This window comes from Manduca sexta, chromosome 18 (assembly GCF_014839805.1).
Source record: "Manduca sexta isolate Smith_Timp_Sample1 chromosome 18, JHU_Msex_v1.0, whole genome shotgun sequence".
NCBI classification, from domain to species: Eukaryota; Metazoa; Arthropoda; class Insecta; order Lepidoptera; family Sphingidae; genus Manduca; species Manduca sexta.
The window spans coordinates 12,320,588-12,566,041 of record NC_051132.1 but is presented as its reverse complement, the minus strand read 5'-3'; the positions used below and the strand labels follow the sequence as shown (position 1 = coordinate 12,566,041).

At 34.2% G+C, this 245,454-nt stretch overlaps 2 protein-coding genes, 1 long non-coding RNA gene and 1 other non-coding gene across 8 annotated transcripts; 3 read left to right on the top strand and 1 right to left on the bottom strand.

Annotated features, from left to right (window-relative positions):
- The first annotated feature begins 840 nt into the window (after nucleotides 1-840).
- On the top strand, nucleotides 841-5,417 carry LOC119189693. The gene is made up of 2 exons (XR_005112549.1): nucleotides 841-949; nucleotides 5,219-5,417. It is a non-coding gene; the product is annotated as an uncharacterized LOC119189693 (long non-coding RNA).
- Nucleotides 5,418-6,366: 949 nt separating this feature from the next.
- Nucleotides 6,367-8,858, bottom strand: LOC119188531 (isochorismatase domain-containing protein 1-like). The gene is given in 6 exon segments (XM_037440066.1): nucleotides 6,367-6,600; nucleotides 6,602-6,679; nucleotides 7,035-7,151; nucleotides 7,605-7,811; nucleotides 8,595-8,711; nucleotides 8,713-8,858. Coding segments are annotated over 6 exon segments (615 nt in total). The 5' UTR covers nucleotides 8,731-8,858; the 3' UTR covers nucleotides 6,367-6,522.
- A 27,716-nt stretch (nucleotides 8,859-36,574) lies between these two features.
- LOC115440290 (homeotic protein distal-less) lies at nucleotides 36,575-156,154 on the top strand. 5 transcript variants are annotated; one of them, XM_030164531.2, is made up of 9 exons: nucleotides 36,575-37,134; nucleotides 60,797-61,286; nucleotides 73,904-74,091; nucleotides 146,413-146,542; nucleotides 147,838-148,019; nucleotides 148,690-148,773; nucleotides 149,824-149,910; nucleotides 153,289-153,428; nucleotides 153,857-156,154. In XM_030164531.2, exons 2-9 carry the CDS (start codon nucleotides 60,956-60,958, stop codon nucleotides 153,873-153,875), a joined length of 1,161 nt encoding a protein of 386 aa, XP_030020391.2. In that variant the 5' UTR covers nucleotides 36,575-37,134; nucleotides 60,797-60,955; the 3' UTR covers nucleotides 153,876-156,154. The 5 variants fall into 5 exon arrangements, with proteins under 5 accessions (XP_030020391.2, XP_030020390.2, XP_037296050.1 ...); XM_030164530.2 differs by having other exon boundaries at nucleotides 147,838-148,028; XM_037440153.1 differs by lacking the exon at nucleotides 149,824-149,910.
- Trnai-aau lies at nucleotides 152,082-152,155 on the top strand. Its single transcript has one exon. It is a non-coding gene; the product is annotated as a tRNA-Ile (tRNA).
- Nucleotides 156,155-245,454: the final 89,300 nt, after the last annotated feature.

The following is a 245,454-nucleotide window of genomic DNA, read 5'->3' as shown; positions in this document are numbered from 1 at the left end:
TAGATTTGGTTTTGAATTCAGGGTATTGATGCATTGTATTGTAACTTGTAACAGATAATAAACAAGGTTGGCTTCTATTTTTTTTGTTATCACTTCCTAAAAATTTTCATAAGTGATAACAATTTTAAACATATGATTTCAATTTCAAAACATGTTTTAATATTTAGAGAAGATAAATCGAAATCCGAAGTTTGTGATGTAATATTATTATTTATTTAATAGCATGTACTACAGTCTAAACTATAACATCATTCTCAGTAATGGAAAAGTCTATAAAATAGAAATTTGTTTGATATGCTTGGTCCACTTTAAAGTCTATACATTATTTAAGAATCACTTCTTACCATATTCGGCACAACAGCCAATCTCAACGGAGATCAGCTACTTAATGGAAAGATATTATAGAGCACCAGTGTGTGCACAATATAAAGGTGCACTCTGTTCCTTCATCTCATAATCAGGTAAGACAGCAATCTGACATAACCAGAGAGAGATCAGGCGCAGGACCAACGGCTTAACGTGCTTACCGAGGCACGGGGGTATCACACCGCCAACTTCCCGACTTCAAGCTGAGATGTGTTATTTTAATGATGGAAAACCCAGTCACTATTATTTTAGCCTGACCGGGATTCGAACCCAGTACCTCAGCGCAATAAATGTACTTATACCGCTTATGCTTTACCACTATCCCGCCGAGGCAATCAGCATACATTAATACCATTTACAGCTCAATAGTCCTGTATTACGAAGAAATATGTTCATATTTAGCCGTTAGTGTTCGTAGCATTCGTTATTAAGAATTTTACATCGAACAACAGTTCGATGTAAAATTCTAATAACGAATCTTCCATATTCCAGTGTGATCCTAGACTCGGACCCAACATCCATCGTGAGTCGCGCTGCGTTGCGCACAGAGGACGTGCCACTAGGAGAGCAGACAGTAGCGCAGGTAATGGACCAGTTTAATAAATTCTTCTGGTAGCACACTACTGTTACATTTCATATTGTTTCATAACAAAGTGCTTTTGTGGATAACCATGTCAATAATGAGGGTATTGGAGTTGAGGCTATTATGGCTGGACTATTGGCCAAAGTAGTTTTTAGTGGTAGAGCTGGTGGTAAGATGTACTTTATATCCGACCGGATAGCGACCACCGTACACAGTGTTAAAACCCGCCATAGTGGCCCACGTAAGTGTGTCGCATCGGGCTCAGCCTGTATATATCTGGTTTCAACAGGCCGGCATAATTGTGTCGACTGCCGAGGGGTAATCATCTCTCGTCAGTCGACATGCTAATCGACCACACTCTACTTACCATCAGATGCAGTATGGTCACATTGCTGTGCTCATTTAAAAAAAAACAGTGCAGGGGTTGTAACTCTGATATTCACTGCGTCAATTACTTATGTTGTTTAATGTATAACTACGGGCAGTATTGTGATTTAAGTAATTAAAGATCCATCTGTACAATAGGAATAGACAAAATACCATTTAAAGATGAATACCAGGAAGTGTAAATAAATAAATAAGATTGAGTTTCCGTAATTTTAGAAAAGTTTGATGGTGAGATGAAATAATGTTGGTAATATGTTACTAGATATTTTTTAAAGCTTGAATCTACTCTCTTGGGTACTTTATGATTGGCATCAACTTATCTATCCCATCTATTTATAATAGAACAAAGTTTCACTAAAAAACTTTGCATCCATACATACTTCTCTTGCTAGTGTTGAGCATATAATTCTGATTTACAAAGATAAAAATCCTAAAATTATTTCAAGCTAGTGTTACTCAAGTAACAGTCAAGTAGATTTGTGACGTTGGATACTTACTAATTTACTAATTATTATCAATTTAGATACTGATCTGTATAGAGATTTATTATTTTTTACTTTCATATACATATTACAAATTATTATATATTTTCATTTGAAGTATGCATGGGCATGCAAGAATAATTTTGAAAAATATTTCTGGCAAGTAACGATTTTTAAAAGTAAACAAAACTGTTTAAATTTTACGATCATTAGAAACAAACTTTTTTTTAAATATTCGAAATTAGAATTGTGTGATTGTAAAGTTTCGTCAGGTGCCATACTTTATTTGAAATATTGTCGTCGGTTAGGTATTTTTTAGTAACAGCAGGTAAATCCTAGATAAATTCTAAGCATGGATGTAGGAAATTAATAATTCCATGATTAGAAGCAATAAACTTTCCCAATAAAACCTAGTGCATTTTTTTAAAAACAGTATTATGGTTGGTCATTTGTGCCTGATGGTGTCCCTTTCTTTATGTTTATTTGTGTTTTTATTCGTGTAAAGAAACACCAATATATTGGTATATTTTAAGTTTTTTTTGTTTTGATTTTGTTTTGAGTGTTTTTTTTATCTTATTTTTGTATTATATATGCCGTATGGTAGTTAATTTGGATAATAAATGGATATAATGTCAAGTCGTTTTGTTTTCCATTTTGGTTTGCTTCTAACTTCACTTTTTTGTACTAACGTGGCGCTTGTTTCATATGTTTATTTTGCTATAAATACATACTGCATGTTTTGAGTAAAAATTTTGATTTATTTTACACATCATAGAATCATAAAATGATGTTCAGTATAACACTATTGATTTAAATACTAAATTGAAAAATCTGTCAATGGATTTTCGAAGCACAGTTAAGATATTATGATTATATTGTGTATAACACTTTAAATTATTCGATAGTGGCGTTTATGCCGAATAACGAGAAAATAAATTTCCGAAATATAGAACTAAAGTATTATGAAAAGAACAATCACTAATACACTTCGCGATCGCATTATTTGTTGCATGTCTATAATTTTAATTAAAACAATAATTTTATCTTTATTAAAAAATTTCAGATACTTAACCTCATGAATATGTAAACGGGAAGGTACGAGAGATAATTTACCGGTGGTAGTTATTAACATTGACCAAAGACATTCGAATAAAAATAGACCTAAACTAGATACCAAAAATTACTGTGAAAATATTACTAAATCTAGGAGGTTATGGTTCAAATTCATATGGCTTTATAAAGGGTGTTTCAAAGGAAATATTGTAATAATATTTAATTTATGATTTTCATGCTTGAACGCCATGCTTTGCTTACGTTTTTTGTTTGGAATTGTTTAAATTTTCAAAAATTTTTGTTCTAGATATTAGCTGGGAATTTCTTATTTTAAAAAAAATATGACAATTTTGCAGTTATCTTGCCATACCATTTATGACTTTGTGTTTAGATCTGAGGTCTTAAACCATGTTTTTATGATTCTGCTATTTTCATGGCTTCAAGTATGCATTATAATTATTGTAGTAAGCATATAGTTTATTAAACACATACTAACATTGTAGTATCGTTTTTTATTTTGTTGTTGGCAACCTTCTATTGCTTTTTCTTTACTTCTTGAGCATGTAGCAAATATCACACACTATTATAATATGTTTACACTGAATTCATCTACTTTACTTATCTTCCATATGTACAAACAATTGCATAAAGTAAGATACGAAATGACCATATTATTTCAGTACTGTTACAGTTTAGTTACTGATGGTACGCCTCTCATATGTGAGACTCCGCCTGGTAGGTATCACCGCAATGTCTATTTCTGCCGTCAAGCAGCAGCGTGTAGTCACTGTTGTGTTCCGGCTTGGAAGACATTGTAGCCAGTGTAACTACTGGACATAGTGAGATTTAACATCCCTCGCTCAGGATGGCGAGTGCAGTGAAATACCAAACAATACTTTGTAATTCAAGGTGTTGGATGGTGTTTCTGCTGTTTATGGGGGGTTGTATCGCTTACCATCAGGGAAACGGCGGACACGACTCGTCATTCATAGCAATGAAAAAAAATCTTTAGAAAATAAAAAAGTGACAGAGGAACGGAGTGTAGCGTTAAATTAGATTTCTTTATTAGTTAAAAAGAAACATCGCCAATAAAGAAATTCTTTTTTGTTAATCTAAATTGCTTATTAAATAAATATAACGTCCTTTTTATATGTGGCCAAATTATTATTCTAATATATGTTATTATTTCATAAAGGATTCTTTTTTAATTATGATTTTGACTGTTTTGTTGTGATGCGTATAAAAAAAATTGTTACTGCATAATTTTATATTGACTATGAAGTTCACGGGTTACTTTAATTTGTAAATGTACATATTCTTTTCTGCTGCAAATGAGTTCAGGCAACTTACCTATAAGCACTCTATTAGTATACAAGATTTTGTTTAAGTTTCAAAGCACTTTATACAAGCTGTAGTGGGAAATCTTAGACTAGTAAAAATTTTATCTATGCATTGAATAAAATGGTAGACTTTCTTTGTGTACATTAAATATTTTCGAAAAAAAAAAGATCTGGAAGATACAAGGAATAGGTGACAAAAAAAGTCTTGAAATATTGGCCCATATATCTATATTCTGCAATTTTTGTTGGCGGATCACGCATTTTTTTATTAAAATAATTAGCTGTTGACGGTCCTTCCTATCTATGCAGAATGAGCATACAGTGTCTTGAAGTCTGACAGCCGGTCTTTTAATGAAATGTGGAACATGACCTCAGGATTGTGCAAGCTTTCAATCATCATATCAATTGAAATTTTGACGTTTTTTAATTTCAATAGCCTCGTGAAACATCCTAGGTAGGAATCGGTGTTTTTTGGAAAGAGTTGGTGGCTTGCCTAAACGAAGATAATATTTGAAGCCTACTTAACAATGTTTAGCAACTGCAGAGTTTGTAGAGCGTCGGTGTTTCACATCAGCTATTTTCCTTTACGAGGATCCCTATATTTCTACTGTTCTTGGACATAAGAGCTCAGCCAGTCTGGAATGCTAATTAATACTATTATATTTTTTCTTGATAGGAATAGGTTTATTCATATCGATCTCACTGTTAAAATTAGTAGTGATAGGCTACATAAGGAATTGTGGCTTCTGGACTTTATTCGTACACCGTTCTTTGCATATATTCTATGCCTTTTGAGCTAAAATTCAAAAGCTAACAATTCTCCAATAATTTTCATATAATTTAAATTGCAATATAGAAATATTGACATGTGTTATATATGGTCTTCTTTATTAAATACATTTATAATTTAAAATTCACATGTTGGTTTATTAAGAACATGCTGTGAATTAATTAAATTAAAGTGAGTTATTTTTTAATCTACTATAAGTTAGTTTATGTGTTTTCAGGTTCTACAATCGGCGAAGGAGCAGCTCAAGTGGTCATTGTTGAAATGAAAAAAAAAAACACATATTGCATTCTTTATCTATAATTAATTTTATTCCCATTAAATATATTTACACGTAAAGATGATGGTATGTTTTTAGAAAAACATGAACAGTATTTTTCACTACTTCATTTTAAAGAAATATAGAATCTTTAACAGTACCCTTATTCCTTTTATGTTGGATTTCAATATTTACACGCAAAAAATATACATTATAATCAAAGACTGTATATCGACGGGTCAAAGGCTTATTGACTAAAGCAGCATTTTTTGACACTAAGTTTCATATCTATTTAAAATCAGTAGTTTTTTCTATGTTTTTTTTACCTAGTTAAATTTTTTCTAAAAAAAACTTCGCTAATTCAATTAGCCTTTTAACCATCGATATTGTTTTCCAATAATCAGTGCTCCCACAAGAGTAATCAAATGAATAGCACCTATTTATTATGCTAGGTCTTTCTGCGCAAACTTAAAGCGACTGACTCTTTAGGCTGCTAGCACCAAATTCATCAGGTGTAGGGACAATATTCATTCGAGATATCTGTTTGAATGCCGGATGGTTTTTGTCCTTCATTATCTTGAACAACACATTCTCTGAAGTACCCACAAAACATCCGATATTTTGCAACCGCTGAAATTAAAAACATTTGTTTCAGTAAATGTATATTGTCACAAAAATTTAAAAATTATAAACCACATTGAACAAGTTTATTACAAAACTAAAATAATAAAAATAAGAGTCATTGAGTTGTGTGCAGAGAAAACATACATATAGGTTTCTTGTCATGTGTTTGGAAGTTTTTTATACTAAAGCAAACAAGTTTATCACACTTTTTTTATGGGCTGTATTAATACCATATTGTCATATATGGTTTTGATGTTGTCGCATCAGTCATCTTATAGTCATGTGAGCTTTATATCATGTATTACATTATGAAGATTACTAGCATTTAGTTATCTTCTAATAAAGTGCATTAAATCTATTTATATCTTCTATGGAATATTTTAAATTTAATAAAATATAATGTATAAGATATTTACCTATGTAGGTTACTACTTATAATGTTTTTATATTATTTAAAATTTTATAGAAAATAATTTGCGTCACAATGTCTATATAAAAATGTTTATTGCTTTTTTTTATAAAAAGACATATTTATAAAAATATCACGTAACTACATACAATGTAATAAGACTTTTTTACAATTTAATAATATACAAAAAATAAAAAAAATATGCTCATTAGAAAACTAAAAACAATTCCTATCACAGTTTCGATACGAAATCATAACCTAAAGTATCAACTGTGGGCACTTTATTCAGTTTGGAGATTTGTTTTAAGCGCTGGATGCTGTTTGTCTCTCATCAGTTTGAACAGAATGTTCTCCGACGTCGTTATGAAACACCCTATGTATTGCATGCGCTGAAAATATGTTACTGTGTTAGGAAAAAACATTACTAAGAATGAGCGATGATTGTAATTTGGTTATTTTTATGAGTAGGAAACTATGGATATGTTGAATCTATCTGTTCACTAATGTGAGATGTGATATTAAGATTATCAAAAAAAAAACTTTAATTGTTTCAAACTATTATTTTGTGTAACATGCTCGGCAAAAAGGCTCTTTTAATAGGCTTATTATGCTAACTTCAATTACATGAAAGTGACGTTTAAGAGTGGTATAATAGATAACGGAAGAAAAGGTTATCAAATGAAACTAATTTCAAAATAAGTAAATATTTTTTTTCACTGGTTCTTTTAAAAAAGAACATCATACCTGTAGTGCCAGTCCTCGGTCCATGAGTGATCTTGAAGAAACACCATCAGCCAGCACATGGACAGCAATATCCTCATTCAGTAAATCTATCACGGTTTGTTCAATGCAAACATGTGCCTGGAATTATATTGAAGAAATGTTTATTAAAAAAAAAGTAATTGCTATATCATTAACTTTTGCTGATTAGTTAATGGCAAGCTGTGAATAATTAAAAATGCCCTTCATGGGGGGTTCCGGTATAAATCATGGGCTTTGCTTATGGTATTTAGAGTCAGTTCCTTTGTTAAATAAGGCCATGGTGGAGCTTCGCTAGGTATGTTGTAGCACAGATGGCCATTCAGACCGACATAACTATTATTTGCTGCTATTCAAAAAAGTAAGGAGATAAAACATACCTTATGACTTGGTATTTTATGTCAAGCTACAATAGAAATATTTCATCAACTACTTCGTGAGCTAGATGCAGTCTTTGTATGAGAACAATAAATTAACTGTTTTTTACATTAGATTTATGCAATGTTGTAAAGTGGACCATTTTCTAATTACAATTTGTTTTTAAACATTACCAACCTCAATCCCGAACAGCACAACAGAACCCAAGTTAGGTATGTCCTTCTTCAGCCTTTCTTGCAGTTGTGGGGTGTACATCGAAAACTGGGTCTTCTCATAGACCATTGCTGCATCCTCCACTTTGATATCTTTTGTGGTGTGCCCCAAACCTTTTGGATACTGCTCAGAGATGTACACTGGTATTTGGAATAGTTTAGCTGCTTCTAACTGAAAATTTTACAAATATATGTATTTTTTTCCTATAATTATTTCTTGTGCTTACACAAATATTAGACCTAAAAAGAAATGTACAGTTCAGATTTTATCACATTTTTTTATATTTCAATTTTCTTCCAACATTTTGAACAGTGCAACCTTCATTGTAGTCCCCATTATGGCCATGAAGGCGGCATACTTTGAACTATCAGGAGAAAATTTAAATATAAAATTTTCTTTGTTTCATTGTCTTGTACCAGTTGGAGGTGAAAATAATAAAAAGTAAGTTGTTTTGGGAATGAAGATTGTTTAGTTGTCTTCTGAAACTACAATTACTACAAATAATAGTAATAATTATTTATTTCAGATAAAGATCCATAGTGTAAATGCATGTAGGAAGTAATCCTTTTAAAAAATTAAGTACCACAAATAAAAAACAATGGCTAAATTGAAATTATAACTAATCTTATCATTCCCATTCAATTTGAATTTACTTATTCATTAATTTACATAGATGGACAAAAAGGTTGGTTAAAAGCTATTGTTCTTTTTACAAAACTATTTACTTAATATTGTATCTTGTTGACCTACAGATACCACGATCATATGGAAAAAAGAAATCAATTAAGATTAAAAAACAACGACATCTTGATCTAAAGGCATACATCTTATAATAATTGCCTTTGTGATGTTTTTGCCATCAGCTTTGGTAAAATAATAATACCAATAACAAAAAACATTATTAAAAAAAAAACTCGAAATCAAGGTTACGTAATAATTTTGATAAACACATACCATTTTATTTGCAACTTTGACCACTTCTCCGAAATGTTTTACATGAGGACGAAACGTTTCTTGTATGTCGCACAGTAAAAATGCTGTTCTTTGCGCCTCCAATGCTCCCAATTTTAAAAATACTACGTGCAGCCATTTTTAAATGATTTTCTATTCTCAGCAAAGTACACCGGTCGCCGGCAGGGTGCAAAAACTTGATAATTTATTTTTATTGACTTGATTTCGTGAAAACACCGTAAGATGTCAAATTCTAATGTCAACAGTCAAGACAAGTGTCAAGTGTCATCATCATATGACACTGGACACACGTTCCTAGTTCGAAAGATTAATCATGAGTTTTTTAACATAAAAATATTAAGGATTAAATATTATAATAAGTGATTTATAAAATAAAATACTAAATACAGTTTTACATTTTGGCATCATTTGTACGCTAATTACCAATTTCCCTCAATATCTTTCTAAAATTCAGTTACAAATCATGATTTTATAAGTGTGAAATATAGATGTATTGCCCAATGAAATAGCTAATATACTAAATGAGTACTATGGGTAGTATGGGTGGTATGGGTAGTAGGTAACTACTACGACGTAGTAATACTGATTAATTTTTCTATACTAATAATTATGTCAATACCTTTAAAATAAAGAGAATAGACCATGTCAATTAGATACTAACATAATATTTATATTGCCTTTATTATTTTATGTTCGGTTACTACGTGGTTCCAACAAATTAAAGATTTATATTTCCAAACGCCTACAAAAAGATCATAATATTATCGATCGTCTCATAGATTGCTCACAGTTGTTTTGAAGGCGTTATATTTTTATTATTGATAGTGAATTTCACGTAGTTGTTACAATTACGTAAATTGACATAAATTGCTGATAGAGCCGTGAACTAATCATTGGGAATCAATGGCTTTTCGGTTTGATTCTTCGCTATGCTAATAAATTACGGTTCTGAAAACCGCATTCAACCACCAACATAAAATATCATCAAGACACAAGGATACGAAGATCTGGGTATTCGTATGATGATTAGTACCAGCATTCACCACAAGTTGCAATGCCAATTGCCAATTAATAAGGTGTTGCATAATATTACATTGTTAGTATTATCGTCAGATTAAAATTAATTAGTTCGGGTTTGTATTCACCCGTCAGTCATTATTTTTAGATATACAAATAGCACGTGTGTCTTCTGCTTTTCAAACTTGACATCGACAGAATTGTCGTCAAAGTAATACAATCAGTCACAACAAACGGAATTAGGAATTAGTTTAGGTAAGTTCATAATATTAATAGGTACTTGTTAAGATATTTTCACTCCATTCCTACCTTTAAAAAATTAGGTAGTCACATATTTCTGTTCAACGGTAAAAAAAGACGAAGTGGTTGGTATTTTCTTTCTACCCAGACGGATTATTTTATACAAGACACATATATTAGGCACACGGCTTTTATGTATTCAAACATGGAGCCTGGTGTTAGCCCTTAATCTTTTAGGGTTCCTTACGTGGACAAAACGATGTGACATAATATAATAATAGGTAATAGGTGTGTGGCGGCCAGTGTTTAAATAAATCAAAATATGATTTCTTATATTTACGCCAACGGATTTTATCGCGGTAGTTTATATTATTATTTTTCCCGACGATTTGAAGGTTTTGCAACCTTTATGGTCACGGGGCGGATTGAGGTGTTGGTCATCCGCAAGTCAGTCTTCGACAATCCGTAGTCGAAAAAAACGACGGGAGAAAATAATAATATACATAACCGCGATAAAATCCGTTAAATAGTTTTATTTCAATTCAAAATTTATATTTTTTGGACTCTCTCTACATTGGACTTATAGGTTTTATATAAGGCGGGTAAGGCTAGGCCAGGCTGGACCACCTGGATGCCAGAAATGTCGGGGCACATATTCGAGGCGGCATGGCATGAGGGACATTGACACTGCCTATCTCAGTGGTGAAGATGTATTGCGTGCGTTTTACAACATCTGAGGTCTCGGGCTCGAATCGTGACTCAAGCAATTATATTGGGATTTTCTGTTCAGGATCAGCCCGGAATCTGGAATTTGTGCCCGATATGCCTGGTTTACAAACATTAAACCGCGAGAACGAATCATGCAAAATTTATTGAACTTAAACACAAGAATATGCCAAATGTTTAACTTATAGCTTTCTTGCAGTTATTTTCGGTTAGTTTACAAACTGATGAACCTTAGGAGTGATAATGTGTAAAAAAAGTAATTGTAATCTAATGGCAAATTTTAAGAATTTTCCACCTTGCTGTCTTTTAAGGTTGGTTTTAGCCAAAATAGCCCCCATGAAGGACTATGTTTTTTTTTTAATGAATATGTAATTTGAGAATCTGGAGAAGTTTTTGACCTACCTTAGAACCACGAAGTCACCGGTTTAGTTTTTTAATTTAAACAAGAAAATTTAAGTTGATTCATAGAAAGTAAGTTTTTCACTTTACGCCAACATTTTCATAATTTTCATTAAAGTTACGAAGCTGTATTAAGCAAAAAGTACAACTAATGAAAATTTAGTTGCAATAAAAAAATATCGAATAAGTCTTCTACTTTTTTTAAAAAGAAAACATTTAATCGTACAAAGCAAAAATACTCAAAAATTCAGAAAAACAATCATTACTCGAAAACTATGGATAATCGCGGAACATACATGGGGGTGATTCGGATACCCCAAGGGTTGCTTTATCTCTGGACCTCCGCTTGACACTTCTTTCTGGGACACCCTGTATAAAAGATTCCTACTCAAATTTAATAGATGTAACAGTAACCTTTTTTCCTATTATATTTTATGAATTGTATTTATTTACATTCATAGACAACAGACCTTACCAATCACATGGTCAATACACATGGGCTATCATGTCCGGTCCGTACTAATTTTGTTGGCATCACAAAAGTCCGTAAACCCAATTTTCACTAGCGGTCGCAATAAAAGCAGATGTAAAAGCAGCAAATTTTTTCTCCCAATCACACAAATTTCACCTAATAACACACAATTCCGCTTTGTTTCACCGCCGCGTCACGGGTTAGGATGAATGATTTTTTTCCATTGCCCATCCGACGAGCACGCGAGCTTGTCAGGCGCCACGGGTTTGGGAACCCGTTGTTAACGCGCCAAAACCATAACACTAAACTAAATAGGCACTACAATTATAAATGAAAATATTTTTAGACTGGTATAAAGTGTGGATTTAATGAAATAGGTACTTCCCTAGCTATTGTTTTCGTAGATTTAACACAATTGACTTCACTGCTTCTGACATCTAATTCTTTATACAAAATTCGTTATTTTACAAGCACGTAACGCAACTAATCGCGTTTATGAAAACGCAAATTGGCATACAGACTACCATTCCACTTTAATTCTATTAAGACAGTGTAATATGGACTATTGTCCGCAAACGTATTAAGGTCAATAATAAGGAGTAACTTATGACTTATTATCTGTAGATTATATAATATATCTAACGTCAAATTACAATCACGCAGCTACTGCATCACTCGACACATCGAGGTAGGTATATAATCGAAAAATTAATGACAAAACATCTTATAGTGATGTGAGTGACACTGTCACGCTCTACGAAGCCGAAGTTATCAGAGTGTGTCTTCTAAAAGCCAATGTTTTATATTCACTGCCAACTGCCGAGTCTCGTAGGTACTATCCCTCCTGAGTCTAGACTATGGCTCGATGTGTAAATATTTAAAAATTGCTCAGAATTGTACCTATGTAATTAATTTTAAAAAATTACAATTGTTTGTTTTGGTGAACGTAAGTATGTTCTAGCTCGATAATAGCTCGATAACCTTATTTATGACTGTAACAACCTGAGGTAGACTGGGAGCGAATGCCTACACCATTATTTCCGTCTATGAATATTGTAAATGTAGTGCAAAAATAAATTAACAATATTTAAAAAATAAGTATATATATTATTGCGTACCTAATTAGACGCATAATAATGATACCAACACAGAATGGTATTGTATTTGTGGCATAGAAGCAATATTTCGCATTTCTGTAACAATAGTCTATTTAGTCTAATAGATTTACTTGGACTACTACTTCTTTACGTAGTTTCACTTCAATATTCTTATTTAAAATTATGTTTTTACGGAACCCACGACGCATACATCAAACTTACTGCGGCCAGTTAATTCTTTTTTTTCGCTGTGCGGTCCGACTCCGACATAGAGACTGCCGCGAGGCGAAAGCAGTCAGTCAAAACTCACGCGCACCCTTAAAAAAACTAAGAAAATAGAAAAGGGTCTTGAATGATACAGTTTTTTCGGTAAATTAGAGGATTTGGGGCAAAATGGTTTTTTGGTTAGAAATTGCGTGTCGGACCGCTGTAATCATACGTCTGCGTGTTCGTGTTTGGGGATTATGTTCTTTTATTTTTTTTATTTATTTTTTTTATGCAACTTAGCATGTCTATGTAGAACATATTTAAATGTTTATATACCTACCTTAACAATCGTTTATTAAATGGTTACCAAGAATCTTTAGTTTAAAGGTCATGTTGTAAAAAAGGTTATACCTTTGTAATTTCTTAATTATGTTGCAATTATTGTAATCAATGTGTAGCTTTTTAATTCCAAAGTGTAAGTTTGGAATTCAGTTAACTTCTTGAATCGAGCGTCGACCGACGTTGTTCGAGTATTTACAGTGTCAAGTTGCTGAGTTTCTTAATAAATTGGTTACTAAATAAGTAAGTAAGATAATTGAAGTTATCCATAGAAGATGAAAAAAATATGCTGCCAAACTAAAATCATTCTAGGTAATAAATGGGTGGATGGTTTACAAAATAATATTTTATGTACATATGTAGAGTCCAATCGTTTCATTTTGGAAAATGATGGTTTACAAAATATCTATGCTCTACCGGAAAGTCAAATTGTTAAATGTTGGAAGAGAGCATTTTCCAAACACACTCACGTCTTTTATTCTCGAAGGGGTAGGCAAAGGCGCAACTGATACACCCACTTTCCGCCGGGTGTATTTCGTCTCGTTTGGGGGGCTGATACTGTGAAGAAAAATCCAATTTCACTGCCCGACCCGGGAATCAAACCCGAGTTCTCACTGCACTCGTACAGTAATAGATCTTCGTCACCGAGGCAGTCTATTTTTCAAACAGTAAAAAAATACGTAATTTGGTTAATCCTAGTTACTAATTATTTTTCCTCTGCTGTTTTCACTATCTACTTCTTTAGCTCTGGTCTAGTCGTGTCAATGTTTTGTTAGAACATACTTATATAAACAAATTAAAATTGAATGATTGTTACTTAATATAAATGTAGGTTGCAGGTCTCTACCCATTTGAATATAGATTTTTTTAAGAATCATTTTAAAATTGTAAATATCTCCCACAAACGAACTCACAATCTCTACCTCTCTACGTTAAAAATATTGTCGCACAAAACCGCAGACTTCAAGCTAATGTTAATTTTACAAAAACTTCAGAAACCCAGTGGCGCCATCTACATTTCGGGACTCGTACCCGCGGGCTACGGCGCGTGCTTTGTGGAACCTAACATATTTTTTTTTTTATAAAAACGTTTATAATTACAGACATTAGCCAGCCGTACAACAGAGGTCAGTTATAATTGCTGGCGGCAGCATACATCTTTTTTACATAAATATACAAGTTTTAGAGAACAATAAAACAATAATGATTTGCTTAATGTCAGTTTTATTTACTTTGAAATTTGTCCTCTTTGACGGAAAATAAACGTATATAAATCGCTGACTCACTATTACAAGGTTTTATGTTATATTTTTGCATAAATTGAATTACATATATTTCGAGACTTAATGTCTTTTTATTTAAATATATATAGTCCCGAAAGATAAATAAATGGGGAACCATGAATTATTGTCTTTTCTAATTTTTATCATCATGAAATTTGTCTATCGTATTTGTCCAGTATTAGTAAAAATTACATAGGACCTTGTAATATATAGTAGTAATGCAGCGAAATGTAGAAATCCATGCAAATATTCAAAAATCTTATATAATATATAACGGAATCTTCGTGCTACAAGTATCCACATACTGAAAAACTATAGCTACTTAGACATATCTGACTTGACCACTTAAATGGCTTAACGTGCGTATGTCGGCTTGGTAACTGACAGGGTTTCGGTTTGTTATCCATTTGGAACAATAGGGTTAACATAGTGGGAGGAAACCTCGGCGGCTTTATCATGACTAAAAGTCTTGGGTTGTTGCCGGCTTCTAATTATAAAATACGATTTTATCGTTACATAAAGTAATACAAAATATTTAGGTATTTCAACTTTGTAAATTGCATGTTATGTCGAAACACAGTTGCATCATTCACAATGTTTTATAGCTTTGAATAAGAATTGCCAATCATCAAAATATGGTTGCGGCTTAAACATCAAATCCTTGTTAAAACATAAAATACTTAAGGACATAATTAAATTATTGTTCCTTTTAACCGACCGCTCCAACGCCTGTGCCGCGGGGCGTCTCTAAAAATATAGAAAACAAGCACGTCCAAAGCGGGAAGCTTTGGCGCCACTGACACCTTGGGTTTGTCGGTTTAGACACGCCCATGGCGCCGAGTGACTTCTACACTATTTCACTATCCACGTCATATAACCGCGATTTTTCTAGTTGATGGAATCGTTGAGATCTTGAATGGAGGACCGCGATAAATGGATCTACTTTGATCGCACCTTTTTTCAGAATAAAAGTTAATGACTGTGACATTAGGCCGGGCCACACAGGGTGGTAGGATATATTTTATATCAGCCCGGATAGCGACCACCGTACACATGGTGTTAAAACCTGTCATAATGGTCCACGTAAGTGTGTCGCGTTCCAGGATCAGCTTGTGTATATCCGGTTCCAACAGCGCGGCATAATTATGTCGACTGCCGGGGGGTAATCATCTCTCGTCAGTTGACATTCTATTGGACCTCACTCTACTAACAATCAGATGCAGTGGGGTCACTATACACGTATATAAAAAAATTAAGATATTGTGACTGACAGAATTTCATTTTCAGAAATAAAATATGTTACTTGTCCAATCTGTTGCAGTCCCAATACGTTCCACCAGGCCGTTGGCATGCTCATCTTGAGATCAGCTGGTGTATAAGAAAAATCTTGCAACGAATACCTATCCTACGCCGAAAATCTTGCTAAAATCTTCTATAAGTCTAAATAGTTATATAAAAAAATGTCTAACTAGAGTTATTGTATAGTAGTTGTTTAATTTTGTGTTTCGAATTGTAATGATGTGCGTAGCTTTTATCGGAGTTTACTCTGTAGCTATGACTAAAAAAAATTAAATAAATAGCTAACTTTCTATTGTTAGTCTTTTATTTCTTCTCATCAAACCTATGCTGACTTTTATTGAACTAAGCCCGCTGGCTTCGATAGTTCCGACAACTGTCATCGGATTGTATGCTTATAGTTCTAGCAATTTCGATATCATCAAGCACAAATGTAACAACAAAGATACATTTTACAATCGAATGAATTTTTTCTCCATTGTTACGTGACAATCGATCGATTTTTTTCCGATCACGGCGAATCGTCGCGTTATATTTTCTTCGTTCCCTTTGTCCATTGTTAATAAGAGATAATTGTTGTAATTTGTATCAGGAAATGTTTTTCTCCGTCACGATAGTAAAAGTATGCGTACATTCGTGATGTGTAAAACAGAAAACGAAAATTATGGAAGTAAATCGGAATTGTTATAGATATTAGTGTCGTAAAGTTTTACAATTGCAAACCCTTCTAAAAAACTCAACTTGATTCGTAATATTTTGAACCTACAAATGTCCCTAAGTAGGCATTGTTATTTATTTTAGCTAATAAATTCTTGACACGAACTGATATTAATGTTCAATTTAAACTGCCTGGTATAGAGTATTTATAGGGTATAAGGTATTTCTTAAGTGAAATAATACGATGACACGGTTATTTAAGAACTATGTATTTTTTAACCTCACTTGGACTAGGGAATTTATCTGTAAACTTTAAGGGAAGATAAATTTATAGCACTATGTATATCGTCTTATAATGCTAGAAAGATACAAAATTAAGTAGGTGAGTAATGTTTTCTCCTAATCTAAATATATGGTGTATTTGTTGTTTCCTGTTTATAGGTTAAATACTAAAATCGTGGTATATAACCGCACCAATAATTCTATCTTGTCGAAAACAATTCCTATATTTTATTATACTTAGGTATAGTATCTAATATGGCTATTAGTATGGCTTATTTATTAATTTATTAATGGAAGTTAGATAATTTTTATTCCCTCAATATAATACAACCTAGGTCTAGGACCTAGTATTATTACTTTTAACTTATTATTTCCGTTACTAGATATTATTTCAATTAAATACAAATAAAACCAAATTTCCCATTTTTTTTCTACTGCAAACGAATTTTTATAAATAACGATGTAGGTTAAAATAATCGAGGCAGAATACTTTCTCGTCCATGGACAAAAAAACGCGGGCACACGTTCCCGCGCGAACATGACGTAACCAAAATGGCGAATTAAAAAGTAATTAATCTCCAGTGTTCCGTTACGCGGCTTTTTTGTTTTATTGCGTGTGAAACAGTTAATATTAAATAAATCATTGTGTAATTTTGTCGGTTCTTGCGCTTTGATGTGTCGGATTGTGCTAGATGTGAAGATTTTGCTTGGAATACTGAGAAATGCAAACATTTGAGGTAAGGCTGTATGAGTCTTCTTTATTGCCAATATCTGCAGATACCTACACTTTTTTAAAAAACGTGTAAAAAAAAAACATTCGCTGTCGAAGTCTAGATACTTGTCAATTTATGTAGGTAAATTGTATTGAACTTTGCTCAAGTATGCTATATCATTGTAACTTCTTATATGCGATATTAGTTTGTGCAGGTCGGTATAACTAGAACAGGACCACATAAATGAATACTTCTTTACCAATACTTATAATTCCTAGTAGGTAACATCCAAAGCGGTCACACAGCAGTATTGAAGAGTCATAAGGTCTCGTGTCATCACTCCATTCAATAATATCCATTAAAAGAGTCCATTGTGATAAGATCAAAAATAAACACTACCGACTCAGGTAGCTAAGATGGACTCGACCACTGATTAATGCTTTGAACAATAGAGGAATATGGGGCTGTGCGTGCTCGGTTTTCGACTTTATAATTAACGGGTAGAGTTTGAATTTGCGTTATTGAAACAAATTGGTAAGTGAATGCTTTAGAGTGCCGAGTCAGGGATACAGTGTATTGCATTTAAATCGTAATATTAAATAATTATGATTTTTATTTAAATGCGTCGATATAATTTATGTAGGTAAGTACTTTAATATCATACCTATATATAGGACAACTCTATGGTGTGGAAGTCATCGTATTTAGTTCAGGCTGTGAATTTAGATAGAAATATTTTCTTGGGTTATGCCTGCACTATGTATTAATACTTTTGGGTTTCGAGTTTTCAAAATTACTTTTTATTATTATTTATACTACATGCCGAAATAGCAATGGCGATAATTTGGTGAATTAGTTACAACTCTGCCTATCCTAGGCGAAGAAAATGCGGTGCGAAAAAGTTTGAGTATTATTTTTAAATAACAAAATCATGGCCACTACTTGTGGCCACGAGTGGCCGGCGCCTGCGCATCTACCGGCTCCTTTATTCTCCAATTGTGACAGTCATCCTGGTATAAATGTGCGCTAATGTAATTTATTAATTTTAACACACCTATATGGTTACTCTACGATTTCGGTGTGTATTCTCATATAGATTCTTATTGGGAATACCTTAGATTTGCTTTTTGTTTAATTTACGAAATCCATACATCATAAACATGTTCGATAAAACTGCGCGAAGTGTAGTTGCCATTAGTGAATAAAGTAGTGTGTTTTACAGTTCTTCGTAGATCCTACCAAATATACTTACATACACCACAAACTTAGATTTGTATTTTATTGTAAGGGTACGATTGTGTGGCTTTGGATATTTTGGACTGCTTTTGAGTATTTTTTTTCTATATAGGTCAAGGCTGGCCTGACATATCAAAAAGAAAATTACTACAGAATTATTTTTTCCGAATTTAAATCAGTTTTCATGTAGAGTTGTGGTTTATCAACATTAATGCTTATTATAAAACAAAGTTTCTGAAAGTGTGATCGATTTTCTCAAAATCTACTGATCAATTTTTTATTAAATTTGGTATGGAGTTTAAGACCCTGGGAAGATTACAGGCTTTCTATCCCGGGAAAATATATAGCGGGACTTTTATCCCGGAACTCCTTCACGCGGACGAAGCCGCGAACAAAAGCTAGTAAATTACATTTTTGCGAACGTGTTATTATAAAATTTGCTTAGATATATCAGATTATAAATACAAGATTTATCTAAAGCGGCTCTTCAAAGAACAAACATTCAAACTTTCTGATATATTGGCAATTTTGTTTTTTATTCCCGTGGGCAAGGTGCGCGGCGTTCCGGGAACCGAACCAGCGACTCTGAGTCATAAACCGACTGAACCACTGCGTCTTATTAGAAGTCGTATGTTTTACAACTTTTAGGGTTTGTTTAATCAAGGTGTTAATGAGTGTGAAATAAGATTACATAATTGGCTAAATATATCTAATATTTTAATAACAAATGAAGAACTATTGTTATGTATAATATCTAATTATTTCACTTACAAAATAAAAGACACTGTGTTACTGAAAACATAATAGTAAAATCTGTAGAAAAAAAACAGCAGTCAGCAATGACTGATACCTCTTTGTTCGCATTCGTAGCAAGAACGATTGTTCTTGGACGAAGAAAGTAATTATAAAATATGGAACATCAACAAAGCATCATGATTGACCACAACTACGTAAGAAGATTACAACCAGAAGGTAAGAGAAGTAGACATGCACTAAAAAAGCTCTTTCAGCGATAGATCGTGCTAAATAAACGAATTACTTCGTGGTAGGATTAGACAGTTTAATTCGCCCTAGACTGGACATCGATCCCGAATATTTTTCATTCACTCATGATCCAAAGGAGGGCAAAGTTGTATGAAATGGATTTAAATCTTGGTCTTTTCACAAAAGTGAGAGTGATCATTGCGTAAGAAAGAGACGCAGAGTGTGCGAGCGAGAAAAGTGTTTCTGAGCTGCATGCGGCGCCAATATGCTTGGGTACTGTCGGCATATGAACAATGAACATGTTTGGAAAAGAAAAATTACCGCTTTTTTTTAATTATTATGAAGTGTTCACTATAAGAATAATAATAATATCAACCTTGTATTATATACCGTCCCATTGCTAGGCACGGGCCTCCTCGTGCTAAGAGGGATTAGGTCTTAGTCCACCACAGACCTAGTGCGGATTGGCAGACTTCACACACTCTTAAAATTCCATTAGAGAACTTCTCATGTATGCAGGTTTCCTCAGGATGTCTTACTTCACCGTTAAAGCAAGCAATAATTCACAAAGAATACACTCATATTTTTTTTTATAAAAGGCAGAGATGTGTGCCCTTGGGATTTGAACCTGCAGACATTCGTCTCGGCAGTCCGTTCTACACTCAACTGGGCTATCGCCGACTTCTCACACTGGTCTCCAATGTATTTAAACATCACTACACTTACTGTCAAGTTTAACGAATTTATAATTAACTTCTAATGTCTCTGAATGTAGCAGTACACATTGGTGATGCCGCGACGCGTACCATCAGACGAGTGGCTTGCTCGTCTTATTATTTGCATAAAAAAAGACTGATTGGTTCTGCCACTGTTTTTGAGCAGTCGTTTATTATAAAACAAGCTTCTTGCTCGTCAAAATTCAGTAGTATCATGTATATAAATATAAATTAATACTAATTAGCGATAAGTGATGTTTCTGCCGACGGTACATGAATAGACAACTGGAATCACGTCTGCGGGAGGAAACGCGATTGTTTTTATGTCTTTGACGAGACTGTGCACACTAGGTGATTTTTATTCAATATAATTTACAGTTTTTTTATGTTTATTATCTATGTATTTTTTAATAATTTATTGCTTCAACCTAACTAACTTAATATGATCGATCGTACAATAATTGTGCTATTGAAAAATGGGGGGGGGGAGAAGGTAGTAAAGACAATTTAATTAGTACGCAAAAATACTAAGTAACCAAATAAATGAATCCCTTGTTGCTGTTTGCTTTTGAGTCATGTCTCGGTATATTGCTGTAAAAAATAATCTTTACTCACTTTATTGGAGACTATAGAACGGTTTTTTTAAAGGTTTATTCTGGTTTAAATATACATCAAAGCAAAAGCCTTTGCCGTAATAAAACATTTCAACATTAATGATTGTAATGAAAAATTTACGTATCTACTTACTTAAACATAGCTTCACCTCTTTTTTGAAGTTTTATACATTCACATTAAGCTACCTATGTTAGATTTTTTGTTACAAGAGAAAACCCATTTATCGTCCACTGACATAGAAGAAAAATCCAAAATTACCCGAACCGAGTATGGAACCTGAGCCCTTAATATAGCACTCAAATCGCTTACGTAATCTTAGTATGGTAAGCTAACTCAGGAAACTATTACCTATATTTTGATACCAGCAATGAATACTACGATTATGGTCACTTTCCGTTTTGACATAAGAAATACTAAAGTTTTTTTTAATGTTTTATAAGCCCACAAAAATTATAATATCTTCTAAAAAATAAATAAGTTTTGAATTACACCAAACATTCATCACTGAAGCACTAGTATTAAAAATATATCTCTTTTTTCTCTTTAAACGTCTCTACTGTCACATTGACATTCAAGCTGGAACTTTAATTAATAATAATAATAATATCAGCCCTGTATACACTTGCCCACTGCTGAGCACGGGCCTCCTCTACTACTGAGAGGGATTAGGCCTTAGTCCACCACGCTAGCCTAGTTCGGGTTGGTAGAAGAGTGTTAATTGCTAGTATCGATTTGAAATCCCTTACCATTTCAAATGCAATACAATTCTCCCGTGTGTCGTCGCAGCGCATGCGTGCTAGTCGCGCCCTGTCATTACCGAGCGGCGCGGGCACAAATTATATTACCCGGTACATAGAGATTATGTACAATTATACACAACCCATGTACCTCTTATGTACGCACGAAACACACGCGATATGCCTGCATTTTTATTTTTCGACGTTGACCAGTAAAATGGGATTCTCTGAAGGAGCTAATGATGGGTTCTAATGTTGGCTGTTGCATCCTTTGCTGTTGAAATGTAAATCTGTTGAATATTTAGAGTTTCTTGAGGAGGACTTGAAAGAGTTTGATTTATGGTTTTCATAGTACTTTTAAATTAATCTATTTTACACATTTTATCGCGGTTTAATATTTTACTTTGCTCCCGACGTTTCGAAGACTTTGCAGCCTTCATGGTCACGGGGGGGACTGAGGTGTTGTTCATCCGCAAAGTCAAAGTTACAATATCTACCTACATTTTATAAATATAAAACTTTTTTTTAATTTTTTAGCTATTGGTGGTCCGATCTACGCAGAATGAGCTTACAGTGTCTTTTCATAGTACTTGATGTTATAAAACACGATATCTTTATGATTGTTATTTTTCTATTATACGTACTTCTGGTTAATTTGCTATATTACGTGATACTTCCCTGGGGTAAGAAACCTTTACTGATGCAAGTCCTACTGTACTTTTCGGTCATGTAAATCCAAAATATCCGAGTGCTAACTTCTCCAAATCAGTTCAGCGGTTTTAGCGTTTATTTCCAACATCCAAAGCTCACAAACTTGCATTTTATTAGAAAGAACAAGATACCGGAACAAACAACTTTTGTTAAATATTAAACACAGTAGCCATTGTTATTTTTTTCCATTGAGAACCTTTGAGGAAACCAACTGATTCGTGTATATCGGATTAGAATGCATTACAAAGCCCATCTTACACTCCGATGGAGAAGTATGGACACCGTTATAATGCTAATATGCGCTGTTTTGAAAGGTAAGAGAAAGGTATGGTTGAAAATGGCACTCTTAAATTCTGGCAATGGGATACTATGCCAAATATCTTAGGGCATATAGGAATAAATTCCAATCTACTGGTGGTAGGTCTCTCATTTGTGAGAGTCCACGTGGGTAGGTACCACCGCAATATTTATTTCTGTCGCCAAGCAGTGTGCAGTCGCTGTTGTGTTCCAGTTTGAAGAATATTGTACCCCTGTAACTACTGGACATAATAAAACTTTAAAATTGAACTATTTAACGGATTTTATCGCGGTTTTAATGCTTTAATTTTCTCCCGACGTATCGAAGACTGCAGCCTTCATGGTCACGGCGGGGACCGCGACAAAATCCAGAAAATAGTTAAATTTTAATGTCTAACATTCGCGTAAACATGTTAACAAATAATAAGACTTAAAATCTTATGTCTCAGGATGGCGAGCGCAGTGGAATACCAAACAATACTTTGTATTTCAAGGTGTTGGATGGTGTTTCTGCTGTTTATGGGTGATCGTATCGCTTACCATCAGTCGAACAACAAGTTCGTATTGTCGTTCAAAGCAATAAAATAAAAAAATAATTCCTTTCGTAATACTTACGATAGTATCACTATTGCTATTGTTTAAAAGAGGTTCTTGTGCGATCGCCCTCACACCTAATACGCCCATGCACGGGTGGACGTTTATCACGGCCCTAGTAAAGTATACCATCAGGTTTATGAAGTCTACTGCTGGACATGGACCTAAAGATTCCCAGACAAACCAATAAGCGGCCTGCATCCTCAATACAGTACACGTGTATTCATCAGTCAGTTATAACAGTATTATTGGAACAGATGCAATGAACAGTAATTTTTATATTTCAGTCAATTTACATAAAACTATAATGTACTATTAACATAAACCTTCGTCAATAATTGCACTATGTTTTAGTAAAAATCGTACAAAAATCCGTTCAGTAGATTTTCAGAAAAACGACCACATACAGACAGCTTTTTGGAACTTACATACATACATACCTACATAACATCACGCATTTATCCCCGAAGGGGTATGCAGAGGCGCAACTAGGGCACCCACTTTTCGCCAAGTATGTTCCGTCCCATGATGTGATAGGGGGCGAGCCTATCGCCATATCGGGCACAAATTCCAGACTCCGGGCTGATACTGAGCAGAAAAACCCAAATATCACTTTGCCCGATCCGGGATTCGAACCCAGGACCTCAGAGCGCTATTGTACCGGACATGCAATACAACTACGCCACCGAGGCAGTTTTGGAACTTTGTTTTATAATATGTATAGATTATTAGAACAGATGTAAGGAGTGGGCAAGTTCGACCTTAGATTCATCAGCAAACCACGACCCTCCATGGAGAACTTTACACCTCGTTCAAAGCGTATTGTCTTCTCCAATTCTACCTCCTATCGTTGCATAACTAATTACGTACGTAAGTAAATCAAAATCCAATTTACGGAACGGTACAGCGTCCCCGTTTCATTTCTTACATCAATCATAGTTCTTTGTCGGGGTACAGGTAGATTGTTCGGTTTTCGCAAGGAGAAAGGTGCCCGACAAACGACAAAAAAAGTTTTTACGAAATGTCACTCGGTACGTAAATGCGAGCAGCGGAATAGTATTGATATTAAGATTTGTTATATCTGAAGTGCTTTACCAAATTTGAAAGATTTTTTTAATCTCTATTTTAGGATTTTGGTCGCAATTTCCGGACTATAATTAGGAATATCTATTTTAAAAATTGTGTTGCAATCAGTCTGTGGTATGCGGAGAGGCTGATAGGCATATGGACATGGTAACTTTATCTATTTTTGCCGCCATGCAAAATGTGTATGAGCATTTAATTTTTACAGACGTTTGAAGCTAAATAAGGTTGGTTATAAGGTATATTTCTTGGTTAAAACAAATAACAAACTAGTACTGCAAATGCACTTTAAATATTAATAACAAATATTTAGAAAATTAAACTAACCAATAACTAATTTCGATTGCGGCTTTTTACTTTCCTTGTCCCTAAATTAAATACTTGAAATGCCGCATAAAATACAAAAACTGTTTGGGTGGTCAGTTTAACCTTGAAAAATGACCGGAAACGCATTCTAATATCAATAATAATTAAAAGAACGTCAATCGACACAAACCACGGCGCTAACATGCCATTTCACAAATTATACAAACGGGGATGAAAAAAAAAACTCAAAAAGCCCGCCAAAGCGGCCGCATTGTGCGAACCGGCAAAAAAACTAAATTAACACAGACTTTTAAATAATTAAAACCCACCTTGTTAGTCTGAAGTTCGACGTTTTTATCGGTTAACAAAATTATTTTTTGCATCTGGTAATATTTGGTTATATTTTTATAAGTTTTATGGTCGAGGCAAAGGGCTCAAGTTCGTACGGCCCAACGTTTTGTTAGTTTATGTTTCGTTTTGTTATTTTTCTACGAAATGTGCCGAAGTAAATTGCATTTCACATTTTATTGTTTATTTGATTATCTTTCGGAACATATAAAGTTATATTGAGCTACCAGTTTTTTCATGAATGTGTTTTAAATCTTGGCTCTATGTTGTGATTGCGTTGAACAGCATTTTATTGTTACGGAGCTTTGCTTTATTCTTCTTTTTTATTGTTGATTTATCGATTAACAAAACTTGAATTATAATTTTGAAAATATAGATTATGTAATCGAATAAAAAATTCAATTTGTTTAAGTTGTTAGAAATTTCCGATTGATTTCTTCAAAGATAATATTTCAACATTCGTTTTTAGAACCTTCAAACACCAACATGCACAATATAATATTATAGAACCTATACTTACCTAATATCAATTTGAATTTTCTAGTACTCATTGCTAAAAACTGAAATAATTCAAAACTAAAATATTATAATCACAGGTTTTTCCAAAATCCACACAATTCATCATAGCTAATGGAAAAAAATAAAGTTATTTTGACAGTATTCGAACACAGATGTCACCGCTACCGAATCCATTTGTCCAAGTGCTGACTCAGCAATAACTTTTTATTAAGATGCATTAGTTGGTGCTGACGACGCACTTTCTGTTTGAGTGCTACTTCATTTTGGCAAGTCAAGGGGAATGATGTGTCTATCAGTTTTACCAGGAGTTGTATGTGGGAGCGCCGGTCTGGCACCAAGCAAGTTTTTTGATGGCTCAGATAGCTTTAGAGGCATATTGTGCTAGGTGTTAAAACCTGTATAATAATAATATCGGCCTATTTCCCTAGATAAGGGGGGCCTAGAACCGGTCCCTATGGCGTTCAATGGGGGAGGCATATGTCCAGCAGTGGACGATTATCGGCTGAAATGATGATGATTTCCCTGCAAGGTGTATAAATCCCAAAGAGTAATGTATCTAAGAGGCCTCTACGTGTTGGATCCATGTCCCCACGCAAGCCTTCTAAAAGACCGGGGTTTATGCCGTGATTTCTCGCAGGATAGATGCAACATAATGTCAGCCCTGTATTATATAACACTGTTCCACTGTTGAGCACAGACCTCCTATACTACTGTAAGGGATTAGGGCTCCACCACGTTGGCTTAGTGCGGATTGGTAAACCTCCTCACCAATCCAACACCTAACACCCTCAAAATTCCTATAGAGAACTTCTCAGGTATGCAGGTTTTTTTTATAATATATTTTTTTCTCGAAGTTACGAAAACTTTTCAACTTTCTGGTGGGACTGAGGTATTGGTCGTCAGAAAAGTCAAAGTTACAATATCTACGTATATTTTACAATTATTATACATTTTTAAATTGTTTTAACTATTGATAAAATCCGTAAAATAGTTTTATTTCAATGTCTAATATTCGTGTAAACGTAAGAAAACATTATCCAACTTCTGTTTAGGGTATCGAATTTTGTTAGCAAAAAGATTCTAGACTTTATATGTCTCGTTTAAATCGAGGGTTTGTCCACTACTCTACCTATCTTAGCCTCCAAGCAGCAATAATAAATCACTCTGGGTTATGATACTAAAGTCATTGTAATCAGTAAAATAAATTATATTATCAATTGACATTAAGGGCCTATTGTACAACATTTGAATGACTACTTACTGTCGAGTATAATATAATACAACCAAATACAAAACTCCCAAATAAATAGTACAAAGTAAACTAAACAGTACATTCAGCATTAACTGTATCACACGCTCACGCCTTTTATCCCCAAAGGGATAGGCAGAGGCGCAACAGATGCACCCATTTTTCGTCGTGTATATTCCGTCTCATGATAGGATAGGGACGAGCCTATCGCCATATCAGGTACAAATTCCAGTCTCCAAGCTACTGAGTAGCAAAATTCAATATCACTGCCCGGGGATCGAACCACAGACCAATACTGCAGCCGTACCGTAATACAACTCTGCCACTTTATTGTTATTAACAGCATTATCGGACTTTACGTTAACAGGATCATGATTTCTAGTTATAGGGAGAAAGTCCAGTGTAGTGTTTACTGCTGGTAGGTCTCTCATATGCGAGAGTCCACCAGTGTAGGTACCACCGCAATGTCTATTTCTGTCGCCAAACAGCAGTGTTTAGTCACTGTTGTTTTCCGGTTTGAAGAACATTATAGCCAGTGTAACTACTTGACATAATAAGACTTAGCATCTCATGTCTCAGGATAGATGAGTGCAATGGAATACCAAACAATACTTTGTAATTTGTATTGGATGGTGTTTCTATTGTTTATGAGCGGTAGTATCGCTTACCATCAGGTGAACGGCAAGCTCGTCTCGTCATTCAAAGCTATACAAAAATGCCATGTACCTATATTGTACTTCAATAACACATAATTTATGAACCAATTATGTCTACCCACATTATTTGAAGTAGAACAAAATAACTATACACGTGCACATTTCCCTGCACCGATCAAGGTCGACAGCCTGCATTTTTCTCGTAATCACACCGTTTATCAATTTGCGGACGATTTGTAAAACATGCGATAGTTTTACCGTCAACAAACATCATTGTAATGGATGTTCATGTCATATTTGAATTGTTCAGTTTGATTGTTTACGTTGTCAACTGTTTTTTTATTTGTTTATCAAAAGGCATAATACAAAACACATTATTATTAACAATACTTAAGCAATAAATTACATGAAGACTAGATTGCCTTTCTTAAACCTATACCCTAATTAAAATTAAACTGCGAAAACGACTCTACGTATACAAGAAACAATTAACAAAGTTTACATCTACTTATACTTAAGCTAGTTATATTATTTCTTTTATGTCCTCCCATGTGAAGATTTTTCTTTAAACATGGCCTTACATTTGTTAGCCCGGCAGGACTGGCTTATAGAAACGTCAGACTTTTGGGTGACTCCTTAAGACGCTCGCAACCATTGAAAATTAAGCGACCATGCTAAGGGCTACCCACTAACGAGGTTACGAACCTCGGCTGACATTCACTGGGGGAGAATGACACATCAACGATCATGGATGCGCGTAGTCGTAACAAACTAACAATCGAAACGGAAATCAGCTATGCACACTATAGCACAAGTGTACGCGCAACACACAGGTGCACTCTTGGTTCCATCACTCTCATAGTCCAGAGAGACGGCAATCAAACTTGACCGGTGAGAAATCAGGGGCAGGACCAACGGCTTTACGTGCTTTCCGAGGCACGGGGCTATCACACAGTTAACTTCCTGACTCGACAGTGACTGAATAATTTTTAAGTAAGAGAAACCTAGTGACAAATATTTAGGACTAACTAGGAATTCGAACCCAAGACCGCAGCTCGGTATTCGTACTCGTCACTTTTATATCAGTGTGTTGAGTGTAGTCTAAAGTAGACCCTTACCAAGATTGTCACCACGCGAGGGGCGTCCCACGCGTCCGCTGTGGGAAAGTTGTGGGGATACGACAAACATTATGCAATTACTACTATACAGCGGCGAGCGTCTGTGAAATGTTACTTTTCCTTACATACCGTGTAATTTTTCCCATAAAACAACACGGTGACTGTATTATTAATTTTAAGTAGTCCCTGTTGATCTTAAGATACACTTGAGACTTGCTATTATAATCTAGTATTGCTAATAGAGAGTTTTGAGTTAGACTGCTTTATGCTTATATGGCATAAAAGAAAGGGAGGCAATGTCGCAGATCAGTAGGGAGGTTATCAAAAAAAGAGCAGGTTTTATTTGGATAAGAATAAACTCGAACGGACAATGTGGCATGCTTTAGAGATCTATGGTAGGAAGCAAAAAAGTTTTAAACTCATGTTTATATATACTTATAGAATATTATAATTGAAGGATATCTATAAACAACAACAAGCTTTTAACGACAACTTAAGCTTTGTTTATTAAATAGTTTAATACGTTAAATGTCTACTTGAGATCCTCCTCAAAGGTGAGATTGATTTACCATATCTTGAGATACAATATCAAACAGAACCCTAGTAATGAGAGATAAAAATGTCATATAATTTTGATATTTTTAGAGTGGATAGTAGGTACAATTTTAAAGCTTCCTGCATACTTAACTCGATTTTGTACGAAGTATGTTACCTTTTTGCATAAGTAGGATCAAATAATAAACACCATTTATAGTTAACAATTTATTGAATTCACAATTGTATCATTGTATATTATATATTTATTGCGAACATATTCTTACCTTTCTAAATAAAACACTTATAATATACTGTTTCTAATGTATTTCAATCCTTATCAATTATTCTTGGTAATAAAAAAATATATTAGTAATTCAAATTTGTAATATAAATTTCCAATGTGCATGACAATATAAATTTCCGTTAAAAAATAAACTTTTATCACCTTTATTACAATTTGAATAATTATTTTCTATCTTACTTATTTATAATTAGGACAACTAGTAGTTGTTACAATATAACTAGCTCCAATAATATATAACAGTTATTTTTGACGTAAATACACAACATTGGAAGGTGTTACAGCATGCATCGAAAAAAATCTTATAATAATATGATAGGTTTCCTAAGCTTAATATTATCATACCAGAACTGAATAAACAATTTATAGAATATTTATAAAACGATTATGCTTATAATATAACTTATTCTATATTATTTTTAAACACTTGCAGTTCTCATTAGCGTAAATATTTACAAAGATTTTACAAGCATTTATCGAAATCATACAAATCGATTCCAAACATTTGCATAAACTATTGCTAATTATTACAGAATTAACAATAAGTACCGTAAACCCTTTTGTAAAAGCACACTTCACTTGAGAAAAAAAAAATTGCAAGGACCCCCAAGTAACAATAGGACAATGGAATAAAAAAAAATGGCAAAAGACCCGACTGATGCCGTCTGTCATTCGGGATCGTAAAAAATGACGTACGACATTAAATAGACGAATAAAGAGGCCGCGTTTGAATAGAGAACTATTTAACTTCGGGTATGTTCGGGCGGTTGCGCTGGCGCATGGCGCTTGGCTATAATTGGTTTTAATTATGTTCTAATTTCAATTTTTAAGCGGTTCTTAGCTTACACTTGTTTGACGGTAGTCCTTCACTTATAAGGGTTCTGATTCTAGCTTAAAGGATTTTGTTTGGTTATTATTCTTTAGGATCGATATTTGAGTACATAATTAGAGCCTTAAGGGTACATAACTTGCTTAGTTTTATTGAAGAAGATCGTAAATACATTTTCAGCCCGAGATCTTTCTATTTGGCACAAAACCTACTTAGAAGTGGCATGATTTATTAATAAATAATTTATTCGATAACATTATAAGATCTAAATGAAATGTAATTAACAAAAATATTTGTCATATATTTTAAATACTATACCAGCGATTAGTAATATATCAAATCTAATAAGTTTCTACGAGTGATCCCAGTGAGGGTGTATTACAAAAAACGTCCTAAGGTCTGTTTTACACCATTATTTAACGAGTGACATTTATAGTTAGTGTTCGGGCCCTTATTAGGCGTGAATATTCGACCACTTAACACGCTTTATGAGTTTGGCTTTGCTTTTTTGTTTTAATTGGGGTTTTATGTTAGAAATAATGATGTGCCAGATAGTTTAGAGGTAATGTGTTTTTGGTTTAGGCTGGGTTTGGATAATTGTAATAATGTTGGTTAAATAGTTTTTTTTTATATTCTGCATTCTAATTAATTATTTATTTATATTATTTAACTCCGCTAATTGTGTGCTTAAAATAATCAATGAATAACTAATATTTTCACAAAAACCTCAGTTATATTTTTCTGATATTTTGATTTTTATGTAATTTACTGCAAATATGACGTGTGCGTGAGTGTTTTTCTGACTGAAAGTATAATATTGCCGCTGCGACAAATACTTTTAGAGTAGTAGTGGTGGCATTAGGGCGCGTAAAATTTAAATTGCTTTTTATTGATATTATTACGTTCAAAACTCACACATATTTATGTTACATCTACAGTTCAAGTGACTTATTGTAAAGGGTTATTTTCAAGAAGAAAAGTATGTGGTGTCGTTTAGTAATGCAATTTCAAAATGACCATGTTTATACTTATCATATCACTGACCATGTTGGCAACTTACAATAACTTAAGGTTATAGCTTAAGGTCCATTTTTCATACATTTTGTTTCACCTTTAATCTGGGTAACTAAACAAGTATTGACAAGTAAAGAATTTAAATTCACGTCTAGTTAGTGATTAGTTCTCGCAGTTGAAAGAAAAATGTAAAAATAATTAATATGCATGGATATTTCGGCCTTTAATATTTAATACGACGAAATTTGGACGAAAAATGGACCTTAAGCTATAACCTTAAGCAAATTATATTCATATGAGAATACTTAGCAAATACATAGCTTTCGATTAAGTTATCTTAGTCTTATATTGAATGTTGCATTAAGTTATTTTGTGGTTTCATTCATCCTCACAAGTAATTATCGTGTACTTTTGCCGTTATTCAACACGATTCCCGGAAAACTAAAAAACAAAAATCAAAAAATCGTATTCCGAGTAAAACAAATAAACTGTAAACATATAAACCGCTTACTGACTATTAGAGTTTCTAGGAACGCGCGGGAATCAAACCCGTTGAAGGGAGCCCGCTGTTTATTGACCAATAAAACCGCTGCATCGCTATTACCGCTTATTACGTTATGAAGGAGCTCGTGGCGTTTGAGTGATGGCGTTTAATACATTGACGTTGATTCGAATCTCGGTTGGGGGAAAAATATCTTCTGTTTAGAGTATGGCAATAGCAGAGCCCAGTGGCGAAAGATAAAATATTCCGAAAAGGACACAACATATAGGTACTAATATGCATATGGTGTCTGCAAATCGTTCTAATGATAATTAGATGCTATAGAAAGGGAAGGCGACAGGAATTGAGTTATATTGACCGTTCGCCACACTAAAGGCATATTTGTCTACCAAATGTATGTGGGGTAGAACCACTGTCTAAAAAGAACGAGAAGGATTACTGTTGCATTATGTATGTAAGAAATTCGGAAGCGTAAATATTGCGTAAACAACCTTCCCTAATCACTGCTCCTTTATGGCCTATACAATTTTTATTGGAATTGTGCATTTTTGGTCGGAGGACATCATATTATCATCAGCAGCTTTGCTTATTTACGGAATTTAATTCAAATTATTTATTAAAAATTAGTCTTACGTAATCTTTGGATTTTACTCATGAGATTTTTTATTATAATAAACAATATATAATAATATCAGCCCTGTATTATATACTGTCCCACTACTGGACACGGGCCTCTACTACTGAGAGAGTTTAGGCCTTAGTCCACCACGCTGGCCTAGTGCGGGTTGATAGACTTCACATACCTTTGCACTTCTAATGCATTCTCGGGTATATACGGTTTTTTACGATGTTTTTACTTGCGTTAAAGAGAGCGATAATTGGAAAACAATACATTTTAAATTAAACAATTTTTTTTTACTGTAAGGCTTTACATAAAAAACAATTTCAATAATTCTATAAAAGTTCCCACCGCGTTATAACATTAAATAAAAATTTTGTTCCTAAATTATATTATATTTTCTTTATATTATTGCTTTAAGATTGTTAACTTTATTTCATATTTTAATAATTCTTTTCTCCAACATATCAATGCATGTCGTGGCAACTAAAGGTAATAAATACATTTAACATTCTGTTAGTGATTTTTAAGATATAATTGATTTAATGAATTACAACTGCTCGTGCTTAAAATAAATAAATAATAATAAATATTGGTAACATTCCGTTTGCACTAAATGAATCGGGTGGGTATTAAGAACTGCTTAGAACAATGAGAGGTTCCCTAGGGTTAAATTACGCTTCACAAGCCGATTATATAACTAGATGATTATTAGTAAGATTTCCCAATCCTAACAATAATTATCCTATGTCCACTCAGACATCTATTTCTTGTCCTTATTATTTATTAATTAACCAATAAATAGTTGTTATATACGCAGAATTTTATTTGCTTTTCGTTATAATTCTTGATATTTTAAATTTAAAATTTTCTGTAATTAATACAAGGAGAAACTCAGAAATTTGTACTTAAGTTTTTTTTATTAATGTAGAGATTGTTTATATAACTTGACTTTTTACTATCAATACTTTTGTTGTTACAAATTTGTAGAAATGATATTTATATTTTAAGAATTCGGATAAATGGCTTATAAAGGCTACATGGATCATTCCGAGTACTACATAATATTATTTATATAATAATAATATGGTTTCTGCAATAGTCCCTGCATCTTGCAAGCGCTGTTTTTGGCTGTATTTCCTCCATAAGTACAGACAAAGAGTGTACATGCAAAGTGTATAATCCCCAACTAGAGTAATGTATCTTAAAGGGGCCTCTACATGTTGGGTCCATGTCCCCACGCAAGCCTTCCAAAAGGACCGACCTTTATGCCGTGATTTCCCGCAGGAAAGATACAACATATGGTTGTCCATAATTTTCAGTACAGTACGCCTCCTACAATGTTGTACAACTGGGAGTTATTGGCTATTATTTGGTTATAAATGACGTCAAAATACTTTAATCCAATGAAGTTTAGTGTGTTTGACAAATGAGTTTTTGAGTATTCGATATTTAATCCCATTTAGATCACAAAAACGGGCAAAGAATAAATTCGCGTAAGAATTTTATAACTTTCACCTTTCACCACTGATGCGACCCTAGTATCTTTCCGGAATACTGGAAACCTTTGATGAGGGACAAGATGCAGGCCAATTCTAAGTGAAAACGGTAATAGAGACTTTCTCGCCCACAGCTACAACTCCTGTAAGCCAGGATCAGCAGTGGCACGCATTGTAATACCAAGCGGTGAATCTCGGCGAGACTCAGGGAACACTATTGTCGTTATCCAGCATCGAAATTAATCAAATACAAAGATAGGAAGGAGTTCGAAATTTATACATATTATAAAACAAAGTCTCTTTTTCTGTCTGTCTGTATGTTATCGATTTTCTCAAAATCTATAGAACGGATTTTTATGAAATTTGGTATAGAGATATTTAAGACCCTGGAAAGGTAATTAATAGGTTACTTTCTATCTCGGGAAAATATAACGCGGGACTTTAATCCCGGAAAACTCCTTCACGCGAGAGAAACCGTGAGCAAAAGCTAGTATTATATAAATGAAGGGTGAGTGAGTTCCTTCTTACTCCTTAACATGGAATCCTTAGCAATTTTTTAATAAAAATTTAAGAGTACAATCTTTTGAACGTCAATTCGCACTCTACTCCTATATGGACTGCGGATAGATAGAGCTTAGTTCTTACATACAGACAACACCTAGGATTTGTTTTATAATGTAAAATTTATTTTGATATTCTTTCCCCGCTGGGTCCAAGATACCACATACCGCGTTAGGCTCGCGTCTATCACATCATGGGACGCAATACACTTGCCAAAAATGAGTGTATTACATGCCCTACTGTTTCTTCGAGAATAAAAGTCGTGTTTGTAGTTTAAATATTGTTGATAATATGGGTATATATATTATCGCTGGCTCTGTATCACAAGGTTATATGTTATATTTGTTGTGCAAATTCAATTATATGTCTCATGATTCTAAATATTTTTCATTGAAAAATTTTAATAATCCCGTAATATATGTATAGGGGGAACCATGAATTATTGTCTTCTAATTTTGTAATAAAACTATTTTACTTTTATTTTTATTTTTTTCGCGGTTTTTATATTACTTATAATTTTCTCCCACGTTTCGAAGACTGTAGCCTTCATGGTCATGAGGAAACCGTGTCGTTGGTCATTAGAATCTTATATTAAAACTACATTAATACAAGAGAAATCAAATAATTGAAAGAAACAAACCAAAACCAAATAGAATCCAGCTCAACTTAATGCTACAACGTGAACTGAAGCGAATTTGAATTACATTGAATTTTACCTATTAATATATAAATAAATTGGTTTTTTTTTCTATATTGTCTTGTACACAGTTGTGTAATAATATAGTGACATATTTATTAATTAATGTTACATAAAAACATTTTGTTAATAATATGTACGAATATAACGTTTGGTTTCCATTTCAAATAAGTTAATCGTATAGGATTTCTTTATTTTATATTGACATTTTATGGAAACAATGGTTTTATCATATTTTTATTGACGAGAAATGATTTCATTAATATTTAAAACACGCACTTTTAACCATCAAACATTAAAGTAATTCATTATAAAAATGAAAGTACATAATTGATTATTTTGGGGAGTTGTACAATTATTTATTGTTTATTTCTTAATACAGCTGTATCATAGATTAATAATACGCTCTCAATATTATGTAAATTAATTTATATTATAATTAATATCAAATAAGATTACTAGCATAAGCTTTTAGGTGGTCGATCGTGAAAGTAAAATCTAAAATCTGAAAGACGCTGCATTCGCATTATATTGCGAACAACTGCAAGGACAAAACTAGATTCAATATTTTGAATAAGTTTATTCTTTTAATGATAATTCAAAGTAAATTAAAATGTGGAGGTATTTTTGGTACATAATAATATTAATTATTTATTTTGAAAGGGAATGATGTATTCTAGATACGTCTGTTAATAAAATTCATCACGCAATCTATCATTTGTATACATAACTATAATGATATTCATGACTCCTTCAGTGCTATATTTAAGAGAATATTTTTATGAAAAATGACTCTACATGTCATATACGTACCTTAGTTAATTATATTTATTATACAGCCGAAACCGGTTAAAACGACACGATGCTTTGCTAGTTGCCGATGTTAGTGTAACAATTTTGGAATACTTAATATTAGGATTAGACATATTATCTAGGTCTCTGCATATTTTACTCTCAAGTACCTTATCATTCCAACCCATTTCGACGATATAAGGTATTTACACATAAATTTACATACAGAAAAATCCAACAATCACACAGTCAAACCGACATACAAGTTCGTCGACCCCGTTGACACCGTCACCGAAAAAAAAAACATCGCACAATAAAAAAATCATTCTGCCTACGGGCCAAGCGGATTGATAGCAGAGCTGAGCACGAACGCCGTCGGAAAGGCGGGGCTTGTAACAGGTTACTAAAGCGCCGAGCGCCGCCAAAAAATACTAATAAAAAAATTAATGGTAACTGTGGCGCCGACGATCGATTCCCCGTGTGCCAACCGTACGCCGAACACGTACCGGCGCAAAAAAACATCAGCATCGCCGAGACCAATCCCGGCGCGGCCCCACCTTCCACCAGGGCCACCTTCAGGGAAGCCCCGCCTTGGCCGCATCACTAGCGCCGCGGAACCCATACAAGCGGCGCCCCCGGGAACTAATAAGAGCGAGACGCCAACACAACTGGGCCGATCGCTTTGCGGACAATTTCATCGCAACTGGTCATTAAGTGTTTAAATTCAACGGGAGTTGGTTGTGTCGGGTTTCCACTGTGGGGTACGCTATTAAAATATCCACAAACATTAACTTTAATTGGACAGAAATTTTGTGTTTGTGTGCGTCGGTGTGTAATTTTTTTTTTATCACGAAGCAAGGTTTTTTCGTCTTGACGCTCGTTCCTTTCGCGAGTGTATTGGATGTTCGGGAAAATCGGCGCGCGTTAAAATGACATTCGTAACGTGATTAGAAAATCGATTTAACAAAACAATCGATATCGGCACATGACACCACGTGCTCTGAACGTAATCGTTATGATTGCATCGTTAATTGCCAGTTGATATTTCTGTCCTGTTCTTTCTAATTGCTTTAATTTCGCCCCGCCTGAGTTGTGTCAAAAATCTAAGTGCATCGGAAAAGACAAAGTTCCTAAATCTAAAAGTACACTACGCGACTGTGAAAAGACCAGTGTATCGTATAAACTTTCAATCAAAGTGTGACGTTATAATTTTGTGGTGTTATATTTATTGTGAAGTGATGCTTTGTATGTCCGCTTGACTTTCAGCAGTAACCGTGAGTATTTATATCTATTTATTCATAGTCTTCTATTCTAAGTCTCTATGGTATATAGACAAAACGTTAGAATAAAAAAATAAAAATAATATAATGAAAAAAAAAATACTATTAGGTATAAAATTAATATCATATAATCTGTATGTAAAATCTTTTGTTTATTAGAACATAATGATGTTATTTTAGCTAATATTATAAAATATAATCATGTCATAATTTAAGGGCGGGATAGGTTGTAAAGAAACGTACATGTTCATAAAACCTCCAATGAAATTAGAAAAAAAAATCTAATAAATTAAAATCCAATATAACTTTAGGCCTAACAAGACGCTTATTGGAATCTTTGTTAATTAAAAAGGATTTAATAAAAATTCAACTTTTCTTATACATTTATACTGGCCAGCTGAATACTTATCTGTCATTTAAAACAGAAAAAAATATATCTGTAAGTGTGTTTTTTAAAGTGTCATCGTTTTTTTATTGAAATATCATATCGTTTTATTTGTCTGCATATGGGAACAATAAAGAAAAGACAAAAAAAAAACAAATGACACTGTTTATCACTTAATTAGATTTTTATACAATGAGACTAAATTTAGAGAAATACCGAAATAAATCTGCTAAAATTATTCGAAATTTTTATTTTGTAACAAAATTTTTGTATCTGTCCCAAAATTATTTAAAAAGTAAATTAACAAAATGTTAATGTTACTTACTTTAATTCTAATATACTTACTACATTTCAAATCACCTCTACCATTCGATTTGAATCAATCTATAAAGCCGGGAGCCTATTGATTCTAATGCAATGCTAAAAAAAGTAAAGTAAAAACCTAAAATATAAAATGACTATATTCGAATAAAAATAAGTACATAACAATATGCAAGTACTTTTTTGAACTATGTTGTTTCGAAATAAAACTATTTTTCAGATATTATCGCAGTTCTTTATATTATAATTTTCGCCCGGAATTTCGAGGACTTGCACGGGGCGGCCCCGAAAAGTGGTTTTATTTTGATGACTCACATTCGCGTAAACATAAGATATGACTATGTACCTAGTCTACAAATCGTGCTAAATATAAATTGACAACCAACAATATTATGGGAGAGTTCTCTAGTGAATTATTTCTTCGATATTGAGGACAAAATTAGTATTTCTAGGGACTAGCAACTGCTAGTCTGTCACCTGATCGGACACTGACTAAGAAAATAATATATATAAAGTGAGTGTGAGCCGGTAGGGGTTGGCAGCACCTTTGAATGTCAGATATCGGACATTCTTAGTTAATGGCAGGTCACAAATACCCTGAACCGGCGGGAATGTATAAGAAGGTTGATGAAAATGGAAGAGGCGTGATAAGTGTACCAGAATTGGGAAAAGCGGCAAATCACAGTCATTGCCTCTGCATAATAGTCGTGATATGTATGTATTTACTATCGAGCAACAGATATAGAGAGGCATGCGAAGTAGCCATCCTTGATAAGCTGTTAAAGATGGCGTGTTTGTAAGATAAGACCAAACTAGCAAATATTGAACACGACGGTATATTCTACTAATATTTCCAATGCGAAACGTCATGGAGGTGTTAAAATCTTTGTTGGAAGTTGATGCAAAATCTGTTAAACGGATTTGTATGCATTTTGATACACTTATAGATCATGTCTTGGTTCATCATATAAGATATTTTTTTATTTAAAACAGTTTACAGTGGGACTATTATTGGAAAAGTCTTCCTTAATTGCGTTGCTGCGGGCAAACTTAAGGCGATACCTCAAGGTCCATTTTCATACATTTTGTTTCACCTTTAATCTGGGTAACTAAACAAGTATTGGCAAGTAAAGAATTTAAATTCACGTCTAGTTAGTGATTAGTTCTCGTTAAATTTAATATGACGAAATTTTAAAGGCAGAAATATCCATGATTATTAATTATTTTTACGTTTTTCTTTCAACTGCGAGAACTAATTACTAACTAGACGTGAATTTAAATTCTTTACTTGCCAATACTTGTTTAGTTACCCAGATTAAAGGTGAAACAAAATGTATGAAAATGGACCTTGAGGTATCGCCTTAATATGTAATAGTAACAAATAAATAAGCTCAAGGAGTCGTTTGTAGATGTAGGCAGAGGTATAATTAGTATTGATTACGTATTGATTAAGTTTAGTTTAGCTACCCAGTGAACCTATCACAGTAATTGGCACAAATTCTAAAGCCAGCATACTCTTTTTCGTTCAGTCTGTATGAATCTAATAAAGCAGTCAACGTAACCCCGGCAACATCGGCGGCATTATATTTACTTAAAATATATTTTAATTATTCTTATGAAGTTATTGCCTCGGTGGCGTAGTTATGACGGTATCACTGCAGTGCTAAGTCTCGGATGCGATTTCCAAGTCGGGTAAAATGATATTAGGTTTTCTACTCAATATCAGTCCGGAGTCTGGAATTTGTACCAGATATCGGGATAAGCTCGCTCCAGATCACACGGCAGAAAATGGGCACGTCAGTTGCGCTTCTGCCTACCCCTTCGGAGATAAAAGGCATGAGTATGTGTGTGGGCAAATAACGTATATAAATTACATATAAAAATAAAATAGGTACGCATATTTTTAGTTACTTAAAATAGTCAAGTTATTAACAATTATTCACAGTCGGCTGTAAACCCAATAAAATTATGTTTAATGATAGGCAACTAATTTCGTCTCCCAAAAAACAGTAATCAATCATTAGGTAACTAAGTAGTGGTAACCAATGAGAATCTCGGCATCATAGGTGGTCTTAAGGGTCATGAATAGTGCAAATTCGATTTTATTACGTTTGCTTAAGGCGCAATAATATCGCAAATTCGACTTTTATAATTTCGCATTTGCTAGCCACTCCTTGGGAAAATTCTTTTTAGGAATACACGTCTCCTAGTGTAGTTTTCGAAATAAAATATACCGACATGTTAGTCAAGAATATATATAGTGTAATTTTCATCTAATTCAAGTAAACGATTTTTTCTTTTTATTTTTCTTAATAACATTAACAATAATGACATTTATAATTCAGAGTATAAGAATAAATTGTTTCATTATTCCGGGAAATCATACTTAATAATGCTTTCAAATGTCGACGAGATGGGCTGATGACCTAATGAAAGCCGCTGGAGATAGCTGGACGCGGGCCGCTTCTAATAGGTCGATCTGGAAATCTTTGGGGGAGGCCCATGTTCAGCAATGGAAATCCTGCGGCTGATGATGATGATGAATGCCTTCAAATTGGAACACAACAGCGGCACAATATTACGCAGCAGCAGAAGTAGGTGCAATGGGGATATGAAATGCTTTTAGCTGACAACATATTTTCGTGATATGATTTATGTTTTCCCGAATGTTAGGCATGGAAATAAAATAAATTTTCGGGTTTTATAGCGATTTATACGTCCGCCATATTTATCCTCCCCGTGATAAGGCTGCAGTTTTCGAAATATCGGGAGATAATTAAAATATAAAGAACCGCGGTAAAATCCGAAAAGTAGTTTTATTTTTATATTTTCGTGTTTCTCTTTTTTATATTTCGAACAGTTTTGAGAATTCTGAGCTTTAGTTAATCCGGACTTATAGCTTAGTTAATAACATTTTCAAATATTACACTGTCTAAATAAGCTATTCAAATGTTTGGCCTTAAATAAATATATAAATTTACTTTTTATACAGTCATCTATCTCTGTACACGATGTTTTTAAGAGGTATCAGTAGGTTTTTGATACTCGCGCCATTTATTTGCGTCTTCATTGCGTACATGTGTATGGGAAAGTAGATATTTCTCAACTGTACACTGTTTTAGTTGTATTAGAAGTGCGTTTTGAGCTTCTTTAAAAACATTATTCAAAGGCGATAGTCGATCTTTCTATATTTAACCAGTTACGCTATCTTTTAAAAACAGTGCCTTCTATAATGATGTTTTCTATATTATTTAATGCTTCATTAAACTTCTAAAAGATAGAGAAACCTCTACACCATCCTTTTCTGTGTTTATGAAACAGGCAAATTTCACCTTTGCATATATTTGAATATATGCGTCATTTTTGTCAACAAAATGTAACTACTGCACAAAATAACTTAACAACTCATATCTTAGTACATGCGCAGTGGAATACCAAACAATACTTTTTAATTCAAGGTGTTGGCTGGTGTTTCTACTGTTTATGGGCGGTCGTATCGCTTACCATCAGGCGAACGGAAAGCTCGTCTCATCATTCAATGCATAAAAAAAATTCGCAAATATATTGTAGGCGCTCTAAAACTACCTTCAGCATTTCTGTCTATAGTCATTAGAGACTTCCCGCCCTCACACCCACCACTACAACTCCTGTAAGTCAGGATCAGCAGTGGCACGCATTTTATGACACCGAGCAGTGAAGCTCGGCGAGTCTCAGGAAAACTAATATGTCATTATCCCGCAACGAAATTAATCAAATAGATGAGGAGGAGTTGGAAATATTAATTGTCCACTTCCCTCCACAGCAATCTCTAGTCATTAGTTAAATATCAACTGTTCAAATACTGATATCTCCAGTGTTTTACTTCTGGATTGATCTGCACATTTCCTTACAATGTGACGACACCTCCGACTTTCTTAAATCCGTCGCGGACACAGTTTCTGCCGGATGCAGTTGCATACGACTTAGTGCTCAGTTATCTAATTAATAGAGATTAAGAATACAGACAAGGATTGAAATATATTCGCTAATATAACGAAACACGGTGCGTTTTGTGTAATCATCAAAATAATATGAACACCCGTCGGATTACCGTTTTATTTATCTAAAGATTTATATTTCTGTTGCTAAAATGATGTATTTTTATTATAAGACTACTACGCTAAGCATTAAGCTATTGCGTTATGAAAACCAAATAAAATTCTGTACAAGTGGATAAGTCTTTCGTCAAGGAAAAATGCTAACTTATTCAGCAGAAGAAAGAAAACAGATTTATTTGTGACAGCTTACAACATAATATTTAATATCTCTCATGCCGTTTAAACTCAGTATTATAGGCAACTTTCAGGTACAAAGTTATACCTTTCTAGTTCAGCACATTGCTAGTTGCTATATATTATAACTGAGTAAAATACATAATACACAAATATGATTATCTATTGTAGCTTTTCTTTGCAGCTCCGCCCGCCTGAAATGTTTTTCGGGATAAAAAGTAACCTAAAGCATTCTGGAATAATGTAGCTCCCTATTCGTAAAAAAACAAATCAGAATGGGTTCAGTTTAGTGAGATTAGCGCGTTCAAACAAACAAACTCTGAAGCTTTATATTAGTATAAAATAGATTTGCTATCACAATAATATTTAAAGTAATTACATAAGAACTGAGAGAAATGTTACATTGCGTACAAATAGGTATTACTAATAGAAATGAAATTAATTTCCCTCTACGTTATTTTCCGTCTTTACCGTGATAAATTAAAAACGTCCGTATTAAGATAAACATAAACGCTAATATTGATTAATTTGTCTAACGTCATTAACTGAAGTCAGGTTGGACCATAAATAATGTTATAACTAAACTGACCTTTTAATACGAATGAACTTTGCTTACTCATTAATAAACTCAGATGCTCTGATTATAGGATTTGTTTTTCCTTATAGCTTGGTGATCTCCCTGTAATGTAAAGGGACACGGTGTAAATTTATTTTAATAATTTTAAAACTGGAATTATTTGTGCATAATTTTTACTATGCCAGAGGTGTATATACCTTAAAATGAAAGCTAGGAAGATCTCGCTTAAGAATTTAATAAACTAATTTTAAGTACCTATCTAATTGTTGGGTCTTAAATTTTGATAGTAATTTTAAATCATATTCTTTTGGGAAACCAAATTAAAACACAGTGTACGCGTAGTTTTTTCTATTTCCGTACGTTCCAATATAGGCCATGTTAAAGTCTATAATTTTATTTTTGAGAAAGCAAACTTAAAACGCAATAGTGTACGTGCACATTTTTTTTTTATTTTTATAAGTTCCCATATAATAATAAATAATAATATCAGCCCTGTATTATATACTTGCCCACTTCTGAGCACGGGCCTCCTCTACTACTGAGAGGGATTAGGCCTTAGTCCACCACGCTGGCCTAGTGCGGATTGGTAGACTTCACACAACTTCAAAATTCCTATAGAGAACTTCTCAGATGTGCAGGTTTCCTCACGATGTTTTCCTTCATCGTTAAAGCGAACGATAAATTCACAAAGAATACACACATGATTTTTTTTTTTTTTAGAAAGTCAGAGGTATGAGCCCTTGGGATTTGAACCTGCGAACATTCGTCTCGGCAGTCCGTTCCACACCCAACTAGGCTATCGCCGCTTCCCATAGTTCCCATAGTCTATATTAAATCCTATATAAAATTGTTTTTTATACTTGTGACTATAATATCTATATGCCAAGAGTTTCTGACTGTTGTTAATTACGATATCACTACCTTATTACGATAATTTTATGTTATTGTGTCAAATAAATATATTATTTAGTTTTGTACGCATTCAACAATGCCAAATAACTTTAAATTCTTTAATGACACTTGAAATAGACGTGTTATCTACATATTTTATACGTATTATATATCATGATTCAAAAATAAATGTTACTGATTAATAAGTTTGTCAAATCTACTCACTGTGCCGTAGTAAAAATTCTAGTAGTCCAATGCAACCAAAAATTACATCTGTAGCCCAAGCAGCCCGCAACACGGAAGTCCACAGATTTGTATTAGAATCCATCATATTCAATGATTGTTGGTCCAAGTGTCCGAGTCGATATACATGAATTTTTATATTCAGGATGTGGTTTTTATATTCAAGATCTACATTTTTATAGATGCAAATTGGAGCTCTAATGAATAGATCATACGGACATAAGAGAAATATTGAAATTACGAAACTCGTAATGTTTTAGCACCAATTTCAAATCGTTTGGATAGTCCGGCAGCTCACACACACATCACGCATTTATCCCCGAAGGGGTATGCAGAGGCACAAACAGGACACCTATTTTTTGCCAAGTGTGTTCCGTCCCATGATGTGTAGAAGACGAGCCTATCGACATATCGGGCACAAATTCCAGACTCTGGCCTGACACGGAACAGAAAAGCCCGAAATATCACTTTGGCTGACCCGAGATTCGAACCCAGGACCTCAGAGCGCTGCCGTATCGTATCCGGCAGCTCGAGAAAAACATAGATTTTTTACTTTTTCCTAGCTACTTTAGGTTCAATTTTATTTGCATTATAATACATTTTTATGGCTTCTAAATTTACATGAGTTATGCAAACAATAGTGACAAGGCATCGCATTCCGTTCTGCCTTTTCACGCGATGTTCGAAGCAATTGATAAACTACTGTTTCTTACAATAAAAATTTAGTTACTCTGGTTTATTAGGACGTGAATTCATTGTCATATACAAGCCTTTAACTATCAGAATTGAAATCTAGCCCAGGATACTTTAGACCTATCCTAATTAACCGTTACAGTACTATAACATAAATATAACAAGATATAATGAACCAAAAATATAATTTATGATATAAATACAAAATAAAACGTACCAAAGATCCCGCGATCACCAAATCTCGAACTCTCGGTCAAAGCCGACACGGCATCAATTTCCCGTGTAATCGTAAACATGAATTTTATTGTGGCAATTATTAAAAACATCGTTATAATACAAAAGAGCGTCAGTTCGAGTATCGATTCTTATTAAACATTCATATGTCGACACGATAACACTAATATGAATCTATCATTGTGAAGTAAATAGTAACATTAAATAGATAGGGACAATATTAAATTGTAGTGCCTTAAATTTTCTATCAGTAATATATTGGGCAGAATTGAATTAGGTGGTTGAGACGATTATGAAACTAATTGTTTATAAATAAAAAAAAAACAGAATAAATACATTGTATTTATCCAAGCATGGATTATTTATTAAGTTCAAATCTAAACAAATTACAAAACAAAGTCCCCAAAAGCTATGATTGATTTTCTCGAAACTACTAAACGGATTTTTGTACGGGTTTTACTAAAAGATAGTAAAATTCTTGAAGAAGGTTTAGGTTAATAGTATATTATGGTTTTATGTAAATTGACTGAAATATAACGATTATTGTTGAAGAGGTCGCATGGTTGGGAAGAATCTCGTGGGTCGGGATTTACGCGGGAAATACTTTGTGACACACTGATTTCCGACCGAGCGAAGCCGCGGGGTAGCTACTTTTATATAATTTAGCTTTTTTACAAGCCATTAAAAGAACATTATGTATTATAATAATTATGAGTGGATACCAATTTTGCCGATGGCAAGGTACCCCGTATTATGAAGAGTTTACGAAATAGCCCCTCAAGCGTATTGCTAAATGGAATTCGCATAGTTTTTCTGCCTTCAAATGCGTCGAGGAAACATAATACCGACAAAATCGTAACATAGAAACACAAACACATCAAAAGAAGTAAGCACATTGTTTAAAATATATGTGCATTAATGAGTCAGTCGCCTTTTTCACTAGCAAGATTACCTTGTCAGCATTATATAGATTAGGGACTAATAATCCACCATTGGATAAAAGCGACTAAATAAAAACTATAAAAAAAAACACAAAATATTATCGTTAGAATTGAACTTGACACTTCTGAGGCAATCGATTTACCAAATACAAAACCTACAAAATCATAACAGAAAAAAAAACATACAAAGTATTACCCTGAGAATCGAACACGGAACTTCCGAGATACCCCATTTACCAGACTCAGAACTATTACGTCTTAGATAAAAGTAATTCAAAAAGGTTTTCATATCAATCCAATCAATAACTACATTAGTTCAAAGATTATGTCAAACAGCGATCATTTATCATGATATAGGCGTGTCACTCGCCGGTAATTACTGACATATTGTCCTATTAATCTTCTATTTGTGGACATTATAGTAATTCGATTTGTACTTCTGTTCATACTTGAGTTATATTAAAAGTATTGGAAGTGGGAAAGAAATGATATTTTTTAAGTTTCTATAAAATTTAACTTTTTAAAAATAGGTCAAAAATTAAACCTTTAGCATGAAAAAACAAAGAAAAAAGGTTCCAAACAGAAATTAGTTTTTTTTAAATTCCCACAAATATTTTTTTTAGAATTGGTCATTATTTTATTAAGAGTGCGAATGATACTGACTACTTTGTAGTGTTTTGTAGGAACTTGAGAAAATTATCAAACAAGATAAGTTATTCGTTTTAATAATAACTAAAATCAGCGCTTTACCTATTGCGGATGGCTTTGATGCTTAAAATGAGGCTTCATTATTCTAGTAATAAAATCATTTTTCATCACTTATTCTTAGTTTGAAAATTAATATAAATCTAAATAATATTAAAAGGGTTTTTTCACTTCAATGTTTCAAATCGATAACACTAGTTCTTGAATGTGTCAATATTTGCAAATCCCAAAGGTTGTGTGAACATAGCGTGCCCTTCATAAACATTTGAGTCCAGACTTTTGCAATTCTAAAAGGATTAGTCACACATGAATAGTCGCAAAATGTTGCGATTAAAATACACGCGATAATGGCCTGGTAAAACAATTTAATCCATTGCCTTGGCATTTTGAATTTTGACATGTCTCTACATTTCTCAATTCATTGAGACGAGCCTCGGTTTGAGATCAGTTAATTGTAATGTATTGCGGGAAAGAAAATTTATTTAACTGTGCATTTTGTACGAATTTATCAAAAGCAGGTTTTTTTTATATATTTTTTCTTTTATTCTGTATGTAGTTGACCTATTTGGTGAGAAGAGAGCTAATAACGGATCTTACTAAAAGGAAACAGATTCGCAATTTGAACGTGTTTTATGTGACATTTGCAAACACTTTTATGTTACTTTACTAGTGCTTTAGGCAATATTTACATTTCATTTAAAAATATCAAAATTCGTGTCTTTAAGAATCTAATACCAATGCAATTGTATACAATTGTGATATAATTTGTAACATTTAGACATTAAAACATGTAAATAAACAATTTCCAAAATAAAATATCGGTTAAAAATAATATAATTAAATTTTTAATAGAAGTGAAAATAAAATAGAAAAAAACAATAGAAATTAATTTTCCGGGAGGCAACAATTTGCTACAACAGATGGCAACACCGCAACCCTATCTAATTGCATGAACACTCTCCTTGTACGGTTAATACGACAAAATGGCGGCGCGTTTGACAAATGATTAATGATTGTCCTGACGTAAATGTCACAGGGCCATGTTCTTACGGTTTAGCGCCAACTTTTATTCTGATCAAGATTGCTTTACTTGGGAGCGGATTCGCGGCTTCCACAGCTATGGAATCTTATCAAATGTGGTTCAACATGGCTGCTAGAAATACATTTTGAATTTTAAAAGTAGAATAAACTTGAAAATGTAATGTAAATAAATGTTTTGAGAGTGTAAGCTTGTATATAGGGTCATTACTGAATGAAACCACATACTTATTTTGAAAATAACATTTTACGATAGTTTACTCGAATCGCAGATGTAAAATAAAGAAGTGTAAGTTTCGAACAAAATTAATTTCAATAAAAAATAATTTTAATTTTTCGCTCTTAATATCACTAATACTTTAAGAAAATTCATCGCAGGAACATCACACTTTCAGTCAGAAATACGCTCACGCACACGCCGTATTTGCACTAAACTACAAAATGATCAATAAACTTAAAAATAAAACTTGGATTATTGGTGAAAATATTCGTTATTTATGAATGATTTTTGACACAATCTTAGCAGAGCTAAAGACGAGTTTCTAGTTTCATTTATTAACGCAATGTCAAAATAAGTATATAGAATATTTATATATATAAAAATGAATCCCTGTTTCCCTTGGTCACGCCATCACGCGTGAACGGCTGGACCGATTTCACTTTTTTTTGTGTTTTTTATTATCAGGAGAAGGTTCTTATGAAAGAAAAAAATTAAAAAATTGCGCGGAAAATTAGAAAAATTAAGAAAACTTAACTAAAATATTAATTTTATATAACTGTCAATTGTTTGAAATAACTGTCAGCGATCGACAGAATGCGCGCTGCAAATTCATAGTTTCGACGGGATAACGTCTGTCGGGTCAACTAGTTCTTTGTAATACAACGGGAATCAAGTTCAATTACAAACGCAAATTAGTTATCACAACAACCATTTCTGTTATTTCACTAATCACGCATATGATGATATGTTACTCAAAATCAAAGCAATCGCACAAACCTGTCAGTTAGTACAAGAATTCGATGACGAAACACAATACACGAATCCAACAGTAGAACGCAATAATTGCAACGAAACACTAGGTTTTTTGTTTGTCTGTCTGTACGCTATCTCACGCTAATCTGCCAGCACGGCATACAACTTGATGCCAATCGCTTTTTCTATTGTGTAGTCAAGATTATCTAAATTTTTACTTTAAATATCACTTTTTAAACTAGTGACTTTTCTTTGTTGCGTTTTCTTTTGTTTTGGGGTCACGTAAATTATTTATATGCTAGGTTGATCATGTATAGTGCAGGAACTGCAGGATTGCTATGTAAGCAGTGATCGCAATGTAACGGTGCCTTGCGACACAACTTCTTATCGATTTTTTCGAGGTAAATTTGTTTAAATTTCACTCTTAATTTTTAGAAGATCTTTATGCTCACCTGGACTGAGGAGTATTTCGTCCTCAACGAAAAGTAAACGTTTAAATAACAATGGTAATACACCGATAGGAATAGTTACCATACAAGCTATTTTTTCTAATAATCTATGAGACCATGAACTCTGAATTATGTGTAAAAACATCACGCCTTCCACTGATTAGACGTAAGCAGTGATGTATCATACGCGTATTTTGCCAACAATACTACTATACTAATGTTATTACTGTTTGAATGATTATCTTTACGATGTTAATGTATTCTGTCTTCTCTAGAATATTAAATTGTTGTATGCTATTATAGCGGGTCATAGCTGTACTGTAATATAAATGTATAACACCTTAATCGTACCTGTGTACCACAATAAATAAAGTTTGAATTTTAATACATTTCACGTAACACGGATGATCCTATTTCTACATAACAGACATAATTCCAGACTCCAGTCTGATACTGTGTGTCAGAACCTATACACGAAATAATTTAATTCACTGCTCCGAAATATACGTCAGTAATATATGAACAATTCTTTAGCATTTAGAACGCGTAATAAAAAAAACAACAGCGAAGAGACTTTTTCTTATGCGAAGTTTATTTTATATCGCCATTTTTGTTATTCCGTATATGTATTGTATGTCATTGACTTAGTAATAGGTTAACAATGAATAAACGGGAAAAAAAATCAATTCCAATATGTATATCTATATAATACAGTATATTTATATATTACACGGCTGACATTTTTATTATTTATTATATGTATATCGTCTCTAAATGAACCAGCTATCATATTCGAACGTTCCATTGGTCAAGCGACGATCAAGTGATGTATTCCTCAAGGGTTTCCACTTGACTTAATGATTATCATTGACAAGTTTAACGGACTCTCGCGTAGAAGGACCCGCCTTTCCTCTATATATGGTCAAACCTTCCGGGAATTGAACATATATAAACATGTCTTGGGCAATTGACGCCTACCTTACCCTGTAATGGACTTAGTTTAGGACTCCTTGTTACCGATGTCTGAAAAATATCAAATTGGAATTAAAAAGAAATTGTTTAAGAATATTTGATGTAGTTTTTTATTAATGAAACAAAGCGTCACGCCTTAGGCGTAGGCAGAGGTGTAATGCCACATTTAGCCATCTTTTTGATCCCTATATGGAGGCATATCTATTGGCATAATACTAGACACAATTGGACACGATTCCCTCACACTTTACTATCAATATTCATTAGACTGTAAGGCACACATCATAAATAGTCCATTCTCAATGTCTATGATATATTTCTTGTAGCCTAAAGCAGTCAATAATAGTCTAACTTGAATTTGATTACTATTTGAACGACAACCTTGTTATATTAATTAGTCTTATCCCGTATCGCTGTATATAATCTTAATAATATTATACCAAAAACCGGGAACATGATAATAACAAAAAAACTTAAAACAGTAGCATAGGCATATTTTTTAAAATGACAGCTGCATTTCTTTACACGCGTGCCGAGCGAAAAAAAACGCACGTACTTATAATTGGCAATGCATAATGATGTAATCGATATACGAACTCTAATAGAAGACAAATTATTAATCCATGTTCGATTGCAGGCGTATTGGTCGTGAAAATGTATTTTTATGCAGCTAAGGTGTTATCAGATATGTTCATGCTGCGTTTAAAGCAAGCTTCTTTTATTGGCAAGCAAAGAGCAGAGGACCCGCCTGATAAATTTCCCTGGCACCTGCATTAGGGGTAGATAATGCATCCATCTCAAAAAATCTCTTTTAAAATTGTTCGATTATAATTATTATAGTCGATGTTTCATGAAAATTAATTATATAATTGATTACTCCATTACAACTTTTATTAAAAAAATACTGTCTGTTTTTAAAATTTATAACAAAACCGTTTACAGAAATAACTACGGCTAAAAATGAATTAACTCACCTTCACAGAATTAATGTTATTCTTTTTTTAATTATAATACCACTCTCTTGTTTAATTCCAGACTGATGTACAGCGTCATCTCAATAAAAATGTCTAGCAATAAATATAATGCCCTAGTGCTCTACAAATAAACACTAAATTTATTCGAACATGCATTAATGTCCGTGTTGCTGTTTTACAATTTCGCGACACGAAACCATAAAATTAAATGCATTTCTCATTTTATCGCGTGCATTATAATAATTGAATTAAAAGACAATGGATGCGAAATGTTGGGATTAAAATTAATTGTGAAAATGCACGCGAAAATATCGAACGCGTATGGTTTTCGCATTTCGGTGTGTTGCGTCATATTTGATCTATTAGGTAATTTATTTTTACTTCATTTAAGCTGTGTCTTATAATTATAATCACGTTGAAATGCCGGAATAACAGTAATTCTGTGCACTTTCCCGCGTTAAAATTTAGTCAGGTAACGGAACTATTGATGGCCCACTTAATTTTGAAAGAGGAATCACTTTTGATTAAGTCGCAACATTTATAAAATTGTATAATAAAATAACTAACAAAAATATCAGTTTCTTTTTGCATTACAACAACGAAAAGACCAGGTATGGTGAGCTATGTTATGAACCGGGCTATCTTGGGTTGCACTAACTTATACCCACGTTAATCTAGGACACGGCCTATCCCTCTAGCCTATGCAAATCCATTAGTAATTCTCGGGCAAGCGTATTCTAGACACAAATATTTTAGGGACTACTGCTGCCAATGGTTTCCCCTTTTATTTCAACAACATGTTTTTAGCATGAAAAGGTAAGCGAGCAAATAAGCCCCATAGGCCAGGGGCCTTATTCTCTATCCTGCACGTTATTTTAACAGTGCGTAACAAGCACGTAACACATCGCATAATGTTTAGGACTATAGAAATTTGGCTTACAGAATACCATTCCACGCACATTTCTCGAAGAGAACATGACACGGCCGCGTTACGCGTTTACACTATCATACAGAATAAGGGCCCTGATGCTACATAATCTTTACCACACATAAACATTTAAAAGACGGGAATAGTATTAAGAAAGATTTTCTAGTTATCTCTTGCCTTAAATGTCTCGGTGGCGAAGTTGAACTGCATGCGAGGTACGACAGCGCTCTGAAGTCCTAGGTTCGAAACCCGGGTTGAGAAAAATGATATTTGGGTTTTTCTGCTCAGTGTTGGCGCAGAGTTTGAAATTTTGTGTCCGATATGGCGATAGGCTCGCCCAATCACATCATAGGAAGAAAAGAAAGAACTTGGCGAAAAGTGAATACCCTGGTTGCGCCTCTGCATACCCCGTTGGGGATAAGTACGTGATGATGTGTGTGTAGTTGTCTCATTAAATCGGTTTCTATCCGACAATGATATACAAGCTGGAGTAATATCTATCCGATGCTTCTTGGCTATGTTACTTGTAACACTCCTTTAAATATGTTATATAAGGCAATAAGAAATCCAATTATACATTTATATAGGTCATTTCTAGCACCTTCTTTACTGGAAAGACACGCAGCTGAATTCACTTATTGTTCCTTGTAAATATTTCGTAGAAAACAATAAAATGTTTATAAAAAAGGCAAGGTGTGAAACACAACACAATAATTGTCTATAACAGTGAACAATTTCCTCGGTTTTAATTAATTTATTATTGCAGATTTTGTTGAATAACACTGAAGCCTGAAATACAGGTGTTAAACGCATTTATTTGCTGTTTATTGCCATTCCGTTCAAACATGAGTTATTCTGACAAATTTATGAATAAATTTAAAGACAAATCTTTCATATTTTATTTCAAATTCAGCTTTAACAACGTGAACAATAAATTACGGGTAGGAATTACTAGCATGCTTTTATGTTTTATAGCAAACGTATTTCAGACATCTAAATGCAGAGTTAAACAATATATTAGCACAATATTTCAAAAGGCCACACATTTGAACAGTAACATAACAAATTAATAACCTGTCCACAATAACCTAATATAAAGTTTGGCGCCCTTTTTATTGTGAGCTAATGGCCGCCATTACGCGTCACGGGTTAAAAGTCGCAGCAAAATGGCCGCCCGCTGTGACACGCGACGCGTACCACTTTGATTTCAAGCGAATTAACATTATACATTATTACGTCGTATTAAAAGCTTTGTTTGTTGATTAGTCGAGTTTGGATTCAAGTATTTGTTTTGGGGGTGTATAAATTTGAAAGTGTCCTTTACTATTAAGTAAAATTTACATTATAAGAATATCCAAGTGGTATTAAAAAAAGTATACAACATTTTTAAAACTTAGACGCTATCCAGACTTATAAAGTCTGAAACATAAATATGAGTTCTTTGGGAGGGGTTAACGAGTTACAAAACAATAATCCCACGCGAAAATAAACCTAAATCAGGCAAATGCACAGAGAAGTCATGAGTCGCCGCGGGGCGTGAGTTGACGCATAAGATCACCTTGTACTGATTTTGTTCGCGTGGCTAGGTACGCGGCTATGCAAATGTCTGGTACATAGCTCGGACTCTCGTTTCACTTGACGGATTGTGAGTGGGGGGTTTTAAAAATTCGAAGTATTGCTGTGGAATTGACAAGGTCCTACATTCTGTAGATGGGTCAGGCGAAAGAAATTTGTTAATTTTGCATTGGAGAAATTAATGATTTCTAAGGCTAATTCTATCAGGTTATATGTTATAAAAAGGATTTATTTATATAATAATAATGTGTTATGGACGTATAATGGCATTATACTGACTAAACTTTGACAAAAACTAAATAGATCAAATTTGGTGTACTAATATTCAAAATAATATATTTTTTATTCTTGAATTCCGATTTAAGGCATTTTTATCCTATCCGCATAAAGCAACAATTATTATCTCAATACATGCCAACAGCTAGGGTCATAAACAACCCTTACTACGTATTGTACAATTCGAATAACATATCATAAGCAAATTCTAAAGCAATCGCTCTAGTTTATCAAAAAGCGTAACCAATACTCATTAAAATTCCTTCATCACCTTCGAAAGTAGACAAAAACTATAACATTTTTTATTCATTTCGCCAATCAACAGCTTACACTTAATATTAATATATGTTACACTAGTTTTTAAGGAATAACTAATGACTATCGTAGAGTTCAAATATCCGGTTACATGGATGTACTAGGCAGGTTTCTTTTGTAAAGAATGAACCTATGTAAACTTCGTTCTATTGCCAATTTAAAGAATATAATGGCTAGTATAAAATATTCTAGTATTAACCGTAATATATGTCTCAGAATGATGGTAGCAATGCAAGAGCAGTACTTTTGGAAACGCAGTAATATATAGATGTTATCTATAATATTGTATTTATCACTAACACTTGAGTAATAAACTTGTAGGAGACAATGGTAGAATGTTTTGCTTAGACAGTAGCGTATATTTCATGTGTTTTAATTTCAAAACATCGGAATTTCAACGAAATCGATGGTTAGAGGCTTACACAAGCCTAGGATCATGTTGTACATTTAATTAAATAGCTATCCAAAAGACCAGCTGCTAGGCTTCAAGATACTGTGAGCTCATTCCGCGTAGATCGGACTATCAATACCTAAAAAATTAAAACAAATAATTGTTTAATTGTTAAATGAAAGTAGATGTTGTAACTTTGACTTTTCGGACGACCAAGTCTCACCTGTGATGATGAGGGCTGCAGTCTTCGAAACGTCGGGAGAAAATTATAATATAAATAAGTGAAGTTTCGCGGAATAAAAGTTCCACTGTGAACTTCGGAATAAAATTTAGCCTATAATTATATCCAGAATATATCTATCTGTTTGACACATTTGATCCAAATCTGTTTAGTGATTAATGCATTTACTTCACACAACCATCTAAACGCCTTCTCACTTGATCATTTATAGTATATAAGCTGTTGCTCTCGGTTTCGCCTGCATGAACTAGTATTTCTGAGATAAAAAGTAGGTTATATCCTTTCTAAAATCTCGTACTATCTCCACGCCTAATTTCATTGAAATACGTTCAGTAGACGCTGGATGAGGAGAGCGGAGGACCTAGCAACGTGGTGCGCTCTAGGGGAGGCCTATGTTCAGCAGTGGACAGTTGTAGGCTGATGAGATGAGATGAGCCGTTCAGTAGTTTTTGAGTTTATCGCGCCCAAACACACACGGCGGAGAACTTTGTTTGTGTAAGAAGTAAGATTGTCATCCAAGCTGACATCAAGGACTGATGCAAATATTTTTGCATAACAAAACATATAAAATTTTAGTGCAATCATTGAACTGTTACGTCCGCCGTGTATAATGAATACTTATTATTTTACGGGGGACGATTTCCGACCAGCCCGTTCCCATGCTGCCCCTTCGTTTTGGATCACCGGGCTCACTACGTGCTTTGTTTAAGTCCACAATTTCTTACCAAGCTCGAATATATCTTCATTTTGTGTGGGATAGAAGTGTTTTATGTGAGAACAATCTGATTTGTTGTAAGTTTGTTTGCGTTCATCTAATTAGTGTTTTGAAATTGTTGAAATTATGATTTGGGTATATTAGGTAGTATAGATTATGGATAATTTGTAATTAAAATACGTAATTATTCAACCCGATCGCTTATTTTAAAATCTGGTTGTTTGGGAGCGTCACTGAAATTTGGAATTTAATGTTACTACAATTGTAGAGCTTATCAGTTAAACCTTTTTAACCGACTACAAAAAAAAAAGGAGGATGTTCTCAATTCGACTGTATTTCTTTTTTTTAAGTCTGTTATTTTCCGCGTTTTCGTATCTAAATTTATGTGAAAACCTCGTTCTTTAAGTTTGTTTCCAATAAACAATTCTCGATGTAAAATCTATTAAAATGCTGTTTTACTAAATTTGAGAATATATTCAAGAAACCTGAATTTTAACTGTCGTTAATCGGAGACCAACGTTACATGCAACAACAAATGTTAGACTATCCTTTTATTTGAATCAATAAAATAGACACTTATCAAACTAAAAGTCGTGGCATTTGAACAAGCCAACACTCAAATAGAAAACTAAACAGGATAAGCAATTCAGCTATTAAATATAAATTATCAAAACGGTCGCATCGCGAATCCATTCTAACCCCACGGTGGATGGGGGAAAAATGGCACAAGCTATTAATTCAACGTTTTTTATTATTCCCGGCTGGTTCCTTTAATTGGAATTGCGCCTTGTATATAAATGGACACGTCTTTATACTTCAGTTCACAAACGTCTCGCCACGTTTCTTTTTTATCTTTGCCTGTAATTACTTATTAGTATGCCCCCTCTGTCATTTCACTTTCATTGTACAAACTTCAAGGAAGCGTTTGAAAAGGTTGTAGTAGTAAGTGTTGTGCAAAAAATAACGATACAAACAATTACTAAGATTATATAATTATTTCATAGATAATAAGGTGAATATTTTTTGTTGCGTCATAACTTTATTTGTCAGCTGCTTTCCTACGCACAGCGAATGGCAATGTCTCGCTTAATGAGTGCGACGATATCACGATTAAATGCTAAATATTTCTAAATGTCTACAATGCACGTAATTTCTTCATTACCTACTATATGTAAATTCTTAACATAAGAATCACTTTCTTATTTTTTTTTTAATAGACCATTAATTTCAAACGTTCAAGTATAATTCTAGAAGTAAGTACAAAATACAAACATTCAAAATGTCGCCATATCACCATTATAACCCCATTCTCCTCCACCAAAAAACAAGCATCCAAAACCTAAACAATTCGTGATTCGCAATCGCATGACAGCGCAAAAAACTGGCCATTTTTTTTACAAAAAAACAAAAATAACTTGTATTAATTAGTAAAGACAATAAAAGTTTTGAATAACCAGGTGATCGCGTGCGGGGATTTTGTTTTACGATCTAAAATAGTGGATTCGACGCGGAGAACGTTTGTACCGCTAGTCGGTTCGCTTTTTTGATGTTTCGTTGTTTTTTTTCCGAGTTATCGTTAACGCTTTAACGTTTGGAAATTGTGAACGGGTTTTGGGATAGATCCGGCTTCGTTGGACGTCTTTGAAACCTCGAGGAGTATTAGAAGTACCATAAAGTTATCAGTTGTTATGTAACAAGTTAAGGCGCAGGAAGCAGACGTATTGTTCCTAATACCGAGTTTCACGAGTCCGCGTCGTGAAAAGCGTGCCACTCCGTCTTGGCTTAGTGGTGCCATTTCCTAGACCAAACATTACCAATTTACTACTATTGGTTTTACCAGAGGTCAACAAAATCGACCCTCTCCTATTCCTTCATATCCTCATTCTTTTCCTTATGTCACTTAGATGTTTCTAGGGATTATTGGTATCCATGATAATTCATCATTTATCATCACATGGCTCAAACGCTGTCCATATACAACTAGAATGTTCCCAAATAGAAACCAAAAAAATCTTCTATTCAAACTTAAAAGACGGTAAAAATAAAGGATTCTGATCCTAAAGGTTCGATCATATCCACTAGGATTAGAGTCATCTTGTGTGGTATAACACAGACCTGTTTAAAAAAGGTTTAACACCGTTTTGAACCTCGTTTACGAGCAGATTATACTATGGATCATAATATGTAAGTCTGTTGAGTAAACTAGACGACCTATGATGATATTCTTCCTTAATTCATTTCGTAGTTTTCAAATGACACTTATAATGTTTAGAGCTATAGTAAATAATGTATTGACTTTATTTCCATAGAGGTTTGATTTTTTTTTTAATGAGTAGCCAGTAAAGGAAGTGATAGAAACACTCAAGCGCCTAAACTGATTTTCACAGAACTATTACCATTGCATTTTATCACGTGTAAATCCGATAAATAATCATAAATAAGTACATATCAAATAAATCCTTCGCGTTTACATCTCCTTTATAAAGATGCACTCAAATTAAACACGAGAAATTATCACCTTATTAAACATACATTTTGTAATAATTTTCAATAAAAATTTACACCAATCAGTTGGTCCTAAACATTATTATTACGGTTTAATCAACGCAAACTAACAAACAAACGGACAAAAAAAATGTAACAAAACGTTTGACCCGCAGGGCGGCTTTAGGCGCCGGCGAAATGCTAGCATCGACACGGAATTATAAATGATTGGTTCTGTACATTAACGAAACACCGACCGTAGATAACAAGAAAGCATTACTAAACCGTGGAACAGTTTTATGTACTTTTTAATGATGTTTTGGTGAAAGGAATATTTCGAAGGATCTGTAGATACATACGAAACTAGGTGCTGAATCGATCGTGTGAAAATGTTTATCTGAAATTGAAGTGTAATTTTGTACTTTTTCGTGATGAAAATAATCTATATTAATACATATTTTTGGGTCTGGGTATGATCAATTATTGTGACAAATTTTATCTAAATATGTTTGGCAATTATTCCCCATATTTTTCATAAAACGGTACCTATTACCTACTAATATCTTCACAAACGTTTTCGTCAAAATATTATAAAAGATTTAAAAAATTATTCCATTTCCAAATGACATATTCAGTATCATTGATCTGTTATAGCATTATTGATTAAAAGGAATAATTCAATATGTCTATCATTATTAAATTTCATTAAATAATCTACATCACTGAAATCAATCAATTTCCAAAAACAATTAACAATATAAATACAAACCCTTTCAATCACCAAGGAACCTTAAAAAGGCTGACCGTAAGACAGAGATAGACATACAAATCACCAGAAGTGTGAACGAGACAAATGCCAGTAATTAACACAAAGAGCTTGCCGAAAAGTATATTTTTTAGTTTCAGACCAGGGTCATTTCTTTTATGCCCCGCCGTTTGTGAGAAACCGGGGAATACTGTATCCAATTAGTTTTTTCTAATGAACTGTACTATAAAGTTGTAACGTGGTAAAATGAATTGATTCCGTGAAACAATTAAAAATAGATGCTCATGTGGGGTAGCGGGAGAGACGAGGGACTTCGGATGCTGTGTTCCTTTGTGGTCAAGCTGGATATTGATAAACTAACAGAGCCAAGGAAGCAAATTGAAAAGTAGACTGAATAATAAATATGGATTGAAATGATCATTAATTTAGGGCTGGTAGTTGAATTTAAATTTTGTAACATATATGGCGATAGGCTCGCATTATATTTTGGTACAGAATATGTACGTAAGTGGATTCATCAGTTGCGCCTCTGCCTACCCCTTCGAAGATTAAAGGAGTGAGTGTACTTCAATTAGTTAATGTGATTGATTGTGACCGAAATTCAGATAATAAATTTACTGATATTTGTGTGATGGCTATTCCCTAATATCTTTTGGAGCGCAGTTCGTTATAATATTCAGCATAGCTGATCTAGTCGGTGACGTAATCTAGCAGGAAGATATCAATTTAAACGAGCATCTATTTGGGATAACTTCCGTCTATAGCTTGAGCGCTGTTGGAATGAATCTTTGGGGACGTCTATAAAATCTAAATGAGTTAGGAAGATTGTGTAATCTTCGTCGTAATCTCTAAGACATCCGTCCACATAGACGTGCTAAGTAGTTGTTCAAAAGAACTTATGTTCAATGTCTTTTTCTGCCTCCAAGTGGCAGTGTGTAGTCACTGTTGTGTTCCGGTTTTAAGGACATTGTAGCTAGTGTAACTACTGGACATAATGAGACTTAACATCTCATGTCTCAAGATGACGAGCGCAGTAGAATACCCAACAATACTTTGTAATTCATGGCAATGGGTGGTGTTTCTACTGTTTATGGGCGGTTTTATCGCACTTTTTTTCAAACATTGCAATTTGAAAAATGAACATAACTTTTACCGTGTCAACCTTCTCTGTCAATCACTGGGCAAACATTCAAGTGACTTAGGAATCGAACGCAGATTTATCTACAGTCCTTAAATAGAATTCATATTCAGTAGCTACAATAAAAATACTCCAAAGACCAACAATCCGAAGCGACAACGCATTCCGTAAAGCGACACGAGCGGATCAACTTGACCGGTTAAGGCGACTGATTGATTCAATTAGCCGTGACGGGGTCTAAATTGTTTCCAGAAAACCTACAATACAATGTGACCTCCGTTGACCCTGTGGGAGTGGGCGGCAGTTTTGAACTTGCACTGTGCCGCGGGTTTGGTTCTGTGAGGTTTTTGGATATTGGAAAGCTGGGTTGTGGATCAGGAAATGTTAGAGTTCAATGTTGCCAGACTGTAAATTTATAAGAAATGTTCTCTAGTGTGTCATATAAAAACCACAAAAAAAATATTACATCTTATTTAATCTTAATGTTTTATTATCGTAATATCACAGATAACCTTGCTTTTTATGACGTCATTAAGTTCATAAGAAGTATATATAAAAAATGTTATATTATAATATTTAATTATAATATGAAGTGATGAAAAGATTTATTTAAAAAAATGCATAACATAACCAAACTTCTAATTTATCTGTTCTAATTTTAAATTTCGTAGCTATAAAAACTCACATATAGATATTTTTAAACGCATATATGTTTTATAGGTCTTTTAAAACCGTTATGCGTGATTGGATAGCCTGAGCGTGTTACCACAGATTTCTCGGAAAGCAATATTTTTTCAATGTTTTCTTAATTGTTTATTGTAAAAAATGTATGATTTAGTAAGAATGTATGAGGAAAAATATTTTGATGTGGCAAGATTTATTCAGCATTGCAATATAGAAATCTCGTAGCTGTTATTTTTTAGTTTTATTAATATCAATATTATCATAGAAATTTAATATTGAATGTAATTAAATAAAATGAATACATAATATAGTTTCTTTTACTACAGCACTCAATTTCGTTGCTTCTTAATTCAAAGCGTAGTATAAACCCACTATATCTTAATAATTTTAACATTAAAATAAGAACATTATTATACAAAAAAAAATATTATATTTAGTGGAAGAAAAATAAACTAAATATCATTTCTTTGTTTCAGGCTACACCAGCGGCCGAAATTTCAACAGAGCGTACAAAAACCCTCAAAATTACCCGAATTCAATCCCCAAACAACAAACCCGGCACGCTGAGTTTCACAGATCCGTTCGGGCCTCCCCAGTCCGCAGATGGGGGGGGCCCGTCTACTCCCCAACCGGCAATGACCTCCCAGGACGCGCTCGACCACCAGCACCACCACCTCACCGGGTCCCAGACCCCCCATGACATATCGTCAGCTAATTCCACCCCCACTAATGTGTCGTCGAAGTCAGCCTTCATTGAGCTTCAGCAGCATGGGTACGGACCCTTTAAGGGCGGGTACCAGCACCCCCACCATTTTGGCAGTCCTGGTGGTCAGCAGAATCCTCATGAGGCGTCAGGGTTCCCAAGTCCTAGGTCGTTAGGGTATCCTTTCCCTCCCATGCATCAGAACACGTATGGGTACCACTTAGGATCGTACGCTCCTCAGTGCGCGAGTCCACCAAAAGATGGTAAGTAGTCTTTTCGTTTTTCCCAAAACTTTTGTACTCAAAATATGTCACTGAATATTGGCAAAATAATACTAACATACGTAGGGTTAAAGTAGCTTTTGTTTATTATCTATGTAAAAAAAGTTGAAGTAAACCATAAAATAGCATGTAATGGTTATTTTTAGCCAATTTTTCTATTGTGATGGCGCTGAATGATGAAAACTGCATCGAAATCTGTTCAGCTGTTTTTCGACGACATTCAATATATAAGACTCTAACAAACTCCTTTTTGATCAAATATGTAGATAGGTGGCTATTCGTATATTCGTTATAAGAATTACAAATTCTATATTTAAATATTCAACCTCTTTCCACGTTTGTTTTTCACGAGGCCGTATAATATGAATGAAAAAAAAAACTTTTTAACCACATAGATAATCACCTCATTTCTGAAATTAAAAACTCAAATTACCGTATTTGCCTATTGTCACTATGTAACTTTTTTACGTTTTCTTTTCTTTTCAAACCTAAAATTATCGCCTTCGAAAGTGTTGCGATCACCAATTACGTTTTTGTAGAGCCATTCGAACTTTTTCGTTCGGAAAAATCGTTGAGTCAATTTGACAAAGTTAGTAAGTTCTTTGGAAGGTATTTTTTGGAATCGTGAATGATGTTGAAGTACAATTTGTTATTTCTTTACTCTGTATTTAAAACGTTTATCCCTTATTTAATAAGTGTGTATTTTATTATAAAACTAGCTTCCGCCCGCAGCTTCGCCCGCGTGGATTTCGGGTTTAAAAAATGAAGAAGGTGCTCAATTTGTCGGGATGTTTTTTTAATTTATGGTGGTATGCAGGTGGTCCGATTGTCCGGTCAGGGTCTGATGATGGGATCCTGGTGAAATCGAAGGAACTTTTAACCATTAAGGTTGCACACGAAATGACGGAAGCTTAAAAGATGGAGTAACTTCTCCCGTTTTTCTCAACATTTTCCATCACTGCTATGCTCCTATTAATTGTAGCGTGATGAAAAGTATACTATAACCAGCTCAGGAGTATGAAAAATAATTGTACCAAGTTAAGTTAAAATCCGTCGAGTAGTTTTTGTTTCTATAACGATTATACAGACAGACAGACAAAAATTTTACTAATTGCATTTTTGGCATCAGTATCGATCCCTAATCACCCCTGATAGTTATTTTGGAAATATATTTCATGTACAGAATTGACCTCTCTACAGATTTATTATAAGTATAGATATGCAAAAGTAGCTCAAAAATTGTCCATAACGAAAACATGCATTTTAAAGTAAAACAAAAGAAATAATATCGTGAAGCCAACCAAATAACTAATGATATATTAAATTTTGTGACTGTTCAATTTAGTCGGGTCCGCGATATCACTTTTGTTGAGTTTCAGAACGCGACATTACATTATTATATTCTGTGCTCCAACGCACACTGCTTTGATGTTAGGAACACACCTACATTGCTTAGACAACAGTGAACTTTATACAATAGCAATAAAGCTCAAATTGACTCTACGTATTAGTTAGAAAACGTTTGTATGGGAAATAGAAAAATGCTGTTTTGAGGATTTTCCCGGCAATTATTCGAATTTTTCTCACCTTTTAAACCTTCCCTAGACCTCCACGAATAATTCAAGACCAAGATAAGATAAATCCGTTCAGCCGTTCTCGAGTTTTAGCGAGACTAACGAACAGCAATTCATTTTTATATATATAGATAGTAAAAAATACAGTCATCATTTATCATTATTATTTTTTTTCATTTTGCACAGCATCGGTGTTGATCTGGCTGTCTTGCTAAACAGCATAGGCCTCCCCCAAAGTCTTCCACACGTCTCGGTCTTGTGCCGGTCTCATCCATCTATTTCATTATAATTTTCTTTAAATATTATTCACATTGGACTATCCATTCCCGATATATATTAAAGATAATATGAGTTTTCAACTAATTGAGTTAGTTTACTTCCTACCTAACAGGCAAACAAAGGAAAAGGAAAGCAAGTCAAAACATAACCGTTGCCATAGAGAATATGCAAAAATAAATTCTGAAAAATAAAATCCATAGACTCCATCCCTAAGTTAATAATGCAAATATATTTCCAGGTATAACGCCTGATTCTAGTTTGTAAAATCAAATGTACGTCACAACAATAGCATTAACAGACGGAAGCCACTGCGTGAATTGTTAATGTGCCGCAACAGCAGTGTGAATTTTTAAAAACGTCACCTAATCGTCTGTGGCATTAAAATTTCATGCCGCGGCTTAGGGCTGCTATTTTTGTTAGACCATCCATTGCTATTGTAGACTTCTTTATTTCATTTGAAAAGTAATAATAATGTAGGCCTTTTAGCTAGAATTTATTCTTCGATTGAATTTTCTAGAGGCGTTGATATTAGTTAAGTGGCTCGTTACAATATATAGGAAATAAAATACTGGCGATCATTTGAAGAATTTGCGTCCCTACGACTTTACGATAGAGTTGGTTATCGAGATGAAGGATGGAAGATGGAATGGACGAAGAACTGACATGTATTTTAATCACAATTAAATATATTATTGTATGTAATCCATATTCATGTTTACTTACGATGGATACTAAGATTTGAAAAACCTCTTGAACTACATGTCATCAGTAGTTACATCATCTAAGGCACCTGTCTATTAGATTTCACTTCTAAGTTATAAATCAAAAAGATCAAATTCAATTTAAGATATTTGAAATCCAATTTCGTAAATATTGTAAAGCAGAGAAATCGGTATGATCAAAAGAATAGTAAAGCCTCTTCAGTGAGAAACAGATTTGAGGACCATAATATAGGCAACCTATAAACACCATCGAGCGTGTTAAATTAACATATCGGGAAAACCCAACAAATGACAGGTTTACTCCAATATCGGGACTTTTTCAATTTTAATTGATATGCAGAGGTGTTATTAGTACTTAGTGTAATAAATGTTGATTGTAGTACATGAATATTCAATTATTCTCTCATAGCAATGCTTTAATTAATTTTAAAATCATAAGAAATAAATCTTAAGAAATATAAGACTCCATATAAGCGTATAAGTTTTGATTCCCGAATATTATCCAACAGCATAATCGATTGTTGAATCATCGAACCAAACTCACAGTGACGGCATCCTAAATCGATTATAGATATCGATTTCGATTTTATAAAAACTGCACGCGAATAAAAAATCTTCAGCATGTAGGGAAACTACTTATTACACGCCGACAATCGTTTCCCCGGCGGTGTACGAGGTCGATGGAGTTTTCCGAATGTTTTCCACTTTTCCCTAGACTGAAGGTCGTTTAATTGATTTAACACCTACGTATTCTAGATACTCTTATTTTAGCGAGTAATCTCTGTAGATGTTAGTTTGACTTTTTTACGATTTGACCGTTTAAGCTGTCTTATATTCGTGACTCGCGTGAGATTTCTTTTCTAGAATGTTCTACTGTGCACTTTACTTGATAAAAAGTAACCTATTTTGTAATCTGGCAGGTGGTATATCGTCTGACATGTTAGCTAAATCAGCGGTTTATGCTTTTAAAGTATACCAAAATACCAAATAAATTTATCATTTAAGGTTAATAGTAACAATGCCTGATTGTGGAAACTCTTCTAAATTAAAGGAAACGAAAAGGTCTAGCCGTGTGATGATTCTTCTGAGAGTATAATGACATGCTATAGGCCGTATAGTATTGGGTAATATATTATATTTAATTTTAATTTCTGGCTGGTGTTGCCGCTTTTTATGATCTGGTATAATCTGTAAGAAAGACGATCGCTCATATTGTTATTATTAAAAAAGCATTTTGTTGATAAACAATCAGATTAATTCTTTTCAAAATACTCATTCTACGTCACGGTTTAAAACGCATTGAACTAATCAAGCTAAGTACCTACCTAGTAGCTACCCACTGTCTAAGTAATAACAAAAACTCATTTTCCAACCTACATTTAAATTCTAAATAACCCTTATGCAATGTCCATTACATCTACAGGCTACGATGAAAAAAAAAACAAATTAATTGATATAAATTCTCACATAACCTCAAAATTCACTTGAAGGGTTAACGACAAAATTAACTTGAACCCTCCCGTGTTTGTACACACAGTAATTCATGGGTCAATTAAAATTGAACGTTGTGTAGCTAGTAAAACCAGTCTTTAAGAAGTTGTATTATGGTCCGTTTTTGTACGCGACCCAGTAATGTTTGTAGTAATAAATCTTGCGGAGTGTAACGAGGGACGATTTTATTAAATAACAACGGTTTTGTATAACAAAGTTAATTGTATAATGAGAGCATGTCAATAGTGATCGTAGTGTTGCCACATTTGTCATCGTTTCTACTAATTTGGTAGTTTTTTATGGTCTGTTTTGGAATGGCTTGGATGGGCGGAGTGAGATGTTTTTTCATAAACGGTTCTTGTTTTAGATCGTGTTGTCTTAGTTTTTAAGAATTGGAATGTTTTATTACAAGCAATTGATAATGTACTAGTTTAAAATTATTGTTTTAACAATAATGTATTTTTTACCTTACGTATATAGACAAAAAGATCCCGCAATATAAATGGATTCTGAGACATAAAATATAAGTATCCATCACGTTTTCCGTGATTCACAGATTATAAAAGAAAAACTATTTGACTTTCGACCTTTATTTCGTACCATAAAGGTCGCATGTTGTAAAACAACTAAACAAATGCATTTTTAATTGAAACATTCGTCACAGTACTAAAGAACAAAAATAATTCGTAAAAAAACTGCCTATTACTGATCCGAAGGTAATTAATATCAAACACATTTTTTTTTATTGCTTTAAAAGACGAGACGAACTTGCCGTTCGCCTGATGGTAAGCTATATGACCGCCTTTAGAAAGTAGAAACACCATCTAACACCTTGAATTACAAAGTATTGTCTGGTATTTCACTGCGCTCGCCATCCTGAGCCATGAGATGTTAAGTCTTATTATATCCAATAATTACACTGGCTACAATTCCTTTCAAACCGGAACACTACAGTGACTATATACTGCTGCTTGGCGGCAAAAATAGAAAATTACAATGGTACCTACACAGGCAGACTCACGTATGAGAGACCTACCAGTAACACACAGTGCATACTGACAAACCAACGCATGCAGGATTCCAATGCTAAATAATATCCAATGTCGCAAGGTTTCTCGCAAGTCGATATTGTATTTGATCTCTTCCTTCTCAAAAAAGTTAGAAATAACATGTTCTTCATCCTAGGCTTTACTACCATCTTTTGTTAAAAAACATGTTTTGCTGGTGGTAGCATAAATGTTATATCCGCCTGGATAACGAGACATACACAAGATATTAAAACCCGCCATAGTAGCCCACGTAATACGCCGCATTCCAGGATCAGCCTGTATATCCGGTTCCAACAGGCCGGCATAATAGTATCGACTGCCGAGGGTAATCATCTCTCGTCAGTCGACATTCTATTGGACTCCACTTACCTTTAGGTGCAGTGGAGTCACTTTGTCATATATATATATATATATATATATATATATATATATATATATATATAATAATATCAGCCCTGTATTATATACTTGCCCACTACTGAGCACGGGCCTCCTCTACTACTGAGAGGGATTAGGCCTTAGTCCACCACGCTGGCCTAGTGCAGATTGGTAGACTTCACACACCTTCGAAATTCCTATAGAGAACTGAATGTGCAGGTTTCCTCAGGATGTTTTCCTTCACCGTTAAAGCGAACGATAAATTCACAAAGAAAACACACATGATTTTTTAGAAAAGTCAGAGGTGTGTGCCCTTAGGATTTGAACCTGCGGACATTCGTCTCGGAAGTCCGTTCCACAACCAACTAGGCTATCACCACTTTTTGTCATGCCCGTATAACATTAACATCTATCGATCGACACTTTTTTGGCTATCGCTAATCACATTTTATAAGTCTGCGTCCACATCGCACTCTGTAATCAATGTAGAACAACTTTCGCTTACAAAATATATAAATATAGAGCATTTCGCCATTCGGAATGGACCACTAGCTGTAACTTCAGCGCTTTATTGTGATTGCTAGCGTCTCGGTCACGCGATAGTTTTTGCCACTGTTTTTTGATAAATAGCCTGGAATCCACTTGTCGTTTCACGGCTCGGCTGCCAACGGACATAATATGATTTAAAGCGAAGATTTATTAGAATTATGAAGTAATAATGAAGAGAAAGTACCGAGGGATTTAAATCTAATAACTTCATTTGATAAAAGTGTGGCAATAATTTTGTTCGTGAATATTTGTAAATCAAGCGATTGACATCAGTGTTTAGAAAATAGGAGCAGTGCTGAGAATAGGGAGGTGCCAACGGTGCCCAGACAGAGCGCGTACCCTTAAGGGACCCAGAAATGATCCAACTGGCCGGCATAATTGCGTTGACTGTTGAGAGGTAATCATCTCTCGTCAGTCGACAATCTATTGGAATAACACCACTTACCATCAGGGTCAGTAGAATCACTTGGCTGTGCCCGATTAAAAAAAAAACATTCTTGGCTTAGCGGTGAAGCACGCGCCCAATACTTAAGGACACTCAAGTTCCATAATTATCACTAAAATACAATATTTGTCACCAATTACGCCAGCAATACAAAGGTCACAACCGATCAGAAATCAACGCGCGCCATAAAGAGCATGTTTGTCATAATTAATTATCTTTAACAACAAAAGAGCTAATTCGAGCTGTCATAATAGCTCGTAATGGAGTAAATTATGTTATAATTATATAAACAGCCAGTAAAAATATTGTAAACGTGCTGTAAACTTCGCGTACGCCTGTTTTAGTGTTCGTTGAATTTTATGACAGGTTTTGGTGGTTTACTAATTTGGAGGCAATTAGCTATACATACGAACAAGTAGGTAATATTCTGGTGATAATTGTACAAAGTACGGATTGTCCTTTAGATTTGTGATTCGGTATCATTAAATACAGAGTGAGCACGTATTCTTTTGCATTAGTTACAGCCGCAGTCTTTAAATGTAGATCAAACATAATTTCGAAGTTATAAAATGGTGGCGTTCCCCTCTTTCTATGTTTTTTGTTCAAAAACCTTCCTCTCTCCCACGTTTGTCTTACTATGAACCTATATTATTTCAGTAAATAACGCGTATCAATCAAACAAATTCCTAATTCTACTACAATTGCCTTTAAAAGAGGATATCGCAGCCTAAACAAGCCAAGCATTAGGTGCATTTATTATTAAAAAATGGCCTAAACACGGCTTGGCTATCAAAAAAGTTGGAAGTTTTAAAAGTAAAGTCGGCTGCGCTTTACGAAACGCTATCTCCAAGCGAGGTCGGGCAACCCCACCCACACTCACAACAGATCAAAGTATGCTCTACCATAAATAATATAGAATCTATTAATCCTTATGCGTCTAATAGATATTTGACTGCCTCGGTGGCACAGTTGTAATTATTACGCTACGAGTGGACTACCACGGTGAGGTCCTGGTCGAATTCTGGGTCGGGGCCAAAATAATCGTGACTGGGTTTTTCCATCTTAAAAATGACTTCTCAATGAGTCTCGGCTCGGAGTCAAGAAGTTGGCGCTGCGGTATTCCCGTGCCTCGGACAGCAAGTAAGGCTGTTGGTCTTGTGTCTGATCTCTCTGCGGTAATGTCGGATTGCCGTCTCACCGAACTATGAGAGAGAAGGAACGAAGAGTGCACTTTTGTATTGCACACCCTTGTGTACTATAATATCTCTTGTGTACTTGACTGATCTCCGTTGAGATTGAACACTGGGGCCGAAATTCGGTTAGCTAGCATTATTACATAGTTCATGAAGTTCCCTGCACTTTGATTCTTGTTATCTCATTAAGTAACATAAAACTCAATTTTTAACATAATTTTCAACTAATCCTAACCAAAAATAATTGTGTATACTTAAGAAAGATACTCTGGCGTAGATCCGTTATAATTCTAAAGAATGTTAATGACTTCCATCAATAAACTGTGCCCACCCCTTATGGATAGCGTGAAGTACAGGCAGATGAGGTGCGGCCACTTGGGCCAAAGCCTAATCTTGTTTAGATCTGACGCTGACCACTCGGGTAATGTTGTGTGCATAAGTGTTAGCTGCTTCCAGGCTTGGGATTATAACCTGTGTGGTACGTTGAAATATATGCGTAGATAATTTTGAAGAACATGAGGTAAAAATGAGGTAAATGATGGTTTATGTCATAATTATTTTGTTTTATAAAATACGTAGTAATAATATATATAATGAATAAATTAATCGTTGAAAATAACACGTCGAATTGAAAAACATCTTTTTTTGAAGTCAATTAAAAATCATTTGATAGCAGAAATATTTTAAATATACATTTTTTATTGGTATTACCCATTATATCAAAAATAGCGAACTATAAAAGAATTTTTTAACATATTGTCTTAGTATGATACGTTTAAAATTTACCAAAAATCGAAATATAATTGAATTGTATTTTGTATCCGACTATACACCACATGTTAGTCCGCCTGAAGCAAGAGGTTTTTCTACGAAATTTACGTTAAAAATATTAAAAGTGAAGGTAATAATTAAAAGCACACTCGCGTACGTGGCCTGTTATTATCAAAGTTTTTTGTGCGTGTCGCCCACGGCTTAGGGACAGTCGCTCTCCCCACGAGGTTCCGGGTTCGAGGGTACATGGTAATAATAGGAAATGTATATAACTACCCCATATGTATACGATCGAATTCTTTTATAGTTTGCAGATTTTATTGTCATCCATTTATGTTTAGTTTTGCCTTAAATACTGTTTCATTTATATTTATATTCAATAAATATTTTGACTATTGATTGAACATTAAATTATAAAGAATATTTCATAGACATAAGCAAAGTATCAATACAGTAACGATATTTTGTCAAAATTTCTAATGACTACACCTTAAGAAGATATGGAAAATATGAACAGATATCATAATAATTAACTACCATTTAATGTATGTTCTTGTAGTGCCAGCATATAAATATAATATCAGCCCTGTATTATATACTGCCCCACTGTTGGGTACGGGCCTCCTGTACTACTGAGAGGGATTAGGCCTTAGTCCACCATGCTGGCCTAGTGCGGATTGGTAGACTTCACACACCCCCAAAATTAGCCAAAGTCAGCAGTTAATTATCATGATTTATTTTAGTATATTATTCTATTATCATTACAGTTATAAAAAAATAATTGCTCTATATTATTTACATAAACCTGTTTAGAATTGTATCATCTGAAAACATTCTTTGACGCGTTGTATATATCCAATAACACTTAATCCTTAATACATACGTCATACTGGTCCGCCATAGGCATTAGGAGACAGGAACATGTGTTAACAGTATCTCTACCTACTCCATAGTATAATACGTTATATTAAACCATCAAATCAATCCAAGAAGACTACTTAATCAATAATCATCCAAATATAATCATTTCTTATATTATTTAATAATCTCTACCTACCCCATAGCCTCAATGCGTTATATTAAACCATCAATAATCCAAGAAAGCTACTTAATCAATAATCATTTAAATATAATCATTTTTTATATATTTTATATCTATTGAGTAGTTAGTATAATGACAAAGTTTGTGATATTACTTCCATGGTGTACTCTACGACCCTTTGAAGGTCATCTAGAAGTCTTCCGTCTTTTAAACAGCCTGCTTGCCCAACGAGGTTTTTTTAACAATCTTTTTATAGAGGTGAAAAGGGTTTTATTGTTTTTTGGCTGGATCGTTTTATCTCGGTTTTCGGTAGGCGGGCTTGGGATGGGCGGGCAACGTCTCTGAACGGTACGGTGTGGATGTTGCTCTACCGGGAATTGTAAAGTTTTTTGAAGCGATTTTAATTATTTAAATTTTATCAAAAATTTTAAATTGGCATCCTTTAATGTCGTTAAAAGCTGAGTTCTAAATTCAAATAAAGGTCACATGACATTTGATTAGGAATTGCTTTCTAAAATGGAAATATACTATAGTTCATAACATATTGACCATTTGAAAAAAAAAATTATAAAAAATATACCACTTAATAAAGTTGTTTGTAATCTGCATTGCAGAAACATAATTGCTAATGTTATCACATCAATTCCTTCCCCCATTCACACATTTCATACTAGATAAATAAAAACGCAAATGCAATTGAATATGCATGTAAAAACGGACTAACTACAAATGAACTATCGACACCCAACAAGAATTAATTCAAGAAACACGTAAAAACTCGATCTTTTAAAATTATCGATATGTATCCCAGCACTAATGTCGACACGCGACATCACTGGCCCCGGGGGTGTGTCCGCCTCGGAGCACTCGGCATTGTTTTGTCTGTATGTCTGTCATGCCGACATGGCATTATGTATATATCGTAGGGCTGGCGTGTTTCCGTTTTAATTGTAGGCGAAATTTTAGACGTCATTTGAGTTGTTAGAATTACATATTTTTATACCTAAAGAAGTAATGATGAATTGTGTGACGTATTAAAAAAAATTACACAAAAATGAATTTGAAACTAATATTGAAGTAATATATTTATTGTCTAGTTGTGATCATAATTATTGACACTAATACAAATTTCGTTGATTGCATAAATAGCCTAAAATCCCGTTATTGTACTTCGAACTCCTTTAAACTAAAAACAAGGTCGAGCAGTTTTTAAATCTGTCAATTACAGAAATATTTTTATACTGGCAACCCTGTTTTACCCACACCCATTTAACATGGCAACAGCATGGGAATTGGTTCTCGGAAAGTCACGCAGTACGAGCAATATGCGTTGATTTTTTTCCTCCGCTATTTTAATACAGTAGGCTTATTGTGGGGGAAAAATTAATTGAGAAAATGTATACTTTCATATGTTAATTACTTTATTAAAACAGTTTCATTATCGACCGTTTATTCTCTGTGGTAATTGAATTTGGAACACAGATTATAGTATGCAATTGAATCGATGGCTTATAGATCTTTTAAGTTTATTATAAAATTGGATATTGTTTTTTTTTGGTTTGAACTATCGTAAGTTTTAATAAAATATGAAATAACAAAATTCTATATTTACGAAAAACAGGTTGGTAGTATCGTAAAATTAGTGCCCCTTGGGTGTTGTATATTTATAACAAAAACAACGTTCCAAATTCAAATTCGCGTGCGGCGATGTGTTACGATTGTAGAGATATTATGCAAACCGGGAATGCGCTCATACGTCATCACACTTGCAAGTGATACCGGGATTATAATAATAGGTGGTCTAACTCATACTGTTTGTTTTAACTATTTAGCTACCGGTTTAAGATATTTGCATTTGAAGTATAATTTTGTGTTAGTGATATGTTTCGCTTATTAATTCAAAACATAAAGGAGTCTATAGAAAAGAGATACCTAGATAATAGTTAAAAAAATAAAACCATTATATTTCTATAAATTGATACTGGCCACCAAAATTACTTCAATTCTAAATTTGAAAGTAAAAGCGTTGGTGTATCCTTTGGAGCGTTAAAAATAAAACAATATTTAATTAGGTACGCCCCCATAATCGATTGTATTTACGCATAATCTTTTTTCAAATATCATGTAGGTATTAAAAATCCTTTTAAAACCAAAGTGCTTTCCAAAATAATAATTCTTAATCAGATATTTGTTTTACAATCCAAATTACATTAAAAATATATTTTACATTTAATTTAAAAGAAAAAACGTTGTAAAACTAGGTTAAACATAAAAATGATTCAATTTATCAGCATCTGTATCAGTGTCTTCGCCCAAAAACCGATACAACTTTTTTCATCCGTTCGGTTTTCGAACGCGCCAACGTAACAAACATGGAGGCCGTTTGCCGCCAAAACTCTGTTGTAAGACTGGCGGCGATCCGATAGCAGCCCGGTAATTACAACTTACACTGACTATTATCAAGTAGCGAGTCGCTTTCATATATTTTACAAAATGGACGGCGGGCCTTCACGAGTTGCATATTTATATTGTAGATTTATTGCGTCGTTTTGTGTGCGATGATTTATGAAGGGGTTTTGTTCGAGATATGGTTTCCGAACGGATTTCGATGTTTGGCTGTATTATGTTAGAATTCCGCCGAGTTTGATTTGTTAGATGTTGCTTGTGCAAGACTGAAGAATTTACACGTTCGCCTTCTATCTTCAAAGGGATACGGAGAGGCGCATCTATTGCATACTTTTTGCCGAGCTTATTTTCCGACCTTCCATGGAATAAGAAGTGAACTACTTTATCGATCGTACTTATTATTTTGTACATAACTGTCAAAGAAAACCTGTTTGATTAATGCAAACTATTTATACTTATGTTAAATACTTACCCTTATCCATAGACGGTTTTTTTAGGACGGAATAATGCTGTGATAACAAGTCTGTTTCTTAGTGCCCAACGGCCCTATGTCTGCTCACTGCGAATGCTGCCATACCGTCAGCACTGAAAAACAGACTTGTTGTAACAGCAATGCTCCGTCCTTATAAAAAACGTCTATGAATACGGGCGTCAGTATTCTTAAAGGCTTTTAATTACTAATAACAATTTTCGTATCTAGAAAAATGCGGTCTCTCCGACGACCCTGGGCTCCGCGTGAACGGCAAAGGGAAGAAGATGCGCAAACCCCGCACGATATACTCCAGTCTGCAGCTGCAACAGCTCAACCGGAGGTTTCAGAGGACGCAGTACCTCGCGCTGCCGGAGCGGGCCGAGCTGGCGGCGAGTTTGGGGCTGACTCAAACTCAGGTAAGTGGTACTTGATATTAGATGACGCTTTAAATTCGAAGATTGTGTTTTTGTCAGTTATGTTTACTATCAAGTATTAGATAAGCGACTTCCCTTTCTTGTCATAGTCTATTAAAGTTAGCTAACAGGCAAAAGTGCTTAGCTGAAACTTTGACGTCCTTATAATATTTTCGGTAAATTAGAAAATAAACATATTTTAAGCAATGCCCTGTTATAACGTAAGCAGTAATAAACTCTAAAAATACATTTTTAAAGAACCATAAACAATCATTACCATACATAGACAAAAATCATTTTTTTGTCTATGCAAGCCAGTAATCCCTCACACCCGTAGATAATTGTCACCAACCATATAATTATGTGCTGTGCGTTTGTTCATGAAATTTTATCGGAATATATCTATGTTGATCTAAAATGAACTTTATTCCGTTGCGATAGGGTATAAAATATTTCCGCATGTACAATTGCTTGGAACCAGCAATTAAACAGACTTTTTCATTCGTCACAGATAGTGAATTGTCGTAAGTAGTAATTTTTTTGTCCATTATTTTTTTAATGTTGCATACCTAGAGTTTTATTTCATGAGTATTCTACGTTGTGTGGATATTTGTATGTAAAAACTAGATTATTTCATAATCTATGGTAATTAATAAAAGCTAATGGCCTGGGTACTAAGTAAATTCTGAGACTAATTTAGGTAAAACATGAAATACCTTCATAATACCCTAATAAAATAGAATATTTTACTATAATAATCCTGAAATAAATACTTCCAAGAGATATATTTCATATACTTTTTAAAATTATTGAATTAGATAACAAAAGGTTTAAAATGGGCAAAAAATTACAAAAATACATTTTTATAGCCATTATTATTTATTTTTCTACATAAATATCCTCATAAAAGTATATACACCTAATAGTAATAATATACTCCTTATACATTTCTTGTATATGGAAATTGAACCCACGATCGCTCGATTTACAGTTGGATTTTCCGCTACACCACAAACCCGTCAAAGCAGTACAAACCTACCACCTGTCACAACCAAGCCATGAACGTCACTATTAATTCATATTATCACATCCAACATCCATTTCCTTCAAGAAAAACTCTAGATAATCCAATAGACGCACAACACATTCGGTCACAACGCCACTCGTTCCCATTCGTTCCCATTCGCCGTGAATGATTGATTCGTCATGTGTCACCGTGTGGAATGAATAATCGTCGAGTGGGCGCTTCATGCGCCTGCGCCGGTGCGTAGAGTTACTAAACTTTAGATATGGGTTTGAATGAGGTTTTGAAGGACTGAGGGATTTAGTAATAATAATAATAAATAAATTATAAACTTTATTTATTTCGCTATACATTTTTTATTGTTAGAACGCCGTGTTTATACATTAAAGTAGACCTAACCCAGCAAAATGGTGGATTAATATTTGGTGATTAAATTTTCACAGACCTTCACAAAAACTACCACCGTGTATTAAGCTAAGCTTCAACATTAATTAATTTCCGTATTCTAGTCTGATTAATCTTCGTCGAGATTAGGAAAACGAGTTACGCGACTAAAATTTTCTCATGTGCCGATGAACATTTAGACTAGTGATAAAAATTCCAACCCCACATACAATCAAACACTCAAAATTCATTGTGTAACCGTAAAATTAATTTATGCGAATGATTAATTTATATTCTAGTGACTTATAATCACTGTAATTAATATTGGAATAAGTTAGTAGTATCTTTCAGCTCTGAATGAAAAAAAAATACAAATATCAATATTAAGTTCTCATGGAACGAATATTTTGTGTAAATATTTTTAATTTGAATGTATTTATAGACAAAAAAAACATCAATCGTGTGTTCTAAAAACACCAAACAAAATAAGGTCTACCTTATATTTTCTAACTTGATCTTCTAAAAGCAGGTGATCCTCTTAGCCCTCAGCCATAAAAAGATAAGTAAAGCATTTACCTAAGTACTTTGCAATAGTTATTTCATTCCACTCCGATCACAATATCGAATGATTATTCGTTTAAATATCTCATCTCATTCCTTATCATATTTCTTTATCACTTTGCCGGTGGCATGTTATCTGTAACTCAACAAAGCTCTTCCAAACCTAAGCACTTAAAAACATTGTAAGTTAATTCTCGTTTTGACCTTTACAATTCCCGGTACATTCTATTAGTTGCTACCGCTATGTTGGCGCTGTACAAAAAACTAATCCCAACTTAATTTTATTATAATTTTATATTTCTCACTTATTGTCTGTACGGTGCACTTTGATGAGCCCGCTGCGTAGTGGTGTGATTTCATCGATGTAAGTTATCGATATAAAATTGTTTTTCAACGTCTATGAAATTGGAATTTGTTATTGAAAAATAATATTATTCTTTAGGTTTGTAGTACATTGATGCTTTTGGATGTAATAATTGTATGCGTAAATTATGAAGATCTTACAGTTATCTTAGTAAATGAGTAGTTAGAAATGTTTTAATTAATTAAATATTTTTGATTATAAATGCCATCGACAATATTTAAGCCAAATTACTTTTTTAGTCAAGTAAATGGTAGCAGGATATTTTATAGTAGTCTTTTTAGTCTCTATGTAACATATAAAAAATGGAAAAATTGTAAAAGTATCGACAAAACATTTTGGCTAACGACCCGCATCCCTTCCCTATATTAATCAAGCATCTATTGCTCCATTCGATTCCACATTAAATTAGAAAAAAAGCGGAATAGAACACTAGTATTCCGGTCTCTTTCTCACAAAAACGCACTATCCAATCTTCGTATTAGTTGCTATCGAACCACTTTATTTTACCTTTATCACGATCCATTATCAACCCTATTATGTTTTCATAAAGACTATAACAACTTTTAAATAAAACACAACAATGTTTTGTTATAATTCGATCTGATTTCGACTTTATAACTATAATCATAAAGGTTAAAAGACCCGTAAAGCACGATTGTATAAGTTAACCACTTTTTGTCACATATAATAAATCACGGCATTTGTCTTAAGGTGCTGTTTACGATCTATTGTGTTCGTGTTTGTACAGAGTTGTCGGTGCTGGTGGCAAAATCTGGAACTAACGTGTTTAGTATGTAAATTTATCGAACAGCGAAGACAGTGGCGCCACAATGGAATGCAAATATTTATTACTGGGAATATTTTTGAGGGATTGCTATGATCTAACATCAAAGTTGATACAGCAATAACTTATTAACGCGGTACATAAATCTTGTACAATTTACTATCTATTGTGTTGGTTTATCATTACCATTTTCCCAAACATTTGGAAAAAGAACATTTCATTGACTAGACATTTTTTGTAATCATTTTGATAGTATTACAATAGACTGCCACGCAATGGTGATAATAGCTTAAAATAAGGAATAAATAGAAGGTATATTTGACCTTAGACTTGCAGTGTAGATTATATGTTTAACAAAGAGGCGAAGTGCCCTCCTTTGCACTTCGCATTATAAATGTTGAAGCATTTGAATTAAATTAAGCCTCTTCGTACCAATTTCAATCAGGCCTAGACTTTATAAATCTAGCAGTAGTTCTTACAAGGATTACTTCCACATTAAAAGGCAATTATAATCCATCACGATAGTCTCTCAGTTGGAACATTGGTTTGAGTTGGTAATATTTTCCAAATAAATTAACACTTTATCTTTACCCATAGAAACGGGCCAGATTTTGGCGCGCTGGTCAAATTCCGCTGTGAGGAACAAAATTATTTTATATCTTTCTTATGAAATGTTTACACTTATATCAGTTAAAAAGTATTTTTGTTTGTGAGTTCCTTAACAATAAACTTGCTGTAAATCTCGACAGCACGCTGCAGGTGACTGGAGTGATCCTTGGAACATTTTTGCATAAATCTTTTATTGTATTAATAATATATTAGTAACTCAAACGTACGGAATCCCAATTTTAAACATGCAACGTTAACCAAACTTGAATTCTAGTCTATCAAAAATAAAAACCAAAAGCAATACTAATGGTTCCGTTACGAAATATCCGAACATTAATTAGCTATTCTTCGTTTATAACTACCAAAACGAAAGAGCCGTGTCGGATTCTGTCCAGTCGTGGGAATTGATGATACGCTCGTAATGTACGTTCTTATGCAAGAACAAAATAGAGACCCTTTCGTGTGTACTACGCCTTATGTATAAAACCGATAGAGACCCTTTCGTGTGTACCTTGTGTATAAAACCGAATATATAGTTTTGTTTTTAGTCTTTTTACATGTATTTCGGTTTTTAATTTTGTTAAGTTACTATATTGTAATCTGAGGTTTAAGATTATCAGTAGGAATTTATCATTCAAGTCGTTTTAAATGTGATATTTACTTATAGAGTATTTCAGACTTAATGTTTAGAAAATGGTCACACTAGGGTATTAGGAACTGTTGTTAAAAAAAAAAAAACAATCTCTTTTCTTTGTTTAAGTACATAATTTTATGTTTTGCGATTTATGTTCGAGCTTAAGGGTTGATATTGTTTCGCTTCTGTCTCCCACTTCGGTAATAAAAAGCCGATTTCTTGTCATAAAATAGTAACATAAGGAGCCAACTCAAAACCATATTTAGTGCTAGAAGCTACATAACTCAGTGACTTTTATTCAGGGAAAATACAAACCGGGACTTACTTTAAATCCCGGAAAAACATTTTCACGGACACAACCGCGAGCAAACGGTAGTCATAAACAAAACTGAACATAGAAACAAAAAGTCCGGACGCACAGAAGTCAACGTTAAAAAACACGCATGATCCGCGATGCTGTGTCATGGCGGAATGATGATGGATGATGATTATTAGCGCTGGCCGGTGCCTGTGACGAATCGCGGAAATCACGTGACCCCGCTACATTTCCAACTATTGTTAAACGCGTACGGGATTCGATTCTTGAAGGTATCGAAGTACAAATCTGGGTCGGACATGTTTGAGTTTTTTGAGTGTTTGCGGATTTGGAGTGATTGCTTTTGTGAGAATGCTTGGATTGAACGGGAATTTAATGAATTGTTTAGTTCTATGAGAGATGTTTACGCTTAGCGTTACAAAATTGTAATGACAGGAGGAAGATCTCTTTTAGTGTAACGAATAGTTTCTCCTAAAGGATTGTAATGCTTTAATTGTAAGGATGGTGTTTCTTTTACAATTTAGAAAGAGGTTTTGACTATCTCGTCGTCTTGGTGGTAAACCATTATCTAAAGAATGGGATGCAAGAGAATACATCTGAATACTTCGCGGAGCTACATAAAAAATCCAACGACTTTCACATAGAAAATATCCAGCTATATACAAAGCAAATACATAAACCAAGCACGAACCAATCTAATGTCCTCAAACCGCAGAGTCACCGTCTCGAATGTTAAGAAAGATGACTCTCATATTTCTGACTCAGCACTCTGATTGGCTGTCAAACGCGGCGCATCAACCAATCGCAGCTCGTCAAATGTCATGACATCGCACATTCAGAACAATTGGTCGAAAAAAATATGTCGACATGTAAAAAAATCGGCTTCCGTTAAAGTGGTACGGCTTCTGTCTTATGATTGAGGCTTTTGTGAGTCACTGACGCCTGTCAATTTTTTTCACGAATTCCATGTTCTAATTTCGAATTATTAGTATAGGTTTTGTGTGATGCAATGCAATTTCTAGTAGGACTGTGTGTTAATGAAAGATATTTGAAAATAGAAACATATAAGTTGAAAGAGAATTATTACTCTATGCCAGTTTGAACAATTATTTGAGATAAAAAAGCCACTTTTGTTTATGACGTTAGTTATAAAATATAGAACTTTAATAATAAATTGTCAAGTATACTAAATTATCCATTAGCAATAACTCAATTTCACAGTCTCTTATTTTTACTTTTACTAAGTAATATAAGTATTTGTCAATGCGAACAAACAACAATGTAATTCCTTATATGCTCGCTATGCTTATGTTATATTTCTAGGCGCACATGTCCTCGCGGCGACATAAAAAGAAGTCGTTTACAACAAAATGAAGTAAATTGTTAAATTGTGACCAATTGTTGACAATTACTGGCTAATCGATTGACATCTTTTTAATTGTGTCAAATGAAAATGAACCGTTCGTTGGCGAGCTCTATGATCAGTATTACTTTAGGATAAAACTATTTTTACGATTAATTTAGGGAGCGATAAGTAATATATGACGTAATTCGTATTGCTAGGGGTTCAAACTTCAAAGCATGATATCTACCTAATACAGGTAAGATCTATGCAAAATCTCGCAGTATTTTGCAATGATTATCTTCTGGGTGATGTTGCTGATTATGGACATCAGGCGAGTAATTTGTTCGTCTAATCATTGAATTGTAGCAACATTACCTATAACAGTCACAATATGTGCTTTAATTCTTAATATTTTTTTTATATACATGCATGGCAGTGACCATGTGAGTGGGGTCCAATAGAATGTCAGCTGACGAGAAATGATTACCCCTCGACAGTTGACACAATTATGCCGGCCTTTTGGAACCGGATATATGGCTGATCCCGGAACGCGATAATTTACATGGGTCACTATGACGGGTTTTAACACCTTGTGCACGGTGGTCGCTATCCGGGCGGATATAAAATATATCCTACCACCAGCATCACCTAATAAGGCCACAAAAGGAACGCCATGGTTGCTAAGCCGGGGGATCGCCTGTACACCATTGTAGGGTACCCCCGGTGACAACCACGGCGTTCCCCAAAAAAAAAAAGGCCACAATGTCACTAGATAAATCAGCTTTTCAATGAATATCAGTCAAATGCGTTCCGCGGTAAAACTCAATCATTACACCATAATATAAACAGAGTGCAACCAAGAGATATCTCATTAAGAGCGGGTGATTTCATCCAATTAACATCGTTTTAATTACTTTCCATTTCATCTTGTTTCCTGCCGTTTCGTTACACGCTATTGATTTTATTATGATTAAAGCTGCACATAAATGTATGATATAGGGCTATATAGGTATGTTCCTTATGCTTGTCTGGAAGTAAAAATAACTAGCGATCACTTCACGTGTTGCCGTGATAAGTAGTCATACGTAGACAATTATTGATTTTAGTCTGCTAAATAAAGTAGTTCTTCAACATGAATGATACCTCTATTGTTATTGCAGGATGTTAAAGAACAGGCACTGCATCTTTAATTACTGATGATTATAACAATTGATAGTGAGTGTGATGAGGTGATGATTTTACGCAAAACAATACTAATATTCAAAGTAAAGTGCAATGAAAGACAATATATCTGAGACATTTATTGAAATGTACAGCTGAATGTTAATATTGAGGCACATGATTTAACCACTTAACTGAACAGAATTTTTAATTTCGAATCTACATACAACACAGTAACTAGTAGTTATTTCCTTGAGCTACAAGTTCCTAAGATGGCACCGTATATAGGCTAAGCTGGAGTAGACAACGCCAATATAACGGGTTCAGTGAGTATAAATATACTAGAAATGTCAGTATCCCCAGCGACACAAGTTATTACCCGTTAAAAATTTACATTCACACACACATATAATATACTATCCCACTGCTGGGCACAGGCCTCCTCTACTACTGAGAGGGATTAGGCCTTAGTCCACCACGCTGGTCTGATGTGGATTGGTAGACATCACACACCCTCGAAATTCCTATAGAGGACTTCTCAGGTGTGTAGGTTTCCTCACGATGTTTTTCTTCACCGTTAGAGCAAGCGATAATTCACAAAGAATACACACATAATTTTAAAAAAGTCAGCGGTGTGTGCCCTTAATTTTTGAACCTGCGGACATTGTCTCGGCAATCTGTTCCACAACCAACTAGGGTATCGCCGCTTTTTACATTATAGCTATAAGTTATAATATTTAAATTATTGCAATCGTAGTGTTTAGTCTACTAGAAACCTAATAAATAAAAATTCCAGACGGCTATAGAAATTATTAATGCATATTCTGGTTTGGTTCAAGCTGTTATCGTATTCTAATGTATATTGATATTAGGGCCGATAAGTAAGTACGTACTCTACCAGCATTACTTAGTTTGAAGGTCGTCATTGCAGTCGATATTGCATCGATGAGAATCACATTTTTTTTGTTTTATTTATAATTTTTTTTTAGTGTCAGATTTATTACTGGCCATTTTCATCATATTGAAATAAAATTATCCCTTAGCTTTTTTTACCAGTAATGGACACTCATAGATGATTTATTTTTATGTACAAGAAACTATCCCAGGACTTTATTAAAGGATTCAATTTAAAGACATAAATACTTAACGTAAACATTTTCGTGCTACTTCAATTACTGTTTGTAAAGTTTCCTAAGAAGCTTTCACTTGTGTATACAGATGTACCTAATCCAGTTTAGTGCAGTAAAAGTAATGAGCTGCCGGCAGGTGGCGCCGCCGCGGCCCTCTGATGTTCCACACTATCAGTAATTATGACATAACCGACCTGTCGATATACCATCAAAAGAATAATGAATTTTAATGCCGATTGTACTTTTTTAATAATTCCTAAAATTATTTTTTATATTCACATTTGATGGCTGCATTAATGAATTTCTTGTATTTCAATCAGATTTTTTATTCGGTAGCGTCGTTTGGCCGGACAGGTGGGGTCGGCCCCGGTTGTCAATCGATAATTAAAACTGTATGTATTTGAAACGTAAATTGTCAAAAACATATTTATAATAACGCCGATTGAGACGGTAAATTTTCTGTGAACTGTACATCTGACTTAAATACTAGGTTTTTCCCGCAACTTCACTCGCTATAAAAGTATGATTATGTACTTTTTTACTATGAAAGATACACTGTACCTTAATCTCGAATATGGACTATTCGTATGCCAAATTTAATCAAAATACGTTCAGCAGTTTCGAAATTACTTACTACTTTAAACTTCGAACAAACATCTTTATCATTTATAATAAAAAAATATTATTTTAAATGAACATGTGGTAGTTATTAGATCCTTTAGTGCAACAATAGTATTATAATGATCTAGCTAGCAATTGACCGCAACTTCACCCGCGTAGATAGCCTTTTCCGCTATTCAAGTTTCAAAAATACTGCATCGATTTGTAGCTTCCAGTTCGACGCCGACATCTATTTAAAAATAATAAATCCCATTACCCATGGGAGTAAATTAGCGGGATAAGAAGTACCCTTAGTATTAATCTAGGACATTATCTATCTGTGTACCAAATTTCATTCAAATCCGTTCAGTTGTTTCTGTATTAACTTCCAACGAACATCCAAACATTTCTACCTTTGCGCATTTATTATATTAATAAGATAAAGTCTTTAATCCAACAATAGACTTACATATTGTTGTAATGCAACATCCTATATATAGCTCAAACAAATTCAAACTGTACTATTGAAAACTTAACGTCGTAGTTTAATTGCAGCGTACTTTTGAACAAACTTTGAACTAAATACTATTTTAATTAGTTTAATTAAAACTTTCCCTAGTGGAAGTTACAGGGCCGCAGTGGGGTCAGGGGGACGTTGCCCTACAGCGTGTCGTTATAGAGTTTTTCAAATGCACTATCAGAATGTTTTAGCTAGCCTTCTTATGTTCTACTTAAACTAGTATTTAAAATTTTAATCATATGCTATATTTTTTTTTATTATAAAGTTTTAAGTTAATATATTAACAGGCTGATGAATTGGTTATATTATTTGAACACACTTAAACTATAGTATTTAAAATTTTAATTATATGCTATATTTTATTATAAAGTTTTATGTTAATATATTAACAGAATGATTAGTTATATTATTTGAACACGATAATCTGTAGAATGATTGATATTATTATAATTATTTCAATAATAAAAAGCTATACTATTCCTAAGATCTAATTAATTTGTTACTGTGCAGGAACTATTAAACACACGGTACAGCAGATGAAAGTGTTATTGAAATTAATCTACTTTTCGGATTCTATCGCGGTTTTTTATATTTTAGTTTTCATGCAGAACGATCTTTGATTACGTATCCCGAATGCCGTATACTCCCAACGTTTCAAAGACTTTGCAGCCTTCATGTTCGCGGGGGGGACTGAGGTGTTGTTCATCCGCAAAGTCAGAGTTACAATATCTACCTACATTTTATAAATATACAACTTTTTAAAATTTTAGCTGTTGGTGGTCCTATCTAGCAGAATATAGTGTTATTATAAATGTTTGTATGTTCAGTATACTGCCGTACCAAGCGCATAAGCGGTATCCCTGGGAGACCTTATTTCGAGATAATCTAAGTTTTGTAAATATAGTTTTGTATGTAAAACTGAGATAGAGAAAACTCTTTAAAGCTTTTTTTTAACAAGTTCTTAACAAGATACCATTATTTAGGTAAGTTCATTGGATGGATATTTCTTTAAGCTATCTGACGCTATAAAAATCAAGATTTTGTTTTTTTTTTTGAGATACCGCTTTTGAGCTTAGCATGGCAGTATATTTGTGAGTAAATGTTTCTTTCTTTCATCTATACTAATGAAATGAATATTATGTTTGAACGCGCTAATCTCTCCAAATACTAAACGGATTTTTATTTTCTTTAATTAGGCTACATTCCTTCTGAGTGCTATAGGCTATTTGTTATTCCTGAAAAACTTTTTCACGCGGGCGGAGTCGCGAGCATAAACTAGTAGTGTATAAACAAGGAATGGGTAAAGTGGTTTCAGGTTTTGAGAGTAAAAATTGTCTCCTTAGTCTCACAAAATTCATTAGAAACTAATTCTTGGTGAATTTCTTAGGTCGTATGATATTTTACTAATATAATTAATAATGATTACCCTAGCGAAGTTGTTTTACGGTACGACTACAGTGCTGAGGTTTAGGGTTTGATTCCCGTGTCGGGCGAAGTTATATTGGGTTTGTTTACTCAGTATTACACCGAAGTCTGGAATTAGTGCCAGGTATGGCGATAGCCTCGTCCCTATCACATCATGGGACGGAACACACACGGCGGAAAGTAGAGATAGAAGGTGTATAGACTGTATATAATTCGTTGAATTATCTATGATCTTACCGTTACTATGACACAGTTGTAACAACAAAATATCGTCTCCATCATAGAACTATTTCGCCTCAACCCACCGAAGAACGGAAGATGCAACCGTCAATAAACCTGATTTAAAGATCCCTTTATTAATATAAACACACGGACGGACAACCAATAAAATAGTACTAGTAAATGACTCACAAGAACGTGTCGTGCAGGATGTGAACTTGTTGTGGTGTGTGCCACTTGCGCCCGTTTGATTTGCACCGACATTTAATTACTGGGATGTTCTACTGCAGTTTATGATCGTGGGAAATAATATGTAAAGCATGTTAAAAATGAATTTTCGCGATAGTTTATTTATTTGTAAATCCGCGGCACAATCAGAACCATGATCATTCATGGTTTCAAAAACAACACTATCAAGATCTCCGATGATTAATTTGTCTAATGATTTTTAATGTTTAAGCAAATGAGACATTGGAATGAAACTATTTTTAACGGATTTTATCGCGGTTTTTTTATATTATCATTCCCTCCCAGTGCACCACGTGACCACGAAGGCTGTAAAGTATTCGTAAAGCCGGGAGGAAATCTTAAAAAAAACTGCGAAATCCATAAAAATAGTTTTATTTCAACGACTAAATTGTCGATCAAAAATAAATAAATAAAGTAATAGACAAAAGATTCGCGACTAGCAGAGGTTGGAATATCCCCAATCTCACCAATTATCAAAAAACAAATAAATATGCTTCAAAAATTCAAGAACTGGATAAGAATTAGACATGCCGATGCGTGAAAACGATTCGACTGGCGCTAATCTCGTGGTTTTTACTATTGTTCAAACATTTGAGGTCATCCGTGATCATTTAGTTTTACCGTTATTAGTATTTTAAGAATTTAAATAATAAAAAAGATAATTGTGTTGATTTTCTGCTATTAAATCCGTATCCTTATGTTTTTTTTGTATGTCTGGGTAAAAGTTAGCTTATACCTAACAATAAATGAAAAAAATATTAACACCCAGTCTCTTAGAAGTGTAATCTAAAATACTATTATGTAGTTAATTTAATTTTACAATTGTCTTAAGGCAGAAAGGGTATGGCCTGATATTAAGGGAGCCAAAAATATCACCACACTTGTCATTATAATTCCTACTGCAAAAAGATTTGAAGAAGTACACCAAATTTCAGTGGTGAAATACTATTTTTTTATACCACTATTTCCGCTAAACTCTGGTAAAGACATCCAATCTATCCACTCAAACTATATAAACAAGAATATAAACCATAAAAACACTTTCCTGCGTGCCTTGCCTAACTCGCTGAATACAACTGCGCTCAGTCAAGTACACTAGTGTTTCGCTGGCACCGTTGTTTCATATATAAGAATCTACTAAAACAATTTTTAAGCTACATTTGTGTACTCATGGATATGTTGACCAAAATAAATTATTTATTAAAAAGGTTGAAATCGTAAAGCCGCAAACAGACCCCACCAGATCCCCGACCGGCGATATCTTAAAGCAATATCCCGTACTTAATAACCGTAGGTTACTGTGAAAAAGATATATTACGCCAGCTAAAGGTCTTTCTAATTTATATGTTTTGATAAAAATCATAAACCGGTAAATCCTGTGGGAAATGTGACTGATAAGGCTTGAGTCGGGGACTGATGGATTGATGTTCAATCCAGAATATTGCTTGGATTTATTAGCAGGGTTTATGAGCCATCGATTATGTACCCCACACAGCTAATTGTGAGTGCGTTGCTTAGCTTTAAGGGAGTAATGGGAAGATTTGTTGGGCGTCCTGTACCACGCTCATATAACATAATAGCACATATAGTATATACTATACACCAAGATATGATGTTCCGAAAAAAATCCTCAACATATTACCTTACAAATAATATATCTTAAACACCACAATAATATAATGTCTTAAAGTAATTGAAAGGTTCCTTAGAATATTAGCTTTTTCAAACTACCTCATATACAATAAATGATCTTTTAAACTACATTTTCTTAGATACATTCAGCAATTTAAATCCTAAAATATTATATAACAATCCCTGTCTGTCTAAACGCAATAAACTCGATATCCGCCGAACAAATTTCGATGAATTTTGGAGATAGTTTTTGAGACTTTGGAAAGGACCTTCCCAAAGTCTCAAAAACTATCTCCAAAATTCATCGAAATTTGTTCCCTATATTGTGACTTTATCCTGGAAAAATACTTTCTCACGGACGTAGCTGCGAGCAAAAATTTGTGACAAATATATTTATATCTTACATATTATGTAATACATTATATTTTTTATCAATAGCTTTCATGAACGCAAGCTGACAGCACAATCTAAATAGCTTCATAATTGGCTGTTTTCATCCAACGGCATTTAGAATGTAAACTTAAATGTAACAATTAGTTAATGACCAACACAAAATGTTAACAAAAAGTTGCAAGTACAAGCCGACATAGGAAGGCTGCACGTTGAACAGATAGAACCAAGGACGCGCGAGGTGCCATTGTATGGTAATTGGACAACTCGCTACGAATACCATGAGTTCGTGTTTTGACCTTTAAAATTAAACCCCTAATGCTTCTGCATTAAATTATATTATGTATAGGTATGGAAGTTTCGGAAATGGATGGAATGATTCGGAAAAGTAGTTCGGATACAAGAGTAAAATTTGACTTCCGTCGTGTCGAAGATTCAAGGTTTTACTTTTTGTGGGGATAGCATGTCATAGCTACTGACAGACTTGTAAACAGCTTTAAAGCATGATTATCAAAATTTCAAGTCATCTTAACTACTAAAGAGCTCTAAAACATAATTCTTTTTCAAGTCATAAATGACTATTGAATGTATTGCAGTTATAGCTTCTCAAATCTATACTTATAAATGCGAAAATAGCTCTATCCTTCTTACACATTCACAGTTAAACCACTGAACCGATTTCGATGTAATTTGTTATGAAGATAAATTGAGACTTTCGAATGAACATAGGCTACTTTCTATCCCGGCAAAAATTATGGGAGCAGAGAGCTGCTAGAATAGACTAAAAAAATGTAGAAACAATGTTCATATAGGGATGACTTGTATGCAATTTTTAAATTTTATATACTTATATTATGGACTGCCTCTTTCATAGTCCTCAACGTATATAAAAGCAATTTTGCATATTAATAGCTTCTATGCCGATGGCAGCCATAATAATAGTGTCCGCGGAGTGCACAACGCATGGCCGCCTCAAACTTCACGCTGCATGATTTTGTAGGTAGCAATGGGAAAGCTTGTAAAACCCAGCCCGGTGCCAAGGGAAAATGTTATCATCACGACTTACCCCTGGATGGGTGGACAGAGTACGATCCTTTACTGACAGGCTTGGACTTCTATGATCAATGTTACTCCGGGCTGGCTGGACAGAATAAAATTGCTTTGCTAGTTGGTTCATTATTTTGGGCTTTTGTGTTCTTTTGTTCAAAATATTTAATAAAGCTGATGTTAGATTATCGATTTCCTATGATTTCTCTTGAGAAGATCTTGTCAACTTATGATTGTAGGTTCTTAAGACCCTCCTCTAAGCAAATGGCCTTGAGAAATACGTTTACGTTCACGAGTAACAGCCGAAATATAAAATGATTTAAGAATGATTCCGATAAAAAAAACTTAGGACTTTTTGGAAATATTAAACTACCAAAATGTTTCTTATTAAATTGTCTATCTAATAGTGTTGATTGCAAATTAATAGAATGCTTATTTTAATGAGGAGGGAGAAGGAAAAGATGCACGGCCTCCAAAATTTTAGTGGCATTTTAATTATGAAATTAATGAAGCAATATACACATAAAATATTCAAAGCACTCAATGTAAAAATAACATATTGTATAAATATCCATGTTTATTTTTTTTTGTATTTTAAATTCCGAATAACTTTTAAAAATACGATTAACACGCCGTTTTTCTGGGAGCACGACCTTAAAATGTGATTGAGATATGTACTCTATAAAGTTAGCTACTGCACCTCATTCATCATTCATTCATCTTGATACAATTTTAAGTCCAATCACTAGATGAAACATTTCTATATTATACAGTCTTATAAACTTGTTTTAGCGTTAAGAGGTGGTTAACAATTGCTTTAAATAGTTGTCAAAAACATCGGCGGTTCCTAGTTTACACCTTATTAAGAGGCAAGATGGCGGATTTTGACTTACAGCTAATCGAGTAAATTTGTGTTTTAACTAAGCATAGATTTGCGATTTTTTTATATGTAAGACTGATAATATCAGTAACCTGCAAAATCTCTGACATTATGGGTGTTACGGGTAAATGCAATTATCACTCAACACAAGATAATCTTACCTCTATATAAAAATAATTGTTTGAATTATAATTCTATTTGTTAAGATACAGTTTCAATTATGATAGATTATATGTTATACATGGTTTATTAGTTAGAAATATGTTTTGAAATGAGAAACATGTTTAATATGAATATTAACGAGTGTAAAAACGTTTGTATTGATTATGGACAGGGTAATGATATCTAGATAATTGTGTTACTGTGAGGTGACACTTTTATATATCTAAACTGAGCTTTAATATATCTTAAATATTAGTATAATTATGTTATTGAGCTGAGAAGGGCTCAGGGTTCAGTACTTAAGGCGGTAAAATATTTGGTATTTTTTTTTCGTTTATTGTGATGGGAGTATTAATTGTGAAACTATGTGGTATCCTTAAACATTTCATTTTTTTTCATAATAGGGTTTGCTAGAGTATACTAGGTATAAGAGATAAATACATGACTGCCAGAAGTTTCGTAGCTTCTCGATGTGCACGACTGGTCCTGAACTAAAATACTCGAATTCCGACTGAACCTTGCATAAAAATTCGACTAAGTACTTATAAACACGAAAAAACAAACTTATTCAACCCTTCATAATAAATAAGCAATTGAAAACACACTTTATGCCAATTAATTAGAGTTCAGATTAAATTAACACATAGTGGACGATACAATTAAAAATGAAAACGGCGGTTGTAAATTTTTGCATAATATTTACTCGTCCATGTTCGCGGAGCGTTTGTCATTTTTGTGCTTCTTTCGCGCATTACTCGAATGACATCTGTCAAACTGACAGTTGACGTAAGCCGTAGCAAATTGCTATGTTAAATGTGTCAAAACATTAGCTATAAGAAGGCTTAACTTCTTTTTACAATTTTAAGTTCGTGTTACAATTACTACAATTACTTGACATTAGAATTTATTACCTTAATGTATCCTTTAAGAGCATTTTGTTTATATTTGCACTTTTTTCTACAGAATAATGAGATTGGCCTGATGCTCACCTTATGTTCTGCCTTGGTCGCCCTTAAACAATGTTAACATTACCCAATACTTACAATGTACTGTAACACAATATATTTTACTCATTCATTTGGACCACGGCAGCGACAGGTGATTTTTTCCGAAAAGGAACCCAAAACAACATAATATAAGTATTAAAATTCATAAATGCTGTCTGATAATCGTTTTAATAATTAGACTAAACTAAACTAAACTAAACCCCAACTAGAGTAATATATCTTAAACGGGCCTCTACGTGTTGGATCTATGTCCCCACGCAAGCCTTCCAAAAGGACCGGCATTTATGCCGTGATTTCTCGCATTAGACTATACACAAATCACGAAAGGGAAGCCAATAAGAATTGGGTTAATCGGGTTATATGGAACTTTCATCACTACTGGGCCATAAGAACTGATATTTATTTGATTAATAGTAACATGGGTTACCTGTTTCCGAAATTGTTCCAAAAAATAAAAAAAAATCAAGAATTTACTCAGCCTTAAAACATAAAAATTCGATTCATGTTGAAAATAATTCATATTAATATTTATCACATAACAACGGTGTTTGTTTACTTCAACGCGGTCAAAATTGACATAAAATTCTTACCTACCTTCACCGCAAAAATAACTTTTTGTATACAATAGCTTCCTTACTAAATGGAGCATAAAAACGCAGCCCGCTTAAAAACAACGGAAAAAAAATATAAAAATGGCCCGTATAAAAATATAATGTCAACTTCACTCAACAAGCGCACATTAAAACCATCGCTAATGTAAAACAAAGTATAATGTATCGATTAAATGTTTACAATCGAAATTGCTTCACTACTTATCCGACATCTGTCGATTTTAATTTAGTTTGATATGCAGAATCGTCCTTGTTACGTGGGTATAGGAATCAATTTTGCATGTCGTGTGACGGTCACGATGGTCAGTCGCACATGTAGAATCGTATTAAGGGATAAGTCGTAGGACAATAAGTTTATTTAATTCTGAGGGCAAAACAATGGCAGATTAATTTACAATATATTATCTATTGTATAAAATAAATATTGAATCTACAACCGCCATGTCTTACGAAGTCTTCTTTGAAAATTATGCCTTATAATAAGTTTGATAACATACCAATATATGACATTATAGCGCCATGTTATAGTCAGTTTGAAGACATTCAAAGTTATCATTTGCTGCAAGTTGCTTCTTAATAACTAATCCTACCGTTACTCAGCTCTATATTTTAATTCAATCTTATTAAAAATATAACTACGACTACATGACTTCTACATCTATAACAAACGTGAATCATAAGACATATCCCCAGATCGTCACCCGGCGTGCATCAAACCGTATGTCATATCATTACGGGAGCGGAAATGTCAGTGTGAGAGCACAAAAAACGTCGCGCTCCGTTGCGTGCATGTCAAAACATTGCCAGCTCGGCTGCCACTTCAAGATTATGTCTATGGTGCCATGCCATAGCCAAGCGTGACAGATGAATATACAATAGTTAGTTTGCTAGGATATATTTATATCCGCCCTAGTAACGACCACCGTAAACAAGGTTTTAAATCCGCCATAGTGGCCCTACAATAGTTAGTTTGCTAGGATATATTTTATATCCGCTCGGATAACGACCACCGGTGGGAAAGCCCGTCATAGTTGCCCACGTAAGTGTCGCGTTCCGGGATCAGTCTGTATATCCGGTTCTAACAGGCCGGCATAATTGTGTCGACTGTCGAGGGGTAATCATCTCTTGTCAGTCGACACTCTATTGGACCCCACTCTACTTACCATCAGGTGCAATGGGATCACTTTTACGTGCAGGAAAAAAATATATTAAAATTCTGAATTATTTTGCCTCTTACGTTGCTATGCAAAGTGTAAAATTAACATTTCAACTTCTCCCTCTCTTCCAATTTGATTAATATAGTTGGAGGTTAAAAGCAACAGCAAGCATCTTCCAAACCCATTGAGCTTCATCGCAAGTGGTGCAAAATGTATGCCACTATCGATTCTAGCTTTCAAGATTTATAGTAACAAGGTTGGAGGCAGTATAGTCTTCGAAAATCTCTGGAAATATAAATGAATATTAACATAATAATATTATATAATAAAAGCCTTCATTCACTGACCAAATATACTACAGTTTTTTATTGGACAAGAACCAATTAATAAATGTGCCTTATTCTTCAGCGACCAGTTTGCTGGTCAGGTTTTCTTTTGACATAATATGAATAAAAGTACAAATATTGGTTAATCAGAGGATGACTCGACAGGATGCGCTGTGATGATTTTCAAACCATGTTAGTTTGCTGTCTTAACGCACACACGCCATTGACCTCTAAAGGGTAGGCAGAGGCAGAAATGGTGCACTCACTTTCCGCAATGAGTAGTCCATCCCATGAAGTGATAGTAAGCTCATCACCATATCAGCCATAAAATCTAGATACTAAGTAGAAAATCTAATATCACTTTACCTGTAGATTGAACCCAAGACAGTCATACCGTCACAACTACCCAACTATAGCAGTCAACATTCGTTTTTTGTTATTGCTTTGAATGACAAGACGAGCTTGTTGTTCGCCTGGTGGTAAGTGATACGATCGCCCATAAACAGTAAAAACACTATCCAACACCTTGAATTACAAAATATTGTTTGGTATTACTCTGTGCTCGCCATCCTGAGACGTGAGGTGTTAAGTCTTATTATATCCAGTAGTTACACTGGCTACAATGTCCTTCAAAACAGAACGCAACTGTAACTATACGCTGCTGCTTGATGGCACAAATAGACATAGCGGTGGTACCTACCCAGGCGGACTCTCACATATGAGAGACCACCAGTAAAAAAATACAAAATATCCGGTACCTTCCCAACAGTAATGGATATCTCGTATCCAATAATTTACATTACTCACGCTACTAAATCGCAGTTTATTCGCTTTGTTAACATTTAAACCGGTGTTACATAACTATATATAGTTTTGTCGGTACATGAGTCAGTCCTCATCTTGTAACTTCAATCTAAATGCATTTCATTATACAAGGAAAATATTTGTACAGGCTGCAACGAAAACTAAAATATTAGTGTCGCGATCTCGCTCATAAATTAACAGATTTTGTAGTGGTAGCAAAATACGCGGCATTTATTTTGTAGGTCGTTTTAGTGGGTAGAGTTGTATCGTCAGTACGATTTTAGTTGATGACGGTACATAAAAGTCCTTTTAGTGCACTAATATAGTTAATAATTTGGTTTGTCAAATTATTTACTTTATTTTAGGATTATCATCTGTATGGTTGTATATGTATTAATCCGACCAATACGAGCCAGTGTAAATAGCGTACACATAATCAATCGTCATATGTAGTATAATAATTTTAATAATCTCAAAGCATTGTATTCATTTGAAGAACATAATTAGTACAAAAAGTTATGAATTAATATAAATTAAAATATATTTCTTAATTGTTTTCTGCTATCCGTACACACTGCAGCCTCAACTGCGCCTGTGTGCGTTTGTCTGTAGCTGAGTTTCCTGTAATTAAAATGTGTCTTTTATAATACGAGTTTTCTTGGCGTAGTCTATCCGCACTTATTCATGGGTGTGCATATATTATTAGAATAATGATATATGTTGGGGCCTTGATCCTTTTGAGCTAGCTGGCCTGTTGCGGTTTCGCCTGTAGACCGTTTGTGACATCTTTTAAAAATGGAACATTTATATTTTTTAAATAGTAGGTAGTTTTTCTTTTCTGATTATGCCGGTTAAGGCAGTAAGTTTATGTTAATTAAATAATCAAGAGATCTAACTCGCAACCCGTTTTCTTTCCACAAATAACTCCCAAAAACATTTTTAAAGGCCTTTTTCTTTTTCATGTTGCCAGTTATTGTAAATGATCTCCCGACTTCGAATTGTGATCGCTGCCGATTGTTTTTAAAGGAATATTGGTAAAGAGTCCGTTCAAGTATTACGTAACACAATTTTTGAAAATTTATGACTCTCCCACCCCCCATGTAACGCGCCATAACGTTTTCCTGTACGCTCAAGTTATGAAACTCTAAAGTGGCATTTTTTTTGTATTCACAATTATTTTACGCAAAATATCGGAAAGTCGCTAATACCTTTGTTATTGTTTTAAAATAAAAAAAAAAACAATGTTACGTAACGCTTTGTACGAGAACCCCTCCCGCTCCTGTAAAGCATCGTAACGTGTTACAAGATACCCCCTCGCTCCCAAATAGGGGACCGGCCTATGCTTGATTTTGTACATTATTCTATATGTAATGGCTTTTAATACGAAAAAGAAGCACGTCTGAGAAAACAGCATAAAAATTGGTTAAAAAATGAGCGAGTAATTCATATTTAAAATATTGTAACGTGCAGAAGTGGGCACGATGTGGGGATATCGCTTCATCTCTTTCTTTCGCACGCGTCGTAATTCCCGATGACGTCACATGTGCATATTTTGTCTCTTTCCTGTTTCTTGTTAACTACCCTTTCCACCGAAATTCAAAGACTTATAACTTGTTGATTTTTTACCGGATTTTAATAATTCCTTTTGTGTTATAATTTATATAACGTAAATATTTGATTATAGTAAAGAACAAAAATGAGTCTGATACCCTATTGCGTTATGTAATACTTGACCGGCCCCAAACATAGATTTAGTATCAGACGTTTCACAATAAGATCTTAATTCCCAATGCGACAAACAAACTTCATTGTCTTCGTGATTACCTACCTTACTTTTTTATGACCAAGAAAATTTTGAATAATTCTACTATATTTGATTTACTTTTAAAACTTAATAAATAAAGATGTCCGATAAAATGAAGTCATGGTCGCAGATTAAACGCTAAGATGAAACTAATTAAATTCTTTTTCATCTTTTTCATCACAAAACTGATTTTAAAATTTGAATTTAGAACTAAACATAATAAGCCAAATGCTATATTGAATTGTGATGGAAATATAATACATCGTGGGGATCGTGAAAATTTTGACCCTATAATGCTATTTAATCGAAATATTTATATTACAACTGGCTTGTCTAGTTGTTAACATCATTCTTAAGGTTAAAATGACTCTTTAGTTCATTATTCAGTCTCCCGCTTTGCTATGGAGGGAAGTGGAGATTTAATGTCTCCAACTCCTCCCTATCTTTCTATTTAATTATTTTTGTTTGTGAGATAATGACAAATTAGTGTTCCCTGAGACTCGCCGAGCTTCACCGCTTGGTGTTACAATGCGTGCCACTGCTGATCCTGGCTTACAGGAGTTATAGTGGTTGGTGTGCAGTCGGAAAAGTCTCTATTAATTACGCGAATGAATAAATAGGTTTTACTTTTTGAAACATCGCTATAGACTGCGAATAAAACGCTTGCAAAAACGGGTATCGGATGCAAATTCTTATCTAATAAACTCACTTTTTTCGAAGCTTACAAATTATTGCCTCAATCAGGAATTGAATTCAAACCCCACCAGTTTTATATAGATCAGTAGACAGCAAACCACATATCACGTTCTTATAACCCCTATTGTGCAAAACTTGTAAGGGTCTTGGTATCCCTAACAAGTTAAATCTATATATGGCTACCAGTGTTCAATATACTACTACTTATTTTCTTTTTATAATGCATTTAACAACTGATCATATTAATTGTATGTAATATCTATTACATATAAAATTTTTGTTGAAATAAATCAAGTTTCAAACTTAACACATTGACAATATTGATACAACACGAACTGTAGTCATCACATTGCCCCACCGTTGCAACTAGTTACCATTGTTTCATACTATTTAATTAATTCAATCAACAAGACATTTCAAAGAGAATAAACATACTTTTTGTACACGCGGATGCACTGGCCGTATTTTTTATACGTAGTAGGTCAGCGGAATAACTTACGATTGCGTCATTTCCTTTGGATTTTCCCGCCAACACACCTGCACTGATACTGTTGTGTTACCATGATTCTGCAGATATTTATTGTGGACAGCGGCCAGTTATATCAGAATTAGCTTTTGCTCGCGGCTCCGCGAGAAAAAGTTTTCCGGGATAAAAATCCCGTTATATATATTTTTGGGATAGAAATTAGCCATATTCTTTCCAGGGTCTTAAACTATCTCTATTCTAAATTTAATACAAATCTGTTGGGTAGTTTTTGAGTTTATCGCGTTCAGACAGGCACGCGGTGTGTGGGACATTGTTTTATTATTGAGTTTTATCAAGAGGAACAATTCCATCATACATGACTGTTGCGTAACTCTATCCATTTATGCAGCGCACGCAAATGAAGGAACAGTATTTGCCCGTTTTTGTAACATTTTTCATCGATGCTCCGTTACTATTGGCCATAGCATGATAATATATAGCCTATAGCCTTTCCAATAAATGGGCTAGCTAACACAAAATTTTCAATTTACACCAGTACTTCCTGGGATAAGCGCGTTCCAACAAACAAACAAACTTATCAGCTTTATATAAATATAGATAAACCGAGAGGAACAATAAGATAGTAAAGAATTGAAGATTAGATATGGTATTTAACCATAGGGGATGAATTGACCAAATTTACTTTGTAGTACTCATCTAGGTTACAAGACAGAATCTTAAAATTTTCATGACTGACTTCCGAGCTGTATGTCAGTCAGTGATAATAGTGAGAAGATCCACGTAACATATAAATAGTCTATGCATACACCCCACATTAGAATACAAGTCTTAAAGTTACTGCCACAAGACTCAAAACATAACAGTCAATGTAGGAATCAAACCCGTAGCATACTTGAATAGTCTGTTCGTCATCACTGCACTATGTTCATCTACGTTTAACAAACATGAGCCTTTCCGATGAAATTAAGACTATTATAAATACAGGCAATTATTATAAACACTATTATAAGCTCTATAGTTCTGATATTACGAGTTATCAAAATCCATAAGGTTTCCTACATATCTAAACATCAGTTTGACTGATGAGAATGGATCAGATGTATTTTGTACCTTACTGGTTGTTTTTTTTATCTATATATAAGTATTAATAGTTTAAAATGCAGAACAAACTATACTACCTTCTTACACTCAGTAAATATTTTTAGATCTATTATAGAAAACAAAATACTCAGCTTGCAAATTACATGCGTAAAATAGTCTATTAGCATAATAATCGGAAATTGATTACTTCTTGAGCCAATCGCAGTATAAGAATTTTTCTATATTCGTAAAGCAACAAATGCTCCAGGAAATGAATCTAACGACAGCCTCATCACGTCTAGCAGTTGTTTGTGCACATTAAAAAATTATACACACTTTTACATTGTTATAAAAACATAAAAATACATGCGGAAACTTTATTTTTTTTATTAGTTAACGGAACTCAAAAGCGAAGGCCAATTAAACAAAAATTCGTGAATATTAGAAAACAATTTTAATACAAGTTCCAGCGTTCTTTAAACCTTGTCTTTTGCGTAATTGCTAGAAAGGGACAGATTGTGCGTGTTATCACGCGTTGAAATGAGACGGACAACTTTAATGCAGCCTCAAGGCAATCAACGTTTACTTACAATCCGTTTTCCAACAACAACACTGTGCCGTTATTGTCTTTAAATTTTTCAAAGAAAAACGACACGGTGTTAACATTCGTGTTCACTGTGTCAATATTGAATTGGGTCGCCGTTTTCTTGATTTCTCAGTAATTGTAGTGACTTCTTTTCTTTTATGTACTCCTAGTACTTCGTTTGTGTCGATATCCTTTTGTTTTGAAAAATATCCTTTTTAATTCAAGAATTGGGTAAAATGGTTTGTTGATTACAACGAAGCAGACATGAAAAAAAAAACTGTATCTTTTACTGGGAAATAAATTCAGTAATAAATCAAAATTTATAAAAAAATTTAGTCAAGTTTTGAACTTCAACAATCCTTGCTGTCGATTGATTGGTATTGATATTGTATAATTTTAAATATCAACTCTATTTATTGACAATAAAAATCAAATACACATTGCTTCATTAATTTAAATTATACTAAAATATACTTCTATTGAAAAAAATAAGTTTAAAAGATATTAATTACCATATGCCCCCAATAAGAAACTCATATAGTGCGCAGGACTTGCCGATGATAGCACTTAATAAATTGATTCGTACTTCAATAACTCGTTATAAGTAAATGTAATCGAATGTTGCAATTAAACGAGTCAAACGACCTATTTGTTTTGCATAAATATTATTTAGAAATATTTACATAAAATTTTACCTAAATATTTGTCATTTAATAAATAAAATGTAAAGAAGGAAATGTCTAAGGGCTTACATTTTGTTATATATAACTGATTATTCTTCTTGGTCGTGTTTATAATTGAAGTTCGTGTCCCTGAGAGGCCTTTTGTGGTTTTAAGTATAAGATCTTTCCATTTTGGTTAAAAAAGTTTGTCTTAAAAGAAGGCGGAAACCGAACAAAATGGAAAGATATTACTGATTAAGTCTGAGGTTTATGAATAATTTGAATACCTTATACATAAAAAAATATATAATATGACCACATAATTCACTACATTGTAGTAACAAATAGAGTGGGAGGCCAATAGATATTTTATTTACTCGAATTTGGACGTTTACGATCCGCAACCCAGATACACTACTAAACCAATGAATTATAATTTCAATAACACTTTATAAAACCATTTATTTTAGCTTTAATCACCCGCTATGACAGTGTTATCCGTCCTGATAAAACTTTAAATAAAATTTATAAAGATTTAGCTGGTGGTAGGATATATTTTATATCCGCCCGGATAGCGACCACCGTACAGATGTTAAAACCCGCCATAACGGCCCATGTAAGTGTGTCGTATTCCGTGATCAGCCTGTGTATATCAGGTTCCAACAGGTCGGTATAATTGTCGACTGTCGAATTGTACTCTCTCGTCAGTCGACATTCTATTGGACTTCACTACACTCACCATCAGGTTCAGTGGAGCCATGCAAATATGCTCAAAAATTCACCCCGTATACAAAAATCTGTTTTCTCCCCTAGATGTTACTAACGAAAACCTACCTCTTGCTCATCGATATAGTGTTGTATTTTAAATATTTAGGTTATAGTCCAACAGGCATGCCCGTGTAATCATTTACCGGCCGCACGAAGGCGGGAACATTATTATTTATTAATTTTCGCGTATCATAAGCGGATACTTACGGACTCGTTCACACTATGCTACGGATTCATATCACACCGTGGTGTAAGCGAATCTCGAATAAACTTATATCACGTCCCTAGGACAACAAGGATTGTAACCGTGGTGTAAGCAAATGAGCTAATATTAAGTCTCTAAAATAACAGGGATTGTAAGCAGAAATAGACAGCGCTGGTAGTCTACCTAAAGGGGTACAAACGCTTTGCCTAATCAGACTACATTGCGACACTTCTTTCAGGCGGAATTGTCAAGAATGATTAAAACTACTAAATGTATTATTTAAATAAATTGTCAAGTTCATTATATTGTTGTTTCCCAAATAAACTAAAAATAAAATAAAATAAAATATTGACATGCTTTTGCAAAAAGATTTTTCAATATAGAATCTCACATATGCCCGTAAAACGTCGTATTAAAGTATTGTCGCATCTCTCAATCAACACTGCATAATATGACAATAATTATACGAGAAACACCTCAAATATACAAATTACACGCCGTGTAATCATAAAAATAATAATTGTGTTTAACACGTCGTGCGGTGTAATTGCGGCGGGCGCTGGGTGTGGTCAGGGTATTTATTAAAATCTCTTCATTCTCCAACAAAAAAACCTCACGTTACCTCCACTTTGAGAGAAAACTTATTATTCATACTTGATGATTTGATAACTTTCACGTTTTATGATTATTTAATAATGGAAAGTTGCCGGCCCTTCTGTTATACCAAAAATCTATTAAAATTAATAATTTTGTTACACAATGCTTTTGCATACTTTGCCCGACCTACTAGGGGCTAAGTACGAAAAAGGAGCCCTCAACATAGAACATAGAACACAATGTTTTAACGCCAAATATCTATTATAATATATTTTTTGTACAATTTTATAAACATGTGTTAAATAAATGATTTTAAGTGATCATTCTTAAAATCAAATTTCTCCCTCCACGTTATTAAAAACCTATTAATAACTGCTATTGAAGGTTGCTATCCATATTTAATATAAGTATCCTTTATGGATAAGATATACATTGTTTTAAGTATTACCTTCTACCTACCCTTTTCCACTCCAATATAGAGTTAACGATACGTATTTTTGCAGAATGTTGGAGAAAGGATTCTACTTAGCATTTACTATTTACGCCTTTTGACATTAACTCTATATTGAAGCATTATAAAATGTAATTATTTGGGTCTGTATAGTCAATCGTACTTACCAAGTTATATGTTTTTATATTGGTTCCGTAAGTTTGGTGTTTAGTAGAATTCTTTCATTGTAAACGCATTTTTCATCATCATCATCAGCTAAATAAAGTCCACTGGTGAACATATTTCTCCCTAAAGATTACCAGACAAACCTGTTTTTTCCAACTTTCTCTTCATTTTATATAAATTTGTGATAATTAAAATCAGCAAGGCTTTAGAAACACGCAATGGCCGCCCATCGTAATCAGGTAGGGCCACATTCTTCAGCCCTGGCAGAATTTGCATTCACTATATGACAATGATAAAAGTTTATTATAGATACATATTGATATGAAATTGCGAAGTACTAGCTTGTATTTACTAAGAATAATACTATTTTTTATAAGGGCAAAGTGCACTGCACCTGATGGTAAATGGAATGGGGTCCAATAGAATGTTGACTGACGAGACATGATTACCTCGACAGTCGACACAATTATGCCGGCATGTTGCAACCGGATATACACAGGCTGATCCTGGAACGCGACACACGTGGGCCACTATGGCGGGTTTTAACACCATGTGTATTGTGGTCGCTATCCGGGCGGATATAAAATATATCCTACCACCAGTAAATGATGGTTAAAAAAAACACATTCCATGATAAATAGCGTCTCCGTATTTATAGAAAGAGTAAATAGGATCGATGAAAACCCGACAAAGACATATTTGCAATTCATCTTCTGGGTGTGATGTCTCCATTATATTTTTTGTTCTAAATCACATAGCTGCAAAAAAGCACACACACACACATCATCACGCATTTATCCCCGAAGGGTTATGCAGAGTCGCAACCAGGGCACTCAATTATCCCCAAGTGTTTCCGTCCCGTGATGTGATAGGAGGCTCTATCGCCATATCGGGCACAAATTTCAGACTCCGGGCTAATACTGAGCGAAAAAACCCAAATATCACTTTGTCGAACCCGGAATTCGAACCCAGGACCTCAAACCGCTGCCGTACCGCGCCTGCAGTACAACTAACCCACCGAGGTAGTCCACAAAAAAGCAATTAACTCATTTATATGTCAGGACAATACTTCCCAAGTCAAAGCAGGCTAGGAAGGTGATTTTAATATCTAGATCAAGGGCGTTAAGATCATCAGATAATCTGATGAGCTTGTACATCTCAAGGTTGTGCTCGTGCCGACGAACGTTGCGCAAGCGCATACAAAACATTCAGGTATCTATAACTCCATTGCAATATGCACTAGCATTCATTGTAGAACATATTTGTATCCAAGAAAGATTTGGTCCAAATATTTGTAATTGTCATTTCATACTTTTGAAATATAAGGTGCTTAATGATTTACCAGGTCAAATTAGGACTTGATTTTTTTCTCTAGTGTATCAAACTTTACTTCTCTGACTATGGAAAAACTTCCAAATTTTAGACATTAAAATGGATATTATTTTTGCGATTGGCTCTATGTAAATACTTCCGGTGCTTTACCAATATCTACCGCTAAACACCGGCCATGTGACATATGCAAACAATTATAGACGATTTGGAGGATGTTGTAGCAAAAATATTGAAAATCCATATATATTTGACATTTAACGTCACAGGATCCAAGATCATGCAGTACAGCCTAGTGTCATGCATTTGTAATTCGAAAATAGAAGCAGAAGGTTCATAGTTAGTCACTAGCAGCCGAGTGACTTGGGCATCTCGTAAAAAAAAATACTTATCCAACGCTCACCAACAAACATCCGACATAACCTCGCGTTCGAAAATCGAAAATAGAGTAATTAATAATTCGCTGAGTTTACGTGCAAAAAGCGCGGAGCCGCCGAGCGCGACCGGCCGGTTCCGAACGTGTCGCGGCGAAAAAACCGCCGATACGCCGATACGGGTTGGGGGAAAAAATTAACAACGGTACACTTACGAACAGTGTTGCAAGAGCGTTGCGTAGGGAAGTTGTGCTCGGATGGCACTGTACTACATTACTTTTATTTGTATAGACGGGAAACTACTTTGGGGCATTTTAGCAGGTAGTATAATATTTTATCTGGGAAAATTAAAAGCCATGGTGTGCAGAAAAACTCCTAGCTTCTTTATTTGAAATAGTAAACATAATTAGAAGTATGAAAATCAATATAAACAAAATACATTGTGATTGAAATATGCAGTACCCTAATAATCTGCTACCTTGCATAAATATTGCGTTAAGTAATAATTATTATAAACCAATTAATTTTTTGCCAACTCATACAACGAAATCAAATAAGCAAGAGTGCCGAACATATTTCACGTTGACGGAACAAATATAGTTTAAACACTTTTTGATTAGCTTAAACATGTGTTATTGAGCGATGACCTTAAAATTCTCATGCTTCGGTTGCATAAACGTAATTACGCTGGCCTAAAACAAGCTAGCAAATCGCCAGGACCTTGACTTGATGGTGAGGACAGGATAACTTATCATTGTGTGACCACATCGCAATGTTATAAAATAAGTAATAGTTATCAAGAACGCCATTACCGAATATATACAGATTAAATCGTATTTCAAAACCAACTTTCCAGTCGATGGAGAGATAATAATCATAAGAGTTAAAACCCAGGTTAAAATAACTAAGATATAAATTAATATTAATGAGTTTAACCATAAGAAACTAAAGCGCGCAAGATAACCAAACAGGCTGAAGAATGAACACCGTTTGGTTTTTGTCCATTTAGATTAGACTTAGTTGATTTAAGATATGGTGTTCATTATTAACTTTAGATTGCACGGATAGACGATGCCATAGCTCAGATCTATGAAGACGTTATGAACACTAAAGTCCAAAATGTATTAACACAAAGCATCACAGCCTTTTTTCCCCTCGTCACATTACGTGCAATATTAATTAATTTCACAAACAATATACATAACAAAAACGTTCTCTTCCTCTTACGAACAATCGGACCATTAATTTCATCTTTATGAAGTCGTGCATTGACAGCTTTGATTGTCACCTAAGGATGACTGGGTTGCGAGTTTACTGTATTGTTGGTATGTTTTTGTATTCGGAAAATTACTTCAATGGAAGGCTGTGGTAATACCAGTTTAAGTTCTGCTAGTGGTGGTACTTTTATAGTGTCTTTACGGTCTATTTTGGCTTCTAATGTAAATAAAGTTGTAGCTATGCGTACTTAGATATACATTATTCCATTTCCCGACGATGCAGCGTCTACTTGTCCAATTTATATCGCTTCAACAGTTTTACGAGCATCATCTTTGGTTAAAGAATTTGCTGTGTACTACGTTGTTACTACCACAAACAAATACTTAAGTATATTTACAAATCATTAGTAAGTCACCAGTTGGTTTATTTAATCAAGCGCAACATCAAAAGGAGTTGATATAACAAGTCAATATTTCAGACCCAATCAAGGCTCCCACTTACCTCATAATTCATTTCACAAGTCGCGTGGATGGAGAAAGTAACGTAATGTAGGCTATGCCGACCTGTTACCGACACTGACTTTTAATTGGCATTGATAAAAACTCAAGTTACGGTTAAAGGTAAAAGGTACGCATGCGGCGAGCCTTTCTGCAAGGCTCCTTGGAATTTCTGTTTGTATGTTCGGCGAAAGCATGCTTCGAGATCTTTTAAACTTCTTGTAAGCAGATTTTTGATTTTAAAGAATAAAATTAATCTAGAACCACCAGTGTGTTTGTGTATGTTAATATGTTTAAGCAATTACGTTTTTCTCTTGCCCTTATGCCACGTGAGGTCGACGTTGTTTTTATGCAATATTCTCGCACATGTTGTTGATATGTTTTATTTATCTTTTCTGCGATCACTATGTTTATGAAGTAACACGGACTTTGTTTACGTGTTGTCCAGGTGTAAAATTGATTCTTTTTTTAAAAATACGAAATCCAAACGACCTTTTCGAAATGTTTACTTTTTTAATTATTCGAATATAGAAATATAAAAATTCAATGTTTCGTATTCTCTTTTTAAAAATTCAAATATCGAAATACAAAAATTCCATTAAGTGTGGTTGCTCCAACAGTACTCGCCTTATCGGTGCCACGGGACCCGCCCGCACCATTCATGCGCGTCTGTGTGTGTAACCTGCTCGCTAAGGTCTAGGTATCATTGTTTGGTGCCTACGTTAAACACTAACGTTGGAAATCTGTGTCGATTTTCGTTCACGTTAAAAGATTTCCTTTGTTTTTGTGACTTTGCTTATTAATTACATTTATGTAGATTGTTCATTTTTATAATGTAGTTCTCAATGCTTCTCAATGCATGAGTTTACTTTTTATTGCAACGTAAGTAATATTTTTAAGTAATTAAGCAGTCAGATACTATTTATAACGTTTTACATTTTGCTAATTTCTGACAATTCTTACACGTTTTTATAATAATCTAATATCAAGTTTTTGGCAATTCTAATATCTTTGTATTTTCGTTGTGACCTTGCCAGATTTAACTGACGGATAATAAAAAACAATCCGAAATGCATTCTATACAAAATCGATTAGTTGAAGGAAGCCATAGAAAAACACATATCAATCACACAAGAGGAAACACAGCATGTCAAGTAACATGAATAATTATTGTAAAAACTGCGCAAAAATATATTTGTATTTTTTTCCTTATGTTTGTACGTAATCTAATTTATGGTGTTACTGCGTTACTATGTAGTTATAAATATAATCTTATAGGTGATGAGGATATTTTGCACCTTATTTTTTGCAAAAATGGTGTATACGAAGATATATTAAAGTAAATGATTACATGCATGCAGTTATAATAATGCGATCTTGAGATCATTGAGTCATCTCTAAAATCTCTTCGGGTTTTGACATTTTATATATATTTAATGTTCTTTGACTTTGAGGTCTGTTTACGTCTGTATCAAATAGCAAAGTTAAAATCAACTGAAATTCAAATATGATAAAGATCATTTTTCCATTACTGCAACGATAGAAGCGGATAATCCAACTCTTAAGAGCATCTCACAAGACATGAGAACCAACCATAAATCAGGAAATTTTAGCTAGTCAAAGAAACTTATTCATCCGCTCAAAGACTTCACGGTTTATATACCACGCTGCTATCTCGGTGGCGTAGTTGAATTGCATGCTCAGTATAACTACGGCTGAGGTCTAGGGTTCGAATCCCGTTCGGACAAAGTGATATTGGGATTCTCTACTCAGTGACATCTGGAATTTGTGCTCGTTATGGCGATATTCTCGCCCCCATCACATCTTAGGACGAAATACACTGTGAGATAAAAGGCGTTACTAAAATTTGCTTTAAACCTAAATACACTGTGAGTGCACTAGCTGCCTGTCTCTCCTTCAGGCAGAATAAAGGGGATTTATTTATTTATTTTAAAGACAAATAGTTTTAATTACATTAAATCAATTGAACCTTACAAATTACTAACAATATTTTAAATGCATTACCTTTAGTTGCCCCGGCATGCATTGATATGTTGCAAAAACAATTATAAAATAAGTAACGTTAACAATCATAAAATTAAAGAGCAAAAATTTAAAACAAATAAACCAAATTTGTTGACTATCAAGTCGATATCTTTGACTAGAAAGTTTTCAACCAAAAACGTTATAATATATTTACCACAGTATATATAACAATGGATAACCGCTCCCGTGCGGCCGGGTCGCATGCCGCGCAAGTGAAGTTTTTATTGAACTATGCACATAAATATGTGTGTTAAACGAGTTATAAAAGGAAAAAAAATGTCTCCAATACTAGGAAACCCGCATTCGCACACACGTGGCTCGCATTGTATGCGTGTGTGTCCGTTTTTTTGTGCGGCACGATTTTGTCTTTGTGGGTGAATGGGTACATACGGCATTAAAACATGGCTGCTTTATGACATTTTTTAATGAAATCCATTATTATATACTAATTTATTCGTGTTTGCTCTTGAACGCCCAAGCTCTGGATAAGCTCCTTTAGCACTCAGAAGTAACTTCAAGAGTCAGGAAGAGAAGTAAGTCAGAAGCTTCCATTAGTCAATGAATTTTCAAAATTTGTTAAGTAGTTTTTTAATATCATACAATTTCATCTCCTGTTTTAACCTCTAAGATCAACATAAAAAAATCCCTTCTCGCTCACCTACGTCATTAAAAGCATTTAAGGTAAAATTTCATTTTTCTAACCCTTACAGCTTTGACTAAGCGTTGATTGATCATAAAATAAAATAATAAAAGTAAAATACTTTATTTATCACGTAGGCGAACAAAGTTGCACTTATGATACGTCAAAACAAAGAATAAGAATAATTATTATTTCTGAACAACTATTAAAATTACTTATATAACTATGGACATTTTAAATTAGGGATAAAGTTTATACAAAAGACATGGTACAAACCGAAGTAACCAGCTCGGGCTAGCAAGTAGGGGGATCAGTTAATTTCTTCTTTTATCTAGATTTCATGTATAATAATCAACAAATCTAATAAATAAAGCAGGTAGTGAAACATTTGAATATTCACACGTTTTAATTCATATGTATTTTAATTTGTCAATCTGTTTTCACATTGTCAAAATTATGTATTGGCGTGAGACATTAGACTTTACCGATTTCAGACAGAACGTAAAAACAAAAAGTTTTTTTTTTTAAATATACTTTCTACATGTGTTTAAACATGTTGCCTGTTATTGGTGAATACTAGAGACAAAGTCACCATACATTGTATATACTTAATTATTTTAAAGATAATGTTACCACACCCTTCTATATTTTTTCTGGGAAACAATAAATTATTTTCATTCCATGTATGCATTTTTATAAACTAACAAGGATACCGGTACTAAATATGGCATGTAGATACATTTTATCTTAAATATTTATAGTATGCATTCTTGCATATAAAATAGATACGTATGCACTTATAGCTATGAATATTAACAGGTCAATTGAAGATATAGTTTTTTGATGTTCATTTTTGTATTCAGCAATAGTTAGGACATAACACAACTTTGACAACGACAATACAAATTCATCGTAAAAATAATTGAATAAAGTAAATCAACTATCATTATTTTATGGACACGCGCCACGAGCGGCGTTCCCGCTGACCAGTTTATAAAGACACCTCATTAATATAAACTATTATCGCTTTGACCATATTAGTGGGCGATGACGTCGCCACCACGGCTCAACTCTTACTGGTTAATGAATTAAGTTTTTATACCAACTTCAGTTGAAGTGAAATCTATAAAAATACCACAAAAATACATATATTGTGTATTAACACGTTAACTGGCTGAAAATGGTAATATCCAAATAAATGGTGCGAAAGAACATAAATGAAAAGAGTTGATACGGGAAAAACGTCCTTAACATTTACGATTAAAGGTGGTTTTCCGAATACAATTATTGTAGTTAGGGCACCTTTGTTACCAAAGTTGATTGTTTTGACGTATTAGGTTACTATAGCTAACCTTTCACTAATAATAGTTATAATTTTCACTTTTAAATGAAAACGTTTTATATTGATCAAAGGACAAAATGTGTTTAAAAGAAATCGGCAAACTGAGGCATATTAATTTGGACTATCTTTACTTCACTTAATATGATCTTAGGTGGAATCAATGAGTGACCAATCATTTCGAGTGATATAATTCTAATAAATTACACATAATATATAAATAATTCGACTATACAAATATATATGGGAGTGGAGCGGACTGCCAAGACGAATGTCCGCAGGTTCAAAACCTCTGCCTTTTCAAAAGTTTTGTATGTATTCTTGTGTATTATCGCTTGCTTTAACAGCGAAGAAAAAGACTGCGAAGAAACACAAATACCAGAGAAGTTAATTAAAAAAAATATTTCGAAAGTATGAGAAGTCCGCCAAACCGCACAAGGCCAACGTGGTGGACTAAAGCCTACACCCTCTCAGAAGTAAATGAGGACTGTGCCCAGCCTTAATATTATTAGTATATCATTACAGTCTTTGGTTCTTAATAAATCATTTGAAATATACGACACTCAAAAGTCGAGTGTCATTTCACTAATCTAAATTTCAATAAATCCCATCCGGGAACGGACATTCAATTGCGTGTTAGCTGATCTAGCTATACAGCGTATAGTACGATGGCAGTTCGCGTAATGACGTTTTTATGTACCGCGTATGTAATAACATTATAGATGGTTAATCATCGCCGTGTGCGGGCCTCGTAACACCACCTTTTTTCACTACACCCTGCCAGGACATAGGAAAAATGAACGCTTTTTATCATAAATAGATTATATTCTCACGGTTCGAAAATGAAAGTCGCGTTTATGAACATAGAAATCTTCTGACGTGTAGAAAATGTTTTTTGTTAAGTAAACGATTTATTTTGTAACCGGCTGTACGGTTCTAATACCTTGGCTCGTTTATCAACTTTATAATCTATGAATGTTTTTAAATCAAAACTACACGCGCTCGTGAACATTCCAAAATCAAAAGTTCAAATTTGAAATTGGAACAAATCTCAGTGGCGGTGCGCTAGCGGGTCCATAAGTAGGAAGTCCCGATTAACCCGTAATATGCTCAAGTGACGTTTGCTTGTTGTTAAACGTCGACCATGTCACCGTGACCTCTGGCCCCGCTCCATGCCCATACACGCACAGACGCGGAAGGGGAGCGGGGGTGTACGATCGGGGTTCAAGATACATTGGTGGGTATATTGGCTCGATTGGCCCACCGGATGCTTGCTCAAGACGGTTGCCGTGTCGCCTGTAGTTGTAGGTTAGTACTATGTAACCCACTGTACTCATAGCGTACAAGCTATAATGAGAACAAATGATAACGTCCTTATTTGAATTTTACTAATTGTCCGAGAAGATTCTGTTTCTGTCTGTGAAACTGTTTTATTACCAAGTAAAAAAGTATGCGATTATATGTTTCTTACAAATGTCTTAAATTAATTATGATTACGGAAATCCCCTATCTATGTGAAATCGCGAGGATTAGAATTCACACGTCGTGTTTGTTTGTTCCAATTAATATATTTTAGACTTATGTTCACAGTAATTATTTATTTATATATAAACACTAAGGATCTAAGAAGCGGCGATAGAGTAGTTGGTTGTGGAACGGACTGCCAAGACGAATGTCCGCAGGTTCAAAACCCAAGAGCACACACCTATGACTTTTCTAAAAAATTATGTATTCTTTGTGAATTATCGCTTGCTTTAACGGTGAAAGAAAACATCGTGAGGAAACCTGCATACCTGAGAAATTCTTTATAGGAATTTTCGAAGGTGTGTGAAGTCTACCAATCCGCACTAGGCCAGCGTGGTGGACTAAGGCCTAATCCCTCTCAGTAGTAGAAGAGGCCCGTGGTCAGCAGTGGGACAGCATATAATACAGGGCTGATATTATTATTATTATTATATTATACTAAGGATCTTAATCTTATAAACATATTGCCTCTATATTACTTATTAACATATATTAAATCGAATTTCGAAAGTAATAAAACTAGACATCACTCAAAACGTATTACAAACAAAAAATCATTGACCGACAAAATAAAAAATATATTGAACAAGTTAAAAATGTTTACTTTTTAAATAAAAACCCACATTTCATGAGGTCGCGCAAATGTCGGCCTCAAGCAAAAAGTTCAACTCATTTTGACATTTACGTTTCGACGCAAAAATTATTGAAAGAAAAAACAAACAAATATGGTTCCGAATATAAATAATATTGAGTTTGTTAGTTAACGTTTTGTTAAAGGGAATTAAAGATTTTAATCATCATCATCATCATCATCATCATCATCATCATCATCTAAACAGATGCCTCATCCAAAGATTTCCACCCCAACCATTTACCTACATCTAGTGACTTCATGTCATAGACAATCTTTGTCAGATTATCTATTCAGTAAGTGTTCGAATTTTGAAAATTCTTGCTTGCGTTCTTCCTCACATTTCAGCAAAATCAAACAAATTAAACCATCTAATTACTTATAATAACAACCGTAAAATAGTTAACATTAAATTTTCAAAATAATCTCATGCCTACAAACGTAGCTCAGATAAGCCAAAAACTAAATGGTAAAGTCGATATGTATATATTTATACACATACTTACACCTACATCAAACATTTCGTGCATTAAAGATTGTCCAACATAATTCCATCCCATGATTTGAAAATGGAGTCTATAGATGGCATATCACCTGATTTCTAACTTGAGCAACTCACTTTCAAACAAAAACCATCAAATTGAGAACTTAGTTACTACTTAGTATACCAACAAAGCGATATAATAAGCCCACATTATTGTGCAATACATCTCAAGTGTTGGTTCCAATTACTCTGGTCGATTTGTTTTGGTGTTATAAATCATCTATGAGCACCTGTGTTATTGTGCCCCTTCATCGACTAATGCGTGGATGTGGCAAGATACAATAGTTCCAGATCAAAGAGCGGGTTGAAATTTCTGAAGATTGGTATTTAATTCGTTCTTTTTATGCTGTTTCAAATCAATTTAACGGATAATTATTATATTTATTGTAACGAAGACTAACAGATGACTAATTAAAGAGTAACAACGTTGTAGTTAAACAGAGAGCCAATGACAATTCTTCATTTACAGACATTGGTTAAAATATAAATATGTAACCAAAAAGCTATAATGTTTGCTACAATGTAATCCATGATTTGGATTTAACGACCAGCTAGAATTACTCAATAAATCAATATTGTACCAACCCTGACATGATTAAACTATGTCGCTTCAATCTTCGACTATTGTCAAAACTTTATCATAATACTATCATCTCAAATGGTCAAAGCGATAACATAGTTGAATGTGGAACGGACTGCCGATACAAATGTCTGCAGGTTCAAATCTCAACGGCAAACACCTCTGACTTTTATAACATTATGTGTGTTTCTTGTGAATTATCGCTTGCTCTAACGATAATGATTACATTGAGGAAACCTGCATACCTAAGAATTTTAAGGGGAATTTTAAGGGTGTGACAAGTCTACCAATTAGCACTAGGCCAGCATGGTGTACTAAGACCTAATACTAATTGTAACAAGAGCACTAAAGCCGCAACTAAAAAAGCCGTATCACCTAATCCTAATTGTAACAAGAGCCGCAACTAAAAAAGCCGTATCTAACACTAGCTTCGTATATCTTTGTCCACCGTCAAACTATCCAAGGTTACAAATGATCGAGCTCACTGTTAATTAACTGCTAATGACGTAACTAACAAAAAAGACATCAATATTTCTATCAATCATTGTGTATTTGAAAAAACTGCTCTACGTTACCTTTGTGAGGGGACAAGGGATTTGACGCGCGGGTTCCGTCTTGTTTTAGAGGTTTGTCTGATAGGTTAGATGGCAATGTATCTTTAGAAACTTTACATTAAGTCTGATTTAGACGGATCTAGCAATAATATTTTTTTTGAGTATCTGTCGCGGATGATAATTGCCATATGCATGTTTAGACGGAGTAAATTTTAAAGCAATAATTGCGTACGTTTATTGCTAGCATTAAGTGAGGCTTTAAGAATTTGGAACTTCTACCATCAGGTCGTGAAGTAAGGTTACAAACCAAGCAAAATACGAGCGAACTGAGCATGTCGTTTCCGACCGAGAGCTTATTCGCTTGCCTTCGAATCGTACACATGTTCGTTGTCGTTCGTTTGTAGAATTCGCTCTCGTTCGACCCTGTACCAACTAAAAAGGCCTAAGTAGGTATCTGGAAAGTCCGTCTATCTTACTACGGTTTAGTGTATTTCCGCCATCAGCCGTGTACACTGTTGTATTCAAAGGACGTTGTACCCAGTAATTACTGGGCGATATTAGAATGATCTAAAGGCAAGATTTTTACCGTACATTTTTGATGCGCGCTCATAAGTAGAGCAGTTCTCCACTACATCGCGTTTGAGTTCCATTTAAAGCGGGTTTTCGCCTCGTCAAAAAAGTCTTAAGGTGGTAGCTCAAGGTCCATTTTCATACATTTTGTTTCGGCTTTAATCTGGGTAACTAAACAAGTATTGGCAAGTAAAGAATTTAAATTCACGTCTAGTTAGTGATTAGTTCTCGCAGTTGAAAGAAAAATGTAAAAATAATTAATAATCATGGATATTTCTGCCTTTAAAATTTCGTCATATTAAATTTAACGAGAACTAATCACTAACTAGACGTGAATTTAAATTCTTTACTTGCCAATACTTGTTTAGTTACCCAGATTAAAGCCGAAACAAAATGTATGAAAATGGACCTTGAGCTACCACCTTAATAGGAAGAAAGTCCATCTAAGCCAAAAAGGATCAATCCACAATTTCCCCTTGAAATTATTATCGTCCGTTTTTATAACCTCCCGCGGAACCCTAGCTGTGTACCCATTCATAACCCGAAATTTGAATATCGCAGGGTCAGGGCTTTTGTTGTTTTTAACAAGTTTTTTTTTTATTTCGTCAGGCGAAAGTGTCTCGCGAACACGCATTTTAATTGCAGGTTATAAAAAGGTCGCATTACGTGCCGTTTCCGAGAATATTGCTGTTTTTTTCCGGGGTCTATGGTAGTAAGGAAGTTAAGTTTAATCAAATTTGAATTTGGAATATCGTAACAAACGAAAGAGTTTCTAATAATGCGAAGTCGAATAATATCAAATTATCTATTTAAATGTACTACTATAATACTATTCCTATAATAATGACTAGAATTATAAGTATAATTATTTAATGAAATACGTAGTTGTTACGTATACGGTTAAACGTATAGGTAGACATCGCATCATGCTGACTCAGCTAAAAAAGTTTCTAAGAACGAAAAATTACCATAAAAATATGGACAAACCCACTGCCACGCACTAGTTAACAAATCTATATATATAAAAATGAATTGCTGTTCGTTAGTCTCGCTAAAACTCGAGAACGGCTGAACGGATTTATCTTATCTTGGTCTTGAATTATTCGTGGAGGTCTAGGGAAGATTTAAAAGGTGAGAAAAATTCGAATAATTGCCGGGAAAATCCTCAAAACAGCATTTTTCTATTTCCCATACAAACGTTTTCTAAATAAAATGGAGAGTCAATTTGTAATTTATTACCGCTGCATAAAGTTCAAATTCGCGTGCGCGTTGGAGGATCTAATATCGCGTTCTGAAACTCAACAAAAGTGAAAGTGAATCGCGAACGCGACAAAATTGCATAGTCTCAAAATACATAGTACATAAATAGTGGTCGGCTTCGAGAAACTCAATTTTAGCTAACTTCAGTTGTTAATATAATATATAACTCAAAGGTGACTGACAGTGATATATCAAGGAACAGCCCAAACCATTGGACGGATCGGGCTAAGACTTTACATGCATAAAGCTACTATGACGTAGGCATCCCCTAAGAAAGGATTTTGATAAATTCTACCCTTAAGGGGATAAAATAGGGGATGAAAGTTTGTATAAATGTTCTTGGATTTTCGACTGATTGAACTGAAATTATAGATTGGGGATAAAATTAGTTTGAACCTATAAGTACCGGGAAAATATGTAGCAAGACTTTTATCAAACAGTGGAATTTTATCCTGGAAAACACCTTCACGCGGGCGAAGCCGCGAGCAAAAGCTAGTCTTATATAAAACTTATATTAAAATTAAAATAACAACGAAATCAAAATACGTCGGCGTCTTTGTGTCGAAATCGCGTTACTTACAATAATGTGTTTGCCGGTCACAATTTCATTTTCAACCTTACTGTCATCAGTATAGAGTCTGTATAATAAATTTCAGGAGATGAGTGAAGATTGTGATTTTGTCAGTCAGTCTGGTTTTTTAGGAACCGGAAACGTCAGAATGTTAGTGTTTGAACGTTCGCGTGATGCGCCAGAGACTACGAAACTGTTATTCTTTTTTATTCGCGTATCCTCTATGGTTTTAGTTTTTTTTTTATTTTCCTCATTCGTCACTGATTTCTGCTGTAGGTGTTGTCAGATTGCTTTTATGTGGCAATGTTTTTTTAGTGTTTCATTTCCACACGTAATATCCGAAGATTAATAAAAATACATAAAAAGTATATTAATAAGGAATACATAATATTATAAATATGTTACTTTTAGCTGTCATTTGCCTGTATTTAAAAATAACAATTTCACAATAACATTTTTACGATGTATATTTTGCACATTATTTATTGTTATTAACACGAGCACAGAACATAAAATATCACATCACTAATATATTAAATATCGATTATCGATATAGCTATTTAAAGCAACAAAACAACATGACCATGGGTGTGGTCTCACAGGCTCATCAAGCTCTTTCTCTTCCCACTACTTCAATCCTTTTGGTACTCCGCTTCTGTACTCCCGAGCGGTTGTAATAATGATTCAAGCAACACTTTTGACATTGAAGTGATCATATATGATGAAAAAGTAACCTACTTATTCCTTTGAATCATGTTCATCGTCTACTCATTATTAAACCGCAATAAACTTACCATCAGGTTTAATCAACATTATAATCTAAAGAAAATTTACTTTTATACAGGTTCAAATGACAACTTCCATGAAGAAGCACTTTTTGTAATCATAAGTTTATTTTTTTCGTGCAGAAATGAAATAACAGTACCATAGACAATCTCACGATAGTGAAGTCATAACGCTTGTTCACCGAGCGTGGTTACCGAACGATGACGTCACGGTCCCGTGCCCTCGTACAGCCGCCCACTATAAATTTACCCCCCATTTCCATCCACTCAAACAAATTACTGCAAGCTGTATGCACTCCGGTAGGTCAATGTAAAATGGGCATAGGTCAACGATTTCGAGCTCTCTTCAAATTTGAATGTTTTTTAAATTGCCTTTTTATTGGACTAGAATTTATGATGGCCAGTGTTTTCGAACATGCAGTAGAAAAAGTTTACAGCGTAAGTATGAATATACTAACCGCCATTTTGATAGAGTTTGTAATCCCGCCAAAACTTATGAATCATAATAATTTACCTTCGTTCCTATGTTGATTAAAATTTAAAATAAGAAAATGGACTTTGGAATCAAAGGGGCATAAAACCCCTTCAAAGTGACTCATTTATTGGATTGCGTTTTGCGAATCGTCTTCGAGTGTATCCAGTTACTTTGTAGGCGGACATTGAAATTGCGATTGATGAGTGTCGCTCCTTGATTTTAATTGTTTTAGACCTCACTATCTGGTCGTCTTGATCTTTGATCGAAATATACCTATTCATGAGGCCACCAAATATTTTCTGATATCAATCCAAACTGCACCATCAATCTGACATGACCACGAACTGAACTGACGCTAGATTGATGAGACGAAGCATGACATCACTCATATGACAGAACGAATCCCCAAGTTGGATACGAAATAATTTGGTTATAAATATACGAAGGTTGGGTGGCGATATTAATTACACTATGAATAATTACATAAATATCGTATTAATGTTGTCGCCCACATTACGATCGAGCAGTATCTTAATTTTATACTTCATTAATAAACTTTGTATCGTAATATAGATGGAAAATTACATTTTTTCTCCACCCGTATTAGTTAGGTACCTAATGGTCTAGAGTTTACTTTATTAATGATAGCGGTACCTCTATACTTTGGTATCTAATAATATGATCGGCTGACGTATGACGGTTACTTATATTAATTTAAATTTAATTTTATGGGTATTGCCAATATTCTATTTGATAGAAAGACACTCATAGTTTAATATTAATCATTTGTTTCGATATATATACAAGATGACAAATAGTACCCATTTCATAGTGGAATTCCCTAGGTCTTTAATTCTGTTTTTTTTGTATCTAACAATGTGATTTTGTTGTTTCCAGGTATGTAAAAAGTCGCCTTGTCACGAGATAAGCAGTATTATGTTTAGTGGTAAGCGAATACATTGTTTAAAGTCCTTGGATTAAAATCTATTTTGGCATAGTTTAAATTTACGTATCATTGAAACAACGCGATTTTTTTACCGTATTATGCTATACGCAAAGCGCACTCCCATACAGCCTTGAATAAGACTTCTATATAATATGTGGATATATAAATTTTAAATGATTATTTCGCCATATTTTCCCACTATTACGGCGGTGTAGTTAATAGACAAAATGGCGGCGTCACGGACGACACACGCGATAATAGATGTTTTATCTTAAGTGTGGCATCGGCCTTAGCCGCATCCGCAGCGAACTTGGCCTTACGTTAGAAATTGTTTTTTATAAATGATTGTTTTAACATTAAATCTTAAATGTGAACGCGGCCGTATACAGGGTATTCTGTTTTATTATCGTGCTTTGTAATCAAACGTAGCAGTCATTTAATGATTAAAAATATTCGTTATTAACAAAAAAAAATATATAATACTTGAAATGTTAGGTGGCATAAATTATAATTATGAAAAAATTAAAAACGTTTATGGCTGTACGTTAAAAAAATCATCTTAAATATAATCACATGCATGAAGTAGGAGCATAGATAAAAAAAAAATCTTTATTGCGAACTAAAAAGGATGTTTGTAAAAGTCAAGTTTCTTTTTCAAATGTTATTTTTTCTTTATAGTTTAATTTTTTTTACGTAAAACATCATCCCAGTGACCGGTGGTTCACACCTGCGGTCGCTAATAACTGCACCAATTAACATGGACTCCGAGTAGTAGGAATGTGTTAGACAGAACACTTTAATATAGTTATAACTGCATTACTTCGAGGGATTTAATTAGTAGGTAAACACTTTAGTGTTGGAATTTGTATTACTAACGGCAAATATTACTTTTTATATGCATATTTAAAAAAAGAACAAAATGATATCGACTTTCTTTTCATTGTAACTTATTTTACGAATTTTGTGACTCGAAATTCAAAACTAAATACGCATTTAAAACTGGCTGTTACAACAATAAGAAATAAAAGAAATTGAGCTGCACTTCACAATGTTAAAAATATTATCATAGCCAATTTGAATAACATGATTGTTAAATGTATCATACATTTTTCTTGAATGCATTCGCATGTAACTATAAATCAATGGAGATAGTGAAAAGTTGACGTGTGTAGTAGCAATTCATGTAAATGTCGCCAGCTGAGTGTAAATCGCGCCTTTTTACACTTCTATACTTTTATACAAATAATATACTATCATATAAATTGTCCGAGCATAAAAATATAATAAAAATATAACTCTAGGTTATGTCGCTGTCATTTTTGCTTGTGATAATAATGTGTAAAACATGAAAGTATGCAAATAACCAAGTTTATATCGGGAAAACAATTTCTCAAAAAGATGTTATATTAGAATGTATGTTTAAAGTGTCTCTTTGTCAGAGTCGGTAGTATTATTAACCAAATAATTGTCGGGCCAGAAATAATACTCTACGTGTTATAATCAAAAATAAAACCTATATTTGTAATAGGAAAATATTTTTCATATTTTCAAATTGACTTAATTCGACATCGCAAATTATTAAACTTTAAAAATGTATTATAATTTTTAATTAGAAACAATATGTAGGTACCTAATTTATTATTGACTTTATTTCAGAATCCCATCTACTGTTTTTAGTACCTTTAGGTACTACTTTAATAGTCACGAACTTCCAAATATAATAACAATGTAAGGCTGGAATGTTATCCGCCAGCTGTTTTAGTACGAGAGCAGGGGAATGGAAATTATGTAGTTCCTGAGCATACTCGAAAATCCTGCAATTAGTGTAATTGCACTCACAATATGCTCTCGGTTTGCGAAATAAACTCAAATTAATTGCAGACACATTTCTCTGAAAGTGAGTGTTTTGGGCCATTAAATATTATGTAATTCAGGTTTACAGTACCTATTTAAATCTGGGATAATTTTGTTAAAAAGTTGTGTACCAACTTTAATGTCTTAGCAAATTTGTTTAGAGATTTTTTCGAATTATAATGATAAAATTTATATAATGTTAAAAGAAGATTTATAGAAAAGGATTTAATAGTTTAGTTTGAAAACAACTTAACCCCTATTCATTCTTTACTTTTATAAAAAACTAATTTCAGTCATTAAGTTTCGGGGTCAACATTTCCAACCGCCCCTGTCTATATTTTCGTAGGTTGTGTACATTGAGTATTTATTTTTACAAGCCCGCCTGTCGATGGCCGCACATATGTCGCCCGGACTCGAACCCTGAGCGCTTTATTTATGGGATTTTAATGAGCGCCACGCCGGGCTTACGGTGGCTGTCGCACTCACAGTTTTACGACCTACAAGGAAGTGCATTTGCTAATACTTTCATTTTTAATCTATCATAGTTTTATTCGTTACAAATATAATTACTTTTTTATCGTCTATGGAATACGAATCTTTTGAATATTTATATTTAGAACATGAATATATTTTTTTCTTTATCGTTATGGAATACGAATCTTTTAAATATTTGTATTTAGAACGTTAATATATCAATTTAAGAAAACATTTTTATAATTATCACAACGCAACACGCTACAAGACATTAAGATAAACAAAACGGACATAACAATTTATAAAAAAAGATAATAAAATATATTAAATAACGCTTTAATAATGTATAACGTTACATCACCACGTTATTATAGGGAATTACAATAATTGCTAAACAAAAAATAACATGAATACAATGAGAATAAACGCATATTTTCCAAGCCCTTTCTATTTGATGTATTTATATTGCTTGCAAGACTAATGTCAGTAGCATTAAAAACAATTTCAGGATATAATAAACTAGAGAAGAAATGCAAGCCGCACATTTGAAAATACTTTAAAACCATTTTTATGAGCATTGGATGGCTTCGAAATTACCCTAATCTAGTTAGATTATCTTCCGAGCTAAGGGTAACGAGGAAATTCTATAGATTATCCGGTATTAAAAGCCAGCGTCAAAATATTTATGTGGAATAAAACAGCACCGGTCTAGCATTATTTAAGATAGCGTTTGTTAGAAAAATCGTCTTTGTTATAAAAATGTAGTAATACATAAGAATAACATGTACTTAGTAGCACAATATTTGGAAAATTAGTAGCAGTTCTAGAGATGGACATATTCCAAAAAAAACACACTCCTTAGCTCATATGATAAGAAACAAAAGATATTTTAAATCCTTAATAGCTTTGTCACATTACTGGAAGTACTGTTTGGATATTTTTTTAATTTAAAACGTTCGAGAATTTTCCACCCCCCGCTGTTTAACAGCTCGACGAATTAAAATTCAATAAAAACGTATTGACAATACATTCGAATCTTTTCTGTACAAGAGTAAAACATGTACCGCAGATGTGACATTCTTTAAAGTCTTGACACGGTGTTACGCAAAAACCTAGTGTACATTTAACATTTATTGCCTTTATTGCTGGTAGGATATATTTTATATCCGCCTGGATAGCGACAACGGTACACAAGGTGTTAAAACCCGGCATAGTGGCACACGTAAGTGTGTCGCGTTCCGGGATCGGTGTATATCCAGTTCTGTCAGGCCGGCATATTTGTGTCGACTGCCGAGGGGTAATCATCTCTCGTCGATATTCTGTTGGACCCCACTCCGCTTACCATCAGGTACAGCGGTGTTACTGCCGAATTACTGAACCTATATCTGATTCTGGTTTCTTGAAAACGTAGTACAAAGTGTGACATCGGAAGATCATAAATGTAACCATATAGCTTATAAGCTATATGGTTACATTTATGATCTTATATCCTACAACGGCAGTACCCTAAAATTGCCTAGCATAGAAATAACATTTGTCCCTCACATAATTATAGTTTCTGACAAAAGCGAAAAAGGCACAATCACTAAACACGGATGTTTAGCGAAGGGTTATTATTTTAAAATAACAGTTTTGTCAGTACAAAATATATTCACGGGCTGGTGCGCGCGCGCATCGTATGTGTGCGTGTGTGTCAGTATATAGGATGATGTGCCGTGATATGTGTACTTTCTAAAATTTGTGTACGCTTTATATAAATGGTGTTGTCTTTAGTCTTATCGGCGATACAATTTGTTTATATTTAATGTTCAGAAAAATTAACAGTTTTTTTTTTAAATCGCACCTAAATGTAATAATATCTAAAGGTAAACCATAATAGATCTATTTAAGGATCACTTTCATCTAGATTATAGAAAACGTTATGAAATGATCATCGAAAATAATAGTGTTTTTGAATTGCAAGTATGGCAGCGTAAAATTTATTAATAATTCAATATTCATCGTGTAATTATCTGAAAGTGCCTTTATAAAATATGATGAAAACATTAAATTTAATATTATGACGTTGATTCTTACGCCTAAAGCTAAAAGTTGTTTCATGACAATAATTTACCTTATCTTAAATCACGCGCACTTTCTCTAAACTATCTTAGGATACTATGTCATTTTTTACACTAGGGTAGTCTTTATTCTCAGTGATTTTCATTGCACGGAACCTCTCACATAATTATTACTCATTAGTAAGACTTTTTCCGACTCCTTTACATTTTATTACTAGAATTCTAACTAGAGAGAGTCTAAACAGTAACTTTTAAATATAGTCTCATATACTCCCAAAATTTTGTGCAACGTTGTGACACAGTGGTACCAACTCGTTGAAACTACAACATGGCGTTTGCTTGAACGCTCTTATCTCTGGAGCTACTTACTGATAGTAAACGACTCTTTCAACAGACTTGGGCAGAACAGAATTTGATACAGTCAAACTTGAGAAAATGAGAATTGAATAAGTAAGAAAGAAAAACGAAAGTAATTGCCGGATATCATTTTAACCCTCTAATGGCGACAAAGGGAGACATTTTCCGAAAGGGAATCTAATACATGATAATATAGGAACTAATATGCATAAATGCGGTCTGCAAATCGTTCTAATGATAATTACATTTAACAACGGAAGGAAAGCCAGCAGGTATGAGGTTATATGGACTCTTCTCTCTCACTCTACAAGTGAAGAACAAAAATAAAATTAAAAAGAACACAAATCAATCCGCGAACACCCTGTATTCGCCGGCATGTTTATGCACATCAATTATAAAGGCAGCGCGCGGAACATACCGTCCGTCGGTCCGGCCGCGGAGGGCGAGCCAACATTCGGAGGTCATGCGGCTCGCACTACACTTTTATACAACGCTTAATACCAGCCTATATAGCCTCTAGGTCTTGGAAGAACCACGGTGTAATGTACGGCAGGAGTACGACCGGGGTGTTATCAGCTAATTCACTCGTTATACTAGTTTATGTATATTGAACTTAAAGGTCTTGGTAGAGCCATGTTATAAGACTACAGTATGAGCCGGGTCGACTGGAGTAATATCACATAAATCACTCTGTATAGGTCTCTAGAATTCATATTGTTCTACTGGTATAGCCTCTATATCTTTACATGGTAGAGAGAATTAATATTGCGTGAATGAATCAGTAGTTCTCTAACATAATTTAAACCAGGAGATTCTAAATTCAATCCTATGTCTCGTAACTAAAATTTTATTAAAAAAAAAAACAATTTTTCTTGGAATTATAATTTATCCCCAATATAATACAGACGTGCAAACGCATCATTGAAATTATTTAAACTGCAAAAAATGGATGTAATAGTTGCGCCTGCGCCTACCCCTTTAGAGATAAATGGCGTGAGTGTAATATCGACAATGCGTTGCTACTAGGCTTTGTAGATTGATGCTGTAACGCCTGCAGCGCTCCGGCCATAATCGTTTTCCACGCCACAATATTTGTATTAATTTATTTCAAAAATAATATATTATAATATGTAACCAAGCATTTTATATTTGTCTTGAATAAGTATCAATTAACGGTTGTGACAAATGAGTCACAAAGTATCAATAAATTTGAATTAACAGAATATTTCTGACGTATCAGTGGCGGTGTTCTTCATTAACAAAAACGGCGAAGTGAACAAAACATATTGACCTCTAAAAATCCGCAAAAAATCATAAACAGAAAGCAGACATTTCAACTTACACGATAAAAACGATAACATTATATAATTTCGCATTACAAGAGCACACAGCATTAAATTTAATGGAATATTAATTAAATTTATTCATAGTTTTACAACCATATAAAACGTCCAGCTACTTAAGTCGGGCATTAAAAAGGACTCCGTGGAAGCGAATGTGAGTGCATCTGTCTGTACGCATTAAAAAAATAATCTAGGACGAAAGTGTCCGCCTTTGATCGCGACATTACGGGTGAATTAAGTTAATTGAATGATGTTAATGACAATGGATTCATTTAAATATTTTTAAATGACAACACGAGTAAGGTGTTCGCGCCAGATGATTTTTGAATTGCATATTACTGCGCTCTATCATGGGACATTAAGTCCCACAATGCCCAATGGTTTATTGGCTAGAATGTCTCAAACTGGAACAGTGCTTGTAATTTTCAATATCAGCCCTATATAATATCCTACTCTTGGGAGCGGGTGACCTCTACTACTCAGAGGGTTAAGGCCCAGTAATGATGGTAAACAGAGCAGTGTTAACACCGAATGTCGACTGACGCTATATTACCCTCGCCAGCATATGACACCACTGCCTAGGTGAAGTAATTGTACTGCATATGCGTAGAGTACGACTACCGCGCTAAGGTCCTAATTTCGAATCCTGAGTCGGGAGAAAAATAATTGTGACTGGGTTTTTCTTCTTAAAAATTACTCACTTGCAACTCGGAGTTAGGAAGTTAGCAGTGTGATACCCCCGTGCCTCGGTAAGCAAGTAATACCGTTAGTCCTGCACCCAATTTCTTTCTCTAGTCATGTCGGTTTGCCGTCTCACTGGACTATGAGAATGACGGATCAGAGATTGCACCTGTGTATTGCGCAAACACTTGTGCACTATATTATCTCCTGCGTACCTAGCTGATCTCTGCCAAGATTAACCTTCGTGACCGAAATTTGGCTAGGATTAATTCATTCACCCTCGTCAGTCGGCCTGTTTTAACCCCCCATACAATGGCTGATCCCGAAACGCGACATACTTGTGAGCCTCTACAAAGGGTTTTAATATCTTGATTGTAAACCTAAAAAAGGTTTACATCTTATTTTTTTATATTACTTTCATCGTAATTGTAACTTCAGACATTTCTGTAAAATTATATTTTTTGAAAGACACACATAATAGAACGAGATCAGCTTGTATATATCTGGTTCCCACAGGCCGGCATAATTGTATCGACTGTCAAGGGGTAATCTGTCGTCAGTCGACATTCTATTTTACCTCACTCCGCTTACCAACAGGTGCAGCAAAAATAGACCCCCAAAGATACATTAGTGACTACGAGTAAACTCAGGCGTAAGTCTAGTATTCTAGATAACTTTTATAGCTTATCGGTAGAACTTCAAGGTTCTCGGTGGTCTGGCAATAAAAAGGATTAGTCACAGACTAAGTGCAAAACAGTAGTTCAAGTCAACAGAACTGGTTACTGGCGTTATAGAGGTTAAAATTAAAACTTATTTAAAAGTAATGTTGTTTGAATTTATATAATAATAATATCAGCCCTGTATTATATACTTGCCCACTGCTGAGCACGGGCCTCCTCTACTACTGAGAGGGATTAGGCCTTAGTCCACGACGCTGGTCTAGTGCGAATTGGTAGACTTCACACACCTTCCAAATTCCTATAGAGAACTTCTCAGATGTGCAGGTTTCCTCGCGATGTTTTCCTTCACCGTTAAAGCGAACGATAAATTCACAAAGAATACACACATGATTTTCCGGAAGTTAGAGGTGTGTGCCCTTGGGATTTGAACCTGCGGACATTCGTCTTGGCAGTCCGTTCCACACCCAACTAGGCTATCGCCACTTTTAATGAATTTATATATTAATACTAATATTAAATATGCGAAAGTGTATGTTGGCATATCTGTAAAAAGTAAGCTTAGTAACCGCTGAAAGCATTTCAGTGAAATATACCTTATAGGCTTTATCCCTAAATATTACCTTACAGACTTCATACGGAAAAACAAATAATACCATAATATTATTAAAACTTTCGCGAGACATATTAAATTAGTGGAAAACAACACGGTTTTACTCACTTATTATGAAGTCGGAATCGCCGACATGTTTCAACCTATTAAGTAGGAGAGGCCTCAGTGCCGCGACGTCCTCTTTGCACTCGCCCCTGAGGATGATCTATTTAATAGGTTGAAACTGGTCAACAGTGATCGAGAGGCCTCCGACGCGACGTCCTCTAACCGTGATGTTTTCGACTAAAGAAATAATACCAATTTAAGAGAGAGCAAATCATACTTGGCAAACACAGCTTTAACTAACGAATCAGAGGTTAAATCAAATAACATATATCGGACAGTTTAACATTGTATTATGAATAAACACCATTACACGCACCGTTAACTATGTAAAACTTTGCACTATTAAACAAAATCTCTTTCAATTGTTTAGATAAAAGATTTGTATCGCGACATAATTAGCTATTAAACTAGTTTAAACCTATTTAGGATGTGTTTGTTATTATTCTTTATCTTTTGGACATTTATTGTTCTTTTATCATTGTTTTTAAGATAAATTACTGGAATATGTTACTTATTAAAATTATATGTTAATTCAATGTTAATTAGTAATTGTATATGAAAGATTTTTATCAAAAAACTAGATGTGTGTTAATTATAATAATAATATAATTTTATACACATTTATATATGCATGACTTATTCTCAATGAATTTGCTCAGGTTGTGCGATAGAATTAAGTTCAAGAGTCATCAGTGTAGTCTAATTTCGCCTACCCTTTTAGGAATTAAAGGCGTGAGGTTATTCTCGTGGTAGGATATATTTTATATCCGCCCGGAGAGCACTGTACACAAGGTATTAAAACCGTCAATGGCCCACGTAAGTGTGTCGCGTTCCGGGATTAGCCTATGTGTACCCGGTTCCAACAGGCCGGCATAATAGTGTCGACTGCGAAGGGGTAATCATCTCTCGTCAGTCGCAACTTACCATCAGGTACAGTGGAGTCACTTTACTATGTTCGTAAAAAAATGCTGATGTACTATCATGATATTGATAAGTCAGATTCAGTAGAGTCCGAAATAAATCTTTAATAATTCTATCCACTGTAATAATCAGTTACGTATCTAATCACCCCAATATATTCACCATATTTTTCCATGCTTAATAAAAATATCACAAGCCAACACACAACTAAAACCGGTAGCTCTATAATCGTTTCATTTAATAGAGTTCTTTATGTAATATAGGCTACTAAGAAACTTTAAAATTCACCTAAAATGCTTAAAACTCATCGCGCACTCAGATACCTAAGTAGTCTACACAAAATCGAAGGGCTTCCTGCCAACCCGCACTATGTCCCTGATTGACTAACCCTAAACGCTTAGACCTGTTCCCATCAGTGGGAGATACCTCTACCAATAACTCCCACCCAAATCCACCATTGATCCAACCGAAGGATATATTAATTAACAAAGCATCCATTTGCAAGCGGTCGCAATATTTGCCGTGTACCGATCGCTCATATTCTAGTAAAACTTGTTCTGCGACGCACGCTGTTGTTAGGGCGCTGGCGGGCTTGGCGGGAGATATGCTATAAAATGCTCGCTCTATAATACTATATCGAGGGTCGAAATACTAATTGACCTAAGCTATATTTTTTTTTTAAATTTTAACAATTTAAAAAAAATATAGAATAACTAAATTTTTTTTTTAATTCTAACAATTTAAAAAAATATAGTAAAAAGTGGTGATTTTAAATGTGTATAGAACTTATTGTCCCAACTGTCGCTATTAATGGAAGAGAATTTGCAGTAGATCTGATTTTCTTATTTGGCATATACATTTTTGTATATGGCATTTTAAGTCAGTGCTCAATGTCTATCCAAGAATGTCCCATTTGTGAATCGAATAGCTTGCTAACATACTGTAACATTTAAATAATCAATTTTGAGTTTTACCATCATTCTAAATAAGGATGCTTTATTTTATATTAAAATGGTATGGTTAACTATTTATTTATTCTTATTAAATATTATGAAAAAGCTGTTATTTTGAAAATGCGTAAAGTGCCAGTTGGGTATATATTTTCTTCAATAAGTTTATTTCTTTGACATAAAATTCCAGAAAATAAATTCCACGTGGGTACCATAGTTTTCAAAATAAATAAACAGTTCAAAACAATACGCATAGTTATAGTACATCTCTAGTAGCGTGAGACAGAGCGCGCAGTCGCACACTAAACAGATTGCGATATGCATCGACCTACCAACTAATTATATGTTTACAAACACAGCGCACATAACTCTACATACTACACACTGACCAGTGACGTGAAGCCTGTCATACTTTTATCGATAATTCTTTTATTTTTTTATTTATGGAACTAAATTTGGAAATCGAACAGGCGATAAATATGGCCGGTTCGCGGTGATATCATCGGAAAATGTAATGTTTTTTGTCTAAAAACGGTTAATGAATGCTATGCATTCTATTATATTCACTAGATTTTTTTTTTTAAATCTGTTTCTAAATAATATTACCTAAAGCGAATTTTTCTAACTTGGTGATATAAAATTTATGCAAAAATCGTAACATCAATGACCGTAAGTTTAGAAAAATTGGTTGCTTTAAATTTAATATTTAACTGTATAACGATTTGATAACACATAATATTATATTCTGCCCCTGCTGTTAACCTACTAGCTAATGGATTTAAGTAATTGAAGTGTGACGTCAAATATAAGCGAGTCGAGAACAATGAACCAAAACTTTACTTAATCGAGTACCTGGTTTGACGTCCTTTGTCATATAAAGGTATATGTACACTTCCAATCCTAGAAGCCACAGTTTGGATTTCCGTATCGAGATTGTCATTAGCGTAGATTAGCAATGATTCCCTCGTCTTGACTCCTTAATATGGATACCACATAATTTTCGTCCTTAAATAAAATGAAGAATCACATAGTTTCGGTGGTTTATATGAAATACTAGTCACACCTTATAATATCGACAGTCGATATCGATAACCAAATCTATCGACATACTCGCATCACTACCACTGGACGTTTCTCCTGCACGTAGACAGACAGTATTATCAGAATAATGACAGATCTCAAGCCAGGCCGAGCCACGGTACGTGAGGCAAAAATACCGCAAGTGAATACAAACCTAAGCACTGCACCTACATTAAATACTTACCGAGCGATTTTAGTCACTATTTCTTCGCTTTTAAGACACAAAAAACATTTTGGAAACGGTAATAATAAAGTTGGTACGACGTTAGCGAACGTGCCGTCTCTAGCCCGCGATGGAGGTTGACGGATGGAATCAATTTTGAATTTAGAATGTAAAAGTATACTTTTGAATAAATAAAAAAATAATTTGGCACAGATAAAAATATTTTATTTTTTATTTTTAATACCTGCCATTAAGTTTTCGTCTAAAAACAAAAATACCTCATCTCAATAACAAAAGTAATTATTCAACAAGATTTAAATAAAAATACTAGACTCTTAGAAAAACAAAAGACATTATTTTACATAGAACTGAATATATCTGCATGAAGTTGACGATCTACAAAAGGCAGTGGTATCTTGAAGAGACGCGCGGTAGCAACATATAGAAAAACTCTTATATTTTATACACATTCCAAAGTAATCTACAAGAATCAATTTGTTATAGTTACTTGAAACTTATTGCACTTAATGAAAGAAAACAGACTCCATTTATAAACGACATAAACTACTACAATACCTGATAAAGACCACAAGTTACATAGATCCTGGTAAACATAGTGGTCAAAAACGGTACCTAAAAGTAGATATTGAACTACCATTGTAGTGACCTTTAAATCATTCTAAGTTACTTTTTTGGCTTGAAAATCTTCATTAGAAGAAATAATGTGTTTTGAGAGAAGGAAGGAGCGCATTTCCTTGTGATTTTGAATGAAGTCTATCGTTGGCTGATGCAATAAAACCTGCTTTGCGCGATTCGACATATTTGGTGTCTTCCTTCGTAGTTCTGCAGTGATAATGAGTGATGAATGGCTTGCTTCCCGTGTCATGGTTTCTGAACGAAACGTAATTCTTAATGTAATTCTGTACTTCCAAAATAAAACAATGAAATAGCGAGTAGATTCAAGATGGTTTCAAGTCAAATCTATTTGATCCAAATTATTTTGAATCAGAAAATCCAGTTATCTTAAGTCCATCAATCACGCAGAAGTACCAGGCGAGCATAATGAGAGGCGTATTTTTTCAAACGATACAATCGCCAACATTTTCCGCGGCCTTGGGAATGAATCATCGCGTAATAAATTACTTGTTCGGACTTAAAGTTGCCAGCGTTTAATTCTACGAATGTACGGAATTTATGGAAATTTCGTTAATAGGACTCATGTGTGGCAGCGTAAAATACAAATATTTGGGGAATGTCTGTTTCTGAATTATTTTCATACAATCGTGCATTATGTTGTCTAGTTTTAATTACGTACATTTAAAAGTTTATTAGTCAGTATAAGAATGTAGTTTTACTTTATTTCTCTATTATTATGCGGTTTAATTATGTTGAGAACATCTTCACTTGTGGTTAATAATAATTCGTGTACTTGAACGGGTAGATTGTTATTACAATGAAAACAGTCTCTATACATGTTTACACTTAAATTTTCAAGCAAAAACACTACTTTAACTGTAAGGCTACAACTGGAATAGCTGTTAAAATATCCAAATTTTTTCTGTAATTAGTAAGGGCCAGTGCCTAGATGAAAACTTATATCTATGATTTCAATCTACATCACTACATAGTATAAAACAAAGTCGCTTTCTCTGTCCCTATCTATGTATGCTTAAATCTTTAAAACTACGCAACGGATTTTGATGCGGTTTTTTTAATAGATAGAGTGATTCAAGAGGAAGGTTTATATGTATAATAACATCCATTAAATAGTGGAGAAATATTGCACCCGTGCGAAGCCGGGGCGGGTCGCTAGTTACTGATATTATAAAAAACACAATCAGAATACTAACTTACTAACAAACCTTTCCCTCGCCAGTCGACACACTATAAAGAATAAAATACATTGTGCGCTACATAATCAATACCGATCAGTTCATAAAAAACAAAACATTGTTTTTTAACAAAGCTGGCAACTCTCTTAGTTCCGTAGCGTCCATTTTTAATTGAGCTTTCCTCGCCCCTCGACTTCTTTATAATGTAGATTGATGAGTCCGTTTGCGCGGCTCAAACATAATTTGCCTCACAAATTGTTTCACTATGCATTGTATCGCCATCTAGTGAAAAATTCTGTTCTTTATTTTAAACTTGGAATCTATTCTATTGGTAGTTATTTGCCGTGGCATTTACGCTTATACTACGGTCTTTATAATGCAATATAATACCGTCAACTAATTAATAAAAGGTTCCTTATTCTACGAATTGTTTGTTTATAGGCTGCCACTATTTTAGTGAATAGTAATTATATTTGGTGGCAGTTTTAAAAGCCTTATCGTCTATACTTTAAATTATGCCGTTTATCATGTCCGGTATAGTCATATTAACTCGAAATATATTTAAATTATACAAAAAAAAACTACAAAGCGTAGTTGAAATTATATTTGTTTATCAGATTCAATTTCGTTACGTGTTTTCAACCTATTGTACCTTTATGTTAATTTTAATGTCCATTTTTCGTTATTTTTCCTCCCCTTTGACGAACTAACGAGAACTCGACTACTTTCAAAGAGGGTTGACATCAAGTAGGCGAATCGTATACAGAAACTGAATATGAACTGGCTGGTTCTGAAGATAACGCGAATTAGCTCCGTTCTCTAAAGAATATAAATATATAATCTGCTATTCTATTTTCAAATTTAAAATTCGAATTTAGCCTGATTAAAGTTCTATGACGACAGTTATTCCGATAGAATTCTTAAATCGAAAATCTCTTTGAATTTCGAAGCATGTTTCTATGAAACATAAGCTGCAAGACGAAACAATGCCTCTTATAAAAATGCTAATATTTAATAAGAAACGTTAATCACCCAATTCTGTTGGTTCGTTAATCGATAAAACGGCACGCGATTCGTTACGTAGTAATGCATTTGTAAAAGAAATCGATGGCCTCTGTAGATTAGCGAATTATGAGCTAGTTTTAATAATAAAACAACGGGTTTGATGCTCATGATTTAAACATTGGAAAATCTAGAGTAACGGAAATATTAAATAATTTCTACATAATTACTTATTGTGGACGTAAAATCGTAAAACTATCCTTAACTATAAATGTACTGTAAATTTTATTTATTTTATTAGATTTCTCATAGAAGCCTGATATGAAAGCATAAACAAAGGCAAACGTCATAAACAGAACATAGTATAAAACTATTGTTGATCTATTGCAAATGTACTAACTCAATAGAACATTTCACCACTTCTAATCAACCACTACGCATCAGCGGCGATATCAAAGCGTGCCGATAGCGATATATCCGTAAAACGCGGATTAATTTAATGAATTGCGGATTAATTTAATGAATCGCGGATTCATTTAATTAATCCATCAATATTTTCTAAATACCAAGTTAATGGCTATATATCTATCGTATTAACGGTGCACACTGGACGTCATATCGAATGATTTATCATAGAGAAGGCATCGCAGCATTACTAACTGAGCATTCAAGGCTCGAACTAATCAGGTTAAAGGAAAATTAAATGATCTAGTTTGTGCCCTCGTGGTATTATTGTATGTTGTTGTTGGCGAGTTATTTTTTTAAACGTACCCGTAAAGTGGCTACTGAACCTGATGGTAAAGGTGATTACCCCCCGTCAGTCGACATAATTATGCCGGCTTGTTGGAACTGGACACACACGGGCTGATCTTGGAAAAAACATACTTACGTGGGCCACTATGGCGGGTTTTAACACCTTGTGTACTGTCGCTATCCGGGCGGATATAAAATATATCCTACCATCAGCAGTTATGCCATGAAGAGGTCCGTGAAGATCGTTTTAATGTATAATATAATTTATATATGTGCCTAATTTCCTTTCTAGTTCGACTGGCAACATATATGAACTTAGATATGAAAGAACTGAATGTGGATTTCAGATTGGGCAGTAATTGTAAGGTTTTTCAATACGATTTGTATGGCAGTGGAAGACACAGCACACACACACACCTAGGCAGCAAAACATTACTCGTAGAAATAAAGGCAAGAAAATTACTGCAAACTTTAAAAAGTATATTACTCTGCCTTTACATTGCAGTAAAATAAGAAAAAATAGAAAGGAGGTATTTGATTAATATCAATTTATATTTCATAAAATTCCCAATTAGACAAATAAGAATGTAAAGATTTTCTCCATTAAAAAAAAATGGGTGCTTAACATTTTTAATACCTCGTTAGTCTGTCTCAACACTTTACCAATCAACAAAAAAAAAGTCAGTTCACACAATCATACTTTGTAAAAATTATAGTTTACAGAAAGCACAAAAAAATTGTCACCAGCCATTCCCACGGCGTCCGAAATCCAAAAATAATACGTATATAATTACGAAAGACTTCCGTTTGAACCACAATTGCTGTGTTGCGTGCAAGAACAATGATATCAAAATAACACACATCAAAAAAATATATTCTCACGTATCTATTCGGAAAAAGTGGATTGACAAAAAGTTGGCTTCCGTGACCACAACTGAAAATATAGCTATATTCATAGACGGTTACAAAATTAAAAGCAATAAAAAGACCTAAAAGATTTAAATTAATTCGTCTTGGAATAAAAAAAAAAATATTTTGGATATTTTGTTTAAAAATAAAAACAAAATACAATGCTTTATTCATCACGTAGGCGAACATAGTTTCACTTATAATAAGTCAAGGTACATAAGAACATTTAATTATTACTTAATTAAAGTAGCTTATATAAACAAAGACAACTTATATTGAACATAAAATAAATGAAAGATAAAGTAAACAGAAAAGCCAGCTCGGGCTGGCAGGGATGAAGAAATAAATTGATGTATATATGCAATTTTAAATGAACAATAAGGGAAAAACGCGTCGCAATCCTCACCGGTGAGGACAATAAGAGCCCTAACCTAGCTAACCTACCAGCCTTTCACTAACCACCTAAGCGATACTACCCGAAGATGAAAGGCAGAAAGAAACTCTTGGCTTTATTTTTTTATCATCAAATTTGATAAGACGTTGCTAGTTTAAGCAAACCATCGGACAATCGACTAAATTAAAATAATTTTCCACCCCGCATGACATAAATAACTGTATCGTACGACCCCCTTTAACCCCTCCACTTATCAGGAGAGTCTGGTTACAAAATAACGAAGCAACTCGACACACTGGCATACGAACCCTGCACTGAATTATTTGCTTTGTTTACAGAAAATACGCTATTATAAAATAAAAATACGCTTGCAATAGAGTAAATTTGTACCACCGATGTTTAGATTATTTCTATCATACGTATACATATTTGTTTTGGTTTTTTAATACTTATGGTGTACAATAAGGTTTTAAATAAATAAATTAATTAACAAAGTCTGAAATTACGACAAAGCTTCTTAAATAAGGATAGAAAAACAAAACAATATGAGATTTTAAGGTTATAGCTTAAGGTCCATTTTTCATACATTTTGTTTCACCTTTAATCTGGGTAATTTCGGCCTTTAAAATTTCGTCGTATTAAATTTTAAATGCCGAAATATCCATGCATATTAATTATTTTTACGTTTTTCTTTCAACTGCGAGAACTAATCACTAACTAGACGTGAATTTAAATTCTTTACTTGCCAATACTTGTTTAGTTACCCAGATTAAAGGTGAAACAAAATGTATGAAAATGGACCTTAAGCTATAACCTTAATGCTTTTTTCATCTGCGTATATCATGTCGAGTCATCAATGCCGAATCGAAATATTGTATTTTTTATTCAAATGTCGATCTAAGAGTCGTATCCAAAAACTATGTACATAAACCATGTATGCTGCCTTGATTAAGGAGATGTCTCTATATACTATTGATAAGTATTAAATCCGTTTATATTTTATTCCATTAGAATAAAAATAAAATCTGCTGAACATAATCATTTCTTATGTTTACGCGAATATTAGATATTGAAATAAAATTAAATATTTTTCCGAATCTTATCCCCGTTTTCATAATATAATTTTCTGAAGTGTTGGTCGTCCAAAAAATCAAAGGTATAATATCTACCTACATTTAACAATTATAAAATAATTCAAAGTTTTACAAAGTCTGCAGTCTTCGAAACGTTGGTAAAAAATTATAATATAAAAAACCACAATAAAATCCGTAAAAATAGTTTTAATATCTACTGAACATATTTGTATCTTCCAAAACACTTCCAAACCTCAATTACCCATTAAAATATCAGAGATACAGCTTGATCTCCCGTCGCCTAGCAACGCCCTATAGGGCTGCCAAAATCGCAGCCAACTCGCCAATTACAATTAGCTTTTATATTATATTAGTGACGACCTTTGTGATTAAACTTGGGGTTGTGTTAATCAGACCCTTATTGTGTTTGGATCAAAATAATATTATTATGAACGTAAAAAACATTTTGTAGTCGTTTTATGAAAAAAACTGACGAGTTAGTGAGCTCCCAGATGGTATGTTACTATTTTATATCAGATAGTAAGAAAGGGTGGAAATGTCTATGTAATAAACTGACTTAACCCTTCTATATTATTATTTTGAAAAGTCCTCAGTGCTTACATACATAAAACCTTAGTCAGTAAACTTTTAAATTCAAACTCTGTAAACTGTGGGTTGTCGGCAAGACTAAAAATGTTATAACATTAGTATGTAGGAATCGTAAGGGCCTATTGTAACATATTTTTTCTTAGGATGTGATGCCAGAAAAATCTTTATTGACCAGTGGCGAAAGCTGCATATAACTCGATTCTGCTGACTTCCCTTTAGAATCTTATTATCATCAGAATGATTTGCAAACCGCATTTATAGTAGTACCTATATGTCGGGTTTCCTTTTGGAAAATTTCACCATTCTCCACTGTTACTGACTCTAAAGTATTATGATAAGAGTTTCCGTCTTCGAAAATCTTTGTACTCGCACGAACACAACGGTTGTTCGCATCGATTTTCTATGGCACGATGCTACCTGCCTGATCGATGGTCACCACCACGCCCACACATTAACTATAAAAACGCTGCCTAGATGAATTACATGGTACTACACTGCAATGTGTATAATAATATTATATTATTCATTATTGAAACAATTGACTACGTTGTAATGTGTATCCAGAAAGGATTGAGAGAGAAAGTAACTAATATATAAAAAGAAACAGAAACTAAGAATTGATATGATCAGAGGCGATAGCCTGGTTGGGTGTAGAAATGGACCTCTGAGAAGAATGTCCGCAGGTTCAAATCTCTAGGACACATACTTACTTATAATGGTGAAGGAAAAACATTGTGAGGAAACTTGCACACCTGAGAAGTTCTCTGTTGTAACTCTGAGGGTGTTTAAAGACTACCAACCCGCACTAGAACTGCGTCGTGGACTAAGGTCTAATCCCTCTCAGTAGTAGAGGAGGTCCATGCCTAGCAATGGGACAGTATATAATATAGTGCTGATATTATTATTGCTTATAAAAATAGACAATCTCCTCCTTTTTTGAAATCCAATAAAATTTATTACTAATAAGGTACTTCATCATCTTTACCCTTTTTTATTTCACATAACTAAAAGCTAATTATATATTAAATATACATTATAAGCTATTTCTACCTCTCTAAAGTTCACAGAACAGGAAAAATGTACCACCAAATATTCTCTATCACAAATTTAATCCGCTCCTTTTACTCCTTTTCAGCAATACTTAAATTGACCATCTTATTTACACGTCACATTTAACGTTGAGTTAACACCTTCGTATGACAATACGTATCTTGCACATCAAAATCAAAGGGAACAGTCACAAAAAGCGACGTGTGTTTTGCTCGCGGCAGAGACCGGCTAAAATGTCTTTATTCTCGCCGACCGTTGTTTTATTGCGTTGTTTTTCAGAACAGGGCGAATTCTTGCCTCTGTTCTGGATTGTAGAAAAGTTTTGGATTTGTGCCATAATAAGAATTTTGTTTTCTGCTTGTGTTGATTTGAAAGGTATACACTAATATTCGTAATGGATGTCTCTGTCCCTTTTTAGGGTTAGGCTGTAGTGGTAGAGGGTCCATATAACCCGATTCCTGATTCTCTTTATGTACAATTTGATTATCATTAGCACGATTTGCAGACCACATTCATGCTTATAAGCACCTGTATATTGTGTCGAATACCCTTGTAGGAAATTTCACCTCTTGCAATTGTTACGCGCTGGACAGACAGAAAAGACGTAAGACGCGGCCGATAAAATCAAATCATATTTTTTTTCAGAATAAAATTCCATTGAATTTTGAATACTGACATGAATACTGATAAAAATGAATTCATTTTTATCAGTATTCAAAGAAACAACTAAGTACTGGACTACTCAATTGCAGCTATAACTCATCATACCCAAATCGTCTATACTGGACAGCCATGATGCTCCGCAATCATATTTAGAGTTGCTACGACACCTAAAGTTAATATAAGTATAAAATAACTTGCTTTAACACCGAATTAATGTAAAAACCGAATATCGACCTTATGTCTTTAATAAAATTGATGTTGGATTGGCCAAATATGAGATATATTTGCTCAAATACCTTAAATATGGTGACCATCGATTGCATCAAAGTATCGTTTATTGTTAAATTTTATAGGTGATTGTCCCAAGTAACAGATACGGGCTTACCAACAACAAACCATTGTTTTCCGATAAAAAACACCTTCCGCGTTGTTTTTGCTCGTTTTCTTTATAGGCTTTAGAAAAACAATGGAAAAAAATGTTTTTATATCAAGTGAGTAGGTATATTTTTTTGTTTTGCGGAAATAATTGTTAACCCTGCCCATTGAACTTAAAGTACTGATGAAGATTTGTATGGCCAGTGTTAATTGAAGTGTGATACTGATAAGAGACTATTTCTGAACATAAATGTACGTTACGAAATAGTTTTTACGAATATTGCTACGATTTCTTCGGTCTCATCTATTTTTTTGCCATATAAACATTAATTCTATACATTATTTCAAAGAACGAATGTACTAAAACAAACAAAAAGAAAGCCAGATGAGACAAAAAAATCCTAACAATATTTCATAAAAACTATTTCGGTACGTACATCTATTTTGAGAAATACTCAAGCACTCAATGAGAAACATGCGGTTTTGGATTCCATTTTGTGTGGTCTGTAAATATTTTTGCAAGGGTAAGCCCATGTGCCCATTATTGTTTAACCCGAGGCCACACTAAGATCAAGGCCTTTATAGCAATAAAGAAATCAATAAAATACTACGTTTAAAATTAATCGAAATATGTCCTAATATCTCTGTCAAATTGTCGCCATAAAGGTATGGCTACACCTACGCTTCTCGTTTAATAATGTCATTAGATATTAGTGTAACCCCAGCACTACTCAGGCAACATCAGCTAGATTAAGTTAATATTTACGCTGTCATTTTTATTGTAGCTTAGTCACCCACTAATTAATTTATTTATCAATAAACTATTGACATTTCCACGTATAAATGTCACAGTAGAATCTAGTTAAGTAATAAAATATAAACGATAAATATTAAACACAATACCGACATAAGTTATTCAATGCCAACCGCATGTCATACGCATTGAGTTTTTGCGAAAATATTTCATATGAAATCACATCATAAATTCATAATTGCGTAACACATTAGTGACGCGTGTGTGTCGATAAAAAACTGTCATCGACATCGATACGCCACGTTTTATTTGCAATGAATAGCTGTTCTTAATAACTATTCCGGTATTCTAACTCTCGCTCTCGTATACGCTTTGATTTGTTCGAGGTGGTCTAGGAAACTAATGCGAACTGCAGTTAACTCTCCATGGTTAAAAAATTATCATGTATTTTTTAGTGAAAGCCAAAGGGCCAAAGCAATTAATTCACACAGCCATGAGTGACAATATAAATTGTCCAAATTAAATAATTCAATTAACGCAGATGTTTCTTTAATTGTTTTATGCTCGTACGTAAGACATTATGTTACATTGTAGCAAGGCATAACGACGACATGAGCCGACAAAAAAATTTGGAACAAAACATTTACAGTAAAATTACCTTTATTTCAAACAATTAACTCAAGCTCGTTGTGGTTGTTCCTAAATACTATAAATTGAAATGCAATTAGTATGATATTATTAAATATTTATTTTTAATTCAAATTAAGTCTTTATTTTCTTACATAATAATACAACTACCCAAAATAATTATTTCAATCTTCCACCTCTTTGTTAATAACTCAATCGCTAACATTACTCACTGAGATAATATAAAAAAACAATATGCGAATAAATCTAATTAAAATATTTATTGCCATATCCGTTCCAATTTCAAAAATATAAATCAAACTCATACTCTCACATTCCAAATTTAAATAAATTCAGTTACGTATACGAAGGTTTTATTCGCATTTATTCGCTAAGGTCTATAAAATGATTGCAAAATCCAGAAATCCAGGTCCGTTTGATCGCGGCTCGAGAGAGCCGTGACGTTCACTGACATATCTGTGCCAATCGGCCGCCGACCGGCGTGGAGTGTCTTTGTTGTTATATTGGACTAATTTATTTGATATTTTATTAGGGTGGGGTGAGCGTGGAAATTTATGTATGTATAAAGTTTATTAATTTAGAAGAGGCTGCTTTAGAGTATAATGTTTAAAGAGATATTTGAAACCGAGTTGATTTATGGGTTACAGTTAAATTGTTACAAACAGATGATACATGGCTAGTGTCTATATCTTAGAAGTAGTTAAGTTAGAATAAACGACACATAACCAATAATCATTCAAATTATCTTCAACATGTCATAGACAATCTTTGAAAACTTTAAAAGGCTCATAAAGTAAAATGTAAATATTATCGATACTGAGGTAAAGTTGAGCGACGGCGTGTTCTTAATTTTTTGACATTTCCAGCTCGAGGCTATGTATAATTACTTGGTGGTGAAAAATTATATTGTGCGAGGTAAAAAATGTTGGCAGGCGTCATTAATCAGTGCACAACTGAAGCGCTGTATTAAATTTCTTTTGATAAAGTCCTCTCTATCGGATTGAATAAGTTTTTAATTTAAAACTCGAGTACATCCACGTTACATGTATGAAGATAAGAAAGAGGTAGAAGACCATTATTAATTCGCAAATGATTAAGTTTTCTGTATTCCTGGTCCAATTATAATGTCTTGAAATCATATTCAAAAATTAAAATGCAGTTTTCAATAAGACAAATTTATTTATTATGTATTCGCGGATTACTTTGTTTTAACTATTGAAGCATATAATTCAGGATAAAGGTAATCTATTTACATAATTAAAAAATATAGGAGACGATATATCTCATGAAACTTTTAAATCTTTTAGTTATAAAATTGATTTCTATGTACTCAAATCCGAGGCGAAATAATTTACCTAACCATGAACCTTTAAAACATCAAGAATTAAAAAATATAAACTTATTAACAGAGAACTATTTTTAAACTTATAAATGATCGCCATGCAATTTCTCAACGCACTATTATATCACTGGATACCATTATTATATTACCTTATATGGTAAACAAATTATCGACGAATGCGTGCGCGACACTAAATGACATGTGCCTGATTGTATCATATCGATCATCGATTTCATTCATCAGTATATCGATTAAAATCAATCATATTTTTAATCGGTTCGCCAGCCAGTTACTTTTACTCGTGGCTTCGTTTTATAGTCAAGTCACATATTGTAAATCTTGTGTTGTTGATATTTATTTCTGTACCAGTTGCTATATGACGTTTCTGAAAATATGATTATGCTAGTGGCCCCTTGGTATGCCAACCCCAATGGTTTTGAAGGAAACACGAATAAAGGTGGTGGTATAAGCCGCTACAAAAGCCTTTTAGTACCTCAACGATCTTTGGCAAATTATCGGTAACATACAAATTTGCTTGACACGAGTAGTGAATTCCATCGATTCATGTATCGATTTGCATCACTGATACTGTCATTTGTTATTTTAGTATAATATTTATAAGTGTGATGGATCTGCTAAGAAAAAAATCAATTTATCAACAATTTGTATTGGACATTACATTGTAAATTATCACAGTTGCTTATATACGTTTAATCAATTACCATTCCTACGATTTAACCACGGACATATTCGCCTTTATACTACTCAGTTCTATGGAATTTAACCCATTAAAATAGCAAGAATAAAACAGTAGATATTACCGAGCATCCCAATAAATCCAATTGCAAAAATGAATTTTACAAAGCACTGAGGCTTGCCAAGAAAAAATTACTAGCACATTGTTTTCAAGCCTAAAGGTGCATTGGAGTTAAAAATAAAAAACGTCACGTCCCCACTCCACATCATTCAGTGTTCGAGGCTGGTTTGTACGGGCTACTGTTTTTTTTCGTCAAAGAAAAGCTTCATGCATTAACGAACGCATTAATATTAATATGAATAATTTCTTCTTCGCAAATTGAGTTGTTACTTGTCAATTTTGATTTAGACGGATATGGATGGTGTTTGTTTTGTGTGGTCCTGTTCCGGATTTGGGTTTGTTGAGCGATTAGGTAGTTAAAAAGAGCAAGAAAATCCACAAGATTTAGCGATACATGTTATCAAAGATGGTATGTTTCTTTAATATAATGAAATTTGAAATTAATGTGGTTGAAATACAGTTTCTTTTTCAATTACCATGTCCAATTCTCGAATTGACAAAAAATACTATAAAAATTGTTTTTGACGTTTTAAAATGTATTTAATTGGTCGTTGGCTATCCGATTATTATTTTAAATTCGGTGAATTCAATCAAAAACATTATGTATGGTTGTCATCACATCTATATTGTACCTTTCCACAACTAATTCTCAGTATTTTATGTCGTTAAATAGAAAAAAAAAACTGTAAAAATCAATTTTGTCGGAACCATATTGCTTGATTGATTTAAGTTGCTTCAAGATTTCTTCTAATCACCTTGTTAATGATTTCAAATTAGTTTATTTAGTAGCGATTTGTTGTTTCATGTTCATTTTATTGTTTTTATGTCTTCATTTTTGGTTATGGGACTTGATGAAAGCAGAATATTGAAATCTATTATCCTTTTTATTATTACAGAGGCCATCAAAGAATAATCAATTGAAACTAATAACTTAATCAATATCGGGAGTAAGACTTTAACCGAACCCCGTCAAATCAGTCTAAATTATATTTTTTTATTGTTTTAATTAAACCTTTTTTAGAAAACCTTATGATACTTTGTCTTGACGTATAATTTGTGCACCTACGCATATACCGAACTAGTATGAACTATCGTTTTTTTTTTGTGAGTTTGAGAGACATTTATAAACACTAAGATCAATAAAATCTGTGACAGACGAATCCATCATTTACTTAAAAAATGGAATAGCGACATCTCGCATAAACCGTCCGTTGGAAGTGGCGGAATAGCTGTACGCGAGGGCACCAAGTTCTCAGTGCTATGTCGCTTATGTGGACTATCTGTTTGTAGTCGCCGACGCCTGTGCGCAGTCCCGCGGCATCCACGAGTATAGAATACCGTCCGCTGACGAAACGACCGGTGGGAAGGGTTAAAAAACTTCGCAGTGAAAGTTTGCGGACCGGCCTCGTGGGTTAGTTGTCATTGCTGAGGGTTAAGTGCTTTCTTTTTTACGAGCCACCTGATGGTATGAGGGTTGGGTGTTTTCTTTTAATAGCAGTACAGCGCAAGCGTGTCGACTGACGGAATGAGACGTCGCTAATTGCACGAATTAATTGAAGTTTGATTTTTTGTATTTCGAACCGACCAGTAATTATATACCAATAGTTTTAATCAAAGCGATTTTCATTTGTTTATTTAAAATATCTTTTTTAGTAAGTTCAATACTTCATAGATACCTTCTTTCAAATAATACTGGCCGATAGAATAAATATTTACTTTTTATTTATTAAAAAAGCTGAATGCGCCTGAGCACGGAAAACGAGAAACGAACACATGCCCGTCAGAATAACAACCATATGGCGGCGTCTGTTATTCCAAAAAATATTTGTACATTTTCGAAAAGTTGCGGTTTCTACCGTAACAGGTGCCTTTTACTAACACGAATAAGTCAAATTTTATTTTTTACGCACGATATATTTGACGTTTGATAAAGTATCTCGCATACTTTAACGGCTAGTCTTGGCATGTGGGTGTCCAGTAGAGTATAATACAAACTTCCTCATTCGTATCAAGGTGACGGGAAAACTTACATAGGCTATAAACTATGCGACGGTCGCACAAACTGTCCCATCGAATTATAACAACAAATTTGATTGTATCGATATTACACAAAATGAAATCTTCGTGTTGATGATACAGTTTTTAAGGTAACTTCACCCATTGACTTTTATAGATGAACTAAGTATATAATAATATTATGGTAGTTATAGGTCTAACAAAAATGAAAACAATTTGAAAATGGAATCAAAACAGCAACAGTTACTAAAAATAATAAAGTACCGTCAATATATTAGACTATGTGTTAATAATACATGTATTTCTACAGCTATATGTTATATAACATATATTGTTAATGAGTTATGCACGTTATATCCATTACAATAGAGACGATTTGCCACGGCGAGGTGATTTGGATAATCGAGCGGTTTATTTGCCTTTAATGGTATTTATTATTTACATACATATATATTATATGTGTTTGTGTATAGTTCATTGCAGTGTTAATATAATATGATCTTGTGGATTCTGATCTATCAAAATGAAAATTATGGACTAAAGGATAATCCGATCCTAGGTGATATTGAATATATTTCTGGGTTTGTAAGGGTCTGCCTTATCAACCCACAACAAGGAAAGAGTTTAAGGTTTCTATTTCTGCTTAAACCTTATCTCCAAAAGAATGGAAAGATTTTGATACGCTTTTTTTTTATTTTAGTTTGAGCATTAGCAGTTATTCCATAGAAGTGGAATACCTTTTTGTGTAAGTGAAAACACAAATATCACCATGATAAACGTCATAATCAACTAAGAAACGAAATATGCAGGATGGTTGCATTAATACCAAAAATCTTTACTGTAACCACAAGTCTATGCAACTTTCTGTTTTTAGACATTATAAATACACTTTGAATTTAATTCCCATATCTTTTTAGCAAAGGAACATATATGGAATCCATAAAGTCTTTTCGAACGAAATCACGAGACAGCCCCTTCTACATTGTTCGTATTTATTTTATTTATTCGCGATGTTTTTTTGTGGCCAATAAAATAATTATTTACTCAAATTAATTGGCAGATTGGCTTTCAACCCAATCAATTAACAACAATTTCGTAATTGCTTGTCAAATGTTGTTTTTCGTTTAATAAAATAAAAATATTGATGGATTGTTGTCATTTTTCACGCATATATTTTGGGACGAATTAGTATTTTCGCTAAAGATAAGCTATCAAGCTTAATGGTCAAAGGCTACCAGCGACTAAGACATTTTAAATAGGAAACATTTATATAAGAGTCCGCTTGGTAAAAGAAGCACCATTTACAAGTCTGCAAACACTGTTGTTTAGTGTTTGAAGAACACATTCACCAATGTAACTAATATTTTAGGGAATTTAGATCTCTCTAAACCTAATCTGGTGGTAGGATATATTTTATATCCGGATAGTGACTATCGTACATAAAGTGTTCAAACCCGCCATAACGGCCCACGTAAGTGTCGCATTCCGAGATCAGCCTGTGTATATCCGGTTCTAACAGGCCGGCATAGTTGTGTCGACTGTCGAGGTGTCTTTCGTCAATCAACATTCTTTTAGATCCGACTCTTACCATCAGGTCCAGTGAGGTCACATTGCACGTGAAAATAGCCTACATTAAATCACACCCAAATGATCTTTATCCTGCATGATATAAACAGAAAAATCGCCTATATCTATCAGTATTATAACCAGTACGACCCATGCAAATATTCAATAAAAGCTAATAAACAGCGCCAACCGTGCGACGTATAAATAATTCGGCAGACACGGCTCCAACTCAATTGAAAGGCGCACGGTTTTAGGGTTAAACTATATCGTGCCACTGTGACCCGGCTAATCGGGAGGGGGGTGGGGCTAGTGATGTCCCCTCGGTCTATCGATGTATCGATATTTTTGTGAGGGGTTTCAGAAGTTGTGGCTTTAAAGTGACGCAATTACTCGGTGGAAAAAATTACGTTATTTTTTGGTATAAACGTTGCATTGTAACGTCATCTGGTGATATTATAACCTATAAACATAAATGCTAGAGTTGAATGTTAATTTTGAGCATATTTAATCAGTTTTTATATTGTCAAACTTAATATTATCAATATGGCTAGTTTGTAAAAGACGTAATACTGATAAATTAAACTGTAATAAATACTATTAATTATCCATTTAAGTGTTAATAACATTTAGTATAATTGCTCAGTATCAAATAAACAATTTAAGATCGAATTACAAATATTTATACAAACAATAGAATAATAAAATACCATTAAAATCATAAAAATGTCTGTCATAAAAATTCTCACATAATTACCGTTGTGTTTTACATAAAAAATACCACGTTTATACATTTTCCCTCAACAATAAGTAAGTTACGTAAGATATAATTATGGCAGGTATAGCCAAGTGGTTACGGGCTAACGCGAGGTGACGACCTGTCCAACGACCAATGAGGTTGGTATCACATTGTCCTTAGGCCACGCTATGCCACGTTTTCTGCCACGTGTCTGTGCAAGGACTAAAGTAAACGTTACAAAAATTACCTAATAATCGCTCTTTGTTTTTTTTTTTCTATCTACTTCGTGTGATCTCGACCTAGTGCTAGTATTTATTTATTCAGATTCTTCTTATTTGTTGTTATCAAAACTAGCCTAGTGATAGCCCGCTGCTAAATTTCTTCCACTTCGGCCGATGCTAAACTTTCTCTTCAGTGAATAATTGGAAATCTGCGTCCAATTCTTATTAATGCAACACATATACTTAATACCGCATTGAACTATAAAAACAATAAATAAAAAAGATTAAAAAGTATTTTAACATCTTCTGTAACTTGTACACGCATGTTTATAGTAATTGCTTTATCGATATAAATATTTTAAGGTGAACAACTAAGGGCACGTGTTTTATACACGTAAAGTGGTTTCACGTCGCGTACGCTCAATATGTCCTCGGTTTATTGATAAATGATATAAACAGCCGATTCCTGCAATCAATGCATAACCAGTTCTGTTTGTTTTGTAGAGCAAAAAGTATAAATCATTTGCATACTACGTGATTTGGTTTTAAATGTATAATTGTTGGGACGTGTTAATTGGTATCGTAATGTTATATAATTTACGCTGTAAAACTTTAAAAATACCGCTATTCCAGTCAGCCAGAATACATAGTAGTGGATAAGTCTGTGATAGATCAAATTGATTTTTTTTATACGGGCATGAGAAATTTACCCCACTAAACCTACTGGTAAGTGGAGTGGACTCCAATAAAATGTCGACTGACGAGAATCGATTACCCCTCGGCAGTCGACACAATAATACCAGTTTGTTGGAACGGGATATAGAGGTTAATGCCGAAACTCGATATACATACGTTGTCTACTATTGCGGGTTTTAACAGCTCGAGTACGGTGATCGCTATCCGGGCGTACCACCCGGGTATACCACCAGCTTATGCCTTGCAAATAAAAGTAAATTATTCTAATCAGACGATACTCCTTATTTCTTCGATATCGTCGACTTCTCTATTTACTTTACAACTCTTCTCTCTACCTTATAAAATTAAATTCTATGCCGAAAATTATAAATTAAATCAAATACTATCGACATCACTCGCCATCACTACTAACGGTACAATAACGGACTCGCACCCCGCGCTGGCTCCGCCTACATTCACGCTACCCTCGTTACCTATAGCTAGCTATGTAAACACACCGCGCTTTTTAGGTATAAGAGAAACGGCAATGTATAACGATGGATGCTTGTTCTCGTTTTTGTCGGTGGTACTGAATGAGTGTTGGGAATCGGGATTGATTTAAATCGATTATAATTAAGCAATGAAGTAGATAATATAATTTGTTTGAGGCAACCCAAAAATGAGCGTTAATAAAAAATATTTTGAATAATTTCATCCCAACGTAATAAAAACGGTGTGAAATATATTTTTTATTCTATCCTACTTAGTGATTCCTCATAACTAACTTTCTATTGGAGTAATACTATTGGTCAAAGAAAAACAACCCTTCCCTCATACAACTTAAGTAATATTCTTAGCACATTTCTCACATCAGTCTTCTTTGCAGGTGAAGATATGGTTCCAAAACCGCAGAAGCAAATACAAAAAGATGATGAAGGCGGCACAAGTCGGGGCACCACCGCCGAGCCTCGGCCTGCCGCCCGGCAGCCCGCCCAGCAGTAACCAGCTACTACACGGTGAGTACCATATCACTACATAGTATAAAACAAAGTCGCTTTCTCTGTCCCTACCTTTGTATGCTTAAATCTTTAAAACTACGCAACGGATTTGATGCGGTTTTTTTAATAGATAGAGTGATACAAGAGGAAGGTTTATATGTATAATAGCATCCATTAAATAGTCAGCATTGCACCCGTGCGAAGCCGAGGCGGGTCCCTAGTTGAAGATATAGAGACTCCACTACAGCTGATAGTAAAGGCATTGGGGTCCAAATAGTACCAATTGAGGAGAGATTATATCTCCGTAGTCTACACAATTATTGCGTCCTATTTCTAATGGACTGGTTTTTCTTTAAATGAAGAGACGAGCTTGCCGGTCGCCTGATGGTAAACGATACGACTAGTAAACAGTAGAAACTCTATCCTACATCTTGAATTACAAAGTTATTGTGTGTAATAATTATTTATCCCAAAAATATCTTTCAAATTTCCAGGATTTAGTACTCATATCTAATTATTTTCATTAAATTATATTCTAAGGTTTAGTATATTTAATTGAACTTGCGCCAAATAACATAATTGTTATTGTCTATTGACATATACATACTTTATTAATCGTTATAGACTATGTACAATGTAAGGCTAGTCATGATTTTAGAATCTTTTCATATCATACAATTTCAAACAAACATATTCAGAAAATCAGCACTTAGCTTTTCCATAGTACAAAGAATTAGAGCCAAGTTTTTTCATCCTGATTCCCACTCGTTGACAAAATATATTTCTAGTTATTTTTATATAATATGTGACCTAACATAGCTGGCAAACTGTGACTTTTATTTCTCTCCCTGATAGAGTAAAAGGCGTGATGTTATGTATTTAACATCGATATGTATGTACTACGTACTAGACTTGGCGTTCCGAACATTCACTGTGTTCAACTGAATTGAACTGTTATCCATTTAAACTGATTTTAGTATGGTCTCAATAGTGATGCTTGTGGCTGTGTATGGAGAGCGCTCATAATATAAAAACGCTAGTCTAAGTGCAAACTTGGATGTGAATAAAAAATATAAGTGAAATTAGTAACATTTTTTTTATCTAAGCGAATAAATAGATTATGACAGTGACATTTGGTTGCCATTTTAGTTCAGATTTTGAACAAATAGTTTACATGGACGTTTGTGTCTATATAATATACGTCAATGGTATTTAATCATAATTCTAGAATGTACTTAAATTATCTCTTTTCCTCTCTGCATGATCAAATAGCTTCTTTACGCGTTGAGTAAACATCTATACATGTGTGTCAGGAGGCGGCGGCAGCTCCAGCGGGTCGCAGCATTCACCCTCGGCGTACCAGAGCGGCGGTCCCGCGCAGGCGCATTCGCCCACGCCGAGCTCCACGCCCGTCTCCGAGCTCTCTCCCGGGCTGTCTCCCACGGGCACACCCTGGGACGTCAAACAACCGCCGCAACAGGCCTGGGATGTAAAGGTCGGATATGTAAGAAAACATTTGAACTCTAAACCATTGCATTTAAGGCTAATTTTTGATTGTGTGATAAATTATAACCTTACTAAATAGCGAAGTCAAACGATTAACCTATTTTAGTTTTACAACGGCAATTTTTTATTCCTTAGTGATGTTTTTATTTTACGAATAATTATATGGTGACTGAAAAATCGACTCTAAGAATATTATATAGAGTGGTCAATACATACTCACACGCGACAACTAATTATTATTAAGACTGGAATAATATTCTATTGCCTTTGCTTATTAAGTTATGGTTGTTATAATTTAAAATAAGCCGCCATAATATCAAGATATCGTTTTATCGTATGACAATATTTAAGGACTGTTTCCCATCTTCTGAGTATTCACTCGTCACATGAACTTATAAGTCGACGAAATACAAGTCACACTGTAATCTATGCTTCCGAATAAATGGTAATAAATTAAGTACTATTATTAACTGCATTATATATAATAACTGTCTAATAAAATTCACTTGAAACTTGTGAAACAGGCCCTTAGAATTATAGACATAGTTATTAATTTTAAAGGTAACCCTAAAAGGCATTCAAGAATAAATGCATTATCCTAAAATTTCTCCTATTTTGTAGTCAAGACAATGTATTAAACTTACTCGTTTTTGCCGTAGCCGACGGCAGGCCGTTCGCCGGACGGAAGCTCGTGTGACGTCAAGCCTCCGCATCAGCAGTCTTGGGACCCGAGGGTCGGATACGTAAGTCAATCCTTTTTAGACCTTATCCATAAATAATTAGTCTATAATATCACAGATGCTTTCGCTCTTCAAATTATTGAACGCATTGAATATAGTGAAGAGTTTACTAAATCCTCTTTAGACCTTACCTATAAATAATTAAAGTCTATAATATCACAGATGCTTTCGCTCTTCAAATTATTGAACGCATTGAATATAGTGAAGAGTTTACTAAAGAATAATGGTTATTACTAGAAATATAAGAACCGTCTGTTTTTTTCCTTGTCTTTATTATACTAAGCTTAGACATTAGTATTAGCATATTAAGACGTTAAGCTATTGGTTCTGGTTGTAATTTAAATTAGAAAACATTAGTTATTAAACTTTTGTTGAATGATATTAAAACCTAATGTTTATATGTGCATATCAAACTACAAATTAAACAATCTGTTTACTCATCTGCATTCTTAGAGCCGGTGCAGAGAATTTTGTATTGTCAAAATATTATCGACATTGAATTACATTGTTGTGTTAATTGATTTTGTATATTATTTCAATCAAGACAATGTCAATTAGACTTTGACATTTAAAAAATATCTGCGCAGCGCTCCGGCATATAAGCGGCGGCCCTTAGACGATATTCAAACGTCAAACTTACGCTCTTGAAATACAAATTGAAATAGCAAATTAATCTCCATAATAAAACAACAATGAAAAACATCTTTACAATATTTAGTTTTATGTCAAAATGAGCCACAAAGATATAAAACTTTATGCAATGTAGCACTTCTTGGATACGGCACGACTGCTGTGATGAAGTCTCGGGTTTGATACCTTGTTCATCACTGAGGCACAAGTCTCTAATACTGAGACAGTTAAGGTCAACATTCATTATCAATTATCGACAAAATACCTTCATCACAAGATCTTTTCTGCAATTCAAAAGTGTATGAAGTATACTCATTTAGTCTTTTCGGTAGTCGATATAGGTTTCTAACAATACTGTTACAATCTAAAATAGGAAAACTAGTTAGTAACAAAATCATATTCTGAGCATTTTCTTTATCGTAGGAGGGTTATTTCGCTCAGACGGAGGACCTAGAGGGATCACCCAATGCGGAGGGGGCGCGGGGGCGGCCTATGCCTTGGATGCTCAAGGTAAGGTTCATTCTAGGTTCGAATCCGTGGCTACAGCTTTGACTAACACAACAATAAATAACATTATGGAATACTAATAATTTTACTGAAAGTGCACACTTTAAGGTCTCGGCCAGCGGTTACCCGATGTTTTTCTTATCTTCAGGCGGCTTTATCTTATGTCTTAACACCAATATAACCGGGTAGGCAGAAGTCGTAATTAAACTTTCCTTGCGAAAGAGTTTTCGGATTTAGCGCGGTTTTTTATATTATATTCTCTCCCGACGTTTCAAGGACTTTGTAGCTTTCGTGCTCACGAAGGCGACATATCATGGCATAAAGACTGCAAAGTCTTCGAATTGCGATATATTTTCCCGGAATAAAAGCCTATGTCCTTCCTAGGGTCTTAAACTATCTTCATACCGAATTTCACCGAAATCTATTCGGTAGTTTTCGATTTTATCGCGTTCAGACAGACGTGGTGGAAGTATATGACTAAGATTTAAGTAGAGTTGGTGTTATTGTTCTCTCTGTAAAATACGATGGGACGAGCATACTAATTTTACTCTACTAATGTAATTCGTAGAAATCTTACTCGATATATTATTTGAAACCCGTAGTATAAGTTTAAATATTTGAATAGAATCAAACGTTAGGTCTATGTAACCAAACTTGACGGCCTTAATAATCCCTGAAGACCATATTCTTGAATAGGCGTAAAGTATTAATGTAATACAGTGCCGTCCACTTGTTGCGTGCCGGCACATTATAAAACCCATAGGTTATTAGAGGTGCGGCGGCCGCGCCTGGCGTTTTAGTCTGATTACTCCGCCGTACGCGATTACTGAGAAAAATTATATATTTGGTAGCTCTCGTGTGCGAGGGGCCGTTTGGGTAGGTATCACCGTAATGTCTATTTCAGCAGCCAAGCAGCAGTGCATGTAGTGTTTTGTTGGTTTGATTTCGAAGCTATAATTACTAAGCAATTTGAAACTTAATATTTTATGTATCAGGGTGACTAGCGCAGTGGAATACCAATCAATACTTTATAATTCAAGGTATTGGATGGTGTTTCTACTGTTTATGGGCGGTCGTATCGCTTACTATCAGACGAGCGGTATGATCGTCTCATTCAATTGCAATACAAATGTGGTTTATTTTGTTTCTATTGGAATGTAGACATAAATCCTGTGAAACCAAACTTCTTGTTCGGTCCGTCAAAATTACTTCTTCTTTTGTAACTGTCTTTAACATTATAACTAACAACTATTACAAATCGTATTTTATTTATTACAACAGTTTCAATAGTTTCAGGAAGAGACTCTTTTATTTATTTTTGTAGATTACAATAATTCTTTGGATTTCTCAAAGAATAGAATAATAATTCCTGTTTCAAGTACTCTACCAGGCTTGGCATCTTCACACCCCCTAGCTCTGTTACTGTGATGAGGAATGGATTTTTACCTCGGTTTGTTTGTATTACTACATGGGCCATTACGCGTTAGAATCTAATGATTAGATTTGACTGTTTTACTTAAAAATATACATAAATTCTAGTATATCTTTTTCTAATTCTGTCGACTAACTGCTAATGTCTATTATAATTGCATTAAGTGAAACGCGTCGTCAGCTATAATTAACGCGTTAATTTAGAAACGGTTATGACCTTTGCTTTTAATCTAAACAGATCAGTGGCATTATTTGTATGCTTTACTTATTGTTGTAGTAATTTATAATAATAATAAAAAATAATATCAGCCCTGTATTATATAATTGCTGTCCCACTGCTGAGCACGGGCCTCCTCTACTACTGAGAGGGATTTGGCCCTAGTCCGCCACGCTGGCCTAGTGCGGATTGGTAGACTTCACAACCTTCGAAATTCCTATAGAGAACTTCTCAGATGTGCAGGTTTCCTCACGTTGTTTTCCTTCACCGTTAATGCGAACGATAAATTCACAAAGAATACACACATGATTTTTTAGAAAAGTCAGAGGTGTGTGCCCTTGGGATTTGAACCTGCGGACATTCGTCTTGGCAGTCCGTTCCACACCCAACTAGGCTATCGCCGCTTTTGTAGAAATTTGCGTCGGCATTATCTTAGGAGTTAACATAAGCAGCACATTTCATAGGTCTTCAGTCTATCTCACTATTTAAGACAAAGGAACATTCTCTTCAGGCTGATGATAACATCGGCCCATTAGCTCAGTTGGTTAGAGCGTCGTGCTAATAACGCGAAGGTCGCGGGTTCGATCCCCTCATGGGCCATTATATTTTTCATATTTTCATAAAACATTTCGTTGAACGACAATTTGGTAATTGTTTGTAATTTTGACGCTTTCAAAATTGTTTTGTTATCGCCATATTCACGGAAGTAAATTCAATTGAGTTATATAGCATACCTATATGAATTATACATTTATGTTAAAAGTAAACGATGATATTATTATATATATTTGAAGTATATGTACGATAATACGTCTGGAAAAGTACTATCGCTGTATCTATGTTTACCCTCAAGCACCAGAATAGACGCAGAGTAGGCAGGCCCCCCACGAAAAGGTCCGAAGATCTGGTGAGTGCCGCCGAAATCCGATGGATGAGTGCGGCCCAAAACTGGCCCTATGGCGCTCAATGGGGAGGCCTATGTCCAGTAGTAGACGATTCCCGGCTGAAATGTGACCGGAATAGAAGCATTACTAATAGGATATTGAAACTGGAGAAGTAACACGACATCTAGACAAGTGTATTCTTGGTAACAAATTGCAATTCAGTGTTTGAGTGCTATTGACTCTACATATTTACTAGTACAACTATTAAGTATATGATTACTCGTTATCATCATCGCATAATATTAATCTGTAAGATACGGGATGTCCTGCAACAGTCCCGCCGAAGAAGGTCACGGAAGGTTTTGGCGGTATGCCGGTGTAAGTACCTACATAGGGACTCGACCAATACTCAATATAGATCGTAAGACCGGTGAAAGCAACATAACCGTTCCGTTCAATACTGGTGATAACGATAACACATTATTCCCGTAACAAAAGGATTTAGTAGAAAATAACTGTAATAGTAGTTACATTTTAACTAATTTTATGATTTTAACGCGGTTTTTATATTTTAATTTTCCTCCGACGTTTCGAAGACTTTACAGCCTTCGTGGTCAGGAAGGGATAGTTAAATAATGTCTAAAATTCGCGTAAACATTAGAAATCATTATGTAATAGTGGTGACAATGCGTTTTTGTCCAAAAAAACGTTGTTAGTAGGAAATAACTACTACATAATATTACAACCAGAATCAAGAGCTATTTACTCCAAGCACATGACATTTATTTATCCTTCATTGAACAACCCACCGTGACTTTTTTATCACTAAAGCATATTTACTTGACGCAGGGCGCGCCACCCGGCCCTTGGGACATGAAGGGCGCGCACGCCGCGCATGCGCTGCACCACCCGGGCGCGCCGCAGCCGCACCCGCCTTACATGCAGCAGTACTCCTGGTACCAGACCGACGCCAACCCTGGACTCTTGACGTGAGTATCGTTCTTCAAAACCGCAATAGGAAAGTCCAGCAAGTTACCCCGTCGCTGTCCCGTCTGCGCCGAAGAAAGCCACCGTGAATTTTGGTTGGTATGCCGTTGTAGGGTATGCAGGGGACTCGGTCCAATGGTCGCTCGGACGATACTATACCTACTCCCGAGTGTCGAAATTGGGCCGTAAGACCGATGAAACCTTTATAACCGATCCACTGATCCCATTGCGTTATCATAACGCGTTATTTCCCCGCGAGAAAAAAAAGAGGAGTTACAGTGACGGGCGTGAAGGCGGACATGACTACATTTATTATCATTTTTTTATTTATTCATTACAATATCATTTTAGATTGTGCCTAGTGTCTTTTAGGCTCCAAATTATTTAATGTATATTAGAATATAATTAACATGATTGTTGTTGTCAACAGGGTGTGGCCGGCGGTGTAACAGCCATCAAACTAATATACTAATTTCTAAGTGTAAATTCACTATAAAATGGCGGACACAAGATGGCGCACAAGATGGCGTCCCCAAGAGTGATGTGACGGCACAACCAACTTTAATCGTAAGAAGAAATATTTAATAGATATTAAAATGAAATCATTGTACATTTTTATAATTAATTATAAATAGAAATTGTAATTGTTCATAAATTTAATTGTAAATTTACGTGTTATATGAGACAGATGGGACAATTTTTTGGGACGTCAAATATTGCTTGTATTACTGAAATTAAAAAATAAATAGATATTCCCAAAGATCTAAAAAATCTCAAACTAAATTCTGAATATAATTTGAGATAAAAAAAATTAGCTAACCATCTTGTATAAAATGAAAATTTAATAAAAATTCAATGGCAAGCAGTCTTATGAATCATCTTATATAAATATCAAACGATTATAGTACTAACTGATTGGCTGCACAAATTGAATAATTGACTTAAACAGCTAAATAAGCGTGTAAAAACAATTGTTTTTTTTTTATATTTAATTAATCAGCATATTATCGCAACAATGGTGACCTTAGTGTCCAGCACGCCTTTCGTTACTCTATATTTTATATCGCCCATTTACTGAGCTACAATCTGGATTTAAAGGATACCTATTGATAATGTTTGGATCTAATATCAATATTGGAATAAATATGGCGAAAATCCTTTTCAAACTTTGAATGTCAAAATGACATTTGATATTATGGTGACCGCAGCTTTAGAAGGATATTTAACGTCGAAAATGTTGCCCCATCCAATGCGTAAACCAAAACGCAAAATGTTGGAGGAAAGAATTGTTTGGTCTTATGATGGATTATAAAACGATTTAGCGAATTAACAGTCACAAACTATTATTGTATTGTGTACTTCTGAACAGCCAAAATTCATTTAGTATATAATAATTATTTTTTTCTTCTCAGCTTATAAATAATCATCAATGTATGTTTTTTTTTCGTAGAAAGGTCAACAAAATCAACTTAACTTATTTTAGTTTGACGCCGACATAATGTGATATTTGCTGTTATTTTGCTAAAACATTTTCAAAGGTCAGTTTAAAAAAGGAATATTACACTTTTAAAAAAATAACAACATACATTACTCGGAATAAGGCTAGGACGAAGTTTTTTCAATTTAATGTTTATACGACTTTGTTGTTCGCTATTTCGTTTTAAATCTGTGAGACTTAGAAAATGGCGCGCGCTGAGTTTTCAAAATTATTTAAAAAAAATATGCACTACGCTTAGAGGACTTTGAACCATTCGAGATTAAATCCTCGCTTGTTCATATTAAAACATATTTTTAAACCATAAACGTGTCTTTTTAAAAATTCAGCGCACGATGATAAGAAAAGTTAAACAGTGTCCTATTTGTATGCAATTTTCGTTTTCATAATTGTTTGTATTTCACAATGTTTTTTTTTTTTTTGTGATTTTTGGCCCTGAATATAAAGTGTTCACTTGCAACTATGTTCACGATACATTTATGATACGGCAATTAAAATTTGTATAAAAGAATAGTATACTTGCATTATCTCGTAAAATTTTTCGCGAGATATTTTTTCCTATTTCAATTTTTTTGTGTATAAATGAAAAATAGCATGTTTAATTGGTAAGTAATTTAATTTTGAAAATTAATACATAAAGTAAGCTTTAATATTTTTTTATTTATTTAGTAAAGGAAACTTCTTTCGGAAAATCATAACGGGAACACAAACCAGTCTTGTGATAAATAATTATAAGTTTTTAGAACATTGTTTAGTGAAAAATCGTATTTATTACATTTTGTGCAAAAATGTGTTCTGAATGCAAAAAACATTTAAGATATTTTATCTATAATTTTTATGGCAATTCTTTATTTTCTCTAGTACTGTGGTCTGTTCATTTATATTTGATTTAAAAAATGTTTCAAACGAAATCAATGTCCTCAATTTAAATAATGAACGCATTGTCACAATAAATAAAGTTCATTATACATTTTCACATTTTTTTCGTTTTGATTGTTACTTTCTTCAAATAATGTGAATAGACGACAGTAACAAATGTTATATTCTAAAATGGGTCTTTACGGGATGATATACAGTTTGTAAATATTTTTTTGTAATATATAGAGAAAGTATACATATGGATATAGATAGATAGTGTAATTACTTTTTAACTACATTGTAACATAAGGAAAGTGGAAATAAGAAAAAAAATGAATTAATTTCTTTTGTCAAATAAAAAGAGAAAAATATTTATTTGTGTGTTTTTATTTTACCCGCAGTATTTAAATGAGACTTTTTTTGTCATGTTGGCTAATACCAAATAGTTAATATTCTTATCATGTTGGCACTATGTTAATCGTTGTGTATTACTAGTAGTCAAACATTCAATTGAACTTAAAACATATTTATTTTTATCGTACTAAGAAACTTCACTGTATGTGATTAGTTGAGACTAGTACAAGAACATACAAACACTGCATCTGGTGGTAAGAACGATACAGCAGTACGGATTGGTAGACTTCACACACCCTCGAAAACTCCTAATAGAGAATTTCTCAGGTATGCAGGTTTCTTCACGATGTTGTCCTTCACCGTTAATGCAAGCGATAATTCACAAAGCATACTTAATAGCAATTTACTAATGACCTTATTAACGATAACATTGCTTATCAAAAACATTTAGCTGCCATCTCAATGTCGCACCTCGTTTTCTATAGTTTTTTTTTTTTTATCACTAATACCGAAGACGATTTCGTTAATATATTTAAAAGGGAAAATTAAATAAGGTATTATAACTGAAGATATCCCGGTTAATAAAGTGGCCCACCATTAATATTTTTTTAAGTTTTAATCCAAAAATGTACTATCATTTTTGTCAATTCTGATACTATTAGATTTTTTTATAAGAAGTGTTAATACAAGGTTTCAACCTAGATTTGGTCATGAAAGGATTTTATGAAGATTTGAAAAGATGGCCCTCAACGGTTCCGATACCTTATAAAATATTTTTACAAGAACTTCACAGATCTTCAATAATAATAATAATAATATCAGCCCTGTATTATATACTGTACCACTGCTGAGCACGGGCCTCCTCTGCTACTGAGAGGGATGAGGCCGTAGCCCACACCGCTGGCCTTGTGTGGATTGGTAGACTTCACACACCTTCGAAATTCCTATAGAGAACTTCTCAGATGTGCAGGTTTCCTCACGATGTTTTCCTTCACCGATTTTCAATAACTGGGGAGTATTTTTGTGATGCCGATAATATAAAACCCAGCAATTTCTTAGCCTTACTAAAATCTAAACAACATGCAAAAAATGTAAAAACCGCAAACATCTCCCCAATGTTTTAATTACCTCTATTATATTCGTAAATAACAAATCAAAACAAAATATTGTTCGAAAAGAAAGTATTAGTTTAAACTTTATTTTTTCCTTTTCTTGAAATATGCGGTGTAGTGGTTAGTTGAAACAATTGAATCTACTCCTAGCGGTAAAAACGTTGACTTGATTTTCATACCACCTTGACTAAGAGGAGTGACTACTATAGCTTGCAAATTGTAATACATAAACAATAACCTTGAATTAAGAAATTAATAAGAGTTGCGAGCGCCTAAAGCACTCACCCAAAAGTCCGGTGTGTTTACACTGATGAGCCCGCTCTTGCCAGGCATACAAACGTAGGGTCAGATCAGGATCTATTTAGGATACGAAATAGAAGAATAGATTTCCAGTGCAGATGGAAGTAACACTACAAATAAATATTTAAAGTGCATTCCTCATATTACTTGCATGGCAATGCTTTTAAATTGATATTGTCTTTCGTTTTCTTTTAAGAAAAAAAAATATCAATTAATTATTTTATAATTTTTTCAGAAAAGTTTTGGAATACAAGAAGACAAAAATCAGAATGTTTTCACTTTAAAATTTCTTCACTATATTTAAAAATGGAAAAATAGAATGCTGAAAATGAACACATATGTAAAATTGTAAAAATCTTAACTAAAATGATACTGAAAATGAAAAGCACTTAATATGTAAAAATTCGTGCCTCTTATCGTATTTCCCCAAATATCACAGTATACCCAAAACTGGTGAATTCGATCATTAGCCAATGGCTAAAACTTCAACCAAGGTATATTCTTAATGTATATCAATATTTAATAAAGTTTATCCATTATATAATATTATATAAATTTCATCCTTTGCCCAGGGGACACTACGAGGTGATTGATCGATTGTCTCCCCATCTAACCACCTACCTACGAAACAACTCTTATGATCCTACCTAATTGTCGCACAAATCCCTACCTATCACTCATATATACTAAATCCTACTTAAGGATCTTTAGGTTTCCTACCTATTGTATTTGCTATTCCTACCTATAGTTTATAAAAATCCTACCTACAAGTTTCCGTACCGTGTATTAAGGAACTCTACCTATTGACTTGATTTCGAAACACCTATCTCGAAACGTGTAATAAAGGTTGTTGGTATTCTAACAACGGAACCTCATGACTTGATCGATTGCCACTATTCAGATAAAAGCAGATACTGATAAAACTCACGCGCATTACATGAATTCTAACACCACTTTTCTATTGTCTGACCTAAAAATCAAACAGGAGACAACGCCAACAATTAACCTTTACTCTAAAAAACAATCTGAGAATCAAACCCCAGTTCCGTTAGCACGCAGTCGACGTAAAACTAGAAACGCCAGCGGTCTAACGCTAATGTTTCAACACACGGACGGCCAGAACGAATCGCAAATGATAGATGTTTTTTCTGATAATTGCAAATGTAGTTTCCACAAATAACCCTCTGCAGCTATAAATTTAATTGAGCTGTGGGTGAGAGCGAGGTACGCTGCCCGCTGGCCGGCATAGCAATCGCAATTGCTATTAAGCGGTACAACGGTGGTGGTAACTTCAGACTACTTATATTAATTTCTATTAGATATTCCATAAGCCTTTTAGAGCTTTCGATGTGTTGTAAATAATATCAGCACCGTATTGTATACTATCTCTCAGCTGGGCACCCGTCTCCCCTACTGCTGAGAAGGGTTAGGCCATTATCCACTACGCTAGCCTAGTGCAGCCCTCAAAATTCTTACCGCGAACCTTTCAGATATGCAGGTTTACTCACAATGTTTTCCTTCACCATTAAAGCAACCGATAACTCCACTCGCAACTACCACCGCTTCGTTGTATAAACAGTTCTATTTGCTTACTTCCTAGGTCTATTTTATGAGGTGTGAACCAGAATCCGTATTCAATTCCAAAGTTCGGTCAGACTCAGGTTTCTCTAATACGATATGCCCGGGGTTGGATTGTACAGAAGCCAAATACTTTCTGCAACATGCTTGAAAACTGGCAGTCCTTATTGTGAGATAAAGAATTGAAGGAAAGGAATTTTCAGTGTTTCGCTTAATCTTCCTTTCAGTATTATTTTCTAGTGTTATAGTTACCAAACGGTAATGCATATTATTATTATCAGTATTATCTGTGTATATTCTGAGTTGGCAGTATGGTCTTCGATCTTAGCCGATTCCTTATATAAAATAATATAGGCATGAAAAAAAAACACTAATGAGAAAATAACAAACGGTATTTTCAAATTTCGAACATTACGATAGGAATGTTAAATGCTCTAGTTTTATCATTCATTCATCAGTTTCTTGAAGACGCGTTTTTTTTTGTAATTTCCGCAAAACCTTGCGTAACAACTTATACACATGTTTTTTCTTATTAATAACAAAATGGACGCACTTGTCGGTCTGTCAACGTTTAATAGCTGTTCGAATTAAATAGAGAATAAACTTTATTTCGTTATTATAAACACGACAAGTGGCGACTTGAGACATACTTTATCTATTCTAAACTTGCAATGTTGAATTAATATCAACGTAAATGTATGTAACTGAGTGTTTTTGCAATTTTAATTGGACTCGATATATTTAATGTTAATTAATCGGTTATATATCTGAAGATATCAAGATAAGTTTCTACGCGGAAATTGTTTACATTAAAATATCAAAAACACAAAAAAAAAAACATATTGTATTACGCTGAAGATTTTGCAATTAAAATAACAAAATATTTTTTTTTACAATTTAAAGTCGTAGTTTCAAAAATCGAACAAAAGTAAAACTCTTTACTAATTAAAAACACTCGAACCAATCAACCAGCCAGTATCATAACTATGCATACCGACTGTGCCAGGTCCGCACACTGGGTACACGCCACGTCGAAACACAAAAACAAGCATCCTTTTGTACCAGAGCCGCCTACAAAAACGAAGCCATAGCGCCAGCTGAACATTTCAATAAAGACGCTGTATAATTGGCCGGCGATCGCCATTTTAATTATACTTTTGACGTTTTTCGAGACGTGAGGCAGTTGCGGTGCGTCGACCCGCTTCGGGCTTTCTGTGTCAGTAATGTCTTGGATAGTGTTGAGTTTTTAAACTAGGTATAGGTCCGTCCGAGTGGAGATTTCACCTGAATAGATAAAATATTGGTCACACATTACATCAATATATGCCTAAAAATAGTAACACATTATTTCAATATATGTAATAATATTATAATATCAGCCCTGTATTATATACTGTCCCACTGTTGGGCACGGGCCTCCTCTACTACTGAAAGGGATTAGGCCTTAATCCACCACACTTTCCTAGTGCAGATTGGTAGACTTCACACACCTTCGAAGTTCCTATAGAGAACTTCTCAGATGTGCAGGTTTCCTCACGATGTTTTCCTTCACCGTTAAAGCGAACGATAAATTCACAAAGAATACACACATGATTTTAGAAAAGTCAGAGATATGTGCCCTTGGGATTGAACCTGCGGACATTCGTCTTGGCAGTCCGTTCCACACCCAACTAGGCTATCGCCACTTCTCATAAATGGAAGCATTTCAACATAATATAAAATCGTAATCCATTAGTGGCGAAGGGTCCATATAATCCGATTCCTACCGGCTTCCTTTTTGTAATTTATGTAAAATCTAATTATCATTAGAACGATTTGCAGACCACATTTATACATATTAGTATATATATGTTGTGTCGGGTTAAGTTTCGGAAAATTTCAACCTTCACCGTTGCAACCTATGGTCTGTCAGTCCCTATGAGGTAAAAGCGTGATATAACATTTCCTGACGCGAAGTAAGAATGTCTTGGGTCTTTGTTATCAAAAACTTTAAGAGGCTTTTGGTCTAACATCTAACTCAAAATATTCTTCAAAATCTAATTTACATGCATTTATCTTTGTACGTAGCAAGATTTGTTGCTTCTCAGCCAATGCCGACCCATACGCCGTAGATGTTTCTTTCAGAAGATAGTAGTACTCATAAAATAGATGACGAGCGCAGTGGAATACCAAACAGTCCATGTAATTCAAGGAGTTGGATGTGTTTCTGCTGTTTATGGGCGGTAGTATCGCTTTCCATCAGATGAACGGCCAGTTCATCTCGTCATTCAAGGCAATAAAAAAAAGCTTTGTTGATCTTATTAATATATCAAAAGATAGAAAGAAAGCCTGCTCGTGAACTCGCGAACAAATTTTAATCTCTATCTATTTTCTTATAGTAATACAAAAATTATTTCGATGCACTCACGAGGTACAGCTTTTTGTATGACAAAATGAAACCGCTTAATATCTTGTGTTTATTGCGTAATTTTTAATGAACTACTTCATACCCTGACATTAACATCATGAGCCTCAAGACCCGTCCATCATCAAAATATTTTATATTCCAACGCATTCGGCCAGATGGTGTTCAGGAAAAAAAGCCCCATACAATTCTTTTGTAACAAAAACCTTTATACGGGACCTTTACAAAGGAGTGTTTTATTATTTTTTAAAAGGGTTCCGTGGGCGGATCGTTTCCGTTACGTCATTCACTTATAGTTTTTGGGGCTGGCAACATCGCTTTTTTACTTATTTTTTTTATTTTAAACATGACACTCTTAGCGTCGGTGGGCGTATTACCTTTTTGCGCATATGTTCCCGGTTTTGGGAATAAGATTTCTGGAGTATTGGCTGGATAACGACCAATACAAATACGGCATATATCTGGAGACAGTCGCCGTCAATGCCGGCATACTCTTGCCGTCGGTCAAGGAATGCATTGTCAACTAGGGGAGTTAATAGTATAAAATTAAATACTAAACGTCCTAAGGAAGTCATTTAAATGTAAATTACATTCGACCGTAAATAGAGACATTTTCTGAGTACATTAGGAACGTCAGTCATGCTTGAATCCTTTAAAATATTAATTGTTTACTAAATTTGTAGCGCTTGTATGTTTGTATTTATATATAATATTTTTACAAACTAGATTTTTTTGGATGACCCTGGAACGTGATTTTATAACGAAATATTATTTTAACAGATGTGATATAAATTACTATTTATTATATATTAGGTATTAATACGTAAATAAAAAAAGTTTGCATTCTTTTTGTAAATTGCGCGCACGCAGAGAGATTTCTCATAATTAATGTTCATAATATAGAGATAGTGTCGAACATAATATATTTAACACAGATTTATATTTGACGGTCGAATTTCGACCACTGGGCGACCAATAAATTGCCAATAGAAATAATTTCTTAACCCAGAAATTCGCAGAAATACTTTCCATCATTATATCTCTATTTTCTAAAAATCCATCCAACATCAAAATTAACGCCAATTGAAGTCAATGACAAAATTCGAAATCAATCCAACCCATCTATGACAAAATGAAGTGGGATTAACAACGCCAAAAGCTTCTTAGGCCGGCACAATGGCCGCTGACATTCCCCGCTGACAACAAAAACACGAGGCATATTTGTCCCCGCTCAGTATCTGAGAGCAAGAAAGTTATTTTTGCGTTGGAAAAAATGCTGCAGAAATACTAAGGATGTGCGCGGTCGACTCAAAGCGTGCTTGTAGACGCGCGGAGGTACGAATCGCACTGGCCGTTGTAGAACGAGATTTTAAATTTCGAATTTGGAATGTTTTATTTTTAATAGTCTATGCAGTTTTTAAATTTGGATTCTTGACGTTAGATCTATTTTATAATTATTTTACCGTAACCGACCATAATTATTATAATTTATGACTGATTCATTTGATATGTAAGTATCTATTGTTAAACATAAATCATTACATTTTTTGATTGCGTTTTTTTTAATACGCCATATTTGTGAAAAGGTTTTACCTACTCAATACTTCAAACATATTTTTCTCACGCAATTGACGGTCAATTCTACAAATCTCTTGCCATAATCTCCACATCAAAAATCTCTATTGCTTCGTAGCTCCGTAGTTTACTCCGTAGTACCGCAGTACCTCAGTGTAATATTTACGCCACAATAAATTTTATACCCATGCTCTGTGCCCTAAAATTACAGCTCGCAGATCGTCCGGCACTGTTATTGCACAGCCCTAGCGGTTACGATTTCTTAAAATTAACAAACTTGTTAGACTATTGTGCGAGTTAAAGGCAAAGGATTTTGAAGGTATTTGAAGACTGACGTGGTGGCAGAGGTGGTAAAGACATTAAAGTATTAGTTATAGACCGGACATTGGAAATTTGTGCTTAAAAAGTGACTACTAATTTGTAATAAGTTGTTGCCTTATATGCAATTGTAAGTTGTTGCATTATTTGAAATGTCTTCTTTATTAAACTGTTTATTTTATTAAATTGTTTATTAAACTGCGCCGACTCAGTTGAGAGCAGGCGCTTAAATGACAGCTCAAGTTTATTTATTAAATAGTTCAACACCTCAAATGACTACTTAAGATCCCTCTCAAAGATTTGTGTAATAATATGGCCCATTGTATCCTTCGTGAGAAAAATGACATCTATAGATATAACTCTTGTCAAATTAAAATCCTTTTCACTCTATAATCCTTCATTACATCCACATTATCGCTACAAACAAGCTATTTACCTCGAGGGGTGGGCAGTAATTTAACAATATAGAAAGCAGCGGGAGCCAGCACGCGTCGACAAATTAACACGCAGCGAAATCCATTGTGATGTGTAATTGATAATTAACAGAACATAAATTATTGGGTAGTTAAATTTAAAATAAAACTTTGAGATTTTAGCTGTAGATTAGACAGACGTGTGACAAATAGGCAAATAATAACATAATAATAAACCATTTACATTTAAGACATTTAAATACAAGGGAATATGAGATACTTACTTGTGCCCGCGTATAAAAATAGCCACAGCTCAAGAATGATGTAGCTTTCTATTAATGATAGAATTGAAAATAAAACTATTTTACGGATTTTTTCGCGGTTTTTATATTATTATTTTCTCCCGACGTTTCTATAATAATACAAAAACCGCGAAAAAATCCGTAAAATTGTTTTATTTTCAATGTCTAACATTCGCATAAACATAAAAAATCATAATGAAAGAATTCCCAAAATCGGTTCAGTAGTTCCAAAGATTAGCCGCTACAAACAAACTCACAAACTTTACCTCCTTATAATATTAGTATAGATAATAAAAATAGTGGATTTTTTGGCTGTAGACTGAACTGAAAGTGGGCAAACAGGACCATATGATAAGTTTTTTTGCACATTTATAATTACAAATACTTTTCGTGTCATTACGATGAAAAGCAATCATAGTAATTAAGCAGAAATATTTCCTTCTATAACATTATATATTGAAGAATATTTCTAAATTCGGCCTCTGATCATTCAATTTGAATTAAAGAATTTTGTGCCTGTAACAAACAAACAGAAACAGAACGCAATACATTTTATGACCTATATATTTAATAAAAATCATATTATACAGTTTTTTTACTATCGTTATGTTAAAATTAACAGCATTTTTTGAGAAAACAATCGGTCCCAAACAAAGACACATGCCAACAAAAATGTCGGGTGGCAATTTAAGTATCGTATTTTGGCACGCGCCCTGAGAACGGGAGCGGGTTTTTAAATGCCACTTAATGCCAGGCTATGGGATTTCAAGTAACAGCCACGCTCAGATTCCGTTATGATTAATGTTTCCTTTATCGACAATAGATTGTTCTAGTTTGTTCCAATGGTACAGTTTCGCCTCATTGATTTAGTTGCAGCGTACTTAAGTTGTGAAATTTATAATATAATAATAATATCAGCTCTGTATTATATACTGTCCCACTGTTGGGCACGGGCTTCCTCTAGTACCAAGAGGGATTGTGAGATTTAATTTCGGTCAATTTGTGTGAATTGTCTTAAATACATTTTAGTTGACCGCAGTTCGTTTTATCCTTACAACGATTGGCTTGAATATATTACATGATAGAACATATTACGCTGGGTGTTGTAAAGTTTTTTCTCACTTTTTGTGTTGGGGCATTCATCAGTAGTAGAGGAGGCCCGTGCCCAACAGTGGGACAGTATATAAGACAGGGCTGATATTATTATTAGTATAGATAAAGTCGATTATGAACATTACCTTCATGCCAAAAATCCATACACGGCCCATATCATACCAAAATCCGCGCCATACACTATAAATATTCATACAATTCATACAAATTCGCACAATAACAGTAACTATATACCCCTCTTCCGCAAGCTTTGTCGCAGAACGCATGGGTGTGGTCAGGCTTAGACTCAACTACAATGAGCCCTTTTTGAGTCCGCGGGGTCTTTTCATTAGTGGTGTAAAGTATTGTTAGCGATATATTTGTGTCTACTTATAGATGTATGTTGGAAATTGTGGTTTGAAAATTACACTCATGAGTCAAATGAAATGAAAAATGTGTTCAAAAGTCTGGTACAAAGTTTGATTTCTATAGAAGTCTATGTGCAACTTCGTATTATTATATTATTTGAGCGATTCGTATAACCAAAGAAGTGATTTTCATTAAATTAAGAAGAAACTAATAAATTTCTACACACTACAAATATTCGTAAAATTTATTTACTGTTTTTAGAACATACTTTGTCATTTTTTACTTTCTTCGTTTTACAAGACTCAATAAAGTAATATAATATGTCTACCTATTAAATGAACTCTACAAATATTATCAACAACTACGACAACAAAAACTGATTATTTTATACACAATAAAAATGCATAAAAACAAATTGCTTAGACACTAGACTTTACATAATGATGATTACCTTAAAAAATCATCTAGAGTCAAAATCAAACATAATCAGTCTTAGAAAAATTTCGCAAAGCCATGCTTCATTAAAACACAAATTTACTCGATCAGCTGTAAGTCAAAATCCGCCATCTTGCCTCTTAATAAGGTTTAAACTAGGAACCGGTGATGTTTTTGACATAATATAAGCAATTCTTAACCACCTCTTAACGCTAAAACAAGTTTATAAATAAGACTGAATATTACTTAATGCTGTCTAGTTTGATACCTTCGTTCCGTCTGCTCACACCGGACGTTATAGTGCCGAAATAAAACAATAATAAAGAAGCCAAACTCGTTTTTAATATCAAAAATAAACTAATGTCAATCTCGTATCGCATCCGTTCTGTTAATACGTTTTTTACAAGGACCACACCCTTAGAAAATTGCCAACAAAGGACCCAAAAAATGTTACAAATTGTTACATCGGAAATAAGGTGGTACGTGTCGTGTAACAGTAAAAAACGGAAGCTTAGACTTATAGTCAAAATTGTTATTTTTTGTTTGTTTGATGTCAAATTTCGAATCTATTCCAACCCGAACTAGTTCTATGGGATCAACTAAAGCCTAAATGTTCTCAGTAGAAGACGAGGCCTATGCCCCTTGGAACAATGGGTAGGTATATTTTTTTCCTATGATACAAAAAGGGAAGTGTTATTTGCAATTGCGGTGTCTGAGGTGCGAGAGGCGAGTTTCCATGTTATATGTAGCTCTTCCAACGATAGTACAATTATGAAAGGCAATGAAAGGAATAGTGAAATGGTAAAAGTGGTAGGGCAGAGATAGAAGAAAGAGAAATGTTCGCGAGCCCTAATAATATCAGCCCTGTATTATATACTGTCCCACTGCTGGGCACGGGCCTCCTCTACTACTACTGAAAGAGATCAGGCCTTAGTCCACCACGCTGGCCTATTGCGGATTGGTAGACTTCACACACCTTCGAAATTCCTATAGAGAACTTCTCAGATGTGCAGGTTTCCTCACGATGTTTTCCTTCAGCGTAAAAACGAACGATAATTCACAAAGAATACACACATGATTTTAGAAAAGTCAGAGGTGTGTGCCCTTGGGATTGGAACCTGCGGACAATCGTCTTGGCAGTCCGTTCCACACCCGACTAAGCTATTCGCGAGCCCTGATAGGCCTCAATGTGTTTTTACAACCAATAAGTATGTACTGAACTGTATGCCTAGAGCCGCGGCAAAAGTCTTCCAGTGCATGGGCGTGCATTAAGTGCACCGAGCGCATAGGTATAGTTTGCCAACCGGCATTAAGCCAGCATGATGGACTAAGGCCTATCTTGCACTAGTAGAGGAGGCCCATAATACGATACTTATTATACTAGTCATTACAAAACAATAACCAAATACTTTTAAACTGGTGGTTAGAATTTTAAGTATCGAATAGGGGAAGACAAAAAAAAATAAATAAAAAAACATCATCGCTCCAGTTATTGGAGACGGATTCGCACACCTTGTGTCACAAAAACTATATTATAAACCCTTAGCATAGTTATAGTATGCTTATTAACTTGTAGCGTTCGTTGTTACCGTTTGTCATCGGCAAGGTAATTAACTGTCAAACGTCTTGTTGTTATTGTCGCTTTTTTTATACCAATAACATTATGTTTTGCTAATTGACATCCGTTTGATTTAGAACACTTTATAATAAGATTAAATATGTTTAGTTTTAAGAAAGAAAAACACGAAACTTTATCCCCGAAGGGGTGAGCAGAGGCGCAACTACGGAATCTATGCGCCATAAATGTTCCGTCCTTGTGATTGGGGCATACTTACTTTCGATAAAATAAAAATACTTTCAATAAAGAAAAACACACGACACGCTATATTCCTTACGCTTGACGGCAGAAATAGACATTGCGGTGCTACCCAGGCGGACTCTCACATATACACTTACCACCAGTACAAAACGCCCATTACATTATTGAAATCTTTAATAATAAAATCTATTTTTTAACCCTCCATTGAAAATTGAAACGACATTTTGTTTGTGTTTTGCCGAAATTAATTCACCGGTGTGTCTAACAGATTCATCACGCATGCGTAGTCCAGAGGCTCGCCCATCAGACAATATGGAACACCTTGTATCACAGTGGGACGTAATAAAACATTAGTGCCACCGCGTTATACATACATCACAAAAAGAACAACCGTCGTTTGTGGCCCGAGGGATGGGAGGCAGCGGGAGCGGGTGAAAATGATAATTAAAATCTTGTCCGCTGTGTAAATAGGTTTTGCCGGTAAAAAAAGATAAGACCCATACACTACGCCTTTTATCGTGATAGAGGTGTGACTGCTGCACCCGCTTTCCGCCGTGTGTATTCCGTCCCATGATGTGATAGGAAGCCAGCCTATCGCCATATCGGGCACAAATTCGATAGTCCGATACTGAGTAGAAAATATCAACACCATTTTGCCGAACCCAGGGATCGAACCAGAGACCTTGGCTCTCAGGTAGTCTAAAAATTTATGTATCCATGGTCGCATAACGTTCTGAAAGATGTTAGTTTATTCACTAAAAACATGTTACGTTTATGGTGTTGTTCTCTCTGCAGGATTACCTACTTAAACAATTTACTAATTTTAACGCTCAAAAACATAATTTTGAAGTAATGTATCTTTTGACCAAAAATTTTCTTTCTTTATGGATAATTTAATGACAAATACGAGATCCCGAATATATGTGCATGGAGGTATTATATTAACAAAATTCATTAAATTTTATAAGCCATAGTTTGGATTGGAGATTCATAGCGATAGGTTATTTGTACGTACACGCCTATTTATCCCTCAGAAGATACAGATACGTCCACAATCCGCGTCCTCGTCAGTCTATGGCTTGTACCGCACAATAAAGCGGTGTTCACACGTCGCCCGCTGAGCGCATTAGCATTGTGCCGCGATAAGCCGGCGCCCTGCTGTCTCTCATTGTAGCCGCCGCCTAATCGCAACACCCATACTCGCGATGATTTCGACAAGGTTGACTTCACTATCCAAAACAAAGGTTCTGTCTATCCCTTATTTTTATAGTTGAGACTTTACCATAAGCTTGTAAATCGATAACCATAATTGCAAGGTCCTATGTTAATTCTTACTTATGTTGAAAAAATTAGAGGTATTTAAAAAAAATAGAAAAGGCATAAAGACATTGTTCACTGTTGATTCATCATATTTTGAAATAGTTATATTTTTATAGTGAACAAAAATCAAAATTCAATTTGTGCGAAAAATATGACTTAGAACCTTGTAATACTAAGGCATCTATATGCCTTTCTTTTTTATATTCGAATCAATTCAGAGTTCTCTAACGAAAGGATGTTTGTAAAGAGAGGAAATGTTATCAAAGTAAAGCCATAATCTATATTATTATGAACACAATAAAGTAGAATACTAAACGGGAACAATTAATAATAATATTTTAATAATTATCGAATTCAGATTGATTTGAAATGAACTTTCTGCATCGGTTTCCCGAACTATGACTTGTCCTCCTTTTTACGAGATTTAAAAGAGTGCTCACTTCTTAGTAGGCAACGGCTTGGCTGTGCTTCTGGTATTTCAAAGTCCATGGGTGGCAGATGCTTACCATCAGGCGGACTGCTTGCTCGTTTGCTTACTAAGGCAATAAAATACATTTTGTCATTGGAAATCTTTAAATTAAATATATTTCAGAATATTCACTCGTAGTATTAGTAAATTTCATACTTGAAGCCATATTTTCTACATATCTATTTTCTATTCTAAAATGAATAGAACTCATAACAGTTTAACACATTTTTTTACTGCTTGTCAAGTAGGGGGTAGTTGAAAAATATTATTCGGTATTCAAACATAAAAATTCAATAAAGACCCAAAATTTCTTCTCAAAACTAATTTCATTGCCAATTACAATACAGATCTTACAGAGTTAAGTTTTTCTTTAACTGCCTTCCTTTTTCTCATGGGCAAATCCTCTTAGATTCCCACCTACATGTGGTAACCAGGCAGTTCTTTACCAGCTAAAACTCCACGTCGATCTTCGTCTGTACCTTGATGGAGCTTCAGGTCCTCAAGACAAACACGCCAGAACACCACCAAAGTCACTTAAACGCAGGTCTCCAAGCACCTTGGAGTCCGGGACCTCTAGATAAACATAGCAAAACTCCAGTATGTCGCTTATAGGCAGCAGGGTTTTCTTCATCAAACAACAGAACCTCAAAATCATGTCAAATAAAAAGCAGAAATGTGCGTCGCTCAGCGAGGTGATGCATTATATCAACCATATCCGAACATATGTATATAAATGTCTTTTTTCCGTCGGTCGCTTTTGACGGAATTAATCGCTTTTCGGAAAGAACGGGAAGTTTTGTGATTGTGGTTTGTTCCACCTGGCGCTTCGGGGACAAATATTTGGATAATTGAATCTTAAACATAACTTTTTGGGGCTTATGTTTTAATCAATTTAAAGTTTTATCAGATACTATGAAGAAATAAGCTGGTAATTGTAAAAAAAATAAATACGAAAAGTGATAGGCTTTTTTTTGTAATGGAAAGGCAAAGGTATACCGTCATGCAGCCATGATAGGTGGATGTAACAATATGCTGCCTAGCAGTCAATAGTAATCTTGCACTAAATAAAACTACTTTAGTATTTTATTGCGGTTTTTTATATTATAATTTTCTCCCTAAAGAAAATTCGAAAAATAATTTAATTCAATGTCTAACATTCCCGTAAATGTAAAAAAATATTAAACATAACCCTATAATTAGTCTCCATCAGTTTTGATCATTGTCAAATACCTTACTCGATAATTAATAAAAATATGATTAACTCAAACATGACTAGAAATACACCGAATTCACAGAAGAGTGGAATACTCGAATGATGTTAAGCATGATTAACTCTCCTATGATTTTTTTTTCCAAATAAAATACCAATCAACAATTTTTACTTTCAAATCGACAACATAATTCATTAAGAGTATAAACGTGCCAACTGCAAAAATTAAAGTAAATGTTTGGAATTTGTTTGCGATTAACTTATTATTTAAGAAATGTTTTACGAATTCAATATAAACACCATGTTATTTTATTTTATTGAAGGGGTTACCTTTGATATTAATATCTTTTGCATTTATGTCCCAATTTAAAGCAGTATTTTTCAATCAGTTTTACTCTTTTTTGTATGTATTTGACCACATGAAATACTTTAAACCCTTAAACAATAAGAAACATGCTTATCTTTACGCTACTTTAAGACTAATTCAGAACGACTACTTTGGATCAATAAAACCGTTAATTAAAAAATAAATCAGTTTTTTGAATATTGCCAGTTCCAATTCAAATTAAATACGCAACAAGTGAAACAAACCAAATCAAGGACGTTTTTTAGATTATTCAATATTAATAATTTTTAAGGCGTTGGATCAAAACGCACTGTTGGAGCGTTACCGCTGTTTCTTGTTCTCGCTAAAAGTTCGTTCAGACATCGCTGTACAGGGACAGGGCGATGGCAGACCGAGAAATTGTTTACACATCTTTTAAGTTGAACGGGAATTTTGCATAATAATAACTTATGTTTAGGCAAATTTTAGATAATAAATAAAACTTTTTTTCGGATTTTCTCCCGACGTTTCGAAGAATGCAGTCTTCACGGTCACGCGCTTTCGTGGGGGGATTAAAGTATTGGTCGTCTGAATACTCAGTTACAATTATACATTATACCTCTAACAAAGATCGTTTTTTTACACAAACGAAAAAGGCAAATCGTGAGGATATCGTTACCTCTATGCCTAAATATAAACAGTACATTATATAAAATAGGAAGGTATAACAAGATATCTTACAGCGTTCATTCTAGAACTTGATATCTAACTAACCCTGCTGTAGCAACTGCTAAATAGTATCTTCACAATTGAGAAATATCTCTAGTTAACTAATAACAAAATTTAAATGGTTCTTAAAAACTCCAATATTTTTTCCTTGGCTCACTGTCCCGTCACTGACCGCACTCTGCTCGCCTACGTGTGAAACCAGTAGCAAAATTTAAATGGTTCTTAAAAACTTTCCAGTATTTTATTTCTAGACTCACTGTCCTGTCACTGCTCGCCTGTATGTGAACGAACCTTAATGGATTTGGGTTGAATGTGTGATTCCGGTTGCAGTTTCAATTGTTTTTTGCAAACACAATTCGTTATTAAGACACGTGAAAACCGACTATAAGCGCGTGTTTTGTGCCCGTCCCTTATTTAAGGAAATGGAGATTTTTTGGCGGTGGCCTTTGTCAGTCTTTAGGGTTTAATTTGGCCGGATATAAGAATAATACAAACACGCCTTTATCGCTGAAGGGGTAGGCAGCAGTGGCGACGGGTGATTTTTTTTTAAAAGGTAACCCGAAAATATAAATACTATAGTTAGCTAGCCAACTTAACAGAAAACATAAATTGAGATAGACGTAAATAAACCCAAAAGCGAAGCCGGTAGGAATCGGCTTGTATGGACGCTTCGCCATTGGTAGGCAGTGCAATTTGCACCCACGTTTTGGCATTGTGTTCTGTCTAATGATGTGATAGGAGCCTATCGTCATAGCGGGCACAAATTCTAGACTCCTGAGACTGCAACATTCATGATGACGAACCCAAAAAAAATATTATTGTAAAATCTAGGTAGATATTGTAATTAACTTTTCGTACGATCAACACTCTATTCCGCCCCGTGACCAGGAAAGCAGCAGTCTTCGAAACCTCGCGATAAAATTAATAAATATAAAATATTGCGATAAAATTCCATTTTCGGACGACCAACACCTGAGTTACTACGAGACCACGAGAAGGGCAAAATCTTCAAAAGGTTGGGAAAAAAAAATATAAAATTCGCGATAAAACCAGTAAATAATTTTTATTTCGACACCTTACATTCGCGTCTGAAATCATCAACAAATATTATTTAGCATCAGAATTCTGTGGGATCCACCCATTCCGAGCCACTTCACTTTCTTCTTTAGTAATACAACTTCCTTTCAAAATTTTGTTCAACTTTGTTTTGCCCATTTGTCATAACTTGCTTTCCCCGAATAACTGTACCGTCAATGCTTGGTACATAACTTCTTCCTGCCAGGTTGCAATCTTATTTCACTTAAGTATACACATTGCTTCATTTACGTCTGCTTACTCTTATCCAACTCCAATATGGGGTCAGCCAAGCACAATATTACAAAAATATTTCAGAAAGAAAAAGAAAAAAACGGCGGTAGCCTAGTTGGGTGTGGAACGGACTGCGAAGACGAATGTCCGCAGGTTCAAATCTCAAGGGCACACACCTCTGACTTTTCTAAAATCATGTGTGTATTCTTTGTGAATTTATCGTTCGCTTTAACGGTGAAGGAAAACATCGTGAGAAAACCTGCACATCTGAGAAGTTCTCTATAGGAATTTCGAAGGTGTGTGAAGTCTACCAATCCGCACTAGGCCAGCGTGGCCTAATCCCTCTCAGTAGTAGAGGAGGCCCGTGCTCAGCAGTGGGCAAGTATATAATACAGGGCTGATATTATTATTATTTCAGAAAGAATCTGCCATAGTTTTTATGATTAGTTGGTCACCTAATGTCAACTTGATTTTGGCTACCAAGTCCTGGAAGCCACGTTATAACTCACACAGTGTTCCTAACTTCGAGATTTAAAATGGAATCTCCCAGTTCAGAGAAGAAATAAGCTTACATACTGCAGAACTATCGTCGAACGCTACTAAATATAAAGCGTAATAAAAACATGCAAAGTTGCCAAGAATGTTGCGCGTCATTGTTGCAAAACTTTTCATACTGTTTCCTTCATTCATATAGGTCGTTAAAATTACACATTATAACATAAAGGGTTGCAACCCTGAACAAAGATGCCACAATGGCGTCCGCACCATTTTATTTATATTTCGTATGAATCATAATCTCATCATTATAGTTTAGCGATAGTACAGTCGCGTACACAAGTTGTTAACTGTATTATTTATTATTGAAAATCGATTTATTATATTAGGCATCTAAAAGTATACTTATGGATTAAGAATGTCGTAATTTTAACATTACTGTTTATTAAATTACTGATCAAAATATCTAAATTATTATTATAAATGTAAAGTAAAATTAAAACTACGTGATATTTAATTAATTTCAATTTTTTTTTTTCCTTCTCTTGCTTTCAAAATAATATTCTAAGACTTTGTTTTTATTTCATACACCGAATTTAAAGGATTTTTGTTTTATAGTTTACAAACAATTGCACAGTGGTGGAAATAAAGACAATTTTACATACTGAATTTGTTATTATTTATTGCACACATTTACCTCAGCTAAATAAAAGTATATATCGCGACGACACACCACTTACAAAAAATATTATTTTACATAACAGTAAGTATTTCGTTCTCGAGTGTTTGGTCCTTCGAGCGCGATGTACATCCACAAAGCCGCGGCACAATAGAGCGGTGCTCGACTGAACAACGATTGTTTGTTATTCACTGGACATTCTGCTACCTGTGTTGCGCGGACACACGGGGGACTTTTAAGAACATTTCTCTTGAAATAACACTACGCATATGTTTTATTTCAATGTCTTTTTCAGCCTATATAATCACCCAATGCTGAATGTAGGCCTTTTGTAATGCACGTCAGATTGTTCTATCCAGGGTAGTCCTCCAGCTTCGTCTCGCCACGCGGACCAGGTCGTCGGTCCACCTCATTTTAGGCCTGCCCTGGTTTCTACGATCTTGGTCTCATACACCAACTTCGTCCCGCCACGCGGACCAGGTCGTCGGTCCACCTCATTGAAGGCCTGCCGTGGTTTCTACGATCTTGGTCTCATACACCAACTTCGTCCCGCCACGCGGACCAGGTCGTCGGTCCACCTCATTGAAGGCCTGCCGTGGTTTCTACGATCTTGGTCTCATACATTTCAATGGCTAACATTCGCATAAACATAAGAAATAATTAACATTCCTCTTGTTACAAATACCAATGCTTTTATTTATGTTAGAAGTAATCGTGGAAGCCATTATAAGGACCTTGATGAAATTGGCGACATGAATCGCGGAAATCAAATCCTAAATTCTTAAAGTCAAAACACAATAGGACTTGCACAAACCTGCTTGATGATAGAAATAGATATTGAGGTATCTACCCAGATATATATACTTTCTGTACGTGAAATAAAAGAATCCTTTTAAGTTATAGAAAGTACCATAACGCAAAATGAGCCTTTCGAATTAATATCACTTACCATCAAGTGAACCGTATGCTCTTTTACCTCCTATATTAAAAAAATCCAATTTCAAAAATATCTGAAGTCTACCAACCCGCATTCGGCCAGGCCGATTGAGGTTAACTCTTGCAATTTTAGAGGAGACCAGGGCCCACTTGTGGGATTATATTTTGGAATATAACATATATAAATAAATATAAAAATTCCTACCGTGTAAACTCATATGCGCCCCATAAAAGCACATCCATTCATACAACAAAAATATTTTGTAAATATAACTCGCACATACTCAGCATTGTGTACGCCCTCGTCAAACAGATTAGCTGTGACATTTTACGCTTTATGATTTCAATGGTTTGGCGGTCGACTATTGTTGGTGTAAGGTTCGAGTTCTATATTTTTTCTATACATATAGCGGATAGAATAGACTTGCCTGTTTATCAATTACTAGGTTTTACATATTTTTAAATAGATTTTTTAAACTCTTCCGGGACAGAAGTCTCATTACACCATGCTCTATAATGAAAATCTATTTGTATGTGAATTAATTACACGGTTTTCACGTTTACATTTAGAACTCCAAGAACGTCATAACTTTTCGTATCATATAGTGTATTAGTCGCGAATGGTATACATAACCCGATTCTTGCCGGCTTCTCTTTCGTAATTTATGTGAAATCTTATTATCATTAGAACGATTTCCAGACCTTATTTATGCATATTATTAGTACTTATAAGTTGGGTCGTTCTCTTTTGGAAAATTTCATCCTTAGCCACTGTAGAGTGTATAATAATATGAGTTTTCTGCTCTACATTTTTGGACCTAAATAAAGCATTTTATTTACCATCAAACTGTGATATATGATATCGTAAGGAACAACCATTACAAAAGTCTATAACAGTTGCGAAGGACGAAATTTTTCAAAAGTTAACAAGACAAAAATGTTACCTTAGTTAACATATCTCGACCAATTTAACAGAAAACAAGATCTAAGACAGACGTAAATAAACCTAAAAAGGAAGCCGGTATGAATCAGATTGTATGGACGTTTCGCCACTGGTTTATAAATAAGCAAAGTATATGTACCCATCATATATTTAATATACTCTAGAGTGAGTGACGAAAGCATTGTCTCTAACTCAGATATTGGACTAGGGTGGGTGGCGAAAGTATTGTCTCTAAGATTGGTAACGTTATGTTAATGTGAATGTTATAAATTGAAATAAAACATTTTACGGATTTTATATAGGTTACAGTCTTCGAAACGTCAGCAGACAATAATAACATGAAAAACCGGGACAAAATCTGAAAAATTGTGTTATTTTAGTTGGTAGAGTCGGTACTATCTAAACAGTAATAGAGACATTTTTATATATTTTAACCATACAAGATGGTTTAACTCTCTTTGGGATGTTTAAATCCTTTCTCAGTAGCTACTTAACGATATTATACCGACCTACAGTTCCGTATCGGGCTAGAATGTTAAGCATAAACTTCCTAAATCATAAGCGATGAAACGTTAGCCAAATAATAAAATAATATAACTTTTTGGAAACAGTAGCGAAGGACAACAAAATACTCTTAAACTTTAAATTCTTTTTCAACCACTAAATTCACTTCAAAAAATCACTATTAACTATTTAGTCCCCTTAACCCGAGTGCTCTTAAATCAAAACTCAACCATTGAATGCGCAAATGGTTACCGACCGCCCTTATTTCTATAGCAATAAAGTCTATGCATTTAAAATACTATAAAGGGCTCTCAAAGATAAGTAGCAAAGAATCATGTACGATACAATTCACAACTGTTGCTTGGTTGAATGAAACTTCAAAATGTTTGGGGTCATTATGTACTTCAAATAGAATTAATAAAGTCAAAGAGATTCAGCACTTAAACGGAACGAGATTTTGGTTTGATAGTATATGTCTAGTAAAATGTACTTCAATGGCGAAAGGTCCATATAATCCGATTCCTATCGGCTTCCCTTTCGTTATTAATGTAATCTATATCATTATAGCGGCGATAGCCTAGTTGGGTGTGGAACGGACTGCGAAGACAAATGTCCGCAGGTTCACATCCCAAGGGCACACACCTCTGACTTTTCTAAAATCATGTGTGTATTCTTTGTGAATTTATCGTTCGCTTTAACGGTGACTGAAAACATCGTGAGGAAACCTGCACATCTGAGAAGTTCTCTATAGGAATTTCGAAGGTGTATGAAGTCTACCAATCCGCACTAGGCCAGCGTGGTGGACTAAGGCCTAATCCCTCTCAGTAGTAGAGGAGGCCCGTGCTCAGCAGTGGGCAAGTATATAATACAGGGCTGATATTATTATTATTATATCATCAGAACGATTTGCAGACCGCATTTATGCATACGTACCTATAAGTTTCTTCGGGTTACCTTTTAGAAAACTTTACCTTTCGCCATTAGTACTTGCGTTGATGAAAAGCTGAACTCCAGTTTGTTGAATGCTCTTGACGTTGCTATGAATGGATAATGTATTTTTTTTAATTGGCACGAATTGTTCCAACAGGCTTTGAGTACGCTAGTATATTTGGCGAAGAATGAGTGAAACTGACATTAGATTGGACTTAGTAGAGCTATTTTTATTGCAGTGAAATGACGAGACGAACATACTCGTCTAATGGTAAGTGGTACGACCGCCCATAAACAGTAGCAACACCACACAGAACTTAGAATTAAACTGCGTGGCACTCCACTAAGGTCGTCACGACAAATAAGATATCTCAATACCCAATTGTTACGCTGACTACAATACCCCTCAAACTGGAACATAATGCATAATGCTGCTTAGTGGCAGAAATTGACATTACGGTGGTTCCTGCTCAGACATCAACTCGCATACGAGAGAACCAGAACTTACACAGTATTCTTTTAAGTTTAGGAATCGACCTATGATATCTCTCGATTCAGAATCAGGCTATTTTTACCCGACTACGGCGAAGCAAGGAAGATGATATACTAAAGATGATGATTTTATGTTGATAATGATTTTAACGCCCTATATATGTATTTACGACATACATATATATTTAACATTCCAATCTAGGTTCGTTCCTATTAAACCGATTTTGACCGGAATTATTCATTTACTAGCTTCCGCTCGCAGCTTCGCCCGCGTGAATTTCGGACTTCAAAAATGGAGCCGGTCGCGAACGTTCGAGAATGTTCGTTTTACGAAGCTACTCGCTAGGTGATTCGCTAGCCTCTAGGTGCCAAGCAAGCCGCCTGCCCTGTGCGTTCGCGACCTTATATATATACAAAAATAATCCTTATAGCATGATTCAGTATTCACGCATGATGGCTTATTATTAGCGTATTTCATGTATAACTTTGGTGTTTCTATACCGATTTCTATGATTCTTTTTTATGGAATATTTAATAATGTTAACTTTTTTAATTAGGGATGATTGAGAGTGTTATATACGTAAGAGTAGACAAATATAATGAGAAAGCTTCGAACTGCTAAGCTATCGGGAGTTACACGTGTTATTGTGAGTCAACTATAAAAGATAGACATATGCTGTCGTGGGATATTTTTTACATAATTTTAAGGAGAACATTTCCGTCATAAATGATTTCTGTGTAGCTTTAACCATTAAGGTTGCACACGCGACGGAAGCTTAAAAATGGAGTAACTTCTCCCGTTTTCCCAACATTTCCCTTCACTGCTCTGCCCCTATTAATTGTAGCGTGATGAAAAGTATACTATAACCAGCACAGGAGTATGACAAATAATTGTACTAAGTTTCGTTAAAATCCGTCGAGTAGTTTTTGTTTCTATAACGGTTATACAGACAGACAGACAGACAGACAGACAAACAAAAATTTTACTAATTGCATTTTTGGCATCAGTATCGATCCCTAATCACCCTCTGATAGTTATTTTGGAAATATATTTCATGTACAGAATTGACCTCTCTACAGATTTATTATAAGTATAGATATAGATGAACCGGCAGCGACTGGATACATAAAGCATCAGGCCGGTCTCTGTGGCGCACGTTGGGGGAGGCCTATGTCTAACAGTAGGATAAGTATAGGCTATATATTATAATTTCGGCCCTGTTTTATATACTTGGCCACTGCTGAGTACGGGCCTCCTCTACCACTGAGAGGGATTAGGCCTTAGTCCACCACGCTGGCCTAATGCGGATTGGTAGACTTCACACACCTTCGAAATTCCTATAGAGAACTTCTCAGATGTGCAGGTTTCCTCACGATGTTTTCCTTCACCGTTAAAGCGAACGATAAATTCACAAAGAATACACACATGATTTTAGAAAAGTCAGAGGTGCGTGCCCTTGCTATTTGAACCTGCGAACATTCGTCTTGGCAGTCCGTTCCACACCCAACTAGGTTATATATTAGACATTTGGTATTTATGAGGAAATTTTATTTTCAAATTATCCTACTGAATAGACTTGAGCATAGTAACCGCGCGTTTGCCGTCCAACAAACTACCTGTATTATATCCTACCAAAAATCTCACAACCACGTCTCTTAACTACTAGAATTGGCTGTAATTGGATCTTCCTTTCAATTAGATCGCACTTGACTTTACGACTATTTACGGCGTTCTGAAACGTACTTTGTTACATCGTATTAAGTTACAATGTCCCCCAGCAACCGCCCACGTGGTAGCTGCCTATTTTTGTTCAAATCTTGGAAAATTTGCTGGTGAAATTTCGACTTTAGATTTGAGGGGTACGGTTGAGTTTAGAGTGGGGGTGTTGTGTGACCTCACGTACAGGAAAAGGGGTGCTAAGTTGACGAATCACGGTATAAGACGTTTTGATATTAGCTTAGAAATGTATTAGCTAATGTACCTGGACATTACACACGGGATTTCTGACAAATCGGTAAGATATTAGGGATAAGACATGCACAATAAAATGGGATGCGACATTTCAGAACTGACACTGCTTCGTAGCATCGGCAAACTTTCTCTGATATTCACATTCTCATTAAATAGACATGAGGATAGCCTAGTTGGGCGTGGAACGGACTGCCGAGACGAATGCCCGCAGGTTCAAATCCCAAGGGCACACACCTCTGACTTTTCTAAAAAAAATCATGTGTGTTTTCTTTGTGAATGTATCGTTCGCTTTAACGGTGAAGGAAAACATCGTGAGGAAACCTGCACATTTGAGAAGTTCTCTATAGGAATTTTGAAGGTGTGTGAAGTCTACCAATCCGCACTAGGCCAGCGTGGTGGACTAAGGCCTAAACCCTCTCAGTAGTAGAGGAGGCCCGTGCTCAGCAGTGGGCAAGTATATAATACAGGGCTGATATTATTATTATTAATAGACATGAAGAGAATTTGTGATTTTTTATAAAACTATAACAATCCCATAATGGGAATAATAGTCCCATTATATTTGCATTATATTTTCCCAGAATAAACTATAACACTAAGAAGTAATGTAGCTTCCTATAACAGTAAGTCTTCTCAAAATCAGTTTAGTAATTCCTGAGATTAGCGCGTTCAAACAAACTCTTCAGATTTATATTAGTCTAGATTTATGCGTACACTGTACACATGTACATAGTGTAGGAGAAGAAAATCTGCTAAAATTACTAGCTCTGTTTAGTTTCACGTAACAATTAACAAAGGCTACTTTCCCAGGAAAATATATAGCGTGACTTTTATCCCTGAAATCTCATTCACGCGGACGAAGCCGCGAGCAAAAGCTGGTGTTAAAATAAACTTAGTAAACCTACACTAAATAACTGATATAAATAGGAAAAAAATATAAAAATGAGAGAGAAATAAATTTGAATGCGACATGATAATATTATCACTATATTAATGGATCCGAAACACTAACACTTATTCTGTATTTAGCAATAATAATAGTGCGATTGAAGAAGATTTAAGTTTCAGTTTCTTATTGCGTTTATAATATTGCGCAATGTACGAAAAATTATAAATTAATTTCATATTTATTCCATATACTTACTAACCTATTAAATAGACTTGAATAAAAGATCTACATATATGCCAAGACTTTAATTATTTATAATTTTATAGGAATTAACATTATATAGGTTTATTTTAATGAACAATTGACAGGATTTAAAAAATAAACTACTAAAGTAAAGATATTAATGCGAAATTAAAACTCTAATTTAAGATTAGTAGCGCCATCTGTTGATGACTTGCGTTTAATAAAGTAAACATTTTTATTAAAAATGATTAATTCAAAGTTCAATGTTTTCAATACAATTTTATTTTAATCATTTGTATTGAAAGGAAGCGTATGATATCATAAAACGTTAGCACCTGAGTTTATATATTTACATTTTAAATAATTAATGTTTGTTTAAATTAAATAAATAAAAAAAATTCATACATAATATTGTAATAAGATTTGTTTGATCAAATTCTAACAGAGACTTTTCGGCCCTCACACCCAAAACTACAACTCCTGTAAGCCAGGATCAGCATTGACACGCATTTTATGACACCGAGCAGTGAAGCTCGCCGAGTCTCAGGGAACACTAATTTGTCATTATCCCGCAACGAAATTAATCAAATAGAAAGATAGGGAGGAGTTGGAAATGACATTCTAATACTCACTTATAAAATTCGTTTATTGTAATCTCTACATGATAATACTGTTTAACTATTCATTATACTGGTCTGAGAATAAGAAAATGTGATTTAACTAATTCTACTGTAAGTACTGGTGGCCCAGGTCTGGAGATCAAGTCGTAATTATATCATTTATGTGATTTTCAATAAATTTAATGCACTTGCGACAATATTATCAAACAGTATTTTATACAAAGAATTTCAAAAACGACATAGAGTATTGCTTGTCACACAATAATTCCCAGAAACTATTTAATGAATTATTTGTTTGTTATATTTATTGAATATGTCGGAGTAATATTTTTTTATGCTATACTATTTTTAGCATATTTTTTTTTTGTATGATATATATATTTTACATCTACCTATATTCCTACCTATGTCATCGGCATTAAATCTACCTTTATAAATTTATGTATAGAAAGTGTGAAAGTAAATTAATAAATAAATTGGTAAATACAAGTCACTATCTGCTAAACCATTTCGGAAAACCCACCTCCATTGCGATCTGTATATTACAACTGTTATAGAATTCCATAAGCCCAGCAGTGGGACAGTGACGAAAGGTAAAATATTCCACAAAGGACCCCGACTCAACATATCTCGGTCTGCAAATCGTTCTAATGAGAATTATATTCTACAGAAATTCTACAAAACGGGAGGCCAGTAGGAATCGCGTTATATGGATCCTTCGCGACTAATGGAACATAATATTACCCTTATTAAAAGTACTTTTTATAATCGTGATTTAGACAAAAATAGTTTGAATAATTGAAAAATTATTGTCAAACGCAGATTGTATGTGATCATTGGTGAAGCACGTAAATAATTTACATACACGCGGAAACTATCGTACACAATCACGCCCTTATCCCATAGGGGTAGACAGAGTATTGAGTGTCAAATCGATTTTAACACACCTCTTATTCAATTTTATCTTTATCCATTTGGCACCAGGATGTGCCCAAAAATATTCTCTCCTTCATTCAAATTGTCATTATAATATTATATATTTCTAACTTCTCTTTCTTAACTATTATTTATTTCACGGTCATTTAATGAACGTTGTTATATTTTCTCACTATTATCGTAGCTTTATCCCGCTATTTATTTATTTTAAATAAATTCTACAGAAAATCTCATAAATCGAACCAAAACAACGAATCAAACAAAAAACCTGCATTCGAATAATAGCATATCTCAAAAACACGACATTTTTGTGTTATTTCGACACATGGCAAAAACGGTTGTTGTTTCAAAATAATCAAGTGTAAAAGAGAAAAAAGCGGCGACATCTGTCTCTCTCTGTCATGAGTGTCGTGGCGTGTGTCAAATGCCGGGTCTCACGGTATCGCGAGATGAGCCGCACTCAGGGGTGAGTGAGGGGACGATTCTAAACGGGACTATACAATTATAAAGGTTTCTATGTTAAAATAGTTCTAAATAACTCACTTTATAAATCAGATATAAACATTCAAAAGCCACCTCGAGTGAACGCAAACCACTTACTGACTATTGATTATAGCAGGATAGATGTGAGATTATCTCTTCTTGATACAGTTATTCCGCCCTGTTTGACTGGTTCATCAAAGCCTACAATGCAACACGCACACATCATAATGGCGGCTTTTACAGCGCGCTACCATACTACCATCATACTAAAAGATACAGGGAAAGTCACACTTAGTAACAAGGTACACCAAGAGCTCTACATAACAAATTTTACATTTAAAACTATATTTGTTCCACTGCAACTAACTCTAATCCATCTCTGCCCCCACCGCTTGCAGCACGACATTTTGGCGTCGCTACATACCTTAAGAAACAACTTGTTTATCGTGCACTAGTTTTGCCGCGCGGTTTTGTCCTTACACATGTCCTGACTCTTGCAAAACCTATAACTTGAAGTGACGTATTCTTGAATTATTTCAGCCCTCAAATGTCCATTTTATTAATAAAGTGTTTTATTATGGTAATCGTAGAATATTCTGTATTTGTTATTTTTATGTTTATTGTAGCGGCGGTAGCCTGGAGTGGTAGAACGGACTGCCGAGACGAAACGCAAGTTTGAATCCCAAGTGTACACACTTCTGACTTTTATAAAATTATGTCTGTATCCTTTTTGAATTATCGCTTGCTTTAACGGTGAAGGAAAAGATTGTAAGGAAATCTGCATACTTAAGAAGTTCTCTATAGGAATTTTGGGGGTGTGTAAAGTTTACCAATCCGCACTAGCCTAGCGTGGTGGACTACGGCCTAATCCCTCTCAGTAGTAGAGGAGGCCCGTGCTCAGCAATGAGACAGCATATAATATAGGAATGATATTATTATTATTTTATATAATATGTTTATTGGATTATTTTCGAATCAACACATTATTGTAGAAGAGCGGCAAACGAGCGAGGGTCATCTCATGATTATAATGATAGTCCTTGATTATGCATAATACCAAAGAACCATCTTACTGGTAACATTTTTTCCCGAAAGTCCCTAAAACAATTTTAAAAACTTTTTAAAATATTTGAAATAGCTTTACGTGAGTATTAATAAATATATATTAATACCTGCTACATTTCCTAATTTACGACATAGTGGATAATTTCATGTAAAAGTTGATTTTCTGTCACATTAAAATTATCTATTGTGTTCTCTGATATACGAAGAAATAAATATTTTCGTATCGTCATTTAAAAAAACGTCTATCTATAAAAATATGTTTTTATGAAAAATAATCATCATAATATGATATTAGTTTTTACGTCTTTGATTATTTTATTGATATCTCTTTTCTCGGACTAAAATCGATCTTAAGCCGTCGGATCATATACTAAATCAGACATATGAATGTTATGAGTTCTGTAATATGGAAATATATTGAGAAAGAATTCATTTGACCTCTGATAGATATAAGTTTTTTTTTGGTTTATTTCATCTTATATAATAATAAATAATGACAAACCAACATCATCATCAATTTCCATATTTAAATTAATATCGTGATCCGTGATATTCATTCACGAATCAGTAAAAAATAAATTTAAAAACGAATAATGCACAATAATTATTTTAACATTGACATTCTAGTTTAAACTAAAGGAAGGAAATTGTCGCAAGCGTGTCGGTTTTTTGCTGTACATATACTTATTGCATAAGACTATTTTAAGCTAATTTGAATGTAATTTTTGCACATATATAACTAAATTTGACCGCCGATTTCTTCGGCACGAATGTTTTCTAGATTCAAATGATTTTGTACTTTTCTGTAATTAAAATGTATCATTAATAATTTATGGTAATCAAAGATTTAATCTATCTGTGTATTTCAAATGTAATCAAGAGTTTCTGGCTTTACTTCTAATAAAAAAACATCTTTAATAAAATATTTAGTTTAAACGATGCATAGAATAATAGTTTTATATTTATTTGTTTATTTATAACAAATAAACATATGCACTTTCTATGACTACATGCTATATTAGTCAAAGATATAATACAATTTTGTGTACAATTATTTATTAAATAACAAGATTAAGTCAAAACAAAACTCTATCATAAGATAAATATATACTCGGCCATTTTCTTAAAGTTGAATACGTCAAGAAAAATCTACTAGCTTCACACATAATAGGCGGTAATACAAGCGTACATTGCCGTATTTTACATGCTAACTACGTATTATTAAAACAAATTAACTAAGTGCCGCGTTAACATCAATAAATCTATTTAATTTAAAGCAAATTGTTACACCAATTAGAATGTACGGGCCATTTTGATGCATGGCGGTTAGTTTACAAAGCCGCCGTAGCGTAACCGTAGCGCTAGTGTTGTGTGTTTACGCTACTCGACGACAGATGGCGTTATTCCTATCGATTTTATTGATTTTGTTTTTTCTTCATCAATCATATAAATTATTTATAAAAAATACAGTACCTGCTTTAACTCAATACATTGAATATGGCAAATCCATTTATTATGTTTAATAAAAGAGAGTTTACTATTATCAATGATTATCTCTCAGGCGCCTCTCGACTTACACTATTTTGTGTTTTCTTGTCGTCACATAGCAGTGTATAAGTGCTATTGAGACTTAGAAGATCTACCAAGCATATTGTCTCAGCGTGTTGGGTGCTTCATAGGATCAACACCCCTCTCTACATAAAAAACTGAAGGCTTTGTGAAACGTATGCACTTATAAGAAAGCGAAAGGCTTTATAAAACGTATGCATTTCTAAAATTGACAGAAAGTAAAGAAGATTGAGGACAAGGGGCACTTGGGCGTAACATCAATGTCACTTTACGTCCATTTTCTATGAAACCTTGGTTCAGTAAAACTCATATGTATTTATTACAGGCAAAGCAAAATTACTGCAATTGATGGTTGTAAGTAAGTAATTAGTTAAACCAGATTTTCTAATTTTCGCTCTAGTATAATGTTTTTTTTTTTTTTAACAGAATATAATGAAGAGATAGAAATAAAGGCATTTTAAAAGCGACTATTGGAATTTAATCAAACAAATTTTACTATCATATTTTTTTATAGGTGCACCGCAAAGTGATCTTATCACATAGGATGGTAAGCAGAATGGGCCCAGATAGAGTAGACTAACGAGAGATGATTTCCCCTCAGCAGTCAACATAATTATGCCGGCCTGTTGAAATCGGATATACACAGGCTCATCCCGGAACGCGACACTTACGTGGGCAACTATGGTGGGTTTTACACTTTACATACGATTAGAGCATATACAAATATCATACCAGCAAACCATATTAAATGGGAACATATATTTTCTAAACTATGACCTTCAGTTGCGAAAGGTGCATTTTTCTGAAAGGGAACTGGACACGACATATAGGTACTACTGAATGAATATAAATATATATACTATGCATGAATGCTGTCTGCAAATCGTTCTAACGATAATAAGATTATACATTAAACTCTACATCAATTGAAGCCAGTAAGAATCATGTTATATGGACGCTTCGCCACGCTTTATCTAGGAGTTGACATAAACCCCACGCGAACCTATTTTTTCTTTCGTAAACTGCCTTTCCAATTCTTATTCCGCCGCCACAACTTAGTGCGCGTAACAAAATAACGGTTTTTACACAAAATTGTTCACCGCAAATAACAATGCGCGTAACAGTTGAATGATAAAATTATTTTAATGTTTTATTCGGATTATACTTAGCATCGAAGCCTGGTTTGGTGGCATAATTGTACTATATAAGCGTAAGGACTACTGCTCTGGTTTCTGGTTGCAATACCGGGTCTTGCAAATTGATATTTAATTTTTCTACTAATTGTAAACTCTACCTATTAAATGGCTATGGGCTGGACTCCTATAACACGGGACGTAACATAGCTGCCGAAAAGAGGCGTGTTAAATCTCTGTCTATGAAAAGTATTTCATGGTCACAGGGTGGACTGCTACTAAAGGGGAAAGACTGCTTTAAAACGTGGGAAGGAATTTAAAATATAAAATAATGCGTTAAAATCCGAAAAATGGTTTTATTCAATGTCTAACATTCGCGTAAATATAAGAAATCATTAAAATCGACAACGGAGATCTTTTTAATATTATCAAGTCATCACATGACAATCTACATAACATTCAGTAAAACAATCTTGCATTAAACGAGGCCGCTTAGACATTTTACCGCTTTCAAAAAGGTCTCAATTTTAATGTAATAATATCAGCCCTGTATTATATACTGTCCCACCGTTGGGCACGGGCCTCCTCTACTACTGAGAGGGATTAGGCCTTAGTCCACCACGCTGGCCTAGCGCGGATTGGTAGACTTCGCACACCCTCAAAGTCTATAGAGAACTTCTCAGGTATGCAGGTTTCCTCACGATGTTTTCCTTCAGCGTTAAAGTAGGCGATAATTTACAAAATATACATACATAATTTTAGAAGTCAGGTGTGTGTCCTTGGGTTTTGAATCTGCAGATATTCCACTCGGTAGTTTCACTTGCTTTTATAATACTTCATGCTATTAATACTGTGTTACTCAAATTTATTACTTATAATGATCACTATTAAAGAATTTTGGAATCCTAAACGTTTGTTAGAAGTATGCTGGCTTGTCTTACCTTCCTATTTGTGTATGTGCTGTTTATTAAGACTAGGATATTTTTCTGTTTTTGATTTTGTATACTATATATGTAACAGCAAATAGTACGAATAATAAGCCATTCAATGAAAATTGCATTGAAATTGCGGAATTTGAACTTGCGTACATTCGTCTCACCACTCCGTCCCACACCCAACTATCTTAGTTATGTATATTTATATTGTTTAATATATATACCCACAGCCACCAATATGACTCGACGGAGCTTACGATTTAGATGGAACAATACCCTATACTTTACATTATGATACACGCATTATAATTTTGTAAAAACTTATTATAATGAGCGCTCATTTTGAGAACGCACAGAGTTCGCCGCTGCTCATTTTAAAACTGATTGTTACCGAAACGTAAGGAGGAGACACACTAAGGTGGAGCATAGCATCGCGTACCGATGACGTCATGGTCAATGTACCATAATAATAGTGTGGTTAAAATGTAAGGCCGTTAAAACGCTTGATTTGTCGCCGCGATGGTATCACTTACCATCAGGCGAACAGCAAGCTCGTCTCGTCGTTCAAAGTATTAAAAAAAAAATTGTGTGTACTTTTTGTTGCTTTGATTGACGAGACGAGCTTGCCGTTCGCCCGATGGTAAGCGATACTACCGCCCATAAACAGCAGAAACACCATCCAACACCTTGAATTATAAAACATTGTTTGGTAGTCCACTGCGCTCGCCATCCTGAGACATGAGATGTTAAGTCCTATTATGTCCAGTAGTTACACTGGCTACAGAACTGGCTGTGCATATTGCCTTTAGTACCATTTTCTTTTCAATACGGCTGTAGCTATTGTCATAGTATTGTAGAAAACCAAAAGATGCATAAATAATCAATAAAGAAGACTTCTTTGCCATATTATCAGTTAAACATGGAGTGAAAATTCTAATAAGATTCTCATACCACAATTTTAAATTACTTAATCGTTACTATAAAAATAAAAAATAAAAATAAAATGCTTTATTCAACACATACGCAAACCACTTCCACTTATGATAAATCAAGGTACATGAGTATATTTAACAATTACTTAAATAAAGTCACTTATATAACTAAATATTAATATTGGAAATAAAGATCCTATATCTCAATATGCCGTTGCTATACAAAGCTATATGTTCGTTCTATACAAACGTACCTTAACCACCCGAATACCGAAAATAATACGTGACCCTTTGTAGTTATTAAAAGACGGTTAAACAGTACGAAAAGAGCGGATCTCAGTTAATACATATTTTTATGGCAACGTTGATAATATGGATTTGTGTATATAAAATATAATAAAATGTCTGTATGTATTATTTGTTTCCCAAATAATATTTTTACGTAACAAGGTTTTAGTCCCCTGGCATCCAGACTAGGTTAACCTGTATTTTGGGTGACAGTGTTCCTCCGCAAGTATAATATTGGCTTAAATATATATTATACCAGATTTATATCTATATGAAAATCAAAAAAGCAATGATAGCGTAGTTGGTTGTAAAACGGATTGCCGAGACGAATGTACGCAGGTTCAAAACCCAAGAGCACACACCTCTGACTTTTCTAAAATTATATGTGTATTCTTTGTGAATTATCGCTTGCTTTAACGGTGAAGGACAACATCGTTAGGAAACCTGCATACCTGAAAAGTTCACTATAGGAATTTTCCAGGGTGTGAAAAGTCTACCAATCCGCACTAAGACAGCGTGGTGAAGGCCTAATCCCTCTCAGTAGTAGAGGAGGCCCGTGCCCAAAAGTGAGACAGTATATAATACAGGGCTGATATTATATTATATTATAATAGGTAAGTATTATTCTACATGTATTGTATTGATGTATAACGTACTTTGAATCCTGAATTTCGTGATAGCAAGCTATCCTTTAATAAATATGCACTTCACCCTGCCTTTTTGTACAGTTTACTAGCGATCCACCCCGGTTTCGCTCGGGTAGCAGAGCATACGTACCTCTGTTTATTTCTATCGTACAAAACGTTCATGAACGCTTGAACTTTACGCTTGAATCGCTCTGTCCATTAATGAAAATCCATCCAGTAGTTTTGAGTTTATTGCATTCAGACAGTGGAAGGGATTTATTTTATAATATTTAAGGATTAAAAATTTACATATTTACTGCGTAATTGGAAAACATACATTAAAAGTCTGTGCTGTGGACATGATGTAAGCAGCAACTAAGGACTTTCGCGTTCATACAGATGTGGTGAGAATAATTTATTTAGTAATATTTTATTTAAATTTATATATGTTGCAAAATAGTGAAACATACACAAAATTCTAGAAGTTTAATTTTTTTGAGCTATTTTCTGACCTTTATATAAGCAGCAACTTACGAAGACCTTTATTACCTTAAACACTGATTTTTAAAAATCATTTATACGTTTATAGCAGGATAAAATCACTCATACTTGAATTTCGGTCACGATGGCTTACTTCGACGGAGATCAGGCATGTATGCAGGAGATTTTATAGTGCACAAGTGTGTACGCAATACACAAATGCACTCTCTCTTCTTTCACTCTCATACTCCGGTGAGACGGCAAATGCATGACCGGAGATGGACATCCGCTCATGTCGGCCATGCACAGGAAGTGGTAATAGACTTGTTATTATTAACTGGCGAAATTTGGGTACGATAACACCTCTGTCTACCACCGAATGAGAAAAGGGGTGACGATGTATGAAATTTATTTTATGTAAATAATTTATCTGAATATATTGATGCTGCAAGAATTTACGAGCGCAAGTAGCGCCGCGGTTTACGACTAGTGCATAAAATATGATTAAAGTATATATAAGTTTATAAAGCTCCAGTTGACACGGGTAAGAATCGAATTTTTAACCAGAGTAGTGTGAGGCAGAGAAATCATAAATTTATTTTAATAAAGTTCTTACTTAAAATATAGAAAATGGAAAAATTTAAAATAACTAAACTTTTCAATTTTATCCGTAATCTGTTTGAAGGCAGTCGTTTTGCTTACCATCACGCAAACAACATGCTTAACGTCATTCAGATGCAATAACGCCTCGGAACTGTACTATATTTTAATTGTTTATTTTACAAGTAGATTTATTTGTAGTTTCCTTTTTAAATGTTCTTTTTTAAATGACTTGTCACTGTTTTATTATTGTCACTTTATTAATAAATTGCATATGAATTATGTGTTTTCGTCAAGATATTTTAGAAACGTTCTAACACACAACCTCTACGGTTTTTTAAAACCAAGATCGACAGTTGAGCACACTTATAATATTAAGCTTTCATATTATAGTACAGCATAATATACAAATTGTCCACAATAAATTATTAAACAGCTCGAAATGATTCTGACATACAACCTTTACGGTTCTTTAAAACCAAGATAGTTATAACATTAAACATTGATAATATTGAGCATAATATGAAGATTCACTTTAAAAAATAATTTCTTAAAATGAATCACAAAAAACAACAAAATCTCTAAACCCAACTACTCTGCAAACCAAACTGATGATTATGTTAATTCGGCTCTTTTCGAGTGGAAACTAGACTTGTTTCCAGCTAATGGCGCATTAGAATTATAATAACAGCGATACCCATCTGTCCCGGACCGTTTATCTTGAACATAACCTCCAAATCTTTGGGAATCACAACAAAACAACACCGAGTTTGGATGAGTTTTTATTTTCAAACATATATTATACATACATGTAGGTAGATATAGGTATTCTTATGTACAGTGGCGAAAGGGAAAAATTTCCGAAAGGAAACCCGATATAATATGCATAAATAAATCTATATATATAAAAATAAATCCTATTTCCCTTGGTCACGCCATCACGCGTGAACGGCTGGACCGATTTCACAAATTTTTTTTGTGTTTGTTATTGTCACGAGAAGGTTTTTATGAAAGAAAAAATTCAAAATATTGCGCGGAAAACTAGAAAATTTAAGAAAACTTAACGAAAATATTAATTTTACATAACTGTCAAGCAAAAACAAATTTAAATGTGATGTTTTAAAAATCCTTTATAGAGACAATATAATACAAATAAATAACTAAATAATACATATGTAAATGTATAAATATAAATGGTGACACACACGCACATACACGTGCGCGCGCACACGCACGCACACACACACACACACACACACACACACACACACACACACACATATGCTCTTCTAGAGACACTATCCCACTTTTGACTGCCTGTTATTTAAACGTGTTAAAAAAATGTAAGTCCATTATTGGCCTTAAGATAAGAGTATCAGATTGTCTCACTCTAGTATTAAGAGCTGTGGATTTTTTTAAATAAAATAAAATAAACTTTCGGCGATTGACAGAATGCGCGCTGCAAATTCATACTTAAAACGGGACAACGTCTGTCGGGTCAGCTAGTAAACAATAAATATAGTAAAGCGACTGGATGCATAAGCCAGGAGACCGAGCACTGTGGCATACCTTTGGAGAGGCCTACGTCCAGCAGTGAACTGGTCTACAAATCATTCTAATGATAGTTAGATTCTACACAAAGAGAAGCCGACAGGAATCGATAATATGGACCCTTCGGCACTGACATCTCATTATGTAAATATTATCAAACACATGTCGGAGCTCTTTATAGTCCCCTACTGAACGATTTCCAGACCAGCCTTTAGACAAGTCTGTAAGATAAATAATGCAAGTTTAATATTCGGGACAGTGTCGCTACTTTTTATTGACAAGGGTTTGTCATTAAGTTGTCACTTAAATCGCCATTCCACGTCATTGAGCAAGATATCAACAATAAATATTAATCGTAAGATATATATCGATGATCGTAATAGATATTAATTAAGGAATTTGCTTCATAGCCGCGATAGACTAGTTAACAGTGGAACGGACTGCCGAGACGAATGTCCGCAGGTTCAAAATCCAAGAGCATACACCTGTGACTTTTCTACGTATATAGGTACTTTTCTGTATACCTCAGAAGTTCTCTATTCGAATTTTGAAGGTATGTGAAGTCTTCCAATGCGCACTAGGCCAGAGTGGTGGACTAAGGACAAATCCCTCTTAGCAGTACCTACAGGAGGCCCATACCCAGCATTGAGACAGTATATAACACAGGGCGATACTATTTTATATCACTGCTGCATAGAATCGCTACCATCTGAATCTATGATACTTTATCACTGGCTTGCCGATTTACTTTCTTTATATTTGCGTAATATTTACTGCCGATTACTATATAACACAAGTACATATTTTAAAATATTTATGACACGTTACCTATATAAGAATAAAAACGCATTTTATTTCACAACAGACACATCAATCATGTCAAGAATTACTGACATCAACAGCTCAGCTTAAACTGGTTAAAACATATTGAAACAAAATTGACCCCTAAATTGGCGCTTGAGCATACAAATGACCGAGTAATTGGTACAAAACCACACCATGTCGCATTACCGCGCAAACACTGGGTACGTAGACACGCGAAATATAAAAATATTACGCGCATTATGCAATTTATCACAATTAGTATTCAATAAACGCGGATCCCAGTTATATAGTTATCGAAACGCAATTCTTCGAGATATTAGAGTTCCCTTGTGACTTAACCCTTAATATTTGTAGAATAATAAAATAAATAAACTTTATTTGGCACAACTTTGAAACGGCAACATATTTTGACATGAGACTGACTATGCATTAAATTGTTTGTGTTCAACTAGAAATTTTAAAGCTTTATGTAACAGGAGGCCCCAAACGAGGCAAAGCTTGTATCTGAAACAAAAATGTAATGGTAAAGTAGTATAGTAGAGGACACTGATTGTCGAAACTAATCAAATATTCAATGTTTATGCTCATTATGATTATTGATTAGTAATTATTTATTTTTAACAAAATTATTTTAATATAATATCAGAAAAGCGGCGATAGCCTAGTTGGGTGTGGAACGGACTGCCAAGACCAATGTCCGCAAGTTCAAAACCCAAGGGCACACACCTCTGACTTTTCTAAAATCATGTGTGTATACTTTGTGAATTTATCGTTCGCTTTAACGGTGAAGGAAAACATCGTGAGGAAACCTACACATCTGAGAAGTTCTCTATAGGAATTTCGAAGGTGTGTGAAGTCTACCAATCCGCACTAGGCCAGCGTGGTGGACTAAGGCCTATCCCTCTCAGTACTAGAGGAGGCCCGTGCTCAGCAGTGGGCAAGTATATAATACAGAGCTGATATTATTATTGTTATTATATCAGACAAGTACACGTCTGCTAAAAAAATCTATAGACATCTCCAAAATATTACCTAGCTAACACAAATCAAACAAAATAGTAGTGTAACACAGACTTATGAAGTTTATTGTTGACCATAACGGTGAAGACACCCGATTCATCTCAAATTTCCACTGTATATAACAAAAGGTCCAATTTGCTTATTGTGTGAAATTGTCCGCGAAAAGAGGGTAGTCAGGAATCATGATGCATTGTGCGGGTTCAGTCGACTGTGTGACGCTGCGGGGGCAAGACGTGGGGTTGGTGGGGTTGCTAATTTGTGACGTCATACGGGTTGTTGCCCGATTTTGGGGCGAATATTATGGTATACAACATGACATATAGCACATTTTTGTATGGCGTGTTAGTTCTCTGAATGTTATAGAACTCATTCACAAACAATAAGGACTTTGCAGCCGCTTTATACTGTATATTTTGACTAACCAGTGAAGTTAATAATTTACATTTTGACAACCAAACGTCAAAATGTTACCTACAGAGCGTTTTAATACAGTTTCCCGTATGTTACTCTATACATAACTAACGTTTGTATTGAAATAAAGTCTTCCTCTGTGACCATGAAGGCTACAAAGTCTACGAAACGTCGGGAAAAAATAATAATATAAAAAAACGCAAAAATTCTCCGAAAAATACTTGTATTTCATTGTCTAACATTCGCGTAAACGTAAGAAATCATTAATGTTTTATCCTGGAAGGGCTAGGCAGAGTAGTGCATTTTTCGCCGTGTGTAATCTGTCCCATGATGTGATGGGGCGAGCCTATCACCATATCAGTCACACATTCTAGACTCCGGATTAATACTGATTAGATAAATCTATCACTTTTCCCGACCCGGGTATCGAACCCAAGACCTCAGCACAGTCGTATCATAATACAACTACGTCACAGTGGTAGTTACCGTTTGTGAACACGCTAATTCAATTCAAAGATAGTGATTAATTCTTCTCTTATCTCGAGTGTAGTTGGAAAAAAGGATTATTTTTCTGCAGCTTAAATCCAAAGGTTTCACTGGAATAAAAAAAAACTCTCTACATAATAAACCAAACTAATTTGTAGTAACAAAATAAAATTATGTATTGCACTGCCACCATATTACGTGCCACTGCGATGTACTCCTCATTTTTTAACATAATCTTAAGGCTTCAGACCCATAATTGTACCAGTTTCAACGCCCTTTAAACGGGATACAACAGTGTACGAACTGCTTGACGACATAAATAGACATTACAGTGGTACCCGGCCAGATTCATACAATGGACAAACATTTTAATCCCAAAAAATATACAACGTATTAAACGTACAAAATTATAATATTATCATTAAATCCTTTTGATCCTATGATCTATTTTTAATAGCGGCCGCTGGCTGCCATTAGTTCGAATTAGAACAATTTTAAATTCAAATTTGGCGCCGTCTGTGGCGCCGTGGCGACCATTTTGAAAAAAAGCGTTTCCGGGTTGTTTGGATCATCCCTTGAATTATGTCTCAAATGTGATTTTAATTTTGAATTAATTTGGATGTCATGGATTTTCTGGGAAACAAAATGTGAATGGCTTTCGGGAAATTTTTTAACTTCAATACGAAGTACTTGAAAATTCAGATGCTCAAAGTAGCACACGAACTCAAAACCTCACGAATTAAATTTAATAAAATTTTACAATTTTCAAAGTTAACTGCCACTACCTAATTATAATTGTATATCCTTAACATGATATTAATAACATGAAATTTTACAAGAAATACCTTTCTTAACCGCTTCCTTACTTGTATGGTTCTTTGTGCTTCGGCACGGGACTCAAACTTCAAGACTCCATTCTCACGAAGCTCTTGACAACCCATCTGCATCCTTTATAGTTGATATGAATGCCTAATTTCGAAGGAAACACGCGTGCCCGACCCAACGACGAGCCAAAACGAATTTACATAATAAGCTAAAGCGCCAACAGAATTATAATTTCATATTTAAATATCTTTATGTTAATTTTACCTAAATTCTTTATGCACGACGTTAATTTTTATGTTGAAATAATATGTAACATTACTGGTAGACTGCTGATTGCCTGATTAATTACATAAGTACTTAAATATACATATTTCTTATAGTCTACGCATACATGTTATAATTTAAACCGCCTTAACAAAATATGTCCGACTATAATTTTGAAAACAAATGAAATTTAATTTTCATTAATTAAAAGAAAAGAAACCAAAAGGTGCATTGTTTATAATGTGTGCCATCATTTATAAATATTTGTGCCAACTTTGGTTATAAAACCATGGGGTACTTGAGTACCCAAGTCGGTAACTAAAATTTTATTATTTTGTATAATGATTTCTTATTTTTACGCGAATGTAAGACATTGAAGTAAAACTGTTTCGGATTTTATCGTGGTTTTTTATATTACAATTTCCTCTCTTTTTACAAGAAGATGGTAAAACGTAAGAACTAGCTCCTTTAAGCTTTATACCCTATGGTTTCGCAGAGTTGTTCCTTAGTGTTTAAGAAACAGCGCCATATTTTCACAAGCTCTGCTATCCTTTAATTGCAGTACTAAAACTGCTCCGTACGAACCCATTATATAAAATAATTAGCTTAGTATATCGTCACTTAGCTGAATATATCAGTCAGTATAAAAAAAGGTAGCTTTTGCAATTTCTTAGGTCAAACATAACAATAGATTGTAATTATAATTTAATTTATACATTTGTATCTTTTATTTTGAAGTCTAAGTCTCAAATTACTTTATATAATTATTTCCATGCGATATTATTAGGCAATATTCTAAGTCATATTTTTTGAAGTACTAGCCATAGGCTACGTAGGCCGGCATAGCAAATATGACCGCCAACGTTAAGTTACATTTTTCAGCCGTTTGCAACAAAATAAATATTGGAAACACGTTCCGTTTCGTATAAAAAAGCGTGAAGATAAAACTAATTTAATAAATATCCCATAACAGACATTTTTCACCATTCAATTAATTTACATTCTGTCAATACAAGACGCCATAAGTATTATTTTCCCATACATTCGTCACTTGACTCCATGAAAAATTAACACCAGCGTAAAACGAGCTCCCCATACTTTCGAATCTATGAAAATTTAAACGCAAACTTGATTTTCTATAGCAAACAAGGGATCATTTTAAATTAGTCATTCCGTAATGTAATTTAAAATCGGAACTTTATTGTGTATCGTCGTCTCTTTTTCTCAGAATGAATTTAGCTAGCGCGAGAGGGACGGGCGATTAAAGAGGGTCGTATTGCATATCATTATGAGACGATTGAAGTGGCAATAAACGGTTGTATTCCGTCTCTTTCTTACTATATAGATTTTAAAGGAGCGAACGAAACGCAACTAAATGAAATATGATCGGTTATGGAAATGTGACAGGCATAAAAAGCTTCAAAGTTTTTTCTAAATAAACGCAAATGTATATTTTTTGTTTTGCGTTTGAGTAACCATTTTTAAATTAAATGTTAATACTATCTATATATTTTTTACCTAATTAAAGTTTACTAGCTGTATCCACGGTTTCGCCTACCTGGAAATTGTAATGTACTGTTAATCTAAACCTTCCTCAAGAATTGCACTATCTTTTAGTAAAAACCGTACAAAAATCCATTCAGTAGATTTTGAGAAAATCGACCACATATAGGTATGACAGCTTTTGAGGACTTTGTTTTATAACATGTATAGATAAGTGTAAATACTTAGTGTAATACTACAAGTGTAAGTACTTGTGTATAATGGATAGGTATAATGAACGTAATATTATCAAAGACATTATACTTTGTAATATTTTTTCTAATACCTAAAGCAGCTAGAAGTTAAGGGGTTCTTCGCAATGTTGAAATAAACATTATCCGCCGTTGAACTTATTAGACAGTAAATAATGTAAAAATAATTAAATTGATTGTATTTTAATAAATATTTTAAGTCACAGTTGACAGTGGTTTGTATTTAGTCTATATTTCACGAGAGGCTTTTACAATCACGTTGTGACAAAGACGGTTAGACTAATTAATTTATCAACACTTATGTGATTAATTTATCATTAAATTAGCATTGTTTCTTTGTAGTTAGTATAGAGTATATTACAACAACATCACGCATTTTATCCCCGAAGGGGTATGCAGAGGCGCAACCATGGCACCCACTTTTCGCCAAGTGTGTTCCGTCCCATGATGTGATAGGGGGCGAGCCTATCGCCATATCGGGCACAAATTCCAGACTCCGGGCTGATACTGAGCAGAAAAACCCAAATATCACTTTGCCCGACCCGGGATTCGAACCCAGGACCTCAGAGCGCTGCCGTACCGCGCATGCAGTACAACTACGCCACCGAGGCAGTGTAGAGTATATTAGAAATACATTATTAATACATATCCAATTAATTACATAATTATTTACTTGGTTTAAGGTGTAAATACCTTCAAAAGGTAGACACACTGTCATCTATACTCTAATACTTCATTAAAGATACTTGTACTGTGCACTACCTAATGGTGTTTCGAAATAAAATAATTAAGTATATAAAAGAGGACTAAACGTAAGACCAAAATCATAGATAATATAATTGTAAATTATTTACCAAAACTGGCCAAAGTATTTACAAGATAATTATAAATTCATTTACTCATATTTAGCAAATACTGGGTAAAGATTTATCATTTTATGGTGCTATCCGCCCCGTGACCATGAAGGCTGAAAAGTCTTCGAAACATCAGGAGAAAATAATAATATAAATAGCCACTATTAATTCCGTAAATAGTTTTATTTCAATTCGACGTGTATTTTTTTTCATCGCTTACCTATTGATTATATATTCAAAATTCCTCTATATAGATCTAGGTAATTAGCTATTTCGGATAGCCCAGAATATGGTAGAAAAAATGCCTGAGAATGTGTACATTACATCCATATACAGTCTACAAAGATATATTAATATTACGATAAATTATTTAAATTTCCAGTAGTCAGTTACGTACAAAAAATCATACTTCTTTTTAAGTAACATAATAAAAACCTATCAATTTATATTTCTATTAAATAATAATATAGTGATTCTTATTCCAGAAACAGATATCTTTTAAAAGATAATCATTTATTAACACAGTAAAGAGAAATGTTTGACTATTGATTTTCGGGTTGACACTGTGACCGGCGGGTTCCCTCCCTCGTTGACCTCATAAGAGGGAAATTACTCACTGAAGAGAATGTATTGAGGCGAAATTAGCGTCAGTCTCTTCGGAATACATTTATTATGGAACTTCATTTCTAAATAATATTTATTAGACGTATTCGTTTTTGGATTTAGCAGAAAAGCGGTAAACAGACGAAGGGAAATAAACATTTTATTTATTATAGATTTCTCTACGTTTGGAAGCAAGGAATACATAATCATTTATTATAATTAGCATTAAAAATCTATATAAACTAGTTTTCGGTTTTTTCTTCATTTATTTAATTCTTTAGTGTACACATGTACAAGAGAATAAAGACAATAGTATATATCCAATTATAATTAATAGAGTACAATATGCGGTCTTATCACTTGAGGCAATATCTTACAGACAATCATACGACATGGACATTGAAAAAGGAAAAAGAAAAGCTTTTTTTATATTTTAACTTTCTCCCGACGATTGAATGGCTTTCTTACTATTTACCTACATCTATATTATTCCGTATATTCTATTGCATTTGTAAAAAAAATACAAAATAGATGTCAATATCCTGTTCAAACTGTAGACAAGAAAAACACACCTTTCTTGAAGCAAATATTAGAACAGCGATTGAAATGAAATGAAATGAAATGACGACTCATACCGTTTCCACTAGGTGTAAAATAACTGCACTCATTAACCAGTTCTAATTCCTGGAAAAATAAATTATTCTTTCATTACTATTGTTTCATTACGACACCCATAATCTATCTATATATAATAAAGCTCTATTTCCCTTGGTCATCGCATACGCGTGAAGGATAGAACAATGTCACTAATTTTTTTTTGTGTTAATTATTGTCAGTACAAGGTTCTTATGAAAGAAAAAATTAAAGAAGTTGAGCATAACATTTGATAATTTAAGAGAACTTAACAATATTAAGTTTACATAACTGTCAGTTGTTGTCGTTGGCCAAGACAAGGCAAGCGTAGCGTGGGCCGTCCAGGGACAAGATAGGTGGATGACATCGTAAGAATCGCGGGTCGAACCTGGATGCGATCGGCTCGGGACCGAAAAAGGTGGCATGATGTCACAGAGGCCTATACCCAGCAGTGGGACTCTACAGGTTGTGGATGATGATGATGATGATGTCAGTTATTTGAGAGAACGCGCGCTGCAAATTCATAATTAAGATAGTTTAGGTGAATAAGAAAAAGGAAATTACAAAACAGCGTCTGTCGGATCAGCTAGTACTATCAAATTAAATAGAAACATCTATGGCCTCTGTAAAAGATATCCACGCAGCAGAATTTAGCGTGTAATATATTGAATATCGATGTATAAGGAAACGTATTTGTTTTAGTAAAAATGTAATTACGCATTATCATAGACATTCAAGAATAACCAAATAAAAATAGTCATTACATGATGGTTATATGAAAGTACAATTGTATGTATAAAACATTATATTCTACAAGAAAACGGCCACCATCAATTTAATAATATAAGCCCTGTATTATATACTCTCCCACTGCTAGGCACAGGCCTCCTCTACTGCTGAGAGGGATTAGGCCTCAGTCCACCACGCTGGCCTAGTGCGGATTGGTAGAATTTACAGACCCTCAAAACTCGTATAGAGAATTTCAGGTATGCATTTCCTTCCTTCACCGTTAACATAAGCGATAATTCACAAAGAATACACACATAATTTTAAAAGTCAGAGGTGTGTATTTGGAATTTGAATCTGCAGACATTTCCAACAAACATAGTTTTAGATACTTATTGTCTGTTTCGTTTTGTTTGTTTATGTATCTTGTGTTTTTGCAAATGAATTTCTTTTCTTTTTCAATCATAATTCCAAATTTTTGTTACTTATTTAGTATTAACCGATGTAAATTACATTGTATTGCACTATACAGACATTAATCTTTTATTTACTGACTAAAACAAATCAAATAATCGAAATTTATTTATATTTTATCGCGAAGCTATACCTACCCTAGCTCAACATAAAATCTTGACTTCAATAAAATAATTCACGTAACAAACCGAACATGAGGTAAATATAAAAAAATCATTTACGTAACATCCCCACTTCGTTTGAGCGACCCCTGAGAACGCCCTTCGTCGGTTGTCATAGCAACGCACCCCACTGGGCGTGCTTTGAACCGAGGGTTGGTTTAGGGGTACATTCATTTATTTATTTTCGTTGTTACTTTATTTAGATGATTTTTCTATTTCATTACTTAATAAATATATATTTTTTTTATTTAGTTACTTAGATAACTTTATGTAATAACTATAATTATTCAAAAGTATACATTGATGACGTAGTTGTATTACGGATTGAAGTATCTCGGGTTCATCCGTGAGTCAGGCAGTGATATTATTTCTTTCTTAGTATTAGCCTGGAATGTCGATTTTTTGATATGGCTATAAAGTCGCTGCCTATTACATCATGGGACGAAATACACACAGGTAAAAGTCGGTGCACCAGTAGCGCTTCTGTCTACCCCTTCGAGGATAAAAGGGTGAATGTGTGAGTATAGATTATTCTCGTTACTCCGCTTAGAATTTCTCCATAATTTGATATGTTTTTTGTACAACTCGATTGGCTAAATACTGAGCTCTTGACATACATTCGAAATTCTTGACAAAAACTAAAAAATACTTTTGCTAACCGCGTTTTCCTTCGCCGATGTAAAGAGCGGTAATTCAATAATAAGTAATTTATTTCAATACATCAACCCGCCCCGGCTTCGCACGGGTGCAATGCTGATACTAAATACACTCCAGAAAAACTGTGAACGTTGTATATAAAAACATAGCGGCTCGCTCTGACTTCGCACGGGTATAAAATAACAAAATAGCAGTATTTCTCCACTATTTAATACATGTTATTATTATACATATAAACCTTCCTCTTGAATCACTCTATCTATTAAAGAAAACCGCATCAAAATCCGTTGCGTAGTTTTAAAGATTTAAGCATACATAGGGACAGAGAAAGCGACTTTGTTTAATACTATGTAGTGATAGTCATTATAATGATAGTTAGTTTTTACATCAGATACGAACGGGAAGCTAGCAGGAATCTGTTTATATGGACCCTTCGCCACTGAAGAAAACGATAGCGTATAAGCAATTCGAAATTCTAAATTCGTTCACCTTCTTATTGACCGAGTATATCTAAGTATGTCAAAAATCTTTGACACTAAACTGCTCTTTAAGGTTAAGCATAACGTGAAGAGTAGAAGTAAGCTATAAACAATTTATTCTGCAACATGATACATTGTGTAGCCGATGCCTCTAATACGCCATTTTGTTTGGCGCACGTTTCAAAGAAATTCGACAAAAAGCAACACTATTGTTGCTTTCTTCGTAAAATCAGTATCAGTAAGATTGTCTGATCAGTAAATCTCTTCCCATTTTAATCCGTATTTCTCCGTGTAACAAGGTGCTGAAGCGTCGTCTGATGGTCTATGACGCTGGTGACCATTTACAATGCCTTAGCACTTTCTCCTTTCCCTAGCTATATAAAAGACCTAAACCTACCCACATTTCTAGTAAAAATAAAGCGCGTTATATCCCCAGCAATTTGTGCTTTCCTCCCCTAAATCTGAAAGCTTTCGTATTACTGTTCCCGCTGTGAAAATCAATAACTCTTTTTATACTGTACGATTTTCTGCACACACAAAATATATATATATTTTTTTTATTGCTTATTGAAGTATATTTCCCAATTTGTTAATAGGTTTAATTGCATAACGATACGATTCAATGTCAAACAAATCAGTTGTTATTAAATCACCTCTGGTTTCTATGCTGTTTGTGTCCTTTTCTTAGCTTATTTGTTGGTTTTGTATAATATTGTATGCAATAATTGACGATGTACACGGAATGTAAGACTTTTTAATCAATAACTATTCTAATACATAGCGATAAGTCAGTGTTGTATTTTTTAATAAATAAATAATTTAATAAAGTTTGAAATAAAAACCTTGAATATAAACAATACGGAAAATCGTGTCGGAAGCTGTAAATCCTTCAGTGAATCAGCGACGACACAGCGGTTGAGTGCTTTTTAAAATATAGCACAGGAATTATTCCAACATTTTTTTATCAACACGTTTTACGTTCCGAATATTTGATTTTTAAAGCGGAATGCGCGCGAAATTATATTGTTTTAACGCTTTTTTCGTATTCGTTTAATACAATTCGTATTTCCAGTCTGAAATTGTTTTTTCGCGGATATTTCATTTAGTTTCCATTTTAAGTAAATATCGTACCTATATCCCTAGTGAGATGGCAGAGATACAGTAACAACATAAAGTATTTTTCCATGTGATGTGATACGGAGCGAGACTATTGCTAAATTTGAAACATTTGACAAAACTTACAACCCTCGTGCTTTTTCACATAGGAAATCTCAACAATTTAAATTTTACCAGTATAAATCGAATAAAATACCTTATTTCACGCCTTAAGTACGCTACTAATAGATATTTGTATACTATACCTTATTGTAATTGAAATAAGGGTGGTCGGTAACCATTTGCGCCTTCAATGGTTGAATTTTGATTTAAGAGCAATCGCTTTAGTTAATAGTGATCTTTTGAAGTGAATTTATTGATTGAAAAATAATTCAAAATGTTATTATGTAGGTTGATGTTTAAGTTCAGAGTAATTTGTTATATTTTACTAGTGTTTACACCATTGCAGTCGGGTTTGAAGGTGTTGTGACAAACAGATCTTTATTTCAACGCCTTAGTAAGCATCCAGAAATTAGTCCATTTCAATTAATGAACTATTAGTTCCATAGTGGTGTATCTCTCGGTAAAATTTTAGAGCATATGAGATTTCCTCTTGTTCTGCTTGGCGATTATCCAGGCCTAAGTGCCAGGGTCCGCTTTCCTACTGCGATCCTTCCATTTCGCCCGGTCTTTTGCATCAGGGAGACCATTGACTCTCATATCTTCCCGAAGAACGTCAAGCCAACTTAAGTTAGAGCATAATAATAATAATATCAGCCCTGTATTATATACTATCCCACTGTCGGGCACGGACCTCCTCTACTACTGAGAGGGATTAGGCCTTAGTCCACCACGCTGGCCAAGTGCGGATTGGTAGACTTCACACACCCTCGAAAATTCCTATAGAGAACTTTACAGGTATGCAGGTTTCCCCACGATGTTTTCCTTCACCGTTAAAGCGAACGATAAATTCACAAAGAATACCCACATATTTTTTTAGAAAAGTCAGAGGTGCGTGCCCTTGGGATTTGAACCTGCGGACATTCGTCTCATCAGTCTGTTCCACAACCAACTAGGCTATCGCCGCTCGCAAGTTAGAGCATATGAGAATATTACAAAATTAGATCAATGATTGTACCTATTTGATTTCGCAACATTTGATGCAGTGCGCTGTAGAACATTAAGTGTACCCTCGAATGCGCGAGGGCTCTCGTCCGCCATTGTGCCCAGCCTCGAGCCGAGGGCCTATTGTCTCGGGCTATATTCGTTACTTACGCATTGTTTTACGTATTACTCTTTTATTTTCTGCTTTCCTGTTGGGCTGTGGTTGAGGTGACGGCGGGGAAGGGTAGAAAGAAATTAAAATAAATTATAGTTAACAATATCATATACTGGTGGTAGGTCTCTCATAGTGGCCTACAAGGTGGACGACCTGGCTAAGGTCGCAGGAAGTCGCTGGATGCAGGCCGCTTCCAACAGGTCGACGTGGAGATCCTTGGGGGAGGCCTATGTTCAGCAGTGGACTTCCTGTAGCTGAGATGATGAGGTCTGTCATATGTGAGAATCCGCCTGGGTAGGTACCACCGCAATGTCTATTTATGCCGCCAAGCAGCAGTGTGTAATCACTGTTGTGTTCCGGTTTGAAGAACATGGTAGCCAGTGCACCTACTGGACATAATAAGACTTAACATCGTATGTCTCAGGATGGCGAGCGCAGTGGAATTACAATAAATACTTTGTAATTAAAGGTATTAGTTGGTGGTTCTACTATTTATGGGCGGTGGTATTGCTTACCACCAGGCGAACGGCAAGCTCGTCTCGACATTTAAGATATTAAAAAAATATATATCAAAAAATGGTTGAATGGTAAAGAATTTCCAAATGGTTTAATAAACATATAGATTTATTGAAATGATTATTGTAATGAAACTAAAATAAACAACGATATTTTTAGTTGTATCTCATTATGTCCCAAATATTACGTAAGTATATTTATTTTATATAATAAAAGAGTGTGTTTATAATTAAATTGTAAACAGTCAGGCCCATGCCCGCAACTGTACAATTACACAGTTTAAAAATAATCCATAAACTGGAAAAACAAGATAAGTAAAGAACGAGATTTTTAATCAATTAAATATATTAAAATTTTCACTATATTAAGCTTTAGTAAATTCAATCGACGATTTACACAAAACAAACTTATTTACATAACGTAGACGTGTTTTTTATCATCAGGCGAGCAGTTTAATCGACTCTCCTTTGGTACAGTATAAAAAAAATATTTTGACACACATGTCTATTTTTTAATTACAATTTTAACAAACTTGTGATACCAACGTATTCCTCGCTATCGTTTATGTCCTGACCACACCCTTACGTATTGTACTGTCAACCCCCAAAGTTAATTATGCCATCTGTCATAAATATTGAATTATACACCATGTGGGCCGGCAGATAGTTTGCACCAATCAAAAGTAACCTATGTATAAATAGGATTCATAATCGCGTGATCTTGTTGGTCTTTTATACAGGATCATTTTGATATTGTGTTGAAGGAACACTATACTATCTGTTACCTAAAATAAAAAAGGTTAAATTAAAACAAAAGAAATATCAATAAAATCATTTAAATTATACACACTGGTGTATATGGTATTGCTGGTGGTAGGGTATATTTTATATCCGCCCAGATAGTGACCACCATGGATATGGTGGTAAAACCCGCCATAGTGGCTCGCTCACGTAAGTGTGTCGCATATCTGGACAGCCAGCCATAAAAAAATTATAGAAAGAAATTTTATTGACCTTATTAATATAATAAATACGAGGATTTGTAAAAAATCTGGAATTTTGTTAGTATGTCAGAGTTAGAAAACATGTATTTAAAAAACACTTCTCCATTGCATCCACGTTTTACATACAGTTACAAACAATATATATGTACATCATTTTTGTGTAGCAAACGGCGTGAGGTCTATTTCGTATGTTTTTGTCATGGGGATAACATTGCCACGCGCTTAATGCTTTACATCTAAACGTCTAAGACACCATTCTTTAGAATGATGTCTTAGACGTTTAGATGTAAAGCAATTGTTTTATTAATTTATGTTAATAAAACAAGAGTCGTAATTAAAATACAACTTTTTTATTGCTTTAAATGACGAGATGAACTTACCGTTCGCCTACTAAGCGATACTACCATCCATAAACAGTAGAAAGACAATCCAACACATAAATTACAAAGTATTGTTTGGTATTCCACTGCGCTCGCCATCCTGAGACATGAGATGTTAAGTCTCATTAGGCCAGTAGTTACACTGGATACAATGTCCTTCAAACCGGAACACAACAGTGACTACACGCTGCTGCTTGGCGGCAGAAATAGACATTGCGGTGATACCTGACAATCTCTTACATATTAAAGACCTATTTATCTCTCGATATATTCATTTATTTGAACAGCCAACAAAACATACACCTTACATAGTTTTTTTTACAATTCAATAAGTAATTGCTGCAGTGCTGTTTTAATTACAGGCTGTCACAGCATGGACATATTAATACATAACAATAAACAATTGGCTGCGTCATAAGTGCAGTATATTCTAAATATAAGACTGAATATAAAAGTAGATTTAGGTTTCAACAAGCGAGTTCAATATTTCCTTTTTGAAGATAGGAAGCGAGTCATTAAATATGTCAATACAATCAGATATTTCTACAATTTGGTTATCTACTGTTTCCAAAATTAAACTACAAAATAGTAACGCAGTATACAAAGCCTCCCCTCGCCCGCGACGGTCGGTCTGTTATATAATAAAACATATAATTGTGTCCGTCCATCTGTCGATGTCTAGTTCGATGAGCTTTGTGGTGTGCTAAGCAATTTGTGTTCAGTGACATCTTGGGTACAGATGTTAACGAAAGTGTTCGATAAAATTGGATTGAGTTACGGAGTTGGGATCGTAATCTATATATATAAAAATGAATCCCTATTTCCCTTGATCACACCATCAGGCGTGAACGGCTGGACCGATATCACTATTTTTTTTTGTTGTGTTTGTTATTGTCAGGAGAAGGATCTTATGAAAGAAAAAATTAAGGAAGTTGAGCGGAACGTTAGAAAGTTTAAGAAAAGTTAATTTCAGCGATTGACAGAATGCACGCTGCAAATTCATAGTTAAGACGGGGCAACGTCTGTCAGGTCAACTAGTGTAAAATATGTCTTGATGTTTGAATTAGATTGGAATTGAGATCGTAATGAATAAATCTATTGTGAGGTTTGATAGAGCTGGAAATGTCTTAGTACGCTTTCATTTTACTTAATAAATACGCACTTCAAAAAGGATGCGAGGTATACGGCAGTCATGATTATGCAATGTTTTTATAGTCTTATTTTGAAACGTAACGTCATATTTATGTATGTATTTTTATCGAATATGATTCAGGACCTTATTTCATTTCTTTTAGTAATTACGTCCTTATAGTTACTGAAATTGACTCTATAAAAATATTTACATAATAGCAGATATTCAATAATAACCTTAGATCTATTTGCGTAATAATATATAGTTATATTCAAGTATGGTCAACTTCTTCTATTTCTGTAACAATGCGGAATATAAGATAAAATCCTAAAATATATCCTCAAATAAGTGAAGAGACCACAAAGAGATATTTTTATAACAATATTTTTAAGATCAAATTCACTGTCAACAAAAAATAAAAATATTTATAACATAAAATTAATATCTAAGGCATATGCCTTGGTATACGACTGAATAAAACCTGTTTGTCCTTTTTTTTTGTTTAACAACAAATAAAAAAGAATACCACACCAAGAAATGAAAATAAATGTCAATCACTTGTGTGCTCGATCGTACCCACGTACAGATGACAGTTGCGCTGAACTTATCCGTAGAACAAAAATAAAATGGATTCTTTTGTGGTCGGGACGAATTTTTATCATCCAATATTCAATTATTCTTTACGAAGGTACTATCTGGTATTACTTGTTCCATCGTAAATTTTAAACTGTTTTTTTTTCTTTTGTATACATAAGTTTCTGAATTATCGCTTGCTTTAACGGTGAAGGAAAACATCGTGAGGAAACCGGCATACCTGAGAAATTCTCTATAGGAATTTCGAGGGTGTGTGAAGTCTACCAATACGCACTAGACCAGCGTGGTTGACTAATGCCTAATCCCTCTCAGAAGCAAAGGAAGCCCGTGCCCAGCAGTAGGACAATATATAATACAGGGCTGATATTATTTATACATAAATTAGGGCTGATCTCCTTGTTTACTATAGTAATAGAAAAACTATTGGACAAAAATTATACTGCTTTCAAAAACCAAAATAAACATTACCTAAATACTGATTACCAATTTTGGAGTTTGTGACTAATTAAACTTGCTAGTTAAGCTAGATAAATACATGAACAAATGAATGATAATCTTATCGGAACACATGGGAAGCACTAGCTTTCAAATAAAAAAAAAGAATTATCAAAATCGATTCACCCAATCAAAAGTTCTGAGGTAAAAAACATAAAAAAAGAGAAAAATACAGTCAAATTAAGAACTTCCTCCTTTTTTTGAAGTAGGTTAAAAATAAAGTACGCAATAAAAACATGGAAAAACTAAATAATTAAACCTAGAATTATATATATAACTCTTTAATGAACACCACAGAGTAAAAGAAAAAAAACACATACTTATTAACTACAGCTAGTGTAACAAATAAGTTGTTATCGCTAAGAACGATCTCTAGTAGACAACCATATGTGGAATTATTCTACGAAGTAGGAGTGTGAGTTTATTTATAATTAAATAAATAAAATAATATAATGTGTATTGCTGAACACGGCACGTATTATGAGGATATTCCTCACTTTGAATGCCTTACCACCGATGGCTTGGGTCTTGAGCTTCGCTATCAGTTTCAAACATTCATTTAATGCGGCAATAAGCTAGCTAACAGTGAAATGGACTACCAAAAAGAATGTCCGCAGGTTCAAATCTCAAGCGTACATACCTCTAACTTTTCTAAAAACTTATTAGTTTTATCTAACGATGAAGGAACGCCACGTGAGGAAACCTGCATACCTGAAAAGTTCTCTATAATAATTTTCAGAGAATGTGAAGCCTGGCAATCCGATAGGCCAGCATGGTGGATTGAAATCTAATCCCTCAAAAGTACAGAAGGTCTATGCCCAACAATGAGACAGTACATAATGCAGCCTTTATTATATTATATTTAAATATTATTCATTTAAACATAAACCATACCGTAAATATAAGTTTAAGTCTAAATTTGTTGACTTTGAAACAGCAATCAGTTGCTCGTAATGCCAGCATACAAAAGAAAGGAACGCAATAATCTCGACGCATTTAATAAAAACTAATAAACGAATTTAATGTCAGGGCCCTATGGATTGGACGATATATTTTGTTTTTTACAACTAGTGGTTGGTCTCTCTTATGTATGGGCCGACTGGGTAGATTCCACCGCAATGTTTATATTTGCCAACAAGCGGAGTACGCATGCAGTGTTGTATTCCGTTTTGAAGAACATTGTAGCGTAATTACTGAGTATTATAAGAAACATGACTATATCTCACGACGAGCGCAGTGGAGTGTCACGCAGTATTTTGTAATTCTAAGTTTTGTGTGGTGTTGCTGCTGTTTATAGGCAGTCGTATCGCTTACCGTAAGACGAGCATGCTTGTCTCGTCGTTCAAATCCAGTAAATAATTAATTCGTGAATTATCATCCAAAGCCGCAGTTTAATTGGCGACTTTTAACTTTTAGACGTTTGTACTTCACGATAAATTCGTACAAAATTAACTTTGGACATGTTATTTTAAATCGCAACACCCTCAAATGATTACAAATTACTGATTGATAAAAAGAGTTTCTAAACCCATAAACATGCTTCAAAGTTACTCAGCAGACCTATTCCCTTTCCCGTTAATAAACGTACCATATTCTTGACTGAATCCGAACCACAATCTTTACGACCAACACTAACTCGTATTCATAATTGCACACAAAGCTTGCGCATCCAAAATAATCAAACTTAAGTCAAACCGCAAGAAACGGCCACAATACACAATCAGCCGAAACGATTATCCAAAAAAAAAATCGGAAAGTCAACCGTAAAAAAAAAACCGGAAAGAATCGGAAACCGACCGACGACGGGCCCCAAATCGTAATTACGTTGCAAACAAACAAAAAGTGTGTCCCGACAAATTATAGATCTAAATTATACACTACGTGCAATTCGGACGGTAATTTTGAATTTCGGCCTTCGCGGCGACCTAGCGGCGACTTTAGTGTCATTTTTCGAAAATCTTCGCTAGAAAAAAAGCTGGTAATAATCGGTTTTTGATGGTGATTAGAACGCCGACTCGTGGTTATTCAATTATGTTGTGTCTGCTTGTTTCATAACGATAGATAACTGATGTTTAACATAGGTTTAAAAATAACCTTGTAAACATAGTTTACTATTCCTACTCAGGGCTTGAATCTGCTCTCGGTATAAAAGTCGACAGTGGTAAGGACACGGCTAAAAATATGAATTCAAGACCTCTGAGAAGCGGCGATAGCCTAATTGGCAGCAGAACGGACTGCCATTACAAATGTCTGCAGCTTCAAATCCCAAGAGCACACACCTCTGACTTTGCTAAAATCATGTGTGTATTCTTTGTGAATTATCGCTTGCTTTAACGGTGAAGGAAACATCGTGAGGAAAACTGCATACCTGAGAAGTTTTCTGTAGGAATTTTGAGGGTGTGTGAAGTGTATCAATCCGCACTAGGCCAGCGTGGTGGACTAAGACCTATTCCCAATTAGTAGTATCGAGGAGGCCCGTGCCCAGCACTAGGACGGTATATAGTACTCTATCTGGGTGGCAATTTTCATTCAAATCCGTTTAGCGGTTTTAGCATTTGCTTGTAATATTATAACAAGCTTTAACTTCTAATCGAGGATAGTACAACGATGCATAAGAGTCAATTTCTTTTTCAGGGAAGAATTGAAATTGAATTTGGCGATGCATTCACATTTTATGTATTAATCTAAATTAGCCTTATTTCGTCACTAACTCGGCATTGTACAATCCACAACGATTTATAATAACAATAACAAATATAATGCATATAATTTTTATGCTTGTTTTTTTAGAATATATATTTAAAAATATAAAAAACATTTAAATGAAGGAACAAATATGATAATTAAGTCGACTGGTGAGGAGTAACACCAGTCAATCATCAGTGAACATTCTATATAGACACCTATTTCGCTTACCATAAGGCGCAGTGGAATCTCTTTATCGTCCACGTATAAAAATCTTTACTAAAATATTTTCTAGTTTTACGTCGGCCGTCAAACGCCAATCATTAGAAATCTATCCATAAGCTTATGATTTAATAATTAAATACATAATATCCGTTTAAAATGTAAAATTACTACTTCAGAACGAACTAATGGGCCTTGAATATGCCCAGTTAATAAGAGCTCTCTTTTTTAACATTTTATATTAAATTACGGTTCATTATGAGAAACCAGTGAACTGGACCTCTTGTACGTGACATTTTTTCAGTACACACGGGTTTTATTAACTGGAAATTATTCCGTTCTGTAAGCCCTATCATTCGTTACATTTCGCTTTAAAGCAAAGTTGAAAACAGATTGTTATATTTAAGGGGAAGAACATAATATGAAATTTTAAGAAAATCTCACTGTAGACGTGTTTGTCTACAGAAAGGTCGATTCGAGCGGGATAAACTATTGTTATAGAAAACCGATGTGAAGTTACAACACCTATTCCGAAATCAAAATCCATCTGTATGTTTCAAAATTTTCCTTTACTTTAATGAGGGACATGATCTATCTTTGTGCCAAACACCCGAATCCATTCATTTACTTCCAAAAGTACTTTATAATATATTAATCTAGAACATTATTTGCGCCTCAAATATAAAAAAATCAATACATAAAATCATAATTTTAAGAACCCATAAGATTCATAGGAGCTCGCACGCGGACGGTAAATCATGTATAATTTTTATCTTGAAAAAAGGCCTATTAGACCTTCTAGAAAAAGCCTTTCGCGAAAGAAAATAGACGGGAGCTACATGCCAAAGCTTCTTGATGACACAGATGGGCTAGCCGGTAAAAAAAGAAAGAACTTGCCAGGGTTGACAAACACACAAAGTTTTTTCCGCATGAATCCCGACCCGCGAGATTTTTTACAACCACGAGACCTCTTCAAGAGTAATCGTCATATTTCAGTCAATTAACATACAACCGTAATGTACTCTTAACTTAAACCTTCCTCAAGAATTGCAATATCTCTTAGTAAAAACCGAACAAAAATCGGTTTGGTAGATTTTGAGAAAATCGATCACAAACAGATATACAGCTTTTGGAGACTTTGTTTTAAAATACGTATAAATATACAAATGTTTTCTCACTACGCATTCAAATAAGAAATGAGATTATTTTCATTTAAAAACCTTTAGACGCCATCTTAACAATTGTCAATTATTCCATTGTACGGACGCCACGCGACAGCAATCATGGAGAATTCTATATTCGTAAGCCAATTATGTAATTGTAACAAGGCTTGTACAATGATCTTATGCGTAATTGTGTGGGGGGGATAAGTAAAATGTATCGGAACGGAATAATTATAGCTGAGTAATTAATTGTGGTTGTTATGGGAGGCAATTATTAGGTAAGTCCACCGTGATTTTAATTGTTATGACAGGATAGTTGTGGTGGTTTAATATGGTATTGTATTAATAATACTATCAATAGATTAACATATAAACCACTGAATTTCTTTGGCCAAAAGCCCGCAGCTCTGATGAAATACCCCAGAAATGGGAGAAGTTTAAAATAAAATAATAATAATAAATCAGTTTATTTTTATTATTATTAGGCATTCAATAGTTAAATTTAGTTGAGCTGATGCTATGGTCTCGCAGAAAACTGTAGATTTCTTTACAGCACGACAAAGTGACACTATCTTGGGCAACGGTAACCATTTAGCATCAGGTGGGCTGTTAGATCGTCTACCTTCGGCTATCAGATAGGCGAAGTGGTTCAAGATAGTGTTGGCTGAAAACAGATGATATCCTAGACAGTCTATGAAAAAAAAAACGAAGATGACATCCCTCACCAATCGACACAATTGTGCTGGCCTGTTTGACATCTAATATACGGTTCAATTTTCGGTGGTAGATTTTTGTATTAGGCATATCGTAAGTCTATCTTGGAAAGAAACACCATGTTGTCTGTATGGAAAACCCATCGCTGATGAAAGGACTGTGGCGATTGCCAACTTGCCCTCCTCGCGTGCTCGTCCTAGAGACTCGATCTAAGAAGTGAATCCTCATGTCAGACAGTTTACACGAAAGCCATAAATCTGGCGATAGTTCTCATCATGGGTATAGCCAGGGGTAGGCAAGGACGGTGCAGGTCTTTTTTTTTTGCTCCTGCCAAGTGACCTCCCCCCCAACCTAGAGAAAATCCGTAGCTACGACAATAGTTGTCAAGCAACTAAATACTCTCCTAAAAGATATAATATTTTGACTACAATCTAGTTTCTATTGAACAGCGCTCTACGCCCTGATAAATTTCTATTAAAAAAACAAGATTAACTTATTAACGAACTAACAATAGCCTCATTATCTCCCTTTACACCGTAACCCTCTTAATACAAAATATTCGTTGTAACGAGAGACGTCCCACGACATGCACTGATATGTGCAAATAAGCTTATTACATAGTCGGGATGTTGTGTATGGATACGGTATTCTGAGCGTACCTCTCTGCTCGTCAAGAGTGATACGTCTCTCAGTGCGTAATAAATTGCGATTTTTGACTTACGCCATTTTTATTATTTATTTTTGAATAAATATTATCTACAATTTTATCTTTCACGCTACTTACTGGTTTGAGTAAAATGCTTATATTGAGGCTTTGTTCTAACCCTGAAAGTTTTTATCTCGTTTCTCGAAAAATCTCATGACTATTACTACTTACTAGTTTATTATTATTTAAGGGCTTTGAACTAAGCTGACTGGGTTTGTTTATCAACTCGTTAAAACTTTATAGTCTTCTAAAAATTGTCTTCATGCATGAAAAACGGAATTGCAACGAATTTCTATTGATATTGAATGAGCTGAGACGAAAAACGATTCATATTGATATCTTTACCATACTTAGCATTAGTATTCGGCTTTTATGCCATATCCACTAATTTCGTACCGAGCAACGATCACACAGCGATTACTATGCCGTCACAGGGCCATTTCGGCTCAATGCGCAGCGACAAAATGTTATGACTGCTCCCGACGCGTGCCCATTCAGCCCTCACAATCACTGAACTGTCCTTAGAATCGCATTATTCCGACAATGATGGCGCGAAACTACGCCTCTGTGCGTAATTGAGTCTTTAATAAAGTTATTACGTGTAATAGTTGTAATACTAAATTGGATTGTATAGATATACATATCAGGTGCGTTATTGACTATAATATCAGCCCTTTATTATATACCGTCTCACTGCTGGGCACGGACCTCCTCTATTACTGAGATAAGGCCTGAGTCTACCACGCTGGCCTAGTGCGGATTGGTAGACTTCATATACCCTCAAAATTTCTATAGAGAACTTCTCAGGTATACAGGTTTCCTCACGATGTTTCCCTTCACCATTAAAGCAAGCGATAATTCACAAAGAATACACACCTAATTTTTTTTAAAAGTAGGAGGTGTGTGGCCTTGGGATTTGAACCTACGAACATTTATCTCGGCAGTCCGCTCCGCTGCCAACTAGGCTATCGCCGCTTTATTTAGCCTAAGCGACACGTTATTTTGATAGTGCGTAACAAGCAGGTAAAACACGTCGCGTTTAAGATAATAGAAATTGGCATATAGAATACCATTCCACGCTCATTTATACTACACTGTTATAGAATAAAGCCCCTGATTGTATAATTAGGGCCTATTTCATAAGTTTCAAGTAAATTTAATTTCACAATTATGGTACTATTTTGGAAAATATGTCGACGCTTAAAAGGCTATCACAAGGCGACAATCAGTAAACTTTTGAGTAAAACGATTTAAATAATTGATTTTATTAATAAAATTCATAACAATAAAACTGTTTAGGTCTATAAAAAATGTCTAATAACATAAATAAATGTCCTAAAGATACAAAATCTAGATCAAATGAAGCATAAAAGTCTGGCTTATCCAAATATGTACTGAATGAACTAATTTTCGGTATATTTGTCGCTTAGATAAAATTGGCTTTCAAATGTCGATATAATATAGCTATAGGTAGTGCAGTCAAAGCCTTGAGTAACAACGAATAATTTATAATTGCAATTGTAGTGGTAGGTGTCGATTTTTGACAAAACAGTAAAGAAATACTTTTTGGTGTTACAAATTTTAACATTTTATGTAACCTTTTGTGTAAAAACTTTTTTAATTAAAAGAAGTCTACACCGCAGTCAAATTGAGTTAATGCAATTATTCAAATATTGCAATGATTCTTCCATTTGACCTACCTTCCCATCAATTATTCCCCACACTCTATTATTCGCAATATGTTTCCCATCAATCGGATTGGAATAAATTGTATTAAACGCCCTTGCACAAGGGATCGAAACGCGTCAAGTGAATGCGGTTACGGGACTCTTGGTTTAGTTGTTAATGACTATTATTTGTTTGGATTTGTATCTGTAATTCTGAGTTCCTTATTGGCATACAATATAGAGCTGATGTTGTTTATTTATGTATATACTACCTACATAATAATATTGCCGCTGTCTTTTTTTAATTTTTGTATAAATTATATGACAATAATTGCACTATATCCAACACTATGATTTTATGCTCGAAGGAGATTATTTTTGATGACAAAAAAATTGATAAATAATATTTTTATTCTGCAAATCTTGAACTAAACGCAATTTACGTGTATGTTACAAGTACTTATAAGATTGACAATTAATTAAAATATAATTATACATAATAACATATAGATATATTATGTCCTAGAATACTTACGATTATACTATTATACCTATATATTATTATTATCTGTCTACCAATAAATAATTACCACATTACAAAGCATCATCCGAAAATTTTATAAAATTCGGCGAAATTTTTGTTATTTCTTTATTTACTTACTAGCTTCCGCTCGCAGCTTCGCCCGCGTGGATTTCGGACTTCAAAAATGGAGCCGGTCGCGAACGTTCGAGAATGTTCGTTTTACGAAGCTACTCGCTAGGTGATTCGCTAGCCTCTAGGTGCCGAGCAAGCCGCCTGCCTGTGCGTTCACGACCTTATATATATACAAAAATAATCCTTATAGCATGATTCAGTATTCACGCATGATGGCTTATTATTAACGTATTTCATGTATAACTTTGGTGTTTCTATACCGATTTCTATGATTCTTTTTTATGGAATATTTAATAATGTTAACTTTTTTAATTAGGGATGACTGAGAGTGTTATAAACTTAAGAGTAGACAAATATAATGAGAAAGCTTCGAACTGCTAAGCTATCGGGAGTTACACGTGTTATTGTGAGTCAACCATAAAAGATAGACACATGCTGTCGTGGGATATTTTTTACATAATTTTAAGGAGAACATTTCAGTCATACATGATTTCTGTGTAGCTTTAACCATTAAGGTTGCACACGCGACGGAAGCTTAAAAATGGAGTAACTTCTCCCGTTTTCCCAACATTTCCCTTCACTGCTCTGCTCCTATTAATTGTAGCGTGATGAAAAGTATACTATAACCAGCACAGGAGTATGACAAATAATTGTACCAAGTTTCGTTAAAATCCGTCGAGTAGTTTTTGTTTCTATAACGGTTATACAGACAGACAGACAGACAAAAATTTTACTAATTGCATTTTTGGCATCAGTATCGATCTCTAATCACCCCCTGATAGTTATTTTGGAAATATATTTCATGTACAGAATTGACCTCTCTACAGATTTATTATAAGTATAGATAACCAACTAACAAACGATTCAACATTAATAAAATTTCCTTAATTTCATATCTTTGTTAGTTTTAATTTCTGTTCCAAATCAATCAACATTAACGAAGCTGCCTAGTTTCATATTGTTAGTATGTCGCTCCAAATCAACAAAACTTACCTTTCAACGTACTCTTTTAAAATCACCCCACGTTTGGGGTTTATTAATCAGATGTTTTTATTCAGCAAACGTACCACATTGTCTAATCAAATCTATAGTTTAAAAGGGGTCGTGGACCGTGCGCCGCGTGCTGTGGGGTAAGTTATTCTTGGTAAAAATATTTTGGGCTAATATTAAATGGATTAACGTTCTTTTGTAAAGGAAAATTTAATGCAGGTGGAATAGATCACTGATTCAACTCTTGTGTCCGTGTTTATGTAGTTATGGAATAATATAGATTTAAAATTAATTTCTAAGATATTTTTTTTTTGTTTTATGATTTCTTGATTTTGGATATGGTATTCGATTGTGTTTTAAAACAGAATATATTTTTTGCCTTTATCCTACAGGAATGTCGAAGAAAGTGTTTCTCGTTAACAACAAGGAATGTAAATCTTAAAATCGGAAAATATACCATAAGATCTACTTATCAAAAGTCTATTTCCTTGTATTCGATTGCCAGAACATAGACAGAAAACAAACAAAAGTCAACGTCGTTAATCTTAAAAAGTATGTAACTAAATATTTTTTATTTAAAGATGGTTACGAAGGTGTTTTTCGGGATAAAAGTCCCGCTATATATTTATCCGGGATAAAAAGTAGCCTATAACCTTCCCAGGGTCTTAAACTATCTCCATACCAAATTTCATAAAAATCCGTTCAGTAGATTTTGAGAAAATCGAACACATACAGACAGACAAGGGGACTTTGTTTTATTATATGTATATATAGATTGTTATATATTATTATGTGCTGAAGACCTGTGTACCTACTGCCTACATAAATGAAATATTTGACAACGTAGTGTCTTATTAACAAATTTAATATATGTACCTGAAACTCTACCAAAACCATCATAAGCATACAGAGAAACCCGATCGAAATACGTTCGATAATCATTGAATGATTTAACTGAGCGAACTTATGTTGGTGAAAAACTACACAAGCATTGCCTAGGGCAAAAACCTCTTGCGGCGCGTTTGGTTAGACAGAGAGCCGGGCCGTGCGAGCGGGAGGGACGAGAAAAACCTGCGCGGGCGCAGCGGCGTTCGCATATCTGGGAAGGGAATGGCATAGAATAAGGAATTGTAGATGGTGAAGTAGAGCGAAATTATTTTGAACTATACAAATGGGATTCAGTAAGTCGGTAGTACGGAAGGATATAAGATAATTTCAAGTTTCCGAAGACATCTTGGATAAGTTGAAAAGAAAAACGAAGAAAGCTGAACACAACACATGTGGGATAACTAGGAAGAGAGGGTGAGATACAATTAGTGTTCTGTCGCAGTCTGTTTGTAACAACGCCTTTTTGTCTATTACTAAAAGGTATTGTACAAACAATGTTTCATTATGTTTGCAAAATATAAAAAAAAAATCTTTACTCATTTCAAAACTTTTACTTCATTTAATTTGAAGGTTTATTAATTGTTTTATTTTATCTATCAACTCTATAAAAGTAATTTTATTGAATAGTAAAAATATTAAATATATTATATTCATATTCCTTAAATGTGAGTCTAAAAATATTTCTTTTTAGTCGTAACTGCATCTAACGAATTACAACCAAGTTATTGGTCTCTATGATTTATGAATCTTCTATAGTCAAAAATTAAAAGCTATCTAAAGCCCTCATCTTTAGCGATCTTCCTTTTTTGACAGATATTATTACAAATATTTTATCTCTTAATAAAGCCATATTAAATTACAAATCTTTGGCGGAGGTCTATATTCACCAGTGGTATTATGTGACTGATGATGTTGATGATATTGGTCTTTAGTAGGCAAAAATTGTCCCGTTTAGAGATTTTTAATCTATGTGATCAAAGAGTCCGCCGCCATGTGTCCCTTTAATGCGTCTCACAAAAACTCAGCCTAGGCCAAGACTAGTTCCACACATCACAGCCTAGATTTATTTTTAATTAATTCAATTTTTATTTATTACTTTTATATTTGGATTCTGTTATGCCACCGCGTATTTAAGTATTGAAATCTTTGAGTATATTTAGATCATTAATTTTATTTTAGTGCGTTATAATTGAATTTTGTTTAGGCCGAATTATATGTGGGTTACCTAAAGTTAATTATTGACGTTAAAAATATGAGACTTAAAGGAATGATAATTGTGTCGACTGACGATGGGTAATCTCTTTTCAGTCCGGACTCTACTCTTACCATCAGGTGCAGTGGAGGCACTTGGGCCGTATAAAAAAGCAGTGTTTGTGCCTCCAAACACCTCTATCTTCTTCCGAAACGCAATAACTAACCCATCTCCACAGTCTAGTAAGCATGGACTTGAGAATAATATTAATATTGCTAGAGTTTCAATTGTAAAACAAGATTTGAGAGTAACATTAATGAATTCTTATGTTTATGTTGTCCCCCCCGTGACTATGAAGGCTGCAAAACTTCGAAACGTCGGAAACGTAAAATATTAAAACCGCGATAAAATCCGAAAAATAGTTTAGTTAATAACATTAATATTGTAGGAATTTTACATTCCATATTTGAAACTATCTGTTTAAACTAACGCCTCAAAACTTGTCAACTGGTTACCTAAAACTCTACAATTACAATTGCGTTTGCAACTAGCATCTTCAGCAGTTGTCTGTTTTGTAGTAGTGTTTTTAGGTAGCACCTGATACTCATTGTTTAACAAAGACATAGCGAGTTAGGCCGCCGTCCCACGTGGCGGGCCCTTTACCCGTAATAGGCCAATTTCTTTATAATCACTCTATACGCGCGCCTGTAACAGGTTCGTTCATATAGCACGGATTGAGTAGGCGTTCAGAGTATTTTTTTTTTCAATAAAATCGAGTATGCTTCAAGATGTTAAAGTATTGGAAATTATATAGTTTACGTCTTTGCCACTGTATTGCACTTACTCAAAATAATAAGGGGTCTATATCCAGGACATGGACTACCCATGTGCCAAATCCAAATCCGTTTAGCGGTTTCTACATTCACTTCTAACAAGGACATAAAATATTGCAAAATGTCGGTGTAATATTTAAGTCGCCATTATTAAATTGCCCTACAGAATGTGCAATGAATAAGCCAATATGGCAGGTTCAGAATCATCTGAATTTGTTGAAGCAAAGTTTCATAGCAGTGTAGTGTTTCTCGGTAATAATTCGACAACACCGTATACAAAGTGTAAAACGCGCTTTAGTGGCCCACGTAAATGTGTAAATCTATTTTCGGAGTGGGGGGACAAAGGTGGATGGGGACTGGCCTAGACAGAATAACCTGGCTTGCATTGCAAAAGGCTTTCTCTCAGCGTTCGGTGAATATATAGGCTGAAGAAGATAATAATATCAGCCCTGTATTATATACTTGCCCACTGCTGAGCACGGGCCTCCTCTACTACTGAGAGGGATTAGGCCTTAGTCCACCACGCTGGCCTAGTGCGGATTGGTAGATTTCACACACCCTCGAAATTCCTATAGAGAACTTCTCAGGTATGCAGGTTTCCTCACGATGTTTTCCTTCACCGTTAAAGCAAGCGATAATTCACAAAGAATACACACATAATTTATTAGAAAAATCAGAGGTGTGTGCCCTTGGGATTTGAACCTGCGGACATTCGTCTCGGCAGTCCGTTCCACAACCAACTAGGCTATCGCCGCTGAGGAAGAAGATATCTATTTCAAACAAGCCATAATTGTATCGATTAGGAAGATAAGCCTTTTGTCAGTCGACACTCTACCTATACCCCATTCCTCAGGGTAAGGCACAGTGGGATCACATCTATGCCCATATAAAAAAGATTTCTGCGCTCCTTAGTATGGTGGCTATCTGGTACAAATACATCCGATACCACTCAAAAATAACATAACATTTAAGACCATAACCAACATCCTTTATTAATAACCTGTCACCATTTATACATAATTTACCACACTACACCTAAAGAAGACGTAATGTACCTTAAGTATGTACTCATATCATATTTAATAGCGTCAAGTAGCTATTAAAAGAATAAATTGCGTCGCTGTCGTCTCGCAAACGTCGCTTCGCATACGAACGATCTCTAATTTTCAGATTCCGCGAGCGTTTCACATTGTCGACAATGCAAAAAGTCGACATGAAACAGTCGGTTAATTCGCGTTAGTCAATTTAAATGCAGTTACACATAATTAATAATTTAATGCGCACGGCAACGTCGTTGGGCTGATGGCGCCATCTGTTGATGAGTAGCTGAAAACTGAGATTATATGTTTTGCAATCATTCAATTAAAGTGTTTGTTTAATATTATTATAATGATGATTTAAATGCTTGGTTTATGCGTGGAATTAATTTTATAATGTCTCAATTGAAATAACTCTGATGCGCTTAATATTCATTCATAATTTTGCATTCATTCAATCGATGAGAATAAAGATGATTTCAGTAAAACTTGTCTTTCGGTAAGTAATAAATTATATAATATAATAGATTTAAAAACCTATCATTGAATTTAAACTAATGTGGACTTAATTGGCATACAATTAAGTCATATATTGCCCAGTGTTTTCACTCATAATAATAATCATTTCCCGCAAATGTCACAATTTAGATGCTCTTATTTAAAAAAATGACTAGTCTAAATCGGAACCTAGGTAAATATTGATAATGAACGTCACGATTAAGTTTTATCGTAGTTCACGCGCTAAATTACATGGGCATTAGGCAAAAGCATTATTGGAATGACTTGTACCAAAATGCACTAACTACTTTTAAACAACATCTGAGTCAGATGTATTATAATACCTATTATAAGAATACCTATTATAAGAATACCTATTATAAGAATAGCTTATAAAAGAGCGATAATAATTACGTCTATAAAATATTTAATACAAACGAGTATATTATAATAAATTTGTTGCAAATCTCCCCAAAGGGATAGGCTAAAATACAGACGCGATGCGCGGCTCAGTAATTTCATTGATTAGACTATTGTCGCTTAGAATGTTTTTCTATTCTTACTATCATATTATTTTACACTTTCTTTTTTATTACCGACGGGCTTTACCCAATCCGGATTTGGTACATGTACTAATGATCTTTAGAGGATAAAATATGTCTTACGGTTAAATATGCTCAGTATTTAATTATATCTCTGTCTATCTCTTTAGGATAAACTTAAATTATACATATTATCTATAAGAACTTACAAGTATCCGGCGGTAATGTCAATTGACGTAAGCGACATTTCTTTTAAAATCTAAACTAATTTCATAAAACGCAGAAAAATACACTGATTCTAAATATGTGAATAACTTACTATTGATAAATGTCGCTTAAGCCAAATTAGTCTTACAACCATCGAACTGTAAGTATAAAATCACATATTTTACCAAATCAAGCATAGTTTTTAAACAAAATAACCGTGAGACATGGATTATTCCCAGTTCAAAACAAATACCAGAATGTTCTGCCGAGTAAAAATTACAAATATTTACAAAAAGGTTTCTCTGGAAGGCGGTGCAGTCGGTCGGTTAGTTTTTTTAAGTCTAGGCCTGTAGGGTGAGCGGAGAAATGTCAATGCAACATTGTAGTTATAAAAGTGAACCGGCATTTACCTATTCCTTCCATCTAAGGCGGGTATCTCATCGACGACTTCTCTAATATGATATTATGTTTATAGTCGGGGGGCCTATTCCGTCTATGTGGGTGAATATTTGGGTGTTTATATTGTTAATTGTTTATTGTTTTATGTAAAGTCGTTTCCGTAGTATAATTTCAATTAGGGCATAGGTTTAAGGAATACAATCTAGTCTTAATGTAATTTAGTGCTTAAGTATTCTTTATAATGATTGTGTTCTGTGTTGTGCCTTTGTTAAAAAAAATTAAAAAAAAGTATCCATCTTTATGCACTTACTGACATTTTAATTAAAGGACAGATTTGATAATACTATAGGGAATTTGTATAAAAAAATAAAAATAAAAAAAAAAGCGGCGATAGCCTAATTGGCTGTGGAACGGACTGCCGAGACGAATGTCCGCAGGTTCAAATCCCAAGGGCACACACCTCTGACTTTAATAAAAAAATCATGTGTATATTCTTTGTGAATTTATCGTTCGCTTTAACGGTGAAGGAAAACATCCTGAGGAAACCTGCACATCTGAGAAGTTCTCTATAGGAATTTCGAAGGTGTGTGAAGTCTACCAATCCGCACTAGGCCAGCGTGGTGGACTAATCCCTCTCAGTAGTAGAGGAGGCCCGTGCTCAGCAGTGGGCAAGTATATAATACAGGGCTGATATTATTATATATATTTTTATTTTAATATATAAATAATTTCTAAACTCTTTTCTCTATACAACTATTACACGGCTATCAAAGCTGGCTTTTGATTAGAACACATGTAATTACAAAAAGTCGGATATGTCCCCGTACAGGAGTAGACCATGACATATATGCGATAAAGATTACTTACATACGATTCACGCGTGTGCAAATCTAAACCTTAGATACAAAATTGGAATCAAAGCAACAATCAGCTCAAATATAACATTGGTCTTTATCAACGATTTATTACTAATTGCGACACAGCTACAAGACGGCCACATTAGATATCCAAAGACATGTTGACTTGGTGGGAAAATTCTCTATATACCTAAACTTATACTATAAATGTGAAAGTTTGGATGTTTGTTACTTAATCACGCCGGTATTTCTGAACGGATTTGAATACAATTAAACACATAAACACAAAACAAACATCACGCTTTTATCCCGAAGGGGTATGCAGAGGCGGAACCAGGGCACCCACTTTAAACATCACATAGTGCAACTTTTATCTCGGAAAAACTTCTTCACACAGAGGAAGCCGCGAGCAAAAGCAAGTATTCTATATATAAGCACGACACCAATTTATTTCTAATTTCATTAACCGATAAAGCAAGCAACATCATCCCCGCTACAAACATTACCCCAAAACGAAAAGGTGTGGCTTGCGGTCGCCATGCTTTAGGGCGGTTCGTAATCATTTATTCATCCATGTCACAAAGAAACCATTTTAATTCGTAAATAGTGTCATATCTCCAAGGATTTAAGACTAAAAACCTATCAGAGTTTTGTTTTAAATCAGCTGAAATAGTGATATTAGTAATTCGACAACCTCCATTCGTGAATAGTATCGTATCTCCAAGGATTTAAGATTTGAAAACTATTAGTGTTTTGTTTTAAATCAGCTGAAATTAGATATTCAACAACCCCGAAATATCTTTCACAGCTAATTCCTATTAATTAGTAACAATTTCGGTGGATATTTGGGTTCTTTACTCAGTATCAGCCCGGAATCTGGAATTTGTGCCCGATAAAGCGATAGGCTTGCCCCTATCACGTCATCGGACGGAGAACACTTGGCGAAAAGTGGGTGCCCTGGTTGCGCCTGTGTATAACCCTTTCGGTGATGAATGCGTTATGTGTGTATTATGTCAACTCCTACTGAGAAGAAAATTATGAAATTATAATTTAATGTACGTTGTTAATTTACAAAGTATAATCATACGAGGGTTTACGAGAGAATATTTTATTTACAATTAAGACGTTATGTAAATCACCACATAGTATAAAACAAAGTCGCTTTCTCTGTCCCTATGTCCCTTTGTATGCTTAAATCTTTTAAACTACGCAACGGATTTTGATGCGGTTTTTTTTAATAGATAGAGTGATTTAAGAGAAAGGTTTATATGTATAATAACATCCATTAAATAGTGGAGAAATACTGTTATTTTGTTATGCTATACCCGTGAAAAGCCAGAGCGGGCCGCTATGTTTTTATATACAACGTTCACAGTTTTTCTGTAGTGTATTTAGTATCAGCATTGCACCCTTGTGAAGCCGGGGCTGGTCGCTAGTAATTGATATGCAAAATAAAGTCGACTTACGCGTTACCCTTTCGCTTTATCCTCTGCAACCTACCCACCCCTTTAAAGGTATAAGGATGGTTTTATTATCTTTAATATCGCTGCGGTATACATTTCGTCGGAGATTTTTTTGAGCGAGATCACAATTCACATTCGTGAGAGCCGCTCTGGGTGATATACAATAAATAACTTGAAACAGAGAAATCTATTACCATTGAAATATTGTTCAAGTCCCGAAAGCTGAGGCGTGGTTCCTTTACTGTAACTCCGGGAGTTTGTTGCGTGCCTTTGTCCATTGGTTACGGCTTACGATACGATTATAATTAAAGGTATAAGTTGAGATAAAGTCTTCCTTTGAGGACGCTTCTTCTGGTTTCTCTTGTTAGAGTTTACGTTGCCATTTCATGTAAGGGGTTATGTATTTTACGGCAACATGAAGTTTTTATTTTCGCATATATGCTAAGCAAGATGTGTGCATCGTACCTATCAGACGATGGCTAGACGCTTTATTTTATGTAAAATGTCAAGTATTATAAACATATAATAAGGTATGCAACGCAATTCCATTTGTCATTAGATAAACTATGTTTCTGATCTTTGAATTTTCACATACAAAGGTTCTGGATTTCACTAAACACCCCACTTATTTTGCATCTTGTCTACTATCTACTTCCTGCCCAATGTAAATACTAAAACTTCAGCTTAAGCGGCATCGTAACATTATGTAACTGCATATTACCTAAAATAAATGAACATTATCTGATGACGAGCAAACCACACAATTCCATCGACACTGCATAATTTCGTCGGAATCAGTGCGCAGTGGAAACGCACGCGCACCGCCCGCGGCCCGACGGCAACGTACACCAAGCTGTATAATTACGCGCAGCATTTCGGAGAACAGGCTGCTTTTATTATCTCGGCTACTGTGATTAGATGGTACACAAGATAACTTTGGGAATGGATAAAAAACAATGTCTTCCCAACTCTTCACGTGTTATGATTTAAATTCCCTGGAGGTGTTTGCTACCTTGATGCAGCTAGCTCCGTCAAATACCTTCTCAATAACCTGTTTGATATTTAAGTATTTAACAGCCAAATAACGTATTATAATTACTTATTTGATACCTAGTTGACACCATAGTGCTAAAACAAAAGCGGCGATAGCCTAGTTGGGTGTGGAACAGACTACTGAGACCGAATGTCCGCAAATTCAAAATCCAAGGGCACACACGTTTGACTTTTCTAATAGTTATGTGCGTATTCTTCGTGAATTATCGCTTACTTTAACCGCGAAGGAAACTTGCAGAAGTTCTCTATAGGAATTTAAGGTTGTGTGAAGTCTATCAATCCGCATTAGGCCAGCGTGGTGGACTGAAGCCTAATCGGTCTTAGTAGTAGAGGAGGCCCGTGCCCAGCAGCGCAACAGTATATAACATAGCGCTGATATGATTATATATAATACCAGAATGACAATTTTATTTATACTTATGACTATGTATCTGAGGAGACAACAGTTTTGACAATTTAAGCAAATGTAAACTTTACAGCAGTGTAACGTTCTCTTACAACAGGTTAACTTCGTCGGCGCGTCGCGAAATACACTAAATGACGAGTAGTATTTACTGAGACATGTTAAACAGACGCTAGATAAATGAATATTATAAGTATTTCGCGCATAACTTTAATAGACTATAAGTGGTTCTATATTTTAATTATCTAGGGTAATAAACTATTTTTTCTGTTTACAATTATAAAATGTTTACGAAATGAAATTAAATAATTTATTAGAACCAATAAAACTTTATTTCGGTTGCGTTAATTCTTACTTACCCCTAGTTCGGAAAGGAGTTTCCAACACATACCTAAAGGATCTAGTTATTTTAAACATCAACTTAAAAGTATTATGTACTTGCACAAAGGAATATTTACTTAATTTGTCTAAACAACTTGTTTTATTTACCCAAACCGTGACTCAAAGGTTGCTGACGTCAGTATACGATATTAAAACTGCAGTAATCTGCCGTAAAATTCTGACAGCGGAACCGACGTAAACTTGTTAGCGTTTGAACTTTTTTATAACTAAATGACAAGATCGTGTCGTTTACCTGACGCTAAGCGCTACGAATATCGACAATAAAAATATTACTTATACCTTCGAATTATAAATCACCTCGCAGATTAGTAATTCGCTTTTCATTCTGGTGGTAAGGTCTGTCATAATGAGAGTCTGCCTGAGTAGGTATCACCGCAATGTCTATTTCGGCACGGACATAATGATACTTAACATCTCATGTCTCAAGATAGCGCTCGCAGTGGAATATCAAACAATATTTTGTAATTATTTGTCGGATGGTGTTTCTACTGGTTATGGGCATTCGTATCGCTTACCATCAAGCGAGCGGCAAGCTCATCTCGTCATTCAAGCAGGAATAAAGAAAAAAAAGCAATGCCCAACAAATGGGACTCAAATATTATTTAATGACAATGGTATGTATGCTTTTTTTTCCACTTTTAGTGCACAATTTGTTCTTATATCTCTTAGGTTATTCTTCTAATTTTACCTTAGCTGCAATTTTATGTTATGATTCTTCAACTCTAAATATAATTCATACTTACCGTTTTTATTTCAAAAAACAGTAAATTTTCAAGCAGAAAAGCTCTTTATGCGTAAACAATATCAAAATATTTCAACCTCAAAAAGAGTAAAGTAAAAAAGTATTCGAAAAAAGAATATCGGACGCCGAAACACACCGACGGAGATATATTTTTGTTTTATTAAAAAATCACGTTCAGAAAATGGCCGCGGGCTCTCCGCTTTTTGTATGTACCGTCAGTAAAAAAGATATATTATGTACGGTTTATAGATTTGAGAAGAAAAAGATAAGTATTTTGCATTTGTACAACATATTTCTTTTTTTTTTTTTGCTAGAGTATTTCCTTTCACTTTTAATTTCAGTCTAGTGGATTCACAAAAAACGTTATTTTCCTTACTGAGAAACTATCGCAGATTTATTAACATATAGCCCAGTAAAATATCTAGAAATTTCTAACAATATAATAGTGAGATATATAACATAGTATAGTTTATTAATTAAACATCATTTTCACGACAATTATTAAATTCTTGGGTATTTAATATAGCAAATAAACTGTTGTTACTTATTTCGAAACCATAGGTATTACAACCATAATTCGCAGAGTCGCTAAAAACAAGAAATTAAACATAAAAATATTCAAATTCAAAAGGAAAAGGTAATTTGATTATGTTTTTAGTTGATTACAATGAATATTTTCTTGAATTATTAAAAAAAATTCTGCTAACCGTACCATACAGTACTTAGTGTCGATGCTGTATTTTCTTTAAGTTAAAATTATTATAATTTTTGAAAATTCGTAATTAAACCCTCCAAAGCTACTGTACGCACATAAATCATCGTGTTTTAGCGACTTTTAAACTCCACTGATGATCGGACCTGATCTGTTCTTAATATGGCATAATATACATATTATGTGTATTGACTTTTGCTTACAAAATAATGATGGTTGATCTAAGGTCGTCAACATTTGAATATCTTTTGCCTTTTAAATTATAATAAATAGAAACGGTAGTTAATATAAATTGATAATTTTAAAATAAATATAACTTAGATTTGGATTGTGATAAAAAATTAGACTTTTAATTTCAATTTTCATCTAGCATAATTTTAGCACAGCATCTAATAACTAAAGATATCTTCTATTCCCAACACACTTATAATTATTATAAGTTAATTAATAAACAACGAAAGCCACCATTAATGGTAAAGGAAGACACTTTGAGGCAACCTGCATACTTGAGAAGTTCTTCAAAAGAATTTCGAAGGTATATGAAGTCTGCCAACGCGCACTAGCCCAGAATGGATTAAAGCCTAAACCCTCTCAGTAGAAAAGGCCTACGCCCGGCAATGTTACAGTATAAGTGGGCTAATATTATTATAATATTTCATTAACGCATATTCTACAGACACGAACGTCCATATAAACTATTTGTTCAAAATCTGAACCAAAATGGCAACCAAAAGGTCACTGTTATAATCTATTTATGCACTTGAACAACAAATAATTTTACTTATTTGACTAATATTTTTTTTTCAAATCTAAGTTTACACTTTAACTGGAATTTTCATATCACGAGCACCACTCCGTTCACAACCACAAGCTGTCAATATTGAGCATACTTGTCAGTTTGAATGGATATCAGTTCAAATCAGTTGAACACAGTGAATGTTCGGAAAGCCAAATCTAGTAAGTAGTACATATTATATCGATGTAATATTTAAAAACAATCTCCGAAGTCTTCCAAGGCTGAAAGCGGTATGTTCGCAAAATGAAATCTAACAAAAAACACGTCTAATATTTTTTTGTTGATAAAAAGAAAAGTGAACTAATATAAAAGCCGATGGATAAATTCATAATTGCTGGTTGCAACGTACACTTATCGTATTAATCTATCGCTTATATACCAAAAAGGCATTAAATTGGTGCGCCCGCGCAGCTTCCGAAGTCTTTTTTTGTCTTATGAATAAGTTTTAAGAAATTTGTATATTAATGTTTTGACGGAGTTTAAGGATTGAATTGGGGATTGATGGTTGATTGTGAATGCGGCGGGAGAAGTTGTAGCTGACCGGGAGCGAAAAAGTTTGTAACAGTTACTGCCTATAATTATAATAAGCCCATTTATTCTGAACTATTTGTTACATAAAGAAATATAGGTCATATAAAATGTCCCGTAGTTCAGCGTGCCTTTTGGCATAAGACTTCTCGTAACTCTTTTCACCGAGTTCTATCATACGCCGCTCTACTCGATTGTTGTCCAGCCGTAAGTTTTAGATCGTCCTCCCATCTCATAGTAGCGTCTACCAACGGTTAAATCTTGCAGTGATATTATACAAAATTAATTAGGAATAATAAAAGTAATTCCTTGGTCATGAAAAATTTACAATTACAGCGTAATGATGTTACTTTCAACCAATTGTTAATACAGGCGAAGTAGCGCGGACAATGTAACACTTCAGTTTGAAATACTTTGTCAGAAATCGTCAATTTTGCGAGTCAAGGAATATAGTCAAATTTTGCTTCTAGGCCGTAATGTGCAAGAATCGTTGTGTTCCGGCTTGAGAGACATTCCTGCCCTACGGACCGACAACGCAATGATTATGTATAGTGGATATAAATGGTCCACGGTATCACTTGCTACAAGGTGACTCTCTTCCGATTTTGCCTCCTCTAGTGTACAAAAATGTAAACAATTCAAATATGGTAATTGGCAACAAGCCACTGATCTTATAATCACACGTAATAAAATACTAAAATTCACTAGGTACTTACACTCTTGTCATCCCTATCTCGAAATCAAACCTAGATCCTAGGGTAAACAGCTCTAATACACTACCACTAGACAATTCCTTTACAAATTTAAATAACATTTATTTCAATATAGACAAAACATCATTCCTGATTGACAACCTTCAAGACACATGAATGTCAACATCGCCTCAAGTCATACTTCTTGGAAAACACCTACACGCCATCCTGCCGGCACAAGCCGGCAAAAATTTACCAAATTATATTTATATTGAGAAAGACACTGTGGATAAGTTACGTGGAAATGTATAAAGTTTTATTCAGTTGATTATGGGACTATTTTTAATCGCTGTTCTGGGTGATAGACGTTCTTCCTGAATATACGTCAACTGGAAACTTTTCTAGGATAAATAGTAGCCTATATGTCACTGGGACCTTGTCAATGTACCTCCTATACGCACCCATAATCTTAAAAGAAGCTTGCAAGGATTATCACCGTTTAAAGAAAAAAACAGTGACAAGAAAGATACCTGGCCCCTTGCTTGCTTTCGGAAATCTCAGTGACTATATTTTCTACTTCACAGAAATGCACCAGCGAGCAGTTACATCATATCTTTCAGTTATTGACACTAGTTATGCATTTCTACACAGACCATGAATGTTATAAACACTGTATACCTATTTTCAGGGCTATAAAACTAAGTAAATTTACTACTTCTTCGAACGTAACCTCTGCATCGTGCCGTTCGTTTATCGAAGGATCAGTGTGCAGCCGCGGGCCCTAAATCATGCATCGCTCATCGGAATACATGGACTTCTGACCGATACATTTTGTATGGATGAAAAATAAAAATCGTGGAAACGATTCATCAATTAAAAATTCTCGTTGGAAAATCTTTGGAGTCGACATTGAGTTCTTTTACCTACTTGTAAATTTATTATTTTAAGTATATATTTGCTTTTTATTTTATTTTTTTGTATTTAAACATTTGTTACTATTGTTCATATGCGGAGGTGGGTGCTGTTAACTGCGACACAGATTAACTAACTACTGCAGTTAGCAACTATCTATCTTACCCATTTCGTGTATGTTTTGTACCTAATAAAGAATATTATCAAAAAAAAAAGTTAAACGTACTTGATAATATATAAAAAGCTAACTTGTAATATATAGAAACCCTAACGAAACTGTCGGAGTGTGAGTGTGATAACAGTTCTGCTTAACCCTGAATAAAAGCATGACGCTGTGTTAATAAAGTTGTTATAGTAACGTGCAATATTTATCATCAACAAGTCTCGTTTATTTTAATTCCTATCAAAGAATGATATTTTTTATATTAAGACGAGTGAGTTACTCGCCTGATGGTCAACAGCCTAACGGCCCATAAGCATTAGCAACACCAATCAAAACTCTACGAATCACAACATTGCGCACGTTATTTTACGTCTGAATCTTATTACTTCAGTGCTAATTTTAAAATTGGTTTAGCAATTACCATGCAACGAGTGTTTAGTCTATAACTGCTGAAAATGAATTACGAAATGTAAAAAATTCTGGTGGTAGGGTATAGTTTATGTCCGCCCGGATAGCGACCACCGTACACAAGGTGTTAAAGCCCGCCATAGTGGTGCACGAGTGTCACGTTCAAGATGAGCCCGTGTCTAATCGGTTCCAACAGGCCGGCATAATTGTGTCGATTGGCGAGAGGTAATCATCTCTCGTCAGTCGACATTCTATTGAACCCCACTACACTTACAATCAGATGCAGTGCGGTCATTTTGTTTTAAAAAACATATTTAATATTGTAAAATATTTATAACTAAGTCGTCTCCACAACTCTCGTGTTCTTCGATTCATCACCGATCAATCAATTCTCATCTTTGATGTAATAAATTTAATTTTTTTTCCCACCCCAATAAATAAAACATATTACTTATAATAATAGGGGGCCTATGTAATTAACTGTAGCTGTTGATCTAGCCAGATACGGCTAAACGTATGTAAGTTTTTTTGTATGTCTGTGGCTCTTGGGTGTCAAATGAATGTTAAACGAATAAAAAACTTATATTATATAACGGATTATATAAATAAATTCACTTTCTATAGAACGGTACATTATACTAGAGGAAATTAAATTACAATATGATTCAATTTGATTATAATAATATCAAAAAATTCAATAATATTTATTATCTCTGCCTCGGCGTAATTGTATTGTGTACGTAAAATATTCTGAGATCTCGATTCCCAATTCTATGTCGCAATGATATTGTTTTTTTTGCTTTATTAACTCGAAGTCTGTATATGTGCCCGATATGAGGATAGGCTCACCTTCTATCACATCATGGGACGGGACATACTTGGCGACAATTGAATTCCTTGGTTGCACCTCTGCCTACGCCTTCAGTGATAAAAGCGTGTTAGTTTGTGTGTATTTTCATAATATGAACTGAGTTTATATCAAAATTAAAAACCTAAAAAGGCCCAATGTATTATTTCTTTTTAAAAATAACCATTATGGACATATGTGCAGGCATTCAAATATTTACATTCAGCTGTCATTACCTTTACTTCAAACAATCGTGCATTACTAAAATTTGTATTCATGTTAATATTAATAATAATATGATCTATAATATACATGTACAACATATATGTATTATGCTTCCAATAGGTCGAAATCTTTGGAGGAGGCTCATTTTCAGCAGTGGACTCCCGCGTTTGATGACGATGCAACATATACATTACTTCTTTGGTGGTGCAGTTGTAATGTGTACGATATGAATGTGACAAACGCCCTAAAGTCCTGGGTTCGAATCCCAAGTCGGGCCAAAAATTGTGACTGGGTTTTTCCATCTTAAAATTACTCGGTCGTAGCTCAAGTGTCCTGCATACTTGCTGATCTCCGTTGAAATTGGCCGCCGTGGCCAAAATTCGGCTAGGAGGGATTAATTCATAAGTAACATAAAAATTATACATTTTAATAATTATCACTACTTTTCTCAAGTGCTACTTTACTATAGTTGAGGTTATAATTAAACTATTTTTCAGATTATATCGCGTTTTTATATTTTAATTTTCTCCCGACGTTTTGAAGACTGCAGCGTTCGCGGTTCCTTCCGCGACCAATAGCGAAAAATTATTTAATTTTAATGTCTAACATGTGCGTAAACGTAAGAAATCATTATCTAGTTGAGGTATTCGTTACAGTAAATAAAAATAAGTTAATTGCGTTCCACATTGTATACTTTATATGCTTTATTTCCAACTCGACCCTATCTTTCAGTTTGATTTATTTGTTTGCATGTTGAAACAGCTTAGTGTGGTCTGAGCTTCACTTGATCACATTTTTTTTGTCAATACTGGCTTACAGTTAAAAGATAGTGTTATTTCTTGTATAGTAAATACCTTTTCTTTCAGTATACTTAATCGCATCAATAGTACTAACTGATTTGTTTTTATTTAAATGTATACTGTGATGAAAAAATTTCGAGGTTCTGTTCATAGCGAGACTACAATTTGTAAGGAGACCTTGATTCTTTAACATTTATACATATTGTAAACACTAAACACGAAAACAAAGTCCCCTTTTCTGTCAGTCTGTATGTGTTCGATTTTCTCAAAATTTACAGAACGTATTTTTATGAAATTTGGTATGGAGATAGTTTAAGACCTTGGAAAGTAAATAGGCTAGATTCTATCGCGAGCAAAAGCTAATTATCAGATAATTACTAAACATACATTGCCAAAGTAAGATTCATCAAATTGTAAGAAACTAACACTCCCAAACTCCATTCCATTTTTGAACAAATTCAAAATTCCGTTAACTACACATCGTTTGCCTAAACCAAAGACAACGAAAGATTTCTAAAACCCTCCATTTACGAAAGAAACAAAACCATTAAAATAAGCCTCCATGCCAGCTCGCGTGCGTTGCGTGACCGACCACAATTACTCGCTACACCGCGCCCCCGACTCCGTTCGCCATTGTTTTATTTGTTGTTATAATTCCGCTTTTTTCCCCTCCATGTTTTTTTCCATTCGTCCTTTTGTCTTTGACGTGCGGTTCGAGTTATGTATATACATATTTTTTGCTGAGGATGTTAGAGATTTGTTTCAAGGAGAACTGTAGCTTGGAAACGAATATAGCGATATTTTTGTACATAAAGACGGTGAAGATGGATATCTACAATGATAAAGTGTTTGGGCATATTAATATTGAGATTCTTCATATTTTAATAATTAAGTAACTAACCGGAAATAGCACACAACGCATTAGCGTCTTTCCAATTTACTGAGCAAAGAATTGCGGCTACACAACTGAAAATTCTAAAAACTATAATCGAATTTAATTTTGGAAGCTTGACAAATTATTTAAAAACTGAGTAAAGTATAAATCACTGATCAAGTTGCAACATTCAAAATTAACTACCGCCATCTCTTGTCGAATAGTACAAACTAACTAATTGCATCGCCGACGTAAACATGGAATGGTTTATTAATGACAGAAAATATGCATATTATCTTAACTATTTACTAACTCATCCTTATTAGTGTTATGATCAGAATGCTGATGTGTCTACTTATTACGCGTTCATGACTGCGTCTAGTTAGATACAAAATTACAATTAATGTGCTCAATTTTTGATATGTAACCAAGTATTTCACTTTCAAACAAAAATATGCGGTTTATAAACTTAACATTTGTTTTTTTTATTAATAGATACTTGAGACTAGCCGAAAATTAGAAAAAAAATACATTATTCACTTTAACGGTAGAGAAAAATATCATGAGTAAATCTAAAGACTTGTAAATTCTACATAAAAATATCAAAGGGCGTGTGGTGCATACCACAGAGTACACTTACAGACATGAACATCTACAAATGCAATTCAGGCTGGAGACCTATAGTGTAAAACCTCGCAGTAGTGAAGTACGCCAATGTCCATCTCTAGGCCACCGTATAGACTAGTTATGAGGTAGGTATCCTGAGGAATAATCCTTGCCGAAGAAACTAAGCTATTGTCATGATTATGCGTCAAGGTACTATTTGTTTTTTAATTTTTATCCAACATCGGAAACCATTTTAAAATCGATAAACATATTTTAAAGCATTAACTAATGCAAAAAAAACTGAATAGCTTGAATGCAAAATCACGTTGAAAATTATTAAAAGAATGCTGATACTTGCTTGGTTCTTGGCACCTAGTAACATAAAGGTCAAGATCACGGTGAGGATAATAGATCTTATCTCAGATTGCCGGAACGTGCAATTGTAATTTTGTACGGTTGTAATAAGGTTTATAATTGCATTCTATTACACACACATCACGCAGGGGTATGCATGGGCGCAACCAGGGCACCCACTTTTCGCCAAGTGTGTTCCGTCCCATGATGTGATAAGAGGCGAACCTATCACCATATCGGGCACAAATTCCAGACTCCGGGCTGTTACTAAGCAGAAAAACCCTAATATCACTTTGCCTGACCAGGGATTCGAACCCAGGACTTCACAGCGCTGCCGTACCGCGCATGCAGTACAACTACGCCACCAAGGCGTTTCATTGTGTTCTATTATTCGTTTCTAATTTATATTTTTCTGGTCAATCTTGGTTTTGCTTCTTGTTTATTTCTATTGTAATAAAAGCACATATAGATACCTACGGAAAGCCAGTATCATAGATATATATCTTAGCCATAGCGCTAAGCGGGTTTTTAAATGAAAACCTGGTTAATTATAAAACAAAAAAAAAAACATTTTATTCTACAGGACTATATTTTGCCATTCTCACTATTAGTTCGCCATTTTTATAACGTAATTTTAATTAAAAGTGGGATTTTAAAATTGAGTATATATGTTTGATTTTAAATATTTTATTTAGATAATATACGAGTATAAACATAATACTTATTGTGTTTGTATGAGTGGCGATGATCACTTTTGAGAAGAACTTTAATTACTTTCTTCTCGAACTTTCTTTAATGTTCCTTTGATTGATTGCAGACAGACCAGCAATCCAAAAATACTATCGTATTTCTAACAAAACGCGTAAAACAACGCACATTTAGGTTATAAATCAATGTTCGTATGATAGCGGGTTTGATTCTCGTAATCTCTGCCTCGGGGTTTCGAATTAGTGCAATTAACTGCGCATTTCTTCCAAAACATCTCTGTTTTTTTTAAAAGGTTTTCATTCGAAATTGGTTTACGTCGGCTATTTTGTTGCGTCTGGGACCTGCTTTTGGTACCTTTGTAAAAGATGGAGGTCAACAAACATTTGATCCAGGCATGACATTAAGAAATCAATGATTAAACACATTAAAATTAGTATTATATTATTTTCCAAGGCCTAAAAATATATAATCTTTACACACCTCACCTCTCACCCGAGCCATTAATATTATAAACGAAGTGCATGTCAAAGCAGATGTTTTGATATGTAACTGGAGTGAGCTCGCAAATATTTTGTGGTATGTCATTGTTTATGCTTAGTTTTTATTTTATTTTTTATTAGATAATTTATTTTTATAAATAGCTATAGAATATAGTTGTAAGTTTTTATGTATTATTAATAGTTCAAGTCGAATTGGGTGTAACCTGTAATGGCTGTGTGTTGATATTGAAATAAATCACTACATAGTATAAAACAAAGTCACTTTCTCTGTCCCTATGTCCCTTTGTATGCTTAAATCTTTAAAACTACGCAACGGATTTTGATGCGGTTTTTTTTAATAGATAGAGTGATTCAAGAGGAAGGTTTATATGTATAATAACATCCATTAAATAGTGGAGAAATACTGTTATTTTGTTATGTTATACCCGTACGAAGCCAGAGCGGACCGCTATGTTTTTATATACAACGTTCACAGTTTTTCTGTAGTGTATTTAGTATCAGCATTGCACCCGTGCGAAGCCGGGGCGGGTCGCTAGTTGATAATAAAAATCAGTGGCGAAGGGTCCATATAACCGAATTCCTACCGGCTTCTCTTTCGTTATTTATTTGCAGACCGCATTTATGCATATTATTAGAACCTAATAGTTGTGTCGGGTTTCCTTTCGGGAAAGTTCATCCTTCACCACAAAAAAATATAGACATGGTGGTTTATAGGTAGTTGAATGAAGCTTAATTCTTTGATGTGTACTTTTAATTTTCTGTTTCGTAAAAAAAATACTACACACTGCGAACATATCAAATAATAGTCAAAGAACAGAAATACTCCGTAATTTAAATGTTTTATCGGTTTAATATTTGTCAATGTTTTATGTTATCTGTAAGTTTGTTGATCAGAATTAAATAATATTCCCCATGAGTGAAATAAGTATTAACATTATATTACCAAACAAGATCATTAGCAAGACATTTATTGCAATAGTAAATCTTTAGTACCGATCGCCTGTAAACAGCATGATAAAGCCTCATATGCATGCTTGGTCGAAGGCTACTTGACCGGAAGCTCGTTAAAGCATAGAATATTTATAAATCAGGCATGCCTTCTCTATGTACTTGGGTATTTATGATTTTTTCCCTCGCCGCAAGTTGTAATTTGCTGGATTTTTCCTCAACTAATAAATAGGTGCGCAACAAGAGGGTGAATTGTAAAAACTAGATAATTGTATTCGTTTGAATATTAAGACGCCATTTTGAATGACGAGGCGTATATTGTAACGGTTGTGTGGTATTCATTATGGATCATTTTTGCTATTCCTTATGATAATAAGGGTTGGTAATGAGAGCTTATATTTTGTTTTTAAACTAGGCTATAGAAATAGCCTGTCCAATAACTACAGTAGGCGCATGCAGTTGTTTTCAAATACTTGAAGGTCAATTTTTGTACTTCGTATTTCACTTGTTATGGGTGATACTTACCCTAGAAATGGCCTTTTCCTTACAAGGGCCTCGCGTGGAGCAAACCTTTCGTTGAATTCGGCGTCATTTTTTTGCCCTCTGCCGACTGCCTAAAGAAAAACTGTAGCTACGTCAATGTCATTCATTTTTGTTGTTGAGACTTAAAGTCTAATATCTCAGGTTAAGGAACGCAGAGCAATGTCACTGATGGTAGGTCTATTGTATGTGATGGGTCATCAGGGTGTATAGTCCCACGATGTCTATTTCTCTGTTGTGTTCTGGGTTGAAAGATATTGTATAATTACCGGGAATTATTTGACTTAACGTCTAATGTCTCAGGGTGACGCAGTGCCATACCACGCAGTGCTTCAAAGTTCAGCCAGTGTTAATAATGTTAATACGCAGTCATGTCATTTACCATCAGGCAAAGACCATACCTACCATACCATCGACATTTATAAAAAAAAAAAAGAATCATCATAAAAATATAAAATGATGTGTACAAAAATGTAAATTTTAGCCAATCTGAAGTTACTTTCCCTATTAGCTATTGCAATCTATTTTAAACCCTGAAAGATAGGGGATATTGGTTTTATTTTTACGCTTTCAGTGTCTGCAAATCTCTATATATTGGTATAGCGCGTGTCCGTCCGTCCATACGGGCTAATTGCAAAGCACCGATTGGTTGATTATAGAGGGTCGGATCGCAGTGCGTTCTCACGATGCCTCTGTATGATGTATTGGGGTGAGAGGAAAGTAGGGAGGCATCACTTTTGGAGAGGTTCGGATAAACATAGGATGCCAGGGTATCAGAATACCAGAGGATAATGAGCAAAAGTTAGGTTAAGTTGCCTTTGTTTAAAGGATCAATTGGAATGTCATTATGCTTTTTGAAGAAACCGAATTTTGAGTCACCCTTATGCAAGCATTAGGGTAACTCAAAACTCGTTATATTTTATAGCGCTAGATTTATCTGCAAGTCCACAGTCTAAACAACGAATACGCATTCAAAATGGTGCACATTCCATGTTCACATTCCATGATGAAGTATATTAATTAGAAATTTCTACGTTTCCCGATAAACAGAATTATATCCTCGCAAAATTAAAACATATTCTCGTTCGATTCATCAAAGCCGAAATACCAAATGCGTGTTACACTGGGAAAACATACAATAAACTATGTTCTACATGAGGTCTGTCCACGTGCGAGAATATTCCTCGGTAAATTTGCTCTATTTAGGTTTTTTTCTGGGATAAATAAGTATAAAATAGTTTTGTAAAGCCAGGAATGTTCGATGATAAGTTTAGCGTTTCCTACTTTAGATGCTTCTAACAAGCACCGGAACATGTTCACAAACTTATACATTTATAATAATATGGGGCCGTTTGGAAATTGCGTTAAATGAAATATAATCCATATAATCAACTTGACCTCTACTAATATTGTCCCAAAAATCACCCATGAGTAAAGAATATTTTACTAATAATCTCATTTTTATTTTTCTGTTTTTTTTTCGTTTTTGACGAAGTTTAGTGCGCAAAAGGTGCGTGCGTCAGTACTTCTCAATAAAAGAGTGATTTTGCCACTGCGACCAATTCACTTAGAGTAATATTAGTAGCATCAGGACTTCTAAAATTAAAATTACTTTTTATTGATACTTATTTTATTCGAATTGTTTCTTTTTTATTCTACACTTACACTACAAATAACTTATTGTACTGTTATTTTCAAGAAGATACATAATATGTGGTTTCATTTAGTAACGCAATGACAAAATTACCATAAGTAAGATATCTCAAATTTTCAAAACCAAGAGCCGCCCTACAGCATCGAACGGAACAAAAATACAGCGATCTGGATTGTGGGCTATTTTAGATATTGGTGAAAAATTTTAGGCCTTCCAATTATACAGTTCGGTTGTTAAATGTTTTGATGGATACGTTTTCGGCTCGAAACCTCGGATTATTTATTATTAAATGATATTGTTACTTTTATACAATCAAAAAGGTTTTTTGAAAGGTGCGTACAGAGATTATAGCGGCAAAATTGTTATTGTATTTGAAGGCATCGAGTGATTAATACTAATGGTCAATATTAATTAACATTATTTGTTGTTCAAGTGAATAAATAGGTTATAACGGTAACTTTTTTGTTGCCATTTTAGTTCAGATTTTGAACAAATACTTTGTGTGAACGTTCGGGTCTATAGAATATACGTCGATGTAACTAACACATCCTGAAATCAGCATATTTAAAAAAGCACTTGATACTCACCTAATATCTTTATGTAGGTATCTTATATAAGTTACCAGGGATTGTAGAAAGGCGTCTTGATTAGGGATTCTGGTAAATACCGCGTAAATTGTAACAAATAATGTTTTCAATTCTTAAGGAAAAATTGAAGTGTCTATTTTTACTATAGGTAGATTATTTATCAATATCAGTTTAGGTTTAACTTCACTTACGCAGTCTTTATAGTGTTATATTTCTAACGATATTTCTTTTAACTACATAGCCATGCATAATTATTTATGTCAGTGGATAAAACGTATAGCCGTTAGCCTTTAAAGTGGTTGTAGGGTATATTCTATAACCGCGTGGATAGCAATATGCACCACCGTACACAAGGTGTTAAAACACGCCACAGTAGCCCACGTAAGTGTGTCGCGTTCCGGTTTCAGCCTGTATATATCCGGTTCCAAGAGACCGGCATAATTGTATTAACCATCCCTCGTCAGTTGACACTCTGTTAGAACCCCCTCGACTTACCATCAGATGCAGTATAAAAATACACCAATAGTAATATTCAAAGAGATTCCCGTTTACTCTCGTGTTTAACATAAAAAAAACGCTGAGATTTACTCGTGTCTATTCGTATTGCATGACTGCTCATTGAAGCGACTTTAAATTTACTTTTAATTGTACGTTTGTTACATAATCAAAGTGGTAGCTTTGTGCTCAGTTATTAATTATATAATGTATAATTATAGCCTACTGATTTCTGTGTACGTCTGGGCGTCACAGACTTTATATCATCTTTTTATTATCTGTATATCATTCATTATTTTTTTGGCTTCGTAAAGACTTATGAATATAGGGCCGCCATTCGTCCAAAAATTTTCCAGTTCGATTTTTAAATTTCTCTGATTTTATAATTTTTCTTGCATATTATATATACCTATGGTCTTCAGTTTCTTTCTCAAATTCCTATTTCGTTCCTTTGTGACATCCGACATCTATGATTTCTATGGGCATAGCCAAGATGCCTCTCTGCAATCGTTAATGCTAACGTTATGTATGAAAATGGCATATCCTATCCATAGTCTTATAAATAGGATATCGCTTTTGCATGGTTCTGTTATTAAGATCTGCAAATACGCAACTGTTTATACACAATGGACTTAGCATTACAAACTCGTTATTCAGTTGTATAATCCTTGAGCTAGGTACCTGCCTCATGAACTATTCTGTTTTCAATGCCGCGACTCATCACTTATTAGCAATCCTTCAATGTGTGGGAACTTCGTATGAAACAATGAAATTATTCACATAGTGCACAAGGTCTTTCTTTGATAGGAGGAATTAGGACTATAATATTATGCCTTAGTGATGAGTAAAAAAATTACAAAAATAATTTACAAATTAGGCAAAATATTTTTGTAACACTTTTATAGGATTTAGGACTCAAAAATCCATAGAAATACAATTTAAAACATAATTTAAAACAAGTTTCTAAAACATTATGCTTACGACCGATAATAATTCATGATCTCATGTCTATAGGTATGTATCGGTTTCCTTTGCCTCAACAATAGCCTACATACAAATAAATCAACACATAAACCATTGAAGGCGCTCTTCGTTTTGTCTGTGGCTGCGAGGGCGCAACAAGCCGCTCCGACCAATCGCGTGCCGTGCCGCCGCCGGCTCGTCACGATTCGGCGGAATCCATATTTGAAATCGTATATCTTTATTTGTGTTCCTTTTTCAAAATGTCATAATGACGTCATAATGCATAAATAATGTATTGGCTGTGATGTATATACTGAAAAAGTCATAATACCTACGGGCAACGGTTACGTTATTATGATACTTACTTATCTAATAATTTCTTTATTCAATTTGGGACTTTAAGTATACCGCTTAACGTCTTTTCAAGTTTAAATAACTGTAAACTGTAAATAAGTGTATTCTAAATTGTATTTTAATACAGCGTGCTTTTTGCATCTGCATTTTAAGCCTCAAAAGTTACCTCAACTGCCTATTAATATTATATTCCTAATATTCTCCCCTACACTCGTTACAATGTTCTTCAAACTGGAATACAATAATGCTCACATAATGATGCATGGAGATAGAAATAGACATTATAATGATACCTGCAAAGAGTACAGATACTTTATTGTTTTATAAAAAAGTGCATTTATAAAAAAAAAAACAAAAACACAAAATTTATAACCCAAGCTAACAATTAGTGCGAATACCGATATAACACAAAACAGAAAATCGTTTCAATCAATCAAATAGCATTTTTGTGAGTAATTTCCTTTACCATTTTTCTTTTTTTTTTTTCATTCTGAATAAAATATTTGCCGTCCATACGAAAATATATTTTAATCCTCACAACGTAAAGTAGTATTTTGAAAATCTGCAAATAAACTTAGAAAATACGCTCCACAGTAAATCAATCAAAGAACTCGTGGGGCAGTGATTACGCGAGACAGACGTTACCTCGGGGTACGCCGTTCGATTCCCCGACGGGGCATCAATCAAAACTCGTCTATTTTTACACTGGTGATTTACTAATCGCCGTTTCTTTATGTGTTATAGTTTATGTACACCATTTATTTTTAAAATGTTTTACAAAGGAATATCTACAGTTCAATGCACACCAGTGGTGAAATTTTCCGAAAAGTAACCCGATACAACATATAGGTACTAATATGCATAAAGACGATCTGCAGATCTTTGTAATGATAATTATATTCTACATAAATGTAAGCCGGAATCAGATTATATGGAGCCTTCGCCACTAATCCAAGTTATTAACAAAACTAAAGTTTGTGTTTAGTTTGAGCGCGGTGATCTCTCACTCTATTTATTCAATTCTGAACCTATTGAATTTTTAGCTCAAGAACGGATTACCTATTACACAGTAGATGTAAGTTAAAGCTGCATTAGAATAGGTACCTGGGGTACTAAACCTACGGATATCCGTCTGGTTTTGCTGGTGGTAGGATGTATTATCCACCCGGATAGCGACCACCTTACAGATGTTAAAATCCGATATAGTGGTCTACGTGTCTCGCGTTCCGAGGTCACCCTGTGTATATCTGGTTCCAACAGGCCGGCATAATTGTATCGACTACTTAGGAGTAATCGAAATTTTATTGGACCCCACACAACTTACATAAGGTGCTGTAGGGTAATTTCAACGTGCATCTACAAAAAAAAAGTGGACTTTTTTAAGTCAAAATAACCTATAGGTAAGTATTACATGATATAGAACGCTTTAATATCTACTTTGAACTTTAAAAATTAACGAAGAAATCAATTCATTCCACTTAAATATCATTAAGTATATCGAAGAAATTTTGATCAAAGTTACCTACTACGTATTATCTAACAGGACGACATTTATGTCACAATAATTCTACATATTGTACCTTTTAATTATACGCGACGTAACTCGCTGTAATTGGTTTAAAACTGGCTACGTAATGAATGGTTGTCGGTTCAAGTCCCGATTCACACATTAATATTGTATGCGATGATGCGCCATGATGTGATTTTTAAAGTATTAAACTGTTTCGATTGCAATGGAGACAGTATTACATTCAAATTGGATAAGTTTTGTTCTATGAATTTATTCGAATTTTAAATTACGGATCGCCTTTGTATTATTGGACATCATAGTTCTAAGATTACCTATATAGAGCGGATATGATGATTGTCTTATAAAATGTTTTGTGAAAAATTTTGGAAAGATGCACCAGTTGCGTCTCTGCCTACCCCTTAGGGGATGAATGCATGAGTGTGTGGCATTCTCAATTTGTGAAACGTAATGTAGTGCCGTATGTAGATTTAAAACCAAGTTCTGGATGCAGTTATCATTTTGCAGTATGCTTGGAGTAACGAGAATGCAGGATCATTTTGACATTGCGTTACTACATTAAACCACATAGGTACCCGTCTTCACCTTGCTAACATTGTGTCAAAAATCATACATTAATAACTAATATTTTCACCAAAAATCCTGGTTTTAGTTTTATGACTTTTTGATCATTGTGTAGTTTAATGCGAATATGGCGTGTGAGTGAGTGTATTTCTAACTGAAAGTATGATGTTGCCGCTCGACGAATTGTCTTAGAGTAGTAG

Bases quoted from the DNA above. Each gene is read 5' to 3' on its own strand.
- LOC115440290 (XM_030164530.2), top strand. From the start codon at position 60,956: ATGACCTCCCAGGACGCGCTCGACCACCAGCACCACCACCTCACCGGG. The intron at 61,287-73,903 runs GTAAGTAGTCTT...TTTCGTATCTAG, and splicing joins CGCGAGTCCACCAAAAGATG to AAAAATGCGGTCTCTCCGAC. The intron at 148,774-149,823 runs GTAAGTCAATCC...TCTTTATCGTAG, and splicing joins GGGACCCGAGGGTCGGATAC to GAGGGTTATTTCGCTCAGAC.